The following is a 262,848-nucleotide window of genomic DNA, read 5'->3' on the forward strand; positions in this document are numbered from 1 at the left end:
ATAATGTAATTTTGTGATGAGATATTTGCAGCAGGAACATGCTGAACTCACAGTAATGGGGGCTGCATTGCGCATGCATGTGGCACTTATGTGACCCCTGTGGTTAGCCCTGCGGTGGAATTAGCAGCTCCGTCTGGATGAGATCTGCCATATTATACAACATCCTGAGCCAGAACATACATGACGGGGCACAACCTCCATACAGCAATGCTTCAGAGTGATGGCAATTCAGCAAATAACACATCATGGCTCTGGCCACGGGTGGCACATTAATACCCAAACCCTAAATAATAAAGCAATGCAGGATTTGGGGCAAAATCCAAAGATTTATCACCATGTAAATTTACGCAAAATATTACCAAATACAAAAGGTAACAATGTATGTTTTGTTTTTTTAATAATATACTATAATACTGCCCATTTACAAATATTAGCTTTGATTTAATGAAAACTGGTAAATTCAGAGTAGTTACTGCATGTAAGGTGAGTGAATGCTCACTTAATGAATGAATGCAATAATGGGATTGTGTTTCTTACCATTGAAGGAACTCAGGCTGGTGAAATCTATCAAACTCTCATTGAAGCCAGGGAAGGACGAGTTAAACCCCAAGAAGAGGTCTGTTGAATTAGCATTTTCCCCAGGAATAGACTCTGCAAAAAGGTTCATCTGCAGCAGCGTCTTCAGCAGGTACCGCAGCATGATGAGGTCTGGGGCAGGACGACTCAAGAGTCAACCCTTTATCTGAATGTCTGGGGGTAAGAATCAGTCCTTCTCGGGGGCTGTAGTCAGGACGATCAGTCCTTTTTTCTGGAGGTTGTAGCCAGGCTGATCACCCCTTCTTCTGATGGCTGTAGCCTTTCTGATCACCCCTTCTTCTGGAGGCTGTAGCCAGGCTGATCACCCCTTCTTCTGGAGGCTGTAGTTAGGCTGATCACCTCTTCTTCTGATGGCTGTAGCCTTTCTGATCACCCCTTCTTCTGGAGGCTGTAGTTAGGCTGATCACCCCTTCTTCTCGAAGCTGTAGCCAGGCTGATCACCCTTTTTTCTAGAGGTTGTAGCCAGGTTGATCACCCCTTCTTCAGAAGGCTGTAGGCTTTCTGATCCCTTTTCTGGGGGCTGTAGTCAGGCTGATCACCTCTTCTTCTGATGGCTGTAGTTAGGCTGATCACCTCTTCTTCTGATGGCTGTAGCCTTTCTGATCACCTCTTCTTCTGGAGGCTGTAGTTAGGCTGATCACCTCTTCTTCTGGAGGCTGTAGTCAGGCTGATCACCTCTTCTTCTGGAGGCTGTAGTTAGGCTGATCACCTCTTCTTCTGGAGGCTGTAGTCAGGCTGATCACCTCTTCTTCTGGATGCTGAGAGAGCCTAGCATTGATCATCCCCTTTTTTAGAAGCAGCTGGCCGATCAGAGACCTCTGTATAAGGAGTAGACAGGACCCCTTGAACTGTTTGGGATAAATAGTGTGGGACCCCTTCTATAGAATGCTTCAAGTGGGCACATCACCCTCTTTACTGGACAGTTTGGGCAAAACAGGACCTTCTTTAGCTACGGCTGTAAAGATGTAAAAATACAGTTTTCCTGGAAGCTGCGATTTGGGTCTGGGGGTAGAATTGGTCACCCCATTTGCTGTGCATTAAGGGTGGAGATGAGAACCCCCTCTTTTGGATGTATAGGCAGGTGCACCCCCTCTTCTTGCAAGCTGTCAGGATGTCCAGGCATGTGTCAGCAATCCAGAGGATTTGGGAATAACTTCAGAGAGAGCAGAAGATGCTGAGACATTCACAGCTCTGAGACCAGGACTCATCTGAGCCTCCTCTTCCATTCACTCCTCCCTCTGTGTCCTGCTGCCCCATGGGAGGGCAGAAAGCAGGTGCTGCCTGCAATAAATGTTTAATTATTGGATTAATAATGCTCCCTGGAGAGGGGCAGCTCAGTGACTCTCACTCCTGGCACCTTAATGAGAGGACAGGGGCAGCTTCAGTAATCCCCGCTCATTGCAGGTACAGACAGCCGAGGATCTCTGCGGCACTTCTGGGGAAATTGTTCTGTGAGTGGAGGCAGTTTCTCTCTGTCCTCCCTTTGCAAGAACAAAGTGCTTTTGATGCAAATTCCAGGCAGAGGATAAGATGCAGCTCCCTCCCCGTGGCACAACGTTAGCATCTTAGCTTAAATAAACAGATAAAAAGAAACCTTCCTCCGACTTAATGATATAATGGGAATAACCAGTTCCGAACAAGCCAGACACTTGTGTTGAATATTCATAAGCAAAGTGCTTATTTTCAAAAAATTTAAATAGTTGTTTTTGAGGAAGATTGAAGCACGTTGAGTGTGACTCTCATGTCAATTCTACGCTCAATAATTTCCTATATTCTCTGGGTTTCAGCGTTTGTACAAACGAAAGCAGGTCATTAACCAGGCTGCTTGTAGAATTCTTTAGGGTAATCGTGTCTGTCCCATTTATAAAGTTCCTTTTTATTGTTTAAGCTGATTTCTCTAGATCCAGGGATGCTGTTAGGGTGTGTTGTATGCCCCAGTGGCATTCAAATTGTTAAGATGAAATAGGTACCAGCTTCTTGTATTCAGTTATAAAGTATTTGGACAGGTCGGAAATGCTGACACTCCATTGACTCCCACAATTTAGGGCCAATAATTGGAACGCAATGATTTTATTACATGAGTCAATATCCTCACGTGTGGCACAGAGATGCAGCTCGGAGCCAAAATAATGTGTGCGGAGTGGCTTTGTGCGATCGCGGATTTACTGGAGTGGGTTGAGAGTTGTGTGATGATGAAAGTTAACCCCAGAGATGTGTTACTGCATACAAACCGGTGTCATTACGTCCCTGAGAGTCCCCCGCGGGCTCCAGAGTAATCCAGGGTGATCTGCGCAGCTGCAACAAGGGAGCTATTCGGCACAAACCAGGATTTCAGAAAGATACCATCCTGAAATAAAACTCACTTCATTTAATGAATCAAGATTCAAATCTGATTCAATCTCCTGCAAAATTCAACGGGTTAATGGGGTACGTGTCAGATGAGTATTCAGAGCCATATTGACTGATTACTCATTGAGTGTCGAGTGACTACTCAATGAATGTGGAGAGACTGATTTCTTATGGACCGACTGGTCATTGATTGAGTTATGGCTGCTATTTACTGTGGGACAGATTATTAGGGTGCTAAACTCAGATGCCCCCATTTTTCTGTACACGTCATCAACCCCAATTGCTTTCCAGAGGGAAACCAGCCCTCGGTTTGTTCATGGACTTGTGACCAATGTGGAAGTTCAGTGCGCCTCCTGCAGCAGTTCGTTAAACTTCAATCTGGCTAATTAGCTGAAATGATCTTCTGAGTATAGACCTCGGGTCTCTGATTGACTGGAGGCCACGTACCAAGTAGCCCCTGAAATCTTAGTTCTGAGATGGAGGGGCAGGGAATGCTTTCTGGGGGAGAGCAGAAAAATGGACTCTTGGGTCCCAATGAAATCCTAATTTTGTGGTCGAACCCACATTTGAAATAAACTCACAGAAGAAAACTGTTTTCAATCGATTGGCTCTGGCATTGAGATTCTGTTGGATTCGCTGTTCCTTTACAGAGACGCATTGTGGACTATTGATGAGAATGCAGGTCTGCGGATAATTCAGATAACGCGGTAATGATGAAACCTGTATTTTCACACTAGAAAAAGGCAGAAGAACGGAGAAGACGCTTTTGCTTCAAGGCAAATCTTTCCAGAGAGGGGAATTAAGTAAAACCTACAGACTTAATTCTGTAAATAACATTTAAATGCCCGATCCCAGGGCAAAAGCCCAGGTGTTTATCACATTTACCCCAATACTCCGAGAGCTGCTCACTCTGCTTGGAAGGTTCTAGATGTGGCATTAACTGGTAAGAGAGAGGGAGCCGTCTGTTCAAAACAAGCCATTCAATAAAACCCACAAACAATTAAATACAGATTATGGTGATAGATCTGTGAGCAACTTTTCTGGATACACTTCAGGGTCTATAACTTTTAATCTCCCCAGAAATATTGTGGCATCACAGACTACTCTAACACATGTAATAGAGAGCCATGATTGGGGCTCTTAACACCAGGGTAAGGGTTGGGGTTTTACCCCATGCTGGTATCATATGCGCTTTTGGAAGTGGAAGAAAGCCGAAAGGGTGCAGGGGCACTGCCACCAGAATGCCCAAGCAGCTGCCCCTCTTGCTCTATGGAAGTTATAGTCCTGGTGTAAAAGCTGCCAAGTAGTTCTGGCCCCTAATGCTGGCACTGACCCAGTGGTCCTGCCCATAGAGTGAGCCTAGAAAGGACAAACTGCCTGATTTATTTCTCAGAGAAACAAACATCTGATTGGAGGAAAATGTGTTCCCTTCAATACATGTCAAGCATATTGTAACCTGTTTAGTGTGTAATTAAAAATAAACCAATGATTGTTACAATAATAAGCAAAGCGACACGAGAGTCTGTAACTAGCGGGACATTTCCATCCACAAGACGCAATTATGTTTGTGTTACAATGTGTTACAAATATTCACAGATGTGATGAATGTGCAAATGTTTCTTATCACTGAGAGATCTCTGTATTACACAGAATAATATTCCCAAATCATTCAATTTCTGGGCCTGTGAGAGGAATATGTTAACACTATCTATAGACGGATCTGAGAGTATAAATAATGATTTGCCCTTTGAGTGCTTGCGCCATCGTTGTCCCATTTTGTCAAGTTCTCATTGGTGAAAGTTGCTTTTTAAATGTGTTATTGGGTATATTTCCACGTTTCTGCTCCAAATCATCAGTAGCCACCATAGACACGTTTATTAATCCTATGGGTCTTTCCTTATCTCCAAAGCAGGCTTTTTTTACATTTTCCATTCCTGCTTTTAACTGTTCAATAATAATTGAGAAAGTCACTTTTTATTTGTCTTCTGTATAATTTTCATATCACGTTTATTTTCCGTCTTATCGGGTTTCAAGAGGTTTTCATCACATTGATGTACCCGGAGAGCTGGCAGACTGATGGCATGTGACACGCAGATTGTATGTTTTCACGTCATTTTGTTGAGTAAAAAGCTGCACTTGTCCCTGTAGGAAGCCACCTGCCTCTCCTTTATCGCCAGCTCCAATCATGGTCTCTGTAATTGAAATCCTCTTTCTTGTATCTTATTTCTTTGTCGTCCTGTCACTCTGAATAAACATTCCCAGATGTGTCTCGTGGCCCTGCCTGCAGCGCACGGTTACCTTTTTTCATCATTTTCAAATACATTTTTATTTTCACACTTCAGTCGGCGTTTTCTCGATAACACGGTATTGTTTGTGAAAATATTACCCCAGAGCTTCCATGTGATTATATTTCAATGGCCCTTTTGTGATGCAAAATCTTCTTTTTCTAAAAACTGCTTTAAGAATCATCATGTGGTTTGTACAGTATATAGAGAATGGAAAAAGTGTTGTTTTGGAAGCCATTTTTGGAGACTTATCACCGCCTCGTTACCGTGCCGTAGGGGTCTGTATCACTGTCGTGCCCAGAGACTTGTAGATACAGACTGATAGAGGCAGCTATCCCCTTAAAGGTTAATAAGCGCCAGTGACTGTTCTCAGACAATAGAGCATTCAACTGACAATATTCTACTAAATCTATTTTTACTAAATATGTGACAGGAATTCCGGCTCCTTTCAGGCTTCTCTGAAATCACGTTCTCAGTATTTAAATAAAGCAGTGAAAAGCGATGAGGAACAGATGCCGATAGGGAACAGACGCCGACAGGTTGTTTGGCGAACATGGCGGCTCATTTTCTTCTTAACTGTTAATGTTTATGGATCAGCTCCTTGTTACAGGTCAGGCAATCGGAGCTGCAGAGAAACGCAGGCGTACAGAAAAAGATTCAACGCATGAAATGCCTGGACTCAAGTGTAACATCCAGCCAGTCGGGAATGGGTTAATTATTGAACCGCAGTTAGACAACATACAACGTTCTTCAATGCTAAGGCTGAGCCGAGTTCTGCATCGATTTGTCTGCAGCATTCATGGTTTCATTAAGGGAATTGTTTCTCGCAGAATCTGAACAAACTCTTTTCTTTAGTTAACGCGTTTCCAGGCAATTTAATTCCAGCCTGAGACAAAAACATCATCTGAGAGATAGAGAGGGAAACGCACCGTTCACTCCTCTCACTGCATTAACAATCCAAACCCAGAAACGTTGGTCCATCGGCACCTTATTCCAGACTTATTCCAAAAATAATCCAGAAATCAGCTGGTCCCTTTCCGTGGCAGATGCAGACATGGCTTTAAAGCTCTTTGCAGCACCCAAGCTGGATTCTGGATACGGTGCCCGTAGTCTTTGTCCACCTACCGGTCCCCACAAAGTGTCTGATATTCCTTTCTAAGGAATAGACTGAAGAACGATTTGACTGGGGATGATGTAAAGAAAATATGCATTTATCACTTCATTATGATCATTGCAAGGTTAGCAGATATCGCATACCCAGCAGGATTCATGGATGTTATCAGCATTGGCAAGACAGATATATGAATGAGTGCAAATTTCACTTTCTGACCATTTTGGCTGTTATTATGTTATTTATTATTGGAAGTCGGGTGTGATCGGTAATCCGGGCAGTTTAAGATTGTTACAATTATTCTCTTACTACTCGTTGAAAAAAAATTAATAAAATGATCACAATATCCGGCGTGCAGAGCCAGGTGTCCTCTCAAACTCATGCACGGTACGTGGTTAGCTGGGCCTGGTATACAGCGATAGCGACACTGAATGCGCATGAATGCCTACAGGTTCTCCGTGTGCAATCACATGTATACCTAAAGATCTGTGCATCTGCAGACCTGGCTGAATTATCCATGATGCTCTCAGAGTCAGATAAGATGGTTTATCGTGTATGTTTCCTCGCCGTGTCACCAGATTCCTCACGCGTTCCTTCATTGTCTTCTCATTACTTCCCTTAATCTTCTCGATTTTTCTTGCCGCTTCTTTCCTGCCGTATCTCGTTTCAGTCTATTGTCTCTCACTGTTCATCCCCATTATATTCTGCGTAGCGTTCAGTTTATACACAAACTCGATCAGCTTTTACGCATGAAGTTCAGATATTTCATCTAAACCTCTAATGAAACCACAAAGTGTGCGATAAGATAAAGATTAATGGAGAAACACATCTGGTTTCAATTATGTCCCATTGTTGTCCTACTTGAAATCTTGAAAAGTGTAACATTCATATGGTGTAATCACAGATCGGCAGGATTCAGGCGCACGCATCCTGTTATCGGTATACGTTTTATAATCCATATTTTAACTGCAAAAAAACGTTGTCACTTGATCTGCACGGCTCTGACACCAATCAAAGGGAACCATTTTGCCTTAATCTTATTGTTTGTAATCCGATATGGCTATAGTAGCCGGGCTGGCTGAGAGTTCTGGGAGTATCATTGCTGTGTAACACCGATTCCTACATTTTCCAATTTTTCAAGCTCCTCCTGTTGTCGAGGCCTCCCCAGTGGAAATCGCCCCAGTAGTTGGATAAACGTGAAGTAGACAATCACGTGAAACACTGAAGTGAAAACAAATGCCCTACCATTGTGGAGACACAGGGTATTTACAGTCAAGGGGATTTAGGGGCCCAAACTGTCTCCAAGCAGAGCCCTCCATCAAACAATAGGCTAACCCATTCACAGCGTTTTACACACAATACAGGGCCACAAAACAGACCCAACCAAGTAATTACCCCATTATTACTGCATCTGCCACAAAGTATCAAGATATTGAAGTAGATGCCGTGGACATTAGATGGGATCAGTAATCCATCAAATCTGCTAATTATGTTTACTTTAATCACAAAGTCAGATTTCTACCCAGAGATCAGTAAACAATTAATACTTCATTACTGTCTCGCTTTGGTGCTTTTAAAGCTCTTTGTGATTAATATCTTTGTTAGTCTTCACTTGCTATAACTGATATCACTCATTAGTCTGAGTGCCTGGTTGGGTGATTAAGACCGAGCCATTCTATTGTTTCTCACAGGCAGTATGATAAGGAGTCGGGGTGTTTGTCTAGTAGGATGGGCTCAGATGACAGACAAATGGCTAATATGCAGCTGTCTGAAAACATTATATTATCGGCATTTTTGAAAACCTATTTTTAATCTAATACTAGTAATAAAAATAGTGGGAGTTTCCCTTTACAGTAAAAATAATAAATGAGAAATGTAATTTGAGTAATTCAATCAATTAATTAGATGTGAAATATCATTGTCTCCGGCGGGGAATGTATTTTTAAAATGCGATCAACACAAAGACTTTAATTAACCAAATAAGCAGTTTTAGAAAAATCAATCCCTAAAACTTCCTGTTGTCCTTGGGCCGCTCGCCTTCCGATTTGCGGGCATTGGCATTTTTCTGATCTCCAATTTCATGATTTATTGATATACTCTATTAATTATTGGAAATCTTGTGCTAGGAGGTGCCTGATACACTGAAAATATATATAAATATCCTGGAACACCTGAATGCGGCAGCCAGTCCTGCATTTCCAATTCTACCTGTGTCCGCAGCTAATTACCATCCCACGCGCCCGGGTTAAATGCTAATGAATTGCTTGCTCGGAAGCCCTCTCTGCATGCAAAGGCCTGGAATAAAGTGCTGACCTCCTGATTCTCAGCTCAAACGCACATATATCTCCAGAAGATGGACGAACTGTCACCGCTGGCAGAGCAACGCCTCAACAGATTCACCAAAAAGCAAGGAATGGTGCTTTCACATCAAATTTGTACCAAAAAGTGAAATAAACGTGTAACTTTCCCTGACATTCTTTGTGACATGCAAACGTAATCAGTCTACAGTAAAGAGTCATCGGGGGTCACGTTAAAAAGGTGATCCTGGGGCAAAGTTTTAAAAGTGGTCTTATCACCATAGCAGCATATAATAATATAATTAATTTGACTAAATTCCTAGCTCATAATCTTCACCTGCTGTTTGGTCATAGTTTAATTGATCTAAAAAACAGCAAATTAGGTTATATTAACCTCAGAGAGCTGGTAAAAAAAATCCCACCAGAGAAGACCAGTGCCAAGATGGCCGGGCCCGGGGTTACAGCTGTCACCCCTATGGTTAGCCCTCTGTCTATGCCCTGAAAGATACCACTCACGCTGCCTCTTACCCGGTTAGGGATGACAACAGCTTCCGGCAAATGATTCAGTAAGTGCAACCGAGGCCCACAACTTCAATATTCATTGAATACAATCTATTAGGTGCTGCCACTGACTACCCCACAAAACCACCCTCCCCGCAATCAGCATTTACATGAATAACAGCCTCATAATACTTTAAAACAAGCAGATTTTATTCAAACATATGATAAGTGCCCTATGTGTACTGTACTACCCTCTTAAATAGGGATTTCCCGAATGTATTTAAATATATTCACAGCGATTTCCTCAAATTACAATAAGCATAAGAAATTAGAATTTTACAAAAGAAATGCAAATGTATTAATCCTTTCAATTAATGGCGGGTATTGAACTTGACCGGACAATCAGACCGACGGATGCAAAGACCGGCAGCATTTAGTAAAACAAACCTTAGCATATGGTCCTTCAAATTTTAATGAACTTAAAATAACGTTTAAAAATACACGCGGGCCAAGCACAAACGCACAGGGGCTCGCAGGGAATTAAATATTAAAAGAAGGAATCGTTTAATGTGTTTGGGAAATAATGATAAATTAGTTGACACTCAAAACGAGAATCATGTCTAAGCTCTTTTGAGCCGGGCCGGCCTCAACTTTAGTTTCGGTAAGTCAAATTGTCATGTTATATACTCCTTGTTATGTCCTGTCTACCCATTGTACAGCGCTACGGAATATGATGGTGCTATATAAAACAATACATAATGTCCGATAACAAAATCAAATTACAAGCTGCAGGAATAAGCTGGGTCGGCTCACTAAAAATTCTTACTCTGTACAGATTGTTGCTGAATATTTACAAAGAGCAGACAAAACATACATTGGTATGAAAAGGAAAAAGATGCTCACTGCGCATGGTGCAAAGTTTGGGGTGTATTAGAAAGTTCTAGGTATCAAGTTAATGTGTGTATAACTCAATAACCCAGTTTCAGAGCTCTATCTGTCGCCACTCATTCATTCGCTTTGTTATGTGTGTAATTGCAGAGCCCTCTGAGGCTTCAGAAACATTGTCATCTCCTGCCTCAATTTCTCTCCCACTCCTCTGCCTCATATGATTTCCCTTGCTATATTTCACATGCCAGTCTTCCATTTAATATTACATCTTTTGATCTCCTTTTAGTACCAATATCTCGTTAGCCAATGACTAACTAACCCTGCAATTGTTATCGGTGTATCTTTGGCCTAGTTGCCAATCTTCCTATCATTGGCCGTGTATCCACGGGGTCTTGCCGAACCTGCTATCAGTATCAGTGCACCACTGGTCCGGCAGCCAGTCCTGGTAACTCACTGATCTATCTGTCATCTTATGTTCCATGATGATCAAACATATTTCTTTGCCACAAGGGCTTCTAAATTAGATTGTGTGACCATGAATATCCCTTCTAGCTAAAAGCGGTCAAATCTATTTTTAAAAGCTTCCCCAATACCCAAATTCACCCCTCTACAGACAGTGTATTCACGAGCTTCACTGCCCTAACTGTGGGAGATGTCCTTCTGTATGATTTGGATGATTTGTCTTGCTTTTTGTGACATTTAGTGCATTGCAGTAAACATGGATTTTCTTGGCTAGGAGTAAGCCCCCCGGATTATATAAAGCAGCGGGTCTGACAAGCGCCCCTAATATTTTCAGGATCACTGTTAGGGTAGCGGTGAGCAGCTCACAGCCCATGTCTAGGGGCTGAAGGGGGGATTCGCTAAGAACATGGCTAGTTTCTCCCAGGAGTGAAAGGATTACCTTAGACACAGTTAAGAGTTATCACAGGAGAGACTAATTAAATTAGAATTAGTCAAAATGCAGTAAGCCAGTTGCTATGGGAACAGTCCAGGGATTCTACATAAGTGTTAATTCATATTTGAAAACAGTCCTACTGTGCTAACCTTATATATACTGTATACATGCCTCGGGGTAGCTTAGGTCCAGCCATGTCACAGAACACTGTATATATATATATATATATATATATATATATATATATATATATATATATAGAGAGATATATAGATATATATGTCGCTGGGAGCTGCCAGTAGTCACCAACAGCAGATTTGGTGAGGCATGATAGTCCCTTAACACCCCAAGTCTTCATATCACACAACTCGTGTTAGAAGCTGTATCCTATCTCGGTGTGGGGGAGTCCCTGCTCAGGTGAGTTAGTGGTAATTGGTCAGTAGCATTAAGCACCTCAATAAGGTTTTAAAATCCAGTTCCTTGAGTCACACTCATTGATGCCTTGGTTGTAGCCTTCAAAACATCCTCCCAATCTCTGCACGCAGTGTCCGTGGGAGGCCCCTTTCCTATATTGAATGGAGTAAGCGATGGCTTCTCTTTGTATGTGAATCAGAAGTCTTACAGAGGGCAGCAGGGTGTCCCCTCGACAGAGAAGGGGCTTATAATTCACAAAGACAATTTTAACATAAGTATTGGGAGCATAAATCACAAATTGCATCTGTTTTATGCAGTTTCATGCTTTTATGGCAAAGACTTTGCAAGTCACAAGGATTTATAGAAGTTAAATATATTTTATTTGCAGAACAATGGTATATAATATATGATAGAGCATTAAAGCGTGTCTAATTCGTATCCAGCGCGTGTCCAACGTGGCTGTTTAATTTTATGGTGTCAATCTGCTGCAGTATCACAGCTTTTCATTATCAGGGGGTATGTATTATAGTTGTACAGCGCTACAAATCAGGACGGTGCCATACAAATCAATAAATAATAATAATATAACAATAAAATAACATATAATAACAGCTAAACAAATACTCAGCTTTTTAATTAAAAACATCTTGAAACGTTGTTCTCATCTCATTTTGACACATTAAATAAAAATTGAATGCAGCCTTATATGTGCATACATTGCAAACAAAGACGTCTTGCGAGAATCCAGTCTGTGAACCAGAATAGGAAATGGGGCGATCTTTGTTTTTAAACTAAGTTGTCGTTTGGTAAAAGAGTGGTGGAGAGACACACAATCAGCTCAGTTTGTTTAAAATAATCCTTTTTCTTCTTCACTGTATGAAACAGCAGTTGGTGCTTTATTAACATCCAATCTTTCCCTCTTTAATTCACAGTTTCCAGCCATAATTTATTAGCGAGGCGGCCCCATCGGGCCAAGCTGTCTGTATTCGCCTCGGGGAGGAGGGATGGCCTGTCCCAAAAGAGAGCTAGATGCTGGGACAACAGGTAGGGGCTCATGTGGACTTAGTGGCTTCAGCACAGGAACATCATTTGGGAAGGAGGTTTCAAAGCTGTGCTTAATTAGGTGGAAGGGGTGTTTGTGTGACCCCTAATAGCAGATCAGAGAGATGGGGGATGAGATGGAAAGGGAGCCAATTACTGGCTTGTCTGCATTATGTATTAACCCATCTGGGCCAGGGATATTAGGTTTGAAGGGTGAACAAAAGGAGGAATCTGTCAATGATCACACACCAAATTATCAGGTCTCCGCTCTTTTGTTCCCAAAAATAAGCAATTCACGGGGGCAGCTGGATTTGTAAACTAACCAGCCAAGCGTTGGAAACTGTTCTGAACAAAGCCAGGGTTTCCGATTAGAGTTAATAGCTTTTAGTTAAGCTATTTGCCTGGTGCTAGGAAATGATGCTCAGTTTCAGGCAAATATCCGGCAGCCACAGACTCTGGGACTCGCGCTGTCCCACAACTCAGTACAAGTTAAATGCAGAAAAAGTTAGCAGGAAAGCAAATCAGACATTAAACTAGGAAATATTTCTCTCTACGGCTTTGCAGCAGTGAATAATCAGCCTCTCTTTTTTTACCAATGAAGTATTTGACTTCGTACCAAACGGTATTTTACACTGACTCCAGAACGGACTCTTCGTAGGAATATTCTGCGAGATAATGCAGCGTGTGCATGCAGAGAATAGAGATGATTCTCTCTCCTAATGTCTGCTCTCACATTCATGAGCAGACACCAAAGATAATTAACATTCGGCGTGTTCTTCAGACACGGACGGGTTTTTGTAACATGAAAGTTACGAGTCTCATGGCAGACGCTGAATGGCGTATTTCATGGTTTGCCCGGTTCCTTCAATGCCCAATGAATAATAAGAGACAACTCCCTTCTGGCAACTCCACAAAGTGTTAGACATTCACAATAAGTGCTGGTATTGTGTGCTCTGCCTCTGTATATAATTCTATGACGCATAACTATACCCAGGGAGCCCGACCACAGGTAATAGAACTGAACAACGTGGAAAGCAAACTGTAAACCACGCGCAAACCCAATCATTTATATGATAGAAAATGATCATACACCTCCGTCCAGCCGGTAGAACTTTCCATTGCTTGGCTGTTATCTGGTCACCAAGTGCCAGGGGAGCGGATGTCACCCATTACTCGTTAGCACCCAGTGCTCCTGTTGAAATTCACGCTCCTGGTTAAATGGGTTATAATTATATTAGCAATCTGCCTGCCATTTTGGGCTCTAATCTGTTAATTCAAGTGATAAATAACATCATAACATCTATCTATCATCTAACATCTATCTATAACAATCTGCTCCTGTCCTCAATAATACCTTCACCGGTGAGTGGCATTTAAACTGCAATAAACTCAGAGGGCCCAAGAACATTTCCCACATAAACTCAAGGATCTTTTTGAAATGCCGGTTAGGTCTGTATATGGTGTTTCTTTTCTTTTTTTTTTTTTTGTATATGGTGTTTCTGTTGGCTGTGTTAGCTTTTTGTAAGATCTGTGGGTTTCATGTGATTAGCAGATGTTCCTCGGGGAAAATACTTGTTTTGTGTGTTTTTTATGTTTTTACTACTAGAATATCTTCACAAACAAAAATCTACGTTTCTCATTACAGTGTTTGACCAACACCAAAAGGCAGAGAAACCCCCCCCCCATAAAAGACTGCGTGCAGCTTTTTATTATATTTCTTATAGATACTCGCAGGCAGAATTCTATCTTAGCTCTTAAGAAAATTAGGCAGCGCCTAAATTCTACACAACTTTCTCATCCTTGACTTATAATATATCAAAAAGAACTTCCCAAGCAATTAGCATGTGCTTTTATGACAAATGGCTGTGTGTACGGTCATTATTAAAAGAGGAATCCTTAATGACAATGTCCAGAAATAGGAATACACATTGGCTGGTGAACATTCAATAATTAGTCGGGGGTTGGGCAGATGGGATAATGAATGACACATATGGAAATAAAGCAATATAATGGGAACGACACATTGTATACAATGATGTTGATATAATATCTGGGATACATTACAACCCAGATTGGATTATGGCACAGACTGGATGACACACGTTGTGCTGGTTTGTAACTCACATTAAGCTTGTAAAGTAAATTAAGTAATTAAATCATAGAAACAATGATTAAATAGCAATAACATTACACTGGTAATTGATAGCCATTATAACAGTAATTCTATAATATAGACAAAACAACCTCAGAGGTCAGACATTTCAATAGAACCAAGAAAGAAAGCGGCCCCAATAAATTGGACTGTGTATGATATACTATTCTATGCTTTACATAATGCACCACATGTCTGAGTTTTGTGTTTTCTAAAATGTCATTCTCTCCGGAGGCAGAAAGAGCCACATTTTGTTAAACAATAAAACACTAAAATTGGAGTTTGAGTTTTAAACATTACTTATATATATTAACTTTGACTAAATTAGTCGGACGTGAGACCTGTATAGTCAGGCAGTAATACGATACGGTAAATTTTCATATTCAGACTCTGATATCAACTTCTATAAAGAGGTGAGAGAACCAGATGTGGGGGATGAGCCCAACCAAATCCCCTCTCTGGTTACACAAGTTCTTGATAGAAAGAACGTTCTGATACCATAACACAGATCGAGACAGACAGGCGTCACCTACAGTCCAGGACCTTCTGCTTTGCATCGATCTGTATTGTGGTACCACAAGGTACTGGAGGATCCTAATACTTTTCATGCCTGGCAGCCTTGCGTCTGGACCATAACATGTTAAGGACTACAAGCAGATGTGTATTTCTGGGGCTCACAGCACTAGGCCTGACCAAGGGCAGTATGCTACGCGTCCTCTATACTGTCATATCATGGTAGCCACCTCAGAAGGATGAGTTTGGGAAGAGATGGAGGCCGGATCCACCAAGCACTAACCTAAAAGGGAGAGCAAACCTGACAATCTTTGTGTGGATTTAAGAAAAGGAACATACACACCACTCAATGCCTAAATGTCTCTGGTCAAACATATCTTTCTTGTGAATATAAAAGTTTCCCGCTAACCCTAAGAAATTATTAAAAAGGACAATTCTGGTGAAATAAACATATTTCTTAGGGGAATAAATGGAAAGATCTCTCGCAAGGCTTGTGCTTTCCAACAGCTTATTTATCAGAGAGAATATGATCTCTCCTTAATGTAGACTTCCCTCTTCAGACTTGTGATCTGTTCATTGTTTTCATAATAAAAAACATTAATTCATATGAGAGGGGAAGGTTTTGGTGCATATGGCTCGTGCAGTTTGTATAAAGCGATCGCTTTAATCCCTGTAATTAAAGTCGCATAATTACTGAGCACTCGCAATTTAGACTTTTTACAGCTGGGATTGTTTTGTTTTTTTTAAAATAATATTTTAAATGCAAAGCCCTAAACATTGTTTGCTTGATCCTTTTATTGCAAATAACTGTTTTGTTTAATATGATTATTCATTCAATTTAATATTCATGGCAAAATGCCAGGGGGTTATATTTGCCACCATTTCTAGTAATTTCATACAAATTCTTCTTAATGACCTGCGTTTGGTGGAACTTAGAGCAGAGCAGAAATGTGCAATGAAATTCTAATATTAATACTGTCTTTTGTAAAAACAGTTTTTGTGGATTGCTGTAGTGGCTCATAGGCTGGTATAATTCAGACGTTAAACCCCATTTCACTGCAAAATTATTATATTCAGTGAACAGGCAGAGCAAGAAAGCAGACAAACATGGGGTACGAGGGCCAGCTCCATGGCTTCAGGGAGGATAATGCTGGGGGTCTTGGGGTGTAACAAAAGGGACAAGTGAGATTGGTGACCTCTCTAACTTGAGGTCTGTCTCTAGCAGCGCAGTCCTCTCTATCATCACGGCCAAATCATTATTGCCATTGATTGATTCCTATAGCAACATCCTATTGTGCAGCGCTGTACAATAAGATTATATATCGGGAGAGGGGGTTGTGCAGTGGACACTTGCCCTAATTTTTAGTTCTGCTCAGATGGGTGGGATCTGCCCTCTGTACTGGTGCTCGTAAGCTAAGACTTGACTAAGATGATCTTGTCTGGGCACATCTCATGGGTCAGCCATTACCCTGTAATTATTACACTATACATATTGTACAGTTTGCTGAAAAATGAACAAACTTTTGTTTAGGGGTTGTGGTTAGAGACATTGCAAGGGGTGGGTCTTTACCCAGACTTTGTATGCGACTTTGTGCCCTATAGCTGGATACATGTGTGGGGCATTTAGAGGAAGGATTTTATTTACCTTGTTTAATTGATAAAGCCTTTTTCCTGCTGTTTCTGTACACATTATTTGGGCTTTTAGGGCTGTAGAATCCTGTAATACCCCCATTCAAACCTCCTAAAGAAGAGAGGCATCAGGGGAGGAAAGAGGGGCACAGAAAATGAGAGAGGGAAATCATTCACAGGAAAGCCATTGCTCATGTTTAGCATGTGGAGATCTCAGTCACCACCTTTAATCATATCAAAGTTAGTACTTTAAATGATATGTATTCAGATCGTTTTTGTTAATAATTTTATTATTAAACTCATAAGGCTGTTTCTACAAGCTGGCGGTGAAAGAATTTATTCAGACCCTCCCTGGAATTCACTAACATTTCTTTAGAGTTCTCAGACAGTCCTAGAAATTTTGTAAGCTCCATTAAGTAAAGACCTTGTGGTCCTGCTCCATTCAGCAGCTGTGGCCGGTCTGCTCAAGGTGGTTCCGCCATCAGATTGGGATTATACCCTGCAGGAGGGGATATGATAACTCCCCATGTACTGCATCATTAATCAAAACCGCAATGAAATGAGCCCAGACACAGTGAAAGAATCCCCTCTGCTTCCAGTCAGTTTTAATCAGGTTCTCAGTAGGAGGCCACACTAACCACACACCATCAGCATGACCATTGTTATGGGACACACAGGAAGATGGCCGGCCTCAGGCCATGACCCAGGGGCTAGAAAGCTGACCTTCTTTCTGCAAGAAAAGAGGAACAAAAAACAACCCATTGTTTCCATTCTCAAACTCCACACCAAGACCAATGTTAAAAATGGATTACTAGAAATTCTCCTTCCAGTATTCAAACTTTTATTGTACATTGATGAATATCCATCTGACCCACCCACAAATTGGCTATCATCCTCTCCCTTTAATGATAGTATAACTCTCATCTATTAATACTTCATGACAAAACTGTTGTATCTGAGGTCAAAAGTATTGGGACATCTGACCATTACACCAACAGGGACTTTGATGAAATTGCATTCTAAATATACAGACATTAATATGAAGTTGGTCCCCCTTTTGCAGCTATAACAGCTGCCCGTTCATCCAGTAGAGCGTTTGTGAGATCCGGCACTGATGTTGGACGAGACGCCCGGCTCACAATCTCCGTTTCAGTTCATCCCAGAGGTGTTTAATGGGATTGAGGTCAGGGCTTTGTGGTGAAGTGGACATTCTAAGACATTTTGGACAATGCTCTGCTTCAAACTTTAAGGGGACAGTTTGGGGAAAGCCCTTTTTCTTTTCTAGCATGACTGAGCCCCAGCACACAAAGCAAGGTCCATAAAGACATGGTTGGATGAGTTTGGGATGGAAAAGGTCGACCGGACGCAGAAGATGAAGACTGTGAGCCTGACCTTCTCGTCCAACATCAGTGCCTGACCTCACAAATGCTCTATTGGATGAATGGGCACAGAAACGCTCCACAATCTTGTGGGAAGCCTTCCCAGAAGAGTGGAAGCTGTTATAGCTGCAAAGGGGGAACCAACTTAATGTCTGTACTTAGAATGCAATGTCATCAAAGTCCATGTTGGTGTAATGGTCAGGTGTCCCAATACTTTTGCCCATATAGTGTAAGCTGATCAGCTGTTACGGCAACTGATTGCTCCCAGGCTTTTATTAAACGTCAACATCCGCCTAAAGCTACTCTACCCTATGGACACATCATTGACTATACAATATATGTGGCCAGCTCTGCCCATTTTGAAGGAGAAGCCCTGGGCTGGACCTGAATAATGAAGAATAAAATCAGGTAACTAAAATCAAAAAAACTTGAAAGATTCCTGCTTTAGAGAATAACCCCAGCATGCAGCTCCTGTGACAAAGATCCTGTTAAATGCCTAATTAAAACTCCAACTATGAAAGTATTGGATTTTAGCATGAAGAATAAAGGCGCAGATGCCCGGGGAGAGAATGAAAGGCTCCGATTATACACATCTTTGTTTTATATTCTAAATGTCAGAAATTGTATTCAAATGTAACAAAAAATCAACAGCAACGTAAAACAAACTGAAATCCTTTAGTTGCAATGCAACTAAAAATACAGAAATTGTTATTCTTACTGTAAAGTAGACAGTGATCGACTATCATCAACTCATTAGTAACAAAGAAGAGCATTTTCGGAGCTTTTGGAGATCTCCCTCATCTTCCCAGTGAGTTTATTGGATAAATGATAAAGTAGGGAAAATATAATAGAGATTTATTCAGCACCAAAATCACCCTTTGTGTTTTTTAAAATACATCTCTGGACTTAATTAATACAATTTATTTGGAAATGACTCCCCATAGTTTTAAATCAGCTTTGGCATATTGACTAATTGCCCTCTTCGGACATCATTCGTGTCCCTCGCCTCTAGACACAGTTGTGGGTGGAATACATCTGCTCCCCACCTGGGTCATCAGCAGTGCCGAATTTTATTAACATTTCCAGAAAATGAAGTGGAGAGAAATCACAGCCACATATCGCTCCGAAACTAAGTCCCTAATCAATACGGCTCTCAACAGCCGCTTTCATCTTTCATGAGCCATCTCTATTTTAACTTTTGTGCTTGTAAATTGACACAAAGAATACAAAACTGTCTCAGAGTAATCAATAAGCACAAATAAACTAAAGCAGAGTATTGGGATCCTGTGTGTGATGGAGCCTGACCGACGTCCTGAAACAATGAAGTCAACGTATTTCTTAAAGTTTGAGTCCATTAATTTATACGCCTGTCTCATATCTCTATCACTGTGTACAAAATATATTCAGGTGCAAACTGCTAAAACAGAGCAATCACTGCAGCAACTGATTGCTCCAAATCTGCACTAGAATTGCTCCAGATCTGTCTTGGTAAATACAGTCGATATATCTATTTAATAATATATAATATATATATATATATATATAATACAAATTATTAAATAGTGAAATACTGGACACCAGACAGCAGCAGTTGCAATCAAACAGTTTATATAAAGCTAAAGAAAGGGAAATCAATAAAAAATTCTAAAGTTATAAAAAGGGAAATCAATGTAAGTAAGGAATCTCACAACAATCACATAACAAATATGTTTTCACAAATATTTTGCTGTTTTCCATTTAAAACAGTTGTAGTTTTTGCCCCATAAATATAATGTTTTCAGACATCTGCATATTAGCTGGGGGTTATATTACTGTATACAGTCCTGGGGTTATATTACTGTATACAGTGCTGGGGGGTTATATTACTGTATACAGCGCTGGGGGTTATATTACTGTATACAGAGCTGGGGGTTTATATTACTGTATACAGCGCTGGGGGGTTATATAACTGTATACAGCGCTGGGGGTTATATTACTGTATACAGTGCTGGGGGTTATATTACTGTATACAGCGCTGGGGATTATTTCTGTATACAGCGCTGGGGTTATATTACTGTATACAGCGCTGGGGTTATATTACTGTATACAGCGCTGGGGGGTTATATTACTATATACAGTGCTGGGGGTTATATTACTGTATACAGTGCTGGGGATTATTTCTGTATACAGCGCTGGGGATTATTTCTGTATACAGCACTGGGGGTTATATTACTGTATACAGCGCTGGGGGGTTATATTACTATATACAGTGCTGGGGGTTATATTACTGTATACAGTGCTGGGGATTATTTCTGTATACAGCGCTGGGGGGTTATATTACTGTATACAGCACTGGGGGGTTATATTACTGTATACAGCGCTGGGGGTTATATTACTGTATACAGCGCTGGGGGTTATATTACTATATACAGTGCTGGGGGTTATATTACTGTATACAGCGCTGGGGGGTTATATTACTGTATACAGCACTGGGGGGTTATATTACTGTATACAGCACTGGGGGTTATATTGCTGTATACAGCGCTGGGGGTTATATTACTGTATACAGTCCATTAATTTATACGCCTGTCTCATATCTCTATCACTGTGTACAAAATATATTCAGGTGCAAACTGCTAAAACAGAGCAATCACTGCAGCAACTGATTGCTCCAAATCTGCACTAGAATTGCTCCAGATCTGTCTTGGTAAATACAGTCGATATATCTATTTAATAATATATAATATATATATATATATATATAATACAAATTATTAAATAGTGAAATACTGGACACCAGACAGCAGCAGTTGCAATCAAACAGTTTATATAAAGCTAAAGAAAGGGAAATCAATAAAAAATTCTAAAGTTATAAAAAGGGAAATCAATGTAAGTAAGGAATCTCACAACAATCACATAACAAATATGTTTTCACAAATATTTTGCTGTTTTCCATTTAAAACAGTTGTAGTTTTTGCCCCATAAATATAATGTTTTCAGACATCTGCATATTAGCTGGGGGTTATATTACTGTATACAGTCCTGGGGTTATATTACTGTATACAGTGCTGGGGGGTTATATTACTGTATACAGCGCTGGGGGTTATATTACTGTATACAGAGCTGGGGGTTTATATTACTGTATACAGCGCTGGGGGGTTATATAACTGTATACAGCGCTGGGGGTTATATTACTGTATACAGTGCTGGGGGTTATATTACTGTATACAGCGCTGGGGATTATTTCTGTATACAGCGCTGGGGATTATTTCTGTATACAGCACTGGGGGTTATATTACTGTATACAGCGCTGGGGGGTTATATTACTATATACAGTGCTGGGGGTTATATTACTGTATACAGTGCTGGGGATTATTTCTGTATACAGCGCTGGGGGGTTATATTACTGTATACAGCACTGGGGGGTTATATTACTGTATACAGCGCTGGGGGTTATATTACTGTATACAGCGCTGGGGGTTATATTACTATATACAGTGCTGGGGGTTATATTACTGTATACAGCGCTGGGGGGTTATATTACTGTATACAGCACTGGGGGGTTATATTACTGTATACAGCACTGGGGGTTATATTGCTGTATACAGCGCTGGGGGTTATATTACTGTATACAGTGCTGGGGGTTATATTACTGTATACAGCGCTGGGGATTATTTCTGTATACAGCATTGGGGGGTTATTACTGTATACAGCACTGGGGGTTATTACTGTATACAATGCTGGGGTATATTACTGTATATTACGATTCATAATCGCCACAGTTGTATTCCACCAGACAGTATTATGGAATGATTTATACCAGATAATAATACAACCTCTATGGTATAATATAACATAATTACTGTTTTCATCCAAGACAGAACTGTAATCATTGTTACTGATTAGAATGACCTAATAGCAGCTTCTATTGCGATATAATACTCAGGTTTCCTAGGGTAGAGAAGTTGGTAAATTCTATAAATCCATGGATATTTAATTTTCTCTGAATGTGGGCCCTGTGCATGGTAGAGCATCCCTGGACCTGCGCATGCAACCATCTCTATGATAACACGGCAGGGACGTGGTGAATATCCCAACCGCTGAACATGCTGTGTTATTCTTATGTGTTAGATGACTGGAATGACTGCTAGCTTCTGGACTCTGGGCAGATGCCTCCAGAAAAGTAAGTCTAGTGATTTTCAGGATAACTGAATCGGCATATACTGAAGGTAAAAAGCTGTTATCCCAGGGAGAACGGTATGAACCGGCTTTGGGCAGCTGGGAGAATATTTCCAATGCACTATTTTTACTAACTAAGAACTGAGGCTCAATAAAATCTGCAGGAGCATCTTAATGTCATCTAACAAATGTCACTGCAGGAGGTCTCTGTAAGAAAGTGACAGCCCATGTCTCATCCTAGAACATCTCTATCAATACAACCCTAGACAGTCAATAACTGAAATAACTCAGAGAACTGCTCTATATCTACCATGAAGTCACATAGTATGGAAACAGAACTCGTTTGGCCCTTTCAGGCACCCTGAATGTTGTTTTGGCTTCCCAAGAAGACAGCCGTGTAATATGACAGATAATAATATGTACACCAAGAATCCGTGTAACACGAGGCTGCTGCTAATTCGTACTTCGTTTCATCCTAACTTAATATCTTAGCATAAAGTGTCTAATTGAGATTAGCCTTAACAGCTTTCAGGATTCTAATTATCACATTTAAATATCTCAAAGACATTACAATTCGTATGATCACTTCGTTAGTAACAAATTTATACTTTTTGTCTGCAAATCGCAGAGCGTTCAAACAACTAAAGTGCACAACAGGCCCGGAAAGTTGTCACACTTATTTTTATTATTTATTGTATTATATGGCGTCATTATATTACACTGTGCTTTACACTGGGATTTAACGAGCACCGTTAGATACAGTCATTGAGAAATGTTTATTCTAAGTAAAGGATTGTATTTCTGTATTGCTTTATTGTCTCTTCTCTGGGGAATTTTAGCCAACAATGAAGGGTCGTGTTACTGATAAACTTCACAAAGAAGAGGTCTAATTTAAAGCAAATACCACCCCGCAAGAGCTCCGCTGCTCATTTGTTTAGGAAGAATTTGTTTTCCGTCCATGTATCACTCATGTTAGACTTCACTATATCATAACTGGCTTGTGTTCTCTCTGTGGACCTCTTTATCTACTGCAGGCCCAGCTGAGACTTATCCCAAATGAGCCGGTTCCACCTCAGGCCAGTCTCGCCCACTGGGGAGATGAGCAGGTGTAGTGTGGGGTGCAGACAGTGAAGTAATTCTTTTTAACATCTCGCAACACACACGGCCGCGCAGGGTGCCGTCTGAATGTTTAAATTACACATCGCCTCATTATCCTGATGTGTTAGGAGTAATCTCAGTAACACATTGTTTGCTGTCACAATATCTCAGGAATAATGATATACAGACTGACACCTAAACTAAGATGAAATGGACGAGGGGGCTATTGTCTGCCCTGTAATTTGGTACATTGGAGGTATTTATCACAGAAAAGTTACTCTTTGAAAAATTCCCCCTGGCTTAGAAATTGTAACACATTCAGGAGTAAAGCCAATAAGCGGTATAAAAAAATGATCCTTAATTAACTTTTCATTTAGCTTTGTGTTTTTAAACCGGCAGGAAACATTATTTAAAAAATAATAATAAACAAAAAAAAATTACATATATCGTTACTGAGAAATATTTTTAGGGATAAAAATTTGAAATGGAGTTACTACAACTATAACGTACAATAAAGGATGTTTAACTATGTACATAAAACATATATTGGTTAAACAGATATGTAACGGGTGAATATAGACAAATTGGAGAATTAAGGAGCCTTGATGACATTTTAGAAGCCAGGTATAGAGGTCATCGACGTGTAAAACACTCAAAACATTAGGAGCCAGTTGGGGCCACCATACAGTCTTTAAGGGCCATTCACTCTCACATATAGGGAGTCATTTCAAAAAGCAAACTGTGACATGACTGGCACTTTAAGGCAGAGCTCCCATTTTTTGCACTATTTCTCCCACATTTCTCCTGAGTAGTATCCTGGGAAGCCATAATATAGCTGCTAGCAGTCCCGATTTGATAAGGGCAGTCCCTACAGCAGAACTGACAACAAAAGCTGACTTCTGTTGCCACAAACTATTCTCTATTTGAATTATGTGCTTTATTAAGAGATTTTTAAATTGTAACTTGAGCCAAATGGGGAATATGCACCTTAGTGACTTCCATCACGAGATGGGCATCTAGAGTCTAGAAATCTACATCCACATTGACACTACAACCATTACACCAACAAACATAAGGCGCAGCCATTTGAAATTTGTGAATATTATGTGTACAACAAAAACGGTCCTGCAGATTTTCAGAGATGTTAGTGGCTGATGTCATGACTTTGGGCTGCCTACCCTTCCTCTGTACAACATCATACAATAATGCAGAATGAGAAGCCAATCAGGAAAAAGGTTCCAGATGCACGCTGGGGAATTCTCAGCAGAAAAAAAACAGATAATACATGATATTGAAATACATAAGAACTGTTGGAAACATAACACCCTCTAAAGCATTTCAGTAAATTAACACAAGTCAAACTGTCTCTTTTATATTAATTAAAGTTTATTTTTTCAAATGACAACCAGACAATATCTATTTAGCTCTGTATTAAGAATTAATGATGTCCGACTTGTGCTGATACAGTCTCCTGATGTGACTAATTAATAGCCTCCTCTCTCTTTTCACAAACTAATTATTCTAGTTACTTCTTTTGTTGACATCAGTATCTGCAGCTCATTAAAGACACTTAAGTGTTAACGGGCTGTTTTGCTCTCGGCCCCCCGTGGGGTTAATGGGTGTGCTGGCTTTACAATAAATGAGATTAACAGAGTTAGGGGTCAGTCCTTGAAACACCCATGAAACAGAGAAGTGACATATTACCCTGCAGGGTAAGAGGAAAGCTTCGTTTCTGTAGTATAGTGGTTATCGCGTTTGCCAACAACACAAAAGTTTTCCGTTTCAAACACATACCTTATGGGGAAGGCGCTTGTCTGATGTCTTCACACGTTTCCATATAGGTATTCATTAATAGCATCGCAAACTTTTACAGGCACCCAATTAGAGACATATTTAAACAACACTCAACCCAAACACATGCTTAATGTACATCAATGTGCTTTATTATAAATGTTTGACGCATCGCCTTCGTAGGAAACCCAGCCATTGAAAAACCCCTCCTGATCTGCCTCTAGCAGCAGAAAACGGCTCTCAACAGCATCTGCAACTCTCTAAGTGATTTCGCCAATGAACCCAACAGGACCAGAGACAAGGACAAAGGCACCAATGGTGTGGAAGAGGTAGAAACAGGACATGTTTTACCAAAAACACAGGAGCAGATGTTCTACTTATTGCAGACTATAATCAATATTGTTATGTATGGATATTATAACGTATATATAGTCTTCAGTTATTACCACTCCTCTGATTATAAGGAATATCTAGTTCTATTTGCTGCGTAACTCACTGTTTTAGATTTCAGCCTTGAAGCAGAGTTTTGATGGTGAAGTAAGACACTTGGAAAGGGGCATCTGTAGGGTGAGACGGGGCTTCACAGGCTCCCTCTAGTGGAACCTAACGTGTACCTCGTTCACAGGATCACTTTTTAATATCAAATCAAAATTCAAAATACAACCACCCAGAGTCATTATTCCAACATGAAGGGCGATACCTTGTATACAGCTGATTTTAGTGGCAATAAAAACAATAGATGATGAATAACCTATCCTCTTCAGATACATCTACCATATCCATTACTTTTCAATTAAAATTTTATTCGGTCCTTAAAATCAGGAGCCATTTGCCTCTCCCATGCATGTTTAAATGCCCTCACCATATCGGCCTCTACCATTTCTCCTGGAAAGCTGTTCCACTTTCAGTTTTGGATTACAGCCTTTATCCGAATTTTAAATAAGCTTCCCTGCTGTTAAATCATTTTATGTGTTTTAGTGTCTCTCTCCCATCCCCTCTCTCCCCCAAGCCGGACATTGAGATCCTTCCGTCTTTCCTGATGATTTTTATCCTGCAAACCATTTACCATTTTAGCAGTCTTCTCCTGAACTCTCTCCATAATATCAATATCCTTCTAGAGACGGGGTCTCTAGGACTGTCTCTACTTCTCTAGGTAAGGTCTGACCAGAGGTCTGTAAAGTGGCAGAACCTCCTCCTTCTTCCTGTCACTAATGCCCCTAACTATACACCTAGCTTGCTTTTTCCATTGATTTAATGCATTATCTACCTACATTTAAGACTGTAGAATTTTCCTCTCTTTTGTTGTCAAAATATTTTGGATTTGTATATCCCAAGTGCATTAATTTACATTTATGAACATTAAATTGCTGCTGCCACACTCTCCCCTATTCTTCTAACATTAAACCGCTGCTGCCACACTCTCTCCTATCCTTCTAATATTAAACTGCTGCTGCCACACTCTCCCCTATCCTTCTAAAAGTAAGCTGCTGCTGCCACACTCTCCCCTATCCTTCTAACAGTAAACTGCTGCTGCCACACTCTCCCCTATTCTAACATTAAACTGCTGCTGCCACACTTTCCCCTATCCTTCTAACATTAAACTGCTGCTGCCACACTCTCCCCTATCCTTCTAACATTAAACTGCTGCTGCCACACTCTCCCCTATCCTTCTAACATTAAACTGCTGCTGCCACACTCTCCCATATTCTTCTAACATTAAACTGCTGCTGCCATGCTTTCCCCCGTACTCTTAATTTACGTAAATCACTTGCCATTTTACTTATTCCAGAAGGGGGGTCTACCCTGTGGTCGAGCTTTGTATTATTGGTGAAACATATCTTATCTGTGAGCCCTTTTTAATATAACCAATTCAAATATTAAAAAGTCTCCATTACTGGTCTCTGTGTGCCCCATTAGTAACAAGTCCTTTCTTTGAAAATCCCCCGGTACTTGTGTATTATGCGGGCAAAAAACAAGTACTTTTCAATTACAACATATTTATAACATTTGCTTTACTAAACTTTCTTAACATAATTAATATTAAAACAGTTAATTATATATTCAATTTCTGGAGGCCAATAACACATAATTAAATCATGCATTGCATCAAAGAGATTTTATTGTTTCATAAATTGTCGCCACATAAATTCTGCAAAGTACCTTGAGATGAATCGTTGAGAAGTTCCACCACGTTTCTTATTACGCATTTTAACTGAATCCCGTAATCTGGGCATTGTTTGCGTACGAGGTCCCGTTTCTAGATCAACAAAATATTTGATTTACTGGGAAATCCATTTCGTACTCGAATTTTATTTCGGGAAGCACGCTCATTGCATCGCCACACACCACCATCTTTTAAGGAGAAAATCATGTGGTGCTGTATGTTTGGACGGAAGAATATCCTTTCCTGAAAAGAAAATCATTGCATCTGCAGAACCGGCACGGAACCTTCTTCAATGACGGTTACAGTTCAGAAATATTATTATGTTGTAATTGAAAATTACTTTTTTTGTTAAAAAACATAGGTGATGCCCGGATAATACACAAGTGACACCCCGCTTACTATAACCCATTAACCCCAACCTTCTGCTATTTACCATCCAAACCCAAACACTGCAATTTATTTAAGAGTTTTCTATAAGCGACAGCGTCAGACACCTTACTGAATCCAGACAGGTGATATCTACTGCCCCTCCCTGGGGTATAAAATCCATACAGGTGACATCTACTGCCCCTCCCTGGGGTATTGTTTTAAATACCATCAACAAAATAAAGTCAGTTTGACAAACTCTTCACACAGTAAACCCGAGCCGTGCCTGATCTGGCGAACCGTTACATTCAGATGAATATACTTTAACAAGGTCTCTATTATCTCTGCAAGACTTACTGGTCTGCGGTTGGCTGCGTCTTCCCTGCTACTTATTATGAAGCGGTATTACAATCTCACAGGGCTACTCCTGTAAATAGCGCCGGGGTAACAGTTCTGCCGGCGCACCGCGAAGCTCTTTTAATAACTGTATCCCGTCAAGTTGTCTGCTTTTTACTTAAGCGACTTGGAGTTGACCTCCTTCCTTTGTAAATACGTTTTACAGTCTTTGTTTCTGAGTTCTTTACTTTTTTCGTCTTTTTCCGTAAAAACCCTTTTCCTGATTTACATCTTTCATATTTTTTTTGATCCAACTATTCCTTGACCTTTTCCTTCTCTCTCCGCCCATCTTGCCTCACACTCCTCTTATTATTTACTGTTTTATATAGCACCATCATATTCTGTAGCGCTGTACACTGTCACTATTCCTCACTTTCCCTTCTCCCTCTTTTTTTTCTCCTCATACTTTTCATTCTTTTCCCTATCTTCTCACACTTTCCCTTCTCTCTCCTCACACTTTCCCTCACCCCCATGCTCCTTTCTCTCCCCTCACACTTTCACTTCTCTCTGACTCTCTTCCCTCCCATCGCAGTTCCCGCACTCTCCAGACCCCGCCCCGTCCACCCCGCGGCCCCGCCCCCTCACTCAGCGTCACTTCCGGCCCCTCAGCAGCGGGAAGATGGCGGCGCCCTGCAATTCGGAGCTTCCGTCCGAGGCTTCGTCGTGCGTGCAGATCGCCAAGAACGAGGTATTCCCGGCGCCCGCGTCTCCGGTGCTGAGCGATGGTAACCTATCAGCCCCGTCCACCCCGAGCCGCTCCTCCCCGTTGGCCGCAGGCCCCGCTGCCCCCTCAGTGTCGTTCAGCACGGCCTGCCGGGGTATGAGCTGGACCCCGGCCGAGACCAACGCGCTCATCGCCGTCTGGGGCAACGAACGGCTGGTGGAGGCCCGGTACCAGCAGCTGGAGGGCGCCGGCACCATCTTCGGCACCAAGGCCCCCGGGCCGGCCATGTACGATAGGGTATCCCGGGCCCTGGCCGAGCTGGGCTACGAGAGGACGCCGAGCCAGTGTCGGGAGCGGATGAAGGTACTGCGAGCCGAGCTCGGCAGGGAGGGGGTAGGCTGCGTTATATGTGCTGCAAACCGGGGGGGCAAATACTGTTATATGTATTACTATACTGCATCCCGTGTGTACTGCACTATACATCACGGTGTATATAATCAGGGCTATATGCAGCATTGTATATATGTTGCTGTGTGTTGTCCTGCTATATAGATATAATGCTGTTGCCTTGCTTTGTGTATAAATATATGGTGCTATATATAGCCCGGCTGTGTGTGTGTGTGTATATACATATATGTGTGTGTATTGTTATTATCATTAGCCTTTATTTATATAGCGCCAACAATTTATTCAGCGATTAATACAATACATATATTCAACGAGTCTGACAAGACGAGAATTCACAGGAATCAGTGACTGGTGAGAGGTAGCGTGGGGGGTATCAGTGACGGGTGAGAGGTAGTGTGGGGGTATCAGTGACGGGTGGGGGGTATCAGTGACGGGTGAGAGGTAGTGTGTGGGGGGTATCAGTGACGGGTGAGAGGTAGTGTGTGGGGGGTATCAGTGACGGGTGACAGGTAGTGTGTGGGGGGTATCAGTGACGGGTGAGAGGTAGTGTGTGGGGGGTATCAGTGACGGGTGAGAGGTAGTGTGTGGGGGGTATCAGTGACGGGTGAGAGGTAGTGTGTGGGGGGTATCAGTGACGGGTGAGAGGTAGTGTGTGGGGGGTATCAGTGACGGGTGAGAGGTAGTGTGTGGGGGGTATCAGTGACGGGTGACAGGTAGTGTGTGGGGGGTATCAGTGACGGGTGACAGGTAGTGTGTGGGGGGTATCAGTGACGGGTGACAGGTAGCGTGGGGGTATCAGTGACGGGTGACAGGTAGCGTGGGGGGGTATCAGTGACGGGTGAGAGGTAACGTGGGGGGTATCAGTGACGGGTGAGAGGTAGCGTGGGGGGTATCAGTGACGGGTGAGAGGTAGTGTGGGGCGGCTTCTCTGAAGAAGTGGGTTTTGAGATGTTTCTTGAATGTTGGGGGGTGAATGCTGAAGGTTCGGTGGGAGTAGATTCCAGAGATATGGGGGGCAATCTTGTAGACGGGAATAGTAAGAGGTGATGTGAGGAGAGCCTCAGCCCATGGGAAGAACGTAGGGATTGGGTAGTATTTGCTTATGGGGCAGCAGTGTTATGGAGGGGGAGTATTCTTGAGGGGCAGTGTTATGGAGGGCTTTATATGTTAGTACCAGGATTTTAAATTTCATTCTAAAGGTAATAGGGAGCCAGCGGAGGGTCACAGAGTGGAGAAGCAGAAGAGGAGCGGCGTGTGAGGAAGATGAGCCTAGCAGCAGCATTTAGGACAGACTGTAGAGGAGAGAGTCGGCAGTGGATAGTAATCAAGATGGGAAATAAGTGAATGAAGCTGAGTTTTTGTGGATTCTCGGGTGAGGAATGGGCGGATACGAGAGATGTTTTTAGGTGCAGGCGGCAGGATCTGGCGAGGGACTGAATGTGAGGATGAAGGAGAGGTTTGAGTCGAGGATGACCCTGAGGCATCGGGCCTGGTTAGTAGGAGAGATAGTTGTGTTGTTAATGGTGATAGAGAATTCAGGTTCTGGAGTGGAGATGGAGGGAAGATAATGAGTTCAGTTTTAGAGAGATTAAGTTTCACGTGGCAATGTGACATCCATGAAGAAATAGACAAGCAGCTAGTAATACCGGACGTGAGAGACGCAGAGACCGGGGCAGGTGGGTGGATTCGGGGATCATGTGCATAGAGATGATACTGGAGGCCAAATGAGTTGATTCGTTTGCCAAGAGATGAAGTATAAAGAGAGAAGAGCAGAGGGCCGAGGACTGAACCTTGGGGGCCGTCAACCGAAAGTGGAAGTGGCGATGATGTCTCGCCAGAGGAGCTGACTGAGAAGGAACGGTGAGACAGATATGAGGAGATCCCGGAGAGAACTGGCTAAAGAAGCAAGTGAGTCAAGAAGAATCAAACCGTATCAAAAGCTGCAGATAGATCCAATAGTATTAGAATGGAGAAGTGACCTTATATACACACACTCACACCAGGGTAATATACAGCTAGATATATATATAATATATGAAGGCTTACAATAGTAGGCATGCTAATAGCTTATTTTTGTAAATGTAAAGAGAATGAAAAGAAGAAATATCTAAATCCGTATTTGGTGCGACCACCTTTGCCTTCAAACCAGTATCAGTACTTCTGGGGTCCCTCACACACAGTCAGGGGTCTGTAGGCAAAGAGTTAGGTGTTTGATGAAACGATTATACAAACAGATGCCAATGATCAAAAATGTAATATGTAGCTCGAAACACAACCATTAACTGAAACGGCTGTGTAAGAGGGTAAAACTGAATGAGGAGCAGCCACGCTCACTGACGAGGTGAGCTGTCTAAAGACAGTTTAATGTCATGCAAAGTGGCTGAGCACAGCAACCACACACAAGGTCTCTCCAAGGCAGGCAGGGGTTTCCAGATATTCCGTCCAAGCTCTCCTGAAGACGCACAAAGAAACGGGCATTGTTGTGGACCATAGACGTGGCGGTCGGCCAAATGACTTCCCTTCGCGATCAGAAAATGTCCAGTGTTGCCATTAACTCAGCACTGACAGAAAGCAGTGGGACTCTGGTACACCCATCTACTGACCACCGAAGTCTGGTCAGAAGTGGTCCTCATGGAAGACTTACAGCCTGAAAGCCAAATGGCGGACATGGAAACAAGACGAAGCGACTCAACTATTAATGAAAACAGAGACTGGGGGCTTTGGACTGATACTTCAAAATGTGAAATATTTGGCTGAAGCAGAAGGCAGTTTGTTCACCGAAGGGCTGGAGAGCGGTGCAAGAATGAGGGTCTGCAGGAACAGTGAATCATTTCAGATACTATACCATCATTCAATACCATCGGGGGGCATCTGATTGGCCCAAAATTTATTCTGCAGCATGACAACGACCCCAAACATACAGCCAAAGTTGTTAAGAACTGTCTTCATTGTAAAGAAGAAGGAGTCTTGGAAGTGATGGTGTGGCCCCCACAGAGCCCTGATCATCGACTGAGGCTGTCTAAATCCACAGAAGAAATCAGCTTCCAACAACCCACCCGGCGAACTCCCATGTGTCCCCTTCTTGATTCAGTGACATTAAAGACCGTTATGGCCGCATTGCGTAGACGCCGTCGGGTGTGAGGGAGGCTCAGCCAGCTTCTCTAATGCTGTATTTCAACATGTAATCTTTAACTAGGAAGCCTGCAGATCAGCATCCTCATTCAGTCGGTGCCGGTGGAATCTCATCGTTAAGGGTGCTGTTAGGGCCGCAGTGTGGGTAGAGAATTCGGTTACCGCTGCAGTAATGTTTGTTCTTTTGAGTTAAGAATGCAGTGTTTGTGTCGGCACCAAGTTCGCGAGGCTCATCGTATGAAAATTAATCTGTGCGTTTATTTCAGACCCTTCGAAGATGTTACAGTCGTGTGAAGGAACGCGGTGTTGGTAAAAGGAAAAGCAGCTACACGTTTGAGCAGCTGGAGAGGGTTTTTGGCCAGGGTGGTTGGGACACGCAGCCCTTCCAGCCTGTCCTGATTAACAGCAGCGGATTGTACCAGGAGATGGAGTCTGACGGCAGCACCATGGAGGAATATTCCCAGGACGACTGGGGCAACCACAGCCAGGACATGCAGGGCTTTCCCGGGGATGATCTGGGTAAGTGAACACGTTATGGGGACGTGACAGCGTCTGTTCGTATGAATGCGGGGCATTACTCTGTTAGACTTTTAAATATTCCTTTTTGTTTATAAGGAGCTGTGGGTAATTCAAACACCAATGCCCAAGGCTGACTCCTGTCCCCCAATTTTGCCTAATTTATCTCAATCTTTTGCTTTATAGCCGGCGTTCCCTTCTCCCAGACAGAGCCTGGATGAAATATTTGCCTGTGCTGGGTAGTATTATATTACCCCATACATTTTAGGCTTCTTTTCACTTGTTGGCTGAGCATTTTTCTCTCTAGAATTTTTTTCTCACTCTCCTCGTTTAAAAATTGCTCAGTCGGTTGCTTTACACCCGGCCCGGCGCATTGACAAATTCATCCGACGTCTGTCAACCTTTTAGAAGTATGATGGTATATGAGGGTATGTGTTGCAAACATGTAGAAAATTAGCTCTAATTATCTTAGTAAAATAAAACACGATGTGGTGATCTCCTAAATCTGTTCCTTTCCATTTTAAATCTGGCAGCTGAGGCTTTGCCGATATTCATGCGGCATAAAAAACTAAATTTAGAATGTATCACTCGTCATATATATGTATCGTTTTTTATTTATTTATATTTCACTTTCTCTTTTAGTCCCTTGGATCCAGAAGCCCTCACTGCCGTGTCCCCCTAATGACGGTACGGAACCATTATTCGGGAGGATTGCCTTGCTTGGGTGGTTTGTTAGGGATGAGTGCAGGGAACGTGGGATCTACATGTGAGCAGCCGGTCTGCCTTTGCCCAGCCAGATCCATGTACGCGAGGACCTCGGATCTTGGCTGTAATGCTCGGTTCCCTGCTGGTTTTAGCTGGGATTATATATATTATATTATATATATTATAGCCGCATGTTTAGCTTTACATCCCGTGATTACATTGATACCTCTCCTTCGCTGTCTATCGCATGTAATGGGCTGTTGGGTTTAGTAGTGACGTGTCTGAGTGTTTCTCATCGCTATTTACTCTTATACAGAGGATATCAGTATTCCAAAGAGGCCAGCGAAGAACAGGGAGCCACCAGAGGACATGCAGTAAGTTCCGTCTTTAATATCTTTTCCATGATCATGTATTTCATGTCATTGAAGCATTTTCAGCAGTACGAGGAATGGTCCTAATGCTACATTTAGTTGAAAAAGTGTAAAGATTAAGTGGGGCAGCACCTTTAAAACATAGCAAACCCCCCGACAGTTTTCACTTTGAGGACCCTGTTCTAGTTCATAATGTCCTCTGTCACATAGATGTTGCTGCAGGGTTATTCAGTTGCTCTGTTTGCGTAAAGACTAACGTATATTAGACTAATGTATACTAATTATAAGTCTATTGAGGGATCATTAAAGGAAAATAGATGTTAAAGTGTATAGGTTGCGGCGTGCTTTGCTCGCTGGGGACGTTATCGGGATATGTTATCCGTTGGAAAGTGGCTATTTGTGTATAGGTCGCATGTCAGGCTTATAAACTTTTTTTTGTCTTTTAGGAGGAGGGATATTTTCCAAACCATCATGCACATTCTGGAGTCCGTCCAACTGAAGTGGGAGCTGTTTCAGAGCTGGACAGATTTTTCCAGATTGCATCTCTCTAACAAACTGGCCATATTCGCCATCGGTTACAACACCCGATGGAAAGAGGATATCCGTTACCATTACGCCGAAATAAGTTCCCAAGTACCTCTTGGGAAGCGTCTTCGAGAATACTTCAACCCAGAGAAGCCGGAAGGGAGGGTCGTGATGACCCGGGTGCAGAAAATGAACTGGAAAAATGTCTATTACAAGTTTCTGGAAATTACAATTAGTGAAGCCAGGTGTCTCGAGCTACACATGGAGACGGACTGGATTCCTATAGCTCATTCCAAGCCGATAGGGGGCGATATAGTCCAGTACCTATTACCTGGTGGCATTCCAAAAACTCCTGGCCTTTATGCCATTGGGTACGAAGACATGCCTAAGAAAGCAGTAGAGGATAATGCAATCGTCGACCTGGTTAATGATGGGAATTGTGAAAGTCCTCCGGAGCTCGCCTCGAAATCCAACGCTATAACTAGTAAAATTAACTATTGTTACCTTGGCATCGCCGAGAGCATCAGCCTCCAGCAGTGCCTGTTCTTTCATTTTCAGTCCACCGTCAAGAACCAAAGCAAAGAGTGGGCAAGCATCAATGGATTTTTAGCGCAAAACTGCAAAGTGGAACCTGGAGTCTCTCCAAAAACAATCTACATCAAATTTGTTGAAGTCGAAAGAGATTTTCTTTCTGCCGGATCTTTAGTGGAGTGCCTGGAAAAAGCCATTGGGTACCCTCTGAAGTTCAACAAATGAATTTCCTTGTCCTTTATAAGGACTTGGGCTCTACCCATAAATCTCCCCATTCTGCCAGGGTTTGCTCTCGAACATCGTTTTATTTTATTTTTTTTTACATTCGTCCAAAACGTAAACTTTCACAGTTGAAAACATTTTGTCCTGAGCAAATGGGATGCTGTGCGTGGGGTCAGATAGTGTTTTTATAAAGAACATTTTATTGTAGAGCCCTGATATGATTTGTTGTAAGTACATTCCACATTGGACATAGCTTATACTTTAATTTTCAAAGGAAATACTGTATGTTTTTTTCTCCGTGTTTCATTTTTACATATCTGTGTGTGTTTTAACCTCGAACCAGTGATGAGTGACGACGTTGGCCTCGGGATTCATGAAATGACCGCCTCGTCGCAGCCCAACTAGTTAATATTGTATATAATTTAGATAATTACTTTTTTACCCATTAAGTGTTTTTACTATTTCCAACCAGTGTTGCCTGCGAAGACTTTTGTTTCCGTGATGTACTGTATTCACTTGTAGTTGTGTCGTCCTCCCCTTTTTTAACTCATTAAAGTATTGACTCATTTGTGTTCTGTCGGAACTTTTAAGGCGTTGCGGAGGATCCGAGGCTCGGCTAGAGGTCGCATCTTCACTGCAAGTCCTGGAACCCGGTCGGATTGTGCAAACGAAACCTGTCCTTTTTTATATCCTTCATATATTTTAACAAAAAAGAAAAAGCCAAATCATTTTGAGCTGCTTGAACATGTTTTATAAACTTGAATCTGCCAAGAGCTATCGAGCGGTTTTAATGAACTATAAAGCCGTAACGGTTCTGGGTCGTGTTCTCCGTGTGATTGCTGATCAGTTCCATCGTGGTCTTGCTGCATGGCGCCTCGCAAGTGTTAGCTGAAGGTTCTCAGTGCCTTTTCTTGAAGTCCATTTGCTGTCCCTGGGCCAATTTGCAGTCATTTCAGAAACTGAATAGCAGAAGAATTTTTCTTTTAATGTGGCTTTTCGGCATATTAACCTCTTATGTAGGAGAATAAACGCCCTCCATCTCTGACCCTTTCAGGACGACTTTAAAAGAAAATGTGTAAATAGTGCACATCGCCCATATATGTTTGTTCTATTTTATTCTATGTGTATTATGTTATTTTTATTGCATAGTTTGTACGCAGTTATTGTTCTAAACACATTTTTTATTCTTTTTAATGGTAAAACAATGTAATTTGATATTTTTTATTGTAAATTTACAAACTTGGCCTGTTTTAAGTATTCCAGTGGTTGCTTTATCATATTTAAGTCCTTTCCCCATCTTCTATGCTCCTTTGTTCGTTCTGAGCTGGCGAGGCGGAAGAAACAGTGTTAAATCGGAGTTTTCATTCTTGGTTCGCGGCCGGAGAATGGGGCTTCGAGTCTAAGCATCGCCCACTTCATGGGTTTCCATGTTCACTGTAAGAGCTAATGTATAAAGTGGCATTCAAAATAAAAGACGATTTAATGTATCTGCTCTGTACTGTATGATTCCCGCGTGTCAAAGCAAATCTGGTACCGTGATTGGTTGAAGTATAATGGATTGCAAGCTTTCGGGACTAGGTCTCTTCTTCAGGCGTCATACCCGTTTTATGTTCATCGAAATCCAAATGTGAAATTTCGGTGTAGAAGCCAAACGTATGTGTCCGGGGCCCATGCTTACCTTTAGCACGATTTCTACAAATCCGTGTCTTCAAAGGCTGCATCAGTCGTACGGACAGACGGACGCAGGTGTGCAGTTGGGGGGTAACCTTGCCCCAGTGTTATCTGGAAGTTCAGGAGAGCGGGTTTTACTGCCTTCATTGTATATTATAAAGGGGTGACCCTAATAAGCTTCTGCTGCTGACATCACTGGGGGATCCCCTTCATGCGTCACGGACTGGGGGGTTTGTTAAGACCCTTATCGCTGATCACACAATGAGCAGTTAGACTGTCGTGGGTTGTATATGTGTGCTGCTGATCGAATTCCCCTGATTTCTGTAAAGGGGAAACCTACGGGTGATGTCAGCAGTGACATCACAGGGTTTCCTCTGTTCCAACTGACATCCCAGGGGTTATAGAAGTCTTGAAGTGGGTCCCTAGACTGTGGGCCCTGAGAGCAGCGTATAAAAAAAAGTGCTGCCGAATATAATGTGTGCTGGGGGTATAAGGGGTTAATACAAGAGAGATGTGAGACAGAGAAAATAGGAAGAAAGAGGAGAGTAGTGGAGGGAGGAAATTAAAAAGTTAAGAGAGAAAAGGGGGAGAGAAAGGGATAGAGAGAAAAAACGAAAGTGGGTAGAGAGTGAGAGAGAAGAAAATAAGCGCGCGTCGTTCTAATGATAGGCGTTTCCACCATAAACTGGATAATTACAGCTCGAGGAGACAATAAAAGTGCCGACGTTGACTTTGTCCCCTGACATAAAGTAGTCCTTGTCCTTAACGCAGGATGTCACTGTCATCAGTCGCTAATACCACCTCTGATGTTCTGCTGTTTATTTTATAGATCGTGAATTGTTTGGTTCCATTTAAGAAGATATCACTCCGTGGGACTCTGTAAACGTTGCACAAAAACATTGCATGGCCTAGAGGTGAACGTTGACGCTTTACAGTTCATTATCCAACCTTTAGAAATGGGGTATTTAGGGTACATGTGCCCCGGGTGTGAATGGGATGTGGGGTCTGTCTGGTGCAGGAAAGGGTGAGATGAGTCTATTATTCCTCATCTACCCAGATTGGGGCCAGTTCTTCTAAACAAGGTCCCTTCAGCAAACCTGCAGAAAATCAGCCCTGGCCCTGGGATGAACGGGAGAGCGCGAGGGTCCGATGTTGTCTGCCCGATTGTTCTAACTGGATTCGTCCACTAGGTGTCAGGTGTGCGCTGCAACAATGTCAGGACTGCCAGGAGTGCCAGCTGCGGGACCGCTTGTGGCCCAGGGTGACTTCTGCCAGCTGAGGGGCCGCTTGTGGCCCAGGGTGACTTCTGCCAGCTGAGGGGCCGCTTGTGGCCCAGGGTGACTTCTGCCAGCTGAGGGGCCGCTTGTGGCAGAGGGTGACTGCTGCCAGCGGAGGGGCTACTTGGGTGGCCAGTGAATAAGAGCCGTTTCTTCCGTGTCTTTTCTGTTTTTTACATGCTGACCACGAAGAGTTAATGGTAGTTGTTTGGAAGTCTGTAGAGTTCATGCTATGTAAATGTGAGCGTTACGGTCTCTCCCGGGGAGAACGTCTTATTATTTAAAGCGAATTAGAGACCTCGTTCTGTGTCAAGGAGACGTCTCCCTCGGAGGCAGCTCCAGTCCCGGCGCGTTCTTCTCTTCATGCATGGCTGCAGCTTTACATGGAATGCGCCGGTAGCCAGGCTGCGGAGAGAGTCCGCGTTTTTAGTATTTTTGAAGTGGGTACGAGTGCTGCTCACATTAGTTCCACCTTTATCGTTTCTCTGGAAGGACGCTGCTTATTCCTGAAGTCTTGGCTCATACGGGAAGACTTTTGGCCGGTTGGGTATTGGGGTCGCCGGCATGGAGTCAAGCCATTCGTTCTGAATCTTTTGGTTACTCTGCGGCACGTCCGGGAGACTCGTGTGGCTCTCGCTCACGATTCTGTCATTCCCTCCCGGATTTTTGGAGGATTTTTATATAGCGGCAGTTTGTGTTTAGGTTCTCGCTCTATGTGAGTGTGAGTTTGGGGTTCACTCTGACTCAATAAAAAAACATGTCACCCTCTCCCCGGAACCCGGAATATTCCACGACCTGCCAATCACTCTTTTCTCTGCCCCCGGCGGGGATCATCCCTCTTCATTATAAAATAACGGGATTACCTTTGGTATAAATGCGGCTGGAGCTGCACGCCGGTTGCCGCCGGTTACCCGGGAGTCTCTCGCACCGGTTCCTTCTGGAAATCCATCCGGTTTATACGAGTTTCCGGGGGCCCTCTGATTTATAGGTAGCTGTGACCCCTCTAAGGTGACTAAACAGATGCCTATTGCACCCAGGCAATCCACTCATGGGGCAAGTAGGAACGATGTCCCTCTCTGCCACGGGACAGACACAGGATCTGCCCCCCCAGGCACAAAAAGGCAAAGCCCTGCTGTGTGAAACATGAATTAATAATCTGATTATCGCTACAGCCAATCGGCTGCCGGGGAAACGACCCCACGTACAGGGATACCAAAATCTACACCACGCTGGGGCAACTTCAGACTACCCCAACCACAAAACACAAGTTATTGATTCGAATTAAAGTTCTCGCTGTCGGGTACGATGGCGCCGCAACATTAAGTGAACTGACCACAGATGGTGTGTGATTGTGTGTCATGGTGTGTGATGGTGTGTCATGGTGTGTGATGGTGTGTCATGGTGTATGATTGTGTGTCATGGTGTGTGATTGTCTGTGATGGTGTGTGATTGTGTGTCATGGTGTGTGATGGTGTGTCATGGTGTGTGATGGTGTGTGTCATGGTGTGTGATTGTGTGTCATGGTGTGTGATTGTGTGTCATGGTGTGTGATGGTGTGTCATGGTGTGTGATTGTCTGTGATGGTGTGTGATTGTGTGTCATGGTGTGTGATTGTCTGTGATGGTGTGTGATTGTGTGTCATGGTGTGTGATTGTGTGTGATGGTGTGTGATTGTCTGTCATGATGTGTGATTTTGTGTCATGGTGTGTGATTGTGTGTCATGGTGTGTGATTGTGTGTCATGGTGTGTGATTGTGTGTGATGGTGTGTCATGGTGTGTGATTGTGTGTCATGATGTGTGATTGTGTGTCATGGTGTGTGATGGTGTGTCATGGTGTGTGATTGTGTGTCATGGTGTGTGATTGTGTGTCATGATGTGTAATGGTGTGTCATGGTGTGTGATTGTGTGTCATGTGTGTGATGGTGTGTCATGGTGTGTCATGGTGTGTGATTGTGTGTGATGGTGTATGATTGTCTGTCATGGTGTGTGATTGTGTGTCATGGTGTGTGATGGTGTGTCATGGTGTGTCATGGTGTGTGATTGTGTGTGATGGTGTGTGATTGTGTGTGATGGTGTGTGATTGTGTGTGATGGTGTGTGATTGTCTGTCATGGTGTGTGATTGTCTGTCATGGTGTGTGATTGTGTGTCATGATGTGTGATTGTGTGTCATGGTGTGTGATGGTGTGTCATGGTGTGTGATTGTGTGTCATCGTGTGTGATTGTGTGTCATGGTGTGTGATTGTGTGTCATGGTGTGTGATGTTGTGTCATGATGTGTGATGGTGTGTCATGGTGTGTGATTGTGTCCGGGAAGGAAACGTTCCCGCTGAGGAAGTCGTGGCAGCCGAGATAAGAATTCCAAAAGTAGCCGGAGACGCAAATCGCTCCCCGAGGAGACTCCGCCGGGAAAACTCCTTTCTCAAGAATCAATCGACATTTCCTGTGTTTTTGTCAGAAACGACCCCTTTTTGTCTCAAAATCTCAGCACGACATCCGACTTCATCCTTCGGTAAAAGAAAAACAAAATCTTAGTAATCCCAGCCGACACACGATCGGTAAAGAATCAATGACATAAGCGATGCGTGATGTCACAGCCGCGGCTGCCTCCCCTTGCACACAGTTTGTACCCAAATATGGGCAATCTCGTTATCTTTTCATTGAGTTTGAAATTCTACGATATGATAATCGTTTGTCTCCGGTAATAAATCAGATTCACTGACGGGCGAGATAACGGGCGGGTCTGACGGGTGAGATAACGGGCGGGTCTGGCGGGTGAGATAACGGGCGAGATAACGGGCGGGTCTGACGGGCGAGATAACGCGCGGGTCCGACGGGCGAGATAACGCGCGGGTCCGACGGGCGAGATAACGGGGGAGTCTGGGTTTGGCGGATGCCAGGAGAACGCTGCCCGCAGGAACACATAGCACCTGCCGGGGGAGGGGTCGCGGTCTGGGGCAGTTTTTCAGGTTTCTCTGGGTTTGGCCCCTTGGCTCCAGTGAAGGGTTAATGTTAATGCTGCAGGACACAAAGACATTTTGGACAATCACACGCTTCATACCTTGTGGCCCCTGAGAGACTCGTGTGACCTGCACAGAGCCCGACATTAACCGCACCGGGCACCTTGGGGATGAATTGGAGGCAGAGTGCGAGCCGGGCGTCTCGTCCAACGTCGGATCCTGACTCACAAACGGCTGAACGGGCGCCAATTCCCACAAACGGTCCGGATTCCCACCTGCCATTCCACCTCCCACTCCCATCACTTAAAGCCCGGAGCCGGCGCATACATAAGGCAGGAACATATACAGAGTATAGAATATGAAGATGTATTAATATCGGCAGATAAGGAGAACAGCCTCCCAGCAGAAGTGGTAGAGGGTAATACAGCAAGGGTATTTTAACATGGGATAGGCATACAGCTCCTGAATATACAGCGGAGGCGCAGGGTCTCCAAAACAAGGAGGGAATGGAGGCCACGAGGGGCCCCGAAATCTCGTGCAGATCTTATTATACTTTGTGTTTGTAAACTGTCCTTAATGATGCTGCCCCCCGCCCCCTTGCTGCTGCCCCCCGTGCTGCCGCCCCCTCCCTGCCGCCTCCCCCTCCCTGCTGCCCCCACCCTGGGTCGGAGCACCTGCTGCCCTCGGCCTGCACTGCCCCCGGCGGCCACAGGGGTCGCTCTCAGCGGCTTTTAACTCCCGGAGGTGACTGAGTTCGGCGGAGTTGCAGGGAGTACGCAGTGTGAGTCGGGGTAGTCGGGAGCTGTCACTGGCTGCAGGTGTCCTCTTACCCCCTGCCGCTGCCCCACTTCGGATTGTTACCCCAGCCGAGCGGGAAGCAGAAGATTACTCCCCGGGACCTGACAGGATCCCCAGCCGGGCACAGAATGGGCACCGCGGCAGCACGGAGGCTGTGGGGGGCAGCTCTGGGCATTCTGCCCTGCCTCATCGGTAAGTCACTGTATGGGGCAGGGGCTGTTGTGAGGGGTATCAGGCTGCTTTATCTCTGGGGATGGGGGCTGTTGTGAGGGGGTATCAGGGTGCTGTATCTCCGGGGATGGGGGCTGTTGTGAGGGGGTATCAGGGTGCTGTATCTCCGGGGATGGGGGCTGTTGTGAGGGGGTATCAGGGTGCTGTATCTCTGGGGACAGGGGCTGTTGTGAGGGGGTATCAGGGTGCTGTATCTCCGGGGACAGGGGCTGTTGTGAGGGGTATCAGGGTGCTGTATCTCTGAGGAGGGGGGCTGTTGTGAGGGGGTATCAGGCTGCTGTATCTCCGGGGACGGGGGCTGTTGTGAGGGGTATCAGGCTGCTGTATCTCCGGGGACGGGGGCTGTTGTGAGGGGTATCAGGCTGCTGTATCTCTGGGGACGGGGGCTGTTGTGAGGGGGTATCAGGGTGCTGTATCTCTGAGGAAGGGGGCTGTTGTGAGGGGGTATCAGGGTGCTGTATCTCTGAGGAAGGGGGCTGTTGTGAGGGGGTATCAGGGTGCTGTATCTCCGGGGACAGGGGCTGTTGTGAGGGGGTATCAGGGTGCTTTATCTCCGGGGACGGGGTATGTTGTGAGGGGTATCAGGGTGCTGTATCTCCGGTGACGGGGGCTGTTGTGAGGGGGTATCAGGGTGCTGTATCTCCGGTGACGGGGGCTGTTGTGAGGGGGTATCAGGGTGCTGTATCTCTGGGGACGGGGGCTGTTGTGAGGGGGTATCAGGGTGCTGTATCTCCGGTGACGGGGGCTGTTGTGAGGAGGTATCAGGGTGCTTTATCTCCGGGGACGGGGGCTGTTGTGAGGGGGTATCAGGCTGCTGTATCTCCGGGGACGGGGGCTGTTGTGAGGGGGTATCAGGGTGCTGTATCTCCGGGGACAGGGGCTGTTGTGAGGGGGTATCAGGGTGCTGTATCTCCGGTGACGGGGGCTGTTGTGAGGGGGTATCAGGGTGCTGTATCTCTGGGGACGGGGGCTGTTGTGAGGGGTATCAGGGTGCTGTATCTCCGGGGACGGGGGCTGTTGTGAGGGGGTATCAGGGTGCTTTATCTCCGGGGACGGGGGCTGTTGTGAGGGGGTATCAGGGTGCTGTATCTCCGGTGACGGGGGCTGTTGTGAGGGGGTATCAGGGTGCTGTATCTCCGGTCACGGGGGCTGTCGTGAGGGGGTATCAGGGTGCTGTATCTCCGGTCACGGGGGCTGTCGTGAGGGGGTATCAGGGTGCTGTATCTCTGGGGACGGGGGCTGTTGTGAGAATTTGGTGAGTTCTGCAGAAATGCGTCTATTTCGTGTCATGTTGTTATGTGAGAAAAGGATTTGCCCCATGGAGGGTAACTTGGGGTAAATCTTTCCTCAATCTGTTTTTGGAGTCAGAAGGCGCCGCCAAATCTGTAGCGACGTACAAAACAGAGAGAGCGTCCACTTCCTGCAGCCCCTCTATTCTGTGAATCTCTGAGCCCTCGGGGGCAGACCCCAGTAGTCCCAAAATATACGCCACGTATGTACCCTACGTATGTACCCCACGTATGTACCCCACGTATGTACCCCACGTATGTACTATGTAATCCTCCGCACAGAGATCTCCGGCACGCCGCTGGTTAATGCCCTGTAATTTATGGTAATGGGTTTTATCGCTCTGACACCTGAATTTACGGAGCCGTTAAGCCGATAATGCCCCATTTACCTGCCGTTTGTATGCAAATGTTTTGCTGCAGACCTGTCTGCATTCTGCCTGCCTGCCTGTCTCTCTCTCTCTGCCTGCCTGTCTACCTGAATGCCTGCATGTCTCTCTACTAGCATGTCTCTCTCTCTGTCTGCCTGTCTCTCTCTCTGTCTCTCTGCCCGTCTCTCTCTCTGCCTGTCTGTCTCTCTGCCTGTCTGCCTGTCTGTCTCTCTGCCTGTCTGTCTCTCTGCCTGTCTCTCTCTCTCTCTCTTTGCCCCCCCACGATACTATAGACGGGATTTACTAGTGTCGGTAAGTGGGTGAGATTTCTCTCCAGTACAACGCGTCGAGAAGTCATTATGCGACCTCTAAGGAGACCGCTGAGATCTCTCCCGTTTACCGCGTCTTAGTAAATCGAGCTGTCCGAGCCGCCGCCTGGATGAGAAGTCTCTGACCTTTGGTTTAGAGTCAGAAGTAAGAAGATGAAGCGGAGAATTTCATTAAACGTCGGCAGTAATGAGCAGCTTAGGGCCGGAGAGGTTTGCTGGAGGCCGGATTGCTGGAAAACGAGGTTAATGACAGAGCTAATCTGGGGCCTCGACGCTAATACAAACCGACCGCTTCCCATTAACCGCTTCCAGACCTCACAAAAACCATGCCCAGGTTAATGGGGCGCGATCCGCCGCCCATCCTCAGAGGCCCGCGGGGTCCTCCGAGACAGGGGTGTTCCGCCTTACTTTCTGGGGTGAATGCTGTGTGTAAAGAGACACCCAGGAGGGGTATTAGAGGAGTGAAACGCTCTCCCGCATTGGTTACGGCATGTTCCGTGCTGGCTGATCCCAGGGTGCTGATTGGATGTTGCTGTATCAGGGAAGAAAGTAGTAGAGTAACATGCAGAGTCCCATAACCACGCGGGACCCCCGAGGTCATTTCATCTAATAAAAGGGGCCCCCTGAGGCCGGGTATCGCGGGCCCCCTGAGGACTTGGACGCCTGTGTGGCGGATCTATGAGCTGGTCTTGTTTTAGGAACCTGAGACGTATCTTTGGCCCCAAAAATGACCACAATGTCCCCTTGGGCCCCACCTCCCTGCTGCGTCTCTTCAGGGCAGACGTGGCCCCCGATGGGAGACGTGCGGGAAGCGTTCCTTATACATTTATACAGAGCCCGGGTTGGTTTTGACGTCGGCTGGCACTCGGCTGCTGGAACGCTCCGGAATGTTCTCCAGAAATGTCACATCTCCAGATATTTTCTCCCCGGAGGATGCAGCTACTTCTGGCCCAGGGGTCGTGAGAAATGCACCAGGGAACTTTCTCAAAGCTCCGTTCCCTCGGACAGTCGCTGACGGCCCGGCAATTACATAAATATTTCATAGCAGCTGTCAAGCCTTCCGAAGGAGCCGGGTGTCCGGGGAGTGCGTGCGGAGAACCTGCGCGTTTCACCTCCCAACTGAACCACCGATCACCGCGGGGTCACCCCGGGGGGTCGTTTCTGCGTAACGTGGGTCAGTCAGAATTATCTCGGTGTCATCTCTTATTTGCCCCGATATTCTGCCCTTCTGCCCCAGAATGTTCCCTGTTACCCCGGCGGCTCAGTCTCTGCACGATGATCTGGACATTTATTATTTATGGAGCGACATTATACCTCGCGCAGGAGTCAGCGTTCCGCGTTAGCTGGGAGTTCGCTGCCCTGGGGCAGTTTACTGAGAGAAACAAAGGCTCTGGTGCTGATTGCCAGCTTCTGAGCCAAGCCCTCTGCACAGTACAGGTCAGCCATGTATTGTGTAAAGTGCTGCGCGCACCGTTAGAAATAATAATGATATTGTAGTGAGCACACGCTGCCAACACGCTGCATGTGAGCACACGCAGCGGACACGCTGAATGTGAGCGCACGCAGAGGGGCCGCGGATGTGGGGGCCACAGCCTTGCACTTTTTGTGGGTGTAGGGGGCCGCATCCTGCGCATGTCGCGGGTGTGAGGGGCCGCAGCATGCGCATGTCGTGGGTGTGAGGGGCCGCAGCCTGCGCGTTTTGTGGGTGTGAGGGGCCGCAGCCTGCGAGTTTCATGAGTGTGAGGGGCCGCAGCCTGCACGTTTCGTGGGTGTGAGGGGCCGCAGCCTGCGAGTTTCGTGAGTGTGAGGGGCCGCAGCCTGCACGTTTCGTGGGTGTGAGGGGCCGCAGCCTGCGCATTTCGTGGGTGTGAGGGGCCGCAGCCTGCGAGTTTCGTGAGTGTGAGGGGCCGCAGCCTGCGCGTTTTGTGGGTGTGAGGGGCCGCAGCCTGCGCATGTCGTGGGTGTGAGGGGCCGCAGCCTGCGCGTTTCGTTGGTGTGAGGGGCCGCAGCCTGCGCATGTCGTGGGTGTGAGCGGCCGGCTCGTCAGGTGTCTCTTGTTGACTTTCTCGTCCTGTTTTACTTCTCTTTGTTCTTGAAATGAAATCTCTTCCCATTGAGGAGCTCAGAGTCCAGACACCAAATCCCTGCCCTCTGGACACGCCTCAGGCAGGGAACACGCTTTCTACACGTAACACGGCTGTGCATAGTGTGCTTAAAAATAGCAAAACCGGCTGTATCTGTCCCCACACCAACCCCGAACCCCTCCTGCCCCCGAACCCCTCCCTGCCCTCACACCCTAACCCAGCCCCTCATGCCCCCACGCTCTGATCTCATCACTCACCCCCCAAATCCCTCTCCCCTTCCCGTCCCCCCTAAAAGCTGCTTAGTCTGTTTATAGGGTAGTGCCTCCCGCTGATCATTCTGCCCCCCCACACCCCGGGGGCATTTACCTTCCTGTCTGCCCAGTAGCTTCTCACCTGTAATCGGACTCTGGTGGCTCTGGTTATGAATAAACAGGTGCTGCGTGTTGGGACTTCTGTGACGGGTCGGGGAGTGTTTGCATTTCACATCATCCTTGTGTTCATTTCCATACATAATACGTAATGTCCGTCTGTCATCACCTGTCCATCCGTTCGCCTGTCTGTCTGCACAGATTATTTTCAAATGCCCCAAATATTTACCCCCCGGGGTTCATCATAGAGAGAGATCGCAAACTGTGCCCCCTATGTGTTATTTGGCCCACAATAATGAGATATTAGAAATTTCCTCCGGACCCCCTTAACGATCGTTCCTCTTTAATGCAGAATTCAGTTCTATTCAGTTGTTATTCCCCCCCAGTGCTGGGTAACGAGGAGTCTCATTCTGTCACACTTCGCTCCCAGAGCTTTTAACACGTTCGCTCGGCTCTTATTGTTAATCCGGGGAGATCGGAATCGTGTTTTCCTGTCACCACATCCCAGCGATAATTTCCCGTCTTCACAGGTTGCGGTCCCTGGGGCGTCCCCGGGGTCTGGCGCCGCGTTTAGTCGCTCTCGCCCTCCGCGTTACCCGCATTTATTCCGGGAAGAAGATTCAGAAAGCTGCTAAAAGTAACACCGAATAGAACTGAATTCTGCATTAAAGAGCAACGAGCGTTAAGGGGGTCCGGAGGGAACCATTTCTAATATCTCAGCCAACAACAATTTTATTGTAGTGAATTACACGCACTCAGCCATGCACCGACTCACCCTCTCACTCATTCACACACTCAGCCACACCGACCCGCTCTCTCACTCATTCACACACTCAGCCGCGCACCGACCCACTCTCTCACTCATTCACACACTCAGCCGCGCACCGACCCACTCTCTCACTTATTCACACACTCAGCCTCGCACCGACCCGCTCTCTCACTAGTTCACACACTCAGCCTCGCACCGAACCACTCTCTCACTTATTCACACACTCAGCCTCGCACCGAACCACTCTCTCACTTATTCACACACTCAGCCGTGCACCGACCCGCTCTCTCACTCATTCACACACTCAGCCATGCACCGACTCACCCTCTCACTCATTCACACACTCAGCCACACCGACCCGCTCTCTCACTCATTCACACACTCAGCCGCGCACCGACCCACTCTCTCACTTATTCACACACTCAGCCTCGCACCGACCCGCTCTCTCACTAGTTCACACACTCAGCCGCGCACCGAACCACTCTCTCACTTATTCACACACTCAGCCGCGCACCGACCCACTCTCTCACTTATTCACACACTCAGCCGCGCACCGACCCGCTCTCTCACTTATTCACACACTCAGCCGCGCACCGACACGCTCTCTCACTTATTCACACACTCAGCTGTAACTGGATTCTGGAGCTAGAATGTAACGTTCAGCCCCGTAGGAGTGGAGTATTACCCCGGATAGATTGTACCCAGGCTGTGAGACCCCCGGATCTCAGCTGCTGGCGGGGTTGTTGTTTTGTTGACAGGTTGAGGGTTTAGATGAATTTCTGGGAGTCCGTGTCCCTTTAATTCTCGATCTCTTCGCTCGGAGAACACGGGATTAAGGAAGAGTCTGATTGAGCCGTAAAGTCTTCTCGCCAGCTGGTCTCCGGTGCTGCGGAATCCAGATGTCGTCATGGTGAATAAACTCACAAGAGCGTGTTTTATTGTAACGATTTATTATAATACTACTACTCATCCAGGTTACTCGGCCCCCCGTATCCAGGCCAGACCCTGCTATAAAGGGACCCCACTCGCTGCTGGCACCGGGGGTTAGTGAATGCCACGTGTGTGAGAGACGCAGCATAGACCCCTGCAATGTTCTGAGAAAGAAAGGGTCCTGCTGAGGGCTCAGAGGGTTTATTCACTAAACTGTGAGAAACGTTTCACCTCCCTCATAATACGTCACTGTGGGGGCCAATCTGACTTGTTCCTCTGGTGAGAATGCCAAGCTGGCCCAGGGTAATGCGTAGTTAATAATGTATATGTGTGGGGGGCACACAGATAATAATCGATAGGATGAAGAGGAGCCATTAATATGGTATCCATATATTTAGAATCAACCGTTTAAATGGCGCATGTTCTTCTGAATAAGACCAGGTTCGCTATGGAGATCTGCTGAGTTCAATGCGCACGTCGCATAGAGCTGCTGGGTACAGCGCTGAGTACACTGAGAGCCGACAGATCAACCGGTGAGAGGCCGGGGCTGAGTACTGCGGTTACTCCTCAAAATATCTTCAAAATCTGCTGGTTTTATAAAAAGACATCGTTTGTTACATCGTTTCCCTCGTGCGACGTCCTGATAAGTTTTCCCCGCATCGGTGCTTTAATCAAACGTATTATTTATATTATTATTATTTATTATTATTATAGATTATTATATATTATTATTATTATTATATATTATTATTTATTATTATTATTATATATTATTATTATTATTTATTATTATTATTATAAATAAACCAAAAACAAACGCCTGTCGATACCGGCGCTCCGAGGACCTGAGATCTCGGTAACCCAAGATTTTTTATATAATAATTAGGAATAAGGGAAGAGTTTGTGTTTTTTTTTTTTAGATTCACGTGGATTTGGGGGTCGCGGCAGCCGGTTAATAACCCGACAATCGATTCAGACTCCATATGGACCCAGCTAAGAAAGGGTCTCTAACCCCCCGTAACAAGGTCACCAATAAGATTTTACTGCTAATTCTCAGCTAATGTAATCCTTTCACCTCAAAAGGAGCTCGGCAAGGGCGGGAGGGCACCGCAGCCCCCCGGGTCCCCGACAGATATGTGGATGAGATTAAGGCAGCGCTCAGCCGTCTGACTGCTCGGGGCATCGGAGCACGCGTGTTATAAAAATACACGCACAGACCCAAGATTGGACGTTTTATTGGGCTTATTTTTCTGGGGTCTCTGAGCCCTTTTTTTGGTGATGAAATGAGTGCAAATCGTCCCTTTTTGCATGGCTGGCAGCTTAATAATTAGGAGGCGGATGATTAGTTCAGAGATCAGCGCAGGGTACAGAACCCCGCATATTAATCACTCGGCTGTCACTTTAGGGGGTGCCCCAGGGCTGCCCCGGTACTCTCCGCATTTCTGCAGATGGCTTCGGGGACATTCAATAAGATGCATGTGCTGGCGGTGTGCTCGGTGCTGTCGGTGTGCGCGGTGCTGTCGGTGTGCGCGGTGCTGTCGGTGTGCTCGGTGCTGTCGGTGTGCGCGGTGCTGTCGGTGTGCGCGGTGCTGTCGGTGTGCTCGGTGCTGGCGGTGTGCTCGGTGCTGGCGGTGTGCTCGGTGCTGGCGGTGTGCTCGGTGCTGTTGGTGTGCTCGGTGCTGGCTGATGCCGTGGGGCCGCTGTTTGCGGAGGGAGTCAGTGCTCGGTCCGAGAGCAGAAGATCTGGGGGGTTTCACAGCTTTCATCAGTGCAATTGTGTTAAATAGTGAATCCCAACCCGTTTCCATGGCGCACAATCATCTGTTTGCACCAAGAAGCTTCGTTTTCCAACAATGTTGATTCCCCTAAATATTCATTTCTCACGGCGAAGTCTCGCTCTCGGGGAGAGGCTCCAGGAGGGCAGTTTGTGACCCAAACGATGACATCATAGAAGCCCCAGATCCCTAATTAAGTTTTATCTTGTGGTCCGCAGTCCTCTGCCCCACTTGGCCACGACGAGCTCATTAAGGACAGTCCCGGCTCTGAAGCGTCGCTCACACTTATTAACAGTCGCTTAATCAGGAAAAATGTCGCTGAGAGAGGAATTTCACACAATGCGGGAATTGTCTGTCGGCGTTTCATTTGTTCTCAGATCTTCCTAATTTGGTTTTGCCTGTTACAAAAATAACAAACATTTATTCAAAGTAAAAATATTGGCCAAAAACACCTCTTCTTAGCATAAAATGCACGATGTCTCTTTAAACCGAGTCGCAGTGCCTACAGCTCTCACCGCGGGAGGGAGGGGGGGAGTGCAGGCTGCGCTGATAACGTAGAGGGAGGGAGAGTGTGTGTCAGTGTATGGTGTGAGTGTGAGTGTGTGTCAGTGTATGGAGAGTGTGTGTCAGTGTATGGTGTGAGTGTGAGTGTGTGTCAGTGTGTGGTGTCAGTGTATGGAGAGTGTGTGTCAGTGTATGGTGTTAGTGTGAGTATCAGTGTATGGTGTTAGTGTGAGTGTGTGTGTCAGTGTGTGTGTCAGTGTATGGTGTTAGTGTGTGTCAGTGTATGGTGTTAGTGTGAGTGTCAGTGTATGGTGTTAGTGTGAGTGTGTGTCAGTGAATGGTGTGAGTGTGAGTGTGTGTGTCAGTGTATGGTGTTAGTGAGTGTCAGTGTATGGTGTTAGTGTGAGTGTGTGTCAGTGTATGGTGTTAGTGTGAGTGTGTGTCAGTGTGTGGTGTCAGTGTATGGAGAGTGTGTGTCAGTGTGTGGAGAGTGTGTGTCAGTGTATGGTGTGAGTGTGAGTGTGTGTGTCAGTGTATGGTGTAAGTGTGTGTCAGTGTATGGTGTGAGTGTGAGTGTGTGGTGTTAGAGAAGGGGAGATGAAGGAACGCATTCAGTTCATGTAACTCGTCGCTTCTGGAGTTTTAGTGCTGAGCCTCGGGGACGGCGTCAGGGACTTTGCACGTTCCGGGTCGTTGTCCGAGGGTTCGGTGACACCGTGCGCGCCGTGTAGTAGATGAACCCCCCATACGAGGGCCAGCGATGGGGCCCAAACTGACTGCGACAGAACTCCAACAGCCATTACATACATGCACTGACCCTATACACGCCTATACATACAGTGCCGTGTCTCGCACAGATAATAGGGGTACAGTGCCGTGTCTCGCACAGATAATAGGGGTACAGTGCTGTGTCTCGCACAGATAATAGGGGTACAGTGCCGTGTCTCACACAGATAATAAGGGTACAGTGCCGCGTCTCGCACAGATAATAGGGGTACAGTGCCGTGTCTCGCACAGATAATAGGGGTACAGTGCTGTGTCTCGCACAGATAATAGGGGTACAGTGCTGTGTCTCGCACAGATAATAGGGGTACAGTGCCGTGTCTCGCACAGATAATAGGGGTACAGTGCTGTGTCTCGCACAGATAATAGGGGTACAGTGCCGTGTCTCGCACAGATAATAGGGGTACAGTGCCGTGTCTCACACAGATAATAGGGGTACAGTGCCGTGTCTCACACAGATAATAGGGGTACAGTGCCGTGTCTCACACAGATAATAAGGGTACAGTGCTGTCTCGCACAGATAATAGGGGTACAGTGCCGTGTCTCACACAGATAATAGGGGTACAGTGCCGTGTCTCACACAGATAATAGGGGTACAGTGCCGTGTCTCGCACAGATAATAGGGGTACAGTGCTGTGTCTCACACAGATAATAGGGGTACAGTGCCGTGTCTCACACAGATAATAAGGGTACAGTGCTGTCTCGCACAGATAATAGGGGTACAGTGCCGTGTCTCACACAGATAATAGGGGTACAGTGCCGTGTCTCACACAGATAATAGGGGTACAGTGCCGTGTCTCGCACAGATAATAGGGGTACAGTGCTGTGTCTCGCACAGATAATAGGGGTACAGTGCCGTGTCTCACACAGATAATAGGGGTACAGTGCCGTGTCTCACACAGATAATAGGGGTACAGTGCCGTGTCTCACACAGATAATAGGGGTACAGTGCCGTGTCTTGCACAGATAATAGGGGTACAGTGCCGTGTCTCGCACAGATAATAGGGGTACAGTGCCGTGTCTCACACAGATAATAGGGGTACAGTGCCGTGTCTCGCACAGATAATAGGGGTACAGTGCTGTGTCTCACACAGATAATAGGGGTACAGTGCCGTGGTCTCTTCAGATCTAGAAGGAAAAGTTAAGACAATGAGCCGGAAAGACAGGAAACGTCTGAAGTTTTTGTCTCATCCTTGGAGTCTTCCAGCCCCCGGCGCTCGTTTACACCAAGAGAGCCAGACCACAACATTAATGCAAGGATTCCGTTTACGGGGCACTTTCTGTAATTAACGGGAATTTTCTGTTATCTGTGGATCTGAGCGACGCGTCCGACATCTTTCCAAAGTCCGCCCGTCCGTCCGTCGGTGAATTCTCCTGGTCGGGGGGGGGGGCATGAAGTTACCGGAAGCCATTGTCTGCCTATTTATAACGCTGTTAACGTCGCTGTTTGTTTTGGGGAAGCGCATTGTTCGGCAGGCGTTTGAAGGGCCGGGGAGTCCGTATCGGGCGGCAGCAGCGCTTCCTGAGCCGCGGCCGATAAGAATGGAACAGGAAGCCCGACGGCTTCAGCATCAGAAATGCCTCGTCTTGTGACCTTTAAAGGCGTAGTTTAAAGGACTGGGGGTCCCGGGGGAAAATTAAAAGGACTGGGGGTCACGGGTCATTATTTAAAGGACTGGGGGTCCCGGGGCGTAATTTAAAGGACTGGGGGTCCCGGGGCGTAATTAAAAGGACTGGGGGTCCCGGGGCATAATTTAAAGGACTGGGGGTCCCGGGGTGTAATTTAAAGGACTGGGGGTCCCGGGGCGTAATTAAAAGGACTGGGGGTCCCGGGGCATAATTTAAAGGACTGGGGGTCCCGGGGTGTAATTTAAAGGACTGGGGGTCCCGGGGTCGGGGGGTATTTTATAGGACTAGGGGTCCCGGGGCCGGCGGATGCCTGGGATTCAGCAGAGCCCTTCAGAGTCATTGAATATTTGGGGGTCGGATATTTATCGGAATTATGTTTCTTTTATCTGCGTTTCTGGTATAGAGGCTCCTCGCCGTGTCACAGCGATCGGTTTCTCCGAGCCGGAGACTGCTGTGTCCTCCGGGCGTATCGGGTGACGGCCGGGTAATGGAGCCAGTAACGCGGACCTGTCGATACGAGGCCATTCTGTGAAAACCATCAATAACCCCCATCGTGCTCCTCATTTTATTAATGAGCGCCTGACCTCGATTGCGCGGACGCCGGAGAAGCACCGGCTTTATCTGTTCATTTTATCTGGAATTTAGTTGGGGGGGGATTCAGGACCCGGGGTTTGGTCTCTGGGTTTTTACCCCAATCTCAGGGTCTGGGAGGAGGTGAAGGGCAGATTCTCGGGGTCACACAGTATGTAAATAACCCCGATGTTTACAGATGAGCGACATAAATATCAGAAACCATGGGAGCAGCCATCTAAACTTCCCGTTCTCAGGGTCTGAGCCGTTATTCCTCCCCGTTCGGTTACCCCGTTACATTGCTGTTGCGTTTTTAATGACGTTAAAGGAAAAGCTGTGACTCTTCCTCTTCTAGTTTCCATGGTTTGCAAAGTGTTGCCCCCCCGCGGAAAGGGTTAATGGGAAAGAGTTTATTTGGGAATCGGTCATAGCCTGACGGGCGTTACGCGCCTCTGGAACTGACAGGGTTAATGGGCGCACAGGATCGAGGTTCCTTAAACGCTTTCTCCTCCGGGCGCCGGGGCGGAATAAGTCAGTTTCCGCTTGAGAGGAGGTTTGGAGCAGAAAGTGCGGACCTGGGGGGGAAACGCTCCGCGCATGTTCTCTTCTCTTACGTCCCAAAATGACAAGCGGCAGAAGATAGGATTTTTTTTCTCTCTTTCTGTGGAACTTTTCACAGTCATTTTATTTCATGTATTCGATGATAAAACCGATGAACCTGGAAAGGGTTAATTGCGGTACTTGAGATTTTTGTACTCGGTAAGTTGGACGGATACAGGGAATTTCTTGTGTGTCCCCCCCGTTATTTCTTGGTTTTGGAACGAGGGGTTAATATTCCTCCGTCTCCAATAAATCTGTTTAGTGAATCATTGACTTATCGCCATCCGTCCGCAGAACGAACGATAGATTCTGATTCACCCCCGACTGAGCGGCCCCCGGGTGCCGGGGGTCCCGGGAGCGAAATAACAGCCACTGATGCATTGTGCCCCCCTCTGGCACACAAAGGGTCTGACCCCGCGCTGTCTGGCAGGCGCCCGCTGCGTTTCGGGCCCCTCAGGTGACGCCACGGCTTTTATCTCTTTTTCAGCCATAAATCCTCGTCTCGCTGGGTTATTTATTAAGGTGAAGAATGCGCCCGGCCGCTGAAACTGCAGCCTCTCCCGCCCTCTCTGACTGTCATATTTATACGGCGTCCACGCGCCTTCAGCACAAGGTCCCCCGACCACGGGCATGGAGCTGGCCCTTGGCATAATACCGGCCCGTACGCATTAAGCTGACCCCGCGGATATGAGGTTAACCCCCCCATATATGAGGTTAACCCCCCATATATGAGGTTAACCCCCCCGTATATGAGGTAACCCCCCGTATATGAGGTTAACCCCCCGTATATGAGGTTAACCCCGCGATATGAGGTTAACCCCCCCCGTATATGAGGTTAACCCCGCGGATATTACATGCCGTTGAACGTTTATATGTAGTTATTTTGTGGCTAACGCGTTCTGCGTCTCACAGGCTTCTCTTGCGCCCGATTGGAAGTCTACGTAGAACAGGCGTCCGTGGTGGTGGTGGAAGGGCAGAGCATCACGATCCCCGTCTCGTACGCCTCCGTCTCTACGCAGAAACCCTACGTCACCTGGTATTTTGAGAGGCCGCCCAATAAAGAGGTCCAGGTGCGTCTGCCGAATCTTGCCGACTTACCTGTCGTTAGTATCTGTTTTAGTGTTCCCTCTGGGGCGAGCGCTCGGCCCCTGGTACAGCGCTGGGCCGGTCACCTCAGAGGGGGCACTTATTGCAGCGTCACCCACTTCATTGGATGTAATCTAATTCTGAATGTTTTTTGCTATTTTTGATGTTACTTCCAGATTTTGAAGTATTTGGGGGAAGTCACCAGCATCGAGGAGCCGCAGTTCAGGGGCCGCCTCAATTTCGTCTACCCCATGCCGTCGAGGAATATCTCCATCTTAATAACCAAGGCCCAGGAGATGGACTCCGGGCGCTATAAATGCTACGTGGACGTGAGCGATGACAGCAGCTCCGGGGGGAGTAACGTCGGACTCATTAACGTTACCGTGTTAGGTGGGTAATAGGACACATTAACCCCGATGGCGCCTGTTTAATTGGCACATTTCACTTCCTGTGGCCTTCATTTCTAGGGGTTTATTCACTAAGAGGTCAACTGTGACGATGAATGTCAGCTCTTGTGTTCGAAGTGCAGGGGGGGGGAGCTGTCCAGGGCCGGCCCCTCGTAACACAGGGTTAATGAGATGAAATGCTGGTAATGAACCCCCCGCTGCGATACATGGTGTTCTGCTGCCACCTAGTGGGTAAACTGGGGTACTTGTGCTGTATTTAGAATCCTGACAGAGAGGACCTTCTCCTCCGGGTGACGGATGCAGGATCCTCTCCCCGACACGTTTATTAAAGTCCAATAAATATCTGATAATCTTCATGGCGTATAAAAAAGAAAGAGACGTTCCGTGACATTAACCCCCGAGGACCCATATGGCGGATACGGCTACAATCCACTCCAACCACTCGCTGTCATTACTGGGCACGCGATGTAACGCAGATGCATGCGCGGACCCGAGCTGGGGAGAAACCCTGCGATTCCTGTGAAAATGTTTTTAACTCCTGAAGAGCCAATAACGCATCATTTTCTCAGCTATTGGGGCGTCTCGGGGGCTCATCGCAGAAGCCAGCAATTATTTATGTTTTTCATGCGAAAAATAGTAAAACTCCTTTTTGAAAACAAGGTGAATTCAGTGTTTTCTTTTGCTGTGACTGCCAGAATGAAGGTGACGTGTGTCCTGTCTTATTCCTTTCAGTCCTGCCATCCACGCCGAAGTGTCAGATTCACGGGACTCCTTACATCGGATCTAACGTGACACTTAGCTGTCAATCATCGAGCGGGAAACCCAGTCCCAATTACTCCTGGATACGGTCAGCACCCAGTACCCAGGTGTTTTTTGCCCCGGCTCAGGGTAAGAAATGCGTCAGAGAAAGGGTTAATCTCCCTCATTGGCTGTAGAGCTTTGCTTTCTAATCACACCTCAAAGTGCAGGCTTCCATGTCTTGTTGTCCTTATGGCTCTTACAGTCTGATTCAGAGCGCTGTTGTCGCATCTTTAATATTAACAGAAATGGTGAGAAATTACCCTAAAATTTAAATCAGACGCCAGGTGGGTAAAAAGCCCGTTTGGGATCCAGTGCAGGGAGAGACACCAATGAAAAATCAGGACTGGCCTCGCCGAGTGATTGGCAATCGATTTGTTTCATGTTTATTTTTTTTCCATTTTTGATCCAGATGCTGTGAAGGGAACCCTGACCCTGATGAACCTCACGGCCCAGATGTCGGGAATCTATGTGTGCACATCCAAGAACCTGGCGGGGAGCTCGTCCTGTAACATCACCGTGCATGTCACCTCCTGTGAGTAGCACATTAATCTCCGCTGGGATCCACTTCTACTGTATACATTAATCTCCGCTGGGATCCACTTCTACTGTATACATTAATCTCCGCTGGGATCCACTTCTGCTGTATACATTAATCTCCACTGGGATCCACTTCTACTGTATACATTAATCTCCACTGGGATCCACTTCTGCTGTATACATTAATCTCCACTGGGATCCACTTCTACTGCATACATTAATCTCCACTGGGATCCACTTCTACTGCATACATTAATCTCCACTGGGATCCACTTCTACTGCATACATTAATCTCCACTGGGATCCACTTGTACTGCATACATTAATCTCCACTGGGATCCACTTCTGCATACATTAATCTCCACTGGGATCCACTTGTACTGTATACATTAATCTCCGATGGGATCCTCGAGTACCGTATACATTAATCTCCGGTGGGATCCTCGAGTACCGTATACATTAATCTCCGATGGGATCCTCGAGTACCGTATACATTAATCTCCGATGGGATCCTCGAGTACCCTATACATTAATCTCCGATGGGATCCTCGCGTACCGTATATACTAACCTGAAATCTATTTTTTTTTCCAGATTCCAAAACGGCTGTGATTGTAGGAGCCGTTATAGGATCCATTGCTGGAATCTGCTGTTTGGTGATCTTGGTGGTCGGGTTAATCTATTGCTACAGAAGAAGGAAAATGGAATTACAGGAGGAGGTGGAGAACGAGATCAAGTGAGTGACGTCACATACTCAGGATCCCATCGCCTAAACAAAACATTCTCATAAACGTGTGACCGATTCCCCTCCATTCTGATTGGCTGCTTCATCTGATACATATTGGGGGTGTCTTCCCCTGTATGACATGGTCTGGGCCCCCCTCTAACTAAATGGTGCTAATTTATGTGAGTATAATGTTTGTTTTTTATGATCATCTGACCTTTTCCTACGTTTTCGGTCCTTTTGCAGAGAGGACTCGCAGGCCCCGAGACCAACGACCTGGGCAAAGGGCAACGACATGGACTTCAAAAACGGCACGTTGTCATCAGTAAACACAACCAGAGACCACAAGGCTTACAATTCAAAGTCCCCGTCAGACAGCGCGTCGGTTATCACAGCGGCCGGCAGCAATGTCGGCTTTAAACCAAACGAGAGAGCCCAGGTCACGACGCCAACTCCCAGCATGTCCAGCCAGTCCTTACCCTCGTACATGGCCCCAGCGAATGGGAGTTATTACAACAACGCAGCGGCTCCCAGGGACACCGTCCACAGGCCAAACGGACACCCCCCGCCAGTGCCGAGAAAAGAACCGGCAATGGTGTCTGGAGTCACCCCTTCCAACCTGGTCAGAATGGGCGCTGTGCCCGTCATGGTCCCGGCTCAAAGCCAAGCGGGGTCTCTCGTGTGACCACAAACTGCCCTTTCTGCCCCAAAAGAAAATGTTTACAAAACTCCTCAGCCAATAAGTGTTTAAAACGCGTCGGCAACAACACATTCATCAGCCGCATGCGCCGCCGGGTGATCGCTAAGAAGAAGATGGCCTCGGATGCGTTCAAGGGAATGACTTGTTGCCTCGGTGATAATTCCGGGATGTTTTGGACCCTCTTTGCAGTCAGCGAATCAAATTCATTGTTTCCCGACCTCGGGGTCTCCCAGCCACTTCCAGCTCTGCTGACCACCCGTTCCCTGCAGACCTTCTCCGGGTTTCTCACTCTCCGGGTTTATTGTGGGAGATGCCTTCGACGCGGCTTAACGGGAAACGGGGCGGGAACCGGAATTAACGGGGCGGGAACCGGTATTAACAGGGCGGGAACCGGTATTAACGGGCGGGAACCGGTATTAACGGGGGGTTGGGATGCTTCATGTTGCTGGCGGAGCCGCCATGGTCCTGGCGCGGTTATTGGAGGAAGTCTTCTGGCCGGGTCACCACGTTACGGGGAGATTTCCTCATTTATTGACTGTTTGCATCAAATAAAAATTACCAAACGCCGGAGAATTAAAAGCGAAAACGGATCTCCTTCCCACCCTCATTTCCCGATCCCTGGACGCGCGTCTTATAACGTTTAGGGGCTGTGGAAACCGGCGGGGAAAAGCTCAGGGGATACAAAGGGGAGAATCTGATGTATTTTACAGAACAAAATGGGGTGAAATAAGTGATAAAATAAACGTTGCGATGAGAAACGAACATTAACCAGAAATACATTTAAATACATTTCTGATAAAAAATACGCAGCCGGGGCTGGCCCTTCATCATGTATAAGTGCAACTGGGGGCTGCGATGCCTCAGGGGTCTCATTGGGTGTCTGTGCAGAGTGTCACGGCTGTCAATCTGAACTAAAGCGTCCCCTGCTGTTTGTGTCCTCACACACATGCTCGTTACATGTTTTATATCACACGTGTGTTTTATGGCCTGGGAGCTCGTTACATGTTTTATATCACACGCGTGTTTTATGTCCTGGGAGCTCGTTACATGTTTTATATCACACGCATGTTTTATGTCCTGGGGGCTCGTTACATGTTTTATATCACACACATGTTTTATGTCCTGGGAGCTCGTTGCATGTTTTATATCACACGTGTGTGAGATCCGGGTGTCATATTATTTATTTTTCCGGTAACCGCTGTTTAGGTGAATGAACGACACGTTACACGCATCGCGTGGACCCGATAACAGCGTTACTCGCTATATAATACCCGGCGTGTTATTCACAATTCATTCCGCTCTTAGCTTTATCGACGTAGCTTTAAAGATGGCGCTCGCGTGTTACTGTGTATGGCGCCCGCTGCAGCAGGAGCGCAGTATCAAGCACACGGGGATCGCAGAAACCCATCGATTGTATGAACTGCGGACTCGGGGTTATTTTTTTATAAATTTTATGCATTTTCTGTGCCTCGGGATGTTGTGATTATAAACGTTTCCGTTAAAATGTTTCATCTAAAAAATGTTCAATTTTATGTATCTTAAGACTCAAAATACCGTATATTAAAGGAAAACGAGAGCCAAATAATGTTACAAATATCTGCCATTTCTGGCTCCTTTGCAAGTTTGAAAAGCAGGCCGGGGGCAGTTATAATCTCGTCGGGGGCAGTTATATCGTGTCAGGGGCAGTTATATCGCGTCGGGTGCAGTTATATCGCGTCGGGGGCAGTTATATCGCGTCGGGGGCAGTTATATCGCGTCGGGGGCAGTTATATCGCGTCGGGGGCAGTTATATCGCATTGGGGCAGTTTGGACGAATCGGGGGCAGTTTGAACGCGTCAGGGGCAGTTTGGACGAGCGACCGGATTCATTTGCGTAAATATGACAGATCGTATGTTTTCAGGGCCCAGGCCGGCCATAGGCAGCCGCACTCGGCAGAGCCCCCCCCCCGCCATATTTACCGGGCCGCTCCGCTACTGGATATTCTTCCCAGCCCGGCGGATCGTCCAAAAACCTCCGAAAAAGTTCTTTCATTGTGTAAAATTTGGCTTTTTCAGGGGATGCTTTATTGTCATGTGACAGAAAGGCAGCCTCTGATAGGTCGTTGCCGTACTAACAGGAAACACTTAACGTTTCTGTGATTTGGAAGTAAGAATAAAATATGTTATTTGCTGAACGCACTAGAGGGAAATGACCGTTTTCATCAGATTTTTTAACTCCTCGTCCTGTTTCAGCTGCATACACTGCGATAAACATGTATTATTCACCAATATGCTGCTTTTTGCAATAAAACGCTTTCAACTTGTTGAAATTTTGCCATAAAGGTCGCTATCGCGGCCGGGGCGCTTCATTCGCCTCTCCGCGAGCGGCTCATGCACGACAAACATCTCGGCGCAAGCAGAAAAACTATTTATTTCTGAGAAAAATCGAAATAAAAATCATTGAGAATAATCCGGTGTCGTTTCTCGTATTTTTGGTTCATTTTATCCGCTGGATAAATTATATTTTCTGTTTTGTAAATGGGCTTAAAAACGATTGATTCTGACCTGGTTATGTTAAAGGGAACCTCGAGTCCCGCACCAGTTCTAAAACTAGATACAAAGATTTTAGAACAGGCGGCCAATCAAAAAAAAGGTGAGGTGCATCATGGGAAATTCTAAGCACAGCGGACGGGGAACGACGCTACAAACCGAATAAAGCGGCAGAAAGTTCTCTTCACTCGCATCATTTATCATCGTTTTTATCACTTTTATTATACAAATAATAATAATTATTGTCATTATTTTCCTTATTATTATACAAATATTATTATGATTATATACATTTTTATTATACAAATTATTATTATTATACAAATTATTATTATTATATGCATTTTTATTATACAAATTATTATTATACAAATTATTATTATATACATTTTTATTATACAAATTATTATTATTATATACATTTTTATTATACAAATTATTATTATACAAATTATTATTATTATATACATTTTTATTATACAAATTATTATTATTATTATATACATTTTTATTATACAAATTATTATTATACAAATTATTATTATTATACAAATTATTATTATACAAATTATTATTATTATACAAATTATTATTATATACATTTTTATTATACAAATTATTATTATTATACAAATTATTATTATACAAATTATTATTATATACATGTTTATTATACAAATTATTATTATTATGATTCAGAGCAAATAGTGAAAACGGGATTTGCTGAATATTTCTCCCAAAGGGTAAAATGACGTTTATTCACGTTTCTGCCCATCCTCCGCTCCCCAGCAGGGGGCGATAGCTGATTCGCTGAGCTGCCCCGAGACTCATAAATATTAACCCCTTCATGGTCCATCATGAAGATTCTACGCAGCGACAGCCCAAATGGCTGTCATTTATTTTTTTGAGAGCCCGAGGTCTTCATTCGATAAACCGAGTGAAGACGAGCTGAGTCGCTGACACTACGGGGCCGCTCTCTGTATAGAGACACTATGAGACTGCTCTCTGTATAGTGACACTACGGAGCCGCTCTCTGTATAGAGACACTACGGAGCCGCTCTCTGTATAGAGACACTATGGGGCCGCTCTCTGTATAGAGACACTACGGGGCCGCTCTCTGTATAGAGACACTATGAGACTGCTCTCTGTATAGTGACACTACGGAGCCACTCTCTGTATAGAGACACTAGGGGTCCGCTCTCTGTATAGAGACACTACGGGGCCGCTCTCTGTATAGAGACACTATGGGGCCGCTCTCTGTATACTGACACTATGGGGCCGCTCTCTGTATAGTGACACTATGGGGCCGCTCTCTGTATAGTGACACTATGGGGCCGCTCTCTGTATAAAGACACTACCCCTGACTGTGTATGGATGCCCCCTGTAGCCCCCCCCCCGGGGTAATTATTGTTAGGGAGCCCCCTTTGTTGGAAAATTGATTGAGGCCCCTGAGATTTACTGGTCGGGGCCCAAAGACGTAACCCTTTCAGTGCCTTGAAGGGCTTAATCCCCCTCCGGCCCTCGGTGTGTTAATTAATTGCCCCAGCAGAGAGCGAGGGGGTGGGAGAGGAGGAGGGACGCGTGGGATCCCGTCTGGTGGGAGAGAAATACAGGCTCCGAAATATCACAAGTGAGAGGCACACGTTGTCATGGCAACTCCAGGTTAACCCTTAGCATTCGATGGCTTTCAAAGAGTTAATCCTCACTATAAATGAATGCGCCGGCTGTAAAAACGATGATTTCTTATTTCTCCTATTTTAAGGAAGCGCCGTAAGGTTAGATTGTAAGCTCACGGGACGGGTCCTCGCCTCCTGCTGTATCTCTGTGTATATATTTAACTTGTACAGCGCCACGGACTCTGTCAGCGCTTAATAAACAAACATTCTAAGAAGTATAAAAGAGGAAATGTTTGAATAAATGAGCAGGGAAGGAATCGCAGGCCAGCTCTATGTGTTTCCTCATCACGCTTTAAAGTGTAGGCAACCGATGTAATGGGCAATGTGAGGTCCCCGGGGAGGAAAAAGGAGAGCCCCAAATAACTGGGATTTCAGAATGAGGTGTTTGTCACAGGAGATTAAAGATTAAGGGCCACAAATAAACCCCGGGGCCCATATTCATTGTAAAAGGTGCCTGATAGAGCTCCAATAAACAGGAGCGCGATGCGCGGAGAAATTGAAGGGTTAAGCTGAAGTTCCCCTGATTTTGTGGCGTGGACGGGTCGGCGGCTCCGGGTGATACTACCCGATACTCATAGTCAGTGTTTGCTCCGCGTTATCAGGTGTCGGACTCGCCCTTTCTATCAGCTCCTATCGGGTTAATTATTAATCAGAAAAAATATCAGATAGAAATGACCTCCGCCACTGGAACCGCCACACGGCCGCCGCCGCTCCGCCTCATTACTCTTTGAAAGGGCAGTTTTTTGGGTGATCAGCATACCTGCCAAGTGTCCCTGTTTCCCCTCTCTCTCCTCTGACTACTGAGATTGAATGGAAGGATTTTATTACTTTACTGAGAGGGGAGTAGATAAGAGGAGCAGCCTCCCAGCAGAGGTGGTAGAGGGTAATACAGTGAGGGTATTAAACATGCATGGGATAGTCATACGGCTCCTGAATCTAAGACGAGAACAACGACTGATTACGGTTTGAGTCTTTACGGCAGGAAGAACGGGCGACTAGACGGGGGCCGCCAGGGGCCGATCTGCTGGCAGGTTCTGTGTCTCTGCATTCAGATCTGGGGTTCAAATAAACGCGGGGTTCTTATTATTTGGGGGCCGTTTTCCTGCACCCTTTACTGACCGGTTTGGGCTGGCGGGTGACGGCTTCCCCTTATCAGTGAGTCAGAGCTCTTTGTAGTCGATAACATGCGCGGCGTTCACTCCACTCTCCAGCTGCAGCGAACATGACACAGAAGTCTCTGCTTCCCCTCCTGATCTGCCTCACTTCATGGAGCGGTAAGGGTGACCCTCGAGGCATTCCCCGGCACATTCCCCAACGCGTTCCCCGGTATAGCCCCCGACGCATTCCCCGGCACATTCCCCAACGCGTTCCCCGGTATAGCCCCCGACGCATTCCCCGGCACATTCCCCAACGCGTTCCCCGGCATAGCCCCCGACGCATTCCCCGACGTGTTCCCCCGGCGCGTTCCCCGACGCATTCCCCGGCACATTCCCCAAAACGTTCCCCGGTATAGCCCCCGACGCATTCCCCGACGTGTTCCCCCGACACATTCCCCGACGCGTTGCCCCAACGCATTCTCCGGCACATTCCCCGGGGCCCTGATGCTTGCAGCAGAATATAACCTTTTTGCCGCGTGCGTCACGGGGGCTGCGGGGGCCGGTCAGGCTTTAGCGTCTCTTCGTCGGCTACATTCCTGTGATGTGTTTTAAATTCATCGGCCAATAAGAGCCGCCCTGCAGAGACTATATTCAGAATATCTATAGATTGTAAGCTCCTGTGCGCCGGGCCCTCCTCACGTGTTGTCTCTGTCATGTTATATACTACTTGTTATGTCCTCTCCACCCATTGTACAGCGCTACGGAATATGACGGCGCTATATAAATAATAATATCTGAGAGGTATTAGAGTGTAAGCTCTCTGGATCATCTGTCTGATAACTCCTCGGGGTAATAAAGTTTCACCCTCATATGTTTGGGGGGCGCTGACACAGAGTGCGGACCCCTTAAAGGTTTGGTCGTTTAACGGACCAATCGACTCTGTCTCTGAGTATCTGCGGCCCTCGAGGACTGACGTTGGACAGCCTCGGTGGGGCAGTCAGGAGAGAGTCACCCCTCCCCCGGCCTCGTCACTAAATAAATACCCCGAGCCTCGTACGGCCCGGCGCTGAATATTATTGGCCGATCCTCGCTTATTTTACACAAAACTAAATCTCAAAAATAAAAGAACCAAATATCAAGAAAAACAAAATTCCCAAAAACGCGGATTTTCCGGATCTCGGGGAGCTGTGATTACAGATTAACCCTTCGCTGGTCATTAATCCCAACGATTTGGTTCGGATTTCTCTTTATTAATCAGTAAAAAAGCTCCTTTTCCGAGATCGTTTTGCGAAGCTGCAGATTTTTTGACGTTTCTCTCATTCTTGCTGGGGGGTTATAATCCAGCATCGCACTCCCGACACTAAATGCCCCAATCACAGGTTAATAGCGGACAGGCAAAGGGTTACTGCCCGCTATTAACCTGTGATTGGGGCGCTGGGGGTTTTGATACAATGTACCCCCCGGGAGGCCGATTTCGATGCATTTTTTGTTTATTTTTTGCCACATTTGTTTTTTGTCAACAAATTCAATGTTCTGACCTTTTGGCGTCGCTTGCGGTAGTGATGGCGGTTCTTGCGGTGCTTGCAGTAGTGATGGTGGTGCTTGCGGTAGTGGTGCCGGTGCTTGCGGCAGTGATGGCGGTGCTTGCGGCAGTGATGGCGGTGCTTGCGTTGCTTGCGGCAGTGATGGTGGTGCTTGCGGCAGTGATGGCGGTGCTTGCGGTAGTGGTGCCTCTGCTTGCAGCAGTGATGGCGGTGCTTGCGGCAGTGATGGCGGTTCTTGCTGTGCTTGCGGTAGTGATGGCGGTGCTTGCGGCGGTGCTTGTGGCAGTGATGGCGGTGCTTGCGGTAGTGATGGCGGTGCTTGCGGCAGTGATGGCGGTGCTTGTGGCGGTGCTTGCGGCAGTGATGGCGGTGCTTGCGGCGGTGCTTGCGGCGGTGCTTGCGGCAGTGATGGCGGTGCTTGCGGCAGTGATGGCGGTGCTTGCGGCAGTGATGGCGGTGCTTGCGGTAGTGATGGCGGTGCTTGCGGCGGTGCTTGCGGCAGTGATGGCGGTGCTTGCAGCAGTGATGGAGGTGCTTGCGGCAGTGATGGCGGTGCTTGCAGCAGTGATGGCGGTGCTTGCAGCAGTGATGGTGGTGCTTGCGGTAGTGATGGCGGTGCTTGCAGCGGTGCTTGCGGCAGTGATGGCGGTGCTTGCGGCAGAGATGGCGGTGCTTGCGGCAGTGATGGCGGTGCTTGCGGTAGTGATGGCAGTGCTTGCGGCGCTGCTTGCGGCAGTGATGGCGGTGCTTGCAGCACTGATGGAGGTGCTTGCGGCAGTGATGGCGGTGCTTGCGGTAGTGATGGCGGTGCTTGCGGCGGTGCTTACAGCAGTGATGGCGGTGCTTGCAGCAGTGATGGCGGTGCTTGCGGCAGTGATGGCGGTGCTTGCGGTAGTGATGGCGGTGCTTGCGGTAGTGATGGCGGTGCTTGCGGCGGTGCTTGTGGCAGTGATGGCGGTGCTTGCAGCAGTGATGGCGGTGCTTGCGGCAGTGATGGCGGTGCTTGCGGTAGTGATAGCGGTGCTTGCGGCGGTGCTTGCGGCAGTGATGGCGGTTCTGGGATTTACCGGTCGATTTGTTTGTCTCTTGGGGTCCCTCCTCGTTTTCAGAGATTCTTTCAAAACCACAAATTATAGAAAACTAGGTCAGAAGTTTTTATGAATCCGACTGCAGAAATCTATTACCCCCAAATAACCCCCCCGTCTCATTTTCAGGTTTGGCCGGTGCGGTGGATGTCACCATTCCGGAGAAGGCGGTGGTGGGTAAGGTGGGCTCCAGCCTCGTCCTGCCCTGCACCTACAGCACCTCTGTTGGCTCAGATTTTGTTCTCGAGTGGAAGTTTGCCCCGGGGAACACCCCCCCATCCAACGGGCGCCAGGTAGGGGCATCTTTCACATTTCCTAAATCCTAACAAATTAACCCTTACTGTGCCTTCCAGAATGAGCTGATTCGTCATCCGATGGTTAATATCATATCGCAACCTGCGTAATATAATACTGGGGGGGGGAAATAAAGGACGGGAGGGAATTTATTTCAAAGGAGGAGAAAAATTACCACAAGAGAGCGGAATCCAACACTAGAGAGTCAGAGACTGAGATGGAACAGAAGGAAGTTTTACTGAGAGGGTGGTAGATCAGTGGAACAGCCTCCCAGCAGAGGTGGTAGAGGGTAATACAGTGCGGGGATTAAACATGCATGGGATAGACATACAGCTCCTGAATCTAAGACGAGACCAACGACTGATTAAGGTTTGAGTCTTTACAGCAGGAGAAGCGGGGACTAGACGGGGGCCGCTGGGGGCCGATCTGCCGGCAGGTTCTGGGTTTCTAAATATGGGCCAGAACGGCATCTCGTGAAGACGTGAAGCCGGCAGTATGGGGCAGTAAGGGGCAGTATGGGGCAGTAAGGTGCATTATGGGGCAGTAAGGGGCAGTATGGGGCAGTATGGGGCAGTAATGGGCAGTATGGGGCAGTAAGGGGCAGCATGGAGCAGTATGGGGCAGTAAGGAGCAGTATGGGGCAGTAAGGGGCAGTATGGGGCAGTATGGGGCAGTAAGGGGCAGTATGGGGCAGTATGGGGCAGTAAGGTGCATTATGGGGCAGTAAGGGGCAGTATGGGGCAGTATGGGGCAGTAATGGGCAGTATGGGGCAGAAAGGGGCAGTAAGGGGCAGCATGGAGCAGTATGGGGCAGTAAGGAGCAGTATGGGGCAGTAAGGGGCAGTATGGGGCAGTATGGGGCAGTATGGGGCAGTAAGGGGCAGTAAGGGGCAGTATGGGGCAGTATGGGGCAGTATGGGGCAGTAAGGGGCAGTAAGGAGCAGTATGGGGCAGTAAGGAGCAGTATGGGGCAGTAAGGGGCAGTATGGGGCAGTATGGGGCAGTAAGGAGCAGTATGGGGCAGTAAGGGGCAGTATGGGGCAGTATGGGGCAGTCAGGGGCAGTAAGGGGCAGTATGGGGCAGTATGGGGCAGTATGGGGCAGTATGGGGCAGTAAGGGGCAGTAAGGAGCAGTATGTCAGAGCAACAAATACATTTTAAAAAGCAAGCTGTACGTTATTAGCCATTATTGTGATTTTCCCCCGTTTCATTTCTCCGTTGTTTGCAGATTTATTATTATTTTAACGGGGTGTCGTATAAACCGGGGCCCCAGGCCGACCGGCTCCACGTTCTCCAGGATCCCCCGACCGCCGGAGTGGCCTCAATATCCCTGTCTGATCTCCGTCCGTCCGATAACGGCTCCTACGCGTGCGAAGTGAATAATCCCCCCGACTTCTCCGGCACCGGCTCCGGGATCCTTCTGCTCACAGTGCTGGGTGAGAAAACGCTGCGTGCCCCTTCTAATACCCCTTCCTCCCGCCCCTGATACCCCATATAATTACCCCTCCCACGGCGGCAGTAATCTGTGCACATGCCGGGAATTCATGTATTTTACTAATATCTTCAGAAACCCAAAAAACTATATTTCCAGAATCCAGATAAATTTCTGTGCTTCCCACCTTCCTGATATCTCCTCATAGCCACTAATCTACCCCCTGTCCCCCCGAACCTACCCCCTGTCCCCCCGAACCTGCCCCCTGTCCCCTCGAACCTAACCCCTGTCCCTCCGAACCTCCCTGTCCCCCCGAACCTACCCCCTGTCCCCCGAACCTAACCCCTGTCCCCTCGAACCTAACCCCTGTCCCCCCGTACCTACCCCCTGTCCCCTCGAACCTACCCCCTGTCCCCCGAACCTACCCCCTGTCCCCCCGAACCTAACCCCTGTCCCCTCGAACCTAACCCCTGTCCCCCCGAACCTACCCCCTGTCCCCTCGAACCTACCCCCTGTCCCCCCTGAACCTACCCCATTCTCTCTCTGCTCTCTGTAATGTGTTTTTGAGACCCATTTATTTTGCCCGCAGCTCCCCCGTCGTCCGCCAGCTGCCAGAAGAACGGGAACCCCATCACGGGGACCGATTTAACCCTTCAGTGCAGCTCCTCAGGAGGAAACCCAACTCCCATCTTCTCCTGGACCTTCATGGGATCCAAAACGCCACTGCTCCCCGGCATGATGGAGAGTGAGTGGGGTAAAGGGGCAAATAAAGGGGGCTGTAAATAACTCAGTTATGGCTTTTCACAGGAGTACTAAGTATTGCCTCCCATAACTAAGACATCCCCATACTATAACACACGCTACTCCCTGCTCCTCCTCTCCCATCACCCCTCTCTTCCCTCCTCCCGGGCGCCAATAAACCTAGGCTCACTCCTGACACGCACCACACCCTAACACTCACACACCCTAACACTCACACACCCTAACACTCACACACCCTAACACTCACACACCCCAACACTCACACACCCTAACACTCTCGCACCATACCCAACACTCACACACCCTAACACTCACACACCCTAACACTCTCGCACCATACCCAACACTCACACACCCTAACACTCACACACCCTAACACTCACACACCCTAACACTCTCGCACCATACCCAACACTCACACACCCTAACACTCACACACCCTAACACTCTCGCACCATACCCAACACTCACACACCCTAACACTCACACACCCTAACACTCACACACCATACCCAACACTCACACACCCTAACACTCACACACCCTAACACTCACACACCCTAACACTCACGCACCCCCTACCCAACACTCGCACACCCCCTACCCAACACTCGCGCACCGCCTACCCAACACTCGCGCACCCCCCAACACTCACGCACCATACCCAACACTCACGCACCATACCCAACACTCACGCACCCCCTAACACTCACGCACCCCCTAACACTCGCGCACCCCCTAACACTCACGCACAGTCATGCTAACACCAAATCCAGATACTCGTCCTCGCAGGAAGCCATCTGTTTTTGTGTCATTTCTCATCTGGTTTTTCTGTCTTTAGATCAGAGGACGGGCTCTCTGCTCCTCACCAACCTGTCGCAGGCGCTGTCCGGCAGCTACCGGTGCACGGCCTCCAATGAACTGGGCCAGGCGACATGCGATATAAGCATATCGGTAACGAGTATGTTTCCCCTTCAAACTTTGCTTTTCCAGGAGCTCGGACTGTTTGCCGGGTATGAGGGTCACACAGGGCTTTATTAATTAAACGGGGTAAATAAACCCATTATCCTTCTTATAAATGCCCTTCCCCGACCACGCCTCTAACCACAATCCAGGTTAAGATTGGGTTTAAATCGGAGCATTTTGGTTAAACGCCTAGTAAGCGACGGATCGCTTTTTTCTTGGCATGACTGACGATGCGAAATGTTTTCAGTACAAGAAATCGATGACATCATCCCTGAATTGTTGGCAAATAAATTAAAAGAATCTGACAACTTCTAATGCAAATAATTCCACGTTCTGAGGAATAATGCGATCCGTCGCTCAGAACGTCGAATAAAAACAAGGTGTTTGGAGGCTGTCAGTCAGGACGTCTCAGTCATTCACACCGCGCTCGGTGAACGGAGGCAGCGGGTCGAACGCACTGAACGCCTCCGTGTCAATTTCACTGCAAACCCGCAATTTAATGACATCGTTTTCTCTCGTTAATTCGGGGAGGAATCACAGCTTTCTCGGCACATTCATGATTTACACGGACAGATTTATACCCCAATGTTTCAGAATTGTGGATATTTGGGGGGGGTGTAAGCAGCGTGGGGGGGTAACGGGGCAATAAAAGAACTGGATGGGGTAACATGCAGGGCCCCGATGCCTCCTGTATGTGGGGCATCAATGATTTTTTTGCGGGGAGTATATTTTTAAATGAATGCCCCTGGTTAAAGATGTCACCCACTGAGCGCCCCCTGGGGTGTTTTGGGGTCAGCTGTCTGGGGGGGATGTTTATTAGCCGTGCCGACAGACATGAAGCAGCGATAAAGTCCCGGGGGACGCGCAGGTATAACGCACATATTATAAATCCTTGTATAAGGGGCATTAAAGAAAGAATGTCTGGGGCGTTAACCCCTGCTGCGTCTGTTTGCCTTGCAGGCGGTGTGGATGCCGGCGCAGTCGCCGGGGCCGTGGTGGGCGTCCTCTTGGCGCTGCTTCTCATCGGGATCGCCGTTTATTTTCTGTATTACAGGAAGAGGAAGGTCCCCAACGCCGATTACCCCGGAAATGACATAAGGTCGGTGGGAAGTTTTTTTAGGGTATCAGGGCAGTTAGCTGGATTTATGAGGCGCGGAGCCGGGTTGTGGCCCCTGGCATGCACCGCACTCAGTGACGCCGCTAGATGATCAGCGAGAGATTGTAACAGCAGCTCGCCATAAATTCGCAATAAATGTCCGAAACGTACAAAGTGTGACTAAAAGGAACGTTTCTTCCCCCGACAGAGAGGACGCGACGTCTCCGCGGCTGACCGGTGACCAGAGCGGAGCGAGCGGGGCGAGCGGGGCGAGCGGGGCGAGCGGGGCGAGCGGGACGGACTCCTCCGCTCCGCACGCAGCTCGGGAGAGACGCGAGAACGCCGTGATATAACCGTCCTAAAAACCTATTATTTAAATACTTTTTATATCAATGTTCACGTTATGTTTATGAATCAGAAGCGAAGGTTTTTATATCAATCTCGTTCCTTTTATAGAATGTTTACCATTTTGTGTTTTTTTCAGCACATTTCTTTTCTTATGATGTTCTAAAGATGCCGAATAAAGGCTGTTTCGTGATTCGATGCAGTTTTTGGAGCTTTTTATCTTCTTGTGAAGTTGGGGATCTCACGGAACTGTAGATTAGGGCCATGTCTGCTAAATAATCTGTGGTGGGACACAATGACCAGGGATTATACCCAATGCTGCGAGCCGCTAAGCGCCTGTCGAACCCGACGCGTCATTCACAAACTTAGGATCTCTACAGATCTAAAACCTGGATGTTCCGGGTCTCCTCACGCTTCTACCCACCTGCCCCAGCTCTGCCCCAAACTGCCCCCATGGCGAGGAAGGGTTCCAGGGAGGCCCGGGGGGATGTTTTTTTGCTGAAGAAATATGGAATTAAGGAATCTTATAAATAATAAACTGGCACTGTTTCGGGATTTTTTTATTTTTTTTCTTACATTACAGAAAATTTTAATTTCTAAAACAGAAAAAAGTGACAATAATCAGAGAATTCACATTGCAGAAAATAACCCCCGGACCGTTATTGCAGAAGAGCCAACTGCAAACCTCTAAATCAAGAATTTCATGAAAACTCATATAAAACATGCAAACATCACAAAGCTAATTCGCGGAGGACGCGGCGGAAAGCGAATGAATGAAATCACAACATTTCACAGCAATATGTCTACCGATTTCATAAATTAAAAGAAAATAATCATGGTGAGCAGGAAGATCACCGCACGCAATGAGGCATTTTCATAGAACAGCACGGAGTCTTCCAGGGGCCGTGGGGGGCTCTATCCTCAGGGGGGCAAACGGGGCACAGCGATCGGGGTTCAACTTGCTGCGAAGGTGATGCTGACCTGGGCACCGTCTGCTTCATCAGAATACGGCCTGAAATACGAAAACTGGAGATGATCATCGAGCGCCACCAACGGGAATAAACCGTAACCGGAAAAACACATTGTATTTACTGGACGTTAACCCTTTAATGTACGATATAACCTGACCGCACAGCACATATTACGATATACCGAAGCCCCACGGGGGTGCTGTCATCACTGAATGTATTTACTCAAAATGTTAAATCTTTGAGTAATTTGCGCAATGAGTTTTATTACTTAAAGTGGATCCTGATGGGTCACAAACCCAGAGGAGGAACTGAAAGGTACCGAAAATATTGCTTATTATTCATAATCAATGTATTACTGCGGGTGATGTCACCGGGCACCATATGTAGCGTTTCCTGTGCCAATGACTATGTAAGGTAACATTGTAACAGCGCAGACCAGCTGGCGGCGTTACATGGCATGTCGCCGACGTAGGCCGCGGACGGTTGCACCATTGTGGACCAGACCGTGCTGAAGACTGCGCCGCGTAGCAGGGTAATGGCCTGGACCATGTGCCATCTTTACAGGCAGCCTTGTGACATAGTTGGGGTTCATGCCATGTCCCCATTTTATGGACTGTACCGAGTGACACTGTTGAGGACCTTGCCATCTGCCAGTTTTATGGACCGTACCATGCATGACACCTAAAAGCACGCGCTGCCGGCGCTATTCCCCGCTTCCCAGATGTCGAAATGTTCCGGCTATAATTAGACTCCTCATTACACATCCCATTAAATGTTCAGGTTGTCAATTAAAATGATTTCTTTCCTCTAAAGGTTAAAACCGCAAAGACTTGCCCCAGATTTGTGCAGTCTTCGTATGGCTGGTAATTATCACTGAAACCTCACTTTCCCTGGGGGTCAGGGATAATATTTCCCGATTTAGGTTGCCCCTTAGCAACGGCGATTAATTGTCTGTTTCTAGGCAGGAACGATACCCCAGGCCTGGATCCTTTACACGGCGGAGCGGACAATCCGAATATCCCGACCTATATCATGATGTTCACGTAAGAAACATCCCTCTAAAGAGAAACTACCCCCAAGATTGGGATTGGTGCAAAACCCTGAATTTAAACCCAAAACTGGGCAACAGGGCAATTTGAGAGACATCTTTGCCAACCACTGAGTATTTTAACGGTGACAGCTGTGTTGACGGCACTTGAGGGAACCGCATGGGCAGGTATGACATAGATTAGGCCACACCTACTTCAGAATATATTATGCCTATATATGGTTTGCACCACCCAAGTACACAGTATGCCCCACCCCCAGGACCCATCTTTTGTGCTTTAAGGTTCCTGTATTTATCTACATACCCCCTGCAGGGAAGGACCCCCTCGCTAAATCCTTGAGACGAGGGGTGGAACAGAAGTAACATTTGGGGTGAAGAATTTAAAAAAAGGGAAGAGGTCTCAGGAAGAAATGTTCAGCAATTAATTAATTCTCTTGGGATAAACAGACAGGATTATTCCTTCACTTTATAACCGGCCCCTCTAATCAGACCGAAAGCTCGCAGCATATGTTCACTAATTAATTTATACGGAGATTTCTGGCTGCCGTCCAACTAACCGTTTCACTCACCGCCCCGGATCACCGCTCTCACCGACGCTGCCTCTGACGGCAGCGATTTTACCCGTTACCGGAAACTCAAGAAAAGAGATAAAAGAGGGACTTAGTTTTGGGGATAAAGTTGGTTGTTTCCGTGTTGGGTTAAGAGTACGAGAGACTCATAAATATTCTAAAATAATAATCGTAGAATTTTCACGTCCTCGGTGGGGGGGTTACGGGGGGCGCAGGTTTATGGGGATCGGCGTTTCGGTTGGGACGGCACTCACCGCTCTCCGCTCTCGTTAGTCGCCTTCCCCCTGCGAGCTGCTGCTTTCTTTGCTGTCTTTTTTCAGATCTTTTTCCCCACTTTTCATCTTCTTTCTGGTCATGTGCCCGCGGAAGCCGGCCTGGATCTTGGCAGCGGCTGCGTTGGCGTCAGGGTCATCGAGCGGTATGTCCAGAGCTTCGTCCTGCGGCTTCCTGAACGTCTCATTCTGGAAGAAAAAACACAAAGGCAGGCATTATAGAGATCCCGGGTATCAGGCATGCGGCGCCCGTGTCGGGAGGCGCGATGCACCGGCAGCCTTCCAACGAGGTACTAGAAAGAGCCGCGTAGACTTCAATGCGATGGCGCCGTAGAACTGGCCTGATCCCAGCACAGCAAGCGGCGTCTTCTGGGAAACACCGGGGTCCCCACAGTACCTGGGAACTGTCTATATGAGCGGCCCCTGACACCCCTGAAATATTAACCCTTTCATAGAGAACTGTGATGATTCTATACAGTGACTCGCCAAACGTGTTACCCAAATAGCCCCTGCACCCTGAGACTGGGGCAAAAGCCCTGAGAGCTGCCAGGTGTGGGTACCACATATATAATATATATAATTATTATTACTGAGGAGGGGCCCAAAGAACCCTGGCATTCACCTGAAACCCTTCAGAAAGGTCAGTAATAGTCCACCATTTCTGAGCCGGGTTCTAGGTCTCCAACTTTAGGTTCCCCGGTTACATTTTTGGTTCTCAGCCATGTTCTAGGTGTTGTGACCCTGGTTAGGGCTCTAGGTTCTAAGCAGATTCATATCCAGTTTCTAAGTTCCTGTCACCCGGTTCCAATATAAGGTCTGGGCTCCTGGTTCTAGTTCAGGTTCTAGGTTCCCCTTCCAGTTCAGGTTCCAGGTTCCCCTTTCCATCTCCATCTTAATAAGTCTCTTCCTACCAAGAATGTCTGTTTTTATGTAATAATTATCATCTCCATCATTATCGGCCCCGGCCGGTGACAGCCGCAGCATTTCAGGAACGATCTGCAGCTCAGGAAGGTGCTGCTTTCAGATTTTAGATTTTCTCCTCTGGCAGGAATTATATAAATTACATTTTGCCATAATTTACCGAATTTGCCGCTCCTTTATACTTAATATTTCGCTCAGATTTTGCACTACAGCCTCGGGTTTATCATCAATAACGACTCTGCCTGCAGCATTTCTATTCCTCTTTTATACAAAGTTATAAATATTATAAATATAAATAAAATAAAAAACACAAACAACCATTTATTTGAAACCAAAATCCTCGTGTAAACCCAGAAAGTCTAAGACCTAAATGCATGTCTTTCAGGAGAATAAATGATTTATAGATTTATTTCCAGCACAGAAACGTCACAAAAGGCTCATAAATATATACAAAATACGCAAAGGGAGTAAAAAATGATCTGTAAATGTAAAATACGAAACAATGTAACAAACAGCAAATTGGGCTGAACCATTTTGGTTTTTTTTATTATTATTTAGTGCAAAAAAATAGTAAATAAATAAAAATATATAATGAAATTTTAAAGGATTTAAATAAAAACATAAAAAATAATTTAAAGAATATTAAACCTTTTTTGGTTTGTGATACTGTGTACCAGCAGTTATGGGGTTAAAATGATAGACTATTAAAAAAAAATGCTAAAAGAAAAATAAAAGAAATTATATTGATAACAAAGAATAAAAAAATCTTAGAATAAGAAAAAAAGACATGGATTTTTAAATGTGCATACAGCCCGTTCCACCTAATATTCAGTCTTTGTATTGTAATAATTACGCCCACGCGAGAGCGAAAACCGCAGCAACCGCTTCCCAAAATCACGCAAACCTCAGGCGAAAAGTGACATTTAAAAGCCCCGGGCTACGAGAGGCTAAGAGGAGGACCCCGAGGCAACGGTGCCCAGAGTGCTCAGAGTATATCCCTCTATATATACCTATACCCTCACATACCTATATTTACCTATACCTATATATACCTCTATATATATACCTATATATACCTCTACATATATACCTATACCCATATATACCTCTATATATACCTCTACATATATACCTCTATATATACCTATATCTATATATACCTCTACATATATACCTATACCCATATATACCTCTATATATAACTATACCCTTACATACCTATATATACCTATACCTATATACCCATATATACCTATATATATATACACCTCTATATATACCTATACCTATATACCCATATATACCTATATATATATATACCTATACCTATATATACACCTCTACATATATATCTATACCCATACATACCTATATATATATATACCTATATATACACACCTCTATATATATATAGATACCTATACCTATACATACACCTCTATAGATACCTATACCTATACACATATACCTCTATATATGCCTATATATACACACCTCTATACCCATATATATATATATACCTATACCTGTATATACCTATATATATATACCTATACCTGCTAGAACATGCCCGTTAAACATATAACGTACGTGGCAGCACTCCATGCCTCGGAGGTAAGGCTCTCGCTCCTGACAGGTAGCAGCAGAAAGGCTCCTTTATTGCAGAAACGTGGATTTTCCTCGTGCGAGAGCCGGAGCTCCACCAGCTGGAAGTCACGCCGCTGAAATATTATCGCAAAATTACCAGAATTCACCCGAGCTGGAGCTGGAGCTGAGTTAGATGGGGGGGAGAGGAGGAGGGCCGAGCAGCGCACTCCCCAGATGCTTCCTCATATCGTATGGACTATAAAAGACTCCCGACCCTCCCCGATACTTCTCTCCATTCCTTCGCCAGGAACCCGACCGCCAGAGCTTTACCCAGGGCTGGGGGGTGAAGGCAGAGCTTTACCCCGGGGCTGGGGGGTGAAGGCAGAGCTTTACCCCGGGGCTGGGGGGTGAAGGCAGAGCTTTACCCCGGGGTTGGGGGGTGAAGGCAGAGCTTTACCCCGGGGCTGGGGGGTGAAGGCAGAGCTTTACCCCGGGGCTGGGGGGTGAAGGCAGAGCTTTACCCCGGGGTTGGGGGGTGAAGGCAGAGCTTTACCCCGGGGCTGGGGGGTGAAGGCAGAGCTTTACCCCGGGGTTGGGGGGTGAAGGCAGAGCTTTACCCCGGGGTTGGGGGGTGAAGGCAGAGCTTTACCCCGGGGCTGGGGGGTGAAGGCAGAGCTTTACCCCGGGGCTGGGGGGTGAAGGCAGAGCTTTACCCCGGGGTTGGGGGGTGAAGGCAGAGCTTTACCCCGGGGTTGGGGGGTGAAGGCAGAGCTTTACCCCGGGGTTGGGGGGTGAAGGCAGAGCTTTACCCTGGGGCTGGGGGGTGAAGGCAGAGCTTTACCCCGGGGTTGGGGGGTGAAGGCAGAGTTTTACCCCAGGGCAGAGCCCACGCTAGGCGGCATTTGTAAATAATAATAAACGTCTGAAATCCCCGTGAATGAGTCAAAGCGCATTCATTCTAATACCCCGCTGAGTCCTGGGCAGGGGACAGATCTCATGATCAGGGGTCTGCGGCTCGCACGCCCCAGGTACACGGCAGCTGAAATGTTTTATACATTTTCACTGCGTCCCAAACACTGATATTTTATAAAAAATGTGAAAATCTCACGATTCGATTCACCAAATTCTACCAAAAGGCAATTTCCTGAAGAATCCCTGACTCCGGCTCCCCGCGGACCCGAATCGGACTCCATTCCGATCTCTCCACATATTTACAACCGCAGTGCTAGCAGTAAACGAGCCACCGGGGCCGCCGGGGCCAGCATGTACAGCGCTCCATGTTTTTAATCACCAAATGCTAATTGTTCTTCCTACTCATCTTCCTGGCGATGACTCCAAATCCAATGAACACGAAAACAGCAAACACCGACACTGTGTACACTGAAGCTGGCACCACATACTAACATTCACACGCTAACAACATATGCCGACACACACTAACACCATACGTTTACACACACGTTATCCATTGTTCTTAGAAATGTCTCGCTTAGTTACACCAAAAGCCCCTCTCTGGCCACGCGAAGTATTGGGCTTCATCGGCTCCTCACGGGTTCGGGGATAAAGACCTAGAATAACCCCGAGACGTCCTGACAGATGGCAGGTATCACAGGTTTGTAGCGCGGATATATTCACAACCTGCTTCATTCACGTACGAGGCGCCTCATCCAACATTATAATGTAAGAGGAGTCCCAGGAGGGTAATTACGATCTCTCGCTGGTTGCGCACGCTCTGTTTCGGGTTTGGATCAGTAGAAAGTGGTTCTAAGTGACAGATTGTCACAGATTTCCTCCGAAATGTTCCCAGCGCAGCAACCGCGCACCTACCGCTCACCCGAATTTATCTCAATTCCCTCGGCTGCCAATTAAACGATTAAAAGAGGAAACATGCGGCTGATGTACGAAGCCGGAGACGCAGCCTGCTGTCACCGAATGCACAGGAACGTCATACGCAGCATAACAGCCCCCAGGGGGCAGACGACTCCGCTTTCTACCCCGACAGGCCAGGGTCACCAACGTACCAGCCTCCTCTGCCTCCACGTACGGGGCCAATCACGTGCAGGCATTCCGCGGAAGTCTCCGGGTTTCACCAGAGTCTCCAGCTGGAGCGCTGCTTCCCCGGATCTCCATGCTGCGTTTCCGGGATGCCCCCTCCCTGTCCTATTCCCCTCCTATACAAGCTATATGGGACGACCCTGCCAGCTAGATAACCCCACCCACTCCCTTAAAGAGGGCGGGCTCCTGGCAGCCTGGTCCAGGTGTGTTTATGGGCACCATCTTTAAACCCGGTTGGCTGCGCTGGATCACATGGTGAGTAAACCAACAGATGATTGGCTCTTTTCTGTGCTGAACGAGCTGACGGGACCGGGACTTTTTTTATTTAGAAATGTCGGTTATAGAACTCATTTGTGTTAAACGGCTCGATGCCATATTCCGGCAGACTCCAAAAAAGACGTTATTTTTGGTTTCAGAATATTCAGGATTAAAAACTGACCGTCATTAAACTCACCGGCTGTGGTGGCTTTTAAATTCTGGTCCCTTCGCGTTACGGGGCGTTCTTTATCATTTACATTTCTCTTGGCTTCCTTCACATTCTACCTAAATTTACCTTTTCTGCTGAGTTTCCCACTTTGTCAGAGTCCGTTTTGTTTTCAGCTGTGACGGGAGAGACGTTTGTTTTCGTTGTGCTGTCGTCCGGAGTGGGTTCTGTGGTGTCAGGGGTGGCACCCGGAGTGGGTTCTGCGGCGTCCGGAGTGGGTTCTGCGGCGTCCGGAGTGGGTTCTGCGGCGTCCGGAGTGGGTTCTGCGGCGTCAGGGGTGGCGTCCGGAGTGGGTTCTGTGGCATCCGGAGTGGGTTTGGTGGTGTCAGGAATGGGTTTTGTGGTGTCAGGGGTGGCTTCTGTGGCGTCCGGAGTGGGTTCTGTGGCATCCGGAGTGGGTTTTGTGGTGTCCGGAGTGGGTTTTGTTGTGTCCGGAGTGGGTTCGGTGGCGTCCGGAGTGGGTTTTGTGGTGTCCGGAGTGGGTTTTGTGGTGTCCGGAGTGGGTTCGGTGGTGTCAGCAGTGGGTTCGGTGGCGTCCGGAGTGGGTTCGGTGGCGTCCGGAGTGGGTTCGGTGGCGTCCGGAGTGGGTTCGGTGGCGTCCGGAGTGGGTTCCTTGGCCTCGCCGTCGGTAGTGACTCGGGATTGCTCTGTTACGGTTTCAGCGATAAAGCGGAGAGTCGGATCCTCGCTGGAAACGAGTCGCTCCTGTGTTTGGAAAGCAGAAGTCTCTGCGCTTAATGCCTCTTTTTCCAAAGCAGGGTCTCCCACTTGCAGGGTGCGTAGATCCTCCGGTTCTCCGACTCCTTCCCCGGCATCTCTTTGCACTTCTTCGCCATCCTCCGTTTCACCCTCCAGAGCGTCAGCCTGCTTGGTCTCTCCTTGAACGTCCGCTAATATTTCAGCGTTCAAGACCCTCTCAAGTCCTCCGCCAGTACTGTCCCCACTGTCAATATCTGTTGTAAGTTGTTCCTCCCCACGGCTTGGGCGCACTGCGGCGTCAGACTCGTCAGCTGTGTGTTTTTCTTTATAAATATCTGGGTTTTGTGAATCACAAGAGGTGGATTTCAAGAAGCTAAAATATAATAAATATTGAGATTTTACGTTCAGCTGCAGAATCTATTTACGGGTCGCGTCTATTTATTGATTCAGAACCCAATCGATAAATGCTGATTCAGCCGGCGGACGCTACTGGGCCAAAAATAGCTTTTTTCAAATACAAAATGTGTAAATTACATGCGGTTTATACAGAGTTAAATTATATACACTTTATGGGAAATGAGAATGCTACATTTTTCCGATGTTTTGGGGTAGAACTCTCCTTTAATGAATATAAATAATATATAAATAATAATGACGTGTGTAATATTAATAATGTTATAATACTGTCATGGCGGTAATTAGCGCCGCGGCGTGCGCGAGGCGTTGGCGTCTTTGCACGGCCGCAGTAAGTGGGGATGAAAACAATAAACGCATTTACTTCTCGTCCGTCGACGTCTTCGGTTTGTTTGCCTCCCGTCTGGTGAGGTGACCGCGGAAGGCGGCTTGGATGACGGTGGCGGCGTTTATCTGCCCCGACTCGCCGGACCTTTCCACCTCCTGGAAGAAAACATATGATTAGCCATGTTACAGGCGTGTGCGTTCTGCATCTCCCGCAGCCCTGAGAAAAGACACTAATTATAACGTTTGCTGTAACATGTGGGACACGTGAAATTACACGGTACATACGTGCGCTCAGAACGAGCCGTGGTTATTCCCAACATCTGGCTGATATAAAGAAATATATTAAAAAGCTGGAATTGTCTTCTTCCCCCGTATCTAATGAGGCGGTTTTAAGGTAAAATAAGATAAGTGGCGCTCAGCACGGGGTGGAGGTCGGGGGGGGGACATTCCTTAGAGTTATAATTATTACGTTTAATGAATACGTGCATATTGTACGGATTGCACGCGAATAAAGAATCACAGCAGGTTATTGTAACTAATATTTCAAGGTAAAAAATGAGAGAAAGTCACCAAATTTAAGAGCAGAGTCTAAATAATTAGCTTCAGAAAGACTATAAATAGCCCCGTTTTTGCCCTAGTTCTGTGAACGATGGATCTAGTACATGAGCGATGCCAGCGTGGAGAAAACCCCGCGCCTCCCACAGGAATCTGTACATTTAATGCATATTCTGTACATTAATGCACAATATACTATGTATAAGGAATCTGTACATTAATACACAATATACTATGTATAAGGAATCTGTACATTTAATGCACAATATACCATGTATAAGGAATCTGTACATTAATACACAATATACCATGTATAAGGAATCTGTACATTAATACACAATATACTATGTATAAGGAATCTGTGCATTAATATACTATGTATAAGGAATCTGTGCATTAATATACTATATATAAGGAATCTGTACATTAATACACAATATACTATGTATAAGGAATCTGTGCATTAATACACTATGTATAAGGAATCTGTGCATTAATACACAATATACCATGTATAAGGAATCTGTACATTTAATGCACAATATACCATGTATAAGGAATCTGTACATTAATACACAATATACTATGTATAAGGAATCTGTACATTAATACACAATATACTATGTATAAGGAATCTGTACATTAATACACTATATACCATGTATAAGGAATCTGTACATTAATACACAATATACTATGTATAAGGAATCTGTACATTAATACACAATATACCATGTATAAGGAATCTGTGCATTAATACACAATATACTATGTATAAGGAATCTGTACATTAATACACAATATACTATGTATAAGGAATCTGTACATTAATGCACAATATACTATGTATAAGGAATCTGTACATTAATACACAATATACTATGTATAAGGAATCTGTACATTAATGCACAATATACCATGTATAAGGAATCTGTACATTAATACACAATATACCATGTATAAGGAATCTGTGCATTAATACACAATATACCATGTATAAGGAATCTGTACATTAATGCACAATATACTATGTATAAGGAATCTGTACATTAATACACAATATACTATGTATAAGGAATCTGTACATTAATACACAATATACTATGTATAAGAAATCTGTGCATTAATACACAATATACCATGTATAAGGAATCTGTACATTAATGCACGATATACCATGTATAAGGAATCTGTACATTAATACACAATATACTATGTATAAGGAATCTGTACATTAATACACAATATACTATGTATAAGGAATATGTACATTAATATACTATGTATAAGGAATCTGTGCATTAATACACAATATACTATGTATAAGGAATATGTACATTAATATACCATGTATAAGGAATCTGTACATTAATACACAATATACCATGTATAAGGAATCTGTACATTAATACACAATATACTATGTATAAGAAATCTGTGCATTAATACACAATATACTATGTATAAGGAATCTGTGCATTAATACACAATATACTATGTATAAGGAATCTGTACATTAATACACAATATACCATGTATAAGGAATCTGTGCATTAATACACAATATACTATGTATAAGGAATCTGTACATTAATACACAATATACTATGTATAAGGAATCTGTGCATTAATACACAATATACTATGTATAAGGAATCTGTACATTAATACACAATATACTATGTATAAGGAATATGTACATTAATATACCATGTATAAGGAATCTGTACATTAATACACAATATACCATGTATAAGGAATCTGTACATTAATACACAATATACTATGTATAAGAAATCTGTGCATTAATACACAATATACTATGTATAAGGAATCTGTGCATTAATACACAATATACTATGTATAAGAAATCTGTACATTAATACACAATATACTATGTATAAGAAATCTGTACATTAATATACTATGTATAAGGAATCTGTGCATTAATACACAATATACTATGTATAAGAAATCTGTACATTAATATACTATGTATAAGGAATCTGTGCATTAATACACAATATACTATGTATAAGAAATCTGTACATTAATACACAATATACTATGTATAAGAAATCTGTACATTAATATACTATGTATAAGGAATCTGTGCATTAATACACAATATACTATGTATAAGAAATCTGTACATTAATATACTATGTATAAGGAATCTGTACATTAATACACAATATACTATGTATAAGGAATATGTACATTAATATACTATGTATAAGGAATCTGTGCATTAATATACTATGTATAAGGAATCTGTACATCAACCAGCGGCGGCCGAGAACCCGCGTCTCCGCTTCCCAGCCCCCTATAGCTAGGAGTTTAAAGGGTCCAAAGAAACATTTGGAAAGTGAAGGAGCAGAAAATGGTTCAGTAGCAAGTAACAAAAAAAGGTAAAATGTTTTCAACTCAATAACTGAACCCAAAAGACCCAAAAGACCCAAAAGACATGATTTTGTTGTCACAGCTGTAGGACGGGGCGAGATTTCTTCAGGTTCTGTGATATCAGGAATTTGATGGCGCTATATAAAACAATAAATAATAATAATATCGTTCCCCTGCAGACGTCCGTCCGGTATTGCAGTACCTTTTGGTCTTTATCTGCGGAGCGATAGGTCGGTTCGGTAATGTGCGAGTTCTCCGGGACAGAGGCGTTCCGAGCGCCGTCCTTTCGCCCCTCTGAAGCGCCGGCATTTAACTCCGCACGCTACAAAGAAAACACAATTACAGCTGAATATCATCGCAATTTGTGAAAAAGATGGCAATTATTATTATTATAAATAACACATTATGGGGTACACGTGCCCCTCCGAGCCATGAAGATGCCTTCGATGAGGACAGTCTGTTCATAACATTAGACCCCCTAACAGATATAATTCAGCTTCTCCGGCCAGGAAAAGGCTCCACTTATAAGGAAAGCATTCCACTCACCCACGAACCCCCAAAATCCCCCTCCAGCGTCAGAATTCTCTTACAAATAACGTGGGTTCTCGCTCATATAGAATAATGGGATAATGCATGAAGTTATCGAGTCACTTTATCCACAATTAGGAAGCCTCGTTAGTAACCGGGACAGATTATTAACAGCGATTAGCAATTCATTTAGCAATTATTTGTAACGGACACAGCCTTAAAAAGGGACTCCAGAGACCGGCCTGAAAGAGACAGAAAGTGGCACCTGACAGCTCGATGCCCACACTGGGGGCACCACTGGAAATTCTTCACGTTCCTCTGATTCCTGCACTTATGGTAATTTAACCCTTAGAGTAGCGGGGCTAGGGTTGCACTGGTGAGCACCGCCAGCCCCTGCGCCGCGCAAACAGTTAATACATTAACGTTTTTATTTTTGTCTCGAATTGATTCCTGCTTCCTACGTCTTGAAAGAAATCTTTACTTTGCCACTTTTCTTGTCATTTTCCACTAGAAGCCGCTCCTGCTGTGACTGGAGGAAGGAGAGAGGCCGCTCTTTCTGAGGCATTTGTCACGGCGAACGCTGCTTTACAGAATAAAACAAACAGCAATCAGCAGATCCGGCAGCCAACGCTCCATTAAGCTGATTGATATTTTAGAAATGAGTTCAACGCCATTTGGGTTTTGTAAGCGAACGACCCGATCTTTGGAGAAGGCTTTCTTGGCATTTAAACGCGTGTCGGGCGCGTACGCGGCGTGTGGGCCGGGGGGCTATCACAATAACACACACAGTGCTACAGTTTGATGACGAGAACTTCCAATGTATTAGGTGACAGCCGAGCACAGAATGTCTGAATGCACAGATCGTTAACATGAAACGCGTGCCTGGATGTGGATTATAAAGCGCTGCTCCCTGGGGTTAGGCTGTTTGTAAATAAATTTCAATATTTAATGGGAGGAATGAAACCCGTCCAATAAACTCCATCTTTAGATTGTAAGCTCTGGGTGACAAGACTCTCCAAACCCACTGTAACATTGTACAGCGGATGCTGGAACCTTCATCTATTCCTAAATCATACCCTCACCATCCTTCCACCCCCCTCTCCAGTCCCACTGTCACCTCCTTAACACCCCTTCCTGCCCATCACATCACCCAACACTCCTTCCGGCCCACCACATCGCCCAACACCCCTTCCGGCCCACCACGTCACCCAACACTCCCGGCCCACCACATCACCCTTACCCCATTATTCCTCCCTTGTCCATCTGTTTAAAGATGGGTGAGAAAAGAGACTTTCATCCAAGAAAATGACGAAACTCCTGCTCAACAAACTGATGCTTCCGTGGCGATTGGCATCACATCGGGTGCAAACGTTACGTCACGTAACATTCTATTTACAAATGGGCAGAAACTGACGGTTCCCGCTCTGCACTCCGGGGGAACGAGGCAGAAACCGCTGGAACAAACTTTCACTTTTCACCCCCAGCTGTAGCCGTAACTTGCCTTGAAAGCGTGGTTGTTGTAGAACCTGTCCTCGATCGACGCTCCCCATTCCGCTGGATCAAAGTTTGTCTCTGAAATAAGGAAAAATCTTGGATTAGAAAGAAACAAATTGGCCCCTCAATTACCGATAAGGTGAAATCTTGCATTCTTTAGAGGACATTAATCGATAATCATCCTGGGGAAAGCAGATGGGCCAAATCTATCTTATCTGCTGTCAAATTCTATGTTTTTAGCCACCTGTGATCAAGCAGGGATAGCTTCATTTAGTATTTCTGGACCTTACCAGCCCTTTGTTTCAGGAGTCCTTCAAAGTACTTGGCGCCAAACAGCGGGATATCTTTGGGCTGATCTCGTAAAACTTCCCTGGTGAATCCTTCCAGAAGGTTGGCGAAGCCTCGCGGGATGCGATAGTTCGTGTTTGAGAACGGAATGGACATCTTTTCAGGATTTAACTTCCTATAAATATCATTAAAGGAGCAGAGACAACCCGTTAAGACGGCATATATATGTATATTATTTACACACATATATATATATATTATTATTATTTACACACACACATATATATATATATATTATTATTTACACACACATATATATATTATTATTATTTACACACACATATATATATATATATATATATATATATATATTATTTACACACACATATTATTTACACACACACACACAAAAACATATATATATATTACCGTATATGTGTATTACCGGTATATGTTATATATATCTACTGCCATCTAGTGACGTGTAACGCAAATAGCATGTATATAACGGATAACCGAGAAGATACCCCAGGGGAATAATGGGTTTTATTTGCCCCGTTATATTTATAAAGCCATTTCCTGCTCTTTTCGTTACCATATACCTGGCCTCTCCTGGGGTATTATTATTACCCCTGCCCACTCTGTACCCGGGGGTATTATTATCTTCCCTTGAACAGCCTGTACCCGCAGTGTTATTATTACCCCTTGCCCAGCCTGTACCCGGGGTATTATTATTATTATTACCCGGTGTAGTAGTATTATAATTACCCTGCTCTTCCTCGCTCAGTTGTCAGTTGCGCGCTGTCTCTGTGCCGCTTCCTTGTTTAGCTTCATCTCCATGACAACGAGCTGAGGCTACGGGGAGAGGAATGGACCAGAATTCCGCCTCCTCGCGACTCCGCCCCCTGGTCAGCTCTGGCTGTTAAGGGTTCCTGTTCAGCAGCTTTCCGGGTCAGTGACGTTGGAGGGCGGGGGTAACTGCTGCTAAATGCCCCCAGTCTGACCAGTATAACTTTATAGACGTTTTTATTGTAGTTTTTTTCTGAGTTCGGTGTCTTTTGCCGACCCGCTGCCGGTCTGCGGCATTTTCCCCTGCCGGGTTCGCAGTCCGGCTGGCATTAGATCTGTGATATGTTGATACAGGAAATATATGAATATTTTACTGTACTTTACTGAGAGGGTAGTAGATAAGTGGAGCAGCTTCCCAGCAGAAGTGGTAGAGGGTAATACAGTGAGGGTATTAAACATGCATGGGATAGACATACGGCTCCTGAATCTAATACGAGACCAACGACTGATTAAGGTTTGAGTCGTTACAGCAGGAGAAACGGGCGACTCGCCGGGGGCCGATCTGCCGGCATGTTCAGGGTTTCTATAGAGGGTTACCGGACCCTCCGTGCCCCGTTAGTATTTTATGCATAGCCGCCCTCGCCGTATACTCAGGCCGGGGATGCCCGGCGTGGCCCCCGGTGACACTGGGGACCTGGAGACAGGTGACGTTTTTTACACAACACGGGGGCAGTTCATACAAACCAACCCAACCACGTGAGAGCCGGAGGAACCAGACAGACTACTTCTCGCAGACGGACTTCCCGGGGTGGGGCAGAATCCTCGCCTTGGCTCTGTAACCCCGCGTTTAGCGCACGGCTTTCACGGGGCCTGAAATAGAGACAGAGACCCCCGGGGGGCCGAGCTTCGGACACACACAGGTTGGGGACTATTGTTCAAACTTGTCCTTATGTTGCTCCTTGAACGGGCAAATAATAATAAATAATAATAATAGAAATAATAATAATAATTAATAATAGAAAACATAATAATAACAGGAAAAAATTATAATTAATAATAGAAATGATAATAACAGGAAAAATAATAGAAATAATAAGAGAAAATATAATTAACAATAGAAAAAATGCTAAAATAAATAATAATAATATTTATAATAAAAACAGCAATAATAAATAATAACAGAAGTACCCCTGGGATAGATAGATTATTTCCTTGTGGGGTATTAACCTCTGGGGTGCAGTGTATAATGTCTCTGGGGTATTAACCCCTGGGGTGCAGTGTATAATGTCTCTGGGGTATTAACCTCTGGGGTGCAGTGTATAATGTCTCTGGGGTATTTACTCCTGGGGTGCAGTGTATAATGTCTCTGGGGTATTAACCCCTGGGGTGCAGTGTATAATGTCTCTGGGGTATTAACCCCTGGGGTGCAGTGTATAATGTCTCTGGGGTATTAACCCCTGGGGTGCAGTGTATAATGTCTCTGGGGTATTAACCTCTGGGGTGCAGTGTATAATGTCTCTGGGGTATTTACTCCTGGGGTGCAGTGTATAATGTCTCTGGGGTATTAACCCCTGGGGTGCAGTGTATAATGTCTCTGGGGTATTAACCCCTGGGGTGCAGTGTATAATGTCTCTGGGGTATTTACTCCTGGGGTGCAGTGTATAATGTCTCTTGGGTATTAACCCCTGGGGTGCAGTGTATAATGTCCCTGGGGTATTAACCCCTGGGGTGCAGTGTATAATGTCTCTGGGGTATTTACTCCTGGGGTGCAGTGTATAATGTCCCTGGGGTATTAACCCCCGGGGTGCAGTGTATAATGTCACCATGGAATGGGTGGAGCGTTTAACCCCTGCGTGGCTGGTGTTGTCGCCGACAGGAGCCGTGGCCCCTCCTCCGGCACAGATGGTGTTTATGAAGCTGCAGCACTTCCTGGTGGAGCTGGGAGCGATGTCCGGGGCCCGGGCGCTGCTGCTGCTGGCTCTGCTGGGCTCTGCAGGTAGGGGCCGGTATCCCGCTCCATGCACATTAACCCCGCGCACCCTCCTCTGCCGTACAGGCTCCCTGCGTTTTAGTCCCCTATTTTGGGTGGCATTCAGCGCCGCGCAGGCTCGGGCCCCCCACTGGATCATTGATGCCCCATGCGCAGTAAGGGCTGATGCTGAGGGGTGCACCGAGGTCCTACACCTGCTCCCCCCCCGTCACCAGCCTCTGTACGCTCCGCAGAGATATTCCGAATGGATTCACCTGTATTCAAGCAGGGATTCCAGCTGTGATAAACCACCAATCGGGTCGCTGATAACTGTGACTTGGCAAAGGGCCAATCCGGATGCTCCCATTCTCTCATCGGCCCTGTGCACTCCGCCCCCGGGGCAAAGGGCCAATCTGGATCCTGCTGTTCTCTCCCGTCCCTCCGCACCTCTGGGCAAAGGGCCGATCCAGGTTCCTGCCGTTCTCTCCCGGCCCTCTGTGGTTGCCGAGGTCTCATTCCCGAGGTCTAGGGGGCCGGCCCGTTCTCACCGGTCCGTATCCCGTGACTCTCGTGAAATGCTGCCAGTCGCTGCTCTGGGATTCCTGGGGCTCTGAGGGCCGGTTTAATAATAAAAACGAATGGTACGGGATTCGGGGCCCCAGGCGCGCACGGTCGACGTTTTATTTGGGTCCCCTTTCTATGTTATGGGGTGTTTTTCCTGCGGAGGAGAGAACCCATTTCATAACAGATGAAAAGTCCCAAAGCGGGTTATGACATCACCATGCGCGACGTGATGTATTAAACCAGACGCACCCAGGCTGTGTCTGCTCTTAAGACTGAAACCTCGGCGGTCTCCTCCCTATAATATATCTAATTAATTCCCCGTATAGTATAATCGCCGGTCTGTTTCTGTTACGATGTAAATAATATTTCTCTGCTGCAGGTTCCACGTTCCGGTTTGCGTCGTATTATGGCGATCACATGGTGCTGCAGATGGCGCCGTCTCGGGCCTCGGTCTGGGGTTACGGGGAAGTGGGGGCCACGGTGACCGTGTCTCTCTACAAAGGACGGGACGCTCTCTCCAAAAAGGCGGCCTCCGTAAACGGTAACATGGGGCCGGGGGTCTCTCTCCCCCCGCAGGACACGGGGCCGGGGGTCTCTCCCATCGGCTGGTCACATGGAGCATCGTTCCCACCATCTCATCCTGATTGTCTCCTGCAGGTGATGTTGGGGTGTGGAAGGTCCTCTTGGACCCCGTGGCCCCCGGGGGTCCGTATCACTTGGTCGCTCATCACTATTATGATAAAAAAGTAGAGAACATCACCCTGGAGGACGTTCTGTTTGGCGACGTTTGGCTGTGCGGGGGGCAGAGTAATATGGAGATGACCGTCTCGCAGGTACCTGCTCTTTACACTCAGATTATCACCCCCCCAGTCCGGTAATGGACTGGCCCGAACCCACCGACCAGTAAAATACCAGACCTCACTGTAAATACCATGATCCCATAGGGGCAGCTTGGGACGGATCCAGCACAGGAGGAAATGCCATCCATAAACCTTATTCCTGGATGCCTCTTGTGGCTGTGGGTGGAACTACAAGTTGCAAAAAATGGGGACCAGAAGAACCAAAAACATGAGCCCTTCTGCCCCTTCCCCGGCCCACGCCTGCCCTCCTGCCCCTTCCCTGGCCCACGCCTGCCCTCCTGCCCCTTCCCTGGCCCAGGCCTGCCCTCCTGCCCCTTCCCCGGCCCACGCCTGCCCCCGGCTCTCACCCGGAGCCATCGTCTCTTTCCCAATTTATATACTTGCCATGTTTTTCTCTCCTTCTTGTGCAGGAAAGCTCTTTTGTGTAGATACAGGGCAAATTAAATGCCCCCCTGTGTAAATAAGTTCACCTGGTTGCTGGGGTATTTATGACCCCCGTAACCGCAGACCCTGTCATTAATCAGATATTCAACGCCAGCAAAGAGCTGAAGAAAGCCCCTCATTTCCCTCACGTCCGGCTCTTCACCGCCGCCCTGGAGACGTCGCAGGTGGAGCTGGAGGATCTGGTCAAGGTGGATTTGCCGTGGTCGGCGCCGACCCCCAGTAAGAGACGGTCGGGGTTCGTATAACGGTATTAAGGTGTTTTCCTGATAATTTGCCTGATGTTTCTGCTTCCGGTTGGCAATAAGGTAACCTCGGACAGGGGGATTTTACCTATTTCTCGGCGGTCTGCTGGCTGTTCGGCCGCCATTTGTTTCACCGGCTGAAGTATCCGATAGGATTGGTGGAGTCGGTTTGGGGAGGGACGCCGGTGGAAGCCTGGTCCTCGCGGAGAGCTCTGTCACACTGCGGCCTGCGGGGAGATCCTGAGTGGGGCAAGAACGGGTAAAATATTCCTTAATATAACAATGGGCCACGGTCACACAAAATGAAGAGGGTGGTAGATGGGTAGAAAAGCCTCCCAGCAGAGGTGGTTGAGGGTAATAGAGTGAGGGTATTAAACATGAATGGGATAGACATACGGCTCCTGAATCTAAGACTATTCCCTCGTCTCTCTCTCTCTTTCATCTCCCCTTCTCTCTCTCTCTCTTCTCTCTTCTCTCTCTCTCTCTCTCTCTCTCTCTCTCTCTCTCTCTCTCTCTCTCATCTCCCCGTCTCTCTCTCTCTCTCTTCTCTCTCTCTCTCTTTCATCTCCCCTTCTCTCTCTCATCTCCCCGTCTCTCTCTCTTCTCTCTCTCTCTCTCTCTTTCATCTCCCCTTCTCTCTCTCTCTCTCTCTCTCTCTCTCATCTCGCCGTCTCTCTCTTCTCTCTGTACGTATTGAGTCACCTAAAGTAACCTCAATAGAACTGGACCGTCTTACAGGAACATGCAGTCTAGAACCCGTGGTTCCGCTCCCTGCCTGTATCGTGTGCAGTTGATAGACGTGTCAGATAACGGGTTATCGATCTGCAGGTTCTATTTTCCCGGAATGTTGGCGGGGCCGTGCGACTACTCCGTCCTGTGGAACGCGATGATCCATCCCCTGCTCAATATGACCATCAAAGGAGCCGTTTGGTATCAAGGTGAGAGGAGAGCGCTTGTAGGGCGCGGAACGTAACGGAACCTAGAACGTGCTTTGTCTCCTCGCAGGGGAGCAGAACACGGTGACCAACCCCGACCTCTATAACTGCACCTTCCCGGCGCTCATCGATGACTGGAGGCGATCGTTCCACGAGGGCTCCGGCGGCCAAACCGGCAGAGACTTTCCCTTCGGCTTCGTTCAGGTAGCGAAATAAATCGTTGGGCGGATTTCCGGTGGGAGCTCCGGCTGCCCAGAGGGATCGTTTTATTTTACCCCGGTGGGAGCGATAACGTGCTGACCTCAGAATGCTGCCGAGTCGTCGCCCCCCCCCCCTGCCTGCTAACGCCCCCCCTCCCTGCCCGCTGCCGAGTCTCCCCATCCCTCCCCGCCCGCTGCCGAGTCTCCCCATCCCTCCCCCCATCCAGTACTGTGATTTGGCACCGATTCATTTATCGGCCACCAGCAGCGCCAGCGTTTAATGAACTACAATTCTCATCATCCCCTGAAGCCACTTGTGGTCCTGTATTGAAGGCGTGCTGGATATCTGATGTATATCTGATGCATTCCAGCTGTCGACCTATCAGAAGAGCAAACCGCACGATATGTACCCCGCGATACGCTGGCACCAGACGGCCGACTACGGCTACGCGCCCAATCCCAGGATGGCCAACACCTTCATGGCCGTGGCGATGGACCTCGGGGACGAGCAGTCTCCGTACGGAAGGCACGTATTTATCTATGCTGTGTGAGCGGGGCACCCCGAAATATAGCATAGGGGCAGAACCCCTCAACATATACAAGCAGAACGCCCCAAAATATATACGCACAGAACACCCCAAACTATACAACATGAGCGTGACACCCCGAAATATACACACAGAACACCCCAAATATACAACATGAGCGTGACACCCCAAAATATACCCACAGAACACCCCAAATATACAACACGAGCGTGACACCCCAAAATATACCCACAGAACAGCTCAAATATACAACACGAGCGTGACACCCCAAAATATACCCACAGAACAGCTCAAATATACAACACGAGCGTGACACCCCAAAATATACCCACAGAACACCCCAAATATACAACACGAGCGTGACACCCCAAAATATACCCACAGAACATCCCAAATATACAACACGAGCGTGACACCCCAAAATATACCCACAGAACATCCCAAATATACAACACGAGCGTGACACCCCAAAATATACCCACAGAACAGCTCAAATATACAACACGAGCGTGACACCCCAAAATATACCCACAGAACACCCCAAATATACAACACGAGCGTGACACCCCAAAATATACCCACAGAACATCCCAAATATACAACACGAGCGTGACACCCCAAAATATACCCTACGGGCAGAACTCCTCAACATATACAGGCATAACACCCCAAAATATACGGACAGAACACCCCAATTAAAAAACACAAGTGACATCCCAAAATATACAACACGAGCGTGACACCCCAAAAAAACAACACAAATGTGACACCCCAAAATATACGCACAGAACCCCCCTAAATATACGTGCAGAACACCCCAATAATGCAACACAAGTGTGACACCCCAAAATATATGCGCACAACACCCCAAAAATACAACACAAGTGTGACACCCCAAAATATATGCACAGAACCCCCCTAAATATACGTGCAGAACACCCCAAAAATGCAACACAAGTGTGACACCCCAAAATATATGCGCACAACACCCCAAAAATACACACCCCAGTAGCCCCCACATGAATGCGGAAGGATGTGGCAGCCGAGGGGTTTATCGTCTCCCGTTACTCTGGGGGTCTCCCCCCGGATGTCCGTCCCATCGATCCGTCTCCCCCCGCAGCGTTCACCCACGGGATAAACAAACCGTCGCGTACAGACTCTTCCTGGGGGCCCGGGCCGTCGCCTACCGGGAGAAGAAGCTGTCGTTCCAGGGGCCGTTCCCGCGGGCGATGGTCGTGGACTACGCGGGGTCCTACATCAACATAACGTTCGACCAGAATCTCCTGGTGACCCACCCCAGCGACACCATCTTCGAGGTACGGAAACGGGCCGATTCCCTGCGTTTGGTCACTTTACGGGTAGTGTATAAAAACTGGTGAAAGAGGGTCTTATCACCATAGCAACCAATCAAACGGTCCAATAAGCAGCAACTTCTCTCCCTCTCTCTCTCTCTCTCTCTCCCTTTCTCTCCTCACCTCTCTCTCTCCTCTCTCTGTCTCTTCTACAAAAGGGTTAATGTGGAAAATGCCGGTAAAATTCAAACTCGTTGCTTTTATGAAAAATGTTCATTTTTTTGCCCGCAGGTGCTTTGCGCCGGGGATGGGAATGCAGAGGATTCTCTCCGGTGGTCTCCGGCCGCGCTGCGCTCCGCGTCCCCCAGGGTGGTCACCGTCCACTTTAAAGGATGTTCGCGGGTCTCTGCCGTCCGCTACGCCTGGGCGGACTGGCCGTGCGAGTACAAAGCCTGCCCCATATACAGCGCGAACGGGAAGCTCCCCGCGCCCCTCTTCCTAAAATATTTGTGAAAAAGCCAAAATCGTGCATTTTGAGAAAATCCTCTGCTGGAAATGATTATTTCTGTCTGCGAAGCCAAACGAGACGTCGCTGGGATTTCTACTTCGCTTACGGGGCGGAATAAATGAGCGTCGCTCTGGGTAAAATCTTACTTACTGGATCCATTTATCGATTCTCTTCTCTAAAGTAAAAAATTATACATCCGGAAAAAAATCACAAACTGATCGTTAATCCAAGAAATGAAGAAATTCCGCTGGAGTCGCCTCTCTGCACCGCGGGGGTTAATGTGTCGTTATATACCTTATACATTCTATACGTTACTCGCAGATTATACACGGGGCTTCTGTCTTCTAAACTTTGGTTGTAAGAAATGAATTTTATTTATTTTGGGATAAAAGCGATCGGCGGTCATTACATTTTTTACCGAATGATTTTGTCTCCGGTGCCTTTTCTGTCTCTGGTCGGCCGGCGGGTCATACGAGGCCAGAACGCATCGCTGGTTAGCGATCCCCCCGCCAGGGAACGTCCTGCGGATTCCAGGCAGTTTACGCTCTTAGAATGTGTTAGCAGCGCATTGGCTGGGGCATTGTGGGGTGGATAGGTGGAGCTGCCTCCCAGTAGAAGTGGTAGAGGGTAATACAGTGAGGGTATTAAACATGCATGGGGTAGAATCTGAATCCTGGATTGGGTCGCTGTTACGTTTTCGCTCCGACTTGTTCCACTGATTTTTTTTGATTTTTTTTTTGCGGCCCCCGTGGGATTGGCGCATTTCCCGGACCCCGCCGAGTACACTGCAGGTCACGGTTACTCAGGAATTTCACCCGCCGCTGTCCACAAGTTTTATTTTAGAGCCTGGCGAGCCCCAGTCGTGTTTAAATGTCCTCCCCACAGGCTTCTTCCCGGATAAATGTCAGGAATAGAGAATCCACACGAGGGGTAAATACACGGGATCAGCCTTTTAACCCTGAACGCTGCATTGTTACTCCTTTGGCACTTAAAGGGTTAAACGGTTTCCTGCCGAGATCTGGGGCAGAAGGGAGCTCCGAATGCAGGTGTCGGCAGATGTGAGTGGTACATGCCCCATGCAAGGGTATTTTGGGGCAATTTAAAAGAAAAAACAACCTCAGCAATCTGCAGGACCATTCCATTGGTTGCTATGGTGATTGCTCTAGATTTTGCACTTTGCCCAATTGTCTTGAGCAGCTGCTGCAAAAAATACAGAGGATTTACAGATAAGAGGTGCATGCGCGTCATTATCCCGAAGTGCATCGGACGGATTCATCCCCAAAGTCGGGACCTCTGCAGTAATAGCCTGGCTACTGGCATAGTGTGTGCAGCTAGAAAGGCTCCAGGTGGTAAGGGTGTGATGATAGAGCGAGTGTGTGTGTGTTAACATGAGAGAGTATGTGTAAGTGTGTTAGCATGAGTGTGTGAATGTGAGTTAGTGTTAGTATGAGTGTGTGTGTGTGGGAGTTAGTGTTAGTATGAGTGTGTGAATGTGCGTGTGTGTGTGTTAGTATGAGTGTGTGAATGTGAGTTAGTGTTAGCGTGCGTGTGTGAATGTGCGTGTGTGTTAGTATGAGTGTGTGAATGTGCGTGTGTTAGTATGAGTGTGTGAATGTGTGTGTGTTAGTATGAGTGTGTGAATGTGAGTTAGTGTTAGCGTGCGTGTGTGAATGTGCGTGTGTGTTAGTATGAGTGTGTGAATGTGAGTTAGTGTTAGCGTGCGTGTGAATGTGCGTGTGTGAATGTGTGTGTGAGAATGAGTGTGTGAATGTGTGTGTGTGTGAATGTGTGTGTGTGTTAGTATGAGTGTGTGAATGTGTGTGTGTGTGTTAGTATGAGTGTGTGAATGTGCGTGTGTGTTAGGATGAGTGTGTGAATGTGTGTGTTAGTATGAGTGTGTGAATGTGCGTGTGTGTTAGGATGAGTGTGTGAATGTGTGTGTGTTAGTATGAGTGTGTGAATGTGTGTGTGTGTTAGGATGAGTGTGTGAATGTGTGTGTGTGTGTTAGTATGAGTGTGTGAATGTGCGTGTGTGTTAGGATGAGTGTGTGAATGTGTGTGTGTTAGTATGAGTGTGTGAATGTGCGTGTGTGTTAGGATGAGTGTGTGAATGTGTGTGTGTTAGTATGAGTGTGTGAATGTGCGTGTGTGTTAGTATGAGTGTGTGAATGTATGTGTATTAGGGATGAAGTCGTCTTTACCAAAAGCCCTGAAAATGCAGTGAAATCCTAAACAAAAGCCCCCGACGTTAAATCCGCAGCGGATAGAAAGAACGTCTCGTTCCCCGGAGAAACAAACTAATTCAGGAGCGAATTCTGTTTATTGACGCTCACCGACCCCGTTCATCTAAAAACGACCAAAACCTCCTTAAAATGACACTCGGGGGTAAAACCTGCAAACAATTTATAGCAAGCGGCCGGCACCCGGACAGGCGATTCATGTCAGCGATCGGCCGCCGGGCGGTGGGGGTTTTCTTCAGATCCTAATTAAAAGTTTTATTTAGAGCAGCCAGCCCTGTAATTAATCCCGCCGGGCGGCCCAGGCCACAGGCGTTCTGTAATTGGGGCTTCGTGGTCGGTAAATGACGCAGTAAACGGGACGATCTGTACCAATCTTCGCTCGATTTGAATCCCATCCTACAATTTTGGTACATAAAGGGCTTTATATTTAGAAAACGATCCCCGCGGCATATAAAGCCCCCGAGCCTCGGCCGCAGAGCATCACTCGTGGTGTCCGGCTGTCCGGGGGATTCAGTCTCATTTCTCACTTCGTTTTTCTGGATTTCCCATCAATATGTCGCTGGCACAGAGAGCGGCGGAGTACATGCTCTCGGATTCTTTGCTGCCGGAATCCAACCCTCCAAACAAGAAGCGCCTGCGCCTGGAATTACCCCTGGACCGGATCATTAAACTCGTGTCCATCGGCCTCCCTCTGCTGCTGGTCTCGCTGGCGTTCGCTCGAGAAATCACCAACGGTAACGTACAGGGACCCCGTACCCAGCAGAGTATATTACCAGCAGACCCCTGTATAATGTATAGATAAATCAGTGACCGGCCCCCTGTATAATGTATATATAAATCAGTGACCCGGCCCCCTGTATAATGTATAGATAAATCAGTGACCGGCAGACCCCTGTATAATGTATAGATAAATCAGTGACCGGCCCCCTATATAATGTATAGTAAAATCAGTGACCGGCAGACAACTGTATAATGTATAGATAAATCAGTGACCGGCCCCCTGTATAATGTATAGATAAATCAGTGACCGGCAGACCCCTGTATAATGTATAGATAAATCAGTGACCGGCCCCTGTATAATGTATAGATAAATCAGTGACCGGCCCCCTGTATAATGTATAGATAAATCAGTGACCGTCCCCCTGTATAATGTATAGATAAATCAGTGACCGTCCCCCTGTATAATGTATAGATAAATCAGTGACCGGCCCCTGTATAATGTATAGATAAATCAGTGACCGGCCCCTGTATAATGTATAGATAAATCAGTGACCGGCCCCTGTATAATGTATAGATAAATCAGTGAGCCGGCCACTTGTATAATGTATAGATAAATCAGTGAGCCGGCCCCTGTATAATGTATAGATAAATCAGTGAGCCGGGGCCCTGTATAATGTATAGATAAATCAGTGACCGGCCCCCTGTATAATGTATAGATAAATCAGTGACCGGCCCCTGTATAATGTATAGATAAATCAATGACCGGCCCCCTGTATAATGTATAGATAAATCAGTGAGCTGGCCCCCTGTATAATGTATAGATAAATCAGTGAGCCGGGGCCCTGTATAATGTATAGATAAATCAGTGAGCCGGGGCCCTGTATAATGTATAGATAAATCAGTGAGCCGGCCCCCTGTATAATGTATAGATAAATCAGTGACCGGCCCCCCTGTATAATGTATAGATAAATCAGCGAGCCGGCCCCCTGTATAATGTATAGATAAATCAGTGTCCGGCCCCCTGTATAATGTATAGATAAATCAGCGAGCCGGGGCCCTGTATAATGTATAGATAAATCAGTGACCGGCCCCCTGTATAATGTATAGATAAATCAGTGACCGGCCCCCTGTATAATGTATAGATAAATCAGCGAGCCGGGGCCCTGTATGATGTATAGATAAATCAGTGACCGGCCCCTGTATAATGTATAGATAAATCAGTGAGCTGGCCCCCTGTATAATGTATAGATAAATCAGTGAGCTGGCCCCCTGTATAATGTATAGATAAATCAGTGAGCCGGGGCCCTGTATAATGTATAGATAAATCAGTGAGCCGGCCCCCTGTATAATGTATAGATAAATCAGTGTCCGGCCCCCTGTATAATGTATAGATAAATCAGTGACCGGCCCCTGTATAATGTATAGATAAATCAGTGACCGGCCCCTGTATAATGTATAGATAAATCAGTGTCCGGCCCCCTGTATAATGTATAGATAAATCAGCGAGCCGGGGCCCTGTATGATGTATAAAGCGCTTGCTTTGGGTTTCAGGCCCCCAGGTGCTCTGTTTCCCCCCCGGTAACCTGTCGGAGAAGCACGTTCAGTACGTGGAGAAGCATTGCTGGCATTCCCTGCGGCACCACGAGGTCACGGCGGCCGGCGGCCCCTCGGAGCGATCGTTGTGGGTCCATAAGGTGATTATTGGAAACGTTAAATTATTAACGACGGCCGCACTCTGTACGCAATGAAGCGATTAATGCCCCGAATCCCATACTGTGGGGCGTGGGGGGTCTCAGACGCCGCATACATTACATTTTTCACCCCCCCAGGTGTACCCCTATATACTGCTGCTGGTTTCCGTGGCGATGTACATCCCCGCCGCTCTCTGGAAATACGTCTCCCGGTCTTCGCTCTCCACGGATCTGACGTTCATCGTGGATGAATTGGATAAATCTTATAACCGATCCATCCGGCTGGTGCAGCACCTGCTGGACTCGCACCGGACGTCGGCCGACCCCGCGCTCTTCTGGGAGGAGATCAGAAGGTGAGCGCGTTTCATGTCTCCCCGCGTGCCCCGCGCGCTCCGTGTTTAATGTCTCCCCGCGTGCCCCGCGCGCTCCGTGTTTCATGTCTTGTCGCGTGTCCTGTGTGCCTCCGTGTTTAACGTCTTGTGTCCCGCGTGCCCTGCGAGCTCCGTGTTCTCTTGCAGTGCGCGTTCCGTGTTTAATGTCTCGTCGCATGTCCCGTGTGTCTCTGTGTTTAATGTCTCATCGCGTGTCCCGGGTGGAATCCGTGTTTAATGTCCCGTGTGCCCCGTGCCTTCCACGTTAAAGCCGCGTGTTTTCTCTTGCAGCGCGCGCCACGTGAGATACTTCGAGTTCCCGCTCCTGGAGAGATATCTGTCCTGCAAGCAGCGCTCCCATCGCCTGGCGTTCGCTTACCTCCTGCGCCACGTCCTGCTGCTGGCGATCATCCTCGGCACCTGCGCCTACCTGGCCGCCTTCCACCTCACCGTCTTCTACCAAGACGAGTTCAACTGTCACGTAAAAGGGGGCTTCCTGAGTGCCGAGACCCCCGCGTCTCCCTACGTCAACTGCAAGTTTGTGTCGCTGTCCGTGTTCCAGATCGTCAGCGTGGCCAACGCGGCCGTCTACGTCCTGCTGCTGCCGCTCATCGTTTACAATCTGAGCAAACTGTTCCGCTGGGACAAACCGTTCCTCAACGTCTACGAGATGCTGCCGGCCTTCGACCTTCTCACCAACAAGATGCTGGGCTGCCCGCTCAACGACCTCAACGTCCTCATCCTCTTCCTGCGCGCCAACGTCTCCGAGCTGCGCTCCTTCGGCCGGCTGAGCGTTGTGTGCGCCCTGAAGGACGCGGCGGCAAACGGCCAGAACATCGACACGGTCGTCGACTTCATGACGCTGCTGGTCGGGATGGACATCGAGAACTCGACCCTGCACAGCCCGGCGGCGTGTGAAGCCAACCCCGACGGGAACCGGCCGCCGCCGCCAAAGGCGCAGTCCTACGGTGAGACGCGCCGGGGCATCCGGTCAATGAGCGCGAGCCGGTAACGTGGCCGGGAAAGCTGGGAATTTGTTAAACTTTTTGCTAATTGTAACGTTCCGGTGAACGTAGAAAAAAAAGCTTCATTTCACGTCGTTTTCCCCCAAAACTCTGAATGATCCCAAATTTTACTTTCATTTATAATCTGTAAAAAACAATGAATTTTCCAAAAAAAAATTCCAGGTAAAAGCCGCCCAGTACCTGCTCCTTACCGGCTCCTTCCCTGCTTAAGATGCAGTCCCACTCGATGTAATTGTTTTATGCTTTGTCCGGGGTGTGAAGATTCCCGCCAGGACCTCGTACGTAACGTATGGTGCTGCGCGTAATAAACGAGGTCGCGTACAGCGGTGCAACGCTCTGCGGCGGCGATACTAATAATAACTCCGCGGCTCTGGTTATCCTCCGTCACAGCCGAGCCATAAAGATCCGACCCCCTGCTTTTCGGAACGACCTCGCCTTCGCCGGATAATTAGCGCGTCTCATAATTTAACGCAAAAACACTGACTTTTAAATCCTGTTTTTCAGAAATGGCAAAAATGCAAGAAAAGAAGTAAAGAAGGAATAAAACCTGCGCGAGGAGTGCTGCGGACTCTGCCCCCGCGGGGGACTCGCCGGACTCGCCTTTTGTTTCTTTAATACATTTTATTTCTTTTATGTTTTTCTTTTTTTTTGTATTTTAAGCTGCAAAATAATTCTGGAAACTCATAATTACCCCCCGTGGCAGAGAACGCAGTCCGTGCGATGAATGTACAGGAACCCCGTTACACGCCAGGAACACGGAGCCCGCGTCGGACTGCCCGGAATCGGGTCAGGGCTTCATATCCCAGAATTAGCAGCAAATGGAGCGCTATGACATCATCAACCTGACCTCGCCTGTAAATGATTTAGGGCATTTTTTATGGGCTCTAAGGGGGGGGGCATTAAAGGGACGGCGTGCGTGGAAGCTGCAGCAAGGAGCGATAGTACGGAGTGATATAGATTTTATTTATGTTGTATTGTAAGTCATGGCGTGTAACGCGATGGCGTGTAACACGCCGGTGCGAGCCGTGCGTAGAGATGAGCGGACGCTACAGCCGGGAGCAGGAATTACAGAAACTGCAGATATAGAACGGATAGCATGTGAGCGGCGCGGGGAATACACAGTATATAGCGGGGGGGGGCAGTACACGGCACGGGGAATACACAGTATATAACGGCGGCGGGGGGGGGGATACACAGTATATAATGGCAGGCAGTGGGGGGAGGCACGGCGCAGGGAATACACAGTATATAACGGCAGCGGGGGGGATACACAGTATATAATGGCAGTGAGGGGGGGACACAGGGCGGGGAATACACAGTATATAATGGCAGTGAGGGGGGGTACATGGGGCAGCGGATAACCAGTATAGAACGGCAGCGGTGGGGGGATACACAGTATATAACGGCAGCAGGGGGGGGCACGGCGCGGGGAATACACAGTATATAATGGCAGTGGGGGGGGTACATGGGGCAGCGAGAGGGCGGCCCCCACCCTGTAACAGAGCGCACCAGCTAGTGCTCCGCTTGGCCAACGTTCGTTCTTCGGGACACAGTTGGAGCGTCCGGATGCCCTTCCTTAACATATTACGATCCGGGTCGCCCCCTCATACCCCGTGCTGCCTGGGGGGGGGGGTTAACCCCTCAGTCTAGTAAAACAGTTCTCAGGGTGAATTTTCTATTTTTGCTGCCGTTTGACAAGATTCCTGAAATAAACAAAAGCGTCGTCTCTCTCTGTCTGGTTCTGTGAAATTCAGCAAAATTTACAATAAAAATAATAATCCGGGGCAGGTTCATTTTGGTCTATTTACGTTTAACCCTTTCCGCTCCAGAAACGAAAAAACGCAAAAATAATCAATCCACAAAAATCTGGATCTTTCAAGCCGGTGCAAAAAGCCGCGTGACGGCAGAGAGAAAATAATTTATTTAAAGACATAAAAACACTCGAAGGGGCTACTCCGAGGAGCGGGACGGGGACTTCGCGTGCAGCGCGGACGCCAGCTGCGCATGGGATAAGAACATTTCCGGATAGCTTGAGATGTAGTCGTGGGACGCCTGGATCTCAGGAAGATCTAGAACTTCTTAATACAAAGAAACAGGATTAAGATTTTGGGGCGTAATCCCCGCAGCCAAATAACCAAACGACTTTAAAACGAGTAGATTCCGTAAAACCCGCAGGAAACGGGAACTTGTGTTTCCGCATTATTTTGGATGCGGTTTTAGAGCCGGCGGGTTATCCGGCCCCTAAATATCACCCGCTGAGACTCGGAAAACTCTGACGCTACGGAGTAAACAGCGTTAAAGACCAGAAACCGAAATCCCAGCCAAGAAACTAATTACAATATTTCTGTAGTGATGTCACTAACCAGCTGCACCAGTGTGATGTAATGACAGCCAGACAACCCCACAGAGGAGGTAGGGGGGTATTTTATTGCTGGATAGGGGGGTAATTTACGTACCAGAAGCTCCCGTAGGTCGGTCTCTCAACCAACCCCTCCCCCCCCCCCCCCCCCTTATAAGGAAAATCACGCAAGTTACCGGATAACACCGAGTCGGTTTTCATTTCTTCAAAACTCTGTCTGTGAAAAGCCTCGAAGTTTACGGACGCGTCGTTTTCATGAAGTTCGTAGGGAAGGCGGCCGTCGCCCGGTCTGCAGACCTCAAATCTCACCCACTCGTAGCTAAAAAGAAAAACCTTCATTCTCACAAAGCATACAACACGGCAACACGTATGTCTTTCTAAACGTGTAAAGGAAAGGGAACGTTCACATCCAGGTCATCGCGGAGGACACACGGGGCAAGCGGGCTTCGGGACTCGAGAAGAAGCAGAGGAGGTGCAGACGCTGACTGTCGGCCCGACGCACTTTTACGTATAAATCACACATAAGGGAAGAACGATCGCACCTTGAACATTTCCGGGCTCCGGGGCAGCTCTGTATTAAATTCTGAACGGTGGGGTGCGATAAACCAAAGAAATAAACCCCGGCGTTGTCAGGAACACGCAACATACTCCCCCTGAAACACAACAAACACGTGTTATCGTCTCCAACGGATCCAGAGCGTCCAGGCATCGCGCGGCCGGCAGTCAGCTACCGGCGAGTCCCACGACGGCAAACACCAGCGCGTTCTGGCGCAGGCGGCTTTGCTTACCGCGCCGCAGCGATGGTTTTCAGGAGGACGGAGTGACATTCGTTCGCAGAGTCAGACACGATGGAATTCTGAGGATCGTCTTCTGGAACAATCTCAAACTGCAACCGAGAAAAAAAAAATGGATCAAATACCAGATTCCGGCTTTCTCTTCGCTAATCATCAGGAGAAGAAGACAAAAAAAAGTGTTTTATACCCAAACGCTCCCAAACCTTACCCCAGTAATAAAACAGAAACAACGCTCCAGGAAGGAGATCGACCCGAGCTTTCAAATTATACAGACGCCACGAGAGCCCAATATAAATCATACGGGGGGGGGGGGGGCATGACAGCAACGTCAAACACATAAAGGGTTAAATAAAACACAAGAAGAGAAATTAGAGAGCGGTCAGAGGGTCCGGTTTCCCTGCGGCTCGTATCTACCAAAGGTTCTACGTTCTCGAAGAAGTTCCCCGCGGGTCTTTGTACTTGGAACACACCTGCGGTCCCGTGACGCCGTCTTTGATCTGACACGTGTAAAGACAGCGCTGCTCGGGGTGTCTCGCGCTGACGTACACTCTGGTGCTGCAGAAGCCGACGGGGTAAATGGCCGCTGTGCTGTGGAAGGCAGGCCGGTCCGAGACAATCTATGGCGAGAAGAGAGAATTCGGTGTTACCGGCCGGGCCAACGGGAGCCCCCCCAAAAGACCAAAGTATAACAGAGGAACGCTCTAGCCTGGGGGGGGCACCGATACACTCTACCCGGTGGTGGGGGCATTACAATGAATTTGCGCAACATCCTCAGCCGCTGGAGGAAAGTCGGATAGAGTCAGATTACATTACATTTATTTATAAAGCGCCGTTACATTCATAGAACATTTTATAAACACAAACAAACACATACAATAAACAAACACAACAACACATACAATAACACATAACTCACCTCCCCGAGGCTGTAAACGGTCAGATCTTCCAGGGCAATCGGGAAAACAGGCCTCCCACAGGAGTCCAGGGGAACGGGTCGGACCCCCCGCCGAGCTCCCCCTTCCGGAACCCTCTTCCTTTTAGAAGATTTCTTCAGAACTAGGAGCAGGAATCAGAACGCGTTACGAGAGAATCACGGCAGCCGATCCCCCCGCCCGATCCCACCGCCAACCTACCCCGGGGCAAACGCCACCTCTCACCTTCCGACTTGTCTTTTTCTCTTTTGTCCTTTTTTAACTTTTTACCCAGAGCTTCGTCCGCCACATTCGCCGAACCCCCGTCCGCAGCGGCCCCATTTACCCCCCCGGCGTCCGGCGCGGAGAAGCCAGCGGACAGACTGGAGTTATGCGACGCCGGCGGCTCTTCCTCCCCCAATGCCTGCAGCTGGAGGGTTCTTTTTAATAAAAACCTGAAACGGGGATAAAAACAACTATTTTCACTAAAAGTATGGACCAACCAGACGGCCGCTGTTATCACACGTTGGATATTTACGCTCCACTTACCTTCTTTCCTCTTTCGCCCGGAGGAACTTACTTTCGATGCGGGAGATTTCATCACACAGAGCCGCATTTTCCTTATAAAAACACAAAAAATATATATATTCGGGTGCAAAGGAAGACGTTTATGGAAAATGGCGCCCGCCGCGCGGAATTAAGAATGATCGGCGAACACCCGAGCGCTCCCGGCGTGTTTCACTCACAAACACCATGGCCTTGGCGACGCGCTTCAGGCGCAGACACTTCCGCCGGTACTTCTCGCTGTGGCTCCGCTTCACGCACTTTTTACTCCTGGGTTTGCCGTCTCGATAGGGAGAACGAGGAGCGAAGGAGCCAAACCGATTCATCCTTCCTGCAAACAGAAAACGTCAGAGCGGCGGAGAAACCGAATGACCCAATCGGAGCAGAGAACAGAACCCGCGGCGGAAGATCCACTTCTACCCATCGTACTGCGCCGCGGAATATGACGCCGCTATATCACACAATTAAATAATAATAACAGGCCATTTCCGGGCCACTCTCTGCCGGGCGCACACAGGGTTAAAATAAAGCGTGTCCTGGACCCCGGCATCCGAACAAAGCCTGACGCGTATCGGCTGCATAGGCTGCAGCGCAGCACACACAGTGACACCGTACAGCACTAACATACGCCGCAGTGCAGTACAATCATCCATAATGTATAACCTTCACTGGCTGCAGGGGTAACACAGGCCTCACCCTGCTGCAGGGTACAGTTAGCCCGGGTATCACCTGCCCCTCCCCGGCCTTCCACACCCGAACTCCTCCTCACTGAGCATTAAAACAGCTCTTCGGTGGCCGACTAACCTGGAGCGCTAAACCCCTAAAACGGATCTCGTCTGAGCGATAAACACCAGAGACTGCGTGGCTCGCAGTGTCGGGGGATGCCGGACTGACATTTTCTTGGAGTCAACCAATGCTTCATGGGGTATGTCTCTAGTGTTTGGAACTCCGCGCCGGCAGGAACAGCGAAGCTCCTGTCGTTATCACCCCGCGCATGCGCCGTGGTTAGAGAACAGGGCCTGTTATACAGAGGTAGCTGTGGATAGAGAGCGGTGGGGGGTATTATATAGATGAAGTGTTATACAGAGAGGGCTGGGGGTATTATATAGATGAAGTGTTATACAGAGAGGGCTGGGGGTATTATATAGATGAAGTGTTATACAGAGAGGGCTGGGGGTATTATATAGATGGGGGAGTGTTATACAGAGAGAGTGGGGGTATTATATAGATGGGGGAGTGTTATACAGAGAGAGCGGTGGGGGGTATTATATAGATGGGGGGTTTATACAGAGAGCAGTGTGGGGGGGTATTATATAGATAGAGTGTTATACAGAGAGCAGGGGGTATTATCCTGCCCTTAGTAAGCACTCACCGGCTAGTGCCCCGCAGTAACACAGACCGGTATTACGCTTCTATACTACGGAGGGAATAATAATATCCGTCCAGCGATAGCGTGTAAGCGGAGCGCGCCGGGGACAGCGGGGAAACTCAGCGATTCCTGTTACTGTCTGGAGAAAAATCTTTAAAATACCAGAAATGTCGTTATTATTATTTTACAGACTAAAAAACTAAACATTAGTCCGATAGCAATATCAGTATTGTATCTTATTGGATAGTATTGTATTTTATTGGATCGTATTGTATTTTATTGGATCGTATTGTATCTTATTGGATAGTATTGTATTTTATTGGATCGTATTGTATCTTATTGGATCGTATTGTATCTTATTGTATCGTATTGTATCTTATTGTATCGTATTGTATCTTATTGGATCGTATTGTATCTTATTGTATCGTATTGTATCTTATTGGATCGTATTGGATCGTATTGTATCTTATTGTATTTTATTGGATCGTATTGTATCCGAAATTCCATCAAACTCTGGCTTGTCCGCGCACGGTGTGGATGGTTTTGAGCAGAGCTCTCCTGATCTCTCGATTCCTCGCGCTGTATATCATGGGGTTGAAGAACGGAGTGGCCAGCGTATACAGCAGCGACATATACTTATACATGTTAAAGGAGCTGATATCGGAAGGAACGACGTACAGACCGATCAGCGTCCCGTAATACAGACAGACCGCGGCCAGGTGAGAGCTGCAGGTGGAAAAGGCTTTGCGTCTCCCGGAGGACGAAGATATTAGGAATATCACCTGGAAAATGCACAGGTAGGTGGAGATTATAAATGCGAAGGGCAAAAGAGCGAAACACGAGGACAGAATGAATACTTCCGTCCGTACGATGAACGTGTCGGAGCACGAAAGCTTCAGGAGCGGGGAAACATCGCAAAAGAAGTGATCGATCAGTCTGGGGCCGCAAAACTCCAAACGACTGACGAGGCCGACTACAACCAGAGCGACGGCGGAGCCCACAAACCACGGCCCGGCAGCCAGGTGACGGCACAGTTTGTGGTCCATGATGGCGTTATACCGTAGCGGCCGGGAAATCGCCAGAAGTCGGTCGTATGACATCACGGCCAGCAGAAGACACTCTATGGTCATGGAGCAGCCGATGCACTGGAGCTGCGTGAGACACGCTGCAAGCGATATCGCGCCTCCTTCATTCAGGATAAGGAATAGCATGTTTGGCACGATGCTCGATGTGAGGAAGATGTCTGCCGAGGACAGATGACCGAGGAAGAAATACATGGGAGAGCGAAGAGCGCGAGAGAAATTCACCAGCGCGATGATCAGAAAGTTCCCCATAATTGTGGCGCTGTACAAAAGAAAGAGCGCGACGAAGAGAGGAGCCCGGAACCTCGGCAGCTGGAACCCCAGGAGGAAAAACTCCACCGACGTCTGATTCTGTGTCCGCGTTAATAGAAACATTCTTCCCGACCAAGAACGAAGGGATCGGAAGTAAAAAGTGATATAATTACAAAAAAACCTTCATGGCTGCATGAAACCGAAAGAGATCACGCGCCGGCGCTGTCCTGCGCTCCTTTCCTGGGTCTGCATGACATTGAATCCGGCTCTGGCGCGTCTTCTTACATTTGGCGGTCCTTCGATGTGGCAAATGATTTGGACGTTACTATGTTTCTGAACTGGGGGAAAACCATAAGACTTAAAATATCATCTCCTATTTTGTTTTTAGGAGAATAGGAAATCTTGTGAGAGGATTAGCCGGATGTCAGTAATGATAGGGAGAAAGAATCTATGTATTAAGAAGAAGTACATGCTGATACAGTGGAGACGTCAACTAGAAAGAACCCCCCCCCCCGTATATAATATATAACGTGAGGAATATACAGGATATAACGGGTTATAAGGACGGGGTTAGTTATACGGCCGGAGAGTATATAATATATAATATGAGGAATATACAGGATATAACGGGTTATAAGGACGGGATTAGTTATACGGCCGGAGAGTATATAATATATAATATGAGGAATATACAGGATATAACGGGTTATAAGGACGGGATTAGTTATACGGCCGGAGAGTATATAATATATAATATGAGGAATATACAGGATATAACGGGTTATAAGGACGGGGTTAGTTATACGGCCGGAGAGTATATAATATATAATACGAGGAATATACAGGGATATAACGGGTTATTAGGACGGGATTAGTTATACGGCCGGAGAGTATATAATATATAATATGAGGAATATACAGGGATATAACGGGTTATAAGGACGGGGTTAGTTATACGGCCGGAGAGTATATAATATATAATACGAGGAATATACAGGGATATAACGGGTTATTAGGACGGGATTAGTTATACGGCCGGAGAGTATATAATATATAATATGAGGAATATACAGGGATATAACGGGTTATAAGGACGGGATTAGTTATACGGCCGGAGAGTATATAATATATAATATGAGGAATATACGGGGATATAACGGGTTATAAGGACGGGATTAGTTATACGGCCGGAGAGTATATAATATAAAATATGAGGAATATACAGGGATATAACGGGTTATAAGGATGGGATTAGTTATACGGGGGAGAGTATATAATATATAATATGAGGAATATACAGGATATAACGGGTTATAAGGACGGGGTTAGTTATATGGGCCGGAGAGTATATAATATATAATATGAGGAATATACAGGATATAACGGGTTATAAGGACGGGGTTAGTTATACGGCCGGAGAGTATATAATATATAATACGAGGAATATACAGGGATATAACGGGTTATTAGGACGGGATTAGTTATACGGCCGGAGAGTATATAATATATAATATGAGGAATATACAGGGATATAACGGGTTATAAGGACGGGATTAGTTATACGGCCGGAGAGTATATAATATATAATATGAGGAATATACGGGGATATAACGGGTTATAAGGACGGGATTAGTTATACGGCCGGAGAGTATATAATATAAAATATGAGGAATATACAGGGATATAACGGGTTATAAGGATGGGATTAGTTATACGGGGGAGAGTATATAATATATAATATGAGGAATATACAGGGTATAACGGGTTATAAGGACGGGATTAGTTATACGGCCGGAGAGTATATAATATATAATATGAGGAATATACAGGATATAACGGGTTATAAGGACGGGATTAGTTATACGGCCGGAGAGTATATAATATATAATATGAGGAATATACAGGATATAACGGGTTATAAGGACGGGATTAGTTATATGGGCCCGGAGAGTGTATATAATATGAGGAATATACAGGTATATAATGAGTTGTATGGACAGGATTAGTTAGAGCTGTGCGTACGATAAGCTTTAAATAAAGACAAACCCCGTATACAATTTGAGTGCATTTGAGTTTTAACCAGGAAACTTATAGTTTAAAAGACAAAAATACCAAAACATCTCTAACCATTGGGATATCGAATAGATCTGGTCATCAAGTGGTTAATTTCCTTTTATTCTATAATTACATGTAAATAAAACGTAATTTTCAACGGCAAACGCTTTTAGTAAGATGCACGTTTACCTCCCCGCTCAGGATGAAGGTGCGTTTCTGTGTTACAATGTAACAGCCAGTAATCTAACTATATATATATATATATATATATATATATATATATATATATATATATATATATATATATATATATGATTGGGGGACTAAATATTAACCAACATCATAATGACATCATAATTACACCCCTTTTATCATTCTTATTCTGTTTCATTTTAATAAATAACAGAAGTGATTTCTGATGCTGCATTTAAAAAACAGGAAATTGGTGAAACTTCCCCCGCGTCGCTGAGTGCTTTATACGCGGTTACCGCTTAAATATACTTTGCTGATTTATAAAGAAACGGGATATTCAAGGCATTTTTGTGAACCAGGAAATATTTACAATAAATACAACCCCTGCATTATTAATGTATGTGGAATAAAAAGGGTTTACACCGCTGCGCATGCACTGGGGGGTGCGAGGTTCAAACCGTAAATATTTATATACATATTTTTAGATATAATATTTGTAATGAATTAGGTCAATAAAAGCAATATGTTATTTGGTAGTGAATACATACAGTTTATTAATCTGTTTGATTAATGACTTACTGATGTCATTTACGTTCTAATAAAATTTAATCATTTACTGTAAATTTCTTTGGCAAAAGTCCCCCCCCCCGGCAAAGACTGTTAGCAGTAAAATCCCGGTTTAGTATCCCGTGCCCTAATAGGACCTACCGTAGCAGAAGGAGCTGGTGGAGGGTAGGGAGCGGTTTGGAGGGAGCACTATTTGTTCTCCAATATATAGAGAGGGAGGAAGAAGATGGGACCCTCCAGGCACCCGAAATAAACACTCGGATTACTCTGGGCGCTAATTAATGATCCCACTGCAGGGGAATAGGGCGATAATAAGCAGCTGCCATTCATAACCCCAAATGGTTTTATTAGTCATGCAAAACATGGAATAAAAGAGACAACAAGTTTAATAAGAGACGCAATTATATAAATAAACACAATCATTGAGAAGATGATAATAATAATAATATTGATAATTGATAATAATATTCCTGTAGACGGGAATACAATGTAGCAGCCCTTGGATCCGACTTTAATATCACGTTAATAGAATTGATTCGGGGCAAAAGGTTCCGTTCTAAAGGGGACAGACATGAATCTTTCAGATAACATCGCATTTTACTGTTTGTACCCGAATTTAAAAAAAATGTGAATTTACAAAAAGTTAATATAAATGCGGACTCCTCCTCCATGGACATATTTGGCAATACCTGCTCCTCCTCCTCCTCCATGGACATATTTGGCTATACCTGCCTTGATTCCTCCTCCTCCATGGACATATTTGGCTATACCTGCCCCGCCCCCTCCTCGCATGGAGGTTATTGGCTATACCGTCCCACCCCCTCCTCCAGGACTCTTCTCTCTGTGCTGACATGTGAGCCCGGATAGCTCAGTCGGTAGAGCATCAGACTTTTAATCTGAGGGTCCAGGGTTCAAGTCCCTGTTCGGGCGCTCATGTTTTTTTCTTAAAACTCAGCTGGAAGGGACTCTCTCTGCACAGCAGACGAACCCAAAACCCCAACACGCGCCTCTCATTTCCTAAGTACTGTACAGAGATGGAGGTAAATGCATGGAAAAGCCTTCCAGTAGAAGTGGTAGAGATGAATCCAGCGAGCCTATCCAGGACAGGTTAATTGTAAATGTTCCATCAAGAATCGTCTCACTTTCTCCTACATCCAGATTGTTTTGAGATGCACTTTAGGTCCTGTGTGTACTGCGCTCTGGAGTATGATGGTGCTATATGAATTAGTACATGGGCACAGATTATTATTCGACCCCCGTGAGGTGCGGCGGTTAATTCTGTGAAGGGTTTTTGTTTGTGGAAGGAATTCCCGTCTGTTTACAGCATTCGGGTTGTGTTTCGGATCTTGCCGCCATTCCTAAGTGCATCATAGATCGCGATAACAGAGACAGCGCGATCCGTTCTGATGGAACTCAGGGCATTAACGCGCCATCTTTTATCATCGCGTTTCCCAGCCCGGCGGACGGGGCGCTCAGCAGCCTCCCCGTTAGCCCCGGTTGGCTTCCGTGAAAAATGACCCAAACAGCGCCCAAATATAACATATTTGAAACAATTGCACCAAACCAGATCTAACTGACCTAAATTATGCTTAAGATGTTGTTGTAAGTTATGTTTACAATTTTGCACATTTTTGTCTCAAAAATTATCGTGCTAGAAATCCCTGAGGCACCCTAGCCGTGGAGAAAAAACTGCAATGAGAGACTAAAAGAAATTCGCAATTCTTCCTCACTTTGCTGTTTTGGGGTTTGGGGCAGGAATGGGGAAATACTATCGCTTTCTGCGTTTTGCCCCCCCTCACAGTGTGCCTCAGGGGAAGAAACCAAGATTATGGCGGCCGATACTCCAGGCGACATATTCTAAAATATTCCCTATTGTCTCTGGTGTATAGCAGTCTAATAGGCTGCCTCCGGTTGCGCGAGCGGAAGTGAGATCAGAGAGGCCGCGGTAAGATCTCGCGAGGGCCGTCGAGATCTCTCTCTTTCTGCTGCAGCCGCCGACATGGTAGGAAGCAGGAGGAACGCGTGGGACTGGGCCCCTGAAAATGGTGGCTCCTGAGGGGCCACAAGGCCCCTGCGGTTGGTTAGGTTTCCTCGGGAGGCGGGCAGAGGGTGATCCGGGACGCTTAGTCCCGGCAAGAGAGGGAGAGAAAGTGGGTATTGGGGACACGTGTGGCCGGGGCGGGATGAGGCCTCCGGGGTGGGTGACGGATGCACTCGGTGCTGTACTTAAAACGGGCTCTGTGCGGCAGCCTTTTATATTAAAGTCTGTGTTCTCGCCCCGTTGTTTCTGCGCAGAGTAGTCCGCGGCCGGTGACCTGCAGGCGTCCCTCTGATAAGGGTTTAAGCCCTGAAAGCTGTTATGTAGTAGTTGACGCTGTTTGGGGCCGGCAGTCTGCGGTGGTTTGTGGCGTTTCCCGCAGGGGGTTTCGCGTTAATCCGCGTCGGTTTCTCTCCGGTTGCTGGCGGTAAATCCCGAGGCCAGAGTCACATCCTGGCGCGGCCGGTCGCCTCGGTGTGCTAGGGCTCTCGCAGAGCAAACTCTGACCTGTATTTACTGCTTGGGTTTTGCCGTAGCTCAATCAGTCACCGGGTCAGTGACAGGTCTCCGCGGTCTCCCCTACATTTGCCAGTTTTTTTTATTTTAAATCTATTCTGCTCTTGACTCTGCCATTTGTTTTTTTTTTTGACAGCCTTCCCGCATGAGAAAGACCCGGAAGCTGCGTGGCCACGTCAGCCATGGCCACGGCCGCATCGGTAAGAGCCGCCACCGCGCTCCGCGTGTTTAATATGTAATAAGACGCAGCGAATCCCGAGACTAGAGTCACGTCCTGGCGCTGCCGGTCGCTTGGTTGTGCTAGAGTCCTCGGAGAGAAAGTGCGGGGCTTTATATACCGGCTGATTCTCCATGTAGCTCAGCCGGTCACCGGCTCCGTGACACCGGCCAATCACTGTCCCCGTGACGCCAGCTCTGACACACCGACCAATCACTGGCTCTGACACACCGGCCAATCACTGGCTCCATGACACTGGCTCTGACATGCCGGCCAATCACTGGCTGTTGGTGACTTTGGTGAAAATGTCACTTCTCTGGCCTAATGTGTTGGTCTCTCGATAGGTAAACACAGGAAGCACCCTGGTGGACGCGGTAACGCCGGTGGCATGCATCACCACAGAATCAACTTCGATAAATAGTGAGTATTGTTGGGGGCTGTCCGCGGGGGCTGTCTACCTGTGAATGTTTGGAGGCGCCGGGGGCCGGATCTCCTGCCGGTTGACTGAATATCATGTTTTCTTTTACAGCCACCCTGGTTACTTTGGCAAAGTCGGTATGAGACGTTACCATCTCAAGAAGAATCAGCTCTTCTGCCCAACTATCAACCTGGACAAGCTGTGGACCCTCGTTAGCGAGCAGACAAGGCTGAATCACGCCAAGAACCCCGCGGGACCGGCCCCCGTCATCGATGCCGTTCACGCTGTGAGTTGCATGTTTAGGAAACGTGTTCAGTAAATCGGCTCAGCGAGGAGTGGAGACCCCGACATCTCCACGTCCACCAGCTGTGGATTCTGCCTCCTATCTGCTCCAAATAAGCTGGTTTGAGTCCATGGGGGCAGAGTGTGGGGATGGAGGCGGCCCTCAGGGGGGCGAGATCGGGGTAAATCCCGACCGTGTAAGAGGGAAGCGGGGTTAGCGTGACTGTGGGTAAAGGCCGGAGCGTTCACTGGGTGATGTGGGACGTTATACTTGGTGCCCGGACAGCAGGATGATTTAGTGCCTCGGAATTATCCGGAAGGAACTGAACCCGAGACTAGAGTCACATCCTGGCCCCTCCGATGGCCTTGGTGTGCTAGAGTCCTCGGAGAGCCAACACTGATCTCTATTCACTGGTTGCTTGTCCTTGTCGCTCAACCAGTCACCAGTTCAGTAACATTGTGTTCCGGTAATGTGGAAGGTTCCGGAAGGACGAGGCCCCGGGGCGCAGCCGCAGCACCGCTCTTACCGCCCGTTTTCTTCCCTCCGCAGGGTTACTACAAGGTGCTCGGAAAGGGCAAACTCCCCAAGCAGCCGCTCATCGTGAAGGCCAAGTTCTTCAGCCGGAAAGCCGAGGAGAAAATCAAGGGTGTTGGTGGCGCTTGTGTTCTGGTCGCTTAAATATTCCGACTGCGATTAAACGTTTCTTCTTTACACTCTGTGGTGTCGTTACTGAGCGCGGAGCGGCGTTCCGGTGATAATAGGATTTTTAAGCTTTATTTTTAACCCTTAATGAGTAAGCAAACAAACTAAAAGTAGGGTTTGGGCAGTCGTTTCCTTATATCATTTGCATTAAAAAAAACTTTGGGTAAGCACTTCCTGTTTGTGATGACATCACAGGTGGTGAGAGGCTGCAGGAAGTGCCTGGCAGTATGGAAGTTGCCCCCTTAATAGCCGTTGTACAGATCGTAGTTTTCATGAGAAGCGAGTTTCATGCGGTCTGTACGGCGCCGGCTCCCGGTTATACGCAGCAGAGCGTTTCATGCGGTCTGTACGGCGCCGGCTCCCGGTTATACGCAGCAGAGCGTTTCATGCGGTCTGTACGGCGCCGGCTCCCGGTTATACGCAGCAGAGCGTTTCATGCGGTCTGTACGGCGCCGGCTCCCGGTTATACGCAGCAGAGCGTTTCATGCCGTCTGTACGGCGCCGGCTCCCGGTTATACGCAGCAGAGCGTTTCATGCGGTCTGTACGGCGCCGGCTCCCGGTTATACGCAGCAGAGCGTTTCATGCGGTCTGTACGGCGCCGGCTCCCGGTTATACGCAGCAGAGCGTTTCATGCGGTCTGTACGGCGCCGGCTCCCGGTTATACGCAGCAGAGCGTTTCATGCGGTCTGTACGGCGCCGGCTCCCGGTTATACGCAGCAGAGCGTTTCATGCGGTCTGTACGGCGCCGGCTCCCGGTTATACGCAGCAGAGCGTTTCATGCGGTCTGTACGGCGCCGGCTCCCGGTTATACGCAGCAGAGCGTTTCATGCCGTCTGTACGGCGCCGGCTCCCGGTTATACGCAGCAGAGCGTTTCATGCGGTCTGTACGGCGCCGGCTCCCGGTTATACGCAGCAGAGCGTTTCATGCCGTCTGTACGGCGCCGGCTCCCGGTTATACGCAGCAGAGCGTTTCATGCGGTCTGTACAGCGCCGGCTCCCGGTTATACGCAGCAGAGCGTTTCATGCGGTCTGTACGGCGCCGGCTCCCGGTTATACGCAGCAGAGCGTTTCATGCGTCCATAGACCGTAACCTGTAGGAGTCCCCCGTGAGTCCCCTCGTGTGGACGAACCACTCTTGTTTTGGTGCCCCAGGTGAGAAGCCTGGCAGGTTTTAGGTATTTTGGGGGGTTGGGCGACGTTCCCCTCGTGTTCTGACGTCTTCGGGGTTGGTATGAAGAAGTCGTGTAAAAAGTGACTTCCAGTGGATGGCTTTACTTGGATTGCGGCACAAATTCTTGGAACCCAGTGCAATCACCATGGAAACCGATGCAACGTTAATGCAGGATGTGGCAAAAGATGCCGCGGTATCGGTCGTTCTGTAGAAAGACTCCCACGGCGTGAAACCTTTGGAAAGTGCGAGCCGCGAAACCAAGAAGTGGAAATAACAGCCGAGAGTCACGTCGGTCACCTGTGCGAAAGCAGAAGAGAGAAGCCTCTCAGCGCCGGACGGGGAAGTGGCCGCTCGAAGCTTCTGTTTATGGAATAATATTTTCCAGCAGCGCCGACGGCCGCCAGATTGCGGTGCAATTTGTGTTAAAGCATACAGGAAGCGTTGCTGTACAGCGCTGCGTATGTGATGGTGCTATGCGAATAAAAACATTCATTTAGATGAGAAAAAGACGCAAATGTATCAGGTCCGGAAACTTCAATATAAATCTGCAGTTTGGGAAATCCCTGGACTTTGATCTATTATTGGGACTGGACTGTCGGGATTGGGGCTTCTGTCTGCTATTGAGCTGCGTTATTTCAGGAGGCTGGGAGGCAGATCGGTTGTTGTGTCGGTGACGCGGTCACCGGTGAGGAATGAATGACGGTTTCCTGCGCGGTGTTTTAATCGAACGTCTGATAAACATGAATGGAGTTTCTGGGCCGTCCGGTGCGATGCCGGTCAGTCGCCGCGAGGGGGCGGTAAAGAGAGGACAATGACTGTAACAATGTATCCGCTGCCTCGTTACTGACAGCGGAGGGGCGGAGTCTCGCGGCGCATCCCGAGCCACCCGAACACGTCCTAAAAAGCGACAAATACCTGCAGGGGTGAGACGGGGCCGGCCGGGTATCAGGGGCTCTGCCCGGGGCACGGCGGGTGAGAGGGGTCGGGATCAGTGACTTCCTATCAGCCGGTTGCAGAGTCTCTGCCGCAGGAAGCTGCCCCCCCCCTCCGTCCGGGAGTCACATGGCCGAGTGCCCGGGGTGACGCTTTAACCCTTTCCGTGCTATGGCTGCGAAGGAAGATCTATACAGCAAAATCATCCCGAGGCGGAACCGGCAGCACCGCGCAGGAACCGTCAAACATGGATCCTCCCTGGAGATCCTGCTGTCCATGGGATTCCCCAAAGCTCGGGCGTGAGTGGCGGCTTTCCTTATCTATTTACGGGAGTGCCGGGCGGGGGGGTTACGGTACCGTTAAGTGGTTCGGAGACCCGCAGCGCTCTCCCCATATAATAGCATTTACCGGGGGGGGGGGGGGGGTGAACTCTGCAGCGGGGATATCTGCCAGAAGCTGTCCGGTAACGGGTTTCTTACGCTGCCGTTATCTTTGCTGCCCTCGCCCCACCTTCATTCAAGTTCATATAACTGCACCAGCCTGGGGCAACTTTCACTGAGATATTTACCCCCCCCCCAAACATCTCTTTGTGAATTACCCCCTGTCATGTACCGGTAAGACCCAGTTTGCGGCCGGCGCGTTTTTGGGCCAGATCCTCGCCCTGATACCCCGATGTTGGCCCTCGGGCCGGAGTTTGTTGCCGGTTGTGATTGATACATTTAAGCGGTGCCATCAGGGGGCGGTCCGAGTGACGCTGGGTTCTGTTGCCCCCCCCGAGAGGCGGCTGTCGTATGAAGCCCCCCCGCAGGGGCAACTGAAAGAGTTCCCGGGAATGAAATAAAAGTTTAGAAAGCTTTCGTTATATTCCGTCCGCGAGGGCCGGGGGCTTTTTCTCGTTATTTAACCCCTTGCGGTGGTGAGGATGTTGCATGTATTGATATAGCGCCAGCACACACTGTAGCGCTGTTACCATAACATTAAAATTCCCAGGATACAATCTGACTGCGAGATTGACACCTGTCAGGACGGCCCCGCTCCCAGGAGCTGACGATCTATTAGGAGAGGAAGGAGGGGGCTGCATGACTGAGGGTGATGTGATTGTAGCGAGGGGTATGTTGAGAAGTCGGCGGCCGGAGGTCTGGAAGGTGGCGAGGGCAGATGACGTCTTCATGGCTGAGGGTATTGGGAGGGTAGATTGTAAGCTCCTCTGGACAGGTGGGGCAGAGAATAGGAGCAGCGGAGAGAGAGAAGCAAGTGGAGGGCAGTTAGGAGGGTATTTGGGGAGGTATAGAGGGTGCGGGGCTGTTGAGGGCTGAAGTGACCCCAGAGCGGGTTTTTATGTTGGGCGGGGCCCTTGGCTCGTTCCGGTTCCCCTTTTACCCGGAACCCGGTGAGAAATGGCGGCCGGCGCGTTTTAACCCTGGATTGGTTGCTTCGCGGGTTGCCAGTCGCCGGGGTATGTGGGCGATATAACGGCCACCGATCGGGGAGATGAGGCCACCGGAGGCTCTCGCTCAATTACCTGCCGTTACCTGGGGGGTAAATAATGAATAATTAACCCACAACCTGCCGGTAGAACGCCCCCATTCGGCCCCCGTCTAGTCTCTTGTTTTTCTTAATCAGTCGTTGGTCTCGTCTTAGATTCAGGAGCCGTATGTCTATCCCATGCATGTTTAATACCCTCGCTGTATTACCCTCTACCACTTCTGCTGGGAGGCTGCTCCACTTATCTACTTCCTTCCATGTCTGCCTCTGACTCTCTAGTGTTAGATTTCAGTCTCTTGTAACTCGGGGTGACGCTGATTCTCGGATTCCGGGAGTCGGATGTTAAGCGGCTGTTTATTTACTTTTTTTTAATCAAAGTTCACGTGGAAAATGACAAAGCGGTCGTTGAGGCCGAGCTCTCGCTCCGCTCACCAATCAGAGATCTGTCCCGGCGGCGGAGCGGAGAGCGACACAGATCCGCGGCACAAAAGGCTCCTGTTCGCAAGATAATCAAAATGTATAAACAGAAGCGTTCCTTCCCGACGTCGCCGGCGGCCGCGAAACGCATCGGACGAGCAGAATCTTTCCAATATATTTATAGTGCGGCCGGGAGACGGGGGGTAAAAGGTTAATATAGAAGGGGTTCCAGCTCCTGCGCCCGGCCGTGCATCTGGGGACCCCCCATTCTCTGTGTGTTTGCCCGTTTAATGTGTCTCTGCGGGGGGCCGGGGGTCTCGCTAATCCCAGAATGTGATTAGAAGCCCCCCATACCCCCCCCCACGCCGGTGACGCTTTGTAACGATTCCCCGGCAACAAAACGACAGATTTCACAATATTTTCTCCGGAATTCGTCAAAGCGCTGTGACAGCGAGCGGGGCTTCAACCGCTTAACGGCACGCGCCTGGTCTGTGTGCGGCCGGGACGCCATGACACCGGCACACGCGTGTTACACGACCCCGGACTCCACGAACGGCGGAAGCCCCGGGACTTTAATAATACGTGAAAACACTTTAGAAACCGTTAACACATTCATGCCTGAACAGCGACGACCAAAAACCCGTGAGCCGCACTCACAAAATGACTGGAATTCTACAGAAAACGGTAAATAATTCCGGGAAATAATAATATAATCTACATTTCTATATCGCCGTCATAGTCCGCAGCGCTGCATCGCATTAAACATGCGCCTTCCTGTTTTATGATGCGAACGTCTGGCTTTATCCCAAAAATTTTCTATAAAATATATCAAATTTTTTCCGGAAGAAGTGATTTTGTAAATCGAGGCCACGTCGGTCTCCCGGTGACCCATTTCTGTATTTTTAGCCGTTATTTGTCATCTCAGTGGAATATTTTTAGATCATTTGGTGACGCGAAAAAGATTCTTACAGAAATGGAGCAAAAAGTGGTGGAAATGAGAGCGGAAACCGAGCCACGAGGGGGGGGGGGTCGCCCCGAGGGGGGATGGGAGTTGCTGGGGGGGGGTCGCCACTGGTTTCCAAACTAAAAACGATTAAAATAAAATAATTCCGCAATGAGCTCTTTTTCTTTGGCTCCGTTCAGAGATCATGCGCGGGGGGGGGGGGGGCAGTGATAGTTACACTGTTGTACTGCGCTATGGATTATGATGGCGCTACATAAAACAATAACTAATAGTCTTAGATATAATGTAAGGCAGTTTTAGTTTACTGAGAGGGTGGCAGATAAGTGGAACAGCCTCCCAGCAGAAGTGGTACAGGCACACCCCGCTATGACATCACACAGCAGAGCCATTCTCTAGAACATGCGCAGTGCATGTTTTACCCGGAGCCGACTCCGTCCTGACCCCCCCCCCCGCTGGGATCGTTTATAAGACTCTGACTTTTTGCCCCCCCCAGTATGTTATGGTTGATCTCCCTGCTTGATTGCAGGTGACTCCATTAAATGTATCTTTAAATAGTGACAAGCCAAGGTTTCCATGACAACGGATATTAGAGCCGTTCATGGTGGACTATTAAAGGGTTAATATTCTAGGCAATTCTTTTGGGTAATTGGGACAAACCGCGGGGCAGAAACGGGGGGCGTCGCTGGGTGTTTATTAAATGAGTGACGGGGCCCTTACTGTTCCTGTCGGGGGCCCCTCGGGGGCGGTGAGTTTAACGCTGTTCTGTTTCTCCCTTTCAGGCAGAAAGCGTTGGCGTCGACGGGAGGGCGGAGCGTCCAGGCGGCCTGTGATTGGTGGGTTCCCGCGCGGTCTGTGTGGGCGGAGCCGCGGTTGCGGGTGGCGGGGTTCTTATATCTGCTCTTCCGTTGCAGGCTCTTCTCTCACCTGGACGACCCGTTTCTGGACGACCCCCTGCCCCGCGAGTACGTCCTCTACTTACGGCCCACGGGGCCGCTGGCGCAGAAACTCAACGACTTCTGGCAGCAATCGAAGCAGACGTGCGGAAAAAACAAAGCGCACAACATCTTCCCGCACATCACCCTCTGCCAGTTCTTTGTGGTGCGTCCGGCTGAGGGTGATACCTGCACCGGCGACCAGGGGGGGCGGGGGTATCAGGGCTTTAATACCCCAGAAAACAACAAACGGCAGTTTACACTGTGACAGCATCACCCCGGGGGGCATCTTCTCTTATCCCGCCCAGGGGGAGGGGCACCTTCTCTTATCCCGCCCGGGGGGGATCAACTTCTCTTAGCCCGCCCCGAGGGGGGTCACCTTCTCTTAGCCCGTCCCGGACCCAGGGGCGTCCTCTCCTTCCCCTCAGTCGTTGGTCGGTTTCTGCCCCCCCCGGCTCCTTAAGTGTTAATTTATATATGATGGAAGATTAACTCTTTGTTGGCCGCTCTGCCCGCAGTGTGAAGACAGTAAGGCCGACGCTCTCTGCGAAGCTCTGCAGACGACGGTTTCAAGCTGGAAATCCAAGTTCCCGGCCCCGCTGCCCCTGGAGCTCTACATCTCCTCCAACTTCATCGGCCTCTTCGTGTCGGACGACTGCGCCGACGTCCTGAAGATATTCGCCGCCGACTTCGCACGGGAAGCTTTGGAGAAAGCGGGTGAGAAAACATACAGCGCTGCGGAGTACGACGGCGATATAATAACATTGTACAGCGCTGCGGAGTACGACGGCGATATAATAACAGTGTACAGCGCTGCGGAGTACGACGGCGATATAATAACAGTGTACAGCGCTGCGGAGTACGACGGCGATATATAAATAATAATAACACATTGTACAGCGCTGCGGAGTACGACGGCGATATATAAATAATAATAACACATTGTACAGCGCTGCGGAGTATGACGGCGATATATAAATAATAATAACACACATTGTACAGCGCTGCGGAGTATGACGGCGATATATAAATAATAATAACACACATTGTACAGCGCTGCGGAGTATGACGGCGATATATAAATAATAATAATAACACATTGTACAGCGCTGCGGAGTATGACGGCGATATATAAATAATAATAATAACACACATTGTACAGCGCTGCGGAGTATGACGGCGATATATAAATAATAATAACACACATTGTACAGCGCTGCGGAGTATGACGGCGATATATAAATAATAATAACACATTGTACAGCGCTGCGGAGTATGACGGCGATATATAAATAATAATAACACACATTGTACAGCGCTGCGGAGTATGACGGCGATATATAAATAATAATAACACATTGTACAGCGCTGCGGAGTATGACGGCGATATATAAATAATAATAACACATTGTACAGCGCTGCGGAGTATGACGGCGATATATAAATAATAATAACATTGTACAGCGCTGCGGAGTACGACGGCGATATATAAATAATAATAACACATTGTACAGCGCTGCGGAGTATGACGGCGATATATAAATAATAATAACACACATTGTACAGCGCTGCGGAGTATGACGGCGATATATAAATAATAATAATAACACACATTGTACAGCGCTGCGGAGTATGACAGCGATATATAAATAATAATAACACACATTGTACAGCGCTGCGGAGTATGACGGCGATATATAAATAATAATAACACATTGTACAGCGCTGCGGAGTATGACGGCGATATATAAATAATAATAACACACATTGCACAGCGCTGCGGAGTATGACGGCGATATATAAATAATAATAACACATTGTACAGCGCTGCGGAGTATGACGGCGATATATAAATAATAATAACACACATTGTACAGCGCTGCGGAGTATGACGGCGATATATAAATAATAATAACACACATTGTACAGCGCTGCGGAGTATGACAGCGATATATAAATAATAATAACACACATTGTACAGCGCTGCGGAGTATGACGGCGATATATAAATAATAATAACACATTGTACAGCACTGCGGAGTATGACGGCGATATATAAATAATAATAACACACATTGTACAGCGCTGCGGAGTATGATGGCGATATATAAATAATAATAACACACATTGCACAGCACTGCGGAGTATGACGGCGATATATAAATAATAATAACACACATTGCACAGCGCTGCGGAGTATGACGGCGATATATAAATAATAATAACACACATTGTACAGCGCTGCGGAGTATGACGGCGATATATAAATAATAATAACATTGTACAGTGCTGCGGAGTATGACGGCGATATATAAATAATAATAACACACATTGTACAGCGCTGAGGAGTATGACGGCGATATATAAATAATAATAACACACATTGTACAGCGCTGCGGAGTATGACGGCGATATATAAATAATAATAACACACATTGTACAGCGCTGCGGAGTATGACGGCGATATATAAATAACACATTGTACAGCGCTGCGGAGTATGACGGCGATATATAAATAATAATAATAACACATTGTACAGCGCTGCGGAGTATGACGGCGATATATAAATAATAATAACACACATCGTACAGCGCTGCAGATTTCGCTGGTAATATGAACTGAAAGGCTTCCTCTCCCTGCAGCTCCTTGTTTAGTAGATAAAGCCCTATTATTTCCCAAGCATTGGCCGAGTTATTGCACCATCTTTTCAGTTGATACAGAGTCGGACGGGATCCGCCGCCCCGCGGCTGACTCTGCCGAACTCCGGATCTCACTGGTTTAGCTGCTAATCTTCTCCCCGAGCACCTTGCAGCTCGGCCAATAGAAAGCGAGCGTGGATGATGTCATGACTTCCTGTCCGTGATGATTCCATTTCCTTTCAGGAAGTTTTACTCAACAATAACGACCCCAGAAACGTCTCTGTGGCCGGGCGATGGGGCGATACCGACGCTCACCGCCTAAACACGGGCAAAATACCCATTTTATTCTATTTCAGAGAAAGTAACAGAAATTACTAATTTTTTTCCCCTTTTAAAAAAAAACAACAAAAAAACAATCATTTTCGTGTATATCTGGCCATAAAAGGGTTAAGGTTTTGGCCGGTTATCGGCTTTTGTTATGAAAATATCAGATTTTTTTTATTTGTTTCCATAACGAATCGCAGCTGAAAATATTACAATCTTCACTATTTCTTTATAAAAAAAAAACAAAGAAACAAAAACTGTGTTTTGGTTGGTTGGGTGTAGGCGCCGGCCCCCGGGGGGATTGGAGAAGACTCCGGAGGGGTATATGGCAGGGGGGAGGGGGTTGGGTCTAGACGCCGGCCCCCGGGTGGGGGTTGGGTGTAGACGCCGGCCCCCGGGGGGGGAGGTTGGGTGTAGAGGGGGGATTGGAGAAGACGCCGGGGAGGTATATGGCAGGGGGAGGGGGTTGGGTCTAGATGCCGGGTGTAGAGGGGGGATTGGAGAAGACGCCGGGGAGGTATATGGCGGGGGGTGGTTGGTTGGGTGTAGATGCCGGGTGTAGAGGGGGGATTGGAGAAGACGCCGGGGAGGTATATGGCGGGGGGTGTTGGTTGGGTGTAGACGCCGGCCCCCGGGGGCTCCTGACGGCGTGTCTCTTTCCCCAGAGGTCCGCGTGGAGCCGCACCGGAAGCAGCTGCACGTCACGCTGGCGTATCACTTCCAGGCCGCTCACCTCCCCGCGCTGGAGAAGCTCGCCCACGGCATCGACGTCACGCTGGGCTGCGATTGGGTGGCCGCCATATTCTCCCGAGACATCCGATTCGCCAATCACGAGGTAGCGTTACGCGTATAAACCCGGCCGGCCGGGCGCCCCCAATCCCAATGAAGCATCCCTCCCAACTGTCTCGCTTTGTGCAGGACAGTCCCGCCAGGCTCTGCATCTTTTTTATGAGACAAAGGTAGAGCTCGGCGGGATTCGCGGTCCTGATTTAATTCGGGGACCCCGGGAATGCGTGCTGCGCATGGACGGTAGCTCTGCCGGTTCGAGTGACAATCTGCCCCGGAGAGGGTAGGAGTTTGGACGCCGGCCCCCAAGGGGATTGGAGAAGACGCTGGCTGCCGGGGGTAGACGCCGGCCCCCGGGGGGGAGGAGGCGTTATGTGCCAATCCATGGGCGGGGCTTATGATGGCGGCGGGTTCTGGCACTCAGCTCCCCGCTACGTTTGGGGTTAACCTGCGGTAATAGGTGACGTTTTATATGCCGGTTACCGTGGAAACGTGTGATTATTCCCCGTTCTCTCTCTCTCAGACGCTCCAGGTCTTGTACCCGTATTTGCCGCAGAACGACGACGAGCTGGAGCTGCTCCCCGGCGACTTCATCTTCACGTCTCCGGCAGAACAGAGTAACTCGAGCGAGGGCTGGACCTTCGGCACGTCGCTCGGCACCGGCTGCTCCGGCCTGCTGCCCGAGAACTACATCTCCAAGGCCGACGAGTGCGGGACCTGGGTGTTCCACGGGTGAGTCGGACGCGAGCCGGAGCCTGCGCGGAGCCCTCGCTCCGGAGCTTTCCGGGTTAAATTCTCCTCCCGCGGACCCCGAAACGCCAAGCGCCCCCCTGACGCTCTCTGATTTCTCTGCAGATCGTATTCCCTCCTGAATTCCTCGTCAGCCATCTGCGTCGGGGACGGCGGCTTGGAGAGGAAATCGCACGACGAGAACTTCCTTGGAGACGCGGCGTCCCTCACCATCATCTGTCAGCCCATGCAGGTCGGTGGATCCGGAAACATAGAAACGTAGAACCTGTCGGCCCCCATCCGGCCCCCGTCTAGTCACCCGTTTCTCCTGCTGTAACGACTCAACCCTTAATCAGTCGTTGGTCTCGTCTTAGATTCAGGAGCCGTATGCCTATCCCATGCATGTTTAATACCCTCACTGTATTACCATCTACTGCTGGGAGGCTGTTGCATTTATTTATTACCCCCTGAGTGAACCGTTTCCCTTTTGTTATGATGCCCGTTGTGTGACGTCTTGATGTCCGGAGCCTGTAATGTTCCGTGAAGTTCGGGTTCCGTGGGACTGATTTCTGTTCTCGATGTCTTGTTGGCCGCAGCCGCTGAGACTGAACGCCGCGCCGGGCCCCGGGAAGCGCTGTCTGTTTGTCTGCCGTCACGGGGAGCGGATGGACGTGGTGTTCGGGAAATACTGGCTGTCCCAGTGCTTCGACGCAAAAGGTGCCGCTAATTCAGACGCGCGGGGGTATCTGCGTGCTGCCGAGGGGGGGGTATTACTGCCGGGGGGGGTACTACTGCCGGGGTTAAACTAACGCGCGGTTCTCGTTCACAGGCCACTACGTGCGGAGAAATTTAAACATGTTGCCCAGTTTGCCCCCGAGGAGCGGAGGTTACAGAGAATACGAGAAGGACGCCCCGATCACGGTGCTCGGGTGCAAACAAGCGAAGCTGGTTGGTAGGTTTAACCCCCCCCCCCGACCCCGACCCCGGCCTCTGTCATAGAACTCCCCCCTCAGACCCCAGCCTGTGTCAGACAATAACTGCCCCCCCAGCTGTGATATTCGGCCCAACAAAAACATGTTGGACAATTACCTGGAACCCGGCTGCAGGGGTTAATGCTCCGGTTGTACGATCGCGGCACAGTTTACACGCGTGACGCTTACTGCGTGTTCTGTGATTCCAGGACAGGCTCTGTTGGAAAGTAACACCGTCGTGGACTTCATCTACTGCTCGCCATCACTGCGCTGCGTCCAGACCGCGCACAACGTCCTGAAAGGTAACCCGCCGCCCGGGGGCCTCTAATAATAGTAATAATCATAATAATAGCGATAATAATAGTGATAATTAATAATATTAACAGCGATAATTATAACTGTAATAATAGTGATAATCATAACTAATTATAATAGTGACAATAATCCCAACAACCAACAAAAAACTAAAGTAACAACGTAATGCCAATAATTCTAATAATAACTGTAATCATAGTAACGATAATAATGATGACACGATAACGATCGTAATAATAACGCTGATGATCTAAATAATAATAATTATCAGAATTCCAGACCAATAAAGCCAATCTTTCAGGTCTAAAACAAGAGAATAAAGGTAAAATCCGGGTGGAGCCGGGATTATTTGAGTGGACGAAGTGGGTTTCCGGCAGCTCGCTGCCCGCCTGGATCCCCCCGACAGAGCTGGCGGCGGCCAATCTAAGCGTCGATACAACATACAGGTAAAAGATGGCGTCCGAACCCCGGGAACCTGCGCTGCTCCCATCCCCCATGCCCCCCCCATGCTGCGCCCCCCCCCCGGGGTATCTGCGAGATCCCGAATCCCCCCGTTGTGTTTCTGCCCTCAGACCTCACCTCCCCGCCAGCAAGCTGCTGCCCTCCGAGACGTACGAGACGTACATCAGCCGAAGCTTCCACGTCACCAAGGAAATCCTCAGTGAATGTAACGGGAAAGGTGGGTCCCGCCTCCCGCGTGTGCTTTGCGTGTGCGGGACACGCGCTCTGGGGGTGGGGCTTTTACTGCAGATCCGCGCAGGCGAAGCCGGGTTTTTTTTGTCTCCTAACGGAACCCGCGGAGGGGGACGCGGAGATGGTGATTTTTTTCCCTCTATAATGATGTTTTTCCCCTTTTTCCTGGTTTGCAGGAAATAACGTTTTGATCGTGGCTCACGCGTCCTCGTTGGAGGCCTGTACCCGCCAGCTCCAGGGCCTCACCCCCCAGAACGCCAAGGACTTCGTGCAGGTCGTCAGAAAGGTCAGAAGGGTCGGGGGCCGCTGCGTAAACCCCCCCCCCCAGCTGGGATCATATAGAAGACTCCCAGTTTGCCCCCCAGTATGTTATGGGTGATCTCCATGGTTTCCATGAAGACCGGTATTAAAGCCATTTGGCGACTCTTTATGATTGACTGTTAAAGGGTTAATATTAAAGGGGCTGCATGTAGATCCCCCCCTTTTATTGCCCAAATAGCAACCTTCAAACTGGACGTCACCCCTTTGGTTTTGTACGGCCCCCGGTTTACCCCAGCAGGGGGTAAATGAATCTGATAATCCGGGTGACCAGGTGGGCCTCGCGTCTGAGATTTCACCAGGATTTGGGGTTTTCCATTTTGTTTGGTTGCTATGGTAATGGCACATATTTAATGCACATCCCGCAGAGTGTTAGCTCTGCAGCCATCGGCCCCTTTGGCCCCCGGGTGTTTTCCGGGTGCTTCCGCTGTAACCGGCCGCGTCTCTTCCAGATCCCGTACCTCGGCTTCTGCTGTTGCGAAGAACTCAGTGATTGCGGAATTTGGCAGCTGACGGACCCCCCGATCCTTCCTCTAACGCACGGCCCCACGGGGGGCTTTAACTGGAGAGAGACGTTACTTCAGGAATGAAAGGGGCCACAGGGGCCTAAAGAGTCTGAAAGCCTGACGTACGGACGCAAGCGAAGCGCGCCGGCCATGCGCCGCCTAAACCTTCTGCTTCTGAGTTTACACAAAAGCTTTTATTATTTGCGGCTGAACCGGCGCTAATCCCCCCGTAACGGGGGCCGCATCGCGCTTCCCATCCGCCGCCATCTCATTACGCTCCGCTAAATCCCCGGCCGCGCCGCGCGTGCGGCCATAACGCTACGATCCCATTGGCTGCCGCGCACCAGCCGCTGGAAACGTCGCACCGGACGGCAAACTGGGGGTCTGCGGGGGAGGAACCCCTCGTCTAAGCGGCAGAACTGCAGAGACCCCGTCAGGCCAAAAGGTGAATAAAATGCCCCAGAATATTAGATTTACCCCAACGCGGGTCGATGCCCCCGGCTTTAGCGATCGGAACTCTTCGGTACGATTTGGGCTTCCGATATATCGTTTTATATTTTTTTAAAATATTTTTTTTAAGATTTTTATTTTATATATAATTTTCTGGTTTATCGTAAATCTAGATTTATAAAAGGCGTTTCGGGTTAAATTCTGCGTATTTTGCTATAACGTCGAGGATGTCGGGCGTTAATTTCCGTGGGAATCTGTACATTAATTTCTGGTATAAAGCCTCTCCTCATTGGCAGATTACTATGCATAGTGGGTGGGGCATCACGAGGACTAACCCCTATATGCAAATAAGCAGAGTCTCCCTACACCCCTACAGTTACCCCGAGATGGCAAAATGACCCCCCTGACGCGCTTATTGCCCTGCTGTATATAAGATATATGTATAGAGGATTATATATATATATATATAGCCCTTAGAGATTAAAGAATTTATTAAAAATGCATGAAAAGTAAATATAGCTAAAAATATATAAGGAAATCAAATGCGTCGTATTTAAGGGGAAAATGTGACTTTTAGATTATTTTATTAAAAATCCCTTTTTTCTTTGCGAGGATCAATCATTTCGTTCTTACGGTAAATTAGCGGATAGTAAGTGGAGTCACCGGGCCGTCCGTTACTGACGCGCTCTATTTATTTATTAAATACCCCGCAGGGGCCGTTCCCGGGGCAGCAGCTGCTCGGTCTGTGATATCTGCTTATTGACGAGGGGGATCTATATATTAATTATATTGGGGTTGGGGGGTTATCCCGGGGCGAGTCAAGCATTTCACTCCCATAAAGAGTTCCCCCGAGGTCAGGGGCCGGTGTGGGGGCCGGGGGAACACGGGGGCGGGGGCAGAGATTACGTGCGCTGAGCACTTGTGTTACTGTTATATAACGAAAACGGGGCAGAAACAGGAAAAAGTATGGGCCGGACGCGGACACCATAGTAACCGGATCACCATATTTATCAAGGCGGTTAGCAGCGTTTCCATGGTGATTGCCCCAGGTGCAACACTGCCCACTTTACCTTTATAAATATGGTCCAAGGTGGGGTAACCCGAACCCCGTGTGATACGGTAAAGAAAATGCCCCAGAGGGGCCGGAACCCGTTTAACACGCGGGGCAGACATGTTATATGTGTGTTGTATGTTCAGGGCGTGTACAGAGATAAATGATACCGTAACGCAGCGGCCGCCGCATCCGAACCGCAGCCGGCCAACGGGATTTACCGAGCGGATGTCGTTTATCGATCAGGACAATCAAACCAAAAATATAGAAATTCTAGTTTTTTGACGTTTTGGCTCTTCCGGCGCCTGAGGCTGATGGGATTAGCTAACGCCGGACGGCTGCTTTGTCCCCGACGCACCGGCAGCACTGGGCACGCGGTTCGGAGGCTGTCGGGGGGGGGCAGTTAGAGAAGGTTCCTGATGTGTTTTGTGTATCTGATAATAAATGTATTATTTTCTATGTTTTGGGGGCCGCGGCCGGACCCCCCGCTGCAATCTGTTTTCTGTTCTGAGGACCAAATTAGCAAAGAAAAAAAACTTTGTTTTAAATGTTTTGCGGAATATTTAAAGTTTTTCCGTAATACAGAAAAGCGTCTCTCGCCGGGGCGGGGGGAGCTCGGGGGCTTCCGGGGGGCTTCCCATGCACTGAAGTGCCTTTTGGTAAAACGTGTCGGGCGGCTCGCAGGGGCAGATCGCGTTCCGGACCCCTGGAGTTTCATCGGGGCAGAATCCGCGGGAGCCGGGGGGTCCCGATTCACGGCAGCTGTTTGCGCGGCGATAAAGCTTTGGATGCGAATCTACGGCGGAAATAAAAACGTAAACCTTCACTGTCCTGAGTGTTACTCGTCTGTGACTGCAAAGGGCCGGGAGGGGGCCGTTCTGTTTTAGTGGGTGTGGTAAGGGGGCGTGACTGGGGCTATTTGTGTGAGTGGGGCATTTGGTAGAAGAATAATGGGTTTTATTTACGCCGTTTAGCTGACCGGGGCCTCCTAATTATATTGACGTTTTGTTCCGAACGTTATTTATTCCAGGGGTGGGAATCTAAGGTGTGGAAACAATTAGCCCCAGGGGAGGGCAACTACAGCCGCGTGGCAGCAAAACTCATTAAGAGGGCTATCAGGCCCTATAGAAAACACAGCTACAGAAAGGTGGCAAATGTAACACCCACCAGCGAAGCACAGAAAGGATCCAGTCATAGTGTAAATGCTGTCTGATACGCTGCACCCTGGTGGCTGTTACTGGAATTGCAAGTAAAGAACAAGGTTTTGGTCCAAAAGCATTCAATCTGGGCAACCGGCCACCATTTAACCCCCTGCTTACCAGCCCTCCCCTGGCGGCAGAATGTGAAACAAATCAAATGCGTCCGTTTATTATAGAAAGGAGACCAAGATTTCCACGTCGTTTACTGTAAACCGGTACAAAGCGATATAAAATGGGGAGGATCCGCCGGTCATTTTCCGCTAGCTGGCTGGCTGGTCCTGCCGTCCGGCAGAGGTGGTCGGGCAGTAGGGAACAATCTGGCAGAAGACAAACCCGCTTTCCTGAAACGCTCTCTTCAGCTCGACCTTCAGAGAAAGAACGACATTAAAGCGGCGTCACCGATAAAAGACAAAAGATCTCTACAGGGAGACGCCGGTTACCAGTTTCACCGGATCAGAGCACAGTCCGATCACCGCGCCGCCGCTGCCAGGAAGCTTCACCGCGGAGCCGTGCTGCGGAGACAGAGAGACGGGTTACCGGAGACCGGCCGGAAACGTACCGGAGACCGGCCGGAAACGCACCGGACCACCTGTCCTACCATAACCCCACCACCGGCCACCAGGGTTCACTGCAATACCACGTAATCATAGCGGCTAGAGGCTCAGACGTTATGTAAAGAACTTGAGTAGTAGATAAGTGGAACAGCCTCCCAGCAGAAGTGGTAGAGGGTAATACAGTGAGGGTATTAAACATGCATAGGGTAGACATACAGCTCCTGAATCTAAGACGAGACCAACGACTGATTAAGGTTTGAGTCGTTACAGCAGGAGGAACGGGGAGACTAGATTAAAATTTAATTTTGGACTAAAAAAAAATATATATTTTTTTTGCAGAATTTGGCAGATTCGGATTATACAAAGAATTAATAAAATTCCCCCCGTTATCTCCGCCGCCTGATCACCGGTTACTGTATAAGCAGAATCAGCTCTGACATTTTAACCCGGGACTTAACCGCCCCCCCCCACAGAATTACCGAATTACCTGTTTGGCGATTTCTATCATTCGCAGGTTTCCTCGCCCCAAACACTCGTCGGTAAAGATAGATCTTAAAAAGACAAATAAATGGCCGGCAAACGGCATCAAAATACAGAAAATTCCTTAAAAACCTGATTTAAGATTTATTTAATTTAAAAACTGAAAATTGTGAATAAAACGTTATTAATAACGGTTATCACCCAGACACTCAAAATAAATCAGATGAAAGGGAGTTGTGTTACACCCCCCCCACCCCCACTGCGTATCGGAATCGGCACACACGTGTTACACACAAACGAGCCCCTCTTATCTCATTATTCATAATCCAACAACTTCGGATTTTCCCGCCACGGATCTCCGGGATTCCCAGCCGCTCCGATTAACGGGATTACAAACCCCGGCATAACGAAGTGCGGAACGAACGGGTTAATTGCCGACGGATTAACCCTCCAGCGGTAAAAAAAACCATGAGAAACACCAAAAAAAAACTGGTTTAAAGAAAGGGAACATAACCGCGGCCCGGGGGCCGTAACACGCAGGAGCCGCGCCGGTATCGGATTATTACATTATTTCAATAATTAATCAGCATTTCTACCTCCTCAGTTCCAGGTTCTTGTTCATTAATTCGGCCAGAAGCGTCCAGTTCTTTCCCTCTATCGCCTCTCTGAGAAAAGATACGAAATTTACCAAAATAACCACGGGGTCTCGGGGGGCACACGGGGGGGGGCTCACAGGCAGGTTCTACAGCAGTCTTTGGCGACTTTTTGAATGAAATAAGCAAGAAACAGCCCAAAAACGCATCGTGGAGAAATCACTCAGTGAAGTTATTCCTTCTGTAACATAAAAAAAATGGAGATTCTTAAAAAAACGTTCTTACTTGGCGTTATCGGTGAGTTCTGCAAATAACCGCATCGCCTCCACAACGTCGGGGTCACCTGCAGCCAAAACGAGAAACTCACAGAAATTAAAAGATTTTAGCAACAAAATCCGGTCCTGTTTTGTAGAAACTACTCCCGGAACCGCAAACAGACACAGATCCGGGTCATGCGTGGCCCTGACGGGTGGGACGGAGGTCTCGTAATACTTATTATTCCTTTTTCCTGAATTTTCAGATCAGTAAATCGTCTGTTTTTGGCGCAGGGAGCGAAATAAGATTTTTGGTGCCGCGTCTCACCGTTCAGCCATCGCTGCCGGACGTCGCTGTGAATGACTCCGGAGTCGCTCGGGTCCCTCAGGTAAGCGAGCCAGAAGGGGGGCGCGCAGGTCACGTCCATCGGCTCGTAGTGTCCTGAATCCAGAAACGGGCAAAACACAGAAAAACCTGCTTTACGGAGGGTGGAGGAGTCTCACGCGGGGTTAATATTGTGAGCCCCCGGAACCCGCTCTGCCGGAGGGGCCAGAAGACAGGTCGCCCGCAGAGAGATTTGCCGTGGACGGCATTCATAATGCGAAGTAAAGTCAGAGGTTGAACCCACGGCTCTCCTTCCAAATCCCGCTTTAGTGAATAAGCCCCCATGTGACGCGAGACGGGGGGCCGGTGGCAGCACCTACCGAAGCCCTGCTTCTCCATTATGGATTTGCTGAAGTCCATGTAGACGAGGCCTTCGTAAACCTAAAACAAAGACCAACTGCTTTGGAATACGGGCAGCAGCGAGCAAATAACTGCCCCGCAGAGCATCGCTCCCGCTGGCCGGACCCCTCCGCCTGCCCGGCACAGCCCGGACCCCCGTGACGTACCTGCACCACGCGGTCCTGCAGCCCCGCCGTTATAAACAGCTCCTCCTTTTCAACATCCAGGATAAAATTTGGCCTCAAAGACTTCGGCAGATCCTAAACGGGAAAGAAACGCCGCGAGAAAACGCGCGCCGATCAATAACCGATAATCTATATCCCGATAATAATCTATATCTCAATATATCAATAACCGCTAATAATCTATATCCCAATATATCAATAACCGCTAATAATCAATAACCCGATAATAATCTATATCCCAATATATCAATAACCGCTAAAAATCAGTAACCGCTAATAATCTATATCCCAATATATCAATAGCCACTAAAAATCAATAACCCTATAATAATCTATATCCCAATATATCAATAGCCACTAAAAATCAATAACCCTATAATAATCTATATCCCAATATATCAATAACCGCTAAAAATCAATAACCCGATAATAATCTATATCCCAATATATCAATAACCCGATAATAATCTATATCCCGATATATCAATAACCCGATAATAATTATATCCCAATATATCAATAACCCGATAATAATCTATATCCCGATATATCAATAACCCGATAATAATCTATATCCCAATATATCAATAACCCGATAATAATCTATATCCCAATATATCAATAACCGCTAAAAATCAAAACCCGATAATAATCTATATCCCAATATATCAATAACCCGATAATAATCTATATCCCGATATATCAATAACCCGATAATAATCTATACCCCAATATATCAATAACCGCTAATAATCTATACCCCAATATATCAATAACCGATAATAATCTATATCCCAATATATCAATAACCGATAATAATCTATATCCCAATATATCAATAACCCGATAATCTATATCCCAATATATCAATAACCGCTAATAATCTATATCCCAATATATCAATAACCCGATAATCTATATCCCAATATATCAATAACCCGATAATCTATATCCCAATATATCAATAACCTGATAATAATCTATATCCCAATATATCAATAACCGATAATAATCTATATCCCAATATATCAATAACCGATAATAATCTATATCCCAATATATCAATAACCGATAATCTATATCCCAATATATCAATAACCGATAATCTATATCCCAATATATCAATAACCCGATAATAATCTATATCCCAATATATCAATAACCCGATAATCTATATCCCAATATATCAATAACCCGATAATAATCTATATCCCGATAATAATCTATATCCCAATATATCAATAACCGATAATAATCTATATCCCAATATATCAATAACCGATAATCTATATCCCAATATATCAATAACCGATAATCTATATCCCAATATATCAATAACCCGATAATAATCTATATCCCAATATATCAATAACCCGATAATCTATATCCCAATATATCAATAACCCGATAATAATCTATATCCCGATAATAATCTATATCCCAATATATCAATAACCGATAATAATCTATATCCCAATATATCAATAACCGATAATCTATATCCCAATATATCAATAACCCGATAATCTATATCCCAATATATCAATAACCCGATAATAATCTATATCCCAATATATCAATAACCGATAATAATCTATATCCCAATATATCAATAACCGATAATAATCTATATCCCAATATATCAATAACCGATAATCTATATCCCAATATATCAATAACCGATAATCTATATCCCAATATATCAATAACCGATAATCTATATCCCAATATATCAATAACCGATAATCTATATCCCAATATATCAATAACCCGATAATAATCTATATCCCAATATATCAATAACCCGATAATCTATATCCCAATATATCAATAACCCGATAATAATCTATATCCCAATATATCAATAACCGATAATAATCTATATCCAATATATCAATAACCCGATAATAATCTATATCCCGATAATAATCTATATCCCAATATATCAATAACCCGATAATAATCTATATCCCAATATATCAATAACCGATAATAATCTATATCCAATATATCAATAACCCGATAATAATCTATATCCCGATAATAATCTATATCCAATATATCAATAACCCGATAATAATCTATAACCCGATAATAATCTATATCCCAATATATCAATAACCGATAATCTATATCCCAATATATCAATAACCGATAATCTATATCCCAATATATCAATAACCGATAATAATCTATACCAGGCGATCGGTATTTGGGGAACTCACGTCGTCGGTCAGGTTATAGAACTCCAGGAGACATCGCAGAGCGGCAGAAACGATCGCGCTGGAAAGAAAAGGAAGCGTTTGGAGCAAAAACAGAGCGGCGGTCCGGGGGGGGGCTGTAACTCTAACAAAAGCCCCTCTGACCCCACGGACGCCGCTGAACGTTTTCTGGGATTTCTAGGCGAGGAACGGCAATTTAACCATCCGGAGGATTCCGCGAACAGGGAGCGCGGCCGCGGCTCATTTAGCAGATAATTCCCAGATAAACGACACGGAATTCCCGTTATAAGGAAACATAGAATAGAAATATCTGCTTTTATTTGTAGAAAATATTTGACAGAATTTCTTGTTTTCTCACCTGCTCCCCGCCAAGCCCTGAAAAACAAGAAAGCAGGAAATCTTCAGATCTCTCCCCAAACTTACATTTATTAAAAATATATTTTATCACAAAATATCTCAAGCAGTAAACATTGCGATCCCGGAAACACCACGTTTCTACTAAACTTAGGTGTAAAAAGTGATTTTAACCATTTATAGCAACGAACAGACGGCTCGTTTCAAACAGAGGCCCAGAATATTTTTTAACCCTCGCTGTGCTGCCCCGCATGCAAACGTACGATAATAAAAAATATCAAAACGCTCTCGTTTTTCAGAAATTTCGGGTTTTGTTCAGAAACGATTTCCGATTAATAAAAATGTCTGTTTTATTACATTGAAAGTGCAAATAATAATAATTATATCCGTTAATATAATCGCTCGTCCTGCGCGACTCACCACCTGCCGCGGGATGTTCACGTTATATTTCAGGGTGAAGTTCTTCTTGGACAGAGCGATGCTGCAATAAAGAGAATGTTTTAAATTATTAATAAACAAAAACCCAGCAATATTAACCCTTTCAATTAACCCTTGTATTTGTAGATGTTTTTTGGGGTAATATTTTTGTTGCCCTTGTTACAGCGGCTTTTTTTGGGGGGGGACGGGGATTCGCGCTGATCGTTGTAGTGAATGTGTCTGAGATGTCGTCGATGTACCCCGTCCCAAATCCTAGCTCATTTTGGGTTATTATTACCCCTTCTCCGAGGATTGTTCTCATGAATGTGTCTGAGATGTCGTCGATATACCGCACCTGAGATTCACTTTATACTTTGTTGGGTATCCCACGGCGGGGATAATCCGAACCCTACAGCGGCTGACATCGAGGTTCTGGGATACCCACCAAGGAATATCGACGACATCTCAGACACGTTCACTAAAACGAGCAATCCTAAAGAAATTAAACCCTGACTTATTACATGAGAGGGTCAGGGTGGGATCACTCCGGTCAAATATACATCGCGGCCAGAACGAAAGGACCTCGCGATCATAAAAACACGCTAATTTCTAAATTCTCCATATATTCTATATGCTGCTTCATATAATATGTTATATATTATATGTATATTATATATAACCGGTATATATTATATGTTATGTTATATAACATATAATATATACCGGTGATATATATAACATACATATAATATATATCATATAATATATACCGGTGATATATATATATATATAATATATATATATAATATATAAAATATACACTGGTGATATATATAATATATAACATATACTATATACTGGCGATATATATAATATACATATAATATATAAAATATATACCGGTGATATATATAATATATAACATATAATATATACCGGTGATATATATAACATACATATAATATATAACATATAATATCTACCGGTGATATATATAATATATAACATATAATATATACCATACCGGTGATATATATAACATACATATAATATATAACATATAATATATACCGGTGATATATATATATAATATACATATAATATATAAAATATACACCGGTGATATATATAATATACATATAATATATACTAATAAAAGAATTCTGTACCCCTTCTCAGAGCAAAACTGGTAGAACTTCTTGCAGGTGGCTTGGAGCAGCCGGAGGCCCCCCAGGTACCTGAAAATATAACATTACCGATATCAAAACAAAAACAGCACAAAATGCAAAAAATTAACACTTTAAAAACTATTCGGACGTATAATTAAGGTAAAACGGCTCGAGCCGAATCATCACAAGAGAGCCGGTAACTTTTATCAGGACCTCCGTGGCCTACAGTGTGAACAATTGCCCCCGAGGATGGAGAGTAATTACTTTTACCCCTGGTCTGAAATAGCGAATAATTATTATTATTATTATTATTATTACCTGCAGACCGGACTCACCCCTCCTTCCTGCTGATATAAAACAAATCCAATAAACTTCCAAACTCTGTCGGGTCGTTCAGCGGATGGGGAAGCAGCACCTGCCAGAAAAACCCGGAATATTCCAACCATCTCATAAAGAAATATTTTACATTTATGGCAATAAAGGAGCGGAACGGCCCCCGAGGAGCGAGATCTGCTTCCCGCCAGCAATCCTCCAATGATGATAATAACAATAATAATAGTAATAATAATAATAAATAACTATAATAATAGTAACAGTAATAATAACTATAATAGTAATAATAATAATAATAACTATAATAGTAACAGTAATAACTATAATAGTAATAATAATTATAAGAACAGTAACAGTAATAACTATAATAGTAATAATATATCGGCTGTTCGATAGGATTTGGGGCCTTTAGGAAGCTTTTAAGCTCGTCAGTAATTCGCGTAAATGGTTAAATGTTTGATTTCTTTGAAATTTGTTTTTCAGACTGGAAGCGTGAAAACCAATGATTCTCACATAAACGATAAAGCGACGCGCGTGGCGGGGGAAGGGATCAGGAGTCTCCAATTCACACCGACGGGGTTCAAGCCGGCTGGGAGTGATCGTTAAACGAGGACAAATTACACCCCCCCCCGGGACGTCATTCGCTTTACGGGGTAACAAAGGAGAACGACCCAGATCTCCGTATCCGCGGCTCATCTCCAGCTCGTCGGACGGAGTGAACGACCCCCGACACACGAAGCGCGTCCTCGTTTCCGTGGAAACCCTTTTACCCCATTTCATTGCAGCCCCTCACCAGCGTGGGACTCTCGGATATGGTGACCTCGGCCCAGAAGTTGGCGATGCTCATGGAGATCGTTTTCCCGAAGTATCCGTCAGACGGATTCCCGACGATCCCGATCCTGCCGGAGATCCAAGAGATCATTAACCCTCCGGAGGATGCACTGTAACAAAGCATAGAGACCCCGGTCCCTGGACCCCCCACCGCCATGGAAAAGCTGGCAGCCGCCCCCCCCCCCTGTCCCCGAGGGCCACCAACCCCACAGGGTAACTCTTTGTTTCAGGGGTGGCCCTAAACTGAAAGATTCAGGGGCCCCTTTTTAAATATAAGTAATGAAAAGGGATTGGCGGGCAGGGAGCCGTCGCACCGATTCCTGTTCATTACTTAAATCCCTGCCCCCCAATCCCTGCCCACCGGCCAGTCCCAGTGCTGCCGCTTTATCCTTTTATATATCTTAATAGAAGTCACCGGAAGCGGACGCGTCGTATACTGTGACAACGCGGATTATCGGCCGGATACCAGGTAGTAACGGGTTACACCGGGTAGTAACGGGTTACACCGGGTAGTAACGGGTTACACCGGGTAGTAACGGGTAATTTCCTTCCAATTACAGCCGCCAAGAGATCATCGAGGTGAAAATGAAAGCCGTTACTTGTGATCGCGGCGGCCGGTCGGCGTACCTCGCGTATGCGCGGCGAGTGATCGTCTTCACCGTCCGTTGGGTCTTCATGGTGGAATAATGAGCGAGGCACTTGGTGTAGTCGGGCAATCCCTACCGCGGGGAAATAAAATAAACCCCATGAACCCAGAATCCGCCGGCCGGGAGAGACGGTCCATACCCCCCTCTTACAGAGAAACAGGAACATACAATCCACCGGGAGATCGGCCCCCATCCGGCCCCCGTCTACTCAGTTGTTGGTCTCGTCTTAGATTCAGGAGCCGTATGTCTCTTCCATGCATGTTTAATACCCTCACTGTATTACCCTCTACCACCTCTGCTGGGAGGTTGCTCCTCTTATCTACCACCCCCTCTATGTTGAACTGACGTCCTCATTTATATAAAACGGACCCAGACCCCCCCCCGAGGTTCTCACCACCTGTCCGATGAGCTGGAAGCCGGTGGGTAATTTCATTCCGTACACCGGGACCCCGGCAACGTTTATCAGCCATTCCTAAAGAGAAGATAAACCCCAGAATCCTGCCGGGTTAATAACGGAAGATTTACTCGCTAAACGATAAAAACAAACATTTTCAAATATTTATTTACTTTTCCTCCCCAAATACGTAGAAAAGGCTTCTCGTTTTAATCCCACAAACCCAGCGAATAAGACAAGAACCCTCCGAGACGGTAACGGGATCCCAACGGGAAGAGCCCCCCCCGGACCCCCATATCCAGAAAACATCGTTTATCGAATGCACAGAAATGGCCAAGACGGTCTCTCAGCCCCCCGGCCCCCCAACGCCGGGACTCTCCTGAAACCTAACGCTTCTCACTTTTTACCCCGGGGGGTCTCCGCCGGACTCACCATGTATCCCCCCAGCACCCGCTCCTCGGTCCGCGGGAATCTGTCCAGAAATGTCCGCAGCGCCGGCAGAGACTCCCTCCGGAAACAGTAAAAGACCACGCTGGCCATGCGCGAATCCGTCTCTCCGGGGCCAGGTTTCTCCCAAAAACGGGTAATTCTACGAGAGGAGGATTTACCAAAACCGGACAACGGACATAGACGGGGGGGAGAGAGAGAGAAGACGGGGGGAGAGAGAGAGAAGACGGGGGGGAGAGAGAGAGAGAAGACGGGGGGGAGAGAGAGAGAAGACGGGGGGGGGGGAGAGAGAGAGAAGACGGGGGGGAGAGAGAGAGAAGACGGGGGGGAGAGAGAGAGAAGACGGGGGGGGGGAGAGAGAGAGTGAGAGTGTGAGAGAACGGGGGTTTCGGAGCAGTGATCCCCCACGCCCTTACCCAGCCCGTTTAACCCCCCCGGGCAGTTACCCCCTGCTTACCGGTGAGAGTGCGGGCAAACTTCCACTATCCCCCTGGATGACGTACATTCCCCTTCCTCCATCTCATAATAGATTGCAAGCTCACCTTCCTAGGGGATAAAGATCTTTCCTTACTTCTGTACAAATTATCCCCCCCCCCACGCCACGGAAACCTCCTGCGTGTGACACGGGGGCAGCCAGAGATACAACGGAAGGAAGAGCGGAACAGCCTCCCAGCAGAAGTGGTAGAGGGTAATGCAGTAAAACAAAAATTAGACTCAATTTAAAGAAAATGGAATGTTCTAAAAAATAAATAATTTAATGCATTTAATGAAAAATAATAATAATGATAATAATAATAAAATAATAATAATAATAAATATTATAAATAATAAAAAATAATAATAATAAATAATAATAATAATAATAAATAATAATAATAATAAATAATAAAATGTTACCTTCAGCCGGAAGAATCTCAGCACCTGAGTCAAATCCAAGTCCTGGTCAGCGCAGAGCATATCGCCAGCGATCTGTCGGAAAGCACACGGCAGGTGATTGGTTAATAGCCGTGATGTCATCGCGTACCGACAGCGAGAAACATAAGTTTTTTTTTCATAAAACGACTAAAATGAAAGAATAAAAGATGAATCGGGGAAGAAAGTAAAATATCGGCGATCGCGCTCCTGTCAGACGAACCGTCCAGCGAGAGGTCACAGACGTCTGCTTCATGAATGCCGAAGAATGAATTTGGATGCGGAGGCAGCTCCCCGCGTGTGTCCCGGCATGCGCGCCGTGCAGTTAACGTGCGCCCGCCGGGGGGGGTTCATTAAACGGGAATGGAAGCCGTAAGAGAGCGGCGCGCGGCCCGCTGACATAATGCACTCGCTAAACGCTTTTTGATTGGACAATCGCATGTTCAGCCATGATGCCGTCTGCGAGGAGCGTGCGATCGCCCGAGACGCCGCATTTATTCCCAATCTCAGCGGCGGCGGCAGAAGATATTAAAGCTGCGAGTCCCGCGGCGCCGGTCCCTGCGGAGGGGTCACGGAAGCGGAGACGGCTCTTATTCCGCCCCAAATCTGTGTCTCATGGAATCTAAATTAAAATGGCTTTCATCCCCAAACGCAAAACGATGAAGGAGAAGCGACTGAATAATAAATCCGTCGGGGAGGAAAAAATCTCTTTATTCATTTTCGGGATTTCTATTAAAACGGATGGCGTAATAAATGCAGCCCCTGCGGCGACGCGTCGGGTACAACGTGCCCGGTATATGACGGGCGCAATAACTACCCCATGCGTGTTATTTGCCCCATAGAAAAGGCTGCCGGGTCAAGACGCCCTAAAGGGGGTGTTAATAGGACGCGGCCCGGACCCAGTAAATGCCCCCCCAGACCCAGTAAATGCCCCCCCCGGACCCGATAAATGCCTCCCCCGGACCCGGTAAATGCCCAGTTGGGGTATAAATTTACGGAAATGTTAGGGCCGGTAAGGAGCCCCGCAGTAAAACGGCAGCCAAAGGGTTAAAGTCCGGAAAGATTAAAAAGTAAATAATTTACGAAGTTTGGGAAAGCGGATTCCTGACCCCGGCGGGGGCCAAACGGCGTTATAATTATTACCCCGGCGGGGGCCAAACGGCGTTACAATTATTACCCCGGCAGGGGCCAAAGGGCGTTATAATTATTACCCCGGCGGGGGCCAAACGGCGTTATAATTATTACCCCGGCGGGCTATAAATCACTAGTCTAATAATAATAAAAAAAGAACGTAACCGCTAAACGGCGTCATTATAATTAATAATTGGAGACCCCCCCCCACTGACCACCATGATGTCATCGTTCAGCTTCTTGCTGCTAACGGCCAGCTCCAGATCCGCCACCCCGCCGAGTCTGGCGTCGTACGTCGTCGTCCCGTCGTTAATGATGTTTTCTACCGGGAAGTCGTTGGCCGTGGCCCAGCGCTCGTAGTGTTTGTACCTGGAGACACCGCGTTTCGGGGTGAATCGCTGAATTCCTGCCTTTGATAAAATTCTGAAGTATTTTTCCTCCTCATTCTAATAAATAGGGGGGGGGGGTCCAGCACTTAAAGGGACTTTTTTTTTTAATCAGATTTAATGGAATTGGGTAAAAGCCAGCGAGAAGTCATGTGACCCCCAACCAGCCGGGAGCCCCCCCCCGACCTCTGGGTAAAAGACCCCAAGAAGCCGCACCATAAGATCGGCGAGGCAGCGCCGGCGGGTCACATGACCCGGGCAGAGTATAAAGGAGCTCCGTACTTATCTGCGTTGGTGACGAGATAAACCTCGCTGAACAGCTGCCTCCTGAAACAACCAAAAACACAAGATTTCAGCCAAAAATTTCAGGTCACTTAGTCTGCCCCTTCCTACAGCCCCCCCCCCCGGGATCGAATATAAGACTCCCAGTTGGTGCTTTTGCCCCCAGTATGTTATGGCTGATATCCCTGCTTGAATGCAGGTGACTCCATTAAGTGTATCTCTAAATAATGACAAGTTAAGGTTTCCATGACGACCGGCATTAGAGCCATTTGGGGAACACATTAGCCGAATCGCTCTTCAAGAGTCCCAGAGGCAGCGCGTATCGGAGAAGGGGGGGGCGCAGCGACGGGAGAAGGGGGGGGAGCGCAGGGACGGGAGAAGGGACGGCGCAGCGACGAGAGAAGGGGGGGCGCAGCGACAGGAGAAGGGGGGGAGCGCAGCGACGGGAGAAGGGGGGAGCGCAGCGACGGGAGAAGGGGGGAGCGCAGCGACGGGAGAAGGGGGGGCGCAGCGACGGGAGAAGGGGGGTTAAGCTGTGATGTGGGGGATTTGCTGTCACTGTTCCTCAGTAGACGCCCGCGGGGTTAAACACGTTAACGCAGCCAGCGGCAGATCACGGGATATCGTTTCAGGTTTACGTGAATCTAATAACCCCCCGGTCGGGGCAGTAAGCGGTGATATCGCGGGTAGCGTTCCATTTGGGGCAGAATGAATGGGACGCGGTGGGGGTCTCGGGGCGGGGGGGGGGGTCGCGGGGCAGACTGTAAACGTGTAATCGCCGGGTAATTTATGATAATCCTCCCACCGATCCACTTAACCACCCCCCGCATAATAAATGCCCCGCGACATCTGCCACCAGCCGGTGCCCCATCTGCCACCTCTGCCCAGACCTGGAGCCGTTTCCAAACACCGAGGAAAGCCGGATTCTGCACCCGATTACCGTCACTGTTACCCCCAAAAGACCGGGCAAGGAATGAGGCGGGGGTAAGTAGGGTGAGAACAGACCGGGGGGTAATAATATGAATAATTACGTGTTTACTGCTTTCCACCAGAAATCCAAGATCTTCTTCCCGCCAACCCCCGGCAGGAGAGCCTTTGGGACGTCCTCCAAAAAAGCGTAGAGTCCGCTTTGATCATTCTGCAAAAAATCAGCCCAAAAATTAAACATTATCGGGAAAATACGGGGGGCCGCGGACCCCGGAGACGCCACGTGCCCCCAAATCAGCCATTTCAAGCATTTTACACGTTCTGCCTCCAAGCCGGGTCCCGGTAAATAACACCACGGCCGCCACGGGCAGGTAATAGCCAGATGATGACATCATCTTCGTATAGCGCCAGCAGACGCCGCGGCGCAAGAACAACAGCGGAAAGCGGCTGTCGGCGAGAGGTCAACGAGATCCCCCCGTACCTTGCTAAATCATCACCCCCCACGTTACGACACTGAGTTCTGGGGGGGCTCGCTTTCTCTGGGGGGGGCTCGCTTTCTCTGAGGGGGGCTCGCTTTCTCTGGGGGGGCTCGCTTTCTCGGGGGGGGGGCTCGCTTTCTCTGGGGGGGGCTCGCTTTCTCGGGGGGGGCTCTTTTATTTGCGTCGGGATGTTTTTAATGTTTTTCATTGAGGGTCCGACTCGCGGAGATAAAGTTTTATTTGGTAAACGTGATGTTTATCCGCTGGAAATAACGAGGCAGAAACCCCAAACCGCTCCGTCCCCGGGGCAAACGGTACAGGAAGCGGCACCGCGACCTTTATTAACCCCACGCTGGGGTTACTACACCCCCCATCACAGTTACTATATACCCTACGCAGAAGTTACTATATACCCCACATAGGATAAACATTACCCCACACTGGGGCTGCCCCACAGGGGGTTACTGTATATGCGACATAGTATATATATATATATATTAGAAGCAGTATATAGTATAAACCGTGTAATAGAAGCAGTATATAGTATATATTAGCAGTATATATATATATTAGAAGTAGTATATAGTATATACCGTGTAATAGAAGCAGTATATAGTATATATTAGTAGTATATATATATATATATTAGAAGTAGTATATAGTATATACCGTGTAATAGAAGCAGTATATAGTATATACCGTGTAATAGAAGCAGTATATAGTATATATTAGTAGTATATATATATATATTAGAAGTAGTATATAGTATATACCGTGTAATAGAAGCAGTATATAGTATATACCGTGTAATAGAAGCAGTATATAGTATATACCGTGTAATAGAAGCAGTATATAGTATATACCGTGTAATTGAAGTAGTATATAGTATATACCGTGTAATAGAAGCAGTATATAGCATATATTAGTAGTATATATATATATTAGAAGTAGTATATAGTATATACCGTGTAATAGAAGCAGTATATAGCATATATTAGTAGTATATATATATATTAGAAGTAGTATATAGTATATACCATGTAATAGTAGCAGTATATACCGTATAATAGAAGCAGTATATAGTATATATTAGTAGTATATATATATATATATATATTAGAAGCAGTATATAGTATATACCGTGTAATAGAAGCAGTATATAGTATATATTAGCAGTATATATATATATATATATATATTAGAAGTAGTATATATAGTATATACCGTATAATAGAAGCAGTATATAGTATATATTAGTAGTATATATATATATATATATATATTAGAAGCAGTATATAGTATATACCGTGTAATAGAAGCAGTATATAGTATATATTAGTAGTATATATATATATATTAGAAGCAGTATATAGTATATACCGTGTAATAGAAGCAGTATATAGCATATATTAGTAGTATATATATATATATTAGAAGTAGTATATAGTATACGCTGCTGGTACCGGACGCTCCGATAAACCTGTTCTGAGATTATTTCTTCTTCTGAGTAATTTATGTCCAAAGAGCTGACACTCTAACCGCCCCCTGGCCTCGCTGCACGCCAAGCACCACACGTCCGCAGCCAGAAAGGAAAGGGTTAAAAGAGGACCTTAATGTGGCTCTCCAGGAGGGTCCCGTGTCCGGCAACCAGCAAAATGCAGATCATCCTGCGCGGTGCTGCGAGGGTTGCGCACCCTGCTATCCGGGCGAGGCTGAGGGGCCAACAATGGCCCCGGCCAACGGTCCTGAGAGCCCCGGGGCAACAGCCAGGCCTACAGGGGCAACAGCCAGGCCTACAGGGGCAACAGCCAGGCCTACAGGGGCAACAGCCAGGCCTACAGGGGCTCCAGAGCACAGCGCAGGGGCTGCTCACTTCTGCACAAGCTCCCCATTCACGTTACAGGCAGCCTCTCCTCCTCCCTATTACACCACTGCCTCTCCTCCTCCCCACCACAGCCTCTCCTCCTCCCCATCGCAGCCTCTCCTCCTCCCCATCGCAGCCTCTCCTCCTCCCCATCGCAGCCTCCTCTCCTCTCCTCCCCATCGCAGCCTCCTCTCCTCTCCTCCCCAATCACAGCCTCTCCTCCTCCCTATTACATCGCAGCCTCTCCTCCTCCCCATCGCAGCCTCTCCTCCTCCCCTTCGCAGCCTCTCCTCCTCCCCATCGCAGCCTCCTCTCCTCCCTTTTGAGGCTCAGTCCCTCCGACCTGAGCTCTCGGACGCTGAGGGTGAACTTTGTTTAGAATGTTTAAAGATTTTTGTAATTACCGAGGAGTTTATTACGAGAATAAGTCGGAGAAACATCCGATACGGGCAAAACGCAGCATTTCACAGAATTAACCCTTTCCCTGCGTCAGCCTCGCTGCGATAAAACGCAGAAAGTGCAGAGGATTAGACGCGAGCGAGCGGAGCCTCGACCACAGAGCGCTCCATCCAAACCGAAATTAAAGCTTGCCCGCTAGTGTAGAATCTTACCCCGCTACTATTAACAAGTACCCCCTATTATTAAAATGTACCCCGCTACTATTAACAAGTACCCCCTATGATTAAAATGTACCCCGCTACTATTAACAAGTACCCCTCTATGATTAAAATGTACCCCGCTACTATTAACAAGTACCCCCTATTATTAAAATGTACCCCGCTACTATTAACAAGTACCCCCTATTATTAAAATGTACCCCGCTACTATTAACAAGTACCCCTCTATGATTAAAATGTACCCCGCTACTATTAACAAGTACCCCCTATGATTAAAATGTACCCCGCTACTATTAACAAGTACCCCCTATGATTAAAATGTACCCCGCTACTATTAACAAGTACCCCTCTATGATTAAAATGTACCCCGCTACTATTAACAAGTACCCCCTATTATTAAAATGTACCCCGCTACTATTAACAAGTACCCCCTATTATTAAAATGTACCCCGCTACTATTAACAAGTACCCCCTATGATTAAAATGTACCCCGCTACTATTAACAAGTACCCCTCTATGATTAAAATGTACCCCGCTACTATTAACAAGTACCCCTCTATGATTAAAATGTACCCCGCTACTATTAACAAGTACCCCTCTATGATTAAAATGTACCCCGCTACTATTAACAAGTACCCCCTATAATTAAAATGTACCCCGCTACTATTAACAAGTACCCCTCTATGATTAAAATGTACCCCGCTACTATTAACAAGTACCCCTCTATGATTAAAATGTACCCCGCTACTATTAACAAGTACCCCCTATTATTAAAATGTACCCCGCTACTATTAACATGTACCCCCTATTATTAAAGTTCACCCCACATCTGCCCCTGTTGCCCCTGTTGCCCCGGCTCTGAGAACCCGTGTGAGACGTTCGTGGCTTCCTGGGGCAGATCTCAAACTATAAACAATGTTGGGTGTTTTGGTGCTTTAGGGACGGCATCTCCCACCCAGCATTTAATGAGTTAAGTTTGGTCAGCGACCGCTTCCTGCCCCGCTGCGGGGGGAACATGTATTCCGTGATATGAAACACTCTTCGGGTGGGAAACCTGCACAGCGTGGAAATACCCCCCGGCCCTGCGATTCTTCCGCACTCCCCTTAAAAGTCTGCCCCTGGGTCTCGTGCCGTCTCACTGGGGAGGAAATACAGTATGATCTGTACTGTAAGAGACAGCCTCATGCATGCGCTGCTACTCCTGTCTGGACTGGTGACCTTCTCTGCGCCAGGTACGGCTCCTTCTACCAGTACTCTCCGGGGATTGCGTTAGCAGATCATGCGCGGCCAGCGCCCCGTCACGTTACCCCCTGCACCCCGTGGGGCGTCTCTCCAGGCTTCACCTTCCAGTCTAGTTTTTGTATCTCGTTGTTACGCCTGCACTGCGGATTTGTTGGGGAGAAATAATTAGGAAAAAAGGATGATACCAACCTGAAAAAAATGGAAAAAAGGAGAGACGCCGGGGGCCGGGGGCCGTATCCGGGGCCGTATCCGGGGTATTTCTCGTTACCTGCGCTTTGTTAACGCTGCTTAATAATCAAATAATAAATAGTAATAATAATTAATTATTGTTTATCGCCGTATTTTTTTTGTGATAAAAAGTGATATTTTGAATATATAAAAGTGCTAAAAGCGTAACGACCCCATAGCAACCGTCAGATGACACCAGAGTGCCGCGTGTCGGAGTTCGTGGATGTGTTTGGCACACGCGGGAAATCGTGTGGAATATATTTAATATATGCCATAAATGGTGACCGGTCTGAGGTCAGGGCTGGCAGGAGGTCAGGGCAGGCAGGAGGTCAGGGCAGGCAGCAGGGCCGGCAGGAGGTCAGGGCAGGCAGAGCCGGGGCAGGAAGATGACGGAGAGCGTAAGCCGGTCGGACCTGAGTCCTGGGAGTGAATCGGTGGGCAGCGCGGGGCACGAAGTTAATTCCCTTTTTTTTTAAAGGCTCTTTAACTCTTTCCCGTCTTCCGTCAGTAAAATGCGACGTCCCGCGAGTGTCCGTGGCGGAAGGAGGCGCCGTTACGTTGAGATGTGTCTTCCCGGGGGGCGACGGCTCCGCCATGCAGTGGGTCACCCCCGCCGGATTCGCCATTTTCTTTAATGATCAAAGAGGTACGCGGGAAAAATGCTCGTTTAACCCTTTGAGAGCGAGGAATGTCCGCTCTGCCGTACGGCTGACCCCGATGGGACGTTTTCGTTGCAGTTTTAAGAGACAGAAGGTTCCAGATTGTGCGGCATCTGAAGAATAACCTGATCCTTCGACTCGCCGACGCTACCATAGCAGACGAGGGGATTTACACCTGTATCCAGTACAGCAGTCCCGCTCGCACCCGGAGGGTCAACGTCTCGGTGCTCGGTAAGTACGTGCGAGGCATGGACGCCATGCGAAAGAGGTCGCCGGGGCCGGGACAGTGCCGGGGGGGCTGCGGGGGACAGTGCGGGGGGGCTGCGGGGGACAGTGCCGGGGGGGCGGCGGGGGACAGTGCCGGGGGGGCGGCGGGGGACAGTGCCGGCATCCATGGTGTGGGAAGAGCTGCCATGTCTGTAGGCCGAGGAGCTCACACTCCAGCTCCCTTCTCTCTCTGTTATTTTTCTAGCCGTTCCCTCTAAACCTTTACTGGATTTTTCTCAAATCCCTGGAAGAAATGGGGAATTTTATTCCGTTCTGACGTGTTTCACATTTGGGTGCAAACCTCCCCCGGAAATCACATGGCTCATAGACAACAGCACGGAAGTGTTCGGTAAGTCTAACTGTGGATAAGTGGAACAGCCTCCTAGCAGAAGAGGTAAAGATTATTATGATGAGGTAACTTAAATATGTGTGGGATAGGTGGTAGATGAGTGGAACAGCCTCCCAGCAGAAGTGGTAGCGGGTAATAGGCATACGGCTCCTGAATCTGGGAATTCCCTTTATGTTTATTTTTAGGTGAAACGGAATTGAGTTTTGAGGATAACGGGAAGAAATGTAACGCGACGAGCTCCCTGCGGATCCGAGCGGCCTCCAGCAGCTCGAGGGCCACCTGCATCCTGCGACACGACGCTCTGCGCCGCGGAGACCTGACGGCGGCCTTCGTGTTCCGCGCGCCGCGTAAGTAACCGCTCGGCAGCTTCGGAAACACAGAGGCAAAGGGGAATATTTACTAAGGTGCGCGAGAGACGGCGGTCGGGGGGGACTGCAGGCCAGGAAAGCGATCAGATAACGCTGGCTCTGCCACAGGCTGCCGCCGGTCTCGGCTTTCATGAGATAAAATTAACCTTTTTAAACTAAATATGTAAAAAATACTTTGGCCTGATGGAGGCGGATTAAAGAGTTAAATCCCCCCTACGGTTCTTTCAGCCGCTGAAACACAGACCACAACTCCCATCACCACTGCCACCTCTCCCCGTGCGGCGTCTCCCAGCTCGTCTCAGGACACCCTGCTTTATACCGGTGAGTATTACGTCCGTTTATCTGAATTGCACCCGCCGTCAGCCAATCCGATATAATGAGCTTCTGTGGCGGCAGAGACTGAATATTGTGTCGGGAATCTAAGAACCTCGCTGCAGATACTCGTTACTTGGCAGTGCAGTACCGCGCTCCGGCAGCAGATGGCGCCATGGCTCTGATAGAAAGCAGGATGATCCGATCCTGATCAATTTCCAAACAGAAGGAAGATGAAGTCATAGATTACGGGTCGAATACACAGAGCCTGCTCCGAAGGGGTTAATAACTGGCCGATATTTAACATAGTACCTATAATATAATATATATGACCAGTGATTGGAGTTACTCGGGTTCCCGCTCGCTCGCTGAGGTCCATGCGCAGTAAGGTCTGATGCTGAGGAGCTCATGGGAATCTCCAGCTACAGATAATAATAATAATAATAATAATATTAATAATGTATTACTATTATCACCATCATTATAATTTATTATTACTATTATTATTTATCACTATTATTACTATTATTATTATTTATTATTATTATTTATTACTATTATTACTATTATTATTATTATTTATTATTATTATTATTTATTACTATTATTATTTATTACTATTATTATTATTATTATTTATTATTATTATTATTTATTACTATTATTATTTATTATTATTATTTATTACTATTATTACTATTATTATTATTTATTATTATTATTATTTATTACTATTATTATTATTTATTATTATTATTTATTATTATTATTATTATTATTATTTATTACTATTATTATTTATTATTATTATTATTATTATTATTATTTATTACTATTATTACTATTATTATTTATTATTATTATTATTATTATTTATTATTATTATTACTATTATTGCTATTATTATTACTTATTGCAGCTCTAATGTGCGCTCCTGCAATCTCTGTACAAATTGAAAAAGGGTCACAGGGAGCGGCCGTCTTGTTTTTTGGTAGCCCCCCCCAGCGAAGCGGCGGCTTTTAACGTGCCCCCCCCTCCCCCGACAGACCCTGATCTGCCCCTAAACAGCAAAACCTCCGTCTCCCTAAACATTGATTATCAGTAATGTGCCGGCCGGCAGCCGTTCCCCAAGCCGTTATTATGGGCGATGGAAGCGTCCTCCTCGGTCTCTCTCCTGGCCGAGGCGTGAAGGATGCCTGCGGCGGGGGCCGGGGGGCCGGTGTGCGTTACCGGTAACGGCGTCTCACGCAACGTGCGCCTCTATAAACAGCTCTCATTTTCTATAAGTGTATTTATTCCCAGCCGGGGGCCACAAATCCACCTGGACCCAATCATTTACACGCGATAGAGCGCTGCTGAGAGGTGGGCAGCGGCCCCGAGACCCCCGAGACCCCCACGCGGAGCGTAAATCAATAGCCCCAAAAACACGTCGCATTTCTCACATTTTCCGATTACTGCGCTGAAGACGAAATCGTCACGACGGAGCGTTTAGTGAGAGAAAGGAAATAAAGGGTTAAAAGTGAAAGAGACCCCAAACGGCCCCTGCCTTCCGGGCTAAAACCACAAAGAATTCACAAATAGAGTGAAAAAATATATAAAGCACACAATTTAACCGATTTCACTCAGACATCACTCAGACATCACTCAGAAATCACTCAGACATCACTCAGACATCACTCAGACATCACTCAGACATCACTCAGAAATCACCCAGAGATCACTCAGACATCACTCAGACATCACTCAGACATCACTCAGACATCACTCAGAAATCACTCAGACATCACTCAGACATCACTCAGACATCACTCAGACATCACTCAGAAATCACCCAGAGATCACTCAGACATCACTCAGAGATCACTCAGACATCACTCAGACATCACTCAGAGATCATTCAGACATCACTCAGACATCACTCAGAGATCACTCAGACATCACTCAGACATCACTCAGACATCACTCAGAGATCACTCAGACATCACTCAGAGATCACTCAGAAATCACTCAGACATCACTCAGACATCACTCAGAAATCACTCAGAAATCACTCAGACATCACTCAGAGATCACTCAGACATCACTCAGAAATCACCCAGAGATCACTCAGACATCACTCAGACATCACTCAGGCATCACTCAGAGATCACTCAGACATCACTCAGAAATCACTCAGACATCACTCAGACATCACTCAGAGATCACTCAGAGATCACTCAGACATCACTCAGACATTACTCAGACATCACTCAGAGATCACTCAGACATCACTCAGAAATCACCCAGAGATCACTCAGACATCACTCAGACATCACTCAGAGATCACTCAGAAATAACCCAGAGATCACTCAGAGATCACTCAGAGAGCACTCAGACATCACTCAGACATCACTCAGACATCACTCAGAGATCACTCAGACATCACTCAGACATCACTCAGACATCACTCAGAGATCACTCCCGCATTTTGTTGCGCGTTTAGCGTCCGCCTTTGGATTTGTGTTCTGGGAGTTGGATCGCCGGGGAGTCCATCGCGCTTCGCTCTGATTGGATGGAGCCCCCGGCGGGCCGTCTTTAGATTAACGAAAGTGTTTTCTGATCCGCCGACCTTTAGAAACGGAAACGTCACGATTACAATGTTTCCAAAAACAGCTAAAAATAAACAGACCTCCGTAAAGCCCCTGGCCGTTTATTCCTCCCCGAATATAACCCGGCAGATGAAACCTTTCCTGATGAAATAATGAAATAATAAAGTAACACGGAAAGCGCAATTAGCTTCATTTCCCCTAAAACGCCTCGGGCTTTCATGTGCGGCCCCATTAGCGGCTCCTCAGACGGGGTATCTGAAGATGTCTAGACGGGGCAGATAAAAGCCGCGGGCTCGGCGATTGTGTAATTAGTAAATTGATTGAAATGAATTGCGCTGCAGCTTCCGCCGGCAGATCACAGAGTCACACGTTCCCGACTTAACGAGAAGCTGCAGCGGCCGCCGATAATCCCATAATAACAGGGTCCGGGGGCAATTATACTGCCCCCCCCGGGGGCTCCTGCTCGCTGTTATAATAAATAGAGAGACATTTATCGTCTGACACGGGGAGCGATACGGCCAGGAGAGGGTTAAGGCCGTTCCGTGCACGTTTTGATCCGAATGATCTGATTGGACGGCTCGGAAACGGTTAGAGAACGGCATGAGTCATATGTCACTGGGGGGCTTCCGTTACCAGTAAGCGTGGGAGACATCGCCCCCCCCGGCCCCCGACAGCCACACGCCAGGAAGCGGTCGCCCTGTTTCAGGAAACGCTTGGGGGGTTTCGCATCAGAAGGGGGGCGAGCTAACGTGTGTTTATTACAGACGGAAGCGCTACGGCCTCTGATAGCGATATATATAATAATAATAATATAATAATAATAATAGTGATAATAATATAATAATAATAATAATATAATAATATAATAATAATATAATAATAATAGGAATAATAATATAATAATAATAGTAATAATAATATAATAATAATATAATAATATAATAATATAATAATAATAATATAATAATAATATAATAATAATAATATAATAATAATATAATAATATAATAATATAATAATAATAATATAATAATAATATAATAATAGGAATAATAATATAATAATAATATAATAATAATAATATAATAATAATATAATAATAATAATAATAATATAATAATAATATAATAATATAATAATAATAATATAATAATAATAATAATATAATAATAATAATCGCCGTCCCGTAACTCGCCTCCGCACCCTCTGGAATCAGGGAGTACGGTTGCCATATCAGCTTTTTTTTCAGATGTGACTGGCTGGCGCAGGTAAAGTACTGCCCCCTGCAGGGTGTGGGATGTATAACCTCGCCAAAGGGGCTTGGACCCCCACATACACAGCACTCGGACCCCCACATGCACAGCTCAGTGACGAAGAGCAGCCAATCAGGAGGGAGATATCGAGTGTGCGCTCGACTTCATATTAAATATTCGCCCTCCTTGTACGAGGTTTTGGATTTTATGCGATTTATTTCTGTGAAATCCCAATATTTGCAGATTTTTGTTTCTTTTCCCCCGAGCTCTGGATCTGAACGCAGAATTTCTGACTTTCTCTAGAAATATCTCCCGGGACGGACTTTTCTTTAACCCCCGACAAGGAAACGACCGGCCGCAGTAACGAGACGCAGCGCGTCCCACCCGGTAATCCCATCGCATTTCTCTCTGACACTGGGGGGGGGGCGCATGAACGGCCATGTATGCTAATTAACCTCCCTTGGCAGCGGCGGAGGCCGGCAGGAGGTCCGGCGGGGTCCTGGTTCTGGTTCTGGTCGCTCTCATGGTTTGCGTCCTGCTGGTGATCGTTCACTTTTTCCTCGTAAAGCTCAGGAAGCAGCACACGGAGTGGAAGAAAGGTGAGGCGCTGCACTTACATACGTGTGCATGTAATATATGTGGGACACGTGTTCAGCAGCACACATAGGACACACGCTCGTAACACGTACATGTAACACGCACACGTAACACGCACACGTAACACACACACTCGTATAACGCGAGCACGTGTATAAACACGTACACACATAAACACACGCACACATAACACGCACATGTAACATCCACACCCGTATAACGCGAGCACGTGTATAAACAAACGGAATACGCACACATAACACGCACACGTAACACGCACACGTAACACGCAAACATCACAGCCACATAACACGCACGCACACTCATAAACACACAAAACACGCAAATACACACAGAAAATACACATCCGTGATACTCACACGTTCACGCAAACCCAGACCCGCAAATATTTGCCCCGCTCGCTCTAACGCAGTCTGGGCGCTGATACCCCTGGTGGTCCAGTGAGGGGCAAATAATCCCGCGGCAGCACCAACAGCCCCCAAAATAGATCCTAACAGGCCCTGGTCATTGCTGGGGTATCTCCCCCCCCCCGGGAGTGTGAGTGGAGCCCTTGGGGCATTGGGTGCAGTGGGGTGAGACCCCCTGGGGCAATATGTGTACCAACCCCTCCGGGCCCCTGACCCCCTGAGACTACCACTGCAGCGCCTATTTTCCATGACCTCCAGCTCGCAGTAAGCAGGCAGTGAACGAGTTAAACGTTCCCGGCAGAAAATCTATTTGCTTTTAACAAAAATAGGTTAAAAACGACTTAATCTACCCAAAAATGTCTGCGGAGCAGGGCCGGGCGCCGTGATTGGCCGGCGCTAATTGCCTTTCTTATTCCGCCCCGCTCTGCTCATTAGCGCTAATTACATCACGCGGCTCTTTCAGGCCACGAGCCGCTTAATGCCGGCGATTGAAGCCTCGTTCATTTACAGAACCTTCCGGAAAAGCCATTAACGGAGCCCGCGCTATTCACAGAGAAACGGCCGGGGCTCGGAGCGAAAGGCGCGCCTCCGCTTAATGGCATTCTAATTAATTAATGGAACGGGGCTGTTTATTTCCACCTTTCAAAAGCCGAGCCGACGGGCCAATCAGCGAAGTGACTCAATCAGCCGGCGGCCGGCGAGCGGACGGAGCGGCAGATGCCATGAAAGCCCCGGCGGGTTTTGTTGCCGCGTCGCACACCTGCTGCCGCCACCGCCGGCTTTCAGCTTCTCCCACAAAAGGCTGATTAGCCGACGTTGCCCACTTGCCTGAATTGCCTCCAGCTTTGCGGCCGATTGTTTTTGGCCCTTTTACATATTTTTTCCCCATATAATTGTGTTTTTTGTTGTTTTTTTTTAAGCACTTTGTTGTAAATCGGAAACGTTTACGTTAACGGCGTCCGGTCGGCGGATTATCCGCGGAATTCACCGTTTTTTTTTTTTTTCCCCAGAAAATGAAATTTCGGATCAGACTCTGGAAAGCACCAAATCCAGATCCAATAACGACGACGTCTCCAACCAGACAAAACCCGGGCAGGGTGAGTGACCATGCGCGGCCCCCAGGAGCCCACCCCGCCTGCCGTGAGGCTAGATTGTGAGCTCATGGGCCAGGCCGTGATAATAATAATAAGATAACAGCCAAATAATAATAATAAAAATAGAATAATAAAAATAATAATAGCAAACTAATACTATTAATAATAATTCTAATAATAATAATTCTAATACCAATAATAATAATAATAATAATTCTAATAATAATACTAATAATAACACTAATAATAATAATTCTAATACCAATAATAATAATAATACTAATAATAATTCTAATAATAACACTAATAATAATTCTAATAATAATAATTCTAGTAATAATAATAATTCTAATAATAATAATAATAATTCTAATAATAATACTAATAATAACACTAATAATAATAATTCTAATACCAATAATAATAATAATACTAATAATAATTCTAATAATAACACTAATAATAATTCTAATACCAATAATAATAATAATTCTGATAATTCTAATGATTATAATAACACTAATAATAACACTAATAATAATAATAGTAATGCTAATGATAACAGTTCTGTGCCTGCAGCTCCGATGGAATATAACAAGGAGATTTCCGTGTGAAGCTCATGGAGACGTTGAGCGGGAATATGGCGGCTTCTGGAACCTGGTGAGGGAGCCTAAAATGGACTGGGAGCGGCGACTGTTCCTATGCGGGAAGCACTTTAGCGTACGTGTTGCGAGATGATGTCATAGCGGATGATCCTGCGCGGGGGGGTATAAAACTGTTTATAAATAAATACATTCCCGGTGGTTGTCTGTCTCTGTTTGTAAATAAACGTTTATTTCATTAAATGCGCCGGTTCTGGAATCTCTTGGAACGCTGCCAACTCCCACAATGCTCAGCCAAATAATACTAACAGTGTGGGGGCAGCTTATATACCTGTCCCTGTTACCCAGGATACAGGGGCCCGGTCTAGGCCCGCACTAAGCCTGGGTTAGGCCTGTTTGTTGTTCAGTTGGTTGCCATGGTGACGACTCTCAGCCTCACAGCACAGCAGAGCAGCCAGAGGGTAAGTCGGGGGACGCGGGGTATCTGGATGATAATATTAATAGTTAATGGGGGGGTTAACAGTGGCATCAGGGGGGGTAATCTGGGACATCAGGGGGGGTAATTGGGGGCATCAGGGGGGGTAATCAGGGGGGTGATACAAAGCAACAAAGCCTGCAACAGAGTATCCGCTGAGAAACAACAACCAGGAAGCGGCGATTAACCCCTCGTAACAAAGTAACACCGTCTGCCTCAATACTTCCTGCGAGCGGCCGATTAACCCTTTCTGTGCCAGCGGCCGAGTCTGACCTCTCCGCAATGAATTGGAATTGGGGCTGTTTTGGGGGGTTTTATTGTAAAATTACAGAATATATAAATTTATTGCAACAAACCGGTGGGAAATAAATGAACCTGATTTGTGCTGATTAACCCCTCCTCTGCCAGAATGCATGGATGTAGTCTGGCTAAAGGTAATGAGAGTTGGGATCTGGAGAGTCAGCCGTTATGCGTACTCGGCACGGATATTATAAATAATAACGAAAGGTGTGAAAAAAGCAGGTTTTATATATATATAGATATATATATTTTTATACATTGGAGAAAAGGACAGGGATTTGGTGTAATATTTGGGTGAATAAAGAACGTTTTATTATTAAATATTCTTTGGGGATTTTATTTTTTAGGATTTATGGGGTTTTTTTTGTATAAAGAACGTGGCCCTCGGGGAGCCGCTTCTTCCGGAAAACAAACTCTTTTTACAACAAACGTTATTTTCAAATTTTATTTGTGGCTTTTACTAGAACATGCGCAGAAAACCCGGCGCAATCCGCTACAAACACAGGCTATTTAGTACGGGAACTAATTAATGACCCGTCAATTTCTCCTGATTGCAGGGAGGGATTGGTACCGGACCCGCTGGACCCCCCGGACTCGCCGGACCCGCTGGATATTTGGAGGTTCAGGTTCTAAAAGTGAATTTGGGGGCGTATAATGGAAACCTCATCGCGGGATAATTATGGAGAATTCGACCTAAACTTAAGTTTGGACAGTTTGGAAGATTCCGACAGCTTAACCCAGGAGACCCGATATCAATCCGAACTTAAAGACTGGATTTCAGACCAGGAGCACCTCGTCCGACAGACGTCTGAAAGATCAGCCAATGGGGACGGGGAACGCGATTACGGGGCAAAACAAGACGATCCCCTCCTTGGGGTAAACATTGAAAATGTGGCTCTTAGCGGAAACATAAGGTAAGACCTCGGGACCCTTTAACAGCCAATCAAAGTTATTCCACGTAGCGAATCGCCAAATGTGTTACCCAAATGTGTCGTTCTAATTGTCATAATTTAAAGATACACTTAATGGAGCCACCTGCATTCAAGCAGGGAGATCACCCATAACATACTGGGGGCAAAAGCCCCAACTGGGATTCTTATATATGATCCTAGCGGGGGGAGAATAGGAAGGCGTCAGATCCAGACGGTGTGACCCGAGAATCCGCCTCTTCGCCCTGAGACTGGGGCAAAAAACCCTGAGTGTTCCCAGTTATGGGTTAGATGCAAACAGTGGATCATAGTCCAGGCCGACGCTAAATGATATTTGCAGAATGTGGATAAGTATGAAACGCTGTAAAAAATGTTCTGCAGAGGAAGAGATGGCGCTCCGCAGGGCTCCTCGGGGGCGGTCCTATCAATACACTCGGGGGCGATGCTGGCGATATTCTATAACAGGTTTAGAATTGGGGAGGAAGACGTTCCCGCGCTGGGGGCGCTCAGATATTCCTATCGTCATTTATTTAGCGATAATAATTCAGGATTTAATGTCATTATTATACCCGGGGTCTCCGTGGCTGGGGGTCTAGCGGGGATTAGAGCGTTTCCGGGGTTTATCCTCTAATTTGGAAAAATAATAATAATCCCCTCGCAAAAAGCCGCAGGAACGTTCAAATCATTCATTTAAGCCGAAAATAGCTATTAACGGCCGAAACGCGTTTATCTTTTCCGAGGTTAAAATTTCCATTTTAGGACATTTTCCAATATTGCATCATTTTAGTGCCAGGGAGGAACGAGTTAAATATTGAGCGATGGGGGCACTTTAATTTGAGCGCCCCCCGTGCATGCACGATGGGGGCATTTGCAGCGGTCTATATACGCAGTATATATGAAGTTATTATAACGCGGATATACAGGGATCTCGATCGCCTAGATCCAGGGATCCACCTGTAGTCGCAAGGCGTATGCCGTGCCCCGGCACTGTAAGGGTTAAAGCTGAAAAGATTTTTTCCTCCCCGTTTTCTAAAGCTGTTGAATAGATCGGTATGGGAGAAGCCGGCACTAAGCTCACCTGCCGGGCGGCGGGGCTCTCATGAAGGCTAATGGAAGAGAAATAATAAAACAGCAGTGGGACGTCGAACCGGCAGCGACCGCTAAGGCATCCATCGCGGCCCCCCGCTGCGTTATTACATAATCTCTCAAAGGCCGCGGACAGCAAATTAATTACTTATTCACTATGACTTATTTCTTTAAAAAAGCAACTTTTTGTCCCCGTAAAGTGTTGCCGGTTTGTCCCTGAAAAGAACAAATTTGACATTTCTGTGAAACAGCCAAGACTTTAAAACGCATTCGCTTCACTCCGCCGGCCGCCAGCGCCGCCCCCCGCCGCCCCCCGCCGGCTTTATTTCCGCGTTTCCGCGAGATTCAGGCAAAGCCGCAGAATGAGAGATTTTACGCAAATTCGAAGACATTTAGAGACATTTAGCGGCGAATCTGAAAAGGTTTCGTTTTTCATCCAAACCTTTTGTCAGTCGATATATTAAATTAACTCAGAATATGGTAATGACCGCGATGATGTCATAATTTCACAAAATGTTTCTTTCGCCCCCATTTCCGGGGCCCCAGGTGCTGAAATGATGGATAAATGGAAGTTATACTGCGTGAAACATGCTGTTTTTGCCAAATGTGTGGAAAATTCTGTTGAAACGTTTATTTCGATTAATGATCGCGCGCCGGGCAGCAGCTCAGACCTCGGCAGGCTCTCTATACCCATTTGGCAGACGAGCGCACTCCCCACCATCCATGGCCAACCTACGCCAAGCTGGGCTACATAGAAGGAACATGAGAAGGATCCAGCCTGTTTCTGTAAATGAAGCCTAATTGGTGTTTATTGGGGTTAATGGCGGATGATTCCGGTTAATTCCGGTTTCAGTAAATACAGTTGAGGGATGAGAGGGGCAGATTATGGTAACCGTGTACTCGGGTAATTGCCCCGCACAGAAGCATTCGTATAACCGTCACAAACCCTCCTGCCGATGTGTGCGATATACACCCCCCGACCCCCTCCATACGCTGCGATGTCACTGAACAGGCAATTAAAATCCAATCCTGCGGTGCCTTAACTGCCCCTGTAATCTGCCCCCGCTGCCTGCTGCCACTTGCTTTGATCAGCCCAAGCTGTTTAAATGAGATAATTGCCTGCGCGGCTCTTGACCCAGGTCCGGCTTTCAGCCCCGCTGACCCCTCTCCTCCCCGCTCCCCACTTCAAGGGCCTCCGCAATCACAGCTCCATTGTCTTGCCCCGGCCTCTCCAGTAACTGCCCCGAGCCTCTCCTGTTACCCTCCAGCTGGTGACTTCCCAGCAGTCTCTATGTATCCTCCATGGCGTTGTGACGGCCGTGTACGGGGTGTATGTTTCTTCCCCTTTATACCTACATCTGGTTATTTGCCCCCCGATACCCCAAGGGGTACTTCCACCCCCGGTTAGTTTGCGTCCATCTCTTTGTAGCTGGTCGGGACGCGCAGGTTTATGCGGCATCCAGCAGCGAACGGCCATGTCTGCCTCTGACTTCTCTCCCGCTCGCTTTCTTTAGTTCGCCGGAAGGAGACACCGGGTATTCCGACCTTCGATACGACCCCAACTGGAAGTCCAAGCAGAAGCCGGCAGACGAGGATGACGTCTCCAGCCTTTCCTCCGGCTCGGAAGATTACCGGCCCCCCGAGGTAGCCCCTCCGGCAACGGCGGAGAAAAATGTAAAAGTCGCCAGCAAACCGGCAGCAAACCGTGCGAACGCTCGCCACGGAAAGAGACGGCTGTCGGAGAACCCAGCAGGACTCAGCAGAGCGTCGGGAGACACGAGAAACGCCCAAAAGGAGAAACTGCCCCAAAAGGACAAACCGCCCCAAAAGGACTTTGTAGCCAAAAACAGACTTAGTTTAGGGGCTCGGCAGCCTAAACAGCATTCATATCTTCACATTCACCGGAAGAAAGCAGACGAGACTTCGGCAGATACGGTAACGCTAACCCTTACAGACGTGACGTTGGGGCGTATCCGTGCTCTGTGGCCATCTTGGGGTCGGGGCAAGGACCAGCGGCTACGGGGGGCATTAAGAAGATGGCGGTGGGGGTATAGAGAGCTCATATATCCCATAATCCAGAATTATACGTATCACTAAAACCAAGAAAAGCTTTGTGGGTTGATGTTTACGTAGCGCCAGCTCTCCACGGCCTTGTGATATCGGGGGTCCGGCTGTGGCCCCCCCAGTGCGCGGCTGTTTACTCCGTCGGGAAACATTGTATCGCGGCATCCGCGTCCCGCATTAACCTCGGCTGTATGCAGAGCCGCGCATTACCCCATTCCAGCAAAAGCATAATTGTTTATTTTGCTCTCCGCGCCGCTCCCCGGCGGTTTCTTTATTTATTTGCCGTGTTTGCCGGGCGTAATGTGGACTTTTTAGCGTTTCCTTCTTGTGTAAGAAGAGCGGGGACGGAGCCGGGCGCCCGGCGTGGATCTCAGCTGCACTCAGTGAGTTGCTTTCCTCCCGTAAACCTTCACTTCAAAGGGAGGAACATAATGTACGGTTTTTTAATGGCTCTAGACCAAAGCACTCAGACTGCGGGCGCTCGGCGGCCGGCCGCGCTCTAAACACCTCATCAAGATTGTCTGAGCTTCCACAATAGCAGCCAAATGCGATTCGAGAAGCGGCGGCCTTTGAAGTCCCGGCTGCTGAAGCCGGTTTCGTGGCCCCGGATAATGACAGGACATGATTGCTGCCTTTGTTGTACCTTTTCTGTAGAGAAGCAATTATAGGCCTCAATTTAACAGAGAAGACATTACGCAGCTTATGTTGCTCAAAATGCAATTTCATTTGATCATTTTCTCAATTTGATTGGTATTAATAGAATAGTTCGCAAAAAAATGCTGCCAGAGGTTGTGTCCTGTTCCACTTTCAAAGGGATAATGTGGAAGTATGTTTTACCGGCCCCCCGTAAGCCGCCGGCCGCCGCGCGGATACCGTGTGTATTCCAAAACAACGTAATCAGCAGAAGACCAGGGAAGCAAACGGCACAAACTCCCTTTATTCCGTACGAACCGCGCGGCCAGCTGCCGGCACACGATGCCCCAGCCCGGCTCCACGAGCTTTATTCAGGGGGGCAACTCGGACCCCAAGAACAATGCAACTGGGGTCTGATAGGGGGCAGTGTTGGGGTAGGCAGGTCTGGGGTTGCTTTACCCCTCGGACGTGTTTGGGGTATATTGGAGTACATGAGAAGGGCTTTAGGGGCAAAAGTCTGGTTTCTTCTGGCGGGGGGGCAGTGATAGAACGCGTCCGACCTGCAACCAGCGGGGGGGGGGGACCTCACGGCAGAAAGTAGTCGGCTGAGTCCGTGACGCCGGCGTCTCCTCCTGGCGGAAGGGATGGGAATGGCTCAAATAACAGCTTTGGGGGGCTCCTAACTGCGAGAACTGAAGCCGTAATAATCACCGTCCATAACCCGACGGGACTGCCACGTGCTGCGTGTGAGACGAGACACTCGGCACGTAGTGGAGTAGCCGCTTGTCTTTGCTTAACATTCCTCCCCGTCAGCTAAATTCCGTAATGGAAACATTGTTCCCGCCGAACCCCCAAACTCTTCCCAGAAAGAATTCTCCGATCACGTGGAGCTTTGTGGGAACGCTTAATTGTCATGTGACACAACGGCAAACACGGCCGTTGCCATAGAAACTGAAAAAGCCTCGGAAAGGTTTCTGTGTTGTTTTTACGCGATTCTGATAAAATGATTGTTATTGACAGACGGCAGGCGGCCGCTCGCGATTCATCCAAGTGGAACAGAAGCTTTAACTGGAGGTGTTGGAAGTGCGCCTGTGATCCCGGGAAAGCGTGTAATAAACACGCGTGTTCCGTGGAGTTTGGGCTGTAAACGTTGTGTAAAAGTTTTGCGGCCCGTGGCCGTTATCGACCCCGGGTTCTGTGCGTTGTAATCCTCGGCTGCCGCGCGGGGCCACGGATATCATGGAGCCGGATTGATTGGCAGGACGCCCTCCACAACTCAATTAGCCCCGCGGGGGGCCGCATTACAAGCACTTTACAGCCTTTGTGACGGGGAGCCCAGCATTATTTTAAAGACCCAAATTGGAATCCGTGGAGTCTTAATGCGCGGCAATCGATGTCTATGATACAATAGGCCACGGGGAGAGGAAACCGCCTCCCGCCGCCACTCACACGCCTCCCGCTGCCTCGCGCACGCCTCCCGCCGCCTCGCGCACGCCTTATAGATCGCAGTAAATGGGATATTGCAGGAACTGCGGGAAACGTTACGCTTAACCAGCACTTTCCTATACACGGCGCATGCACACGCACCACAGCGTGACACGGAACATCACGCTACACACAGTGCATGCACACACACCGCAGCTACACGCAGAACATCACGCTACACACAGTGCATGCACACGTACCACGAAATGACACGGAACATCACGCTACACACAGTGCATGGACACGTACCACACCAAAATTCACACAATGGCGTCACCAGCCCGTGTCGTTATGGCGTTGCCGTGTTGCCAGAATTGTAGATTTTTCTGTAAAACGGGTTTAAAGAGAAATGATTTGTGATAAATGTGATTTTCTAGAATTTCTGGGAACGCAGAATTCCGTCCTCTAAGGTTTCCTCCAATGAATGATTGGAATATTTGTAATGAAAGCTTAGGATGTGTTCCCGAACACGCGTGTCACGTTGTCACATTCTACGTGTTTTAGGACTCAGTAAAGACGACGTTGAGGGATCCTCCCGAGGAACAGAAACCGGAAGCAAAAAATGAAGGAGCTGGGAAGAGAGGAGAAAGTGACCCCAAAAAATCCATCATGGCGTCTGATGGGAGCGCGCCCAGAACCCGATATTCCCAAAATAAGGCGGACTTCGCTCCCGGCCTCCCGCGTGACGAGCTTCCGGAAGCTGCTTCCGCCGTGACATCCACCGCTGGAATCATTCAGCCCCCTGGAGATTTCCGGGGTTTTAAGTTGAATTCTGGAGACCGTCCTCCGAGCTTCCAACGAGTCAACGAGGAGCGTTACCTTTCCAAACGCAACGGCGACCCCCTGAGAACTGCCCCCGACGGGGATCCACGCGGCTCGGGGTAAGAAGACAGGGCGGCATTTTCCAGAATTACCAAATTTTAGTCTCCTTCACAGAAATAAAGGGTTTGAGGAAAACTTAGAAATGGAAGAGAGTGGGGGGGGTCCCGAGGTCAATAGTGACGTGAAAGGGCAAGAAGTGTTTTTTTATGCAACTTATTACCCCCTCATTACCAACATACCCATCATCCATAGCCCGGATTATTATAGGTTTTACGATGCGCGTCCGCCCTGAACGTTAAATTATTATTTTTCCACGAAGGTCTCCGTTCATCCTCCACGACCGAGCGTTTTATTTACCCGTTTCCTGGAATAATGACGGCGGTCTGTGTAAGAATAACGTTTCTGAGCGCAGAATACGGCCCCGCTATAACCGGCAGCGTAACGGCTGCCGGGGGTCTCGGTTTAGGAGGGGCATCTCCTGCGTTTCTCTGAATGGTTGATTGGCTCTTCGTTGATGGTTGATGTCGGTGGCCAAACCTGTTTCCCCTTCTGCTTCTGAAATAAGTGAACTGCGTTGGGGTCTTAAGACAAAGCTTGTGTTTTGTTTTAAAGGGAATTCCAGATTCATCGACCAAATCCGGTTCCGCACTTATTTTCCACGGAAAGAGGTGAAGTTGGAAGCCTTGGCCTGTCGGAGGAGCAGCTCATCCTCCAAGGACACTTCCTCGTGGATAGAAGTGAGTTTCCCTTCACGCCGTTCAGCGGGGAATTACAGCCGACATCCGCACCGGAAGAGAACTCCGAAACCGGCAGCGACGCGTCTTCCGAGCCTCGTCAGCGGAGACGGGACCGGAATCACCCGGCGGACGGAGCGCAGAGAAAGGTGGGTGTAGGAAGGACGGGGGGGATGTCTTCTAAACACACGACAAGCCGACATCACGCCGGTCACCGGTGCCTCCTCCCGGTGTCAGAGCATCATATGTTAGTCGTAACAATCACAGAACAATCCGGGGGGGGGGCTGGTATCATTGAGACTGGGGGGCAAGTTTCTCAAATGCCTCCAAGAGAAGTACATCATTGGGGCATCTGGCGCTGTCCCCACTACTGATCAAATACTCAATACTCCTTTTTGGGTTTACCTGCCCGGGGTTTAATATTTGACTGATTTGCCCTATGGAGGGCAGTTAATGCCACCACAGGGGCTCCTCTTACTTTGTTTCAGTAAGTGGCTGTTTAGCGGATCCGGAACATTTGTATCTTGTGAGTCTAGATCAGCGGCTTCCCCTGGGTTCCAGCTCATGTCCGCAGTTCTCGATCTGCCTTTATGTGCAAATGCCCCGTCTTACCCTTATTGCCCCTTTGCTGGAGTCGGGACGGCGCAAACATCACATCTTGAGATAATTGCTGTGTTATCAGGGACGCGGCGATGGTGTTTTCACAGATCCACTTACCGTACACTCCACGCGAGCCGACAGGCTGACAATGTACTTCTCTGCCGAGGGCACTTGGGAGAAGGTGAGAAACCCGACGAGATGCTGTTTGCAGAGCACCAAGTACACTTACAGACACAAAGCAGGCAGCAGCGCGAGGCCCGACGGACCGGTGTCCGCAGCAAACGCTCGCCTGACGCTTACGGGAAAGTTTTACAGATTTTTCGTTTTTTTTGTGTAAATTCTGACATATTTAAGCATTCTTAGAATTAACACGTATGTAAAAAACATCAGTAACACGGCAGCGTTTGTAATATTTCCTCCCCGGCCGCAGCCATTATGTTCCGGGCTAGAAAATGATTCTAACAACTCTAAGTACGCATATCCGTCTCCAGCTGGAAGCAGCTCGGCTCGGAAACCAAATTACCCCTATTAGCTCCTCGACGATCTGGGTACAAAGTGAAGACGGAGCTGGAAATGAGGGGCCGGCGGCGGCTCGAGTGCTCAGACACGCCGCTCATTTTCTGCTACCAAGTACCCGGGAGATTAGAGACGGGGAGCGGCTCCTCCGGTAATGTCACCGAACACACGCCGCAGGATTACAATTACCGGATAATGTGTTAACCCCGCGAGCGCCAGCGCAGCCAGATACCGGCAGGGGACGGGGGGTTCATGTTCAGGACTCTGGACACGTCTTTGGTCCGGTCTGTAGACCACGTCATTAAGAGCCGGACCCTAATCCGTGACCTCTGCCCCGGCGCTGGGGTCAGCAGCGACCGCCATGAGCCTTCGCTCTGTCTGGGGAGAATAGACCCGCTTCGAGCCGCGTGAGGCCAGGCGGACGTGGGAAGAGCCTGGCGAGATCGGCCATCATTGTAACGTGGGGCATATCACTTAATAACCGGGCAGCTGTGGCCCCATTAGGACCCTTTCCTTTCACTGTGGCCCCCGCGTACTGTGAATTACACGTCGGCCCGGGGTCTAACTGGCACCGCCTGGAACCCAAACCAAGCCCACAGGACCCGGCTGGGAGCAGAGCTGGCCCCTCCTATGGGGCATTAATGCAAATGGGGCATCTAGATGAAGAGTTAAGACACGGAGGTGGAGGAAACGGGGCTGATCTCCTGAACGTTCGTTTTATCTGTAAATATCTGCCCTCCTCACAAAAATCCAATACTTCATTATCGCTCCACAATGCGCCAATTCCCGCCGTGTTAGAGTCGCTCTCTGATCCCTTTGATGAGCTCTAATCACCCCTCTTTGGTCCGGAGAGAGGTGAATAAATCTAATGAAAGCATCAGAGAGGAGCAATTCCACCAACCGGGAGTGAATGTGAGGGTGCGATGGCGGCCGCACTCCAGGGACGGACCTCAAAGCCCCCAAATAACCAATTACCATGGCGCTTATTGCTTCCCGAAAACAATTAATTAATACGTTAACCCTAACGGCGCCATGAGGGGTTATTTATTATTTACCCCGCCGAGCGGCTCGTTCCTCTAAAACCGCAATTAGTTTCTACTACATCTCAAAGGCTTATTCCCTGTTATCTCTGACAATAATATTTATATAAAACAGATTCAGCTTTTTTTTCATTCATCTTGACCCCTCTGTTACCCCCCCCCTGCTCTGTATGCGGGAGCTGCCATCTTGCTGCCCCGTCACAGGGTATAAATCACCCCGTCACCCTGAGGTATCTGTGATAATAGCGTTACGGAGGGACCTGCGCGGCGGGAAACAATCTGTAGCGCTAGAGGCTCCTGTGCCGTCCGCTAAAACAACGCGGGGAGAAAACAGGAAGCGGCTTCCAACTTCCTGCTCGGGCTGACGGGAGAATTCTGATACAGTCTGCACTGAGGGATCATGGGAAATGGAGGGGAATTTACATTAAATATGCTGGCTGTGGCTTTATTATTATTACTATTATTATTACTTTTATTACTTTTCGTATTACTGTTATTATCGTTACTGTTAATATTACTATAAATATTATTCTTATTATTACTAATTTTATTACTATACTTATTATTATTACTATTATTATCGTTACTGTTATTATTATTATTGTTGTTATTATTGTAGAATAAATGGTATTCTCCGCTGTTTAAATGAAATCACCGTATCAATATTTCTGCCTCCGGTAAACCAAGCGTTTTAGTTTTATAACTTAATATTTAATGAATGACCCTTTACGGCATTAAACAATCACACATTAAACAAATGCACCGACTCTGAGCCGCCGTCGATACTATTTAGGCAGAAATCTGCTATTATCCGCGGCCGGCGTTCGCTCTCTGCGGGGAAACCTCGGCTTTGTTTGCTAATCCACTTGTCACTCGCTCTGCTTATTGATTTGGATCTCGGCCGCCGGCCGCGGTTCAGGCTTTTTTGTTTCACATCAGAAAATGTTGCTGCCGTTGAATGGATTTCTTGTTAAACGCGGTTGTAGATTTTCCGCACTCTATTAATTTACAGCCGTGTTTATCTGGAATTCACAGAAAAAAACACCTATTCTTTTACTTAAAGAAATATCCAGATAACTCATAAAAAACCCCAAAAAACAGCGAAACGCGTTACTTCCACCAAATGTTGGATTTTGTGACAATACTGAAAATGAGATAGAAATGTATAAAATAGATGTGATTTCCAACGAATACGAGAAGAAATCATTCATCTCCCCGTCTTCCTTACGGCTGTCTGTAAAAAAACCCACAATTTTTGCTTTGTTTTCAAAATGTCTGTTTTTTACGGTAAATATTAAATTTAAATGATCGCTAATATTTTTTAATTTTCTGAAATCTTCCAAACCGTACAGCTTAATGTAAGTTTTTGTAGAATTTAATATTATTGAAATGCCTCCTGTATTTTTGGGTCATTTTTCACCGTTTTGTTTAGAAATGTATTGTCCCAGGAAATTAATACTGTCCTCCCATAAGGGGTTAATAGCCCTCAGCGCCAAACGGCCGAATCGGTTCTGAGGGGCCCTACGTGAAGAGATACGCTGCGGCCAAGTAAATAATTGAATATTTTAATGTTAAGAATTTTTTTTTCTTTTTTTTTAGAGGTCAATTCATTTCTTAAAGCAGGAGGTGAAACTCGGGGGGATCGGCCCCAATTATAAAGTCAGCAAAGAAAAAGTAAGTTTAACTGATCGGCAGCTGCCTGCGGCTATCAGTTGCCGGGAGGGGGGTCAGGGCCGCTCACCCTGTATAACAAAATGCCCCGGTTATGCAGTTATATGAAAGAATTGGGGCTTCGAACCTAAAAAACTCTTTCGCTCCCAATTGTATTTGATTCTCATAGATATCGGAGTCCTTTCTGCGTTTTACAGCCAAACTCAGCCTTCTGTCTCTTTTAGCTCCTCCCCCGGGTGCCTCTACTGAAAACAGGAAGCGTTCCTACATCCACTTCCTGCACGCGCTCAGTAGCGGCAGCCAGTCACAAAGGGGTTCGAACTCCCCGGGTATTAAAGCGCCAGTTCTCCGTGTTACTGCAGAAAATCTCTCTGTTTATTCGCGCCCCACTCCCTCTCCATTTCCCCTCTTGCCCCATAGGGTAGAGGAAGTAAAGAATGCCCACACCTGTTTGCATGCAGCATAACGCAGCCTCTGGGTGAAGTAAAACTTCCTTATATCACATGTAACCGTCTCGTTATGACAAAACCTGACTGCTCCACATTTAGCAGTTTGCCCTGAATTGTCCCGGATTTATCTGCTCCCGGCCGTGACGGTTACTTCGTCTTTCTGCCATAAAGTGAGCTTTATTGTTTTATGTGATGCTTGAGAAATTGTTATTTTTATCTTTTTCCAGGAAGAACAATTGCGACAACAAAAAGAGTACGCGAAACTGATCCACGAGCGCAACAAGAACAGCATCATTCCGCGGCTTCCCGAAATCCCCGTCCAATCAAAGGAAAGAAATAAATGCCCCAGAGAAAAGGTATTAAAATAATAAAAAGAAAGAAAACCCGACGTGGGGATGTGATGCGTCTTCACCCCACGCCGCATCGTCTCTCTTTATTCAGCTGAATATTCATTTCTATTTCTAGAATCAGATTAAATAGAAGTTTCCATGACCTTAGTATCGTCAACTTCGGGCCCCATTCCCCAAATAAGACACATAGACAATGCATGGAATTAAAATTGCTTTATTGTTCGATTTTGGATAAATTTGGCCACGGTCAAAATCCCAGTATTATCCCCCAACCGTGACACTCATTATCATATTTCTTAAACGTTATAAACCACACATTTTTTGGCTACAAGCCAACCATATAACACCGTACATCTATAGGGCTGGTAAGGGCGTAACAAACCACGTCACCTGTAGAGGCTGCCGGCGTCCAAAGCCCAGCAACCACCCGTCACCCAACGTATCACCTGAGCAAGGCGCCCAGGGAGTGTTCTGCGCTTCCGCCCTGAGGCCTGTGCACCACGAGTACAACCATACCTTAGATAATTGTCTCAAGCACCGAACCAGCCAACCACATATTAACAATGAGCAAAATATAAACACCAACCGCCACACAAGACGATAGAACAATAAAAAGAGGGAAGGGAGGGTGGGAATTTCGCCTACTTAAAAACCTACAAGCTCATCTGCGAGCAGGTCCCCAAATTTATTTAGTTGATGACACCCAGTGCCCCCCCCTTCTTCCTGTTCCTGAACATTCAGAGCGTGGGGGCAAAAGTTCACACAGGGGCCAAGCAGTCACAGAGGATGTATGTATCTAACCAATATTTTAACCCCTTGTTAGGTCATGGGGTGCTCCTCGTTCCTTCCCCGGTCATGGTGCCCCTACACCTATTTCATGCTCCGGGGCTGGTCTTAAATCTCCTTTTTTTCTTTTTTACCCAGTTATAGTTTTTGCCCCATAATATAAAGTTTTCAGGCAGCTGCATATCAGCCGTTTGTATGATTCTCGCTCTGTTATCTGTATACAGTGCTGGGGGTTATATTACTGTATACAGTGCTGGGGGTTATATTACTGTATACAGCGCTGGGGGTTATATTACTGTATACAGTGCTGGGGGTTATATTACTGTATACAGCGCTGGGGGTTATATTACTGTATACAGCGCTGGGGGTTATATTACTGTATACAGTGCTGGGGGTTATATTACTGTATACAGCGCTGGGGGTTATATTACTGTATACAGTGCTGGGGGGTTATATTACTGTATACAGCGCTGGGGGTTATATTACTGTATACAGCACTAGGGGGTTATATTACTGTATACAGTGCTGGGGTTATATTACTGTATACAGTGCTGGGGATTATATTACTGTATACAGCGCTGGGGAGTTATATTACTGTATACAGTGCTGGGGGTTATATTACTGCATCCAGCGCTGGGGGGTTATATTACTGTATACAGCGCTGGGGGTTATATTACTGTATACAGCGCTGGGGGGGATATATTACTGTATACAGCGCTGGGGGGTTATATTACTGTATACAGCACTGGGGGTTATATTACTGTATACAGCGCTGGGGGTTATATTACTGTATACAGTGCTGGGGGGTTATATTACTGTATACAGCACTGGGGGTTATATTACTGTATACAGCGCTGGGGGTTATATTACTGTATACAGCGCTGGGGGTTATATTACTGTATACAGCGCTGGGGGGTTATATTACTGTATACAGCGCTGGGGGTTATATTACTGTATACAGTGCTGGGGGGTTATATTACTGCATACAGCGCTGGGGGTTATATTACTGTATACAGCGCTGGGGGTTATATTACTGTATACAGTGCTGGGGGGTTATATTACTGTATACAGCACTGGGGGTTATTACTGTATACAGCGCCGGGGTTATATTACTGTATACAGTGCTGGGGGTTATATTACTGTATACAGCGCTGGGGTTATATTATTGTATACAGCGCTGGGGGGTTATATTACTGGATACAGCGCTGGGGGTTATGTTACTGTATACAGTGCTGGGGGGTTATATTACTGTATACAGCGCTGGGGGTTATGTTACTGTATACAGCGCCGGGGTTATATTACTGTATACAGTGCTGGGGGTTATATTACTGTATACAGCGCTGGGGTTATATTATTGTATACAGCGCTGGGAGTTATATTACTGTATACAGCGCTGGGGTTATATTACTGTATACAGCGCTGGGGGTTATATTACTGTATACAGCGCTGGGGGGTTATATTACTGTATACAGCGCTGGGGGTTATATTACTGTATACAGCGCTGGGGGTTATATTACTGTATACAGTGCTGGGGGTTATATTACTGTATACAGCGCTGGGGGTATATTACTGTATACAGCGCTGGGGGGTTATATTACTGTATACAGCGCTGGGGGTTATATTACTGTATACAGTGCTGGGGGTTATATTACTGTATACAGCGCAGGGGGTTATATTACTGTATACAGCGCTGGGGGGTTATATTACTGTATACAGCGCTGGGGGGTTATATTACTGTATACAGCACTGGGGGTTATATTACTGTATACAGCGCTGGGGGTTTATATTACTGTATACAGCGCTGGGGGTTATATTACTGTATACAGTGCTGGGAGTTATATTACTGTATACAGCGCTGGGGGTTATATTACTGTATACAGCGCTGGGGGTTATATTACTGTATACAGTGCTGGGGGTTATATTACTGTATACAGCGCTGGGGGTATATTACTGTATACAGCGCTGGGGGGTTATATTACTGTATACAGCGCTGGGGGGGGTTATTGTTCATTTCTAACATGTCGTTTCTTGCAGGGTCTGGAATATGCGAAGAACGTCCCCAAACCGCAGTCTTCGCCCAAATCATCCAACCAAACGGTGACGGAAGTAAATCCGCAGCTTCCTGTTTATCCCGAAAACTTTTCTCCGCAACTCAAACTTTTACAAGATTTACAACTGAGACACGAAAGGGAGAAGGCTGCGGTGGCCGCTCTCAGCGCGCTGCATATCATATAATGTGTTCAGATATATGGGATGTACATGAAGCTGGGTTTAGTTGGACTGACTGAGTATGTGTGATGTCACTGATGTCTCATGCACAGAGTATGTGTAATGTCACTGATGTCCCATGCACAGAGTATGTGTGATGTCACTGATGTCCCATGCACAGAGTATGTGTGATGTCACTGATGTCCCATGCACAGGGTATGTGTGATGTCACTGATGTCCCATGCACAGAGTATGTGTGATGTCACTGATGTCCCATGCACAGAGTATGTGTGATGTCACTGATGTCCCATGCACAGAGTATGTGTGATGTCACTGATGTCTCATGCACACTGTCTCCCGGAGAGGCAGTAACGCTATCGGTTCTTTTAATGGTTCGATTGAAACGCGTCTCCTGTGAAAGTCGCTAATTGGTCACATTTCAGTCTCAATGCTGTTTCCAAATCAAATAAAATGAACAATAGAACAAACAGAACGTTTTTAACAAATAAAAAGCTGCCTCCGCAATATTTCTACATAATGAAGGTATAATATTTATATATAATGAAGGTATAATATTTTTATATAATGAAGGTATAATATTTATATATAATGAAGGTATAATATTTTTATATAATGAAGGTATAATATTTTTATATAATGAAGGTATAATATTTTTATATAATATAATGAAAGGTATAATATTTATATATAATGAAAGGTATAATATTTATATATAATGAAAGGTATAATATTTATATATCATGAAGGTATAATATTTATATATAATGAATGTATAATATTTTTATATAATGAAAGGTATAATATTTATATATAATTAATGAAAGGTATAATATTTATATATAATGAAAGTATAATATTTAAATATAATGAAGGTATAATATTTATATATAATGAAGGTATAATATTTATATATAATTAATGAAAGGTATAATATTTTTATATAATGAAAGTATAATATTGAAATATAATGAAGGTATAATATTTATATATAATGAAGGTATAATATTTATATATAATTAATGAAAGGTATAATATTTTTATATAATGAAGGTATAATATTTATATATAATGAAATGTATAATATTTATATATAATGAAAGGTATAATATTGAAATATAATGAAGGTATAATATTTATATATAATGAAGGTATAATATTTATATATAATGAAAGGTATAATATTGAAATATAATGAAGGTATAATATTTATATATAATGAAGGTATAATATTTTTATATAATGAAGGTATAATATTTATATATAATGAAAGGTATAATATTTTTATATAATGAAGGTATAATATTTATATATAATGAAAGGTATAATATTTATATATAATGAAAGGTATAATATTTATATATAATGAAGGTATAATATTTATATATAATGAAAGGTATAATATTTATATATAATGAAGGTATAATTTTTATATATAATGAAGGTATAATATTTATATATAATGAAAGGTATAATATTGAAATATAATGAAAGGTATAATATTTATATATAATGAAGGTATAATATTTATATATAATGAAATGTATAATATTTATATATAATGAAAGGTATAATATTGAAATATAATGAAGGTATAATATTTATATATAATGAAGGTATAATATTTATATATAATGAAAGGTATAATATTGAAATATAATGAAGGTATAATATTTATATATAATGAAGGTATAATATTTTTATATAATGAAGGTATAATATTTATATATAATGAAAGGTATAATATTTATATATAATGAAGGTATAATTTTTATATATAATGAAGGTATAATATTTATATATAATGAAAGGTATAATATTTATATATAATGAAGGTATAATATTTATATATAATGAAGGTATAATATTTATATATAATGGAAGGTATAATATTTATATATAATGAAGGTATAATATTTATACATAATGAAGGTATAATATTTATATATAATGGAAGGTATAATATTTATATATAATGAAGGTATAATATTTATACATAATGAAGGTATAATATTTATATATAATGGAAGGTATAATATTTATATATAATGAAGGTATAATATTTATACATAATGAAGGTATAATATTTATACATAATGAAGGTATAATATTTATATATAATGAAGGTATAATATTTATATATTATGAAAGGTATTCGACACGCATTAAGCATTTTATGTGGGGATTGGTGTTTTGTGATCAATGTTTGTCTTCAGAGTCTGGAATCTTCTGGCCTCTCAGCCGGTTTTGTATTTTGTTTTAGAATTTAAATATTCTGGAATAAAATGCAAATATTTCCTGCAATCAGCAGCAAACGCTGATATCTAAGAGGCAGAACTCGCAGGTCGCGCGAAAACCAGCCGACTATTTATATCTCATCTAATTCTGATAGTTAATAGCAAACAGAAAATAATATTATTGCGAGAGCCTAGTAATTGCCTCAAATTGTTAATGGCCTAATTTTAAATTGCCGTTCTGGTCGCGGCGCAGCACTTAGACGGTAATTGAGTCCTGTTGCTTTGCAGCCATTTAAGCGATGCGTTGGAAACTGCTTTTTAATCCTGTGTCGGCGGGAGTTTGCGCCTCCCGGGGTTAATGCAATATACATCAGCAATTAACGGTTACAAGTCGCCGGCTGGCGGCCCGCGATGCGAGCGGCCTGGTCACAGCGGGCCTTTTACCGGTCTTTTATTCGGCTTCTGCTTAGAACGTTACGGCTCGAGATGCCGCGGGAAGCTTCTTTACGTCGCTCGCCGTCGCTTACATTAGAGGGAAAAATGAAATAATAACGAGATGTCCTTTTCATTCCGTTTTTTTTGGGGTTGTTTGAGGCAAATTTAGAACTTCAAATTCTTTAAATTGAAATGTAATGATTACAAAGTTGGCAAAATGTTTCCATTTCCTTCCAAGCAGTTACTTTCAAATCTGTAGGTTTTAATTTTATAAAATGTTTTATTTTATAAGATTACATTTGGCCGAGCGAACAAATTCCTCCAAATAACGGCATTGAACTATACATTACCCGGGGCATCTCACTGATTTATCTATACATTACACAGGGGCCGGTCACTGATTTATCTATACATTATACAGGGGCCGGTCACTGATTTATCTATACATTATACAGGGGCCGGTCACTGATTTATCTATACATTATACAGGGGCCGGATCACTGATTTATCTATACATTACACAGGGGCCGGTCACTGATTTATCTATACATTATACAGGGGCCGGTCACTGATTTATCTATACATTATACAGGGGGGCCGGTCACTGATTTATCTATACATTACACAGGGGCCGGTCACTGATTTATCTATACATTATACAGGGGCCGGTCACTGATTTATCTATACATTATACAGGGGCCGGTCACTGATTTATCTATACATTACACAGGGGTCGGTCACTGATTTATCTATACATTATACAGGGGGCCAGTCACTGATTTATATATACATTATACAGGGGCCGGTCACTGATTTATATATACATTATACAGGGACCAGTCACTGATTTATATATATACATGATACAGGGGCCCCGGCTCGCTGATTTATCTATACATTATACAGGGGGCCGGTCACTGATTTATCTATACATGATACAGGGGCCCCGGCTCGCTGATTTATCTATACATTATACAGGGGGCCGGTCACTGATTTATATATACATTATACAGGGGCCCCAGCTCACTGATTTATCTATACATTATACAGGGGCCGGCTTACTGATTTAGTACATTATACAGGGGGCCGGTCACTGATTTATCTATACATTATACAGGGGCCGGTCACCGATTTAACTATACATTATACAGGGGCCGGTCACCGATTTAACTATACATTATACAGGGGCCGGTCACCGATTTAACTATACATTAAATGGGGCCGCACTGGGATATAAAAGTTTTCCGTTCGCCGCTGATGCTGTCGGTGGAAATCATGACACATTCGGCATTAATCATTATCACGTAGTTCCAATCAGAGCTGTCCGGAGGAAATGTATAAATATTGCGTCTGTTTGGGGTTAATCGTATATAATAACAGACATTTATTCACTTATTTACATGCCGCACAGGCCGACCCTTAAAATAATTAACATGAATATTAAGCCGCATCAAACAATATGAAACAAAAAAGTCTATTAACACGCGCTGGACCCGACGCGTTTAACAGACGGCTATTGAAACGATGTCTGAAAGGAGCCATTCATCTGCAGTATTTGTCACAATATGGAAATATCTCCAAATCCCCTTTATAACAAACCTTTTAATTGAAACATATGATCCTGAACGAGACGTATTATTAAACGGGGACCCGGAATGAAAGGGGCAAAGGTGACCAATTAAGAAATTAAGTATTTTGCTACACATGGGAGCCAGCGCGTTTATTGCAATAATAGCCGAATCAGCTCATTTTCACAGATCCGCTGCCCACTTTAACCCCGTCCTCAGATCAAAGCGAGCGCGTCTGCGCCTGTTTGCCGAGCAGAAAGGATGCTTTGGGCTCCTTAATGTGTTTTGGTTAAATGAATTCTATGGATGGCAAAATAATAGCCCAGAAAGAGGATCGTCTGAAAGGCACGATTCCTCATTAATTCAAAGGGCCAATATTCATTACGCCTCACATCTGGGGCTAAATCCTAAAAAAAAGGGACTCATCAAAGGGACACGAAGGGGTTAAATTGAGCTGATGATTTAATTAAAATGTGAGATGCGAGTAAGTGGCTGATATCGGTCTAAAGACTTCATTAAAAATCACTGGCGGGACGGCGGGCGCTCGTTTTCCCTGAAACCAACAGGTTTAGGGCTCTTCATGACGGCAAATAAATAAATTAACGATTCCGCGCTTGTGACGATGTCAGCCATCAGTCCTCATTATCTCGAGTTATATCATTATGGTGTCAAATTAGGCTCAGAAAAACATAGTTTGGATTTTCTCAACACTTCAACATTTTTTAGTTTTTTTTTTATTGAGATATTTTTAGAGAGGTGGGGAGACAAATCGATTCAGAGCTTCGGGGGTCCAGCAAGATGGGAACTCTATGAAGATCTTTTTATATGATAAGATATCAAGTTTTATATTTAAACATTGAAAAAATAAATAAACTTTTCTTTGAGAGTTAAACATTTTTGATTAATTTGGTCACATTGTGATGCGCCCAGATAATTGGGGTCCGCAGTGTTATCTGGGGGTGTATTATGTGCTAAGACCATGTCTCTCAGGTCTATAAGATACAGTGTATCGACGATATTTCAGGTGTTCGGGTTATCCAGCCGGCTGCAGCAGCATTTGATGGCCGACGGTCTTAAAGTGTAATAATAATAATAATAATAGTAATAGTAATAATAATAATAGTAATAATATTAACAATAATAGTAATAATAATAATAGTAATAATAATAATAATAGTAATACTAATAGTAATAATATTAGTAATAGTCATAATAATAATAATAATAGTAATAATAATAGTAATAATAATAATAATAGTAATAATAATAATAATAGTAATAATAGTAATAATAATAGTAATAATAATAATAATAATAGTAATAATAATAATAATAGTAATACTAATAGTAATAATATTAGTAATAGTCATAATAATAATAATAGTAATAACAATAACAGTAATAATAATAATAATAGTAATAATAGTAATAATAATAATAATAGTAATAATAATAGTAATAATAATAATAATAATAGTAATAATAATAATAATAATAGTAATAATAGTAATAATAATAGTAATAATAGTAATAATAATAATAGTAATAATAATAATAGTAATAGTAATAATAATAATAGTAATAATAATAATAGTAATAATAATAATAATAGTAATAGTAATAATAATAATAGTAATAATAATAGTAATAATAATAATAATATTAATAATAATAGTAATAATAATAATAATAGTAATAATAGTAATAATAATAATAATAATAGTAATAATAATAATAAGTGATATTGTTTGTTGTTTTTTATTTTTGTTTTGAGAAATTGGAAATTGGAAAAAGGGTCGTATTTAAGAAAAATAAAATGTTTGTGTTAATAATAACCCTTAATAAGTGAATCCTGAAAAGCCTGTGATTTGCTGATCTTAACACTTTCCGCACCCTGCAGTTATCTGGATGTAGATTTTAGAGCCGTTTCTCGCCACTCGACAGATTTCTCTGTGATTATTTCAAGGGCGCGAAATGACTCCATTTAGTTACCGAGAGCTCAATGACAGGAGCGAGACCTCAGCCCCATCACTACGAGCCACAAAGACACCCAAATCGTCTCTCCACATAATTGGCGGCTCTAATTGAGGCTCTCGGTCTGCGACACCCGGGACGGACTCGGCTTTTGTGCAGAAAATAAAGAGAACCTAAAAACTTACAGACTAGAAAAATAATTCCTCCTAAAGTGAACAGAATTTACCCCGGGGCAAATATCAGACCACTATGGGGGTCAAGAAATGGATTAAATAATTCTCTGATACAGAGCGGTGAATGCAGGGGTATATAAAATAATAAAATGCCATGTGAGAGGGAGTACCCCCCAAGTGTCCTTGTTTAGTTTTACCAGTCCCTCTCCCAAACCCCTGTGCTCCTGGATTGTACCCCTCTTTCCGCCCCCTATCTTCCTCTCCCCTCCCCTGATGCCCCTCTTTTCTAGGGGCTCAGAATGTTGGTTGGGCGTATAGGAACGGGCTGAAATGGTTACCCTCTCCGTGGATATCGGGGGGATTCTCCTGCCCAACCTGTCTTACTCCGTGAGGAATTTCATTTCCATCTGCTCTAAATCTTGGTATTTCCATTCTAATTCTGTTTACATCATTCTGATGACCTCATGCCATCGTTTTATTGGGTTTCTTTGAGTGGTTTACTCACACGTCAGATTTTTTCTGCCATCCACCAATTGTTCTTTTTTTTTTTCCTTCTGTTTCGTTCATTTGGAATCTAAAGAACCGATGTAATTACTTAACGTATTACAATGTACATTAAGTAAATAAATAAATCATTGTAGCATTACGTGTCTATGTCCTGGTGATGATTTGGGCGTCTCTATATGCTGTGCTTTATACTTTGCAGTAAGTTATGTCATCCTATTCTATATCTTTCCATGATTGCTGGAATAGATTTGTATTCTCTTCTTGTAAACCATGATTGCTAAGCCTGGTGTTATTGCACTTTTTATGATGACCATGTAACACATCTGTAGCATCCAGTGTTATTCGTGTAAATGGAGAATTGAGTCAGAATGTTTGCTGGGTATGGGGGTATCACAGGGTTAAAAAGTCCCCATAATGTGTATAGAAACAGCAGGAAACAGCTTTATAAATAAAATCAGGATAGAGCCGGGGCAGAGGGATCGATTTACTAAACAGTGAGTTGAAGGTGAGGTTGAGGTTGTTAGCGATGTGTTTGTAGGGCACAATATGCAGAACTTCATCCTCTAGAAAGATCGTAAGCTTGTGAGCCGAGCCGCTGCATAAGTTGTTGGTGCCATAAAAATAAGAGTTATATAATAATAATAATGATAATAAGACAAAAAATAATAATTAACAATAATAAGTTTCACCCTCATTTAATAGAATTAATTAATAGTAAACCAACATTAATTATAGGCGTGTGACAATCTAAAGGGGGGTCATTAAATGTGTAAGAGCAATGTGTGTGTATAAATGTGTGTAAGATCTGTGTGTGTGTGTGTGTATACATGTATGTAAGAAATGTGTTTATACGTGTGTGTCAGAGTAATGCGTGTGTATCCATGTGTTTGTGTAAGACTAATTTGTATAAATGTGTGTAACGGCAATGTGCGTGCATACATATGAGTTTGTAATAGAGAGTAGGAGCCGTGTGTGTGTATGAATGTGTGTAAGAGCGGTGTGTGTATGAATGTGTGTAAGAGCGGTGTGTGTGTATACATGAGTATGTAAGAGCGGTGTGTGTGTATGAATGTGTGTAAGAGCGGTGTGTGTGTATGAATGTGTGTGAGAGCGGTGTGTGGGTATACATGAGTATGTAAGAGCGGTGTGTGTGTATGAATGTGTGTAAGAGCGGTGTGTGTGTGTATGAATGTGTATGTAAGAGCGGTGTGTGTTTATACATGTGTGTGAGAGCGGTGTGTGTGTATACATGAGTATGTAAGAGCGCTGTGTGTGTATGAATGTGTGTAAGAGCGGTGTGTGTTAATACATGTGTGTATACAGGGGCTAATGGGAGATATCTATATATAATAATATAATCCGTGTGGCATTAATAGATCCTTGGTGTTCAGATATCCACAATTAACAATTAAAAAGCTTGCGAGCAGGGCTCTCTCCACCAAATGTATCGTTTTGTCTTAGTCTGTCAATTCTCGTCTTGTCATATCCCTTGAATTTATGGATTTTATTAAGCGCTGCATGAACTGTTGGCGTTATATAAATAAAAGATAATAATAATAATAACAACAACAATAATAATAATAATAAAAGACAATAATAATAATAAAAATAATAATAATATTAATCCTCAGCATCATAATAGTTTTTTTGTTAAATGTGTGCATTCTGTGTGATATTTATTCTGTTTATATTCAGCTTTGTGCAAATAAACACAATATGAATTTTAAAACTCCGTAAGAAATCCGAAACACCTTGAAATTAACGTTGCCAGTAGCAACCCAGAGAAAAAGAAACCTTGTGGTCAAAATTAAAATAACGAGTCACGTGACACAGAATGGGAAACATACAATAAAATAATAACACATTAAAATAATCAGGGTGATTCTGGGAGTGATGGGAGTGATAGAGATGAGGGGCGCTTGGATGCATCCATTAAAAAATCCAAAATGCTAAAAAGGGGGTAAAGATGGATAAGGATTTTATGGAAGCTATTTGTGTGAATATTTCTCCATTTATTTATTATTCCATCTGAAAGCAGGATATCATATGGGATTAAAAATAAATCTATTCTGAATAACCCCAGCGTTTGTCTAATGGGGGGTAATAATGTATAATATTAACACTACTACAACTACTACTACTACTACTACTACTACTACTACTATATAATACTAATAATAATATTAATACTACTACAATTACTCCTATATAATACTAAAGAAAATATTAATACTACTACTAATATATTATACTAATAGTAATATTACTACTACTACTACTACTATCTAATACCAATATTACTACTACTAACAATAATATATAATATCAATGATAATATTAATACTACTATATAATATTAATAATAATATTAATACTACTACAACTACTACTATATAATACCAATAATAATATTAATACTACTAATGATAATATTAATACTACTACTACTACTAATAATATATAATACCAATAATACTACTACTACTATATAATACTACTACAGCTACTATATAATACTAATAATAATATTAATACTACTACTACTATATAATACTAATAATATTAATACTACTACTACTATATAATACTAATAATAATATTAATACTACTACTAAATAATACTAATAATATTAATACTACTACTGTATAATGCTAATAATATTAATACTGCTATAACTACTAATATATTATACTGATAGTAATATACTACTACTATTACTACTACTCATAAAAATAATCATAATATATAATACCAATAATAATTTTAATACTACTACTACAACTACTACTAATAATAATAATAATAAACAGTGATATTATTAATATATATATATATATATATATCTATATATATATATATAGATATATATATATATATATAAATAAATATATCAGAAGTGCATTAAATTACCAAAATGTGATTGTGTAGAAGAATTTATTAGAAGAGAGATAGATCTTTGGAGGTGGGGGGGGCGAGAGACAGACACCAGTCTAACCATTAAAAGGAGAAAAAGCTCCTCAATAAATCTCAAGAATATCAATAAATAAATACATCTTACCCCTTACTAATAAGTACATCTTACCCCTTACCAATAAATACATCTTACCCCTTACCAATAAATACATCTTACCCCTTATCAATAAATAAGTACATCTTACCCCTTACCAATAAATACATCTTACCCCTTACAAATAAATACATCTTAGCCCTTACCAATAAATAAATACATCTTACCCCTTACCAATAAATAAATACATTTTACCCCTTACCAATAAATACATCTTACCCCTTACCAATAAATACATCTTACCCCTTATCAATAAATAAGTACATCTTACCCCTTACCAATAAATACATCTTACCCCTTACAAATAAATACATCTTAGCCCTTACCAATAAATAAATACATCTTACCCCTTACCAATAAATAAATACATCTTACCCCTTACCAATAAATACATCTTACCCCTTACCAATAAATACATCTTACCCCTTACCAATAAATAAATACATCTTACCCCTTACCAATAAATACATCTTACCCCTTACCAATAAATACATCTTACCCCTTACCAATAAATAAATACATTTTACCCCTTACCAATAAATACATCTTACCCCTTACCAATAAATACATCTTACCCCTTACCAATAAATAAATACATTTTACCCCTTACCAATAAATACATCTTACCCCTTATCAATAAATACATCTTACCCCTTACTAATAAGTACATCTTACCCCTTATCAATAAATACATCTTACCCCTTACCAATAAATACATCTTACCCCTTACCAATAAATACATCTTACCCCTCACCAATAAATACATCTTACCCCTTACCAATAAATACATCTTACCCCTTACCAATAAATAAATACATTTTACCCCTTATCAATAAATACATCTTACCCCTTACCAATAAATACATCATACCCCTTATCAATAAATACATCTTACCCCTTACCAATAAATACATCTTACCCCTTACCAATAAATACATCTTACCCCTTATCAATAAATACATCTTACCCCTTACCAATAAATACATCTTACCCCTTACCAATAAATACATCTTACCCCTTACCAATAAATAAATACATCTTACCCCTTACCAATAAATAAATACATCTTACCCCTTACCAATAAATACATCTTACCCCTTACCAATAAATACATCTTACCCCTTACCAATAAATACATCTTACCCCTTACCAATAAATACATCTTACCCCTTACCAATAAATAAATACATCTTACCCCTTACCAATAAATAAATACATCTTACCCCTTACCAATAAATACATCATACCCCTTACCAATAAATACATCTTACCCCTTACCAATAAATAAATACATCTTACCCCTTACCAATAAATAAATACATTTTTCCCCTTACAAATAAATAAACATCTTGCCCATTATCAATATTTGTGGGAGAAATAGTTTTTTTCTTAAAACAATAGCCAAATAATGTGATAAAATCAAATAAAATGATTCCGGTCACCGATAATAATATCAGCTACAGACCGAATTCCTGCGGTAAAAATACCAAACGGCTCCTGAAATGATAATAATAATAACAACAACAACAACGATAACAACAACAATAATAATAACATGTAAATATTCATATTGAAATATAAATAATAATATTTATAATAATAACCACAATAATAACATATAAATATTGATATAATAATAATAATAATAATAATAATAATAATAATAATAATAATAATCTGTGGATCCTTTTCTGGATGTCACGTCATTATTTCCTCCCGATTCCGGCAGGACCCGTTTAATTAGAAGCAAAAAACGATGAATTTATACATATTTATACTTTTCTTGCAAGTATTTGATATTCTTTGTAATTTTGACCTCATTTTACTATTCTGTGAAGCTCAGAAATTCACTCGCGTTTTTCGATCCAAAATATATTTATTTAATTCGATGCATTTACATAAAATCATATGAAACCGACTCAAATCATTTGACGGGAATTGGTGGTCAGATTTATGAACGGAAACCTTTCACCTGAGGACAAGAATTCGGGGTTTGAGAGGAATGAAGAGATTTCATGCAGAATTTGATAATTTAGATAAGAAAAACTTGATAAATCGGAACCAGATATTTATTCTTGGGGATATTTTTTCTCTCGGCGCACAAACCGCTAAAAAACGACGAGAAGAGTAAAAAAATATAAAGAAACGAATAAAGGTCATAATTAACGGGAAAAATGAACGTTTTATGAATGAACGGACAGAGAATTATTATCACTGAAATGAATGATTAATCAGATCGCGGACGGGGAGACCCAAATAAATCTTTCATCCGAACCCCGAGAATCCCCGCATTCGTTTATCCCGAATATCGTTTAATGCAGGGGGCAGATTCATGAAAATTTACCCCAGGGCTGGTCGGGGTGGAATTATTCTCCAGTCGCCAGTTTTAGATTCAGTTATTGGAGATAAAACTATCTCTCTCCGGTGTTATAGCTCCGTTATCCCTCCGGTGTAATGTCTCCGTTATCTCTCTCCGGTGTAATGTCTCCGTTATCCCTCCGGTGTAATGTCTCCGTTATCTCTCCGGTGTAATGTCTCCGTTATCTCTCCCCGGTGTAATGTCTCCGTTATCTCTATGGTGTAATGTCTCCGTTATCTCTCCGACGTAATGTCTCCGGATTGAATGTTTCTTGATAAATTAATCTTAAATTCTTAATTTCAGACCCAAATCCCGGGAATGGGCACCGGTTCGGGATTCAGCGGTGCCGAGAAATTCGAAAAAAAACTATTGCGGGTTTATAGAGACTTTTTAGTTTTTTTCCACCCAAGTTCAATAAACATTTTCCGTTCTAAGCGGAATTACTGAGAAACCTGAGTGAAGCAGCTGTTTACCGACTACCGACTACCGACTACCGACTACGGACTGCCGCGTCTGGATGCGGAGTGAATGATATTTCCATATTATTACCCTTCAGAGGGGTATCTGGATAAATTATCGATAAAACGTCTGATCGGAAAAACAGAAATTTACTGATCAGTAATCGATGTATCGGTTTTTCGGGCTGCACCGAACGGCGATAAAGAGATTTCCATTACATTTATCCGAAATTCTCTCCCTCTGTCTGTCTCTCTCTGTCTCTCTGTCCCTCTCTGTCTCTCTGTCTGTCCCTCTCTGTCTGTCCCTCTCTGTCTCTCTGTCTCTCTGTCTCTCTGTCTGTCCCTCTCTGTCTGTCCCTCTCTGTCTCTCTGTCTGTCCCTCTCTGTCTGTCTCTCTGTCTCTCTGTCTCTCTGTCTGTCCCTCTGTCTGTTTGTCCCTCTCTGTCTCTCCCTCTGTCTGTCTCTCTCTGTCTCTCTGTCTGTCCCTCTCTGTCTGTCCCTCTCTGTCTGTCCCTCTGTCTATCTCTCTCTGTCTGTCTGTCCCTCTCTGTCTGTCCCTCTGTCTGTCTCTCTCTGTCTGTCTGTCCCTCTGTCTGTCTGTCCCTCTGTCTGTCTCTATACTGATGAGATGTAGTTAATGTCACAGATGATTTCACCTCCTTAATACCCCGGGGGGGGGGGGGTATCTGATTAAAGACATTTCACGGGGTAATAAATAAACATTTGCATTAAACTAAAGGAATCTCAGCCAGACGGACACCGACTGCCCCAGGAGATGCCCCTGGGGGTGGCAGGTTCTGCGCATACCGAGGGCTCAGATACCGACTCTCATTCGGGTGAGCTGCCCGGGCATTTGGGGGTTTTGTGCCCCCTGAAGTCTCACGGATCGGGGCGAGTTCCCAGAAAACAGACTTCCCCAAACTGTCACCCGGCCTCATAGCAATGAAAGGGTTAATGACCCGGAGCTGACACACAGCTGTCCGCCGAGGGCCACTCACTGCCCCACTCGGCTGGGCGAGAGCGGGTGATGTCCAGATACTCGGCACCGCTCTATCAGGGTCCTGTGCCCAGAGCCGCCAGTCTATGTGGTGTGAAGGCGATGAGCCACACCATAAGAATCAGTGCAGTGACTGTCCGGTAAGCGCTAGTTGCCCCGGTCCTTTGACGGGTCCTCGGGGGTCCAGGGGGTTATAACATTTCATCTTCAATAATATCCACGTCATCCTCGGCCTCCTCCCGGAGGAACAGGCTCTGGCCTTTGCCCAGTTCTGCCCCATTTGCGCCCCCCAGTTCGGTGTCGCTGGGGCTGTGGTCCGGGTGGCCCTCGCCGGCTGAGGCTTTCGGGTCCTCCTGGGTCTTTCGCAGCTGCTTCTTGTGCTTCATTCTCCGGTTCTGGAACCAGGTTTTCACCTGAAGGAGACAGAAGAGAAGGTGAAGAAATCCCGCCATTCCGTTACCGAATTATTATGTGAATCCTGTCATACAGAGCACACTGTCCCGAACAGACCGGGGCTGTAACGGGCCAGGGGCCGGGGCTGTAACGGGCCAGGGGCCGGGGCTGTAACGGGCCAGGGGCCGGGGCTGTAACGGGACAGGGGTCGGGGCTGTAACGGGCCAGGGGCCGGGGCTGTAACGGGCCAGGGGCCGGGGCTGTAACGGGACAGGGGCCGGGGCTGTAACGGGACAGGGGTCGGGGCTGTAACGGGCCAGGGGCCGGGGCTGTAACGGGCCAGGGGTCGGGGCTGAAACGGGACAGGGGCCGGGGCTGTAACGGGACAGGGGCCGGGGCTGTAACGGGACAGGGACACCCGCTAATAACCCCACGTGACCCCTGACCGGAGGGCCCCGGGATCCGTGCATTTATTACATAATGGGAAGAACCCCCCCGGACAGACAGACAGAGAACCCCCCGGACGGACGGGACAGACAGGCAGCTCGGTGACGGACGGACGGGGGGTACCTGGGTCTCGGAGAGGCTGAGGGCAGTCGCCAGTTCTACCCGCTCCGGGGTGGACAGATACCGCTGCAGCTCGAATCTCTTCTCCAGGCCGGAGAGCTGGGAGTCCGAGAACACCGTCCGGGCCTTCCGCCTCCTGCACAGCTTCCCGGGCAGGTCCGAGTGATGGGGGAACAGGGCAGGGACCGAGAGGCCTGTGGGGCAGGAGCATTAGTCACTGGGGTAATAACCTGCGGGCCGGGGCATCTGCAAATAGCCGAAACTATACCTCTAATACCTCAGAGCATTACCCCAAACCTCCCAAAACTGCCTCCAAATTATAACCCCAAACCCCCCAAAACTGCCTCCAGAATACAACCCCAAACCCCCCAAAACTGCCTCCAGAATATACCCCCAAACCCCCCAAAACTGCCTCCAGAATACAACCCCAAACCTCCCAAAACTGCCTCCAGAATACAACCCCAAACCTCCCAAATCTGCCTCCAGAATATACCCCCAAACCTCCCAAAACTGCCTCCAAATTATAACCCCAAACCCCCCAAAACTGCCTCCAGAATACAACCCCAAACCTCCCAAAACTGCCTCCAAATTATAACCCCAAACCCCCCAAAACTGCCTCCAGAATACAACCCCAAACCTCCCAAAACTGCCTCCAGAATACAACCCCAAACCTCCCAAAACTGCCTCCAAATTATAACCCCAAACCCCCCAAAACTGCCTCCAGAATACAACCCCAAACCTCCCAAAACTGCCTCCAAATTATAACCCCAAACCCCCCAAAACTGCCTCCAGAATACAACCCCCAAACCCCCCAAAACTGCCTCCAGAATACATCCCCAAACCCCCCAAAACTGACTCCAGAATACAACCCCAAACCTCCCAAAACTGCCTCCAGAATACACCCCCAAAACCCCCAAAACTGACTCCAGAATACACCCCCAAACCTCCCAAAACTGACTCCAGAATATACCCCCAAACCCCCCAAAACTGCCTCCAGAATATACCCCCAAAACCCTGTATCAAAAAATCCACGGAATCAACATCTAATAATTTTTCAAATAATATATATATATATAAAAATAGTTTCTTTAAACTTAAACCGCAGAATGTGAAATTTTTTACACAAAAGTGACAATATTTATACTTCGCAGTAAGTGGATTTATGAGTGGAACCCCACGCGAAATCACCTTCTCAGAGGTTTTATTTTCTTTAAATCTCGGCAAACGCCTAATCTATAAAAAATTGTGTTTTCTTCCAGTCTGTGTACAGATTATCAAACTGACATTCCTGAAAGTCACACAATTTACCCCAAAATAGTCTCATTCTGCTGTTGATCATTTATTTTACTTAAAACATTTTTATTTCCTGAATTATTATTGTTATTATTATTATTATTATTATTATTATTATATAATTACTTTCGGTGCTGAGTGAATTTTATTTAAATCACTGCAATAAACGTCCAGATTTGAGTTGGTTAGAAATGTTAATAATTATTTAATAAATGTGTTTTTTTACCTACTCGGATCGTTTCGTTCAGACGGTAACCTTCCGTGTTCTCAAAGGGCAGGAATTCCCGGCACATTTTTCATCATTATTATTTTATTAACAAATTGTTATTTAATTACTGAATTAGTAAAATCCCTTTTTTTCGAAATCAAATTGAATATAAAGAAATATCTATGGATAAATATTTACTTAATGTACAAATTCTGGATTCATTTATTGTAATAATAATAATAATAATAATTGCCATAAATAAGAGATTATTGGTGTTGTTTGCAGGAGACACGTGCAGATATATTTTAACGGATTTCAAGTCATTTAAAAATATGATGATTTTTTAATTCGTTAAATTATGTTTTTTTAGGAGAAAGCATGTCTTTATACAGTGACTCCTGTATTTACCCCCTTAACTCCATTACTGTTTTGGTTTTTTTGCTGTGATATTGCCCCTGTTTGAGGTATAACAGTTGGTTTCAGACTTTAAATATTTTTAACAGGGGTAGATAAAATATTTCAAACGAATTGTCGGGCACAAAACAGACATTGAGCGATTGACACATTAAAAACTGTTTGCCCCAGATTGGGGTAAGTACTTACCTGATGTGGCAAGGAAGAAGGGATGGTGCTGGTCGGGTTTGTGGAGTGGATGGTGAGGATGGGGGGCCAGGATGGTAGGCGTTGGCATCAGGGGGTACCCATAATCGAGGATGGGGACCCTGGATGTGAAGGAGCCGGCGAAGGGAGCCGGGGCAGATTCCCTTAAAGGTTTGGGTTTATGGAGCAGAATATCTTCAATAAAAAACGAGGTCGGTCTCTGGGTGGGAAGCTGGTGAGTGGAGGAGGTGAAGTTCAAATTCATGGTCCCAGGGATGGTGCCTCTGGGTGCAGGTGATGATGCCTCTGGGTGCAGGTGATGATGCCTCTGGGTGCAGGTGATGATGCCTCTGGGTGCAGGTGATGGTGCCTCTGGGTGCAGGTGATGATGCCTCTGGGTGCAGGTGATGATACCTCTGGGTGTAGTTGATGATGTCTCTGGGTGCAGGTGATGATGCCTCTGGGTGCAGGTGATGGTGCCTCTGGGTGCAGGTGATGATGCCTCTGGGTGCAGGTGATGATGTATCTGGGTGCAGGTGATGATGCCTCTGGGTGCAGGTGATGGTGCCTCTGGGTGCAGGTGATGGTGCCTCTGGGTGCAGGTGATGATGCCTCTGGGTGCAGGTGATGATGCCTCTGGGTGTAGTTGATGATGCCTCTGGGTGTAGTTGATGATGCCTCTGGGTGCAGGTGATGATGTCTCTGGGTGCAGGTGATGATGCCTCTGGGTGCAGGTGATGATGTCTCTGGGTGCAGGTGATGATGCCTCTGGGTGCAGGTGATGATGTCTCTGGGTGTAGTTGATGGTGCCTCTGGGTGCAGGTGATGATGTCTCTGGGTGCAGGTGATGATGCCTCTGGGTGCAGATGATGATGCCTCTGGGTGCAGGTGATGATGCCTCTGGGTGCAGGTGATGATGCCTCTGGGTGCAGATGATGATGCCTCTGGGTGCAGGTGATGATGCCTCTGGGTGTAGTTGATGATGCCTCTGGGTGCAGGTGATGATGCCTCTGGGTGCAGGTGATGATGCCTCTGGGTGTAGTTGATGATGCCTCTGGGTGTAGTTGATGATGCCTCTGGGTGCAGGTGATGATGCCTCTGGGTGCAGGTGATGATGCCTCTGGGTGCAGGTGATGATGCCTCTGGGTGCAGGTGATGATGCCTCTGGCTGCTCAGACCCCAATCTGCTCTCATTTGTTGAGTCAGGGGCAGCTTTTGGTGAGCTCGGCACCAATAGGAAGCGCAGGGCGGGGGCTCCTCTCCTGCCACTAATTACTATTTCATGTCTCGGGAGCTCCCGCGATAGAGCTGTCTGGGAGCTGTCCGGGGTGCTGAATGTCTGCAGCTATAGCGATGGATTGGGCAGGAGCTGTGCGGGGTGCTGAACCCATAAGCTGATGATTATTCACTATAAGGGAATCGTATGGGGCAGCAGGGGCAGCAGGGGCAGCAGGGGCAAGAGCTGTGGAGTGTGCAATAGCTCAAAATAAACATCGGGAACTGTACCGACATTACATGAGTAGCACATGACAGAGGTACAAAAAATATAAGTATATAAATATATATATATATATATATATATACACACACCTATATAGACACATACATGTATACACACATACATATACACACAAATATATAAACATACATATATGCACACATACGTATATTACACACATATGTATACACATACATATATACACATATATAGACACACATATCTAGACACATACATGTATACATACATATATATAAACATATATATATATAAACATATATATATATATATATATACACACATACATATACACACACATATACACACATACACATATACACACAGATATATATAAACATACATTTATATACACATATATATCCACACACATATATACACACATACATATACACACATACACATATACACATATACATATATACACACATACATATATACAAACATATATACACACATACATATATATACACATACATATACACACACACACATATATATATAAACATACATATATATACACATATTATTGAAATATAATATTTTAGGAACAGCTTTCCAGAGGTATCCCTCCAGTCTATAATCTACAATCCTCTCTCTCTCTCTCTCTCTCTCTCTCTCTCTCTCTATATATATATATATATATTAACCTTATGAACATACATACTTCACAGAAGTCTACACGGCACACTGTGTATAATATATAACCCGGAGCTATCATTCTGTATAATGTATATATTTCTATAAACAAACATATAGGCACATATTCCGCACCGAGACTGGGGGTAGATATAACTTTTTATTTTGAGTTGATTTCCATTATCTCCAGCAGGTTTTTTTGGCCATTTTTAATCTAAAACACTTCCCCGAAGTCAATTTTCCCAAATTAGCGTCATATCCAACATCACAGGCGAGCTAATTCGAGCCTCGCATCCCGCAAATTGCTATAATTATTGATGTTAAACTCCTAGATAGTAAAAGGAGTCCTTCACATCCGTCTCTTGATTTTAAGCTTTAATTTCTTGAAATTGAGTCATCATTACAATTCCAATCACTGCGGTTAATAGTTAAAAGTGTTTTAATAGAGTAAGAATTCTTCCAAGCCATGCTATTAGATAATTAGAGGGGGTGCTTAGAGCCCGGAGTTAATCCTTCTCCGCGCTGACATGGTTTCTGTCGGCTCCAGCAGGTAGGGCAAATTAATTACCAGAATCAATTAGTTAGGGGGGAAAAAAAGTCCGGTTCTCGTGAATGCCGAGCCGCATCTTCCATATGTATGAGCTGTTAAATTGTAAATAGATGTAATACATCTAAAAGAATAGAAATGGCAATCACAGATTTAATGAATTTGCCAGCAAAAGAACACGAGTCAATTCTACAAGGTATTCTCGGTGTCTTTTATCCATCCCCCGCTATACGGGCCCTAAAGTGGATTAATGAGAGCGAATTTCCGTCCAGGCGCTTTTTCAGTTTCTTGCAAACCGCAGGAGGACTGAAAAAATGATTAGTTTTTTTTTTCTGTTCATTCAGAGGCTGCTTTCTCTCCAACATCGCCCTGAAGTGCAGAATTCATGCGCGCCTCGGGCTTTATCTTGCTGCATCGCATAGAACAACCCAACCAGGTTATCTGGCTGGACCTATAACGGTACAGAGTATCACAGCGTGGGATGGCGTCTTATAACTAAACAAGCCTAATCATAATAACTATAAATAATAATATAATGCGTTATAATATATCATCAAATACGCACCCAACAGGTGCCCGAAACTTAAAATATTTAGAAAAACTATTCTACGGTGTTGGATCCACTCCATGCCACCCCCTGCTATCCCCTGCCACCCCCTGCCACCCCCTGCCACCCACTGCCACCCCCTGCCACCCACTGCTAGTCACTCGTTTCTCCTGCTGTAACGACTCAAACCTTAATCAGTCGTTGGTCTCGTCTTAGATTCAGGAGCCGTATGTCTATCCCATGCATGTTTAATACCCTCACTGTATTACCCTCTACCACTTCTGCTGGGAGGCTGTTCCACTTCTCTACCACCTTCTCAGTCAGTAAAAAAACATCTTATTGTATCTAAATTTATCTTTTATTGTAGACCATAGACAATCAGCACAAGTGTCTCAACGGAACATATTTTATTGTTTTAATCTAAAAATAACACAACCTTATAATTTTTACATCAAATACTGAAAATAATGTTGGCATTCGCACTTTCCTTATAATCGTTATTTTTCGTTTAGCGATATGAGGTTTGTTTATTGAGGTCAGTTTGCAGTAACGTATCGGAGACGTCCGGATCTCTCCGTAGAAATACTCGCTGTTTCCGGGGATCATTTTTCCTGCGTTTCACGCTATTTGGATGGAATTTTTGTTGCTTGAAGGAACGTTTCAGACGTCTCCCCGTTTCTGAAGACGAAGGCCGTTAGCGGGAGTCTGACATCCCGAGAGTGTGACGGGCGGCTGCGCGGGGGCTTCTTTCCGTTTGGATAAATCCTTTGTAGCTTTTATTGTTTTTGTTCAAATCCGCGACTTTTATCTTCTGTGACAGTTTTTTCCTCTCTATTGATCCGCCGACTGCTTAGATGAACCGGCGTCACTTCCAGTCCGTGAATGAACAGAGTTCCCGAGCGCTGAATGAAATGCATCCCGATCCTCGGCCAAACGAATTGCACCTTAACGGCCTGCTAGATGCGAGTGTGGAGAAGTAATTACAAGCTACGGCTGATAATATGACATTACGCGGATCAGGGGGTCTCCATGCCCACCCTGTACGGCTTCCAGCTCTTTATTCATTAAGATACGGCTGTCGCCGGGTCCAATTCCCACACCTTTACACAAAATATTGATTGTGGGTTTTTTAAGTATTAATATAAAACCCCCTCTGTTACTCCCCATTGCCCTGACACGGGGTAAAAATCGCCCCGTCGCCCTGAGGTATCTGTGATAATAGCGTTACGGAGGGACCTGCGCGGCTGGAAACAATCTCTAGCGCTAGAGGCTCCTGTGCCGTCCGCTAAACCAACGCAGGGAGAGAACAGGAAGCGGCTTCCAACTTCCTGCTCGGGCTGGAGGATTCCGATACGGCCTGCACTGAGGGATCATGGGAGACGCAGAGTTCCTTGGATGTGCCTTTGGTGGATGTCAGGATCACTAAACACAAGATGGTTTAATTTGACTGTTTTTCGTTAAATAATAATTAGCTAAATTCTTACATAAGTTTTCTTGCATTTCTTGTGTTTCTTGTTGGGTTGGAATGGCTTTTTTTGTTAATACCGAGAAGTTCTGACAGGTCTTTGAAGTGTAAAATAAAGACGTCTTGTTGCAGCCGCTTGAAGCTTTGTGTAAAGAGATGGGTCACTCAGCCATTAAATAAGAATTAAAAGGCACTAACGATGATGAAACTGATCGCATTTCTCGCTTGTTAATGGACGCGGCGTGTCAGAACCGCGTAAGCCGATTGGCTGCCGATTTCACGAAATGAAATGACTTCTTTGTAGAGCTGTAAGCCCCGGCTTTCTCTATAAGTAACGCATTCATTTTAAGAAGCTTTTAAAGACCAAAGACTTTTTCCACCTGCTCACATGGTGGGTAACGGAACAATCCCACTGAGTTTCACAGACCCCATTATACCCAAAAATCCCCATTCCACTCATTTGTTTAGAAAATATGTTTGAAAAAAACATTTTAAGAGCTGGTTATCTGGTTAGAAGCTGGTTGTCTGGTTAGAAGCCGGTTATCTGGTTAGAAGCCGGTTATCTGGTTAGAAGCCGGTTATTTGGTTAGAAGCCGGTTATCTGGTTAGAAGCTGGTTATCTGGTTAGAAGCCGGTTATTTGGTTAGAAGCCGGTTATCTGGTTAGAAGCCGGTTATTTGGTTAGAAGCCGGTTATCTGGTTAGAAGCCGGTTATTTGGTTAGAAGCCGGTTATCTGGTTAGAAGCCGTTTATCTGGTTCGAAGCCGGTTATCTGGTTAGAAGCCGGTTATCTGGTTCGAAGCCGGTTATCTGGTTAGAAGCCGGTGATCTGGTTAGAAGCTGGTTATCTGGTTAAAAGCCGGTTATCTGGTTAGAAGCCGGTGATCTGGTGAGAAGCCGGTTATCTGGTTAGAAGCCGGTGATCTGGTTAGAAGCTGGTTATCTGGTTAAAAGCCGGTTATCTGGTTAGAAGCCGGTTATTTTGGGATAAGCGGTATGTATCCTATTTATATGACCTCACCTGGTTGCTAAAAGTAAATATTTTGATACCTACTGAAAATGTGACATAATTCCAACACAATTTACTAAATTACTGAATTATTATCAGACATGTAAATGTCATTTACTGAGTTATTTTGTAGAATTACTAATTAAAAGAAATGATTTCTGGGACCCCTTGGGCATATTATTTCCGGTAAGTAAAGATCCGATCAGTTTCTCCTTTAATGGAGTCGCAGTCTCCGCTAATCTCTCTTTTATTGGGAAGAAAGTCCCATCTGTCAAGATCTTAATCAATGTGTTAATTGTAGAAGGCATCAGATGAGATGAAAGGAATTTCTAAATTGTTTTTTATTTCTTTAAATAATGACAAATACACATTATACATTTTTTGCAAAAAAAAAAGTGTTTGGTCATCATCCTGATTGGACAAAATGACATCTAAAATCAGTAAATGTACCCTGTATACATAAATATACCCAATATACTGTGTAATCGGGGTCCATAATATTATTATAACATGTAAATACACCCGATATATACCCGGGGTCTATAATATTATTATACCATGTAAATATATATATATATATATATATATAATATATACCCGGGATGCATAATATTATCATAACATGTAAATACACCCGATATATACCCAAGGTCTATAATATTATTATAACATGTAAATATATATATATATAATATATCCCCGGGATATATATATATATATAATATATATATACCCGGGATGCATAATATTATTATAACATGTAAATACACCCAATATATACCCGGGGTCCATAATATTATTATACCATGTAAATACACCCAATATATACCCAGGGTCTATAATATTATTATAACATGTAAATATACCCAATATATACCCAGGGTCTGTAATATTATTATAACATGTAAATATACCCAATATATACCCAGGGTCTGTAATATTATTATAACATGTAAATACACCCAATATATACCCAGGGTCTATAATATTATTGTAACATGTAAATATACCCAATATATACCCAGGGTCTGTAATATTATTATAACATGTAAATATACCCAATATATACCCAGGGTCTATAATATTATTATAACATGTAAATATACCCAATATATACCCAGGGTCTATAATATTATTATAACATGTAAATATACCCAATATATACCCAGGGTCTGTAATATTATTATAACATGTAAATATACCTGATATATACCCAGGGGCCATAATATTATTATAACATATAAATACACCCAATATATACCCAGGGTCTATAATATTATTATAACATGTAAATATACCTGATATATACCCGGGAGCCATAATACTATTATAACATGTAAATACACACAATATATACCCAGGGTCCATCCATAATACTATTATAACATGTAAATATACCAAATATATACCCAGGGTCTATAATATTATTATAAAGAAGCAGAGGCTCAGCACTCAAATGATAAGGTGAGTTTATTTCACACAGGCAACGTTTCGACGCACAGGTCTTTCTCAAGCCTTAGTGCACCATTTCACTGCTGAGTGCTGCATTCCAACCTTTCTTTTTGTGTATAATATTATAACATGTAAATATACCCGATATATACTCAGGGTTTTTAATATTATAACATGTAAATATACCCGATATATACCTGGGGTCCACAATATTATTATAACGTAAATATACCCGATATATACTCAGGGTCTATAATATTATTATAACATGTAAATATACCCGATATATACCTGGCCCCTGTATAATGTATAGTAAAATCAGCGAGCTGGGCCCTGTATAATGTATAGTTAAATCAGTGAGCCGGCCCCTGTATAATGTATAGATAAATCAGTGACCGGCCCCTGTATAATGTATAGATAAATCAGTGACCGGCCCCCTGTATAATGTATAGATAAATCAGTGACCGGCCCCCTGTATAATGTATAGATAAATCAGTGACCGGCCCCTGTATAATGTATAGATAAATCAGTGACCGGCCGCCCTGTATAATGTATAGATAAATCAGTGACCGGCCCCCTGTATAATGTATAGATAAATCAGTGACCGGCCCCCTGTATAATGTATAGATAAATCAGTGACCGGCCCCTGTATAATGTATAGATAAATCAGTGACCGGCCCCTGTATAATGTATAGATAAATCAGTGACCGGCCCCCTGTATAATGTATAGATAAATCAGTGACCGGCCCCCTGTATAATGTATAGATAAATCAGTGACCGCCCCCCCTGTATAATGTATAGATAAATCAGTGACCGGCCCCCTGTATAATGTATAGTTAGAGTCTCATCTATGATATCTGCCCCTGAGCACCATCACCCCCCCCCCTGCTATTTGCTGGCCCCCCTCCTGTCCGTCTCTCTCACCCCTCTATGTCTTCACAGACAGATCTGATGAGCTGCATCTCTCTGGCGACCCTCTCTTTTTTCAGTACCCTCTGTCTCCCCCTCCCCCACATCTCTGGAGAAATTCTGCCCCATCCACCCTGATTAGGGCTCAAACCTCCATGTAATGCCAGAAGAAGAGGCCCTTCTTCTCCATATGAATATATTAAAATGCATGCCGTCCGGCCCCCGGGGGACACCTCTCTTTACGCTCTAACATTGGGAGGCATGACTTCTTCTGCCGACCGTCACTTTCTTTTCATCGTCCGCGCGCTGAGCGAACGGAGCCGGATCCGCCGCCGACCCAAACGGAACGACGAGTCCTCCGCGGACGGAGAGTTTCATTTGGTGTCGCATTATTAATAAAACCTTCCACTTAAATACTTAAATGAAAGCTTCGGGAAACCAATGTACAATTTGTAACCTTCTCATTCGCGTCGAAGCGTCTTTCATTCCCACTCATTCCCAGCGTAGGCGACGCGAGGCGTCTCCGACCGGCAGCCGGCCGCTAATCGCGTTACTTAATGCTCTTCATTTCTACTTTGATGAAATAATTGAAATTCCTGTCACTTCCTGCACTTTGGCAGCAAACAAACTCCGTGCGAGGAGATGAAACCCGCTTCTTCCTCCGCTTTATCTTATTCATCGCTCCGCATAATGGATCCGTCTTTCATTCGCTGCTTCCACAGAAATCTGCTACTCCCGTTAAGTGATTGTTTGCAGGAATTAAGGGACCATCTTCTCTAATTTAGCCGCCGTCGTTCGGAGGTTATTGCAATCTAAAGCTAAAAGTAGCAGGCGCTTTACTGGTTTTCTGCTTTTTTTTTCTCTTTTGCCACAAAATATAATAAAAAAAATTTCCTATAGAAAAGGCAGACTTGGATTAACTCCTGGAGTGCCACGGTTAGGGCTGTTCTTTGGGTCTTTCAAAGGAGGAGAGATGTTAGAACAAGAAGCCATTAACTACATTATTTTACTGAGAATGTTGTAGATAAGTGGAACAGCCTCCCAGCAGAAGTGGTAGAGGGTAATACAGTGAGGGTATTAAACATGCATGGGATAGACATACGGCTCCTGAATCTAAGATGAGACCAACGACTGATTAAGGTTTGAGTCTTTACAGCAGGAGAAATGGGCGAGTGGACGGGGGCCGGATGGGGCCGATCTGCTAATCAGAGATGTATCGTAGAGCTGTTTACTCAACCTCCGCCATACCGTTCTAGTGGCCCCCATACTGGTTTCCACCAGCGAGTATCACCCGGGATAAACCCTACGGAGCCAACGATTCGGTAGCCACAGAATCCATGGAGGCCGCGGATAACGTCTCCTTGGCCCCTCTGGCCGCTGACCTTCTCCCTCTCTCCTCGAGAAGCCATGTTCTCCCCCTGTAGATGCCGCGTGTGCAGCTCTTACCCCTCCGGAGCCCCCATCACATGCGCGGCCCCCATAAAGAGCCTCCACCGGCTGCGCGGGGTTAATCCGATCGCTATGAACTCATCTAATAAAGTTTTGCGACCCGGCGCTATCACCGCCCCCCCCACTTGTTCTTTCACTCGGTTCGTTTTAATAACCCCGATCTTAATGGTTTAAGGCAATTACTTTATAATATCATCAGGGTCCGGGGGGGGGCTTTCTGCCGGTCGCCGCTTTCAGTGCCGTCTTCTTGAGAATGTACAAATGCTATTTTGAGAACTAATTTCCAGTTTAAAAGCTTTATGTGAAGATGCATTTGTGAGGCTGGCCGGACTCGGCCCCCGGCAGGCATGTCATCCACTCTCGCAGTGTTTAAAATAAAGTGCCCAGATAGCTGCGCTCGGGGAGCAAACAGGCAATCGAGTCGCCGGCGTTACGGGGAAAGCGTCTCGCTCAGGTGCTTCACAGAGACATCGCCTGCCTAATGCACGTAATGCACACAATCTCTCGCTTTCATCCTGCGCGGCTACCGCTCGGCTGAAGTGCCGCCAATTGGACGCCGCTTTGTCCGCAGCAACTAAACTTTGCTTTACAAAATTAAAACTAGCGCTCGGCGTCGCTTCGACGAATAAAGTTTTAACTTCAAACGGGGTAAACGCGCTTCGAGGATCCTCTCGGCTAATGCAGTCGCTGATTGTTACGGATCGGAGAAACGGAGCGAGGATCCGCCATTAAACCATCCGCGGCTTTATTCCGGGCTCAGAACCGGCCGGCCCCTCGGCCCCCATCCGGCCCCCCTGGTCTGCAAAGACTCAAACCTTAATCAGTCGTTGGTCTCGTCTTAGATTCAGGAGCCGTATGTCTATCCCACGCATGTTTAATACCCTCACTGTATTACCCTCTACCACTTCTGCCGGGAGGCTGCTCCACTTAATCTTGGACACGGTTATATTAATGGACCCCATAGGTATCAGATTGACCCAAAAGTTTCCACTCTGCCTGTTTCTGGTATTGGCTGAAGGGTCAGGATGGCGGAGAGAGGCGTTAATGAGAGCGTCGCTTAAAAACGATGAAAATCCATGAAAAGTCACATTTTCTTCCTGTAAACCGTCGCCGCGGGATACGCAGCGGGCACTGGAAATACCCCCTGGATGATGGCGTCGGTTCCTTCCCCAGAGGTCTCCATTGGCCTGGAAGGTCCCAAAAGATTTCATTTTGAAAGAATTTGTCCCAAAATTTCCCCGTCGCCGCTCTCCGCGCAGAAAAAAAAAATACCGCAAATAATATTCTACAAAAAAGCGTAATTTCATAGAATTTCTCCCGTTATTTCACGGCGGCCGGGACTCGATCCGGAGATAATGTTTATAAAGCCGTCGTCCCGGCGCTCTCTGTCTGCGTTAATGAGATCGCTGCCGAGGGGGTCTCGTTTTCCCCGCTCAAAACAACGTTTACCTAAAAGAACCGTTTCCAGTAATTATCCGGCAGGGATTTTCTCCGAATAATCGGTTTCATTGGGAATCACTCGTTATAAAAGATAGTAAATTCGGGTTTAAAACCTTCGATGTGAACGGGGGGGGGGTCGTCACATTCATTAGAACAAAACTCTACTAAAACTCCCGATAATTGGGGCTTTTTGTTCGTCAATCAGTGTCATTATTTTGGAGATATTTAGTTTAAAAATAAAGGACTATTTTATCTCAATAGACCGGTGGCAGCCCGTGGCAGAGCCAGCATTATCTGATCAGTTTCCTGTCCTGAAGTCCCCCCCCCACGCCATTACAAAGGCTGCCTCAACCAATCAGCAACCATCAGAAACTTAACAACAGGGGGAGAGATAACATTATGGGGAGGAATAACCCCGCAGATCCCAAGAACAGGAGGTTGAGACGGCGGCTCCCACCGGATGCACGGAAGGTGGGTTTAAATACATATTCGTTGCTTATTTTAACCGGTAAATGATGTCACACGAGGTGTTTTTGGTGATAGACAGGAAGATTTCGGAAAACTTTCTGTTTTTTTCTGTATTTTCTTTCTGCAGGAGTTTGTGTTCCGCGGAGCTTACACTCTATCACGTCACAGAAGTCTATGAAGATTGAAATAATCATTTAGTCTGATTTTATCTTAATGATCTCTCTGTGATTACGGAAATCTCATCGGTGCAAAGTGAGAAATTTGGACCAAAAAATAGGAACAGTCTATTGGTTTCCATGGTAACAGCTCCACATTTAACAATCCACCATATAAATGCTAAATGCTCACCTTTCTATATATGACCCACCTAAAAAAAAAAAATCCCACCCTGATTCCGCTTAAAAGTAGTTAATTCACTAGAATGATCGAGATTCCGGTATTTTATGATTCAGTAACCGTGGAAACAACCTCTAATTCCTTATAATTGTATAATAAATCGCTCCAGAAGGTTCCTTTAGTCAAAAATTAAAGATGGGTCAGGAAAGACCCCTGATATTGGTCGGGTTTAAATGTTATTTCTCCCCAAAATATAAAAACCGCGGGATATTTCCGGAAATTCCCGGGTCTGAAGTCTTTCTAATGAAATCTGTTGCTCGTTCTGGAATAAATCACGAGATATATATGCTTTGGCGTCGAGTCTCCAACTGACCAGAAGATAAACCGGAATAAACGTAAATATACGGGAAACGACCTCTTTCCACAAAGTGCCTTTTTTTTATCCAGCGTATAGAATTTTGAGCTGCGGCTGGGAGAGGCTCGCGCCCGGTGATTTATTTCTAAAAACACATATTTTGGTCCGTTTTAGAGTGAAAGGCGAGGAGATTAATCTGTACGGAATCGGCGCGGAGGAAGAATATTCCGGAACGTTCCGCGGAAAGATGCAGCTCTCGTCTCCTATCTCAAGGCGGCGTGAAGGTCGAGAACCAAACGGCCGGCGAGTTCCTGCTCCTGGGTTTCGGGAACCTGGGTGGATCCCGCTGGCGGTTTTCTTCCTTTGTCTCGCCGTCTATATGGCGTCTCTTTCCGGAAACTTCCTGATTCTGTTCATTGCAGCCTCGACTTCCTTCTCTGCCACCTGTCCTCGTCGGACTTCCTGCTGATCACAACCATCGTCCCCAGCTCACTGCGCGTAGTGTTACGGGGCGGGAAGGCCATGTCCGTCCACCGATGTCTCACGCAATTCCAGTTCTTCAGGGCTTCGACGGGAACCGAGTGCCTCCTGCTCACCGCCATGTCCTACCACCAATACCTGGCCATCTGCCACCCGCTCTACTACCTGCCCATAATGGGCGCTCGGCTTAAATACCATCTGGTGCTGTGGTCCTGGCTCCTGGGCTTCTCCATAACGCTGACCATCGCAGTCCTGATATCTGGATTTCTGTGGCCCTCGTGTCATTTCTTTTGTGATTTTCCACCCCTTCCACCTCTATTCTGAGAATTGCCACCATCGCGGGCAGTAGGAAGGCTTTCTCCACCTGCAGCTCTCACCTGGCCGTGGTGAGCTCCTTCTACGTATCCCTGATCACTATATACATGATCCCGACCGGCGGGATCCTCTCCCTGATGTATACGGTCCTGACTCCGACGTTAAATCCCCTCATATACAGTCTACGCAATCACGGAATCAGGATTCTAGTCGGCAAAATGATTTGGCTGAGATGGAAATCGCGAAAAACATTAAACCTCTACTTACAGAAGAGACTCCAAAGAAAACTCATCGGAAACGGCACCTCGAAAAACTCCATCTGTTCCGTTTTAATGAATATCGCGCGGGATTCGCTCGGCCGGCCGCCTGATTTCACAAACTATGGATTAATCTCATTAAAATATCTTTCTGACCGACCGGCTCGATCTGCTTACAGTGACCTGCGCGGCAGCATATCCTGGCCTCGGCCAACTAGTACAGAGGACCATCTGGGGCAAAACAGGATCATCCCAAAACACCCTCTTGGGTGATCAGGTTACCCCGATGATCCCGTTACAAGGGAGATCTCTGATCTCTCCAACCGGCGCATTTACACCATGGACGAGGAGTGCGCCGAGCCAGAGAGCCTCCATAGCACGCTGGAGCCAGTGCCACTTGTCCCTAACAGGCGGAGGAAGGATAACAGCCCCGGAAGCGGCAGTTGGGGCCACCACCTTGGGTCAGACCTAGAGCAGCACTGAGGTTACACTCAACCTATAAGTTGATGGAGATGGAACAGAAACCGCCTGCTCATTCACATTTTTCACATGCATTTTAGTACATATTAAGCTTTTCTAACAAAATAAATATCTGCCCACTCGTGCAACTCGCAGGCATTTGGGGCACTTTTCTAAAACCCCTGCTATTCCCTGCACCAGCTTAAAAAAAGGGTAAAAGAACATCCAATCAGTAAATTAGGTCGGATGCATTATCTTTGGAAAAGTGAGTTTGAAGTTTAATTGCAGATGTCTTCAAAACTGTCACATGGTCTGCTGAAAGGTTTTGTTAATGGACCGTTTTATTTTAGTATCTGTATCTCCGGGTGACAATGAGACATATACACATATAATATCATATATATAATATCACATATTTAATATATATATAATCTAATCAGTGCTCTCACACTGCCTCCTAGTGGTGAGCAATCGTACTGCTTTAAATAGACAGGCGCTCACTGAGGTTAGACTGCCATCTAGTGGCGATTAATTATACCGACTAGAACAGGCAGGCAAACCGACCAGTGAACGCATTACTTTAATTTATATAGCGCCAGCAGACTCCGTAGCGCTGTTACAATCAGAATCACACACAATAACAAACTGGTACAAAAGGAGAAGAGGGGTTCGGGGGGATCATAACTCTAAGGGAAGATTTGGTGGGCAATAATGATTGCAGGTGAAGCATGAAGCCCAGCGATGGATAGTCCACTCAACACGAAGCCACTGCAGCTACATTTACGTTACGTCTATCTATATAGCGCCAGCAGGTGCCGTAGCGCTGTTATGATAAGGGGCTGAAAAAATTAACAATTACATTAAATGAATGATATACAGTAAAGTCCTATAGATTGTAAGCTCCTCTGAGCAGGGCCCTCCTCACCTGTTGTCTCTGTTAGTCAATTTGTTATATTACATGCTACTTGTTATGTCCTGTCTACCCATTGTACAGCGCTGTCTGTTTAATTCTACCCTTTTGGATATTTATATACGGAGAGAAGGATGAAAATCCTACACGCTGTGAGGTCATCAATAATTCAACCCCCCTCTAGTCTGTCTAAAAGTTTTGGGCCCCGTGGTTAGCAGCCCCCAGATTGGACACTCCAGACATCACTCAGAATTTAACCCCTTTTAGTATAAGACTGGATCCTTCCTAGATCCATCACATCCGACAAGCACCCCCCGATTTCTGTTTTTATCGATAATTTTTTTTATATTTTTTATTGAAGCCTCGAGGCTCTGTGACTCCGCAGTGAGAAAGAAAAGGAGCTCCAAGGGCCAAAACAGGCCAGAAGGGAATCCGGCCCCTTCCTTCCCTCTCCGTCCAGAAGGTCTGCAGGAGGGCCGGGTCTTCTTGGCCACTGAAGTCTTCATTGGGGGGGGGTCACTTGTAGGGGCTACCGGCAGGGGACCCGGCTCCGTCACGGCATTTCCAGTATTCTGTCTGTTATAGTTTTTCGAATTCACTGATTTTATAAAAATCCAAAAATGATCACTCAAAAAAATCACTCAGACCTTCGCTGCAACAAACAGCGGTGGCGAGAAAAACCACGTGCAAAAAGTGAATAAAGCGCGAAAAAGGGAATAAAGTGCAAAAAGTGGATAAAGCACACGCGCCGAGCACCAGCCGACAATAAAGTGCTTGGAGGGTCCGATGTTAAGGGTGCCGCGTGTAACCCCCACAAAACAACCTCAGGGTAGTGTGGCCCCCACGGCCAAGCTCCTAGAGACCTCGGGGGTTCAGGGACCCAGCTTTCCCTCTCAAAGGAACTTCAACAAAAGGTCGCCGGCCGTTAGATCCGTTACCGCCATCGCTGCTCGGGGCAAAAAACTGCTGCCGGGTATTAATCTGAAAATGAAAACCCTAATAGAGTGACCCCCAGGCCCCAAGTATAGCAGAGTAACCCCCAGAACCCCCCAGTATATCAGAGTAACCCCCAGAACCCCCCAGTATATCAGAGTAACCACCAGAACCCCCCAGTATATCAGAGTAACCCCCAGAACCCCCCAGTATGTCAGAGTAACCCCCAGGCCCCCCAGTATATCAGAGTAACCCCCAGGCCCCCCAGTATATCAGAGTAACCCCCAGGCCCCCCAGTATATCAGAGTAACCCCCAGGCCCCCCAGTATATCAGAGTAACCCCCAGAACCCCCCAGTATATCAGAGTAACCCCCAGGCCCCCCAGTTTAGCAGAGTAACCCCCCAGTTCAGCGGGGCGGCCCCCAGTATGACTCCCTCTCATTCCCCTGTTTAACCCCCAGTCTGAGCGCCTTGTTTCCTTCCAGTCCCGCCCATCTCTCCAAGCTCCACCCGCAGCAAACACAAACACCACCGACAACCTGTCAGAATCTCCCAACCCCGCCTATTAAAGGGTAGATCCCGCCCACCATGAGGCTCGCAGTCAACCGCGCCCACTCGCTGTTTCAGCCTCTAAGATGAAGAGGGGGCGCGGTCTCTACTGACAGGAGACAGCGCGCTGTCCAATCACAGGATTTGTTTTAACCATGTGATCGGCCTGTCGATCCTCGGGCCATTGAAAGTGTCCAGTGATGTCACATCAGTCCATAGGCCCGCCCTCTCTCTGCACTAACACCTGCGGCAGGTACTTCCCGAGGCCCCCGACTACAGACAGCTTCTCATTCCGGGGCCCCTGACAGCAGCGCCGGGGAAAAGGGTGAGTGAGACAGTCTAGTTCCAGCCATTCCCTCTCAATACCCCTGCCCTTCCGCCAGACTCCCCTCTTAATACCCCTGCCCTTCCGCCAGACTCCCCTCTTAATACCCCTGCCCTTCTGCCAGACTCCCCCCTTAATACCCTCTACTCATTTTCCAGAATGTGCTATAAATACCCCCTGCCCCTCATACAGCCTCTCCTATAAATACTGTTTGCCCTCCGCCACATTTCTTTCTAAATTCCCCCCAACTCCTGTGTCAGCCCCCGGTAACTGCCCCCAGTCCTCTGACCCTGCTTGTTGGGGCTTTATCTCCGTCTGGCCTCCCGTCCTGTAAATGTTATTAGGGACTCTATGGCTTTCCGTTCGGTGAAGGGAGAGGCCGGTACTACTAGCCGCGTTGTACGGTTGCAGAGCCGAGTGGGCCGCGTGTGTCACCCATGACACTGGCCTCACAGACAATCCGTGTAACTGTTCTGTTTACATGTAACATGCGTGGGTTGCTTCCCTGTGGCGCACTTGGTCCGGTCCGCAGAGAAGCTCCTTTGGTTTCCGTGGCGATTACTCCGGATGTAGCCGTTTATTTGGACACTTTGTGTGTTTCCTTCCAGGTGCCGCCATGGATCTGGTGCTGAACGCCGCCGATTATTATTTCTTCACCCCGTACGTGTACCCGGCGTCGTGGAGCGAGGGCGACGCGCTCCGCCAGCTCATCGGCCTCTTCATTATCACGAACCTCGGGGCTCTCGTCATCTATTGCGGTTTTGGGGCGCTGAGCTATTACTTCGTCTTCGATCGCTCGTTGATGAAGCATCCGCAGTTTCTGGAGGTGAGAGCCGCGGGGGGGATCCGGTAGCCGAGGCGTTAAAGGGACGGCGCAGCCATCGCACACTTTAATGCGTGTCGTAGCTGAGTGGCCCCTATACGTTGTTCTGTGGCCCCTTGGAGAAGCACTCGGTGATGCCCCTTTCCACCCCCAGCTGTAGGATATGTGTTCAGCCAAACACCCTTCCTGCGCCCGCGTGGTGAACTCCCTGCCAGAGCTGGCATAGCGAGGGTTCCCGAGGGTCCCAACACCCCCCCTATCTGCATGCGCAGAAATCGGCAAAAGATCGTTCCTCTGCAAATCAGGAGATGCCGGACGGTTCCAGCTGCCGACGCTGCGCATGGGGAGTTTCTGCCATGGTTATTAATGATGCTTTCATAGCCTGGTGGCAGCTCCCTATACCGTGGCGTCGCGGTGAGAAGGATCCGGTTATGTGGCAGGAGTCTGCGGCCTCCGTCTGGTCGGTGCGATTCCTGATACTCCGCGCCGGGTTCTCTCTTTCAGAATCAGGTCCGGCGTGAGATCGCCTTCTCCGTGAAGTCCATGCCGTGGATCAGCATCCCCACCGTGGCTCTGTTCTTTGCCGAAGTTCGAGGATACAGCAAGCTCTATGATGACATCGACAGCTCCCCATACGGTAACGGAGTCGCTGCTTGTATGTAATAATATCTGCCGGTTCCTGGGCGCGTCAGGAACGCGCGTCTGTTTTATGGCCACTCCTCTGTTTATAGCGTGTGCCGTATGGGGGGTCCATAGTGCTCCCCCCGGTCAGAGCTTCTCCATGAATTCCCTTTGTCTTAACACCTTAATATCCCCGGAATCCCCCGGATCGGGTTCTCCGGCCCTCGGGTTATGCCTGGCGGGGGAGGGGCGTTCCGTGGATTTACCGGCTTTTCCTTTTGATGTGTAGGGTGGTTCGGGGTCGTCCTCAGCATGCTGTCCTTCCTCTTCTTCACCGACATGAGCATCTACTGGATCCACCGCTTCCTGCACCACAAGCTCTTCTACAAGGTACTAGCGTGTCCGTAGACGCTGCGTCCGGTGCGTGGAACACGTACTACTCCTTCAATGCGTGACGCCGCTCTAACGTCGCCCTTTACTGTCCCAAACATTCTTCTGTCACGATATTATGCTAATTATGGGAATTTTGGCTGCAGTTTGGCCCCTTTTTAAAGCGAATTAACTGCCCCGGGTAACCCACATTCCCGGCTTTCTGCCCCGCTTAGTAGCCGATCGGATGAACGCCGGTGAATCCGTAACATGCGCCGCACTGAAATCTCTCCATTTATCCTCGCAGCGTTTTCACAAACCTCACCACTTGTGGAAAGTCCCGACGCCTTTCGCGAGCCACGCGTTTCACCCGGTGGACGGCTTCATGCAGAGTCTGCCGTATCACATCTACCCCTTCATCTTCCCTCTGCACAAAATCACCTACCTCGGCCTCTATGTCTTCGTCAACATTTGGACCGTGTCCATCCACGACGGAGACTACAGGGTCCCAAAGTTCCTGAAGGACGTCATTAACGGCTCCGCTCATCACACCGACCATCACCTGTACTTTGACTTCAACTACGGTCAGTATTTCACGCTCTGGGATAAAATCGGAGGGTCCTACAAGAACCCCTCTGCGTTTGAAGGAAACGGTCCCCATGACCTTTGTAAGAAGCTGGAGGAAGACAGAGGGAAAGCCCTCAACGGCAACGCGTTTCACCGAGAAAATCAAGAAAATGAGAAGAATAAGTAATGTGATTGAAAGCCCTAAAGGCCCAAATGGCAGTAATTATCTCGTGAATCCACTTCTACAAATCCTCGCACTTTAATACCTTTCTTGGGATTTATTTCATGGTTTTGGCTAAGTTATTCAAGGGTTAATGCACACAAAAAAGCCGTTAACCCCTACTTTTAAATGCATGAAACTGGCCCATTTCTACTGTAAAACCCAGGGTACTGGCAGAGAGAGACCGGAACCAGAACCGGTGGAAGGCCTGCCTGCGCAGGCGAGGTCTCCGTGATCGTGAACACCGGGGAAAACGTTATCACCCAGAAGATTTCTAACCCCTGGAACTCGCGGCTAAAGTGCAAATCCACGCTCCGTTCATTAATGACGAGATCAATAAAATCCTTGGCGGAGAAACCCTGAGCGTCCGGATGATATGGTTATTACCCCCCCCCCGGGTAATAACCTCTGTCTGGTTTCCAGTGACATCAGGTAGAGAAGGGGTTAATAATGCCCATAACTTGCATCTGCTGCCTGTTCACCACGTTGCGAGATCCCGTCACATCACCCTGAACCTGCCCCGCATGGGGTAATACCGACTCCCCCCGCCGGGCCGCATACACCATGTGATGATCCCTGCCGGGGGCTCCTGCGTCTCCGTTTATTGTGACCTCCGGCCGCTGCTCCGTGATTCCCCTTTTCTTTTAATGTACAGAATGTGTCGGCGTCCGAGCATTTCGTGTGAAAATCAAATGATTTGTATATTTTACATATAGGGAAAAAAACACAAAAAACTGTAATTCTAAAATAAAAATAATAGTTTTCAATAGTGATGTCAATGTTTTATTTAGCGAATGTGCGTAGAGCGCGAGTGATTGCATCATACTGCGTCTCTTAAAGGGACGGTAACAAACCCGCCGCCTGCCAAAGGGTGATGTGATTGCGCGTGTTTGCTCTAACCTGGAAATAGCCCCAGTCTTGAATATCAGATCAGTGGAGATCCTGTGGTTAGCGGGGACCCCCAATTACACAAAGAGGGGGGATAGATCATTCTGACTCCAGTCAGTAAGGATACCCGGAAGGCCCAAACGTATGAAGGTTTTTTCATGCGCTCTGTTTTTGGGCTGATCACTAAAGGGGTGAAGTTACCAACCGCGGTGAAACCGCCTCCCCGCAGCTGCAGAGACGCGAAACGCGTGCGGCAGATCTGGCATCATGTGACTTTATGTTTCCGGGGGTCCTGGCCCAGCTTCAGGCCTGGTTGTCCTGTTAAGGCTTGATGATGTCATACGTCGGCAGATACATTGTTTCCCGGAGCCCGTTGCGATGGCTCTGCGGAGGTTACTTTGTTTCATTTAATATTCTGCTCTGTTTATTGGCTACAGAGAAATAGCCGATCATATTTATGTGCCGCATGTGGCCCTCATGCAGGCGTGTGCGCTACGTGCCGTCTGGTTACTGCAGCCCAGACATTCACTGGGGATAAGCATTTCATGCGTTTAGAAGCCGGTCGGCTCAGTGGTTCCGCGTCGCGGTGTTCCCTGTCGTGGTGTTCCACGTCGTCTCATACTATGTATCAGAGATGTGTAGTCGGCGATCGCTGCCCCGCAGGGGGGTATCGCATTGCATGCAACGGCACATTCTAAACTTCGCAGGGGACATGCGCGTCACGCCGGCGGGTTCTGGCAGAACGGAGCGGAATCTGTTCTCAGGACGCCGTCTTCCCGCTTGCAGTAAATATTGGGTCTCCACGCGCTCTCCTCCCCCGACACATCTTCTTCCAATCCGTCACTTGGACCGGAAACGGGCGTGCAGACGTCGCCACGGAAACCGCATCCGGAGCGGCTCCTGACCAAAATCTGCGTTAAGCGGATAGAGCCCTTATTGCAGAAAGAGCAGCATTTCTAGGAATCTGGGCCAGGGGCCACTGGGGTCCCTCCGGGCTCACGGCTGGACAGAGGGGCAATTACCCAGGGAACTGGGAGAGACTTTTAAATACATAAAGGAATTCTAACAAAAGACAACAAGAGACCGGAATCTAACTCTAGAGGATCAGAGACTGAGATGGAACGGAAGGGAGTTTTACTTTACTGAGAGGGTGGTAGATCAGTGGATCAGCCTCCCAGCAGAAGTGGTAGAGGGTAATACCGTGAGGGCATTAAACATGCATGGGATAGACATACGGCTCCTGAATCTAAGACGAGACCAACGACTGATTAAGGTTTGAGTCGTTACAGCAGGCTCCGGGTTTGGGGCAGTTTGGGAAGGGCTGTTAAATTGCTTAAATATTTTAATAAATTTCATGAATTTTCAGCTGAAACAAATAAAATGGATTCTCGTTACGTGAAAAATGTTGAAATGTTTTATTAGCATCCGGAATTCTGACACCAAACCAAAAACAGTAATTTTCCAGATACTCAATACACATTGTTTAGCCCCAACGTGAAGCATAATGGGGTTTATTTATAAATAAAGCCGTTTCGTGCTGTTTCTATGCACATTATCGGGGCTTTTAGGGCTGTAGAACCCTGCAAAACCCTCATACCCCGCAAACATTCCGAGCTCCTAGAAGAGAGGGGCATCAGGGGGGGAGAGAGGGGCATCGGGGATTTGGGACCCATAAAGGGACTGGGCAAATTAAACAGGGACACTCGGAAGGTACAGGTCTCCTGGGCACATCGTGCTGGGGGTCTCTGTATTTGGAGTACCCGCGGGGGGTCTCTGGGGCTTGGGGTTAGGCTGGGTATCCCCGGTTGTGTTGCCTCCCCGGTCGGGGTATTACCAGCTGCTTTGCCCGGGGCCGGTGTGTTTGTTGCGGGAGGCCCGCGTCCCGCCCCCTCGTGGTCACGTGCTCCCGGGCTCGGCCATCATGGCGGTTCGGTTGCGGAGGGGTGACGGGTACGGCCCCTGGTGGCTGCTGCCCCTGGCCGGGGTATTACTGGCGCTGGTTGAGGTGGCCGGGGGACACACGCTATGGGTACCGGGATGGTGGGGACGGCAGGAGACCACGATCAGCGTACAGCGGGGGGCCACGGGGGCCACAAGCAGGAGAGGGAGGAGCCTGGATCCCGAACAGCTCGAGCAGCAGGTCAAGGTGTACGGACAGGTACTCATCACCACTATATTTCTGCACCTTACATCACCATACACAGCATCACTATACACTGCCCCCTGCATCACTATACACTGCCCCCTGCATCACTATACACTGCACCCTGCATCACTATACCCTGCACCCTGCATCACTATACCCTGCATCACCATACACTGCACCCTGCATCACTATATACTGCCCCCTGCATCACTATACACTGCACCCTGCATCACTATACCCTGCACCCTGCATCACTATACACTGCACCCTGCATCACTATACCCTGCATCACTATATACTGCACCCTGCATCACTATATACTGCACCCTGCATCACTATATACTGCACCCTGCATCACTATATACTGCACCCTGCATCACTATATACTGCACCCTGCATCACTATACCCTGCATCACTATACACTGCACCCTGCATCACTATATACTGCACCCTGCATCACTATACCCTGCACCACTATACCCTGCACCCTGCATCACTATACCCTGCACCCTGCATCACTATATACTGCACCCTGCATCACTATACACTGCACCCTGCATCACTATATACTGCCCCCTGCATCACTATACACTGCACCCTGCATCACTATACCCTGCACCCTACATCACTATACACTGCACCCTGCATCACTATACACTGCACCCTGCATCACTATACACTGCACCCTGCATCACTATACACCGCATCACTATATACTGCACCCTGCATCACTATACACTGCACCCTGCATCACCATACACTGCACCCTGCATCACTATATACTGCACCCTGCATCACTATACCCTGCACCACTATACACTGCACCCTGCATCACTATACCCTGCACCACTATACACTGCACCCTGCATCACTATATACTGCACCCTGCATCACTATATACTGCACCCTGCATCACTATACACTGCACCCTGCATCACTATACCCTGCACCCTGCATCACTATACACTGCCCCCTGCATCACTATACCCTGCACCCTGCATCACTATACCCTGCACCCTGCATCACTATATACTGCACCCTGCATCACTATACCCTGCATCACTATATACTGCACCCTGCATCACTATACACTGCACCCTGCATCACTATACCCTGCACCCTGCATCACTATACACTGCACCCTGCATCACTATATACTGCACCCTGCATCACTATACCCTGCATCACTATATACTGCACCCTGCATCACTATATACTGCACCCTGCATCACTATACCCTGCATCACTATACCCTGCACCCTGCATCACTATATACTGCACCCTGCATCACTATATACTGCCCCCTGCATCACTATACACTGCACCCTGCATCACTATATACTGCACCCTGCATCACTATATACTGCACCCTGCATCACTATACCCTGCACCCTGCATCACTATATACTGCCCCCTGCATCACTATACACTGCACCCTGCATCACTATACACTGCACCCTGCATCACTATATACTGCACCCTGCATCACTATACACTGCACCCTGCATCACTATACACTGCACCCTGCATCACTATACACTGCATCACTATATACTGCACCCTGCATCACTATACACTGCACCCTGCATCACTATACCCTGCACCCTGCATCACTATACCCTGCACCCTGCATCACTATACCCTGCACCCTGCATCACTATACCCTGCACCCTGCATCACTATACACTGCACCCTGCATCACTATACACTGCCCCCTGCATCACTATACACTGCCCCCTGCATCACTATATACTGCACCCTGCATCACTATACACTACACCCTGCATCACTATATACTGCCCCCTGCATCACTATATACTGCACCCTACATCACTATACACTGCATCACTATACACTGCATCAGTATATACTGCACCCTGCATCACTATATACTGCCCCCTGCATCACTATACACTGCACCCTGCATCACTATATACTGCACCCTGCATCACTATACCCTGCACCCTGCATCACTATATACTGCACCCTGCATCACTATACCCTGCACCCTACATCACTATACCCTGCACCCTGCATCACTATATACTGCACCCTGCATCACTATACCCTGCACCCTACATCACTATACACTGCATCACTATACACTGCACCCTGCATCACTATACCCTGCACCCTGCATCACTATACCCTGCACCCTGCATCACTATATACTGCACCCTGCATCACTATACACTGCATCACTATACACTGCATCACTATATACTGCACCCTGCATCACTATATACTGCCCCCTGCATCACTATACACTGCACCCTGCATCACTATACACTGCACCCTGCATCACTATACCCTGCACCCTGCATCCCTATACACTGCATCACTATATACTGCACCCTGCATCACTATACACTGCACCCTGCATCACTATATACTGCACCCTGCATCACTATACACTGCACCCTGCATCACTATATACTGCAACCTGCATCACTATATACTGCACCCTGCATCACTATACCCTGCACCCTGCATCACTATACACTGCCCCCTGCATCACTATACCCTGCACCCTGCATCACTATACACTGCACCCTGCATCACTATACACTGCACCCTGCATCACTATACCCTGCATCACTATATACTGCACCCTGCATCACTATATACTGCACCCTGCATCACTATATACTGCACCCTGCATCACTATATACTGCACCCTGCATCACTATATACTGCACCCTGCATCACTATACCCTGCATCACTATACACTGCACCCTGCATCACTATATACTGCACCCTGCATCACTATACCCTGCACCACTATACCCTGCACCCTGCATCACTATACCCTGCACCCTGCATCACTATATACTGCACCCTGCATCACTATACACTGCACCCTGCATCACTATATACTGCCCCCTGCATCACTATACACTGCACCCTGCATCACTATACCCTGCACCCTACATCACTATACACTGCACCCTGCATCACTATACACTGCACCCTGCATCACTATACACTGCACCCTGCATCACTATACACCGCATCACTATATACTGCACCCTGCATCACTATACACTGCACCCTGCATCACCATACACTGCACCCTGCATCACTATATACTGCACCCTGCATCACTATACCCTGCACCACTATACACTGCACCCTGCATCACTATACCCTGCACCACTATACACTGCACCCTGCATCACTATATACTGCACCCTGCATCACTATATACTGCACCCTGCATCACTATACACTGCACCCTGCATCACTATACCCTGCACCCTGCATCACTATACACTGCCCCCTGCATCACTATACCCTGCACCCTGCATCACTATACCCTGCACCCTGCATCACTATATACTGCACCCTGCATCACTATACCCTGCATCACTATATACTGCACCCTGCATCACTATACACTGCACCCTGCATCACTATACCCTGCACCCTGCATCACTATACACTGCACCCTGCATCACTATATACTGCACCCTGCATCACTATACCCTGCATCACTATATACTGCACCCTGCATCACTATATACTGCACCCTGCATCACTATACCCTGCATCACTATACCCTGCACCCTGCATCACTATATACTGCACCCTGCATCACTATATACTGCCCCCTGCATCACTATACACTGCACCCTGCATCACTATATACTGCACCCTGCATCACTATATACTGCACCCTGCATCACTATACCCTGCACCCTGCATCACTATATACTGCCCCCTGCATCACTATACACTGCACCCTGCATCACTATATACTGCACCCTGCATCACTATACCCTGCACCCTGCATCACTATACACTGCACCCTGCATCACTATACACTGCACCCTGCATCACTATACACTGCACGCTGCATCACTATACACTGCACGCTGCATCACTATACACTGCACGCTGCATCACTATACACTGCATCACTATACACTGCACCCTGCATCACTATACACTGCACCCTGCATCACTATATACTGCAACCTGCATCACTATACCCTGCACCCTGCATCACTATACACTGCCCCCTGCATCACTATATACTGCACCCTGCATCACTATATACTGCACCCTGCATCACTATACACTGCACCACTATATACTGCATCACTATATACTGCCCCGTGCATCACTATATACTGCACCCTGCATCACTATATACTGCCCCCTGCATCACTATATACTGCACCCTGCATCACTATATACTGCCCCCTGCATCACTATACACTGCACCCTGCATCACTATACACTGCACCCTGCATCACTATACACTGCACCCTGCATCACTATACACTGCACCCTGCATCACTATACCCTGCACCCTGCATCACTATACCCTGCATCACCATACACTGCATCACTATATACTGCACCCTGCATCACTATATACTGCCCCCTGCATCACTATATACTGCACCCTGCATCACTATATACTGCCCCCTGCATCACTATACACTGCACCCTGCATCACTATACACTGCACCCTGCATCACTATATACTGCACCCTGCATCACTATACCCTGCACCACTATACCCTGCACCCTGCATCACTATACCCTGCACCCTGCATCACTATATACTGCACCCTGCATCACTATACACTGCACCCTGCATCACTATATACTGCCCCCTGCATCACTATACACTGCACCCTGCATCACTATACACTGCACCCTGCATCACTATACACTGCACCCTGCATCACCATACACTGCACCCTGCATCACTATACCCTGCACCCTGCATCACTATACACTGCATCACTATATACTGCACCCTGCATCACTATACACTGCACCCTGCATCACTATATACTGCATCACTATACCCTGCACCCTGCATCACTATATACTGCATCACCATACCCTGCACGCTGCATCACCATACCCTGCACACTGCATCACTATACCCTGCACGCTGCATCACTATACCCTGCACGCTGCATCACTATATACTGCATCACCATATCACCATACCCTGCATCACTATACACTGCACGCTGCATCACTATACACTGCACGCTGCATCACTATACACTGCACGCTGCATCACTATACACTGCACGCTGCATCACTATACACTGCATCACTATACACTGCCCCCTGCATCACTATACACTGCACCCTGCATCACTATACCCTGCACCCTGCATCACTATACACTGCCCCCTGCATCACTATATACTGCACCCTGCATCACTATATACTGCACCCTGCATCACTATACACTGCACCACTATATACTGCATCACTATATACTGCCCCGTGCATCACTATATACTGCACCCTGCATCACTATATACTGCCCCCTGCATCACTATATACTGCACCCTGCATCACTATATACTGCCCCCTGCATCACTATACACTGCACCCTGCATCACTATACACTGCACCCTGCATCACTATACACTGCACCCTGCATCACTATACACTGCACCCTGCATCACTATACCCTGCACCCTGCATCACTATACCCTGCATCACCATACACTGCATCACTATATACTGCAGGCTGCATCACTATACCCTGCACCCTGCATCACTATACCCTGCACACTGCATCACTATACCCTGCACACTGCATCACTATACCCTGCACACTGCATCACTATACACTGCACCCTGCATCACTATACACTGCACCCTGCATCACTATATACTGCACCCTGCATCACTATACACTGCACCCTGCATCACTATATACTGCATCACTATACCCTGCACCCTGCATCACTATATACTGCATCACTATACCCTGCACGCTGCATCACTATACCCTGCACGCTGCATCACTATATACTGCACCCTGCATCACTATATACTGCACCCTGCATCACTATACCCTGCACCCTGCATCACTATACACTGCACGCTGCATCACTATACACTGCACGCTGCATCACTATACACTGCATCACTATACACTGCACGCTGCATCACAGGAGGTCAGGTTGTTGGTGAAATGTGGGGACGGAGATTATAGATAGTCGGCTCCCTATCTACAGCGATCCCCCCAGGAGTGCCACGCCGTGACCTCATATGCAAATATGTGTCTGCCCTGAGAGCGTCATTTGCATATGAGGCCTGCGGGGTGGCTGCTCCGGTGATCCGTGTTTCCGTAAAACCCACCGGCACATCGGCCCCCGTCTGGTCTGTAAAGACTCAAACCTTAATCAGTCGTTGGTCTCGTCTTAGATTCAGGAGCCGTATGTCTATCCCATGCATGTTTAATACCCTCACTGTATTACCCTCTACCGCCTCTGCTGGGAGGCTGTTCCATATGTCTATCCCATGCATGTTTAATACCCTCACTGCTCCATTTATTTTCTACCATCTCAGCTTCTGACCCTCTAATGTGGGCAGTTTCTGAGGGACTGCCTCCCCGGCGTCAGGTGAATCGGCTGATGTTTGTAAAATGGGCCGGAGTCCAGAGTGTTGGGCAATAAATACCAAGTGACCTCGAGACTGAAAACAAATAACGTCACGTGACGGGCCCCGGTGAACACGGTAACAAGGGCACGTCTACTAAACGTGTTTCATGGAGCCAGAAAAACATCCAGGGTGAATGGCTGCCCCTCGGCTCACAGGTCGAGGTGATCTCTGCGGGGGAATCGGTAGACGCAGGGTGTTATTTCTGAAAAAAGGCAGAAATCTGCCCGATAAAATCAGGAAATCAAATGTTTTTCCCAACTGACGGGATTTGGGGTTTTAGGGAGCATGGGGGGGGCAGCGGGATGGAGTGAGTGGCCGAGGGAGGGGGTGGCAGTGGGGGGAAGCGGGTGGCAGAAGGCGTTCCATACGGCTGATTGGCTCTTCTTACCGCCTGCACGAATGGCACCCAACTCGCCTGTGATTGGACGCGGGGGGATCGGGGAGGTTTGGGGGTTTGCTGGGACAGGCCGGCTCTCGGCTGGGGTGATGAGATTTGCAGGGTTTTTTCTGCAATATCCGGAGATTTTTACATTTCTTTTTTGTGTTTTAGGTTCGGTTGAATGATTCTCACAACCAGATCGTCGTTCACTGGGCCGGAGAGAAGAGCAACGTCATCGTGGGACTGACCCGGGACAGCCAGGTGTACTCCGGCACCAAAAGCAGCAATGTGAGCGCACACCTGCCAAGTGTCCCTGTTTAGTTTCACCAGTCCCTCCCAAACCCCTATATGCCCCTCTCTTCTCCGAGCTCAGAATGTTTGCTGGGTGTGAGGGTATCGCAGCCCGAAAGCCCCGATAATGTGTATAGAAACAGCAGGAAACGCTTTATAAATGAAATCAGGATAGAGCCGGGGCAGAGGGATGGATTTACTAAACAGTGAGTTGAAGGTGAGGTTGAGGTTGTTAGCGATGTGTTTGTAGGGCACAATATGCAAAACTTCATCCTCTAGATCGTAAGCTTGTGAGCCGAGCCGCTGCATACATTGTTGGTGCCATAAAAATAAAAGATAAATAATAATAATAAACGGAGTAAATAAAACCCATTATTCTTCTTCCTCGCCCCAGCCACGCCTCTAACCACACCCACTCAATGAAAGCCTCCCTCTGGCCATTTAAAAAGCTGCGAGCAGTGAGTCCCCTTCAGTCTGTCTCTCTGAGGGCCCCTGGCCCGTCTGTCTCTCTGAGGGCCCCTGGCCCGTCTGTCTCTCTGAGGGCCCCTGGCCCGTCTGTCTCTCTGAGGGCCCCTGGCCCGTCTGTCTCTCTGAGGGCCCCTGGCCCGTCTGTCTCTCTGAGGGCCCCTGGCCCGTCTGTCTCTCTGAGGGCCCCTGGCCCGTCTGTCTCTCTGAGGGCCCCTGGCCCGTCTGTCTCTCTGAGGGCCCCTGGCCCGTCTGTCTCTATAGCAGCCAATAATGTGTTTGTGAAGCCTGTCATTCATTTTAACCCTACCTGTGCTGGCTGAATGTAGAATATTCTTTCTGCAGGTGGGGCGCAGGCATCTCAGATATCACCCCATAAGGGTTCCTTCTATCTGACCCCACTCATGAAGTGTGAGTGGCCCCTATGTGAAGGCATTTACCTGTCGCGCTGCGATAAGCAGGTTGGGTTCTAGAGTTGTTACTGATCTGCTGTAATCACAGATAGCCTGAGCCGTGTTTGGCCACCGGTACTGGGCTCGTGGCGTCCCCGGGTCAGGGGCTGTGTACTGTCACCACATGCTGGCTGAGGTTTATTAGAGTTGGACTCCCCAAAGCCTTGCGATGCCTCTCCCTGCAGCGTTGATTTAATCGTCTCTGAGCCGTTCCCTGCAAACCGTGTCCAAATAATTCACGCATGCTGCAGGCATGTTTAACCCTGTGTATGCCATGCCTTGTTCAGATCACTGGTGCTCAAAGGGTTACACGCCACCCGGGCTCTGTAAACAATGCGTGATGCCCCCACTGAAACGGTTAATAACACCTAATCCCGTGTCAACTGCGTCAGTGCCGACTGCTCCCTTTGTATGATGCATCCCACAGAATATGCGACCAGTTTTAGTGGGTTGCGCACGCACTCACCGCTGCTTTGGTGGGGGAGGGTGCATTGGCTTCCACTCAATTTAACGATAAAATATTCAGGGTTACCGGGAACTGCTGCCAGAAAACGCGTCGGCCCTTCCCTGCAGGTTATTAGCAGATATCTGCGTGTTGGGGGCCGATGGGGCAGCCGTTGTAGAGTCAAGAGGGTAAATCACAGACCTGCGCTGTATAAAGGCGGGCAGAAAGGATATAATTATCTATACCCTGCAGCGCTTTCCGATGATGACATGCAATGCACAGAGAAACAATAACAATGAGTCCCGTTCCCAAGAGCTTACAGTCTAACTGCGTTGCCATCCTGTGGCTAGAGGTTTAGAACTCACAACAAATGACCCTGAACCTGAAATGTGGAGCAGATTGCGTTAAACTAGTTAGAATTCTGTGGAAAGGTAGAATTTTTTTTATTTTTCTTTGAAGAAGAGCCCGGACTAGTTCCAGAAGCTTGCAATCTAATGCATTTAGATAACCGTCAACAGCCAATAGAGGAATCATCTCTTCGCGTTGTCTCGCAGGTTTACGTGTCTTATGATTACGGGAAAAGCTTTAAGAAAATCTCTGAGAAATTCCAGTTCTCGGGTGGCAATGCGAGCGCCCCCGCCGCCGTGGCGCAGTTCTTCCACAGTCCGGCTGATAATAAAAGGGTAATTCGTGTATTTTTATTTTTCCCACATTAAAGGTTTTTGCGCATTATTTTTGATTTTGTTATTTTTTTCTCCTTTAAAAAGTTGAAATTGTATTAAATATGTTTTTGATCGTATGGCGCCCCCTGGTGGCCGATCTGTGCCCCTGCTGCTTGGATTCTGCCCGGGCTGTGATTAGTAGATCCCTTAACGGTTCCCGGGGAGACGGCGGCGCGTGCGAGGGATGGCCGCCTCTGCGTACTCGGCAGTGATGTAGAACCCCGCCGTCCGCTCACAGTCTGCGTTTGGCTTGCAGTACATATTTGTGGACGCCGCGGCTTCGTACGTCTGGATCAGCACCGATTTTTGTGCCACGGTGAATGGATTCCCCGTCCCGTTCAGACCCTCCGACCTCCTCCTGCACCCGACGGATCCCAACCTGGCTCTGGGCTTCGACAAATCCCACCCCAACAAACAGGTAGCCGGACGCCGCGCAGCCCCCTGCCCCGCTCTCTATTAAGTGGGGCTTCATAGAAAGTGCTTAAGGTGGTGCTTTGGGCAGGTTGCTATGGTGACTGCTACATTTTCACCGCTATGCACCATTAACCCCCCACTCCCTGGTTCTGGAGCCTGTTTGCTTCATTCACATTCCGCTGTATTTTTTGGAGGAATTGTTAAGATTTGAAATCTTTTTTTTTCTAGCTCTGGAAGTCAGATGATTTCGGTCAGACGTGGATAATGATTCAGGAACACGTGAAGTCCTTCTTCTGGTAACCGAGCCCGGTTCATTATTTCATGTAACGAGCCCCCGGACAGGAGGGTGATACCCGGCAGCGATGTGTCAAACCACCGGGATTTATTGAATGAATTAGACTCCATTAATCCAGGGATATCCTCCGGCAGGCCCTGGGTAGAGAAGGTTAACCCCCTGTTTGCTGGTTAATTTAGAAAGGTCTTTGTTCCCAATTCTTGGCCTTTTTACGAATCTGGTTATTGGATCCTAATTTGACTTCTTTTGCTTTCTTTTATTTAGGGGAGTTAACCCTTTTGACAATCCGAGGACGGTGTACGTGGAGCGTCATGAGCCTCGGGGAACATCCACCGTCCTGCGCAGCACAGACTTTTTTCAGTCCAGGGAGAAGACCGAGGTTGTGATAGAAGACGTGGACGCCTTTCAGCTGCGGGAGAAGTATATGTTTGCTACGAAGACCGCGGTAGGTGGGGTTAAAGTTGGCGGATAGGGCCGTGGGGATTCTGGGGGTGAAGCTGTATTTATTTAATGAGATTGCTGTCCGTCTAACCCCCGGGTCTTTGTCGCCACGTCTAGCGCCTGCTGGGTGGTAAGGAGAAGACGTCGGTGCAGCTCTGGGTCTCCTACAACCGAAACCCGATGAAACTGGCGCAGTTTGTAACCCGGCATCCGATAACGGTGAGTCCTTTGCACCGGTCACGCGCCGCGAGGTAACCGGGGAGGAATTAGAATTCTTAACATATTGAAAGAAAAACGTTTCTTTGAAGAGACTCGGCGGGTTTTCAGAGATCCATCAGTTTCAGCCTCACTGCTGCGAACCCTCCGGCCTCCCTGAAAACGTCAGGAAAAGACGGCCGCGCAGGAATAGAGAGTTGGAGACGCCGAGCTGTGGGTAAAAATGTCTGACCGGCTCTGTCCTCTTACTGCAACCCGATGGAATCGCTCTATATTCTGAGTGTTTCGGGGAGTAAAGGGACAGGAACGGTCATTTACTTAGCAGCCGGCAGACGCTTTTAAACCAACGCTGCCGTAAAGTGAGACTGCGCTCTCTTATCAGAGGTAGGGCAAGTGCACAGGAAGAGGTCCCTCGAGTCTCGGTGGGGCAATTAATAATGGACTTTTAGCATATTCCTGCCGTACACGTTATGCCCCGGGTTACTCCGCTACAAATAAAAGTTCATCAACGACATTCTCAGGATTTGGTTTAAGAATATTATGAAACTATTATTTTTTCATGCCTCTAAAATCCATGTTTTTCTGCCGTTTCTGTCAGGAATATTACATCACTGACGCGTCGGAGGACCAGGTGTTTGTCTGCGTCACGCACTCCAACAACGTGACCAACCTGTACATTTCGGAAGCCGAGGGGCTCCGCTTCTCCCTGTCCCTGGAGAACGTTCTGTATTATAACCCCGGGGAGGGCGGCAAAGAGTCCCTGGTCAGGTATGGAGAATATGTCGGCATTATGAGGTCACGGATAAGCTGCATCGGGTCAATCTGGGGGAATTTAATGGGTTCCCCTAAAACGTCCTGTATTTGGGTCAGAAGGAGTTTTATTGAAGTTAAAATCTGTGTTGTGGGGGGAGAAGGCGTAACGGCATTCTGTGCCGCAGGTACCTGGAGAACGAGCCGTTTGCTGACGTTCACCGCGTCAAAGGTCTGAGCGGCGTGTACGTGGCCAACATGCTAAACGGGTCGTTCGCCAAGGAGAACATGCGATCGGTGATAACGTTCGATAAAGGAGGCACCTGGGAGTTTCTCCAGCCGCCTGCGTACACCGGCTACGGAGAAAAGTGCGAGGTAACGGCTTCAGCTTCATTCCCTGACGGGAAACGCTTCTAATATATAGTGGGTTACAGCAGGTTTTATAAGATGGCGTCTCCAGTTGGCACAGAGCGCAGGGGGGACGCTGCAGTGAGACGCCATGTTGCTTCCGTAGCTGATGCAACTTTAGGTAAGCGATCACTCCTCTAAATAACTCAATCACTCTATACTATATGTGTTAGAGGCCAACGTATGTGTTTCGCGTGGGAGCAGCCATTTTAACTTCATGTTCTTGCGATCTGCAGTATTAGTCCTCCCCATTAAGCTTTCTCTCCCCTGCTGCGAAGTTGCTAATTCCGGCAGCCTTTTGTCCGTACGGGAGAAGGTCTAGGACTTCAGGACAGGAGATTGGTCAGATAATGCTGTCTCTGCCACAGGCTGAACTTTGAACTAAATATCTCCCAAACGGGCGCAGGGATTAGCCGGTAATCACGCAGACTCGTTATTGGTTCCGTGTTGTCCTTTTCCGCAGTCCTCGCGTGGTTGTTCTCTGCACTTGGAGCAGCAGCTCAGCAGGATGATCACCTTCCAGCTACACATTATGCCCATCCTGTCCAAGGAGTCGGCGCCGGGCCTGATCATGGCGACCGGTATGTGTGGTCTTCGTTAGTAGTCTGTACAGAGGGGTCTGACACGGGGTCTCCACGGCTCACCTGGTATCGTACCCTCAATGATATCCTTGTGGCCCCCGGGGTCTTTGTTTATGTCCCGTGTCTTTTTGGTAGGTACCGTTGGAAAAGATATGATCGGTAAAATGAACATGTATGTTTCCAGCAGTGGCGGCGTCCGATGGAGGGAGGTAATTCATTGATTTCCCAAAGCCCAGTAAATTATTGGGGGGATTGTGGGGTAAATGACTCCCTTAAATACATTTTACTTAGCCCCAATTTCAGGCGGTGGGGGCTGTTCTTTGCTTTGCACTTGGCTTTCTGCCCTGAACCCCGTTGGACACAGCGCTCGCGGTGAGCTGTCCACATCCACGGCATGGCCACGGGGCACGGGATTGTACATGTAACGTACCTCATGGTAAAACATGAGAAGCCAGATGTCAGATTTAGTGGCTCCCGTGTTTATTTTAATTTAACTTCCATTTGGGTTTTCCTGAAAGGTTGCGATTTTAGGGGTTTCTCCCATTTTGTTGCAGTCTCTCCTCGGGCCCCACTACTGTACGTGGGGGGATCACGGAGGGATTCTGGTCGCTATCGCTCAAGGAGTAGAAACCAACCAACTCAAGTACGTACAAATAGGGGAAAAGTATAAAAATATGACGCACTTGTACTATTGAAAATATTACGCGCTTGTATAACTGCCTGAGGGGGGGGGATCATTTTATTGTTATACCGGGGGGAGGGGGATCTGTCCTGCATTTCTGTGTTCAGCAACATTATTGATCTTTTTTACTATTTTTCTGCATTTCTCATGTTTCTTGTGCTCTGTTACTGCATGAAACATCTGAATGACCGTTGAGCGTGGGATTGTAAGGGTTAATGCCACGATATAACCGGGACTGTTTCCGTTAAATGTATTTCCGTCTCGCTTTTTTGGGTTACAGATTCAGCACCAATGAAGGGGAAACCTGGAAGACGTTTACATTTTCTGATTACTCGTTGATTGTTTACGGGTTACTCACCGAGCCGGGGGAGAAGAGCACCGTGTTCACCATCTTCGGCTCCTACACGGGCAAAGGCCACAGCTGGGTCATCTTACAGGTCAACACCAGCGACGTTCTAGGTAATGGCCGCAGTAACTCTGTTCTTCACCTGTCCACGACGTTAGCCACTAGCCGATGCCTCTTCCTTAATGGCCACGTGGGGTCTGTTTCGGTGGCTTTGGCTGTGTGGATCGCACACGATATCCAGGTGGACTAGGATCTACTCTCCATAATCCTGCCTCTAACCTGTCATTTGATTGATGTTCTAGGTGTCCCCTGCGCGGAGAACGACTATAAACTGTGGTCACCGTCTGATGAGCGCGGGAACGAATGTTTGTTAGGGCGCAAAACCGTCTATAAAAGGAGGACACCACATGCCACCTGCTTCAACGGGGAGGACTTTGACAGACCGATCACCTCCTCAAACTGCTCCTGTACCAGGGAAGACTTTGAATGGTGGGATTGAGTCGCCGCTGGCTGATGTATCAGAGCGCCGGCCGAGCTCTATAACCGCTTGACGCCTGCTTTCCTCCCTCCAGTGATTTTGGGTTTAAGCCGAGCAGAGATCTGACGTCGGAAATCTGCATCCCTGATCCGGAATTTGCTGGAAATCCATACCCGATCCCGAGCCCCTGTCCTGAAGGCACCACCTATAAGAGAACCAAAGGGTAAACGCAACCATGTTACAGAGGTGACATCCCACCGTGTTCTAGGACGGATTATTAGCGGTACTCATTCTGATTCTTGGACCGGTTGGGTAGTTGTGAGGGACAGGAGAAAGGGTTAACGTTACAGCGGGGTACATGATCCTAGCTGTTTTGGGATGTGAATCGGATTGGGGGTTTCATGGGGGGAGCTTAATTACAGTTTCCATTTTTCAAATTAGTTACCGCAGGGTTTCCGGAGACGTGTGTTCCGGAGGAGACATTGAAAGCCGTCTGGATGGAGAGGAGGTCCCCTGCCCGGTGAGAGGTAAGGAGCGTGAGAACCACCTGCCCTTAAATTATTGATGCCATTCAAACCAACTCAAGCAGTAAGATTAGTATAAATTGGAGCGTCTTGTGTGGGATTTGGAGGTCTGAACTCTTTAGGGTTAAAATATGTATTTATTGGGTTGTTTTTTTATTTTTTAAACAATTTTCTTGTGATTTCGGCACAGAAGAGACAGAGTTTATCTTATACGCCATGAGAAACGCGATCTATCGCTACGACCTGCTGTCCGGGGCCAGCGAGCAGCTTCCTCTGAAGGACCTCCGCGGGGCGGTGGCTCTGGACTTCGACTATCAGAACAACTGCCTGTACTGGGCGGACGTCACGCTGGACGTCATCCAGGTAGAATGTTCTAAAGCCGACCGTTTTTATTAATTATGTTGTTCTGTAATTTGCTGATTAAACTTCCAATCAGAACATAAAAGGGAATTTAAGTTGGGAAATAAACGCATTTTCTGGATCTTTCGGCAGCGTCTGTGTTTGAATGGGAGCTCTGGGCAGGAAGTGATTGTCCGAAGTGGTTTAGAGACCGTGGAGTCCTTGGCCTTCGACCCCCTGAGCCAGTTGCTGTTCTGGGTGGACGCCAGAATGAAGAAAATCGAGGTATGAAGGTTCAGTTTCTGCCCCAGAGTTTTGTGGGGGGCAGTTTGTGGCGGGTTTGGTGTCAGTCAAAGCTATGAAACTTTGCTCGCTGCTTATTGGCCAGCGCCAGACACATACTGTTGGGTTAGTCGCATATACTGTTGGGTTAGTCACACATGGATTGCAGCTGTTACTGGACTACAACTCCCACAAATCTCTGCCATTTACAGCCGTTGAAAGGGACAAGCAGGCTTCACGGAGCTCAGGGGTCTCATTCACATTGTTTTCTTTTCTTTTTCTGACACGCCGTCTCAGGGTTTGACTGTCTCGTGTTTTTTTCAGGTGGCCAATACAGATGGAGATCTGCGTCTCACCATCCTAAACTCCACTGTCCTGGAGCGTCCGAGAGCGCTGGCGCTGGTGCCCTCTGAGGGGTAAGTAACTCTGGTGTATAAAGTCATCTCTGGATTAACTGGACTGGAAAAAAGAAAGATATCAATTCAAAGTTATGGTGTAAATAATGTATGTGTTTCGGGCTCTGGGTAATAACACTCTGTTTCTGGTGCCACCAGCCTCATGTTTTGGACAGACTGGGGCGACGAGCGTCACGGGATTTACAGAAGTGAGATGGACGGCTCTTCTCTGAAGCACCTGGTCTCCGAGGACATTAAATGGCCGAATGGGATCACTGTGGACGAGCGCTGGATCTACTGGACGGAGGCTTTTCTGGACAGAATTGAGAGGATCGACTTCGAGGGCCAGCAGAGGGTGGTTATCCTGGACAGTCTGCCTCATCCTTACGCCATCGCCGTGTTTAAGGTGCATTGATGCCCGATACGGAGGTTGGGGAACTGGAGTCTGCTTTATTTTCTCCCCCCTCATCCCTCTTTCTCTAGTTCCATTTCCTCGTTATGTTTAATTAGCGGCTGTTGATTGGGTAATGAAGTCCGTGATTGATTATTAATGGAATAATGAATACAATAATTTAGTAAAATATTCTGCTGGTTTCAGAATGAGATCTACTGGGATGACTGGTCACAGCTCAGTATATTCCGCGCCCCGAAGTCCGGTGGCGGCAGGACGGAAGCTCTGATTGGCCGGTTGTCTGGGGTCATGGACATGAAAATTTTCTATAAGGGAAAGTCTGCAGGTAACGTTTAGACATTTATGCTCCATATGATGAGGGGTTGGAACTGAATATTGGCCGCACCCACATTTAAACTTGACCCACCCCCAGTGTCTTTAATATTACATTGGATTTGTTCATATGGCCACCAACTCTGCTTTTACGTTAGTGAGACCGCTGAGACCTCGGCTGAGACGTCTTCCTCTTTGTGATGTTTTAATGGTGACTCCGCTGTAACGCGTCTCTCTTCTTTCTTAAAACAGGAGTCAACGCTTGTGTGTTAAAGCCTTGCACAGTCCTCTGTCTTCCTAAAGCCAATAACAGCCGAACCTGCCGCTGTCCGGAGGGCATCAAGGAGTCGCGGCTGCCGTCAGGGGAGATGCAGTGCGACTGTCCGCCGGGTTACCAGCTGCGCAACGGGACCTGCGCAAAGCAAGGTGATCCCCTCTGGCCGGAGGCTGGGATTAGCTCTCTGAAATGTATGGAGTAATGTATAGCTAGGGGGTCTGACGTGCAGCCCTGCAGATGCAGCTTCTCCTTTTGCTTTTCCTGATCCCTACAGACAGCAGCAGAGTCAGAAATGAATTGGAAGCCGGTTTGTGCGCCAGAGATCCGGCTGTTTTAAGTTTTTCCTTCTGTTTTACAATGTTAACTTAAATTCTCTTTTTTCTTGCACAGAAGCGTCCTGCCTGCCCAGTCAATACAGATGCAGTAACGGGAACTGCATTAACGCCATCTGGCGGTGCGACAGCGACAATGACTGCGGAGACATGAGTGACGAGAAGAACTGCCGTGAGTTACCCCGTCCCCCTGCTCTGTATGGCGAGACCCCCTGGGTGCTCAACGCGCCTCTGTGTGTCTGCAAAACCTGTGAATAATTATTCATTGATACGGAGGATTTACTGCGCAGCTGATTGGTCAGGCTGCATTTGTGCCTCTTTATTCCACCCCAGATATGGCTTTCATCGCATTCTCTGTTAATTCACTAACACAGACACGGGCGGGTATATGCGGCTTTAGGTAATTTGATTATTTGCTGCTGTAGCTGAATATTTTTGTTCCTGATGATGCAGCGTCCACGACGTGCGACCCGGACACGCTGTTCCGATGCCAGGGATCGGGGACCTGCATCCCGCTGTCATATAAATGCGACCTGGATGATGACTGCGGCGACAACAGCGACGAAAGCCACTGCGGTGAGGGCTCTGCATGGAGAGTTTTATATCACATTCAGTGACGTTACTCTGACGTGTCATACGCTTTACACCGTTTAGTTGACATTTTTTGGATCGATAGTGTAAAGAACCTGCAGCCGGGGAAAGGTGAGGCTCTGCAGCAGCCAGTTTTATAGGGGAGTGGTGGAGTCCTGGAACAGATACCCCGCTGGGTTGGGAGATTAGCAGAGCGCTTCAGGACACCCATCCATAGGTCACTCTCTCTTGGAAAGTCGCAGCACTGTATGGTAAGACTGAGTATCTCGTTCACAGAGGCTCATCAGTGTAAAGAGGATGAGTTTAACTGCACGTCGGGGATGTGTATTCGCCAGTCCTGGGTGTGTGACGGGGACAACGACTGCCGCGACTGGTCCGACGAAGTCAACTGTACAGGTAAGCGGCTGAAATCTTGTATTATTGTCTCTTAAATAATTCTGGAAGGTGGAAAACTGATCCTTTCGCTACAATGACATTTCTGGAGAAGGGTGAGGAACATCTCCGCCTGTGTCTTAGAGCCCGTGTCCCGCGTCCTTGTTAACCCCTTGCGCTCCCCTCTGTTATGGATATATGTAAATGATGTCAGGAAGTAGATCCGCTTTTGCTTTCCAGACTTTAAAACATTTTCCATTGGACGTGTTTTTGTGTCTCTTCTGTCCCCCCAGCGATCTCGCACACATGTGAGGCTTCAAGTTTTCAGTGTCACGACAGTCACTGTATTCCTCAGCGGTGGGTTTGCGACGGTGACATGGACTGTCAGGACGGCTCGGACGAGGATAACAGCATCTGTGGTACGGAAACGCTTCTCGGCGGCTGTGCCTCGCATGGATGGGGGGAGGGTCAGGTTTAAAAAAAAAAAAAAAAATGCTGTCAGACAGTTTGATGCGCAGCGGCCGTCCTGCCTCACAGAGGGCCGCTTTGGCCATGCGGGAAAGAACTGGTGATCCGGTTAATAATGCAGTTCAGACAGAAGTGCGTTAATGTGTTCTAGACCGTCGCATTGTGTTTTCTCGGATCCCTCCTGGTTCCGTTGGCTTTACTTGGCGAACATCTCTGTGTTTTTGTGATTATTTCCAGAAAAGAAGTGTAAAGGATTTCAGTGCCGTAACGGGACCTGCCTCCCCTCCAGCCAGCACTGTGATGGTATAGCCCAGTGCGCTGACGGCGCAGACGAGAAACAATGTGGTGAGTGGAGGCGGAATAAACACTCAATGCAAAAATGGCAGAAGTAAGAGATTGGAGGGATTTTTTCCCTTTCTTCCAATCACGGTTTGTGGATTTTCCGCAGAGCCGCTGTGCACGCATTATATGGACTTTGTGTGTAAGAACCGGCTGCAGTGTTTGTTCCACTCCATGGTATGCGATGGGATCGTACATTGTCGAGATGGTTCTGATGAGGACCCCAGCTATGCCGGCTGTGGTGAGTCTGGTACCCTCTGCGTACCGTCCTGGGTATCTGCCCCAGTATCTCCTCTCTGTTCCGGTACCAGACCCCGGGCCGTCTTTAACACAGGAAAATAGGGGCAATCATCCTCAGGGGTCCCATACACAGCTGCCCCTTCCCCAGTGATTGTATTTGCCAGGCAGTATACTCTATGAGTGAGGGCAGTATACTCTGTGTCCGGCAGCATACTCTGATTTTCTGTGCTTTCACTCGGCTGTTTAGCTCGGGACCCAGAATTCCAGCGGACGTGCGACCCACTTAGCTTTTTGTGTCAAAACGGTGTGTGCATCAGCCTAGTGTGGAAATGCGACGGGATGGACGACTGCGGTGATTACTCAGATGAGGCAAACTGTGGTAAGATCGCGCAACTGGCTCCCGCCTTCCATTGTTTTGTGTTGTTTCTGCTTTACGCATCTGTGTTCATTCCTTTTAATTTTACCAGAAAACCCCACAGACACGCCGGCGTGCTCGCGGTATTACCAGTTCCAGTGTGAGAACGGTCACTGCATCCCCTCACGCTGGAAATGCGATGGAGAGAACGACTGCGGCGACTGGTCTGACGAGAAGGAATGTGGAGGTAAGATTCGGGAGGGTAAGACAAGTGAATTAAGATTGGGTGTGTGAATGCCGCTGGCTCGACGGCCATGCGCACCGGGCAGCAGCGCTCTGTGGGCTACCATAAAATATTTAATTAGTTAAGTAGCTCAATAAAGAGACCCCCGGTGTCCGTCTCCTGTGGCTGATGGATGGCCTGTAGCATTGTGAACCTCTAGGCCCGGGGCACAAAAAGTTATTGTTACAAGTATCACTATACACCACTGTATTGCTTTGGCATGGTGTGTCCGGGATGTGGGCCACTGGGCCCTGAATGGTGGGGTGCAGAATTGTCTTACCAGCCTAGGGGGGGTCTCACATGCCTGCCAGCGACGTGTTTTTTGGTTACTACCAAAGGGTCATGCGAAGTATATTTTAATTTTCTGGTTACAGAGCCCCGGATATCCATTGGTTTATGCAGTATTCCTGTAAAGTGTTTCTGTGGGATTAACCATTTTCTTATCTGTACAGAAACGATTCCTCACAGCACCGCAGCGGGATCCACCTGCTCGTCCGATCACTTCCGCTGTGATAACGGCGTGTGCATCATGAGCACCTGGGTGTGTGACGGGTACAAGGACTGTTTATCCGGCTCAGACGAGGAGGGCTGTCCGACGCGGGGTGAGTTACCCCCAGATCTCTCAGGATTCGGGCCTGTTGCCGCTCTGCTGGATATGCTGTAACCGCGGCAAAATATTCTAAAAACAGCTTCATGTTCAGAAAATAGCGCAACGTGAAATTATACAGAAATAAAGACTCGGCGTTACTTCCTCCATTCATTTCTTTTTGTTCTCAGCCAACGTGACTCTGTCCACTACGCCGCCCCCCGGCCGCTGCCGCAGCGGGGAGTTCGAGTGCAAGAAGTGGAGGAGCTGCATCCCCAACTGGAAACGCTGCGATGGAGTCCGCGACTGTCTGGACGGCACCGACGAGCTGCAATGCTGTCAGTTGATTTGGGTATTTTATGGGTTTCCGATGGTTTAGTCAATTTCGTGATTAATTGTATTTTTGTAGTCTTATTACTAGTAGATTGGAAGCTCATGGGGCAGGACCCTCCTGTCTAATTATCAGTTTTAATGTTATTGTTAATTTTCACCATCCTCTTTTGTAAGAGCGCCACTGCATCTGCTGGCGCTATCACCACCATGTAATGTAACTAGCGCAGTCTTATTATTCGGTGGGACGCGTAATGTGTGTGTTTCTCTTTAATAGCCACGCGTGGCCCCACTCCCTGCATTAACGGGTCCCTGTGTGAAGATGGCGAGGCGTGCATTGCGTTGTCCGATACTTGTGACGGCTTTCTGGACTGTTCTGATGGCAGCGACGAAGCAAACTGCACAGGTACAGAGCTGCTGAAGCCGCGACGCAGAAGGAGGACCACGGTGTAAATTCACATACTCCAAGGAATCCACTGAACCTGCGCCGCTGGGCTTGACAGCATTGAATGCATGTATTGGATCGCATGTAGCTGGCATGTTCTGCCCTGACGTTCTCTTATCTCCTAATAGATGACACCATAGTGTTCAAAGTCCAGAATCTCCAATGGTCGGCCGACTTTAACGGGAACATCACGCTGACCTGGACGCGGCCCAAAAAGATGCCCCTGTCATCCTGCATCTTCAATGTTTATTACAGGTAAGTATCAGGGTTATCTGGTGCACGTTAATGTAATATTCCATGTCGCAGGGTTATCGGGGGTAGGTTAATGTAATATCCCGTGTCGCAGGGTTATTGGGGAGAGCACGTGGAAAATGTTGGAGTCTCACAGCAATAAAACGGTCTGCATCTTAACTATCCTGGAACCTGACACGACTTATCAGGCTAAGGTCCAGGTTCAGTGCCTGCGCAGGATTTACAGCACAAATGATGTCATCACCCTGAGGACCCCTGAGGGCAGTAAGTAATTATCTACCCCTTACAGGGGGTTAGTAAGTCTAGAAATTGGGGAGAGTTGCATCACAGAAGGTTTTGGAGAGAACTAGCAGGTGTAATTTGCTTTTTTATTCCTCCAGTTCCTGATGCCCCGCGGCACCTGCAGCTGTCTGTGAATAAAGACCTTCAAGGGGTTATAACCGCCAGCTGGTCGGCCCCGGCCACAGCGCATGGATTAATCCGGGAGTATATCGTAAGATAAACCAACTATACGTTATACAGGGGGCGGCTCGCTGATTTAACTATACATTATACAGGGGGTGGCTCGCTGATTTAACTATACATTATACAGGGGCCGGCTCGCTGATTTAACTATACATTATACAGGGGCCGGCTCAGTTCTCAGTATCGTATGCAGTGAAGCGGGGCACTCGCACTTCAGTTTAGTGACTGCACCCCATATGAGTCACACAGCTGTAGAAGTTACAGATATTTTGTTTTTAGGATTCACTTTCTTTGTAATGTATGAAAACGTTTAATTCTCCAGGTTTCGTATACTGTGAGCGGTACGAAGGGATGGTGGTCGTTTAATTCTCCGCGGAATATCACAGAAATAAAATTATTGGAGTCGGATACAATGTATTCCGTCAGGGTAATCTCATGGTCGTTATACAGCTTTTCAGCTTCTTTATGTAAATTTATACAAATATTGTATATATTTAGAAATTCTAGTTCTTGTGATATCCGTAAACTGTTTCTAAGCCTTTTCTCGGGGGTCTCCTTTGGGGTCACGGCCCAGTTTGGCGGAAGCCGTAGTCTCTGTGGTCTGGTTTTCCCGTTTAATATTCTGTGTTTCGTAGGTCGCTGCTGTCACCGGGCGCGGCGTTGGGGACTGGAGCGACACCAAAAGTATTTACACCGGAAAAGGGAAAGGTGCGTCCCGGATACAGCGCGGTAACGAGAGGAGGGTACTTCAGAATAAAACATTCCGTGTGTGTATATATACACTGTATGTGTATATATAGCTCAGCATGTGAACTGGCTTCACTTTCTATATGCACAAACCTGCCGGGGGCGGCGCAGGAGTCTGTCTATTCTACAAAGAGATGTTTGGAGCCTATAGAATCCCCAAATCACAGTTTGTTTGGGCGCCAAGAGCCTGTGGATTGCTTTTCTCTGTAAAATGTTATTTCTTTATTAATTTTCTCACGTTCTACCCGGCTTGTGCAGAATTCCCCCTTGCCGTCCCTGGGAAGGGTTTAGTTTATTTGTCACATTGAGTAATCCAGGTAATTCTGCGCTGGTGGCCATTTTGAACCGGCTCTTATCCCTGCGTGCCTTGCTTCCCCAGCGGTGCCGCCACCAACCATTACCATTCACGGCTACGACGAGGACTCCGTAAATCTCAGCTTGAGAGTGGATTCTGATGTTCAGGTAGCGCATGTTTTTCCTCTCCGACCCCAAGCCAGTTCAGCTGTCTGTAACACCAACCAACCAAAACCCCCGGAGACAGTGCCTGCGTCACCGCATGTGCTTTAACACATGATATCATGCAATAACATATGATATCATGCGATGTCCGTGGTTAAGATGTGTTGTGCTGTTCTCTTGCAGGTTCGTGGTTACTCGGTGTCCCTCGTCTGGGAGTTTGACTCTCATGTGCAGGAGAGAAGGACTCTTCAGTTCGAGGGGCAGACGGTGGTGTGCGAGGGTGAGGTTATGTTTGTAGTAATGCGCCCCGTGGGGGTCCCTCTCTGATAATTGCCTTCCAGTCATTAATAAATTACCTAGTTGGTCTCACAAACCCCCTGATGTTTGAAAAGAATTAACCCCTGTGAGACCAGGTGGCGCAGCTGACCCGGAAGTCCTTTGTTACGTTGTGGTCCGGCAGTACTGTAAGCCGCTCTGCGCATGCTGCTTTCGGAATGGCTCCATTATTTCGCTCTGCTTATGGCAGCTGCTTGGTGGCTTTTGTTTTTCACTTGCCTTAATTACCCCTTCAGTCACCTCCTTCTTCTCTCTCATTCAGTCCGCAACCTAACGGCGCAGACGGCCTACGAGATCTCTGCCTGGGCGAAGGCTGACTTCGGAGACAGCGCTGTGTCTTTTAAACACTTTGTGACCAAGGGGACCAAACCAACAGCCCCAAGCCTTAAAGCCAAGGCCATCAATCAGACGGCGGTGGAGTGTAACTGGATTGGAGCAAAGGACGCGGTATGGTTCATGCACATTTCCAGCACCCCCATACCAATAGGGCCACACGCTCCATTTACTAACTGTCAGCTGGTGGTGGCCAACAGGCAGCTCTTCATGTGTCAGGAGGCTCTGTGATCACTGTGGTGGCAGCTGGGAGTTCTAGGGGTTGCAGTTCCGCAGCTGTATATTTAGCTTTGAATGAAATAGATCCTGTTTTGTGATGCATATAAAATATCTGATAATCCACTAGAAACCACGAAGTAAGCTGATATCGGTGTCTTTACTTAGAGAGTGGTAGATAAAAGGGAGAGCCTCCCAGCAGAAGTGGTAGAGGCTAATACAGGTAGCAATAAGTTATCTTTTTGGGAGCAGCCGGTGCGTTTTTGTAGCGTTTGTTGACCCCGTTGCTGGATCCTCAAATCCTTTACTCTGTATAAATGTTTACATTTTTCCCCTAAAAGTTTTGATTTGTGTTTTTCTTTCTTTTTTTTTTACCCCACTTTGTTTAGATCTACGGAATATTTTATGCTACGTCGTTTTTAGGACTTTACCGGAATCCATATAATATTAACACCACCTTACACAACGCCACCGTTCTCGTGAGCAGAGATGAGCAGTACTTGTTTTTGGTAAGTTGGATTCTTTTTCCTTACTCTATAATTTATTATGATTTTTTTTTTTTTTTTTATCATTTTCGGTGATCTTCCCCACGTAACAGTTTCAAGAATTTTTATTTGTTTTTGCATGTTAAACATTTTTTTATGTAATAATTATTGCTTTTTTAGGTGCGGGTCGTATCACCTTATCTAGGTCCTCCTTCAGATTATATTGCGGTAAAAATGGTTCCTGATAACCGGTTACCGCCGCGCCATCTCCACGCTGTGCGGATCGATAAAACGTTTGCTGTCATAAAATGGGAATCTCCGTACGACTCACCGGATGAGAAAATGGTGAGTTAGAATTCATTCTTCCGATGACACAACTGCCGGACGGTCTGTGGGGTTGGTCGGGTAAATTGGGGCAGTTGGTTACTGGAGTTTGGTGAGTTAGGTTTAGGACTGGGCTAGCGGAGTGTAATCATATGGTAGTACATATCTTCCAGATGGGCCGCTGCTGGGCGCGAGCCCGAACTTCTACCAGCATCATTCAGACGGTATATTATACGGAATTTATACAGGTCGAAAAAATAGGGAACACGTTCCGCAACACCACCAATATTCTTATTTAACATAGAAAAAATATGAATTTTGTTTGCAAAGAAATAAACTGCATGTAAAAGTGTTCGATTGTGCTTAAAAATGAAAACTACTAAAAAATTGGAATCAAAATGGTGTTTTTTGGAAGTGCCGGTGAAGCTGACCTCGCTGTGTGATTCCCGATGCAGGGCTACGTTGTTGCTGTGAAAGATTTGATTAAGAAAACGGACACAAACTACAAGCTGAGCACCCAGAACAGCAGCATAGAATACCGGGTGGCAAACCTGGAGCCTGGGGGCAAATACAGCGTAACCATCCAGCTCCGCAACATGAGCAAGGAGGCCAGCATCAAACTGAACACGGGTAAAACATACAAATCCCATGCTGTGAAGCTTTGGACACTTTGGGCACTCGGTGAAACATGTTACAGAGATGGGGTTCCTGGGGCATGTTGGGAAACAGCGTCTTCTCATCATTTTAATTTCTCTTTATTTCCTGTTTTTTCCCCAGTTCCGTTGTCCGCTCCAGAAGCGCTAAAGATCATCAGCGAGAACGACCACATCCTGCTCTTCTGGAAGAGTTTGGCGTTAAAAGAAAAAATATTTAATGAAAGCAGAGTAAGCCCCACCAGCTTTTTTATTTTTTTTACAATCAGATCAGGTTCTTGAATTGTGACAAATTCAGTTAAGTTGTAGAGCAATCCTTGTTAGTTCAGAAATCATTGTGTATATGTGTATATATTTTTGTATTCAAAAGTTCCTTTTTGTTATTTTATTCAAGCAAGACAAATGAAATAGATTTTATATTTAAAGTTAAAGTTCTGAGATTCCTCAGTTTAATGTATTTATCCTGAAAATGCTAATTAACGGTACAGAACCGCCAGCCGCTCTTTTCCGGACCGGTTATCAAATGCGTTTCTCACACTGACAGGGGTACGAAATCCATGTGTTTGACGGCACGAGTAACGCCACAACCTGTCTCGGGAACACGACCGATAACTTCTTCAAGATTTCCAAGCTGAAGAGGGGTCACAATTACACGTTCACGGTGCAAGCGCGGTGTCTGTACGGCGACCAGCTCTGCGGCGAGCCGGCCTTTCTGTTCTACGACGAGCTTGGAACCGGTAAGTCCCCCACCGGTTACAGGGAGCATTCAGGGGCATCTGCGTTTTCACCGAGAGGGTCGTAGATGCGCTCGTAGCCCATCCTTGAAGGTGTTATCTCCATGTTGGCCCTGTCTGCAAAATCATTATTTAATACTCACAGAAGTTAAAGGAGTGTTACGTTTACATGAAGGGTCTCTTCCTCGGGGTAGTGAGTTCCTCCGGTGTCTGCTCTTCTTTTTGGATGTGGAGGATTCTGTGTAACTGCGTAACCCCATCTGCACCTTCAACGTGACAAAATCTGTAATCATTTTATATACATTTTCTCATTTTTGCTGTTTGCCCTCTGTGTTTCTTCTTTATAAATCCAAACATCCATCGGATACTTATTCTGTTATTAATGTTTGTCTGCAAGGCGTGGATCTCTTGTTATCGAAGAACGAGCACTCCAGCGATGTGGCCGCCATCGTGGTACCAGTACTATTCTTGCTGTTGGTGGCAACTGGTTTGGGCTTCATCATATTATACACGCGACACCGGAGACTTCAGAACAGCTTCACGGCGTTTGCAAACAGCCACTACAGCTCGCGACTCGGTTCCGCCATATTCTCCTCCGGGGACGATATCGGTAGGTTTTTCTGTTTTTAACGATGTCTGGTCAGCGCATGCACAGCCGTGGCAGATGTACCCTATAATTCCCCCGTTACCAGACCGGATCTGGAGCTTGAGTTGTCTTTATTTAAGCAGTATGATTTGGTCCATCATTCTGACTAACTTTATTTGAATTTCCAGGTGACGATGATGATGACGCTCCCATGATTAGTGGATTTTCAGATGACGTTCCTATGGTGATAGCGTGAAAAAAAAAATCCGGGTCAAAACCAAATGATGTAAATATGTTGGAGAATAGTGATTATTTTTTTGTTCTTTTTTTGTGTTTCTCTCAGATGCACTTTGAGTTGCAATGTTATTTTTATATGGGCCAAAAACTTTGTAGTACTTAACTGTGAAATGCAAAATTAGTTTTTACCAAAATGTATGTTACTTTAACTCTGTTTTTTGACCCTTTAATCTCAGAGAATTTGTTTTCTTGAGGTATTTTAAGGTTTGTCCGAGTGGACGTTCTGATTTTGAGTGCCAGTTTGCCAATATTTGCAAAGAAACGATTGGAGAGACCCTAAAATATTCATTTTCAAGCTGCTTTGGTATGAGAAATTAATTGTTCGGTGTCTATCTGGAAAAAACTGAAAAGGGTTAATAGCAGCCGTGCCGCAACTGCCCAGAATGGGTTCATGTAAAGAGTATCGCTATAACGTCCTTTTGTTTTATTATCATTGCTCCTTTGAGCGCTGTGACTTGTTAACTCTCCATCTGGAACCCAAAGAGTTAAGAGATCGGCCCTCGCACGGGTGGTCTCACAGAAATGCCACACCGTAGATTGACGGGTGGCAAAGACCGCCACTGCTTCATGCGATTACAAGATTGGCCTCCGAAATGCCGCCCAGCGAGGGTAAATTTAACTTGAATTAAAAAAATGCGATTGTTAAAAATGCAATTCATAAGCAATACATTGAAATGCACTAAACGGGGGCCTTGGTTTCCCGGGAAACATAACTAATAATATTAATACTAACGGTAATAATAATAATCCTTTATGTTCCGTGACCTCCATGAAGATGCTTCTCTTTGGTAATTTGGTAAAAAACGGAGCCTCTTGTCAAATAAGGAAACCAAACTTCCAGCATTCTCCCCAAATAGTTAATGACCGATCACGGCCTAGGCTGAGAATGCTGTGCTGGGTTTCTCCGTCTCCAGGTCCCACTTTATGGGAATTAATATGTCACTCGAAATATTTTTACTGGAATAAAGGAAATTCCGGTAAAAATCAGACATAATTGCTATGGCCTCCACTCTGGGCTGATGTTAGGCGCAGCCATAGAGTTTATTGGGGTTGAACCAAGCGGAGATAAATCACCAAGGGGTCACTATCTGCTCTTAACTACACTTCCCATCATCTTCATGTAGCAAGAGGTTCAGGTGGATTGTGGGAGTTGTGGTCCCCATTGAGTTTCTCTATAGAATATAAAGCTGTGTAGTCCTTACTCACGCATCTTATTTCTACATAACTGCCTCAGCGAGTGCTTTGTGGAGGGTGGGTGTTTCCTAGAGTTACGTGTATATTTTTATGACATATTCAGATAATTCAGGATTGTCGTTGTATATAAAGAATATATTATTTTTTTCACTGAAATTGTGGTCCGTGAAAGAAATCACTATCTGCACTTTTTCCCAAACTTCTTACTCACTGTGATTTCATGGGATCTCGTTCTGCTCATTGTTCAGGTTTCCGCGCATGGCCGTTAATACTTGGATGGGTGTTTGTATAATGTGCCCGCTCCGGAATGAGGCATCTTCTTGCCCTATTTACAGTGCAGCTCAGTCCAAAATAATGTGAATTTTTTCATCTCTATAAGCTTTTGAGTGATTAAGGCTCAATCTTTGTGTAGACATTTCATTCCGGTCCTGCCAGAATCTCCTGATGAACACATTCCATCGAAGAAGACAAGGAGTTTTGGTTGTTTCTGAATATGTTTATTGGACGAAATTGATCCCAGCCCAAAATGTAAGGTTCTGGGTGTTTACTACTTAGGACGTTGGCCGTGGACTCAATGCTAAGCTTGTGATAATTGGGTAACCTAGAACCTCACTAATGTGTTTTCACGTGATGCATAACTTTCTGTAAAGCTAATTACGCATAGACAGCTCGGTGGTGGGAATGCTGTAAAAACCATTGCTTTTCTCTAGAATTAAGACGTTGGGTCAGGAAGAGGACGTCTCGCCTTCTGTTTATTACCTACCCCACCTGGGGCAGCAAGGGCACATCTCTCTTGTTCTTTAAATTCAGTGATGTGCACAAATCCTTCCCTAGAACACGGTCTATGGTAGCTGGGTTCCAGATCCCAGTCAATCGGTTTCTTTTCCCAAGAATCAGACTCCAGGGGCCATTCTACAGATACGTCCCTGTAACACCGCTTAGTACGTAAAGTCCATTCACTGTCTGTGTTTACGAACGGTTGTTTATAGGGCCCATGTTTACTAAGCAGTGCAACTCCATACTAGGCATTCCACGCTAGAATATATAGATTGCTCCCTCCAGCAGACACGCTCTATATTACACTGTATTTAGCGTGTCACTCGTGGTACGTAGACTTGGGCTGAGTTCAGATCCTCGTCTTGCTTTTTGTTTTTAAATAATCTTTCAGGAGATAATTGGGAATTCGTTTTATTACGTCTGATTACGTGTGAATGTTTACATTGAATCTTTAATTATGGTAAATTAAATAAGAAGCCACTTATAGATTAGTCCTGGATTTGCTTAGAACCAAGTAAACAATTGTATCCAAGGTTTGATTTTGCCGCCATTGCTGCTTCTCGCTGCTGATTCCCGTTCAGATCATTCATTCCTTCGCTGTGTATTTTTGTATAAACTTGTTGGGCATTCAGGATTTTGGTTCTTTGTGTGTGTTTTTTTAAATGGTTTAAGCTCTTTATATAAGGTGAACGTTTTATTGCGTTTAATGCACAGAATTGGGGGCTGATCTGGCAGTTCATTGTCAAAATATTAACCTGCATTAAAATAATTTGGATTGAACCCGTCTCCTTTTGTTTATACATCTTCCAGACCAACAAAATAGGAAGGAAAAAAAAGGAAACTCCCGCCATCTTTTTATAGAATTCAGTTATTGTCTTATGGATGTAAGAAATATATGTGTAACATTGCTGCAAAACGCCTCATAAATAGTAATGTTATCGTTTATTCCTGTTTCGGGTGATTATTTCACTACCCATGACCCTCTTAGAGATCAGAACCCGGCACCGGATGTGAACGCAGCATTCAGAGTAATCGCATAAAGCTGCAAATGGTATAAACAGTGTCCTTACGCAAGCCATGTATTGTTACAATAATAGCACAATGCGCCTGTATTAATGACATTATTAATGGGGCAATTGCCCCAGCCACGAAAAGGCTACGTTCCACTATTGTTCGTATATGGGTACTACAGTGTATAGGTATTATTGGTATGGGGTGTTATAATGTATAATTGGTATGGGAGTATTATAGGGGGGTATTATTAGTAAGAGAGTAGTTATTGCTATGGGGGTATTATAGGGTATAAGTATTATTGGTATGGGGGGTATTATTAGTATGGGGTATTGCAGGGGTATTATATGGTAACCCCCGCTGCTCGGTATTTATCGCAGAAGGAAAGCTCGTCTCCCAGCTGCCAGCGCCGGATTGGCTCACCCGGACACACAGATAACCAATCACATCCTGCTTTGCATTTCATGTCCTAGCAACAAGCTTCGCGCGACTCTCTGACACCTGAATCATTACCTCAGTAACGGGGAGCGGGCGGCGCGAATGTCTCCGTCTGGAGCTGGGGTCACGCGAGGCCCTCCGTCTGCAGCCTTAAAGCTACACGAGCCCGGGCTGCGGCACATGTATAGACCGTGATATATATATATGACATACATGATATGTGTGTACTCAATGTCAAAATATAACACATCATTGATATAAGGAATCAAGGGACAGGCTTACCTTTGGTGCACATGGTAGCTCTCCCCAGTCCCCAGGGATGCCCCGGGCCGGGATGGGGCAGACACGTAACCCCTACTGGTATCAAGACCCGCTTACTGCGCTGCTTCCGGTCGGGGGACGCTAGTTATTAGGGTTATCCCATATGACAGAGGTGGGGGAGGACAGCGGTTATTAGGGTTATGCCATATGACAGAGGTGGGGGAGGACACTGGTTATTAGGGTTATGCCATATGACAGAGGTGAGGGGACACTGGTTATCAGGGTTATACCATATGACAGAGGTGAGGGGACACCGGTTATTAGGGTTATACCATATGACAGAGGTGAGGGGACACTGCTTATCAGGGTTATACCATATGACAGAGGTGAGGGGACACTGGTTATTAGGGTTATGCCATATGACAGAGGTGGGGGAGGAAACTGGTTATGAGAAACAAACCTAAAACTGCATGCCACAAGGGTCCCCAATAGAAAACCACCAGCGGCCTGTGACAGATCATGGAGGCCGGACCCCGTGTTTCCTTTATATCCATACATAGATAACAGATAGAGCGATCTATCTATTATCTCTATCTATCCATCTATCTATCTATCTATGTATCTATCCATTTATCTGTCTATGTATGTATCTAGTTTGTGACACGGCTGGCTCTTGGTGCGTGGAAACGCTCCAGACTCTCTGGGAATTGGATTAATTTGTCATAATGTCCTCCTGTAACCCAGGAATCTATTGTCGCCTCCATTCTAAAGCCGCATTTAGCCGCTTCGTGTGGATTGTGTCATATTTCATCCGTGTCATAAATTAATGAACTCAACATAAAAATAGCCAGAGATTTATCTGCTCATAAATCATCCCACCGGACAGCGAATGAAAAGCTGCAAAACAATAATGTGTCAAACGACCGTGACAGCAACGGCGCTGCACATAGCTGGGCCATTCCATCTGAAAGTGTTATCGCATTATTTATCGCATTATTTATTCTAAGATCCAGATGTTAGAAGATCTTCCTGCAGGTGTGAATTCTGCACAGTAATGCGCATGTTTTACCTAAAGCGGCCACAGGGGGGCTCTGTCTCTGTGAGGCTTTTTATGGGTTTTTTTATTTAGGTTTCATTTTAAATAAATGTTCTAGTTTTTGCTGCAAAATCATTACAAACCATCCAATCGTTGCAATGAAAGTTATAATAATAGCAATAATAATAATAATGCCATCTCTTCATGCATCACCGTCACAGATAAGATTTAGGTAATTAGAATCCAATAGAATTTCCAGGTTTCATTAACATAATTTTCCAAAATGAATCTAAATGAAGAAGAATTTACAGTCCTCCCAGCATGTTACGTGAAATCAGTGAATTTTAACTATTTTAGGTCTTGCAGTAGAAAGCGTGTATAAGAAATGCGATCTCATTTCCCCCTCCCAGGCGTTCGGACTTCTCTGCCCGGCCGGTGGGATTAAAATCTACCCCGGATCCCGGAGCTTTTATCTAACGGGCTGCAGGTGAGCCGTTTCGTCTCTTCTCAGCCAATAAACGCCATTTATCGCCATTTTTTGGTAGAAACAATTCATATATATATATATATATATATATATATATATATACACTGTACATACTGCTGATTATAAAATTAAAAAGTAGGAGGACGGACGTTTGGGACGTTAAAAATATCTTTTTTTTGCTCATTTCTTATAACTCCCTGCTCTGCTGCCGTTGTTCGTGATAAAAGAGAAGACGCATTTTTTCCGAGCTAAAGAATTGGCTCTGCGCTCAAACGCGTCTGATACGAATTGCTATGAGACTGCGGCCTGGCGAGGAAGAAACGGCGAGATAAGCGCTGCTGCAGCACCTGCAAGACACATAAAGCCTCCATTGACAGCCTTGGCAGCCTCCGCCTGGGAACGGCGGGATACGGCTTCGCTGTCTTTGTATCTCCAGATCAGAACATTCCCGTCCTGCGAGCCAGAAGAAAAGCGCAGGATACAGTTTCAGGTCCTCTCCTTGGGGAACAGAACTTCTGCAGGCATCGAGTCTGCCGCACCAGCCCTGGCTACCCCACACACAGCGAGGCCCCCCGAAAATACCCCGCAAGTTACCCCCAAAGAGATGATTAGAATTACTAAACAATTTAAATGAGATGGTGATTCTATTGAAAGAACAGGCTCTGTAATTTGGCGATTAATTATTTGGAATTTTAGGTACAGAAGGCTACCTGACTCCTGGGACTTGCCTGGGCTTGGTGGCAAATCATGCCTATTGGCGCCAGGGCTTACGCTGCAGACTGCGTTATGTATCGATACTGAAGTCATAATAAGCAGCAAACTGCTGGTTCCCTTAATACCTTGGGATGATTTCCCAGTAAAAAGGCCAATATTACCTGGCCAGTACTGGTCATCGGCCAAAAACATTCACCGAAATAGCCTGCAGGGCTCCGCAGACCATTGAGGGATCCAGAAAGGATCCAATCAGGGCTGAAATGCTGAATGAACTTGTGATATGGAACTGCAGATAAAAATATTACCGCTAATGGCTGAAGGTCTTTAAACCACACCTGGGCGATACCTGACCCTCTGTTACCACAACAGCCTTGACAACTGCCCAGGTATACAGAATGTCAGAAGATTTTTTTTTAATTATTCTGAATCCATTAATTGGAACATGTTTTATGTTTTTAGAGAACTTGCAAATGTCATAGAAAAAAAAAGACGAGAAGAAAAAAAGCCAAATATGATCTATTCTTAATTTGATACAGATCAGTGAAAATTAAAATAGGAATTTCATAAATTTACCTACAAAACCAAACAAGATTAAAGAAACATGTTATAACATATTTAGGTCAGGGAAAATAATATATTTTGGGCCCGCAGGCAGTAAACTGTTTGTTGGAAATAATACAAGAAACAAAAACTGTCTGCGCTTCTTACCCTAATAAAGTTGGCAACAAATATATAAACATAATATAAATGAGAGGTTTTGGTTATATGAATTGGCCAAAGCATAATTAAGCTCACCCGCCACGTCAAGGCACACTCTCAATAGGGTGAGAACCTACTCTCACCTCCTACATAGTGGGCACACAAAGCAGTTTATACTGCTACCTTTTCCCTGTTTGTTGGAAATGCCAAAAATTAAATTCCTGAAAATATCAGGAATTGAAGGGTCTTCCCATCGGAATATGGCTGGGAGCTGCACTTCATACAAGTGGCCACTAGATGTCCTAAGAGAATGAGTTCCGGCTACAATGCCAGACAGCAGACAGACATTGAGTCGCAGACTAGTCTTACTGGGGGCCGGGGGCCGGGCGGCTCACACTAAACCCCCTCCGTTGCCAGAGTTTAATGATGGATGCAAACACCTCTCCTCCTGGAGCGATAGCTTTTACTTTAAAACCGTATGTTCCAAACGTCTCCTTCACAGAGGCGAAGAGCGAATTTATAGTCCGTTGAGTTGGAACTTTGAGTGAGGATTGGTGACCTTTGAGTTGTATTTGATTTTCTGTACTTTCAAGAGGATTATCCTCAAGGCATCCTAGGCAATTGCTCCCCTGGGCAGAATTTCCAGTCCACAAAGACCGCTGATGCCCCGCGTGTCTAGGCAACTGTCGAGTCTGCAGAATGGGGAATCCGGCCCTGACTCACCCCGGTCGAGTGAAGGCACGCCACTGGGGCCAGAGAAACATATAGGGCTGTGTGTGCATAAGGGCCCTGATTCAGTCAGTTCCTAAGGGCTCATGGGGATCTGCTGGTCCAGCTCCTCGACCCAAACATATAATACACCAAACATAAAAAATTTCAGAGCGTTATGGCTGTGACAGGGGTGAGACCCCCCCGTAATTAACACACTCACATACTTACACACACGCTTGCTCTAACACCCATGCTGCTGCTGCACTACTCCTATAGGGTCACGTAATGTCCGTTACATGGCCCTGCTTGGCTCTTTGGTTCCTGGACACATGGCATCTATAGTGCGCTGCGATATAACTTCAATACTTTGCAAGGTGGGAACTGCAAAAATCAGGACTGTCTCACAAAATGGGACACTTGGGAGGTATTCCACAGAAGACTAAAATTGACTCAAACTGTTAAAGTTTTAGCTCAGTTTAGCATCAGTCATTTCTTCCTAATTAGCTTCTCGCTGCACGAACTCCCAAGGGGAGCTCTTTCTCGGCGCACCGCACGCCACTGGAAGAATCTTTTTTTCTTGGCCGTTTAATTAAAATGAAAGCAAATTATCAGCTTCCTATTCCAGAATGTGTCAGAAACTTTCCACGCCTCTCCAGCACGTCTCATTTATCCCACCTTCAGATTCATGGGGTAAATGTGTGCGTTTCTGGGAATTTGGGGCCACATAAGGCTTCAATACAAAGTTCCCATAACGTTTTTTTTTTCATGCAGATTGCACGGAATCCAATAAATTTTACAGCAGTCATTATCTAGTTAGTGGTGTTAGCCAATGAGACGTCTGTTTCATTCCCCCCCTCCTCCGGCTCCCCCCATTTACAGCAGGAAGTGTAAGCAGGAAGCATACTTATGTACGCTATCCAATTGGAATCAAAGGGAGTAATGGCAGCCAATAGCATTTATGAATCTAGCTAGCGCACATGTAATTGGCTTTTTTAATTTTAATTGGAGTGCCGTCGAGCATTTACAGGAAGTGTACTTGAGTATGCTTCCTGATATAAGCAGAGGCAGCCAGAGAAGGAGTTAAATGACACAGAAGCTTCATTTTCATGCCAATAACTAAACCAATTAGCATTCGGCGCAGTGCATTGGAGTCTGTGCTGAATGGAAGAAATAAATTGCCCTCTGGTCCCTGAAAGAGTTAAACACAAAGTACGGAAATAAGCTGGACCAGGAGAAGATGTATGACTGTAAGAGACAGCCAGTCAGGGATCAGAGATTGTGATTGACAGGGGGCGTGTATGTTAGCAGGAAGCAATCAATCACCCGGTGCCGGGGGGGGGGGGTCATTTGCCGCCATCGCAGCCCTAGGCCACAAATATTTCAACGCAACAAAGTAACAGTAATAATCCCAATAATAATAAATATGTGAAATAGAATTGGGTGGATATTGGTAAATTTTAGCCTGTAGAGGAAATGTGAAAATGACAAATTTCTTACAGTTGCAGGTTTTCTTAAATGACAGTTTATTCATCGTGTTTTGGTTGCCTCCTGACATATTAATCCAATGATTATTATCTCTATATGACAGATACAAAGTGTCAGCCCTTGGGGCAAATTGAAGTCGATGCTTCGTTCTTTGTGGTTTTTGGTATAAATGTTAAACACGCATGAAATGCGAAATTCAGGATTTCTATTCAATGTTTTAACTTAAATTTAATCTCTTGGGATTTGTGAGCGAAGCCAATTTTTTTCTCCGAGGCACCAAAGATTTTTTGAAAAAGCTTTTGGATGAATTTACAGAAAAATAAAAGCATCCTCGCAAAAACACGAAAAAATCTTTTATTTCAGCAAAAATTCTCATTCATTTTTTTTATTGACATGTGAATTTAGGATAAATAGAATTTTAACCCATTCAGAAGATCCGCAATAAATAAATGCATCCGAGATGTGTCTAATAAAGTTTGTTTCATGTTTTAAGGGCCACTGCAGAGAGTAAAAAAATGATTCCCCATCCGGCCCCCGTCTAGTCGCCCCCCTCTCCTGCTGTAAAGACTCAGACCTTAATCATTCGTAGGTCTCTTCTGCTGGGAGGCTGTTCCACTTATCTACCACCCTCTTGATAAAGTAAAAAAAAAAGTTCTGGGAAGAATGGACACCTGTGGCTTCTTGAGTCATCAGCGCATGGCCGTCGCGGAGCAGCTCTTTTCATGTTTACACATAACCTGTCTTCATGCTGTAGAAAGAAGAGATTAATAGAACCAAAAAAAATCAAAACTGAAATGTCTCAAACAAAAAAAAATAACAAAATGTCTGCAACACGTTGGGTCGTTTCCCGCATACGGAGCGATTTTCTTAATGTTACTTTCTCCGCTTCTTAATTTCTGCTTCCTTTTTTATTTTCGGGGGGAGCGGCCAGCGAATTGTTCTTTTGAATTTGTCCGAATAATTATGAAATCTTTCCAGATCAAACAAGTTGATTCCCCGCAAAGGCTGTCAGAATGGATTCCCTCGCAGGTCCTTCCACGGACTCTCACAGATTTGGTAGCCAATTTCTGGAAAAAAAAACACCAAAAAAATGTGAAATATGGTGTGTGGGGGGAGGGGCGGTGCTGCTTCTACCGAAAATCTTTTATTATTTAACCTCAAGATGTCAGCTTTAGAGATGTTTCTGGAAGAAGTTAAAGCGGTCACAATAGCCGCTTCTCAATGAGATTAACCGGCGTGCGGGGCCCCTCTCTGTCTCTCGAATGCTTTGAAGAAACCTGTACTCATCCCTATTATCCTCATCCGGAAAAAAATAACCAACTCAGGAATCACCCATTTGGCTTCAGGATTTATTCTTAAAGTAATGTCAAAAATGAAAGTCATTTTTTTAAAAAAAATTTAATTTTAGTGAATACCGACGCATATTTATTTATTTAGGGTTTATTATTATTTTATTGGAAACTGTAACTTGATTCAGTAAGTTTTTATGTATTTATTTCCCCTCCCCCACCCTGAAGATGTAAAAAAAAAAACAGGGTGGGATTTAACATTAAACCACACCCATATTTTAATACTGCCACGCCTCTATAAGGGTGTCCGCCCTGCGTCCTCGGACTCAGAACCCGGGAGTATTTGAGGAGAGAAGCCATATATTTTTGCTACATTTATGATACATACTAAAAAAGTAAGATTTATCACAGTTATTCTAATTCATGTAAAATAGTCTATATATTTACTTCTATGTATAAAAGACGACTATAACGACTAAACGGCGCGTGAAATATAAGCAAGCTGCCGATGGCGGTGTTCTGAGATTATTATTTAAATATAATGTAACTATTATTAATAATTATTAAATAATGATTAATACTTAAATATTTTTTATTCTCAGCCCCCTCCTCTTTTTATCCGCCGGTGGGGAAAGCGGAAATGATCATGTGACGGCGGGCGGCGGGCGCCCCCCACGCATCTCGCTAACACTATGGAGAATAACGCGCCCCGCGCTCTCACGTTCTGTAACCCCCCCTCGTGGATGATCGCTTTGACCGCCAGGATTGTAACAATGTGTTTGTTTAGAAAATTGAATTTAAATTCCGCGTTTCCCAGAATTCCCCTCTCTGCATAACTGACGAGCGTTTAAAGCACAAGAAAGCTGAAGGGGAAATTGTTGGATTGTTTGATCGGTAAAATCCGTCGTGGGTCCTGGCAGCGGACCAGCCGGGAACAAGCGGCTCAGTATTCGCTATCCTCTCGCGTCTGTAATTTCAGGAGAGCCTTTAATTAAATGCCTCTTTTTGGATGTTTCAATAGTTTTCTTGTATCCATGTGGAAACCGTATCGGTTTTATTTTATTCCTCGATGTCACTTTAAACAACCGCCGCATTCTCCGCAATTCTTTGGATTTTATTAAAGGCTCGTTGAGTTGGTAACCGTGCGTTGCCGGGGCCGGTACACGCGGCTCCGCATTGTTTGGGATAATTATAGAGTTACGAGTAATAATTCTCGGCAAAATGATTTCCGCGCAGGTAGAAGCCGACGTGTTGTGTATATTTTAATAATATTTTAAGTCTTTTGTTCATTAAACCCACGTTTCATCAAATCCGTTCATTTTCTATAAGCAGCGTGGATTGGATGAAACCCGGCAGATCTCTGTTAAAGCCCCTGCTGGGTTCAGTCCCCTCATTTCAGTCGGGCCAACAATGGAGGTTGTAGAGGGTACAAAACGGAGCCGCCGGGCCCCGAGCTACAAGGAGCCGCGCAGCCCACATCTAGCGAACCTTGGTATATAAATGTTTTATATTTTTGTATTTTATATATGTTTTATATTTTATATATGTTTTATATTTTATATATATATATATACAACCGTTCAAAAGTTTGGGGACACTTAGCTATTTTCATGGAAAACATGACATTTCTGGCTGTAACATTTCAACCCAGGAGTGATGGGAGTGAGAAAGGGCCATTGGAACCCAGGAGTGATGGGAGTGATAAAGGGTCATTGGAACACAGGAGTGATGGGAGTGATAAAGGGCCATTGGAATCCAGGAGTGATGGGAGTGATAAAGGGCCATTGGAACCCAGGAGTGATGGGAGTGAGAAAATGAAAAATCGCCACATTAGTCCCAAAGAAGAAAATAAATGAGATCTCTAAATGACCAAGAGAGCGAGTCGTGTGAGCTTTCGAGACTCAAACATCCCTTCTTTGGTGAAATTTAACAATTAAAAAAACCCCACTATTTAACGAATGAATGTATGAGGGGGTGAGGGGCGCGCTGGGTATCTCATCTGTCGCATTCTGTTCTGGGACCTCCTCGTCCTCCGATCTCTATATACAGAAACTGGATTCATTAATTAGTCATTAAATATACTAATTAGGAAACCCGCAATATATCCACACAAAAAAGCTTAAAACCCTCCAAGAGGCTGGTTTATTTTTCTGTCTATGACCTCAGCAAAGGTTTCACGATTACAGTCCGACAGTGAAACAAATAAATTGCTAAAAAGCTAAATTCAATAAATGGGTCAATAAATTGATATATTTTCTATTATTGGGTAATTATAATATAACTTGAATCGCATGTTTCATGGTGAAATTTATGAATGAAATGAGGTCTTTCTTGGTATCGCGGGGTTCAGATTCTCAACATAACAAAAGAAGTTTCCTTAATGGTCAGCTATGGATATGTATATAATATATATAATAAATATAATATATATAAATACCGTATACACCGTATATATACAGTGTCTAGAAATGAATGCAGAAAACGTCCCCCTATCCTCCAATCAAATGCTAAATTCTGAAATAATTGGGGGGGATAAATAAAACAGATTTTATTGGGATGTCGGCCGTAGGGGCAGAATTAATTAAATTAATCTCTTCTGGGAAAGAACCCCACAATAAACGGATTCATTAAAACAGTTGTATATTTCTCATTAACAACCGGTTAACAGCGCACAACAAGGGGACCCAAATTGCCACCAATATTACCGTTCTAGGCATGCAAATTGGATCATTCCTTACAAATAAGTTAAGAAATGGATTGGAGCCAAGTCCCATTCTGTGGCCAACAAACCCTATTGAGTGCCGGCCTGGGAAGCTGGCAGCCGAACGCTTACATTACAAGCGCTGAATGTACAACTTTATGGCCGGCATCGTAAGCCGGTCGGTGACATAATCTACTTAAAGTGACCACCTTCCGGAACCTTTTACTGCACACAAACTTACCAGAGCTGTGGGTTTTGCCCCGTTACCCTGCCATCTTTGGGAGAGAATAATGACCTAGGGTTTAAATTGGTTTATCAGAGGGGAGTCTTATTACTACGGGAACAAAACAAGCAAGTCCAAGGTCAGTGCAGGGAGAACTCACTTTAAGAGGGATCAGAGTCTGAGGTCAGTGTAGAGCTTGATGTGAGTGGGGTCACGGTTCAAGGTCAGGGCAGGCAGAGCTTGATGTGAGTGAGGTCACAGTTCAAGGTCAGGGCAGGCAGAGCTTGATGTGAGTGGGGTCACAGTTCAAGGTCAGGGCAGGCAGAGCTTGATGTGAGTGGGGTCACAGTTCAAGGTCAGTGCAGGCAGAGCTTGATGTGAGTGGGGTCACAGTTCAAGGTCAGTGCAGGCAGAACTTGATGTGAATGAGGTCACAGTTCAAGGTCAGTGCAGTCAGAGTCCATTCCAAGAGGGAATAAAGGGTTAATGCTGGCAAAATTAATTTGAGTGAATTAAGAAATAACAACGAAGACAGCAGAACATTTGAGATGCGACTTTTAATGGAAGAGTAAAGACTGCGTTTTACTAAAGCGATTCCGTATCCCGCACTGACACCCGGCCAGCAAACGATCGCGCCCCCCCGTCCCCCCCGACTCGTTAGCGGAATACTTCCCGCCACAACTAAAAACGAACTTTGGAAAGCAGGAAAATCCAAAAGGCCTCGGATTCCGTGTTGCTGCCGCCGCGTTTAACATAAAAATAATTTTGTATCAAACGAGCGTTTATACCCCAGCGCGGGGCAAGAACCTCCGGCCAGAAAAGGTTTAAAAAGTAACAATACGTTAAATCTCTGAAACTTCGAACCGATGCGACTCAGTAACGGCGGCAAACAAAGACCGGCCGGCGATTACCGCGGCTTTAATCCGGAGCGATGCTGTTTGGGACGCCGCGGTATTTCCGGCTCTCGTGGAAACAATCGCATCGCTGAAGAGAACGGAGTCCGGAACTCGGCCCGGCCGCTCGGATAAAACGCCGGTTGATTTAGAAAGGCCCATCTTGTCTGGAGAAAGGATTAGCAGATTAAGGGGCTGCGCCGGTTCTTTTTAATCTTATGTAACTTTACATTTCGTTACGTAAAATCTGATTCGTTAAAATGTTGATATCAGAACTTCCAGCAGATTCCGTCTCGCTTTGTTGGCTTCAAAGTCAGCAAATTACGGTTTAATTTTATTGGGGGAGCCGTCAGAAAAAAAAAGTTTTACTCTTTATGGTAGAATTCGACGTCGCTTTATGGTCTCCTTTCTAGCTTCCTCGACGTCGTTGTTTTCCTAGAACGTTTAACATGAAGTCATGATTCTGATGATGTAATAAGCGTGTGTGGGAATCCAGGGCTGATTGTCGGCTGTCAGCCTCACAGGGCTGCAGTCCCTGGTCAGCGATCACCGCTCTGTTATGGGGATGAAGCGCAGATCATTTCCACCTTCCCTAAAATGTTCCTGTTTAACCCCAAATTTACCACTTCTCCGGGATATACTCTAAAGGGGTCCCAGCGTCACCGGAGGGTAAATGTTCCAGGAGGTGCTTCTCATGTTTCTCTCAGACCACCAGCCCCTGGGCTACTCCTCCTGCGAGGGGTAATTACTGTCATGGCTGCGGATTTCAGTCGTGACGAATATGTTTTAATCCGGTGATCAGACAAAGATGAGAGCGGCGGGACTGGAGGAATTTGGTGAATTCACCAAAAATATTAACCTGTGAGCACCTGATACCTGGTGCCCCATTTACCCCATCACAAAGACCCCATTACAGTGACTCACAGCCAAATTGTTCTAATTTGGAACCTGTGACTGGTCAGGAGGTAAAGCTGTTCTGAATGGAGTCACCTGTGTTCAAGCAGGTATTCCAGCTGTGATATAGCAGGGAGGAAAGCACCAATCAGAACGCTCAGATATCATTAAATCAGTGGAGAACATGAATGAGTCGGCTTCAGACTGTGTGACCCTGACAATCTGCCCACTTACCCCGAAACTGGAGGTAAAACCCTAAGAATCTGCCCATTGACCCCGAGACTGGGGGTAAAAACCATTAGAATCTGCCCATCGCCCTCGGAGACACTCCATATATGAATGAATTAATAAAGTTCGACTCCCAGAGAACGAGCAGCCGGGGGGGGGGTAATAAATGTCTGGTGAGCTCAGGAAATGCCCGGCCGCGTGTGAAATGCCCCTGGCCCGGGTATGTGGGAGCCGTAAGCGACGAGCCTCGTATCGAGCTTTTATCAGATGAATTGGGGAGGAATTCTGAGCGCGGCTTTAATATTCCGCGCAGGTTCACCCACCCCCTGATTTCACGCTGAAACATTAACAAGGGCTGACACCGAAGATTAAAGCCCGGCGCTGGAATGCTGGCTCTTTGTTGCAAAATGGACAAAAGCCAAAAGCCGTCGTCGGCAGCCAACAGAGACCTGGGAAAATCTTCATAATGGGGGGGGGGGTAAGGTAGTTTACTGAGAAGCATATGAAAAAGATAATTGCAGATTCCTTTCATCCCTCATGTCCAAAATCTAATTAACGTCGAGTCGTTAGGAGGGGGCGAGTTTTAAAGGCAAACTGAGTCAGAAAAAAGTCCATTAAACACAATTTAGGGTTTTTTTCTAGAAAGAACTTTGTCGTCGTTCGAGTTTTGCGTCTCTAGAGATCGTTTCAGGCTGCGCCGCTCCTGCCAAAGAATTCTTATTATTCTGTTATATTTGGTAAATATTTGGGCTTTTTTTTAAATCTGAATTCAGGAAAATCTTTCTGCATAGAGCCGGCACACAAAGGGTCAGTGAGGGGGTAGCTGATGGTCTTTTCTCGGGGGTGGGGCGCTTCCCCCGGAAGGTCTGGGTTTATCCCACTCGGTGGATCGTCGGTCTCCTTGAGAGGCATCCAAGGTTACCACCAAAAGGGGGAAGCAGTGACAGTCTGTGGTTTCCACGGTGATTACTCTACATTCAGAACTTTGTATTAGAGATACGGCCCCATGAGCATCCATCCCTGGGAAGTCTCCGGGTGAAGCCCTGCTTCCCTGGCGCTCCGGGTCCGTTTCTTCTTTTTTGGGCCAATGAGCAGCATCTGATTACTTCCCGCCCCCTCGCACTTCCGTCTCAATCCCCACCCACTTCCTTCTCACTCCCCTCCCACTTCCTTCTCGATCCCCACCCACTAAGGGTTCTTTTTCTTCCCCAAAGTCCCTCTTTTGTAGGAGCTGAGAAGTTATCATTTAAACGGGGTGAATTAAAACCCATTATTCCTCCGCCATGATGTCGGGGCGTAGAACCAATGACCTTGTGGGGGGATCGATTACTACACGTTTCACAATTTAAAGCACAATTAGCCCCAAATTACCAATAATTAAAATTCACAATTTACTCTGTGACATAAAAAACCTAAACATAAAATTCACATTTATCTGAAGGTTAACCCTTTATTGTATGAAATCCACTGAATTCCTGCCAATAATTATTTGGATATTTTTATAATAATCACATTTTGCGGGGATAAAGTGTTTTTAGGGAATAACGCGCTTGCATATTGCTCGGCAGACTACAGGCTGCTGCTCTGTCAAGAATGATTCTGTCTTAATGAATGACAAGGTAGAATAACAGGCCATGGTTTCCATGGTAACCAGACGGCAGAGCCGCGTGCCGTGAATTTTTTTATTCCTAAAAACTGAAACCAGAAGCTTAAAAAAATCCCCTTCGAATCTATCCAGCAGCAAAAAAAAGAAAACGGGGTGGAAAATTAGAAATTCTGATCGTGTTCCTTCAGAGAATCGGGAGAAACGCTAATTTCTTGCAAACGTTTTTCGGGTTTGGTTTTTAGTCCACGTCACATTTATTTTTACTTCATTAAGTGAATTTAGAAAGCTAAATATTTTAGTAAATACTAAATAGCAAATTAAGTCATTCTAAAAACCGCGATCTTTTGATATGCAAATGCAAGATTTTTATATTTTCATGCAGTTGGCTTAATTTAAAAATATTTTTTAAAACCCTGATATATAAATGGTATTATTTATAAAATATTATACAATCATTCCAGTATTTTTAGTCTTAGAGGTAAAATATAAGTGATTCTGGTGCAAAGCTTAAGAGATGCTCTTATCGCTATGACAACGGAATGCTCGATTAGTGGAAACATCCCACTTGTTGCTATGGTGATAGGACCAGTTTTAAATCATTGCACCGGTGACTTCACTTATCAGTAAGCGATGAGACAGACCTGTGTAACAGACCGCTGTGATGCCCACCTGCCCAATGCCACGGACTCTGTGAATGACCCCGGTGGTCAGGAGGTCATGTGACCCGCGCAGTTACACGGCTTCCAGCGCACTCCCCTGGTACCTGGGCATCACCATATGGGTGCCAAAAGCCAATAGAGAGCTGGTCGTTGGTAAATGAGGGTGACAGGGACTCTATACGTACCTGGGCTCTCCGGGGCAAGCGCCACTTCCCCGGGTCTCTGGGTCACTACAGATAATCTCCAGCGTTTAGGCACGCCCACTCCCCGCCCATTTCCTCACTTACCCCTTTACATGTAAATGTGTTTGGGGCTTGCCCCACCCACAATATCATTGGCCCTGCCCACTCTCATCAGCGGCCCACCCTTAGACGTCGGCGGACCCGGCCACTTGCGTCCTGAAGCGTGAGGGCCCCGGGTAGCGCAGTCTGGATGCCCCGAGGTTTGACGAAATAGCGTTAGGCGGGCAAAAATAATCAAGATTTGATATTATTATCAAGGCAGAAGGTTGGCAGCCCAGGGGCCCGAGACCCGCAGACAGCAATGTCTCCACCCAACCCTTCCATAGGCTGATCATTCAATCAAATGGTGATTGGTGCTGCCTCTACGTCCTGCCCCTCTGCATGCGCGGACCCCAGAACAATGGCCAGATTGCATTATGGGGAGCCCTGGACATTTAATATTTATGGGGCTCTGCCCCTGTGCATTGTGAGAATTGTTGTTAATCTACCCACAAGGTGGCAGCAAAGAGCAGCAGAGCAACTGCCCCCCATTACAGTCAGATGGGGGGGGTAAATGGAACCCAAGAGCTTCAGTTGGGTGCAAATGTAATATTTGTGTTGGATTCGCTGCTGAAGGAAGTATATACCATTATTATAATATTATATATACAGACAGGAAGGGAATGACGGACGGCCATACAGATAAATGCATGCGCGGGAAAGCCAGGAATACAGCGTATAACGCCCACCCCGGTCATTAGAAATAACCCCCCATGTAAGCAATTAACTCCATCTCAAAAACGCACCCGAAAAACCAGAATACTGAAAAGACTCCCATCATTTCCACATTTCCACAGCAACAAAATATCACAAAAAAAGTAAAAAGAAAAAACTAAAGAAAATTTAAAAACAGCACAAAAAAAAACATTTCCAAATAATTGACTTTTCAAGGTTACATTTTTGTGTCATTGTTTTAACTTTTTAAGATATTATGCATCAGCTTTGAATCCGTTACTTAATATCTTGTCGGTTCGTTTCATTTCTACTCAAAACCTCAGAATCCGCGTTCCGGCTGGGATTTCCGTTATTTCCACCTTCTGGAATTTACCGGCCTGATCGCAAACTTTCACGGTTTTTTAAAAACTTTTAATTTGATATTTTTATTTTATTTTGCAGAAAAACGTCCAGAGTTACAAAAATGAAGTCATGATATATAAATAAACTGTATCAGAAACCTGAAATATCTTTAACTTGGGTTCAAAATCCCTATTATTTGTGGAATTTAGTGAATAAAATATACAATTTATACTTTTAATTCTTTAAAAAAACCTGTATTTTCTAGTTCTATATTAGTCCATTCGCTATGTTACACGAAGCAGTAAGAAATGAAGTCATTCCTCCTGAGTGAACCCAAAGAAAAACAAAAAATCACCCACATTTTAAAATGTAGCATTTAAAAAAATATATATTTATTTAGTGAATAATATAAAAAATATCCCAGAATCTTCTGTCTCATGGGAAATCTTTTTTAGGTGGAATTCCCCGTTCCCGGGGCCGGCGAGGCTTCCTGTCCTTTCAGTTATTGGCAGCCTCCTTGCGAAGGTTATCTGCTCTTTCATTTAATCCGCTTAATCTGCACGGCGCTGATATCTGGAAATTCCTCAATTTCTGCACAAATCACCTTTTCTTGCGTGTTTCGGGACACTAAGTACTTCAGAGCCAATCCCGTCCAACTATTCTGCGTTGTCAGAAAATATCATCATATAATATACTTTTTCTATAACATTTAAACTATTCTTACCTTTTTAATTATTTCCGGTATATTTTATAATATTTTTTTACGTTTTGGATATGAAGAGAAATAAATGGTAAATAATGATGTTTAATGTACATTTATGAGGATGATAATATAGTTTTTCTGTAACCTCCTTTAATTTGTGTCAACGAAAGACCAGGAATGAAATAGATATTCATTTGTTTTAATTTGATATTTGATATTTATTGTAAAGATTATTTATTTATTTAAATTCTAGGAGTTTTTTTTTTTTTGAGGATCATTAATAGAATATTATCCTTCATTGAACTCTTCTTATCAGTTATCGTTAATACGGATTCTGTTATAATGAGGAATTACTGAAATCATAGAAAACGTCAATCATTTATAACTATGGATTAGTAGAAATCAATAAAAAATAAGAACGATATTCCGGCTTCTACTGAGAACGTTTTTTCGGTTTATCGCTCAAAGGGCCAAAGTGATCATGTGAATTATTACGGGATCTCCTAAAGCCATGTATAGAAAGCAAATGTAAAAACTCCAAGAAACATCTTAAGAAATGCAGGTTCCACAAAAGTAAAGCCATGAAAAATTCCAGAATAAGGGCCATATTCAACCAAATTATTTTTGGTATTTTTTGGAATATCTATATGATGGGCTGTGTAAGAAAATGGCTTCCAGAACACTTTTGGAAAAAATAAAATTAAAAAAAAAAAAAAAGTATCCTGGAACAATGGGACGCGTTTCAGGTCATTCTACACATTTGGGGGTTAATTGCCGCAAAATGACCGTAGAAGGGGGTAAAAAACGTTATTTGTTCGTCCATCATCTTCAATTATGAGGGAAAAATATTAAATGCCCCCTTCCCATAGTTACAGGAAACTCAGGTCACGTGGAAATAGCGTGTGGGGTACGGAGACCCCTAATAATCACAGGACACATGTTATGGTGCGGCACGTGTACCGGGGTTTATTAAAGGGGCAGTCCCATGAAATAACCCTTTACTCCTTCATCATAATAACCCCCAGCGCTGTATACAGTAATATAACCCCCAGCGCTGTATACAGTAATATAACCCCCAGCGCTGTATACAGTAATATAACCCCCAGCGCTGTATACAGTAATATAACCCCCAGCGCTGTATACAGTAATATAACCCCCAGCGCTGTATACAGTAATATAACCCCCCAGCGCTGTATACAGTAATATAACCCCCAGCGCTGTATACAGTAATATAACCCCCAGCGCTGTATACAGTAATATAACCCCCAGCGCTGTATACAGTAATATAACCCCCCAGCGCTGTATACAGTAATATAACCCCCAGCGCTGTATACAGTAATATAACCCCCAGCGCTGTATACAGTAATATAACCCCCAGCGCTGTATACAGTAATATAACCCCCAGCGCTGTATACAGTAATATAACCCCCAGCGCTGTATACAGTAATATAACCCCCAGCGCTGTATACAGTAATATAACCCCCAGCGCTGTATACAGTAATATAACCCCCCAGCGCTGTATACAGTAATATAACCCCCAGCGCTGTATACAGTAATATAACCCCCCAGCGCTGTATACAGTAATATAACCCCCAGCGCTGTATACAGTAATATAACCCCCAGCGCTGTATACAATAATATAACCCCCAGCGCTGTATACAGTAATATAACCCCCCAGCTCTGTATACAGTAATATAACCCCCCAGCGCTGTATACAGTAATATAACCCCCCAGCGCTGTATACAGTAATATAACCCCCAGCGCTGTATACAGTAATATAACCCCCAGCGCTGTATACAGTAATATAACCCCCCAGCGCTGTATACAGTAATATATCCCCCCCAGCGCTGTATACAGTAATATAACCCCCAGCGCTGTATACAGTAACATAACCCCCCAGCGCTGTATACAGTAATATAACCCCCAGCACTGTATACAGTAATATAACCCCCAGCGCTGTATACAGTAATAACCCCCAGTGCTGTATACAGTAATATAACCCCCCAGCGCTGTATACAGTAATATAACCCCCAGCGCTGTATACAGTAATATAACCCCCAGCGCTGTATACAGTAATATAACCCCCAGCGCTGTATACAGTAATATAACCCCCAGCGCTGTATACAGTAATATAACCCCCCCAGCGCTGTATACAGTAATATAACCCCAGCACTGTATACAGTAATATAACCCCCCCAGTGTTGTATACAGTAATATAACCCCCCCGGCGCTGTATACAGTAATATAACCCCCAGCACTGTATACAGTAATATAACCCCCAGCGCTGTATACAGTAATATAACCCCCCAGCGCTGTATACAGTAATATAACCCCAGCGCTGTATACAGTAATATAACCCCCAGCGCTGTATAAGTAATATGACCCCCAGCGCTGTATACAGTAATATAACCCCCCAGCACTGTATACAGTAATATAACCCCCAGCGCTGTATACAGTAATATAACCCCCAGCGCTGTATACAGTAATATAACCCCCCCAGCGCTGTATACAGTAATATAACCCCCAGCGCTGTATACAGTAATATAACCCCCGGCACTGTATACAGTAATATAACCCCGGCGCTGTATACAGTAATATAACCCCTAGCGCTGTATACAGTAATATAACCCCCAGCGCTGTATACAGTAATATAACCCCCCCAGCGCTGTATACAGTAATATAACCCCAGCACTGTATACAGTAATATATAGTAATATATATATAAGACCGAGCCATTCTATTGTTCCCCACAGGCAGTATGATAAGGAGTCGGGGGGTTTAGTAGATCGGGGCTCAGAATCATACAAACGGCTGATATCCAGCTTTCTGAAAACATATTTTGGGGTAAAAGAGAAAACAGAGTGAGATTCCTGAAATGATATTTTTCATTCTGATTCGAGGAATTTGGCGAAATTTTTAAAATCCCGGAAGGTAACAGTTGTTCCGTTCAGCACCTTGCTGCGTCTGATAAATACATCGGGGGGGGTGGCGCTGCGCTCGGATCTGGACCGGCTGCGGAATTCCTAAATAATTACAGATTCCCTCGTCCAGACATCCAGAATGAGTTCCCTGAATCCGCAGACATGCGCGAAGCTGCCGATGGCCGAGCTCCTGGCGAGCGACCAACTTAAATACAGCTCTCTGACTCAACACTTAAAAGGGAAGTGCGTGTCGGCCATGAAACAATAAATCACCGGAATTATACCCCCTGCCCCTCCATTCACTTTCTATGAATGGCCTGTTGGCACCGGGCTGGAATTACAAATAATGACTCAGACATGCGCGGCTTCCCGTGTACGACCGAAAGCTGCCTAAAATACAGTAATCGATCACAAACGGCCCGCAAGCCAGAGAAACGGATTACACCCAACAGCCCCCGCTGTCCAACCCGGTGCTCCCGGTATCAAGGAGAACGGGCCACATCCCTGTTTCAGACAGAAGGGGCTGGAGTTGAGTTGACCCCAAGGGTCTCCGTCCTCCTCCATTCCTGTCTCTTGATGCCCCGAAGGCAGGTTCCTTCCCTGGACCGCGGCGTTGGAATTGGCGTCTTTCTTCTTACAGGAAACCTAAAATCCGATGCAAGCGTTTCTTCAGACGAAGAAAGCGGCTAAGAGATTATCTGAATCGGGAATTTCAGTAATTCAAGAAAACGCAAACCGTAACCCCCCAAAAAAACCCTCTCACTGCAGAAATACTAAACCCGCCATACCCCAAAGCGTTTAATAAATTCCTGCTGAGCGTTACGGGGTCTCTCGCTGGCGGATAACGCCATCTTCCCTCCCTCTCTGCGGAGAGTCCTTTCTGTTTGTGAAGCTCGTCTCGAGGGACGTATTCTTCGTATCGTCCGTGGAGACCCCTGGAGGGAATATATTCATAAAAAGTAACGTTATCTCCTCACTGTGAACAAAAACCCCGATTCACTTCATCTATCCTCAAAAATACTACGTGAAGCTTTTCCAGTTTCGTAATATTATGACTTTATTTACGGATTTCTATAGCACCATCATATACCGCAGCGCTGATTTGCTATTGGCTGGCGAGAGTTTACAGTCAGTTAAAAAAACAGCTGAACTTCCCCCAATCTCACTTTCATTTTATTACGTTTGATAGATTGAAGCGACTGTGCTGGCTTTCTGCCGCTGACTGACGCTGTGCACTAAAAATGATTCCTGTACTGAATATACACGTTGTATACACAGTGCTGCACGGATGCGTAACCTTACATTTATATATGAAAAATATCCTGTTTTGGGTGTAAATCCTGCACAAAACTCAAAAAAGACAGGAATGCGACGCGCGGCCATCATCTCCATCAGGGGTCGGCACCAACACTGCTCATGGTGGACGCTTACTGGGGTCTGCGGTGGACAAAGGGTGTTCTGCGGACCCTCACAGCTCTTGTATAGATACTTTGTCTCGGGTCACCTGGGGTCAGGAACTTCCCAATAGTAAAATAATAAAAATCCCCCCAAAAAACGCATTTTAAAAATAGAACCGCTCTGATTTCAGATATTTGTAAAGGAGGAGCCCCCTCAGCAGGTAAATTTTCCTCGGGGGTCTCAGTCGGTTTATGAAATATATGTAGCCCATACGCCTAAACCGCTTTGAGTTAACCAGTTAATGGGTAGAGAGATATTGGCCGATGGGGATTTGGATGGATTTGGAAGAGACTCCATGACAGGAGGGGTAACTACCTTGGTGCGGGGGCAAAAGGTTTAAACATTTGTAGGTATTCAACCCTTAAGTATCTGCCCTTCGATACACGCCTGCACATACACTGCACATACACACGCCTGCACATACACATGCAGCTAACCGCATGCCTGCACATACACACGCAGCTAACCGCACACCTGCACATACACACGCAGCTAACCGCACGCCTGCACATCCACACGCAGCTAACCGCACACCTGCACATACACACGCAGCTAACCGCATGCCTGCACATGCACACGCCTGTGCATATACACGCCTGCACTTGCACACACCTGCACATACACACGCCCGCACATACACACGCCCGCACATACACACGTCTGCACATACACACGCCTGCACATACACACGCCTGCACATACACACGCAGATAACGGTGCATATAAACGTGGAAAGTGGGTGGTCTTGCCTCTTCGCGGGGTTCCGATCCGAGGACTTTCTCCGCAGAGAATCGCCCGCGCCCTGTGAGTAACCGGAGGGCGTTTCTATTGAATTCGTATAAAATAAATGCGAGTAACGCTGACCTTGCTGAGCGGCTTCCATCCCCATAGTAACGCCTCGCACGTCGCCAGTAAATCACCGCAAACACAACGTGTGGGTTTTGGTTGTAAAAACATGAAATTAAGGAAATCACCGAAGTCTCGGAATAACAGAAACATTGTGGCGGGCGCAAGCGGGGCCGTCACTCCCAGACACGGCGAGACATTTTTTGTGACTCAGAACTCTTCAAATCTTTGAGAAAAATA

General features: G+C 46.2%; 16 protein-coding genes and 4 non-coding genes across 26 annotated transcripts; 15 read left to right on the plus strand and 5 right to left on the minus strand.

The window, feature by feature from the left end:
- The first annotated feature begins 28,627 nt into the window (after positions 1-28,627).
- Positions 28,628-36,585, plus strand: MSANTD2 (Myb/SANT DNA binding domain containing 2). 2 transcript variants are annotated; one of them, XM_053452086.1, is made up of 5 exons: positions 28,628-29,051; positions 32,495-32,747; positions 33,387-33,431; positions 33,766-33,823; positions 34,267-36,585. In XM_053452086.1, the coding sequence occupies exons 1-5, from the start codon at positions 28,644-28,646 to the stop codon at positions 35,099-35,101; spliced, it is 1,599 nt and encodes a 532-aa protein (XP_053308061.1). In that variant the 5' UTR covers positions 28,628-28,643; the 3' UTR covers positions 35,102-36,585. The 2 variants fall into 2 exon arrangements, with proteins under 2 accessions (XP_053308061.1, XP_053308062.1); XM_053452087.1 differs by having other exon boundaries at positions 28,639-28,712.
- Positions 36,586-41,746: 5,161 nt separating this feature from the next.
- On the plus strand, positions 41,747-58,300 carry ESAM (endothelial cell adhesion molecule). The gene is made up of 7 exons (XM_053451929.1): positions 41,747-41,993; positions 54,943-55,100; positions 55,293-55,506; positions 56,256-56,411; positions 56,734-56,856; positions 57,454-57,595; positions 57,830-58,300. Exons 1-7 carry the CDS (start codon positions 41,930-41,932, stop codon positions 58,266-58,268), a joined length of 1,296 nt encoding a protein of 431 aa, XP_053307904.1. The 5' UTR covers positions 41,747-41,929; the 3' UTR covers positions 58,269-58,300.
- Positions 58,301-63,552: 5,252 nt separating this feature from the next.
- VSIG2 (V-set and immunoglobulin domain containing 2) lies at positions 63,553-71,116 on the plus strand. The gene is made up of 7 exons (XM_053452376.1): positions 63,553-63,761; positions 66,343-66,506; positions 67,736-67,943; positions 68,529-68,684; positions 69,543-69,662; positions 70,628-70,766; positions 70,972-71,116. The coding sequence occupies exons 1-7, from the start codon at positions 63,710-63,712 to the stop codon at positions 71,114-71,116; spliced, it is 984 nt and encodes a 327-aa protein (XP_053308351.1). The 5' UTR covers positions 63,553-63,709.
- A 536-nt stretch (positions 71,117-71,652) lies between these two features.
- On the minus strand, positions 71,653-86,543 carry SPA17 (sperm autoantigenic protein 17). Its single transcript, XM_053452377.1, has 8 exons — positions 86,492-86,543; positions 85,726-85,898; positions 85,443-85,513; positions 83,616-83,735; positions 80,493-80,611; positions 79,085-80,087; positions 73,951-74,157; positions 71,653-72,120 (listed from the first exon to the last, which is right to left on the minus strand). The coding sequence occupies exons 2-7, from the start codon at positions 85,877-85,879 to the stop codon at positions 73,966-73,968; spliced, it is 1,659 nt and encodes a 552-aa protein (XP_053308352.1). The 5' UTR covers positions 85,880-85,898; positions 86,492-86,543; the 3' UTR covers positions 71,653-72,120; positions 73,951-73,965.
- A 1,830-nt stretch (positions 86,544-88,373) lies between these two features.
- SIAE (sialic acid acetylesterase) lies at positions 88,374-94,482 on the plus strand. The gene is made up of 10 exons (XM_053452331.1): positions 88,374-88,508; positions 89,425-89,586; positions 89,703-89,878; positions 90,430-90,568; positions 90,655-90,850; positions 91,420-91,529; positions 91,597-91,730; positions 92,098-92,252; positions 93,395-93,590; positions 93,858-94,482. The coding sequence occupies exons 1-10, from the start codon at positions 88,415-88,417 to the stop codon at positions 94,077-94,079; spliced, it is 1,584 nt and encodes a 527-aa protein (XP_053308306.1). The 5' UTR covers positions 88,374-88,414; the 3' UTR covers positions 94,080-94,482.
- A 2,342-nt stretch (positions 94,483-96,824) lies between these two features.
- On the plus strand, positions 96,825-100,752 carry PANX3 (pannexin 3). Its single transcript, XM_053452169.1, has 5 exons — positions 96,825-97,048; positions 98,586-98,728; positions 98,864-99,078; positions 99,388-100,064; positions 100,626-100,752. Exons 1-5 carry the CDS (start codon positions 96,868-96,870, stop codon positions 100,652-100,654), a joined length of 1,245 nt encoding a protein of 414 aa, XP_053308144.1. The 5' UTR covers positions 96,825-96,867; the 3' UTR covers positions 100,655-100,752.
- A 1,236-nt stretch (positions 100,753-101,988) lies between these two features.
- On the minus strand, positions 101,989-105,669 carry TBRG1 (transforming growth factor beta regulator 1). 5 transcript variants are annotated; one of them, XM_053451760.1, is made up of 10 exons: positions 105,554-105,669; positions 104,932-105,080; positions 104,735-104,805; positions 104,432-104,640; positions 104,191-104,330; positions 103,745-103,891; positions 103,269-103,366; positions 103,023-103,133; positions 102,657-102,799; positions 101,989-102,199 (listed from the first exon to the last, which is right to left on the minus strand). In XM_053451760.1, the coding sequence occupies exons 2-10, from the start codon at positions 105,073-105,075 to the stop codon at positions 102,072-102,074; spliced, it is 1,191 nt and encodes a 396-aa protein (XP_053307735.1). In that variant the 5' UTR covers positions 105,076-105,080; positions 105,554-105,669; the 3' UTR covers positions 101,989-102,071. The 5 variants fall into 5 exon arrangements, with proteins under 5 accessions (XP_053307735.1, XP_053307737.1, XP_053307734.1 ...); XM_053451762.1 differs by having other exon boundaries at positions 101,989-102,196; positions 105,503-105,588; XM_053451759.1 differs by having other exon boundaries at positions 105,503-105,585.
- Positions 105,670-106,624: 955 nt separating this feature from the next.
- LOC128470484 (olfactory receptor 11L1-like) lies at positions 106,625-107,575 on the minus strand. Its single transcript, XM_053452378.1, has one exon. It carries the CDS (start codon positions 107,573-107,575, stop codon positions 106,625-106,627), a length of 951 nt encoding a protein of 316 aa, XP_053308353.1.
- A 3,548-nt stretch (positions 107,576-111,123) lies between these two features.
- On the plus strand, positions 111,124-111,196 carry TRNAK-UUU (transfer RNA lysine (anticodon UUU)). Its single transcript has one exon. It is a non-coding gene; the product is annotated as a tRNA-Lys (tRNA).
- Positions 111,197-112,178: 982 nt separating this feature from the next.
- Positions 112,179-114,451, plus strand: RPL27A (ribosomal protein L27a). Its single transcript, XM_053452621.1, has 5 exons — positions 112,179-112,268; positions 112,957-113,020; positions 113,382-113,457; positions 113,567-113,741; positions 114,288-114,451. Exons 1-5 carry the CDS (start codon positions 112,266-112,268, stop codon positions 114,414-114,416), a joined length of 447 nt encoding a protein of 148 aa, XP_053308596.1. The 5' UTR covers positions 112,179-112,265; the 3' UTR covers positions 114,417-114,451.
- On the plus strand, positions 112,738-112,869 carry LOC128470813 (small nucleolar RNA SNORA3/SNORA45 family). Its single transcript, XR_008346078.1, has one exon. It is a non-coding gene; the product is annotated as a small nucleolar RNA SNORA3/SNORA45 family (small nucleolar RNA).
- On the plus strand, positions 113,075-113,206 carry LOC128470814 (small nucleolar RNA SNORA3/SNORA45 family). The gene has a single exon (XR_008346079.1). It is a non-coding gene; the product is annotated as a small nucleolar RNA SNORA3/SNORA45 family (small nucleolar RNA).
- On the plus strand, positions 114,066-114,197 carry LOC128470812 (small nucleolar RNA SNORA3/SNORA45 family). Its single transcript, XR_008346077.1, has one exon. It is a non-coding gene; the product is annotated as a small nucleolar RNA SNORA3/SNORA45 family (small nucleolar RNA).
- Positions 114,452-116,497: 2,046 nt separating the features above from the next.
- On the plus strand, positions 116,498-127,916 carry UBASH3B (ubiquitin associated and SH3 domain containing B). The gene is made up of 14 exons (XM_053451859.1): positions 116,498-116,844; positions 120,191-120,244; positions 120,323-120,509; positions 120,862-121,060; positions 123,973-124,142; positions 124,617-124,825; positions 124,949-125,075; positions 125,419-125,539; positions 125,652-125,774; positions 126,003-126,095; positions 126,410-126,554; positions 126,681-126,787; positions 126,978-127,087; positions 127,572-127,916. The coding sequence occupies exons 1-14, from the start codon at positions 116,717-116,719 to the stop codon at positions 127,707-127,709; spliced, it is 1,911 nt and encodes a 636-aa protein (XP_053307834.1). The 5' UTR covers positions 116,498-116,716; the 3' UTR covers positions 127,710-127,916.
- Positions 127,917-130,512: 2,596 nt separating this feature from the next.
- Positions 130,513-145,867, minus strand: LOC128469553 (uncharacterized). The gene is made up of 23 exons (XM_053451368.1): positions 145,656-145,867; positions 143,672-143,778; positions 142,641-142,685; positions 142,188-142,341; positions 140,827-140,898; positions 140,387-140,475; positions 139,915-140,071; positions 139,483-139,560; positions 139,069-139,160; positions 138,404-138,509; positions 137,613-137,692; positions 137,278-137,346; positions 136,112-136,172; positions 135,696-135,712; positions 135,341-135,398; positions 133,098-133,190; positions 132,912-132,972; positions 132,535-132,648; positions 132,238-132,295; positions 131,956-132,024; positions 131,367-131,430; positions 130,766-130,837; positions 130,513-130,690 (listed from the first exon to the last, which is right to left on the minus strand). The coding sequence occupies exons 1-23, from the start codon at positions 145,710-145,712 to the stop codon at positions 130,586-130,588; spliced, it is 1,878 nt and encodes a 625-aa protein (XP_053307343.1). The 5' UTR covers positions 145,713-145,867; the 3' UTR covers positions 130,513-130,585.
- A 1,725-nt stretch (positions 145,868-147,592) lies between these two features.
- On the plus strand, positions 147,593-156,714 carry CRTAM (cytotoxic and regulatory T cell molecule). The gene is made up of 10 exons (XM_053452379.1): positions 147,593-147,759; positions 148,506-148,643; positions 148,735-148,887; positions 149,129-149,272; positions 149,458-149,619; positions 149,869-149,961; positions 154,097-154,180; positions 154,261-154,392; positions 155,829-155,915; positions 156,492-156,714. The coding sequence occupies exons 1-10, from the start codon at positions 147,684-147,686 to the stop codon at positions 156,524-156,526; spliced, it is 1,104 nt and encodes a 367-aa protein (XP_053308354.1). The 5' UTR covers positions 147,593-147,683; the 3' UTR covers positions 156,527-156,714.
- Positions 156,715-157,883: 1,169 nt separating this feature from the next.
- On the plus strand, positions 157,884-172,741 carry JHY (junctional cadherin complex regulator). The gene is made up of 7 exons (XM_053452380.1): positions 157,884-158,203; positions 160,819-161,239; positions 163,991-164,367; positions 164,921-165,191; positions 168,798-168,872; positions 169,546-169,674; positions 172,489-172,741. The coding sequence occupies exons 1-7, from the start codon at positions 157,944-157,946 to the stop codon at positions 172,687-172,689; spliced, it is 1,734 nt and encodes a 577-aa protein (XP_053308355.1). The 5' UTR covers positions 157,884-157,943; the 3' UTR covers positions 172,690-172,741.
- A 13,906-nt stretch (positions 172,742-186,647) lies between these two features.
- Positions 186,648-189,782, minus strand: BSX (brain specific homeobox). Its single transcript, XM_053452381.1, has 3 exons — positions 189,521-189,782; positions 187,420-187,610; positions 186,648-186,869 (listed from the first exon to the last, which is right to left on the minus strand). Exons 1-3 carry the CDS (start codon positions 189,780-189,782, stop codon positions 186,648-186,650), a joined length of 675 nt encoding a protein of 224 aa, XP_053308356.1.
- Positions 189,783-205,725: 15,943 nt separating this feature from the next.
- On the plus strand, positions 205,726-208,784 carry SC5D (sterol-C5-desaturase). Its single transcript, XM_053451369.1, has 5 exons — positions 205,726-205,877; positions 206,486-206,703; positions 207,205-207,337; positions 207,611-207,711; positions 207,998-208,784. The coding sequence occupies exons 2-5, from the start codon at positions 206,494-206,496 to the stop codon at positions 208,442-208,444; spliced, it is 891 nt and encodes a 296-aa protein (XP_053307344.1). The 5' UTR covers positions 205,726-205,877; positions 206,486-206,493; the 3' UTR covers positions 208,445-208,784.
- Positions 208,785-211,277: 2,493 nt separating this feature from the next.
- SORL1 (sortilin related receptor 1) lies at positions 211,278-239,048 on the plus strand. Of its 2 annotated transcripts, none has more exons than XM_053451366.1 (48): positions 211,278-211,523; positions 218,493-218,609; positions 220,529-220,657; positions 220,953-221,114; positions 221,339-221,406; positions 221,670-221,850; positions 221,964-222,065; positions 222,661-222,830; positions 223,001-223,187; positions 223,684-223,801; positions 223,937-224,010; positions 224,356-224,444; positions 224,764-224,942; positions 225,132-225,318; positions 225,402-225,530; positions 225,749-225,834; positions 226,022-226,194; positions 226,324-226,455; positions 226,777-226,868; positions 227,007-227,253; positions 227,446-227,584; positions 227,824-227,997; positions 228,239-228,352; positions 228,634-228,756; positions 229,048-229,167; positions 229,437-229,562; positions 229,849-229,956; positions 230,060-230,191; positions 230,438-230,569; positions 230,658-230,807; positions 231,281-231,430; positions 231,606-231,752; positions 232,022-232,150; positions 232,318-232,444; positions 232,536-232,705; positions 232,822-232,934; positions 233,229-233,333; positions 233,542-233,614; positions 234,033-234,115; positions 234,296-234,392; positions 234,711-234,895; positions 235,387-235,506; positions 235,663-235,827; positions 236,262-236,436; positions 236,584-236,690; positions 237,004-237,196; positions 237,591-237,803; positions 237,968-239,048. In XM_053451366.1, the coding sequence occupies exons 1-48, from the start codon at positions 211,287-211,289 to the stop codon at positions 238,033-238,035; spliced, it is 6,597 nt and encodes a 2,198-aa protein (XP_053307341.1). In that variant the 5' UTR covers positions 211,278-211,286; the 3' UTR covers positions 238,036-239,048. The 2 variants fall into 2 exon arrangements, with proteins under 2 accessions (XP_053307341.1, XP_053307342.1); XM_053451367.1 differs by having other exon boundaries at positions 232,330-232,444.
- The last annotated feature ends 23,800 nt before the right edge of the window (positions 239,049-262,848 follow it).

The sequence above is a fragment of the Spea bombifrons genome, chromosome 12 (assembly GCF_027358695.1).
Source record: "Spea bombifrons isolate aSpeBom1 chromosome 12, aSpeBom1.2.pri, whole genome shotgun sequence".
NCBI lineage: Eukaryota > Metazoa > Chordata > Amphibia > Anura > Pelobatidae > Spea > Spea bombifrons.

Excerpts from the sequence above, each read along its gene's own strand:
- BSX (XM_053452381.1), bottom strand. The coding sequence starts at position 189,782 with ATGAATTTGAACTTCACCTCCTCCACTCACCAGCTTCCCACCCAGAGA. Across the intron at positions 187,611-189,520 it reads CTTCTTCCTTGCCACATCAG|GCCTCTCGGTCCCTGCCCTG; the intron begins GTAAGTACTTAC and ends CCTGCCCCACAG. Across the intron at positions 186,870-187,419 it reads TCAGCCTCTCCGAGACCCAG|GTGAAAACCTGGTTCCAGAA; the intron begins GTACCCCCCGTC and ends TGTCTCCTTCAG.
- MSANTD2 (XM_053452086.1), top strand. The coding sequence starts at position 28,644 with ATGGCGGCGCCCTGCAATTCGGAGCTTCCGTCCGAGGCTTCGTCGTGC. Across the intron at positions 32,748-33,386 it reads CTTTCCCGGGGATGATCTGG|TCCCTTGGATCCAGAAGCCC; the intron begins GTAAGTGAACAC and ends TTTCTCTTTTAG. Across the intron at positions 33,432-33,765 it reads GCCGTGTCCCCCTAATGACG|AGGATATCAGTATTCCAAAG; the intron begins GTACGGAACCAT and ends ACTCTTATACAG.
- JHY (XM_053452380.1), top strand. The coding sequence starts at position 157,944 with ATGGAAACCTCATCGCGGGATAATTATGGAGAATTCGACCTAAACTTA. Across the intron at positions 161,240-163,990 it reads ACGAGACTTCGGCAGATACG|GACTCAGTAAAGACGACGTT; the intron begins GTAACGCTAACC and ends TACGTGTTTTAG. Across the intron at positions 164,368-164,920 it reads GGGGATCCACGCGGCTCGGG|GGAATTCCAGATTCATCGAC; the intron begins GTAAGAAGACAG and ends TTTGTTTTAAAG.
- RPL27A (XM_053452621.1), top strand. Across the intron at positions 113,458-113,566 it reads AGAATCAACTTCGATAAATA|CCACCCTGGTTACTTTGGCA; the intron begins GTGAGTATTGTT and ends TTTCTTTTACAG. Across the intron at positions 113,742-114,287 it reads TCATCGATGCCGTTCACGCT|GGTTACTACAAGGTGCTCGG; the intron begins GTGAGTTGCATG and ends TTCCCTCCGCAG.
- SIAE (XM_053452331.1), top strand. The coding sequence starts at position 88,415 with ATGGTGTTTATGAAGCTGCAGCACTTCCTGGTGGAGCTGGGAGCGATG. Across the intron at positions 90,569-90,654 it reads GTGGTCGGCGCCGACCCCCA|GTAACCTCGGACAGGGGGAT; the intron begins GTAAGAGACGGT and ends GTTGGCAATAAG. Across the intron at positions 91,731-92,097 it reads TTCCCTTCGGCTTCGTTCAG|CTGTCGACCTATCAGAAGAG; the intron begins GTAGCGAAATAA and ends GATGCATTCCAG.
- PANX3 (XM_053452169.1), top strand. The coding sequence starts at position 96,868 with ATGTCGCTGGCACAGAGAGCGGCGGAGTACATGCTCTCGGATTCTTTG. Across the intron at positions 97,049-98,585 it reads CGCTCGAGAAATCACCAACG|GCCCCCAGGTGCTCTGTTTC; the intron begins GTAACGTACAGG and ends TTTGGGTTTCAG. Across the intron at positions 99,079-99,387 it reads TTCTGGGAGGAGATCAGAAG|CGCGCGCCACGTGAGATACT; the intron begins GTGAGCGCGTTT and ends TTTCTCTTGCAG.
- VSIG2 (XM_053452376.1), top strand. The coding sequence starts at position 63,710 with ATGACACAGAAGTCTCTGCTTCCCCTCCTGATCTGCCTCACTTCATGG. Across the intron at positions 67,944-68,528 it reads CCTTCTGCTCACAGTGCTGG|CTCCCCCGTCGTCCGCCAGC; the intron begins GTGAGAAAACGC and ends TTTTGCCCGCAG. Across the intron at positions 69,663-70,627 it reads TATAAGCATATCGGTAACGA|GCGGTGTGGATGCCGGCGCA; the intron begins GTATGTTTCCCC and ends TTTGCCTTGCAG.
- SORL1 (XM_053451366.1), top strand. The coding sequence starts at position 211,287 with ATGGCGGTTCGGTTGCGGAGGGGTGACGGGTACGGCCCCTGGTGGCTG. Across the intron at positions 226,195-226,323 it reads TCACGCTGGACGTCATCCAG|CGTCTGTGTTTGAATGGGAG; the intron begins GTAGAATGTTCT and ends ATCTTTCGGCAG. Across the intron at positions 233,615-234,032 it reads TTACACCGGAAAAGGGAAAG|CGGTGCCGCCACCAACCATT; the intron begins GTGCGTCCCGGA and ends TTGCTTCCCCAG.
- CRTAM (XM_053452379.1), top strand. The coding sequence starts at position 147,684 with ATGATCTGTACTGTAAGAGACAGCCTCATGCATGCGCTGCTACTCCTG. Across the intron at positions 148,644-148,734 it reads TTTCTTTAATGATCAAAGAG|TTTTAAGAGACAGAAGGTTC; the intron begins GTACGCGGGAAA and ends TTTTCGTTGCAG. Across the intron at positions 149,273-149,457 it reads CAACAGCACGGAAGTGTTCG|GTGAAACGGAATTGAGTTTT; the intron begins GTAAGTCTAACT and ends GTTTATTTTTAG.
- TBRG1 (XM_053451760.1), bottom strand. The coding sequence starts at position 105,075 with ATGAATCGGTTTGGCTCCTTCGCTCCTCGTTCTCCCTATCGAGACGGC. Across the intron at positions 104,331-104,431 it reads AGAAAAAGACAAGTCGGAAG|TTCTGAAGAAATCTTCTAAA; the intron begins GTGAGAGGTGGC and ends TCCTGCTCCTAG. Across the intron at positions 103,134-103,268 it reads AAAACCATCGCTGCGGCGCG|GGGGAGTATGTTGCGTGTTC; the intron begins GTAAGCAAAGCC and ends GTTGTGTTTCAG.
- SPA17 (XM_053452377.1), bottom strand. The coding sequence starts at position 85,879 with ATGTCCATTCCGTTCTCAAACACGAACTATCGCATCCCGCGAGGCTTC. Across the intron at positions 85,514-85,725 it reads ACTCCTGAAACAAAGGGCTG|AGACAAACTTTGATCCAGCG; the intron begins GTAAGGTCCAGA and ends TCCTTATTTCAG. Across the intron at positions 80,612-83,615 it reads CCGCAGATAAAGACCAAAAG|GAGGTGGAAAGGTCCGGCGA; the intron begins GTACTGCAATAC and ends GTTTTCTTCCAG.
- LOC128470484 (XM_053452378.1), bottom strand. The coding sequence starts at position 107,575 with ATGTTTCTATTAACGCGGACACAGAATCAGACGTCGGTGGAGTTTTTC.
- UBASH3B (XM_053451859.1), top strand. The coding sequence starts at position 116,717 with ATGGCTGCGAAGGAAGATCTATACAGCAAAATCATCCCGAGGCGGAAC. Across the intron at positions 116,845-120,190 it reads GGATTCCCCAAAGCTCGGGC|GCAGAAAGCGTTGGCGTCGA; the intron begins GTGAGTGGCGGC and ends TCTCCCTTTCAG. Across the intron at positions 125,775-126,002 it reads CAAACAAGCGAAGCTGGTTG|GACAGGCTCTGTTGGAAAGT; the intron begins GTAGGTTTAACC and ends CTGTGATTCCAG.
- ESAM (XM_053451929.1), top strand. The coding sequence starts at position 41,930 with ATGGGCACCGCGGCAGCACGGAGGCTGTGGGGGGCAGCTCTGGGCATT. Across the intron at positions 55,507-56,255 it reads CATTAACGTTACCGTGTTAG|TCCTGCCATCCACGCCGAAG; the intron begins GTGGGTAATAGG and ends TATTCCTTTCAG. Across the intron at positions 56,857-57,453 it reads CACCGTGCATGTCACCTCCT|ATTCCAAAACGGCTGTGATT; the intron begins GTGAGTAGCACA and ends TTTTTTTTCCAG.
- SC5D (XM_053451369.1), top strand. The coding sequence starts at position 206,494 with ATGGATCTGGTGCTGAACGCCGCCGATTATTATTTCTTCACCCCGTAC. Across the intron at positions 206,704-207,204 it reads AGCATCCGCAGTTTCTGGAG|AATCAGGTCCGGCGTGAGAT; the intron begins GTGAGAGCCGCG and ends TCTCTCTTTCAG. Across the intron at positions 207,712-207,997 it reads ACCACAAGCTCTTCTACAAG|CGTTTTCACAAACCTCACCA; the intron begins GTACTAGCGTGT and ends TTATCCTCGCAG.
- LOC128469553 (XM_053451368.1), bottom strand. The coding sequence starts at position 145,712 with ATGATCTGCATTTTGCTGGTTGCCGGACACGGGACCCTCCTGGAGAGC. Across the intron at positions 140,476-140,826 it reads TGAGATTCTTCCGGCTGAAG|GAAGGTGAGCTTGCAATCTA; the intron begins GTAACATTTTAT and ends TTTATCCCCTAG. Across the intron at positions 139,561-139,914 it reads GGGTGCTGGGGGGATACATG|GAATGGCTGATAAACGTTGC; the intron begins GTGAGTCCGGCG and ends TCTTCTCTTTAG.